Source organism: Polypterus senegalus, chromosome 1 (genome assembly GCF_016835505.1).
Source record: "Polypterus senegalus isolate Bchr_013 chromosome 1, ASM1683550v1, whole genome shotgun sequence".
NCBI classification, from domain to species: Eukaryota; Metazoa; Chordata; class Cladistia; order Polypteriformes; family Polypteridae; genus Polypterus; species Polypterus senegalus.
In genome coordinates, this window is record NC_053154.1 from 87,311,090 (window position 1) to 87,599,447 (window position 288,358).

Here is a 288,358-nt window from a genome sequence, read left to right on the forward strand (position 1 = left end):
TTCTCTAGAACCACTATGTCGTTTTGTAATATGCAGGCCGAAACTGTGCACAGTACTTCACAGGATGCCTCAGTAGTGTAGTATCTAACTTAAGCATAACCTCCTTGAGTTATACTTCACACCTCGTGACACATAACCTTATGTCCTATTTCTTAATGGCCTCAGTACACTGTATTGATGTAGACAGTGACAAGACCTCTATGTTTCCTAGGGCAAACCTTCCATTGCATATTCAAATCTAACATTTCAACTTCCTCTGTGTCATGACTTACATTTATGTTTAATTTCATCTGCCACAAACCTGCCCAAGCATCTATGCTGTCTACGTCCCTCCATTTTGTTGAGTCTAGATTATCTTCTATTTTACCTAGTTAGGTATTATCTACCTTTATGTAGAAAACTAAACAAAGGAAGCAATATGAATACAAAGCCCCATCCATTTGTAAACTTTAACCAGCTTAAACCAGCTTTATTTGTATATAAATAGAGCCACCACTCCGCCTTTAAGTCACTTCTGGTTCCGATCATGAAGATGTCACTTCCGGTTCTGGGCCCATGGTGTCACTTCCGATTCCGGCTATAAGAATGCCACTTCTGATTCCGGTCCCAAGAACTCATTTCTGGTTCTGACCCTCAGATAATGTCACTTCTACTACTTTAAAAACAAGGCAACCGTCACATGTATTTAGTTCTGTTTTGGACTCACACTTGTTTACAACTTTATTTGTATTTGTCCTTTTGCAGTGAGGGATTAAGTATACGGGTGGCTGCCCCAAACATTTTTCTGTGTGTCAAGGTTAATTATTTTCACTATATACAGTATATATTATATATATATGTAGAAAAGAGACAAAAGGCAGAAGATAAAGGGACCCGCATATTGTAATACACAAAAGGTGCAAAATAAACATGAGTGAGAGTGCAAAGACGAGACATTAAATTTCAGATACTCTGCCTAAGATAGTGTTGTTTCCTCTGATGTGGAATTGTGGGAAGAAGAGGCGGGTCCAGGTGGTCTGACCCAGGAAGTGACATCAGAATGGGAGAGTAGTCACTCTTCTTTTTTACACAAAGGGATAGAGAAGAGAGAATGTCATTAGACAGTGCCTCCTCATGTCTCAGTGATAAATTACACTCAGCTAAGCCTTTAGGTTGTTCCCCAAGCACTTATGTGTGACTGTCACTCTCTCTGTATAAATATATATATGTATATTGTAGCAACCCGTGGTTGAGTATTGAAGTTTTCGGAGCCGAACTCTGCCTTGCACTTTCCCCCAAGCTATCGGCTAGCGGAATGCCAGCGTCATGCACGCAGCTGTACCCAGCTCATTAAGTAGGTGAGCACTCGTGTCCCATACACCGCACGACTCCGAGTGTCTCCGTAATAATTGCATAGATGAAATCTAGCAACACACAGCTCTGTCCTTTTGTATCTCTTTATTAGAGCAGATAGTCAGAAACAAAGCTCAAAATATTGCCAAGGTCATTTCTGAAGACATCTTTCTCATTGATGGTAACTGTTACACTTATTATACTTGGGCTACAAATGTCCCAAACCCCCCAAGCACTGCAACACAATACACATATACATTCCCAATACAAAAGGAAATCGACTGCCTTGCTTGCCCAGCGCAAACAGTGAACGTTACAGAATTACCCACAATGCACCATGCCGCCAGCTGACTGCGGGTCATTACAATATAAATATATATATATATATATATATATATATATATATATATATATATATATATATATATATATTGTGGCAAGCGGCTGGGGGGGGACCCAGCTGGGATGCCCAGAAGGACAGGAGCAGGGCTTACACCTCCTCCAGACCACGAGGGGGCAACCACCCTGATGGCTTTGGGGACCACTGGAAGAGAGTTTAGAAGCTCAATCCTATAGGGGTCCGTGATCACCACCAGGGGGTGCCCCAATGCCTGGAGAGCCTTGGTCCTCAGCATTTCCACCACACCACTTCCGGGTGCACAGCCGGCACTTCCGCCACAACGGGAAGTATCGGCAGTCACTCATTTGGAGGAACCTGGAGCACATCCGGGTGGATTTTAAAGGGGCTGCCTCCCTCCATTCGATGGCTGGAGTCGGGAGGAAGAGAGACGGAGATTGGGAGGAGCGGAGTGGAGGCGGACCTGAGAAAGAGAGCTGTGTAAATAAGAATGTATAATAAACGTGTGTTGGGTGAAATATCGGTGTCCGCCTTTTTGTGTCTGGGCCATGCTCCACAATATGCTATATATATATATCCATCCATCCATTTTCCAACCCGCTGAATCCAAACACAGGGACACAGGGGTCTGCTGGAGCCAATCCCAGCCAACACAGGGCACAAGGCAGGAACCAATCCTGGGCAGGGTGCCAACCCACCGCAGGACACACACAAACACACCAAGCACACACTAGGGCCAATTTAGAATCGCCGATCCACCTAGCCTGCATGTCTTTGGACTGTGGGAGGAAACCGGAGCACCCGTAGGAAACCCACGCAGACACAGGGAGAACATGCAGACTCCACACAGGGAGGACCCAGGAAGTGAACCCGGGTCTCCTAACTGCGAAGCAGCAGCGCTACCACTGCGCCACCATGCCACCCTTATATATATATATATATATATGAGGGGGGACCCAAAAATAACCGGAATTTTGTTGTTGTTAGGGACAACCGGAAGAGATGTTCTTCTGATGTCAGTTTGTGTGCTGGAAGTGACATTCTTCTAGGCACCAGAACCGGATGTGATATTCTTCTAGGCACCAGAACTGGAAGTGACATCCTCCGCTATGAATTAAAATGGGTTTCCCACTTGGTGAAGGTTTATTTCACCATGCCACCCCCTGGCCTGGCATGGAATTACCTTTGCTTGGTCCAAAGTCCTCCTATTTGCATGTGTGTGATAATATATAAGTTATAGGAGATGATACAGTCTTAAAATAAAAAAAAAAGTTTTCTAAGAGTCTAGATATTCATGCCAAGATGTTTTTTGTATTTAATTGCTAGGTGATTCTATTTTATTTTATACAAAGCCAGTATTGGTAAAAACTGCAAAAAGGAAGACAACACAGAGTTTGAATTCCCCCTAGTCTGGCACAGGATATCTGCTCTGTTATAACAACAACAACATTTATTTATATAGCCCATTTTTATACAAATAAAATGTAGCTCAAAGTGCTTTACAAAATGAAGAATAGAAAAATAGAAGACACAAAAAATAAAAATAAGTCAACATTAATTAACATAGAATAAGTAAGTTCTGGCCAGGGTGGACAGAAAAAAAAAAAAACTCCAGAGGCTGGAGAAAAAAAATAAAATCTGTAGGGATTCCAGACCACGAGACCGCCCAGTCCCCTCTGGGCAATCTACCTAACATAAGTGAAACAGTCCTCTTTGTATTTAGGGTTCTCATGGAAGGACTTGATGATGATGGTCACGTAGACTTCTGGCTTTCAGTCCATCAATGTTGGAGCATCATGATGCTTTGAGTAGGTGGTGGTGGCGCAGGCCGCCACCACAAAGAAACCAGAAAAAGAAACAGAAGAGAGAGTTGCGGTCAGTACGGATTTTGGAGTCACTATGAATAGTTATTATGATGAATTGAACATACAGAGTATCAGGATTAAGTTAAAGTGAAGTTATAAAAAGGCCATGTTAAAGTAATGTGTTTTCAGCAGTTTTTTAAAGTGCTCTGCTGTATTAGCCTGGCGAATTCCTATTGGCAGGCTATTCCATATTTTAGATGCATAACAGCAGAAGGCCGCCTCACCACTTCTTTTAAGTTTAGCTTTTGGAATTCTAAGCAGACACTCATTTGAGGATCTAAGGTTACGATTTGGAATATAACGTGTCAGACTTTCCGATATATAAGATGGATCGAGATTATTTAAGGCTTTATAAACCATAAGCAGTATTTTAAAGTCAATCCCGAATGACACAGGCAACCAGTGTAGTGACATCAAAACTGGAGAGATGTGTTCAGATTTTCTTTTCCTAGTTAGGATTCTAGCAGCTGCATTCTGCACTCCTTGCAAGTGATTTATGTCTTTTTTGGGTAGTCCTGAGAGGAGTGCGTTACAGTAATCTAGTCTACTGAAAACAAAAGCGTGAATTAATTTCTCAGCATCTTTGAATTATATAAGTGGTCTAAATTTTGCTATGTTTCTTAAGTGAAAAAATGCTGTCCTAGTGGTCTGATGAATATGCGATTTAAAATTCAGATTACAGTCCACAGTTACCCCTAAGTTTTTTTACTTCCGTCTTAACTTTTAATCCTAATGCATCAAGTTTATTTCTGATAACCTCATTGAATCCATTATTGCCAATTACTAAAATTTCAGTTTTCTCTTTATTTAGTTTGAGAAAATTACTATTCATCCATTCAGAAATACCAGTAAGACATAAAACCAAAGATCACCTGAACTCAAAAAATTGGCACAAAGATGTTTTTGCAGTTGGATAATGGAAGTGTAATGAATCTAGGTGATTGCCATCTCAATAATTAGTTTGATTGATTTTTTGAATCATTAGGTTGTTTTTTTATTTTTTTCTCAAGGTTTATATTTTTTATCATTATTCTGGCAATGCCATTTTTATTCTGGCTTTGGTAAAGTCACCATTTTGTATCAATCCCTGCATGGCCACGGCCATATTGTTTATTGTTGCTAGACTGGTTGCTAGGAAGTCACGTGACATGTCGCATCATCACTCTCTGCTTGTTTCAGACAGCTTTGCACAGACATCCAAGCTTGTGGATTCACATCTGAACAAGCCTACTTCTAGTCATAGTGTGTGCTGAGGTTTTATATTTGCATTGTATATTTAGACTAAGATTTTTGGGTTTACATTTCTGGCATTGATAATCAGTTCTCTCTGTCTTTCACATTAACCAGACATCGGTGTCCAAAGCAAGATGCAAGGAATGTGAATTGGACATTAGGTCTGGATTCTGTCTCAAATGCAACAATCAAACACTGTGCCAGGCAGCTCGCTCCTCTCTTCACAGACATCTTTTACACAGTGCACTGTTCCGGATTGCTTTAAATCTTCTGTTATCGAAAGTGATAAAATAAGCTGCCTCAATGATTACTGGCCTATTGCTCTCACATCAGTTTTATTGAAAATATTTGAACTGCTTGTTCTAACCAATCTGAAGTTTGTTACTGATCTTGACTCCCCTTCAGTTTGCATATCAAGCAAATTGACCTGTGGACGATGCCATCAACAGAGGACTTCCATTTCTGCTGGAGCATCTGCACTGTAGTGTAACTTATGCCAGAATACTGTTTTGTTAACTTCAGTTCAGCTTTTCACACCATTGTGCCTTAGCTATTGTTATCTAAACTTCTACAGACCAATCTGAAGCATTTGGATTTGCAGTTTGATAAACTGTAAACAATGCGCTTGTGTGAGCTCACACTTCTCAGACTGTCTCTATATTAGTACAGGTGCCCCTCAAGGCTGTGTACTTTCTCCCCTACTTTATTCCTTGTACACCAACTGCAGGTCCACTGATATCCTTCAGTTGACATCATTATGTTCTCTGATGACTGTTGTATATGATTGTTTAATGATGCTTTTGTCCATTGCTTTATGTTCGGATGTTGATTGCTATGGTCTGCGTCTTTTGAGACGTATGGCTGCTGGAGGGAAGGGTGTGGTTTAAAAAGGCACGCTGTATGGGAAGTTAAAAAAACAGGGTTAACAATAAACGACATTTGAAATGTTACTCTGAGTGTGTCACTACTACAATCTAGAGAACACTACAATGACACCACTCTTATTGGCCTAAATACTAATGGCAATGAAACACTTTACAGAGAAGAGGCGTCTCCTTGGTGTGCTTCCAACAACCTAGTGCTCAATACTACAAAGGCAGTGGAAATGGTTATTGGATTTCACAAACAGCAGTTACAACCTCTCCTGCTAGAAATGAATGATTCTGTAGTCAGTATGGTGGAATACTTCATATTTTTGGACACAACTACTGTATCACAAACACTCTCAAGCTATGACATTAACACCACTTCCATCACTAAAAAGGCACATCAGCATTTATACTTCTTACTCCAACTAAAGAAATTAAATATTTCCCAGCCAATTCTAGTTCAGTTTTTACAAAGCCATAATTGAAAGTGTAATCACATTCTCCATTGTTGTCTGGTTTGGTTCAGCAATGGCACACTCCAAATCTAAATTACAGTGTGTTGTAAGGTATGCTGAGAAAATAATTGGCAGTGTTTTTCCATCTGTTGCAGACCTGTATACATCTCATGACACTAACCATGTCATAAAGACCACCATGGACTCATCACTTATCCCAAACTCTCCTCTGTTAAACACTTCAGGTCAATTAAAACTAAGACTAACAGACACTTCAATAGTTTCTTTCCTAGAGCCATAGCCCTCTCAGACCAGTAATTTAGCCTGTCTTCTTTGTATATTCCTGTGTTCTATCATATACTGCATGAAGGTGTGTGTGTTTACAGTGTTTGCACATGTATGTGTGTGCACGTGCATACACACTACACACTCACACTTTCACTTGCAGATCCTTGTGTGCACATCTCCTTTATAATGGTACTATTCTGCAGTTTTGAAGTTTTTCTTTTTAACGTAGGCTATTTAAGTTATTTATATGTGATGTTGTGTTTTGCTATAAGCAGCCCCAAATCTACCAAGTCAGATTACATTAAGTACTGGCAAATAAAAGTGATTCTGATTCCGATTCTGATTAAGAGGGATTACAGTTGACTGCAGGTCAAAGTCTTTGTCAGCTATTTTTTGTGGCACAGAGTTGTTACTGACTACTTTTTTTCCACCTTGAACACTGAAATACTTTTTTTCATCCAAAGAAGAACTATGGGACACATCAAAAGTGCTTCTGTGTCCAAACAGGCCCGCACCCAGGAAATTCTGGGCCCCTGGCAGCTGACAGAGTTCGGGCCCCTTTCGTGTTTCAAATATGTGCGTATATTTAAAAAAAAAAAAAAAACTCGAAAAAGCGGGCCTGGTCTAAATGTATTTATTTTCTGGAAGTCTTAAAGTTTACTGTGCATGTGAAAATACCATCAAAGAAAGAGATATGCAATGGTCAGCTACTAGCTACTGAGCTGAAAGATAAAGGCATTGTATTAAACAATCTCTGTCAGTGGCAGTCATGTCAAATTAGAGATAAAGCCCATGTTGTGTAAAAAAATGTACACCAATGGCCTCCCACTTATAAATATGTTATCTAATATTTTTAAGTGTTAAACAGTAGTTATATCAATCACTTTTTATTAAGATCAGTATAAATATAAAATCTTCTTTAAGTAAAACTAATCTAATATTAATAACCACTGATCATCATTTCATTTCCTAATTCCACTTATTTTCAGTCATTGCTCTTGCAAGCCACGGTCTATCCCAACAGCGACATTTGTCAGATACCATCTCCAGACAGTTGCTTGGGCATCAAAAGGCTCACTCCTACACTTAATCACGGCAGGCGTATTTACAGCCTTCGATCATGCTAACATTGTTTCTTGAAAATGAAGTCTCCAGAGAATGAAGCATTCCACCTGAACATCCCTTAGTAAAAAAACAAACTGTTCTAAGGTGTCAATACTTTAAACTACACATCATGCCAACCCTCCACCAAGCCACTGATCATTTTTTAAATCCTTTTTGACAAACAGATCTTGTTCATTTTGGGCGTTTTTTGTTTACTATTTATGATTTTGTTCTATAATTTTCATCATTTAGAAATGGATCATTAATTAGTTTTTCTTTGAAAGCAGCAGTTGAGTTGAAGATATATTTCTTTAGCCGCCAGTAAAAAAGGCATGTTGTTTTTATCCTACAGATTATCTATAAGTAGTTCCTACAGCACCAGCATGAATTCATTCATTAATTCTATGAAATTAGTTCTCTTTTGCAATGTGAAAGGTCAGCATACTGCCTGTTTAAGTTGCACTGTTTTTTTTATTAGAACCAGGAAAGTGCTCTTGACAGATAAATGTTTTAGTATGCAGAAGCTGTCTTAGTTCAGCTACAGGGAGATTAAAAATGGCATTTTACTGCAGCTGTCTCATTCTGCACTGAGAATGTTTCGGAATGAGGGAGCTAAGGGTCAAGTGACTTTTATTTCTCCACGAAACCTGCACAATCTAAAGCATAGAAAAATACTTTATGCCAAAGAAATAAAAGGAAAAAAAGGCAGTTTGTGACAGGTGGGAAGCAGCCAACAGGCTCAATGCAGTTGAATTTAAAGGATGCGTGACATCTATAATTTGCAATTAGTAATAGGGTAGCAACCTTCTCAGTCTCTGCGAATGTTCATTTTTTAAAATTTCATTTACTATTGATTTACCAAAACAATGACAAGAATGATTAAAAGTATCTACACTAGTCAGTGTTTATTTCCAACATGAAAATACATTCTGATCTCAAGAAAGAGAGAGTTGGTATATACCTGCGTGGGCTCTGTGATTGACTGGCACCCCATCCAAAGTTCTTTCTTCTCTTCCATCCAGTGCTGCCGGGATGGGCACTGGCACCTGTGAGGTTTTGGATTAGGCAGGTCAGAGAATGTAAAAATGTTATATACAGCATGAAACCTTCTAATCAGAGCTACCTACTTTCTCAAAACCATCAATTTAGCTGATTAGGGATGAAAAAATAAGTCAACCAATCTATACTAAATAACATAAGTTGACAGTAAGCTGCAACATGATGAACCCTCATGGGCCAAGATTTTGTTGAATATTTTTAAGATAAGACGATGGACTAGGGAACCTAAATTGTTAACTGTGTTGCTTCAAATCACCAAAGTAAAAGTGAAAAAATCAAAGGAAGACTTAAAGTAAGAGGTACACTCATTAGAATTAATAGTGCAAAAATAACTCCTGATGCTTTTATTTTTTTCATTTAGTGTTTCAATTTAAAATATTTAAATCAATTATACAATTAGTAAATGGGATGTGCAACTGAGAAAGTTTTTATTTTCAAAGTCTGCTAGTGATATTAACTAATATCCTTGTTAACTCCTTCAGGTTTCGGTATATTGATATAGCACTAAACACTGTGGGTACAGTTTAACTTATTGTCTTATGATTCTGAGTTGGGATTTGCCTCCAGAGGTTTAGACATTTCTGTGTGTTCTTTTTAGATTTATTATTTGGCTTCTATTAGTTTCTGGTCTGTTTTTGGCATTTTTTTTTCAGTTACGTGTAGTGGCCATAAAAGTGTTCCACCCCTTAGACGTTTTCACATTTTATTGTTATACAACATTGAATCACAGTGGATTTAGTTTAGCATTTAGTTACTATTTTCTGTGGTATATTTGTAATTATTTGCAATGCTTTGCAGAGATTTGCATTTACTTTAACATTAAAATGTTTTATTTTTTTTTTTTTCCTGTTGATCAATGTCAAAAAAGTCAAATTAAATCCATTGTCATTCAATGTTGTATAATAATAAAATGAGTAGACTTCAAAGGAGATTTGGCAATTATTGGCAATGTAGTGTGCATCTCTGATTATCTTTAATATTTGAATTATGTTTTCCTTCCTTTTCTTAATTTAACTTATGTTTTTAGTTTGGTACGCTTTTGTTTATTCCTTTTTTTGCTTTTTAATTAACTAGCATAGCAAAAAGCCATTTATTTAAATGGCCCTGGTGGTACAAAGTAAGTCTGTCTATTTTGATCATATTGTGCTTTTATGAACCTCTGTTCAAAATGTCAACCCTTACATCCCTCTTACTTTGTGCTTCTTATCGTCTTTCTTCAGCAGACATTCCAGGCCTGTTGTGGATGGCATGATGCCCAAATGTTTGCTACATGGGTTACTATCTTATGCCAGCCACTTGCCTTTGTTCGTTTTGACAATCCTGCCCCCTTGTGGATGCTGGATGACATGTCTGTCTGGAGACATTTTTGTCCCCTTCTTTATAGTTAAATTGATCAATGTCAAAAAAGTCCAATTAAATCTATTCTGATTTAATATTGTATAATAATAAAATGAGTAGACTTCAAAGGGGATGAACACTTATTATGGGCAATGTAGTTTGCATCTCTGATTCAGTCTTCTTTAATATTTGAATTACTGTATGTTAGCCTTCCTAAAGCTGAAGGTTGTGACAAAGATTGCTGGTACTGGCAATGTTGAGCTGTTGGTGTGAACATATGTGTCTTATTCCCAGTTTGTATTAGTTGTTTTGTGAGGTGTTTCCTTTTGTTTGCCCGAATATTCATCAGTGTATGTCTCAGTCTTTCCATCTTGGTGCTCGTTGCATTATGTATGCATTTGTAGAAGGGCTAAGCTACTTGTTACTAAATTTTATTGACAGCTAAAGATATATATGCAGTATGTACAAGTAGTTTTTCAAGTAAGCTAAGATGTCTTGATGGTGAAGTTATGGTCAAATTCGCAGGGATTCAAGGAAAGAGTACAACGTACCACAAGACAGAATCTATTATGAACAAAATCTAAATTTAAATATGTACAATGTTAAAAGAAAACTATGTTGTAGCATAAATGTACACTTTCCGAATAAGACCTCTAGTTTGGCTTCCATCATTAAATGAAATAGGCCTATAGAAAAACATAATTTTTAAGTAGCCATGAACTATTGGTTCTGCAGTTTGCTTCAAATTCTGATTGTTTCCTTCTGCAATGTTTTAAAATTAAGTCAATTAAGTGAGTTGTGATAATTTTATTCAAGTGTATTACTTTATTTCAGCCAGTGGTTGACTATTACAATTCCAAAAATACATTTATACATGTTCTTTGCTGTCATTCCATTCTTACAGCTGATGTATTTATTTCAGCTATTTAAATAACTGTCTTAGTGTGGAGTAGCAGATAAGGCTTTGGACTTTAAACCCTGAGGTTGTGGGTTCAAATCCATCTGCTGAGACATTGTGACTATGAGCAAGTCACTTGACCTGCCTGGGATCCACAAGGAATGTAACCAATTGAATCATAAATATTGTAAGTCACCTTGGATAAAGGCATCAGCAAAAAATGTAGATATAATGGTATTCTTTTTAAGAAGACATTAAAGTACTCAAGTTTACATGATGATTTGAAGGGTGCAAGCTCCATGTATTGATTGCTGGTGTGTGAAGAGCAGTGAAGCACAATTTGACAGGCTCTAACCTTACTGGACACATTTGTATGCTGAGCCCTGCAAGTTAAAGTTAAGAAGATCTATATTACTTATGTATAAAATAGCTACTATGCTCTGCTGAAAGAAAGAAAACAAGCACAAACAGACTTCAGATAACAACACCTAACTAGCAGATAGCGACAATAGACCTAGATATACTGTATAACCCTTTCAAATCTCATTTACAGCACAATTATGAAAAATACGGATGTGCAGTAAGCTGTTTTGCAGCTAAATTCTTCTTAAAGTGTATATTGGACTTCACAGATCATGTATAATTCAGTTATGGGATTCTTGCAATTAAAACAGGTCCAAATAACACAACATTTGCAGTTATGACTCATGCTTTTATTAAGATTTTCTTTTTGCTTTGGAAGTCTTTTTGAGAAAATCTGATTTGGAATCTAAATGAAAATTTTCTGCTAGCTTGCTGCAGTTAATTCTTTTTCTGAAGTATGATTCTGAATTCACAAAATGACCCTTTAAAATTGTCTGCCTTTCACCAGCTGCTTCTTTTATGTTTGTAATAAAAGTTATCTTCCAATTACAATTTCTGGTTAGATGGCATCTTCAAATTAGCTCAGTGACCCTGATTTGGATTAAGGGACTTCAGTAATGGGTAATATTTTATCCCAGGTTGGTGATCTGAACACTGTTGTTTTGAAGGTTTCCCATTGCATATGTCCCCATTTTTATCTGGACCCTCCAGTTTTCCTCTAATATCACAAAGATAAATTTCAAGATAAATTTAGGTGTCCAACATGTTTAAATGTGCCTTGCACCCCATCCATGTTTAACTTTTGTCTGCACTCCATCCAGGGATGCATTATATCATCATGACAGTGTTATCAATTGATCCATAAGCAATGATCTTCTATTTGGAAACAAGCTATTAATCAAAGGGACTAATGATTTCTGAAGTAACTTGTGCAGGCTTAAAGGCAGCATACAGTCAGTCAAGTACAACCGAGAGGTTAAAAAAGGCGTATCAGAATGAAAATATGTCACCAATGAGCTGTGATGGCCAATGACCCAATATAGTACCACTTCAATCAGTCATAATTAAGAAGGTATGTCTGTAGTGTGCTAAGGAGTGCAAACACTGGGCAATTTATTTAATGTCATCCTCTATCAGAGGGTTGACAGATATGACTCTCCTGAATCCACGATTCTCTGCTAGCCTCTTGATTTGGCCATAATTCTTTAATTGTGACCACTTTATGATGTCTTCCATCCAGATTTTTTCTTGGTCTTCCTCTTCCTCTACTTCTAGAATTATCATGGTCAGTTTTCTCCTGAGCCATGCATTATATGCCCCACATATTTCATCTTACCAATCACTATGGGCTTCAGAAGATGTTTCACTGTATCCATTCTTAAGACTTCTTCATTAGTTACTTTTTGTAACTATTTTCTTATTTTCAGTATCTGTCAATAGCACCATTGTTTAGAAACATTTATCCTGCATATTTCCTTCCTGTCCAAAGTCCAAGTTTCACTGTCATCGTATAGAACAAAAAAAAAATGTAACATTTCAGTATTCTCTTTTTTAGGCTCAAATTTAGGTCTCCTCTCATCAGGTACTTTTGTTTACAGAAAGTATCCTTTTCCTTACATATTCTTGCTTTTATTTCTTGACTGTATTGGCAATCACTGCATATCTAGCTCCCTATATATTTGTACTTATTATTTTGCTCTGTTTCTCCATCTAGTGTGATGTTGCACTTAATACTCCTTTCTTGATACTACCATTACTTTTGTTTTGTTTATGTTTCTCTCAATACCATACTGCTTTAATACAGCTTATAACAATCGCTCTAGATTATCTTTACTTTCAGCTAACAGTGGTGTCATATGCATTTTCCTCCATTCTTTAGCTCATCCAGCCTTCAAGTGCTATCATCATTAAAATACTCCCTATACAGATTGAAAAGTATTGGCGATATGATACATCCTTGGAAAACACCCCTCGTTATGCTGAAGTTCTGTGATGTTTCTTCTTTAGTTTTTACACTTACCCCTTCTCTCCAGTAGATGTTCTTTATTAACCCTTGTTAGTAACTCTATTAACTTATCATGTCATACTCTATCAAAAGCCTTCTTGGTGTATATATATATGTCATTGTTCGCCTCCAGTGTTCTTTTATAAATGGATCACAATGCAAATATGGCATCTCTGGTATCTTTTTTCCTTATGAAATTCCATTTGGCTGTCAGATAGGTTTCTCTCTATGATTGGTTCAACACATTTTTTGACCCACTTAAATAAGCGTGGGGTGTTAGACTAACCACACAATAGTTATCACAATCCTATGCAATATTAATTTTTGATAATGGGACAAATATGCATTTGATGAAATCATCTGGCACCTTGTCTGTACAGTATATTATATTCATAAGTTTTGTTATGACCTGTATTCCTTTGTTTCCAAGCTGTTTCTCATGGGTGCTGTTTAGTTCTCCTTCAGTATTTCCTCTGTTGTCTTCATAAATTTTTCTCTACATATTCTGCCCATCAGTTTATTTCTCCATTTCTTGTTAATAGTCTCTATTTCCTTGCCATGTGTTCTTTTTTACATGAGAGTTCCTTCCGTTTCTCGTAAAAAAGATGATAATTTTATCTGTTCAGTTCTTCTTATTCTTCACATTTTCTTTTAACATAGTCAGCCTTTCTCGGAGATTTGCAGTCAGGGTGGATAATGTAATGTTCCTTATGGATGACACTGCAGTTGTGACCCGCTGGGCTGGCTACTTTGAGCAGCTGTTTAAAGCTGATCCTCCAGCTAGGACACTGGACATCTCTGGGTCCACGTTCTTGAGGCTGATCCTCTAATTAGCTGTGAACATCCCAATCTTCTTGAGATTACACAGGTGGTGAACCAGCTGAGGGTAGGGAGGGCTGCAGGGATCTGTGGTAGCCGGGGTGAACTTCTCCAGGCTGGTGGTAAGGCTGTCTTCTAGGCATTGTAAGCAGTCTTTGCTTCCATTTGGGAGACAGGTGTCATCCCACCTGACTGGAAAATGGGACTTGTCATCCCTATCTGGAAAAAGAACAGTGATTGCTTGGATTGAGGCAATTACAGGAGGAAAACACTGCTCTCTGTACCAGGTACGATCCTTGCTAGGGTCATCTTTGATAGGATCTATGATCACTTGCTCACTTACAAGTGACCGAAGTAGCCTGGTTTTATGCCTTAGAAGTCTATCATCGGTTGCATCCTGGCAGTGAGGGTTCTCATCAAACGCAAACGTGAATTTCAGCAGAGTTTCTTTGCAGCCTTTGTTGAGTTTCGTAAAGCATTCATGCCCTGTGGGACATCCTGAGACTACATGGAGGTCCCCCCAAAATTGCTGGATACATGGCTGGCCTGTACACTGGTAATGTGAGTGCTGTGCAGAGTGGAGGCACATTCCAGGTTTTTTCAGGGGTGTGTTCTTACTCCCACTCTGTTCAATGCTTGCATGGGCTGGGTGTTGGGCAGGGTTGTGGGGTCCAGTGGCTTTGGGGCATCTGTTGTTGAAGAAAGATTCACTGATCTTGACTTTTCCAACGATGCTGTGATCTTTACTGAGTCAATGAAGGCTTTGATTGGGGTTCTTGAGAGACTGGGCAAGGAGTCTGAGTGTCTGGGCTTGCAACTGTCCTGGATTAAAAACAAGATCCAAACCTTTAATGACATCTTGGGCACAGCTATCAGTAGCATGAATGTCACATTACCTGCATTTTGAGGGAGTTTCAGTTACGGTACTACGGTCATGTGGTGCAATTCCCTGAGGGTGGTCCAGCTCACAGGATCCTCATTGTTTTAGGACCTGAGCTGCTGGACCATACCAAGGGGATGTCCACATAACACCTGTCTGTGGCAGATGCATGGTCATTTCCGGAGGATAGGACTGGACCGTGTGTCTGCCTGAGGTTTTGTCAAATGGGATCCCAGGCTGTTTCACCGTGTGGTAGATGCGGCAATGCACTGTACCAGGGCATGCTCCCCAACCTGACCTGATGTGATCTGACAGTCAGCCTTTCCCTCTCTACATTTCTTTTATATCATTCAATGGAGTTTTTATATTGTTTTCTTCCGCTGTTATTGAATTCTCGTTTCTCTTTTCCTCTCTCATTAATTCCAAGATCTCCTCTGTCATTCACTGCTACTTGTTTTCTGTCTACTTATTTTGGCAGATAGCTTCTTGATCTTATCTCATATCTTTGTACCTTGCTTGCTGTGTGCTTCTCATCTATTTCTTCCATTTTTTCCCCTAGAAGTATGACGAACTTAGTGCTGTTCTGATCATGTTTTAGTGACTCCTTATTCTACTAGACAATCATATGATCTAGTGCCTTTGGACTCCTGTTGATTCATGTTAAAATTTGTTGTATACTACTTTAGATTCAACCTGTCCCATATAAGCAGTGCAAGATGCTGGTAATGGTAGTGCAGTTTGCATTTTATAACTTCAAGAAGCAATAGGAAAAAGGAAGAAAAAAGAAGAAGTGTAATACTAGGGAAGTCACAAGTTAGTAAACAAGCTAAAGAGTTTAGCTTTGCTAAATATGATCAGCACTTAATTATACTTGTTTTGCTTGAGGATTTTGTTGATAGAAACCTGCCAAATAAAATGCATTTTATCATTTCACTGCTGAATGAATTTAATTTGTATCAAATTTTATGGTATACCTTGTTTTTGTTGTAAAGAGGTAAACTATTAAGAATTCTTCCAGTTAATTGAGATGAGAAGGTGAGCTAATCAAAAGACTATGGTTCCCAGTCTTTCTTTATTTCAATAATTCTGGTACTTCTGATTTGTCTCTTTTCATGTGGGCAATGGTAAGATGGAGTCTAAGAACTCAAAAGGTTGACCCACAGCCAGCAGGTCACTTTTTTAGGATCCAAAATTAGTACTCGGGAGTTAGTAACACATCTGTTAATGCTGCTAATAATAAAGCACTCATCATGGGAAACTTATAATGCAGAATGTTATAATTCCAAAGTGTGTTGTTAAAGATATTCTAATAACATCTGGCAGATAAATTGATAACACTTTGTATACTATTGTTTGTAAGTATATGGCTTTCGATGGTATTGAGTATTCTCTTCTATTACACAGGCTTGAAAATTATGTAAGATTTAAGGCATTATTTTTGTCTAATTTAGTTCTTACTTATAAAATTAATTTCACTATTTAAAGGTATTTGATGCCATCACATCACTGGTGCATTCTACAGGTAGTTATGTGTTCCTTGGGGCTTCAGCTGATGTCATTTTACAGCACACTTATGTTTGAAGACTTTGTTCGAAAACATTTATTGTCACTTGTGTATGGATAATACTCTGCTTTTTCTGTCTTTCAGGTATGACATCTCTCTTTTTGTGTGTAATTGTAGAAGTCTTCGTTGCAATAAGAATTTTTTGTTGTGTGTTCTTTGTTTTGTTTTGCCTTATCTGCCGACTATCCCTCCTCTTAACCGATGTGCTAAAAACTGTATGATGCTTCTGTGGTAGAAATCACCATCTTAATTAAAGAAAGAAACTTATCCTCTAACAGGACAAATCAGTAATAAGGCAGGAGAAAGGACTGTCCATTTGTCTTTTATTTACAAAGGCAGCACCATGCTGAGAAGGGAGTATCTCTCACAGCAGTCTGTTTCACGGTGATGAGAAAATGGTCACAGAATAACAGTAGAAACTCATACTTATTAACAACTGGGTTTACATAACAGTGTTGATTAATGCTTATATATCATGCTCTAATTGGTATAAAGACACAAGGTGTTTAGCATTGAGCACAATTAGCCTAAATAAAAGTCTTTCTCCATTATATCCTGTTTCTTCCATATCTCTTACTTTAGACATTACCCTTGAAATCTCTGTGTATGTGACTACTGTCCAGTTTTATTGTTTATAGGACATCTGCTAATCTCTTAATAGTAGATTTAGTGTATTACATCAGCCGGCTCATGGTACATTCTTGTCTTAGTTGTTTACTTGACCTTTATTTGGTTTCCTGAAATGTCTTAACAGATTTCTAACATGTATTAACCCTTAATGCTATTTCTTCATAATAAATGCTATGTTACACTAAAATTATTCATCTACACTTCTCTGTTCGGGCTTTGATCAGCTGTAAGAACTTTCCATAGTCTACTCCTAGTCTAGTAATTTTCAAGCATCTGTCTAAGACACGCCTCTCTAGAATGCACCTTGGGATTGCTTACACTTTTTTCCTCTCTGCTCTCCTTCTAGATATAGATTCTTCTTCTGCTTCTTTCAGCTGCTCTCATTAGGGGTTGCCACAGCGGATCATAATTTAATTAATCCTTGATATTGTATAAGTACTAATTTTTCATCTACAACATGAACTAACTACTCTACCCTTTTATGCTTAACTTTGAATTATTTTTGATTTTCATAAGTTCTCTTGGACAAGCGGTCTGCTAAATAAATACTGGAAATGCATTAATAAATTATAATGATAATAATGAATTGCTTCAGTAATTAAAATGTTTAATACATGATAAATACTCATCTTCCAATATGAAAAATGTATTGTTTTGAACTTTACAGGTAATAAGAAGATAAGAGAGGCTAAATATTAGTTTATCTGAATTAGCTGTCACAGTAACTGTTCACAGGAACTAATAAAAATGATGGCATCACTTCTGATCTTTAGTCTTTACAATGGCTTCCTGTTAACTTCAGGACTACAAATGATTTCAAAATATTCCTCCTAAAAATAAAGGTTTAATTGATTTGGGCCCTACTTGCATAAATAATTGATGCATACAAACCAACCATACATAATGATTTTAAGTTGTTTTTCTTCTAAAGGTTCCTAGGATGATCAAAACTACTCTGAGGGGTTGAAACATTATATGGCCCAGAGCAAGCTGTGGAATGATATGCCTGCTTATACATAGGGTATCATTTCAGTCTTAATAATCACATCTGGGCTGAAGAATGACTACTTATTAGCTGATTATTAGGATGTTCATATTGTAATAACATCTGCTGGTTAATTTTACTACACATATAAAAAAATAACTATCATTATGGTTCTTGTAGAATTCAGCTGATGTCATTTTAAACTATTTTGAAGATTGCAAAAGTCAAACATTTTTTCTTCTTGTTTGATTCAGCTTTTTCTGTCTTTCAGGTATACTTCTTTTGTTGTATTGTTAAGTCTCTTTGATAAGAAATTGTTTGGTTCTTTGTTTTGTTTCCTTACAACAACTACCCCATCCTAATCAAATGCAAAAGTTGTATAACAATCCTTCAAAGAAATCACATTAAAAAAAAAGATTTTATCCTCAACAGAAATCCGTAAAAGGCAGCAAGCCTTTGTCTTTTATTTAAAAGGGCGGCCTTGATTAAGAACGGTATTTCCAGTGCCATGGTTTCGGCAGAAATGTCCGATAACAGGAAATCTCTATAACAATGGGTTTACTCATGCTTGATAAGCTATATACGTGATCTAATGCATAAGCACAGTGTTTAGCATGAGATATAGCCTAAACAAGTTTCTGCATTCATCTGTTTGGTTTCCTGAAATGTCTTAACAGATTTCTAACATGTATTAACCCTTAATGCTATTTCTTCATAATAAATGCTATGTTACAGTAAAATTATTCATCTACACTTCTCTGTTCGGGCTTTGATCAGCTGTAAGAACTTTCCATAGTCTACTCCTAGTCTAGTAATTTTCAAGCATCTGTCTAAGACACGCCTCTCTAGAATGCACCTTGGGATTGCTTACACTTTTTTCCTCTCTGCTCTCCTTCTAGATATAGATTCTTCTTCTGCTTCTTTCAGCTGCTCTCATTAGGGGTTGCCACAGCGGATCATAATTTAATTAATCCTTGATATTGTATAAGTACTAATTTTTCATCTACAACATGAACTAACTACTCTACCCTTTTATGCTTAACTTTGAATTATTTTTGATTTTCATAAGTTCTCTTGGACAAGCGGTCTGCTAAATAAATACTGGAAATGCATTAATAAATTATAATGATAATAATGAATTGCTTCAGTAATTAAAATGTTTAATACATGATAAATACTCATCTTCCAATATGAAAAATGTATTGTTTTGAACTTTACAGGTAATAAGAAGATAAGAGAGGCTAAATATTAGTTTATCTGAATTAGCTGTCACAGTAACTGTTCACAGGAACTAATAAAAATGATGGCATCACTTCTGATCTTTAGTCTTTACAATGGCTTCCTGTTAACTTCAGGACTACAAATGATTTCAAAATATTCCTCCTAAAAATAAAGGTTTAATTGATTTGGGCCCTACTTGCATAAATAATTGATGCATACAAACCAACCATACATAATGATTTTAAGTTGTTTTTCTTCTAAAGGTTCCTAGGATGATCAAAACTACTCTGAGGGGTTGAAACATTATATGGCCCAGAGCAAGCTGTGGAATGATATGCCTGCTTATACATAGGGTATCATTTCAGTCTTAATAATCACATCTGGGCTGAAGAATGACTACTTATTAGCTGATTATTAGGATGTTCATATTGTAATAACATCTGCTGGTTAATTTTACTACACATATAACAATCTTCATACGATATTGCCTATTTATTCTGATATACTGCTTTGTCACTTCGTACCCCTGCTCCTTTGTTTCTGTTGTTTCTCCTACCGATTGAATGAGTGTGGTAATGGAGTGGTTTAAAAACGTTGGCATGACCAGTAATTTTACTCTTATGAAGGCCTAGTTCTGTCTTAGCAAAATGAATATACATATACATGTGGTTATGAATGTTAGAATGTGGCACATGATAATGTCCAATGCTGGGAAAACAATTGACAATGGCAAAAGTCAACCGAATTTTTACTTTACTTGTTGCTTTAAGCATTCAGAGGTTTATTCTTTTCCAGGAGTCCTGTTAATTTGTTGCTTTTGTTAATACTTTTGTGAAGGAAACTTGGGCGTCAGTAAGCCCAAACCCCAACACAAGCACACAAGCACAGTCCCAGGTTCAAATAAAGGTTGATTTATTAAACAACTCCTCTCAAATATATCACAATAAGCACAAAAAACACAGGTTTTTTTCCTCACAATTATTTTCCCACCACCGTACTGCCCTCCTCCAGTCAAGTTTTGCCTCTGTAATAAAAGGGAGTGCGGTCCTTTTTATTACAGACACGGGAGTATTTCCAGTGCCAGGACGATTGCCCAGTCGACATACATCCGGGTCACATGGAAGTCCATCACAGTAGGGAGCTTGTCTCCCTTCAACACGCTCTTGCGGTACCCCGTGACCCCAGCATGGCTAGCTTGCCGGACTACATGCTGAGTTCTCACTGGACGCTGATAACCAGGGCTGCTGCCATCTAGCATGCTGTGTAGAGTTCAGATCAGTCAAATGGCTTGTGCATGTACCCAGAATGGACTAAAACCATATCCTAAAAATAGTCCTTAGTTGGACACCACCTGGAAAAAGAAAGCAAGGGAGACCTAAAACAACCTTGCAGAGGACAATGATAGCTGAGTTGAAAGAGAATGGTCTTACCTGCGGAGAGCTACAACTTGTTCCTTAAGGCAAATCTCCATAGTCTTATGCCCCAGCAGGAACAAAGAGGACTAACTAACTAACTAACTAACTAACTAACTAACTAACTAACTAACTAACTAACTAACTAACTAACTAACTAACTAAGTGAAGCATACAATTTAAGAATATAAATGAAAGCAGTTGAGTGAATTATTTTTGTTACTATTATTATTATTATTATTAGACCCCCGTGACCCTGCATTCGGATTCAGCGGGTTAGAAAATGGATGGATGGATGGATAGTAGTAGTAGTAGTAATACTGTCAGTGCAATCTGGTGGTTATCATACAAAAAGTTACCTTGATAAATGATTTTTTTTTTTAAAATTTAAATATAAAAATCATTGGAAATTAATAGTGATAGTGCACTCAATAAAAAAAATTCTCTGTTGAAACAGACTTCTGTTACATCTTACATCCTTTGACACAGCTGTACTTTGTTGTTTTTGTTTACTAAAAACATTTGAAAGTAAACTTCTCAAGCAAGTTATTACGAAAATATCAATTCTGAATATACAAATGCTGTAATGAATTGATAGTCTTGTAGACAGCCAAAGTCAATTACTGTATCTCTAGTTTTCAAAATACATATGTTATTAAGTTAGTACTGTTTCATGTGTATATATTTAGAATTATGTACCACAAGATAATTATATCGGAAAATGATTTCATATTGTATAATAATTTGGTAATATTTAGAAAATTCATATTTATTTTATGGAAGATAAAACAGTGTACAATACGACAGCTAACAAATGTAATCCAATAATATCTCTCTATTATAAAAAAAAATCCTGGGAGAGAAAGACTAGGTAGACGAGATGTGATCTTCACGTGAAAATTGGCCACGGAGTATCTCACAGGGACCTTAAACATGAGACTTTGTGCCAAGAGATTGACCCAGGACCGTCTTGCGTGGACATAGAACATGAGATCCTTGCAAGACACACCCTACTTACAACCAATATCAAATAAGACCACGGGCAGCAAAACACTCAGTCGTGTCAAGACTTTGAGCACACATAGATCCAGGGCCCTCAGCGTATATGAAACGTATAAGGACAATACGTTATAGATAACACGTCGACAACTAAGCGAAGAAGAAAGAGCAGCACGAAGAAAAGAGACTCAAAAGCATTGGAGAGAAAAAAATGCAAAAAAGAATAATCTGTGTGCAAATTCAGAAAATAAGGAAAGTAAAAATCAGACCGGAACAAATGGAATTGAAAAAAAAGCAAATCCAATCGGGCTCAGAATTAAAAGACAAAGAGTAAAAGACAAAGTAGAACTTCATAAAGACGTTCAAAAACGTTGGCGCTATACACATGCAGAGCAGGTTAGAGATTATGAAAGCAGTGGAATTCGAAAGGCTCAAAAAAACGATGGCATGATACAAATGCAGGGAAAGGTAAAGAATATGAAAGAAGTAAAATTCGAAAGTATTGTAACATCCCAGCCAGGTTGAAGCCTTTTTTTTTTTGAGTGACTGTTAGGTTCGATTGAGGGAGGACAGAGTTCAGCATGGAAGACTGACAGTGGGGTATTGATTGATGCGGTAAGGTGGGGGGGGTCCCTGGATGGGAGGAGGGGTTGGAGAGGGTGCTAGAAGGTTGTGTTTGGGGTTATGAAGTCAACATTCTTTTACTTGATTGTTAGTAAAGTAAAACTTCTGTGAGACTTTACTACGCCTGTCAGTGTTTTTGGTTTTTTTTTTACTTCTTCTCTTTTCGAGCCGGACACGGAGGTCGCTACAGTATCAAAAAAGATAGTAAAGATCACATTAGCACGAACAAAAGAATATTATTACTCGAAAAAAGGGAAAATAATCATCATGGACCAGGTGTAATTGAAAAAATAGGACAAAGCGAGGTCAGAAATAAAAGACAAGGAGTAGAAAACAAAGTAAAATGTTATAAAGAGGTTAAAAAACAAGGGAGCCAAATACTGAAAACAGTGGATTTCAAAAGACTCAAAAAATCGTAGGTGCAAAACACATGCAGAGCAAGATACAGAATATGATAAAAGAAAAAAAACGAAAGTGTCAAAACAAAGAAAGTAAACATCACATTAGCACAAAGAGAAATTATTACTCGGAGAAATAACGAAAAGGCAAATAGAGATCGAATATATGGACAAAGGTGATATGTCTGAAGTACTGTATGTAAATATTGTAAGGCTTTGAAGTTTAAGTCAGAAGAATTTCAAAAACGGAGTTTACCTCACATGCATTTATTGGTTACTTGGCAAAAAAAATTATTAACTGCTGATGATGTAGATTGTTTTGTCTGTGTTGAAATTCCAAACACAGAAACCTATTCTGAATTATGGTACAAAGTCATTAAACATATGTCTCACGGACCTCATTTAAAAGATTCAGCATGTTGGGACTCGAAAGATTCCAAATATTGTTTTTAAAGAATTTCTGAAATAAAAGTGAAACTAATGAAATAGCAACAATTCAAAGAAAAAAAAAAATCTTAAAAGTGTGTATCTGGAAAACCAAACGCGAGGGTAGGCAAGCAAAGCGAGCAGGGGGCAAAGCCCCCTAGTAATTCTACATTTATCTTTGTTCCCATGATAATTCTAATCTTTACAAATACATTTAGCTGCAGTCAAGGAACTGCGCTGTTATCTCGGCTGATTGAGCTGTTTACATGTATAGCCTCCTGTAGACAACATTATCAGTACAAATCTGTTGAACTCTGCATTCATCTGGGTGGCTGATCAATTATAAAACCGATCAATTCTCCCAAGAAACCTGTGATTTATCACTTTATTTCTCAGAAGACCTATATAGAATAACAGACTGCAGGAATTTAGGCATTCAAAATTCGAGTTTAGTTAGAGATTAGATTTAGCAGTATTCCCATGAAGGTTTTTAAATATAAGAAATAATTGTGATAAAATAATTTAAAACATTATATTATTTCTTATATTTAGATGATTACACATATACACAGTATGTAATGTAATGTAATTAACAATCTTACTACTGATTACCCCAGTGCTTTCATTATAATTTCTGGGGACTTTACCCATGCTTCACTTTCCTCCACCCACACCAATTTTTACCAGTTTGTGGACTGTAAAACTAGAGAAAAAAGTCCCCTGGACATTTTATATGACAATGTTAAAGAGGCATGAAATAAAGCAGGTGCAGTGAGAACTGAAGAAGCAGCTCCAAAAAGTGAAAGCCCACTACAGAGACAAACTTGAGCACAAGTTACAACAAACCAACATGAAGGAAGTGAGGAATGGTTTGAGTACTATCACTGGCTTACAAGCAGACTGGAAAACAAGGCGAGGAAGGGAACAAGAGCGGAGCTAATGAACTGAAACAGTTCAGCAATAAGTTTGACTCATTCTTTAATGTACCGTATAACACCCAACCCCAAAACATCGGTAGCCTCTGTGAGCAAGCTAAGGAAGTTCTACAATCTCAACTGCCATCTGCAACTTGTACGACCTTCCCCCACAATGATATCATATCTGTGGTCTCCAGCTCCTCTCCACTCTCTGGACTTTTTGTCTCTGCTGTTGAAGTGAGGAGAGAGACAGGAAAACTCTGTATAAACAGGGTTTTAGGGTCGGATAGAATCAGTCCCAGGGTGCTTAAAACATGTGCTAACCAGCTCGATGGGGTCCTACAATACCTGTTCTCCCTGAATTTGTAGGAGGTTCCCCAGCTGTGGAAAACATCTTGTGTGGCCCCAGTGCCAAAGAAAGGTCACTCCAGTGATCCCAATGACTTCAGACCAGTTGCTTTTTCTTCATACCTCATGAAACCCTTTCAGAACACCTGGATCCTCTACAATTTGCCTATCAGACACACATAGGTGTGGAGAATGCTCTCATCTATATGCTCCATAGAGCCTACACCCACATGGACAAAACCAGCATCACAATCGGGATAATGTTCTGTAAATTTTCCAGTGCCTTTAACACCATTCTGCCTCTTAGACTAGGAGAAAAGCTCAAGGGTTTGAATTTTGATGTCCCCACAATCTTCTGGATTTTGTACTACATGACCAACAGACAGTGGTTTGTGAGACTGAGGGATTGTGTGTCCGAATTGGTGGTGTGTTATACTGGAGCACCTCAGAGAACTGTCCTGTCTCCCTTCCTGTTCACCCTCTACACAACAGATTTCCAACACAATACCTGCGCTTGCCATATACAGAAATTTTCAGATGACATGTCCGTCATAGGCTACGTTAATAATGGAGATGGGTTAGAGTACAGGAAGGTTTTGGAGGATTTCATCTTGTGGTGCAGGGACAACAATTTGGAGCTCAACATAAGCAAGACAAAAGAGCTGGTGGTGGACTTTAGGTATGACAAGGAGCCTCTGAAACCTATCATCATTCTGGGGAAGACATGGAAGTGTTGCAGAGCTACAAATACAGTACCTAGGGGTCCTAATAAACAACAAACTGGACTGGTCTCAACCCCCACATGGTTGAGCTTCCCAGCTCTGTATCCGTGGCCCAGATGCTATCCAAGGGTGCTGCCCTCTTGCGCACCAGGGAAGATACGGCCCCTCTCCTGGGGTCTCATGCATAACAGCGTGCGTAGAATTCACACTAAAACGTGGCGTACGGACAAAAGCAGAAATGTTCGTACACACAAAAAATCCAGATGCATAAATCTGCATGTTTGCCAACTTCCATGGTCTTCTGCTCCATAAATCCCAGTCAGCATGAAAAGTAACGTACGTGCACACACCTGCTACCACTTCCCAACTCCTCCCAGAATTACGTCTCTTTGAATATGCAAATCAATATAAATCGCCCTTAAGCTCAGCGTTCTGTGAAAAGGCAATGGCAAAAGCACGGGGGGAAATACCAAGTGGAGGCAAGGAAAAGCATACTATTTGTTGGTTTAAACAATGGTATAAACAAACAAAGGAAGCTGATCGAGTGACATAGAGTGATGGAGAAACTTAAAAGTTAACAAAGTCGCACAGTGCCTGAAATAAAAAAGAAGTTGTCAGATATCAAAGTTGCTGTAAAAAGGCGAGTTGTAGCTCACCATCTGAGTGTCATATGAAAGCTTATTAGGGTACAGCAGGGGTGGGCAAATTCAACCCTGGAGGGCCGCAGTGGTTGCAGGTTTTTGTTAAAACCCAGTTGCTTAATTAAAAAAAGAATCCTTGTCAGTTATTTAATTTCATGGCTTGCTAGTGCTTTAAGTCTGCCATGTCAAGTCATTCTCATATCCTAGATTTTTTTCCTTTATATGGATATCATCCAAATGATTTGAAGTCTAAAACAGACGAGTTATTCTCAGTGCTTCACTTTTTTCTCTTCACTTTCCTTCCAAGTATTTAATTAAATCCAATAGTGCATGATAAATACACACAGGTGTAAATGGAAACAAGCTAAATGGAGAAATGCTGTTCTCTTTTGTCATTTGCATCTTATTGCTAATAAGGAGCAATTAAAAACCAAGACTAGAGCTATTTAAGACTAAAATAAGCAATAAGGGTTCAAAATCTTAATGAGCGAGACAACTAAAGTGAAGCAGAAGTGTTACTTGAGCAAAAATTACTTCTTATTAAGCAACTGGGTTGGAACAAAAACCTGCAACCACTGAGGCCCTCCAAGACTGAATCTGCCCACCCCTGGGGTACAAAAAAAAAAACGGGGGAAAAAAGCACGAAATGTCAACTTTAATCTTGAAATTTCCACTTTCATCACGTAGTTTAGATAGATAGATAGATAGATAGATAGATAGATAGATAGATAGATAGATAGTAAATAATCCCAAGGGGAAATTCACATAATCCAGCAGCAGTATACTGATACAAAAAAAAAATAAATAGTAATAAAATGAAAAATGAAAAAAAATAAAAATAAAAAAGCAGACAATAACTTTGAGTAATGTTAGCATTTCCTCCCCCGGGTGGAATTCAAGAGTCGCATAGTGTGGGGGAGGAACGGTCTGTCAGTGGAGCAGGACAGTGACAGCAGTCTGTCACTGAAGATACTCCTCTGCCTGGAAATGACACTGTTCAGTGGATGCAGTGGATTCTTCATGATTGACAGGAGTTTGCTTAGTGCCTGTCACTCTGCCACAGATGTTAAACCGTCCAACTTTACTCCTACAATGGAGCCTGCCTTCTTAACAAGTTTGTCCAGGCGTGAGGCGTCTTTCATCTTTATGCTGCCTCCCCAGCACACCACCGCGTAGAAGAGGGCACTCGCCACAATCATCTTGTAGAACATCTGCAGCATCTTATTGCAGATGTTGAAGGATACCAACCTTCTCAGAAAGTATAGTCGGCTCTGACCTTTCTTACATAGAGCTTCAGTATTGGCAGTCCAGTCCAATTTGTCATCCAGCTGCACTCCCAGATATTTATAGGTCTGCACCCTCTGCACACAGTCACCTCTGATGATCACAGGGTCCATGAGGGGCCTGGGCCTCCTAATATCCACCACCAGCTCCTTGGTTTTGCTGATGTTAGGATGTAAGTGGTTTGAGTCGCACCATTTAACAAAGTCTTTGATTAGCTTCCTGTACTCCTCCTCCTGCCCACTCCTGATGCAGCCCACAATAGCAGTGTCATCAGCGAACTTTTGCACGTGGCAGGACTCTGAGTCATATTGGAAGTCTGATGTATATAGATTGAACAGGACCGCAGAAAGTACAGTCCCCTGCGGCGCCCCTGTATTGCTGAACACAATGTCAGACCTGCAGTTCCCAAGACGCACATATTGAGGTCTGTCTGTAAGATAGTCCACGATCCATGCCACCAGGTGTGAGTCTACTCCCATCTCAGTCAGCTTATTTCTAAGGAGCAGAGGTTGGTTGGTGTTGAAGGTGCTAGAGAAGTCCAAAAACATAATTCTTACAGCACCACTGCCTCTGTCCAAGTGGGAGAGGGATCGGTGTAGCATATAGATTTATTTTGTCATTAAAGTAGAACATCATAAACTTCATCTTAAACTTGTTTAATTTACTAGTTTCTCAAATCCCATCGTAACTAAAGTAGCACGTTAAATGCTTTTTTTTGTATGTGTTCTTCTATGTGCTCTATGTGTGTGAATCACTACCTGCTTCTTAAACAAGCTTTATCTTCCTCCGACAGGACACAGAATCCATTGCATTTGTGATATTACAGCTCTCTGAATAATTTAAATACTGAGATGTATACTTGATATCATTTTCATGATGATAGGGATTAAAGCATGTATTAAACATGGGAACACGGTGGTGCAGTGATAGTGACGAACTGGCGCCCTGTGCAGAGATTGTTCCTGCCTCACGTAAGATGCTTGCTGTGCGCAACCTTCGATGAAATAATTTATTGTAGCAGTATTGACTCTCTCAAACACACTAACCCCAATTCCTGTCCTTCCATTTCTTTCTCCAAGTACCCAATCGCCACACAATCTGCTCAGTAATAGACGTTAAACCATCTGTAAGCTTAGAACTCTGATTCTAAAACTTTTAAGGAACATTGAAATATCTTCATAGTACATGTTTAATTAATCTATCCATCTATCTTTCCAGTGTCGCGCCAGCCCCAGCAAGAATACAGCAATAATTCTTTTTCCTATCAGCTGCTGTAGAGCTGTGATTCCACACTCAGATATGGTGATATAAATACTCCGAGTGGTGCAGTGAGAGTAATATGGAAAAAGATAATCCGCATTGGCAACCCCTAATGGGAGCAGCTGAAAGATGAAGAAGAAGAAGGTACAGTGAGAGTAACAACGCTAAAGCAGCTATGGTTTTTGGAATAGTCTGGCCATTACGTGGACCATTATATTGTTACCGGTTAATTACAATCAGATGCTTTAAACTAATAAACAATATGCGCTTAATTTCAATGTATTTGATAAAGCTGCGATGTGAATCTTAAAAAGAAAGGGAAACCACACTGGAACAAAAACACTGCTTTGACGCTGGGTGCCACCAGTTTGCAAAACTGAGCGGAGAACTTGCGTACGCCAGGGTTTGAGCTAGCGTGAAAATGTGCATGGCTTTACGCCAAGATTAGGTTTTATACATTGGAATTTGAGTGTGGAGATGGGCGTACGCAACTTTTTTGTGCGTACGCATCGTTTATACATGAGGGCCCTGGTCCTTCCTTTCTCAAGGCATCCCGGTGGGGCAAGGTCCCTTGTCATTTGCCGCAATGAACAATATACAGTTATTTATTTATGTATCTATTTATTTATATTTACATACTGATTGATTGATTGGCTGTATTATTTGTCCTGTCAGTCTGTATTCATGTTTTTTTGTTTCTGCTGCTGTATGCGTGTGAATTTCCCCTTGAGATTAATATAGTTTATCTACTCTAAACCAGTAATCTAATATAACATTCATTTAAGAAGTGATGGATAAAGGAGGAAGCAAATCCGTCTTGATTTATTTCACTACTTATTATGAAAGACGTAAGAGCTGAAGAACATCATCACAGACAGATGAGCTGGTCAAACTGTGGAGTACTGGGTGACTTACATGTGTTACTGATTAAACAGATAGTACAGCAAGGTAAGTGATTATTTTATTTTCAAAAATATTCAGTTAATTGCTATTAACAGTAGAGAACTATTGTATTGTTTTTTTGCCCTCTTTTTTTATTTTATACTTTAAGGAGGAGAGGAGTGTTAAATATTAGAACATTCAGCCTTTATATTATATGTTCCCACAGTTATCAAGGTACTTTACAGGGGAAGATATAATATAACTCTTTATATATGTTTTTAAATCTTGGATGAGGTTAAATGAACTGCACAGGGTGTATGGGGTGACATAGCAGGTCAGAAGCAGGAGGTGAAGGGGGCAATTCGTTAGCCATAACAGCATAATCATCATCCAATGATGAACCCTTCCAGCAGACAAATTTCAGGGATAATATTGTCTGTGCTTTGAACCTCTAGCTGATCCCAGCTCCACTTGCTGTCCACCCCTTATTGCTTTTCTTTTAACTTTCTTTCTTCAGGATTGCATTCTGTCATGACAGCTTTAGCACCTACATTACAGTGCTTCACAATACTGCATCCATTTAATATCTTCAGACAATTCCCTAATAAAAAAGGCATTTTCCACCTGTTTGGATTTTCTGGCACAAAAGGAATTCTCTTTGATACAAACCTGGTAAAATTCAAAAGAGAACATTAAATGTAGCAACAGTGAATGGGTATGTTTTGTAGGCAGGGATAAAGTTAAATCAAAATTGAATGCATTATGGTGGTTGGCATAGTTGTTACTGTAGTAATAATGGTGTGTTCACGTGTACAGAGTGCACTCATATGCCCAACCTGCTTATGAAACGTTACTCTTTCAAATACAATATGTCAATTTTATTTCTACTTATTAAATACAATATGTAGATTTTATTTCTACTTTTTATTATTGTCTTGCATTGCTTGCTTTCCTTTTTATTATATATTCTTGCTTTTGTTTTCATTATGATGATGTATCAATCTATAAAAAAGTATTTCTTGGGTTCCATCTGGAGGAGTTTTGAGAAAGTTCTTTGCTTCCAGAGAGGACCGTTTCTGGGCATAGGTAGTCCAAAGAAGCACCTATGGCGCCCTCTAGTGGTCAGAGTGTATTACTGCAGCCCCATGTAGAGATTCATATCTTTATTTTGTTTAGAAATATTTTGTCTGGACCGGATCGGAACACAAAGAAATGTTTATTTTGTGCACCTCGCCAGTGCCTGTACTATGCACAGTACAATCTGTTGCTCAGAAATGACTCAAAGCGAATGTCCGATTATATTGGTTTTTAGTATTTTTGCATACTAGCGATGTTCAGTCTTAATATCTGATCGCCTGTACAGTCCAACAATAACACAAACAGCAACAACAGTGATAATGATGCCAATAATAATAATCCTCAAACTAGCAGAGAAGAGACTGACATGGCATAATACAATTAAACAATCAAAATGGCAACAGGACTCTAGCTCTTGAGTGAATTGCTAAAAGCTGATGTAACCCATACTATGATCATCTCCCAAATGGACATACATTAAAACTTGTATTAAAACTTCACCCTCTATTGCTCACCAATATTTTTAAGATTGCCCCTGGGGACACTAAAATAGTTGTGCGCATTTTAGGAGAGGTAGATTGCATTATTTGCATACACGAAGATATAGTAAGTAGGAATTATGGGTAAAAATTCCAATTTGAATATAATTATTATATTCTCAGTTTTACTGAATGTTGTCATTATGTTCATTTTCAATTTATTTTATTAGGTTAAACAACATGCTATATTACAGTGATGTCTTAGTTAAAAAAAAAAAATATATATATATATATATAGTATGTCACCCAAATTAAAATGCACATGTTTAGCGGGTGGTTTAAATAATAACACAAATTTAAAATTTTCTTTAGAGAAACATTAAAAGCAATAAAGACTACTAGTACAACCCGATACCTACTTATTTTCCAAAATATATGCTAACTTGACATTCTCAAATTGTGAATTTGACGTCCTAAATTCTTCACCGTCCCCAGTCCTGTCTCCAGTTCTCAATTTGCAGGTCTGGCAGTGATGATTCCACTCAAAGCAAGGTGGTGGCAGGGCGTCATTTACAACTTCACCTAGGGCAGCGAAAATCTTTGAACTGGCTCTGATCCAAGAGATGTATAAGAGGGTCTGAACCTCCTAGTTAAACATTGATTGGTTTATTGCAGGAGTTATTAATTATTTTTTTTTTTTGCTGCAACCCAATCTTTTCCTTTTTAGTGTTTTGAGATCCATACCTTGTTAAATGCCTGAATGATTATGTGGGCTGCGGGGGGAGTGACCACCTTGAAGAATCATCGACAATTGTCAGAACGGAGAGTAAATTGAAGACAATCATAAGAGCAATGTTGATTGCTTAATCTACCCATGGCGATCCACTTCGCAAACCATTTGAGTCCATTATGATTAAATACAACAATAACTTGCGACCTAACAGCATCCAATATATTTCAAGAAATCCTGGTTTATTTGACCAAAACATCTATATCACCTTAGTGAGAGGGGTGAGAAGAAAATCGCGTGACTTGTTCAAGCTAAGAGAAAGGCTAAAGACACTTAAATAAAAGCTATATTGAAGAGTGGTGTGCAAAAGAGTATCTCTGAATGCACAGACTGTTAGAATTTGTAGTGGATGGCCTACAGCAGCGGAAGATCATGCCAGTTTCAGCTCTTGTTAGTTAAGAACAGAAAAATGAAGCCATTGGATAACTATAGGCCAGATGTTGCCTGGTCTGACAATTCTCCATCTCTACTATGACAATCAGAATTTAGGATTAGAAGTTACCATACAACATATGAATCCATGGATCCATCCTGCCATTTGTGAACAGCGTTGTATGGTAGTTGTAGTGTAATGGTTTCAAGAATATTTTCTTTGCATACTGCATACAGTAAGCCTCCTAAAACTGATTGAGCTTTATTTTAATGACACAGCAAAACCATCATTGTCACTGACCTTGTGCATCCCAGTGGCCATAGACTACTATTTCAAATAGACAATTTCAAAACAAAAAATACAGTGTTATTAAGCATGCCCCATCTTAGGTTGGCTCCACAAACATGACAGTAACTTTATTTTATTGCAATAATCTGTACAATCCTGGCATCTCTAATCAATAAAGCTGCTATAGGATGATGTGTTACAGAATGTTGGCAGCATGAAACTAAATGAAAGGTTACCATGGACACTAATCCCTAAGGAATGCTTCCAGTGGTTCAATAAATCCATGGCTTGAATTCAGGTTCTTCTGGAGATAGAAGTGAGACCCTACTTGTTACTATATAGGTGTCCCTAATGACTGCTGAGTATAGAATTACTGATTAACATGGGGATTGTGGAAGAGAGGTGAAAAAGAGAGTGCAGGCAGGGTGGAATGGGTAGAGAGGAGTGTCAGGAATAATTTGTGACAGACGGATATCAGTAAGAGTGAAAGGGAAGGTCTACAGGATGGTAGTGAGCCCAGCTATGTTATATGGGTTGTAGACGGTGGCATTGAGGATGAATAGGATTAGAAATGAGTACATTAGAGGGTCAGCTGAAGTTGGATGTTTGGGAGACAAAGTCAGAGAGGCGAGATTGTGTTTGGTTTGGACATGTACAGAGGAGAGATGCTGGGCATATTGAGAGAAGGATGCTAAGGATAGAGCTGCCAGGGAAGGGGAAAAGAGGAAGCCTAAGCAAAGGTTTATGGATGTGGTGAGAGAGGACATGCAGGTGATGGGTGTAACAGAGCAAGATGCAGAGGACAGAAAGGTATGGAAGAAGATGATCCACTGTGGCGACCCCTAATGGGAGCAGCTGAAACAAGAAGAAGACAAGTCTTTGGGGTACGAGAAAAACAGGAGTACCTGATGAAAAGACGGAGCCTGGCTTCAGACTCACATCCACCCTTGCGATATCTAGAAGATTACAGTTAATTTATTTAAGACATTAGAACAATTGCCTTAGTATATTCTTTATTTTCTCAACCCACTTGTACTTAAACAGAATCACAGATACTTAAACTTAACTAAAACTCATTTTTAAAAATCAGCTTCAAGTGCAAGTTTTACTTACCATATTTAAAGTTTTAACCATACATGTTCTTTTAGTTGCAATATCCTTCCACCATTTTCCAAAATTGCTTATTTCCTTTCAGGGTTGTTGCAAGTAGTGGCCTATTCTGGCTGCACTGGTTGAAGTGCATAAACCCACCCTGAATGAAATAGCAGTGAGTCTTTTGGCAGACACCCATATGAAGGGTCAAACAAGCAATACATTATATATTTATGTGCATAATCTACTGGTTTACATGTGAACACTATTGATTTTTGAGTATTTACTACTGGTTTGCGTACATGCAATACTGGTTTCATGCATATGGTTTGTGTCCATATATTATCAGTTTGTATGTGAACTATATTGGTTTGTATATGTATACTATTGGTTTTGTATGTTTACTACTCATATTGATTTGCACTGGTACAACATTGATTCAAGTGCATTTGTTGTTGGTTTGTGAGTGAATTGCATTGGGTTATGCTGAAATGCTATTGATTTGTGTATGAACTGTGTCAAAGGGGAACATTTTTTTTTACAATGGGTGGTTTTCTTTTTCTCTTAGGCAAAAACAAGTAACAATAAATGTAAAAGTCAATAGATGAAGGGGCAGCCTTTGTTGAGAACAGGGTAATAAGTCCATCCATCCATTATCCAACCTGCTATATCCTAACTACAGGGCCACGGGGGTCTGCTGGAGCCAATCCCAGCCAACTCAGGGCGCAAGGCAGGAAACAAACCCCAGGCGGGGAGCCAGTCCACTGCAGGGCACACACACACACCCATACACCAAGCACACACTGGGGACAATTTAGGATCGCCAATGCACCTAACCTGCATGTCTTTAGTCTGTGGGAGGAAACCGGAGTACCAGGAGGAAACCCATGCAGACACGGGGACAGGGTAATAAGTAAAAAGGCAAATTTCCTGAATAATTCTGTTACAGGATATTGTGATGGCTGTCTACTTTGAAGATCAGACTGCTTTGACTGGTACCTCATCAACATTCAATATTGTGATACAGACAGCCTGCTTCCTTTGAAAATTAACGTGTTCTGGGGACATTCTGGTTTCTAATCAGCATACACTGGTATATGCACTTCCTGAAGGCTGACAACAATACTATTGTTTAACCAATGAAAATGTATTTACACTAGCAAAAGAAATTGGTATGCACCATTGTTTAATTGATCTTCATGTTGATCTAGGCAGAGACTAAATCAGCTACAGTATATAGTTCTAGGCATTGGGTGGTAGAAAGAGATGGTCCACTGAGAATGTGGTCAGGATCACTCCCACAGAGCACAGGTACTTGCAGTCAGATGATGGAACCTGGCCGACAAGAAGCGAGGGACATGGACAGTGACACCTACCTCTTGGGAAGAAGAGACAGTTTCACCACAGAGATGCCTGTTGTGGGTCCAGTGAGAAAAGGAAAAGGACTGAATCAAGCTGGTGGATGAAAAGGTGTGCCTAGGTTGCTGTAGCAACACAAGGTACCTAGAAGTGAAAGAGAATACTCACACACGAGGAAGAGATGTGGGCAGGGATTCGGCAAGTTAGCACGATTTCATTTGGGAAACAAGCATTCGCCGAACTGAGTGTTTTAGTGGGACAGTTAGAAGACTAATTATTGTGGTAAAACAGCTGAGCTTTTGCACCACCAAATGTTGTATCCTCAACTGTTATGTTTTAAAGATTATATCCTCCACTGTCATGTTTTATGTGCTTTCTTTTTAAAAGGTTTTCACTCCTGATTCTTATCTACATTTATCTTCTTGGTGAATTGTCTGCTGCTGTTTTTTTTTTTTTTGAAATTGTTGTCATGTATTTCATTGTGTGTTTACTCACTGCCCAGTTTAAAGAAACCAGTGTGCTTGTATCTTTAAATTTCAAGAGTTCTCAGTCTTTTAATAAAATTGGGTGGTGTAGTCTGATATCTTATCAGTTTTAAAGTTAGATTACCTGTAAGTGTGACCAGACACCCGTCGCAACTCTATTGGCTAACGTTCATATACTACTGGTCTAGGAATGGATTTGTGTATGCACTACATTGGCTTCATGCATGCACTTGAACCAGTGATATACAAGTGTAAACCAATATGGTTCATATGAGAATGTGCAGAAAGCTGAAATAAAGTGGCTTGGTCAGATATTGAGCCATTATCCCTTGAACTTTGAAGCAATAGCACTAATCTAATGCATTTACTGCCAGAACATGGCAGCAAGTGAGTGAGGCATGCAGCAAGCACAGAAAATATTCATGTGTTTTATTATATGTGTTTATATTAATTTTTTGTTTTGTTAAAATTTTGTACTTCACATGTTTCATTTTAATGGCAGTAACAATGAGCAATTTAGCAGAGATAATGACTTTTCTGAGACCATTGATAATTGTGATTTGCAAAGGTCCATGCTTGAAAACAGCCTGTAAATTCCCCAAAGCTTCACATTAAAACTGAAAAATCTCAGTAGTCTATTTGTGGACTTTGCTTGCTTCTTTTGACTTTGACTTTTGCCTTCTCATTTAGCAATATTTAGAGTATAAATGGTGCTGTTGTAGTAACAATGCAGAAAAAAATAGGGATTAGGATTAAGCAAGCATAATTCTTGAAAATAATAATAGACTTATTATGTTCACAAAGAATTCTTGAAAACACTAATAGACTTACTACTGTATGTTCACATCTTGGTATCTTTATCATAGTGTCTTACATGTGATGTCTAAGTGGCTTTAATTAGGGTAGGACAGTCGACAGCAGGGCAATCGCTAACTACCTCTTCTCACTTCCTGCATTCCTGAGGACAAATCCCAGGACAGACTGTAATGTCACTTCCAGTACAAGTCTGGAGGTCCTGCTATTTTGGCCTTGGCAGTGATTTAAACTGTGAAGGCACCAGAAGTCATTTGGACCACGCTTAAATAGCACAGAGAACTCCGTAACAGAGAATCAACTTGATTATAAGACTGGCAAAGGGCCCAAGTTGTCCTTAATCTTGTTCTTGTTTCCCTTTTAATTTGATTGCCTTTATTAAATGGAGTAGCCAGTAGGTCTCCAACCCTTCATGATATTCTGCTTGTTCATTTACACAGCATTACAATAGGTATAGCTAATCCCATTAGAGGTAAGCCTCTAGTTTGGGGAACAAAAAGTTTGGTAATCACAGTTGGCCAGGTCTGAAGAATATGGAGACTCTCACATTCCTCTGAATCTACAGTTTCACAGAGCAGCCTTCCTGCTTTTTCATAACTGACTAGCTCAAATGCCAAACCAATATTGACTGGGCCTATCAAAACTCAAAGTCCTAACAACTGATCATCATATGTGAGGTCTAATTTCATCACATTAAGTGATCAATAAGTCATTTTTGCTTTTTAATGGCTTTGCTGACATACATGCTTAGTTTACACATTTATATAACGACTTGTCTTGCATTTATCCACACAGTGAACTAGAATTTTCTATAATGTCAGACAATATACTGTACATGTCAGGTTGGGGGCTGGGGATCCACCCCATCCTTTGTTCTACATGCAGTTTTCCTTATCTCTTCATTTTGATAATGGTTGCCTAGCAACAAAAATATAACTGTTGTCAAATGTATTGGTGGCATCATGGCCATCATCTTATAGAAGGGTCAGTTACATGCCCAGTTTTTCATTAAAACAAAAAGTAAATAAATAAATAAATAAATAAAAATGAAAACACACATTGACAAGAGAAAATTTGTTTTTTGAGCAATTTCATTTAAGCTATGCTTTAGATTGTTGGCATTTACTTCTCTATTGACTTTGATTTATTTTTGGTTTTTTTTGTGTGTTTTTTTTTTGATTGTCAGTTGTTAATCCATGGTCCTTAGTCTTTAATCTCTGCTATGTTTAGACCTGTTAAAGATGTTAAAGAATCTCTGCCACTGCACACTTGTCACCATTTTGGGACTCTCTTATCTTGGCAGCCGTGAAGGTCGTTTACAATCACTATGTCTCTTGCCGGCCATACGTTATATCATGTCATTACATCTCGGGTATTAAATATGTTGAATACAGCTGCTGGCATCCGTGTATACAATCTCTTTCCTAAAACTCTTAGTCCTTTTTCTATTACAGTTGGTGGAAGTTAAAATGCACTTCTGAGAAGGCTTTAGTATTAGGACCTCTTGGTTTGACTATTTTGATAATGACTTCTGAATAATCTCACTGGTTTTGGTTAGATTTAGTTTTTGTTTGACTTCCTAGTTTCTGACTGCTGCCTGTCATTTGACTTTGTTCCTGCCATTTCATTGCTGTTAAGTCCTTCCTTTAATTCCTAATGATCAATTTTATTTCTTAATAGTAAATTCCTAGGAAGAGACAATTGTTATGCTATTATTAAACTCATCTTTGATTCTATTGAACGTAACAGTCTCTTATACAGATTTGGCCTGTCACGTACTGATTTTAGTTGGTTTAATTAATCCTTATCATATTGTTTGCAACATGCGTACTAGGAAAAAGCCAGAATCCCACTCCTAGCTCAAAAGCCTTTTCATTTTAGATATTCATTTTTTCTCCTTTTGAGTTAAAGTTTGTATTATTTTTTGCTATTGAATATTGCTTTGTTTACTGCTTACTTTTTATACGAGTTGTAAGGGATGGCCGGCAGCTCAACCCGGCCAGGACGTCCCAAGAAGGGAAGGATGGGGGAAGGCAACTATGTTTAGACACTGCCTCCCCCAAGATGTTAGATGGGGACTTCTCTGCAGCATAGCGGTGCCCCGGATTCCCACAGGGCACTATGCTATTTGGAGTTTGGCTTCACAGCCCTGCTGGGTACCATGGGTGCTGCCAGGAAATGCTGCAGGACCTGGGAAGTCCTGCTTCCCTCATAATTCGGAATTACTAGTGAGTCACAAGGACGGAAATCAAGAAGTACTTCTGGGCTGAAGAAATTGCAAGTTCTCCATCTGACCTGGAAGTGCTGGCAAGTCACATGGGCAGAAGAACGGAAGCACTTCCGGGTCGGACACTATATTAAGGACTGCTGTGAACTCAGCAAGTGAACCAGAGTCGGGTGGAGGTGAACAAAGCTGGCTGGGAGGTGTGGAGGAGAGAAGACAGAAATAGAATTGTGTTGATTGTTGTATTTATTTGTATTAGTTGTGGCTGTGGTGCTTAGGGACACTATTTATAAAAAAAAAAGTATTAAAATACTTCTTAGTGCTTTTACCCAGTGTCCTAAGCATCTGTCTGTTGTGTTTAAAGGGGCAACAGCAACCCCTAGCATTCAAACAGTATTATGTTAGAAATATATATGTTAATTCTCTGCATTTAATATATTGAACCTCAAGGGTGAGAGCCCCTGACTCTGCAGCTGGGGGGTGCACCCTCAGACCTTTATAAGTCTGTAACCCCTATAATGCAATACTTTGACAATAAATATTGAACCTCCCTTGATTGAGTCTGTATTGGATTTGAATTTCACTTGTGTTTTCTTTTCTTTTTAATCTTTTTGTTGATTTTGGCTTTGTAAATAAAAATGTTTGTTTAATGAAGGACTGGTATTCTTAATTTACTGTTTGTTAATTCATTTTTGACCCTGCTTGATTTTGCTTAATTTCTGATTCGTTGTTAATAATTCTTCCCAAATAGAAAGGGGTTTTGCTTTCATCATTGTGAGATAGGGTTTTTTTTAGGGTATTTAGGGTTTCCTGTTTTCTGTTGGGCCTATGAATGCAATTCGTCTGCTTATAAATTTTAGGTTAAGGTTCCTCTTGACAGTAAACCTCTGTAGAGCTTTTGAGGCTTACTCCTAGAGACAAAGCCTGGTTTTAAGTTTGACCAGAATCCTAACAATGTTGAGAAGTTTAATGACAGCACTCACTTGTTCATGTCTACACTAAGATATCAAGACATTAAGGTGTATTCACCCATAAAATCAATTTTAAAATCTACTGTTATTAATTGACTGTTTTACTGAGGAAAACATGTGATAAGTAAAAGTTACTAGGGGGCTTCACCCCCTGCTTGCTTCGCTCGCCAACCCACGTGTTTGGTTTTTCCAGATATACGCTTTTAAGATTTTTTTTTCTTTGAATTGTTGCTGTTTCATTAGTTTCACTTTTATTTTAGAACTTCTGTAAAAACAATATTTTGAATCTTTCGAGTCCCATCGTGCTGAATCTTTTAAATGATATCAGTGAGACATGTTTAATGACTTTGTACCATAATTCAGGATAGGTTTCTCTGTTTGGAATTTCAGCACAGACAAAACGATCTTCATCATCAGCAGTTAATAATTTTTTTTGCAAAGTAACCAATAAATGCATGTGAGGTAAACCACGTTTTTCAAATTCTCTGACTTAAACTTCAAAGCCTTACAATATTTATATACTTCTGACATATCATCTATGTCCATATATTCGATCTCTATTCACCTTTTCGTCATTTCTCCAAGTAATTTCCCTTTTTTTGTGCCAATGTGATGTTTACTTTCTTTGTTTTGACACTTTCGTTTTTTCTGCTTTCATATTCTGTATCTTGCTCTGCATGTGTTTTGAGCCTACGTTTTTTTGAGTCTTTTGAATTCCAGTTTTCATTATCTCTAACCTGCTCTGCATGTGTTTGGCCCCCTTGTTTTTTAACCTTTTTATGACCTTTTACTTTGTTTTCTACTCTTTGTCTTTTATTTCTGACCTCACTTTGTCCTGCTTTTTTTTTCAATCACACCTGGTCTGTGATGATTATTTTCCCTTTTTTCGAGTAATAATTTCCATTTGTTTGCGGTACTGCGATCTTTACTTTCTTTTTTTTTATACTTTCTCATTTTCCTACTTTCATATTCTTTAACTTTCTCCACATGTGTATTACGTTTTTTTTTGTGCCTTTCAAATTCCAATGCTTTCATAATCTCTAACCTGCTCTGCATGTGTATAGCACCAACGTTTGTGAACGTCTTTATGAAGTTCTACTTTGTCTTTTACTTTGTCTTTTAATTCTGAGCCCGATTGGACATGCTTATTTTTTCAATTCCACTTGTTTCGGGCTGATTATTACTTTCCTTATTTTCTGAATTTGCACCTAGATTATTCTTTTTTTTTTTGCCCTTTTTTCTTTCCAATGCTTTTGAGTCTCTTTTCTCCACGCTGCTTTCTTCTTCGATTAGTCATTGACGTTTCATTTATAATATATTGTCCTTACATGCTTTATATGAGCTGAGACCATGGATCTGTTTGTGCTCAAAGCCTCCTTTACACAACTGAATGTTTTGCTGCCCATGGTCTTATTTGATATTTGGTTATAAGTAGGGCGTGTCTTGGAAGAATCTCATGTTCTATGTCATCGCGAGACTGTCCTGGGTTAATCTCTTGGCACAAAGTCTCATGTTTAAGGTCCCCGTGAGACACTCCATGGCCAATCTCTTTGGTCTTGCAGGTCTTTTAAGTGTCTTCCGTGATCTTCACATGAAGATCACGTCTCGACGCCCTAGTGTTTCTTTCCAGGATTTTTTTTTATAATAGAGAGATTTGTCTTTGAATTTAGAGAAAATGTTTTCATAAGGGAGTATTCTGTAAATAGGTAATGTCAATCAGTCTTAATTCAAAGCACTTGTGTAATTTGAAGCAGAATGTGCATGATATAGTATTTACATGTTATTGTGGACATTTATGTAACCTTTAATTATCACATTTTAACAATTTCTAAAACCTACATTGTCAAAATATTCAGTTATTAAAATGTTCTCATATTAGGTATGCATTTTGAAATGCTAGTTAATTTATTTCTATCATAAAGAGATGACTATTGTAAGGCTTTATGGTCAGTCTGCTCAACTGTGTGGTTAATTCAGCTTAATACCTAGTGAATCTTAACTAGTATAAACAGAATTGAGAATTAATCATTACTCTCAGTCTATCTGGAAAGAGAAGACAATGTTTGATTTCAGGTCTATGTAGGCACTGTTTAATGCTGTGAAATGCAGCACATTTTGCAGCAGTAACAGGAGAAAAATCTTGAAATATATATGAATTTGGCTGTTTTCAATAGAACATCATGTTGTCTTAATTCCATACTTTTCAAATCTAATTATTTAACGTATTGGCTTCAAGACATTCAAAATACTCAGGTGATAAGCATTAAGATCTCCATGTCAGCTTTATAGTCTTCTCCCAGTATTTTAGAGAAGTATACTACTACAAAGTTTACAGGGTTCAGAATTTCTAAGTTTTCAGGTATCCCTTTGATCCTGATGTTTTCTCTTAAGAATATGTATCTTCAACCACTGCACATTTATTACAAAGCATATTACATTTGAAAGCTAGTTGTTCTTTTTAATCGGTAGCAGGCATCATTTATTCTACCTTCTCAATCTGAGTTGTAAGCATGGGCTTTACTTCTTCCAAGTCAGCCCAAATTATTTTGATTATATGTTAAATTTGCTAATTTATTTCTGTATGCTTTCATTCAAAGTTTCCTTCCAACTTAACATGAAAATTATTACTAGAACATACCTCCAGATCTTTCATATCCTGACTACGTTTATCTGTTGTACTTTGTATATCCAGTCTGAGTTTGAATTTTCACCTCACTAGCCTTGTTAATGACCTAGCCCACTTCCTCAGCTGATTGTCTTTTTTAAACTGGGCGGCACAGTGGGGCACTGGTAGCACTGCTGCCTCGCAGTAAGGTGACCTGGGTTCACTTCCCAGGTCCTCCCTGCATAGAGTTTCAATGTTCTCCCCGTGTCTGCGTGGGTTTCCTCCCACAGTCCAAAGACATGTAGGTTAGGTGCATTGGCGATCCTAAATTGTCCCTAGTGTGTGTGTATGTGCCCTGCGGTGGGCTGGTGCTCTGCCTGGGATTTATTCCTGCCTTGCGCCCTGTGTTGGCTGATGTTGGCTCCAGCAGACCCCCATGACCTTGTGTTAGGATAGAGCGGGTTGGACAATGACTGACATGACTGACTTTTTTTAAACTAGTGGCAAATTTCAAATAATGCTCTTGACATATGAGGTTGTAAATGATTTCCCCTCATCTTACTGCAGAATTCTTAAATGAATATACTCATGAATATAAACTTCAGCTTCAACATACTGATCTCTTTAAATCTCCTGGATAAATAAACCTACTGCAGGCAGAGTTTTAAGCTTTAGGGCCCAAAAATCTCTGCACTCATGTACCTAGCAATGTATGTCAGATCTCTAATTTATCATGAAATAAAGCAACCACCAAATATAATAAATCAAAATTGTGTAGATTGGTCCCAGTGTGTACAACTATTAAAAACACACATATAAAGAATGTTCAGCAGGGGCTACACGTTCTTTTGTGAACAGAAGTGTGTGGCTTTTTATTCATATCTGTGAATATCGATTTGCTGTTCTGTATAAGCAATGCTGTGTTATAATAGTAGGAAAAAGGCTTTATAGGTGACTTTTTAAACCTTGGATTCAATGTGAAAGTATTTTTGTTCTGGTATTAAAAAATAAAAAAAACCAATGTATTAGACTTTTTCAGCCTTTCTTTCAATCTCTTTTTCTTTATTGTATTATAAGATTCTTTTTATGTGTGCCTTTCTATCCATGATAGTGTGATCACATTTTTTAAACTTTTTTTTGTATTATCTGGTCATTTATTTCTACTTTTTAATCTAACTTTATAATGCAATCATGGAAGTGATGTAAATTCCATATTTTATAGATACAAATTTGCAGGGATAATCACAACAACAAGTCTGTTCTGGAACAAACAGCATGCCCACCAGGGGGAGTCTATAGTTAACCAATTGGAGGCTCTGCCTCAATGACAAAAGATTTAAATGGAAGGAGAGATCGTTGCTGGCCCTGCAATAACCTAGAAAGCATTGAGAATGGACTGTAACAGCAAAGAGAGTAGAGAAGGATGAGAAAAAGAGAAACAGGTTGATAAAGTCTGAGAGGGATAGCTAGAGAGATAAAAACGATAGAATGGAAATAGAAAAATATCAAACTTTCAGCTGTGGCTCGAACAGATTCCAGAAACTGGTGTTGCACTTAGCAGCCTAATCCAGAGACCACAACTAACTTGAATGATGTAATTTCCAATGCATTAAATGAAGGCTACCAATAGAGTTATCATAAATAGACTTACACTTCATCCAAGGTAGTGTTGAATTAAAAAACCTTTAGACTTTGCCATGCATGCACATCAGAGGATCTTAAGCACTCTGTTGAGGTTTGTAATAACCCACTGGGACAATAGAGGACGCCATCGCTAACATTGTCTTCTTCTTCTTCTCTCCCCGCCTTCCGGTTCCCTGATCATAAGAGCCCCAGCTGCCTGGAAGGAGATGTCACCTGCCAGATGAATCGCCCTAATAAACGGACCCAAATCCATGGCTAGAGCTGAACCTTTCTTTTGTTGTCAGGGGCTAGAGTTATAATGCCTCAGGAGCATTCTCTTTTATGTTTGAACTTTCTTTTAATTAAACGGGATGACCCGGTTGGCGCCCCAAATTTTCTGCAGCGACCTGTCATTCCTGCATCTGGCCACAACTTATAGCATTTCTTAAGATATTCTAAGGAAACTGCTGTGATTTTATACTTAAACTTTGGATCTGATTTTTGAACTAATGATTCCCAAGCCAACGTGTCTTCTAACAATCATTAATAAGACAAATGGAGAAAATCGGCAATGTTTTTAAAGTTCAGTAAAAAAAAAAAAAAATAGTATGCAGGCACAGTTTAAAAATGGTTACTTTATGAGTTTGAGTATGCTTGAAAGAAGCATATTGTATTAAAAAGATTCTTTTATCCATCTATTTATTGAACACAGCCCCCTGAATAAATATAATCAACAACAAGCCAAAAAAGCCCTTTTAAATATCACCCAGTTCTATAGTGAAGTCCATTCCAAGGCACTTTTCTGGAATATTTATTTAGAGTTACTAGCTAACCTAGCAGTGGTGATCTGTGTATAGCTACTGTACTATTCCTTATAAAACAAAATACCGTGGCTCAGGTAAACAGATTCTTGAAAAGGTGGGTGTTGTAACAGGGTGTTGTCTGAACTTCAGTTAAAATAGAAATTTTTCCCAAATGTAGATTGTTTAAGGTTTTAAAGGGACTCATAGCCATAGACTTTGAAAGAAATCAGACTGAAACAATATGTTAGTAGTATTAGTTGGAAAGATCACTGAAACAGCAACTTGCAAGGGAAACTATTATTTGGAAATGGAGTAAGTGAGTGTGTGTGTGTGTGAGTGACTGATATGCAGGATGCTTTAAACTGCTGCAGCAGACTGTTATAAAATTGACTGCTGACGACTCTTACTACTGCCTCTGATGAATCCTTTTGCTTGTTAAACATTCCCTCAAGGCCTGTTTCAGCTCTCTTTGACGATGATGAGCAGGTTTAGAGAGTGGATGAATGGATGAAAGCTAATCAATTTTCCCTTTCAAAAGCATGGTTGAAGATTTTTGCTTTACCTACAAAAATTCAGCATGTTGCATTCGTCATTCTCTGGCTAGTCACAAAGTCAATGCAAATCACCAACAACAACAAGCCTGTTAAAACCTCTGGCACTCTATTTTTGTACCTTTGTATATATGTTATTTTGTTTTTGTTTTGGCAACACCATTTTATGATATATATTTTTTGGAAGGATGCTCATTTTGAGTCTTTGCACGGCCTTGGTCATGTTGCTTATAGTTGCTATACCTGAAGCCAGTCATTTAATAAAGAGTTCACGTGACATGTTGTGACATCATGTCCTGTCTATATAAAAAGGCAGTGCAATGCTACTGGTAGCTTGCCAATAGGAATTTGCCAGGCTAATACAGTGGAGCACTTTAAAAAACTACTAAAAACACATTACTTTAACATGGCCTTCTCATAGCTTCATTTTAGTTTAATCCTGATACTCTGTATGTTCAATTAATTATCATTATCATTCACAGTGGATCCAAAATCTGTACTAGCCCCTACTTTCTCTGCTGTTTTTTTTCTGGTTTTCTGTGGTGGCGACCTGAGCCACCACCACCTGATCAAAGCACTGCGATGTCCCTACATTGATGGATTGAATGCCAGAAGTCCACATGACTGTCATCATCAATTTCTTCCATGTGAACTCTGAATACAATGAGGAATAATTATGAGGTCATTTATGTTAGGTAGAATGCCTAGAAGGGGCTGGTCGGTCTCATGGCCTTGGAACCTTTTTTTTTTATTTTCTCCAACTGTCTGGAGTTTTTTATTTGTTTGTTTTTTCTGTCCTCCCTGGCCATTGGACCTTATTTTTATTCTATGTTAAATTATAATTGCCTAATTTTATTTAATATATTTTGTCTTTTTTCTCTTTCTTCCTCCTGTAACCACTTTGAGCTACATTGTTTGTATGAAATTGTGCTATATAAATAAATGTTGTTGTTGTTGTTTTTGTATCCACACACTGGATATTTTTTTCTTTCTTTCATTTTTGTTGATGGAATATAAAACATGCTTTGTGTCAACACTCGTTGCTCTGTTTCCTTTGATTACAATTTCTGGGTCAGTCTCTGGTTTTGTTCATTTGGCTCTTTAATCTGCCAGTTTCAGTTATAGTTTTCTAAAACAGTCAGGGCTGTTTGGCCTTAGAACCCTGCAGATTTTGGTTTTTTTTCTCCAGCCCACTGGATTTTTTTTTCTGTCCTCCTGGCAATCGGACCTTACTTTATTCTTTGTTACTTAGAATTGACTAATATTAGTTTTATATTTATATTTTTTTATAAACTTTTCTTTCTTCATCTTGTAAAGCACTTTGAGCTACATAAATTGCTTGAAAATGTGCTATATAAATAAATGTTGTTGTTGTACTGTGCTACTGCCATACTCTTGGCATGCTTGCTTCCTGATGATGAGTAGCTTTTGCCTTTTTTAAAGCTTTTGATCCCTTTCGGGCCATTATAGTGCTAAGACCCAACACAGGAATGAATATCAATTTGCCCTGCGATGAACTGGCACACCCTTCCTATGTTGCATCCTCCATTGTACCAAATACTGTCAGGACAAGCTGTGGTCGCGTTCCACCCAGGTTTGAAATACACGGGTTTGAGCATTTTAGTAACCTCTGAGCCCTCTAAGATAAGTATGCATTTTATTTTTCAAACATGGGCTGTTAGTTGGCTTATGTTTATTTTCCTTTTTATTGTCATTTCTGTTGTAGTTGGATCATTGTATTTCAGGTTGTGTTATTATTTCATTTTAAAAATATTTTTAGGTTTATGAATTATTTAGTATTTATGTATTGTGTATTTGTGCTGTTTGCCTATGTTTCTTGTTTTTGTGAGTAGAACTGCATCAGAGGTTCAATGTTATCACTATGGAGTGGGTTTTGTCCTGTGAGTATTGCTTTGTTTGGGTTTTGCTGGTTTATTGAAACATTGCTTCTAGGTTCTGGATTGTATCTTGTTATAGTATTTGGTACTTGTTTGACTTGGGTTGCCTTTTTAAACACTCCCTCTTTGCCTATTATTTTTCCCTTTTTCTTGTTCTTCTTTCATTTCTGATTATTTAAGAAAGTCTTTAAACTTATACAATATTGTTTTACCTTGCCCTTTTAAGCTAGAAATTGTATGGTTTCTCTCTCTCTTGAATAGCATTGTGTAGACTGGGAACATCTAAATTAAAATTTTTTGAGTTTTGCTCCTTGAAGCCTGCCTTTTGGAATTTGGGGTATATATATATATATATATATATATATATATATATATATATATATATATATATATATATATATATATATATATATATATATATTTTTTTTTTTTTTTTTTTTCCAAGGAACCTTACCTGGCTGAGATGCCCTCAGCCGGGAATGACAGGGTGAGACAGCTTGCTCCTGGCTTTGTCTCCCCAGGGACGCTAGATCGCAGCCCCCCTGGTGTAAGGCATTGCCACAGAAGTGTTTGGATGATGTGAAGACAGTGAATCAGGAAGTGCAACGGACTAGCAAGGAGGAAGTAAGGACAGCTATGAAGAGGATGAAAAATGGAAAAGCCATTGGTCCAGATGACATACCTATGGAAGCATGGAAGTGTCAAGGAAAGATGGCAGTACAGTAGCAGAGCAGTTTATATATACAGTACATATCTACACATATATATATATATATATATATACACATACATACATACATACATACATACATACATATATATAAATATATATATATATATATACACGTCTACATATATATATACTGTATATAGCAAAATCCCCGCGCTTTGCAGCGACGAAATACTGCTTTTAAATTTTTATTAAGAAGAAAAGAAAACCTTTTTAAACTGAGGGAAAATATACCAATAACTGTCTGTTAAGGATCTCTTTGTATACCACGTTGTCAGTTTAGCACTCCGGTTGTAATTTGACCAAGCTGCGCACTGAGCTTACTTTAGAGAATGCAACGTATAGTTGTCCAGGAGAAAAGCAATGTTGCCTCAAATCAATGGCAACCTTTTGTATGGTGTGTCCCTGAGACTTATTAATTGTCATCGCGAAGCAGAGCCTTACTGGAAATTTGAGGCATTTGAATTGAAATGGGAGATCAGAGGGTATAATGGGGATGCGAGGAATACATTCAGAGTGTGGCACTCTGCTGTTTTTTTGCGTAGCTGCTTTATAAACGAACGGCATATAAGGCCATCGTTTCTTCTTGTTTCGCGGTTCTGTACTGTTTTATTGTTCATTTATTACGATTGTTATAGTTATTGTGTAGCTATTCGAGACTTACTTTACTGTTCAGGTACAAATTTACTTTATTTAATCCGCGGCTTGTACGCTATTTTTTGTTTGTTTATTACGATTATAGATATTTATTGATTCCCTTCTTTAGCAGACTGCCTGCTCATATAAGGCGCTCCGCTGGTTTTTTGTGAAGCAGCCTTTACACAGCTTCTCCGCTGTTTTATAAACGAACAACATATAAGACCATCCTTTTTCCTTGCTTTGCCAAGGAAGCTGCGTTTTTATTTAATCCACGGGTTCTCCGCTGTTTTATTGTTCGTTTATTACGAATGTTATAGTTCTCTTTATATAGCACGTTGTCAGTTCAGCACTCTGGTTGTAATATGAAGAAGCTGCGCAAGCTCACTCTTTTGAGAATGCAATGTATAATTGTCCAGGAGAAAAGCAATCTTGCCTGAAATCAATGGCAACCTTTTGTAGGGTCTGTCCCTGAGACTTATTACTTGTCATTGCCAAAGCAGAGCCTTACTGGAAATTGGAGGCATCTGAATTGAAATGGGAGATCAGAGGGTATAAAGGGGATGCGAGGAATACATTGAGTGTGGAGAAACTCTAGAGACAGCGTGTGTATTAACTTGTGGATTTTTTTGTGAGTATTTGGTGGCAGCGTGACGAAGTTGCTTCCGCAAGAACGTGTTAGCTGTGGAACTCAACTCGGAGCATATTCTTTTCCTACCTTGTCAATTGTGTAATGCGTTTTTTGAACAGGTTTGATGCATGGAAGTGATCACTCATACTGCGTTCAGTTAGCTCACGTGAGCTGCTCTCTTGTGTGATGTTGCGATGTCCACGGCTTTATTTAATGTTAGCTAAGACCCGGCACTTAAAAGTTTCTCGCTTCAGCAATTTTAACTCCATTACAAAGTGATCCAAAGTCTCGTTTATACCTCGTGTGTTCTCATTAAACTTGTATCTTGTGAATAAAGTATTCAACGAAGGCATGACAAATGGCAGTGGGAGCATGTCCATAAACTTAATTTAAACTCACAGTTTACACTGTGATTTGTTTCCGCAGTAGCTGCACTTATGAATAAGCTTGTATGCATTTTTCTTCAGCGCTCTTTGGAGCTCTTCCTTCTTTTCTACGTACTGCGTTCACAGTCAATTCACGTGATTACGTGTGAGGCGTGATGATGTGACACGCAGCTCCGCCCCCTCCAAGACCATCGAGCTAAAGTCCATTACAGTATATGGAAAAAAATAGGTTCCAGTTATGACCATTACGCGTAGAATTTTGAAATGAAACCTGCCCAACTTTTGTAAGTAAGCTGTAAGGAATGAGCCTGCCAAATTTCAGCCTTCTACCTACACAGGAAGTTGGAGAATTAGTGATGAGTGAGTCAGTGAGGGCTTTGCCTTTTATTAGTATAGATATATATTGGCGTAGCCACCCCTGCAGTCCTTGATTTCTTTCTCCAAGTAACCGATCTCCACACAATCAGCTCTGTAATAGACGTTAAGCCATCTGTAAGCTTGGAGCGCCAATTCTTCAAAACGTTTAAGGAACATTGAAATATCTTCATAGTGCATGTTTAATTATTCTATCCTTCACGACAGTCCCAGTGAAGAATATAGATTATTTAAGCGAAGTTAAAATTTTATCTGTATAATATAATAAACATATTTTGCTGCATTTCATCTTAAAAATGATATCGTCATCATATGTAAATATGCGCTTCATAAAGTGGCTAAGGTTGTGCGATATTATAACTATAGTGCAAGTTTACAGTGGGGTGATTGTACTTATGAGTACAAACAGTTCTACAAGGAGCAATTGATTGAGTGTGTTTAAAGTTCTTGGGTTGAAACTGTTTCTGAACCGTGATGTCCGTACAGGAAAGGCTTTCAAACCTTTTGCCGTGGATGAGGTAGCGTGTGCTTGAAGCTGTATACCGATAATTCTCTTTACGATCAGCTGCTGCTGTTATTCACGCTCAGATACAGTGATATAAATACTCCGAGTGGTGCAGTGAGAGTAATATGGAAAAAGATGATCCACTGTGGCAACTCCTAATGGGAGCAGCTGAAAGATGAAGAAGAAGGTGCAGTGAGAGTAACAACGCTAAAGCAGTTATGGTATTTGGAATGCTATGGCTATTCCTTGGACCATTACATTGTTACAAGTTAATTACAATCAGATGCATTACACTAATAAACAATATGCGGTTAGTTTCAGTGTATTTATAAAGCCGCGTCAGGAAAATAAAAAGTAACCACACAGGAACAGTAGCACTGCTTTGACACTGGGTGCCGCCAGTCTGTAAAACCGAGCGGAGAACATGCGTACAACAAGGTATGAGGTACCGTGGAAAAGTACGTGGCTTTACTCCAAGTGTAGGTTTTATACATCGCGATTTGAACGTGGAAAAGGGAAATGGGCGATAGAAAACCGATCGATGCCCATGCAATCCCAAAAATGCACTGGCATTACCCAGCCGATACCCAAGATGCTGCCCCCACCACGATGCAGCCCTGGGCAACGGCCCATGTCGCCCATATCAAAAACCGCCATTGGGTGTAACAGAACAATATGCAGAGGACAGAAAGATATGGAAGAAGATGATATGCTGTGGCAACCCCTAGCGGGAGCAGCTGAAAGAAGAAGAAGTTAAGTAAATCTTAAAATAGTGTGTGTGAAGCAAAGTAGAAACCATTTTTAAGAAAAATGAAAACTACACATGCTTCAGCAATTTTTCTTATTGCTTTGCAGGAAAAGGTTGCTGATGCAGAAAATGTGCCTTGAAGGTTAGGTGGGAGGCAGAGACATCCATAACATTTCAGGAAAAGTTTGAAGACCTCCTTCTAGACGTGTAACTCAATGCCATTTATAAAAGAAATACCAGGGTAAAACAGCAGTTTTGATACCAATAGTCATAGGAATGGACGAAATTTCCCCAGATGGAAATGATAACATACCCAGCTTTTTATTTTAAAGCCAATGAATTTATAAATGACTTATTTTATTACATCTAAAATACTGTCTTCCACATAAAAGAATAATTATTCTGTTAATAAAGGAAAATAATGGACTATATGTACCTAAGTTGAAAGAAAAATTAAACCACCAGTATAGGTGTGATTATATGTTAACTCTTTAACACAGACTCACTCTTGTTGTAAGTGTGATTACATTTTCTCCTTGCCAGTAAGCTCTTGCCCCAGACACTACCCAGACAGCCAATTCATGACCCAAGGCTACCATGGAAAATGTATGCTGACTAAGCAAATGTGTGGAATTTATGACAATGCAGCTTCAAGAAGACTTATGATGATGTGTAATCAATGTTGGCTGCATAAATATATTTTTAGTCTGAAATTCTTAAGCTGTTGCAGCATCTTTGGTTTCTCACTAGCCTCCAGAAAGGTCAGGATTTGGGTCTCAGCTCCACATTTGGATCCATGGTAACCATGGTTACAGCTTGTCATTTAGTAAGTAAAGAATAGTGCAATGTGGTGGATGGCTTTTCGTTTGTTAGATGGTCACTCGGGGAATACGTGCACAATATCTCATGGGGCCCATAGATGTAGTAGTGGGGGTTGGGGTGCTGCAGTTTTAGCAGCTTTAAAGTGAGTTTCACACTAGCTGATGAATTTGTGGTTACTCACAATCAGATTAAATTAATATTAATATTGTTGAATGCAAACAACACACTTCATCTGTGTTGGTAAAGTCTGAGATAATTTCAGAATGAAATGGACAATGTACAGTAGAATTATATAAAATTTCCATGTTTTTGGGGGAAGTGATTTAGGCCAGGGCAGGCACTCCTGTGATGTACTGCATTTTAAGGATGAAGTAGCTTCAGAATGTTTGTGTTCTGCAGAATTTTCCTTATTTCAGAATTAATATACTGTAAGCTTGATAATATGGTGGTTGCAGAGGCACTGCAGGGAATATAAAGCTCTAAAGGTAAAGAGGGCCCATAGATGTAATATATTTAAAGAGCAGAAAAGATTAAATTAATATTAATATTGTTTGCACAACACACACCATTGTCTATATGGACAATTTAGAAATATATTTCAATAAATGTACCTCAGAATGTTTGGTAACTTCATTATTAATCAAGCTTGCCATTGCTATATTTTAAATATCAATAAAACCTCTGGTAACTTCATTATTATCAAGCTTCAGTGGCCAGCAGCTGGCCAGTTGTGGATTTCAATGTTAGGATTGTGTGATTTTTAATTATTACAGATTTCATTTTTCTTGAGAATTTCTCTGCAGACCTGATATTGATGATATTGATTCCCTAGGATTTGATTAAACTTTTCATTCAGACTTTAATTGCCTGCAACATGATCAATGGCAAATGAATTGCTATTGTATAAAAATAAAAATGAGAGTATATTCCCTATGTTTGACTGCTACTTATGATATTATGTTTAGAAATTATATAGATGTTCATCCTGATTTTAGGATGGATAATAAAATACAGAAAGGCAAAGAAGTGTTACCTTGGCAGATCATCAAATCAATGTACAGTATATACTGTCATTTGTGTAAATGTACTGCAGATCTTACAGGGACCCATGGTGAAAGAAAGTAGGGAAAGAATTTGGAGCTGGCACAGTGGCTCACATGCCAGGGGCCTCATGTATAAACGGTGCGTATGCACAGAAATGTTGCGTAAGAACTTTTCCACGTTCAAATCGCGATGTATAAAACCTACACTTGGCGTAAAGCCACGCACTTTTCCACGGTACCTCATGACTTGTCGTATGCAAGTTCTCCGCTCGGTTTTGCAGACTGGCGGCACCCAGCGTCAAAGCAGTGCTACTGTTCTTGTGTGATTACTCATTATTTTCCTGACTCGGCTTTATAAATACACTGAAACTAACCGCATATTGTTTATTAGTGTAACGCATCTGATTGTAATTAACTTGTAACTTGTAATATAATGGTCCAGGGAACAGCCATAGTATTCCAAATACCATAACTGCTTTAGCGTTGTTACTCTCACTTCTCCTTCTTCTTCTTCTTCTTCTTCTTCTTCTTCTTCTTCTTCTTCTTCTTCTTCTTCTTCTTCTTCTTTCAGCTCCTCCTGTTAGGAGTTGCCACAGCGGATCATCTTTTTCCATATTTCTCTCACTGCACCACTCGGAGTATTTATATCACTGTATCTGAGTGTGAATCACAGCAGCAGCTGATCGGAAAGAGAATTATCGGTATACAGCTTCAAGGACACGCTGTCTCTGCCCTGGCAAAACGTTTTAAAGCCTTTCCTGTACAGACCTCGCGGTTCAGAAACAGTTTCATCCCAAGAACTTTAAATGCACTCAATTTCTCTTTGTAGAACTGTTTGTACTTATAAGTACAATCACTCCACTGTTAACTTGCACTATAGTTATAATATCGCACAACCTGAGCCACTTTAAGCTCATATTTACATATGATGACGATATCATTTTTAAGGTGAAATGCAGCAAAATATGTGTATTAAATTATACAAATAAAACTTTAACTTCATTTAAATAATCTATATTCTTCACTGGGAGTGTCGTTAAGGATAGAATAATTAAACATGTACTACGAAGATATTTCAATGTTCTTTAAACGTTTTGAAGAATTGGCGCTAAGCTTACAGATGGCTTAACTTCTATTACAGAGCTGATTGTGTGGCAATCGGTTACTTGGGAAAAGAAAAGCACTGACGCCAATATATATTGAATATAACACAGAAAGAGAAAATAACAACACAGCTAAAAAAGCAGCAACAAATTTCGGCAAAAGTTAAATGCTTGTGTCATGAGCACGAGGCGGCTATGCAGTGTCTGCAACAGACGAGGCCATCCACTGTGCATAAGATACTTTACTGACATTGGCAGGCGAAGGAGCCACCGATTCTTCCTCTGCCCAGTGCCACCACAAGCCTAGAGCCGCCCCTGAGTACTGCTGCAATAAATTATTTCATCGAAGTGAAACACGTGTTTAATAATGTGCTTTAACTCCTATCATCATGAAAATGACATCACGTATACATCTCAGTATTTTAGTTATTCAGAGAGCTGTAATATCACAAATGTAATGGATTCTGTGTCCAGTTGGAGGAAGAAAGCCGGTTTAAGAAGCAAGTAGTGATTCACACTCATAGAGCACATAGAAGATCACATGCAAAACAAAGCATTTAACGTGCTACTTTAATTATGATGTGATTTGAGAAACTGGTTAATTAAACAATTTTAAGATGAAGTTTATGATTTTCTACTTTAATGACAAAATAAACTACGTGATTAAAGTGGAAATTTCGAGAATGAAGTGGACATTTCGTGCTTTTTCCCCACCGTGTGCCTTTTTTTCTCTGTAGCCTAATAAGCTTTCATATGACACTCAGACAGTGGGCTACAACTCGCCTTTTCATGGCAACTTTGATTATTGACTTCTTTTTTATTTCTGGCACTGTGCGATTTTGTGAACATGAGCTTTCAAGTTTCTCCAACACGCTATGTCACTTGATCAACTTCCTTTTGTTGATTATACCACGGTTTAATTAAACAAATAGTATGTTTTTCCTTTGCCTCCACTTGGTATTCGCTGAAATTCTTATATTTTCCCCTGTGCTTTTCCCATTGTCTTTTCACAGAAGGCTAAATTTAAGGGCGATTTATATTCATTTGCATATTCAAAGAGGCGTAATTCTGGGAGGAGTTGGGGTGTTACATAAAGCGCGTGCACGAGTGTTAGTTTTCACGCTGATCGGGATTTATGTAGCGGAAGAACGTGGAAGTTGGAGTACACACAGATTCCTGCATCTGGATTTTTCTGTGCGTAAGCACATTTCGGCTTTTGTGCTTACGCCATGTTATAGTGCAAGTTCTACGCACGGCGTTATACATGAGGCCCCAGGATATTTCTGACTTGAAGAACACTGACCAGTCCTTCACTCCATCAAGTGCCAGCCATACCCTAAAATAAACCCCAACATAATGGTATCAGTCATTTGACAACTCAGGATTTTCTTTTCTTTTGTTTTTAACCACTGCCACACAGCAGTAAACAGGATTTTCACAACACATTCTCACATTCAGAATTGTGTGTGGAGTTTATGACAGTAGCAGGCGAGGCGAGATGGATGGGTTTCCTTTATGATGACTTGGAATAAATGTTTATTTAGTTAATGTTCTATTTCCTACTTCTTTAAAGTAATTTGCGTTTTTCTGATATTAGTCAATTACTAACTTGTGAATTATTGGCCTAGCGCTTATGTCTAAGTGCAGAGGCAACATCTAATAGAAGTGAATTCAACAGAGTGCAGCTGCAGTCCATGTTGCCTATGACAGTCATGGCACACTCACTCAAGGACTTCATTCTCGAAATGCCCATTTCAAAATGTTGGTTGGCTGTACTAACAAAATGTATTGCATTTTTTTATTGCAAGCAATTGCGTGAACAACAAATACAATAACTTAATAAAAGAAATTTTAAGAAGAACAAAATGGTAGGAAATAAAAAGAGCTGATAGAGGAAATAATAATTTCCACTAGAGCCTTCTGACTGGCATATAGAGGGAATGGCATATGACCACATGGGTCTCAAATTCTGGTCTTCAGAGGCCATAGTGCCGTCTTTATATGTCTTGGAAAAAGTTACAGGAGTATGGGAGCCAAAACAACGTAAGCAAGTTGATTCTCCAGCAGTGAAGAAATTCACAATCAAACCCCATGCCACCAAGATCACGTGCACAATTTGTTATTGTTATAGTTTACACTTGTACACTTGGCTTGAGTGTAATTTAAATTTTTGTGATCTTTGTGTTGTTCCTTAAATATTTTATTGTGAATATTAGGTCAGTAATTATGTTTTTGTCCTTGTGTATGGTATGTTTTAAATATTGTTTTTATTTAATAATTACTCAGCATGTATGTACACTTTAATTTTAGTGTATTTATTTATGCTTTTTGTTCCCTTGCTGTAGAGTTTTGGGGACAGCGGCACAGTCATGCAGCTAGAGGACCATCCTTGGCATATACATTTCTGGAAGAAGGTCATCTTCTCCAGATTGGCACTTTGTTTGGTATTGTAGCCAATGTTTGTGGATATTGGATTTTTCTGGTCTTCTATATCTTTTACTCTTGTTTTGTGGTTTACAAATTTAGTAAATGGACTGGTTTTGTTTGGTCTGGGCTACCTTTTAGGCATGCCCTTTTGCTCATTTGTGCCTTTTTGTGCCTTTTTTTTTATTAGTAAAATTCAAAAATTTTCAAAATCCTATCTGAATTTTCATTGGGCCAGAGGTTTTTATGGTCTCCTCTCCTTGATTTTGATTCTTACTTAAGGATTATTAAAACATTGCTTTGAGTTGGCACTTTTTCTCTTTTAATGCTTTGGGAAAGGGCCATATTTGGGTTCTAGTCTTTAGAGTATCTAGAGGCTTGCTTTGGGAGGCAAAGCCCCATTTAGGCATTTTGAGTTTGATGCCTACAGATAGGAAAGGCTGAAGCTCAGTTTTAGAAGTTTAGGCCTTGTGTTACATTTAGAACATTTTCAAGACGGTAAATCTCAACACTGTTTCCATATATGACAATTTATAGCAACAGGTGTCGTAAATAGGGACCATCTGGTAACTCTTAAACATCCCAAATGAGTGATTCTCTGAAAGGAACATAAAAATAGTAGACAATGGAAAACAATGGAAAGGGGGTACATTTGGCAATATATAAAAAGAGCTGAAAAACAACTGACAGTTCTAGCAGTAATTATGTTGTAGGTATAGACCATATTGATTACTTGCCTCTAAAGGGCAATATAATTAGTCAGTATTACACTGACGTGCTTTGTTGTTTATGGCCGTTAATCACAGATAATGGGCAAGGAAAGTGGTGCTGACCATCACAATACTTCTGCTCATAATACGTGGGTTGCAAAGTGTGCCCTGTAAGACTGAGGGTTCAAACAGATTCTTTACAGAACTCAAGTCAGCTACAGTGTGGGATGGTATGCCCGCAGCTCAGAAAAAGTTGGGTATTTTAATAAATACAAGATTATTTGGCTGGCTCACTCTACGTGGGTGTGCCTGTTCATGCAGTAATGGAGAAGTTGGGGTGAGAAGCACCTACATGTGAGAGTGCATTCTATCTGAATTGCTTCATTGGCTTCCTGTGGTGCATGATTGAGCTGCTGCACCCACAGAAGCATATAAGAAAGAGCAGGCATGAGAAAAAAGGCGGAGAATCGAATAGAAAAAAAGAGCAACAGACGATTGGAGAAGAAGGGTAAAAGATGGAGAGAGAAGGCAGGAGTGAAAGAGAAAAGGCAGACAATCAAAAGGAAGTCCTCAGAGGGAGCATATGACTGACGCTCAGGGGCTGATGGCCACTCCAGCTGAGTGACCGGGAAGCTGGAGTGACTGACGTGCACGGCTCAGTTGGAGCAATTTTCCGGAGAGAGGCAGTGCAGGTGCAGGGGAAGGAGAGGCTCAGTGTGGTGTCCTGTGTGGGAGCCATGGATCTCAGGGATATGAGCCTGGCACAGGGAGTTGGAAGCTTAGTAATGTATGACCCGCTGGGAGCCAGAGATGGCTACAGGGGCCTGAGCCTAGGAGCAGCACGGAAGGTTTGCTGAACTGCCAGTTAGGCACTCCTTGGCTGCAAGGACTCGCTTAGGGTTAAGCCAAGGAAACATCATGCACCAGGGTTCTTGTTTTTATGGACAGTTTCCTGTCACGTTTTTAACCTCGTTTTAAAGGATTGTTTACTTACATTTTAACTTCCACCAGCACCTGTTTTTTGTGTTTTACTGGATTATTTATTTATTAAGGAAGGTATGCACTGCACTTTTGCACACTTTGTTTTTGACTTGTTTTAATTAAAGCACTGAAGCACAGTTTGCACCTACCCCTTGCTTTGTTTGTGAGTGTCCTCTTCTGCTAGCTCATCCCTTGGGAATGATATCAGTGATGACGGGTTCAAGATGCTTCCCAGGATGCAACAGTTAGCATGGGGATAACCCTCACTGTCACATAAAGAAGAGTGGTTTCACAACAAAACATTTTTTTGGAGTGACATTAAAGTGTTTTGGGAATATTGTAAGAAGTATGTTAATGTTCAAAAGGATTTTGTTGAGGGGTGTTTTTCTTAACAGGTCAACCTCAATACTATGTATACAAAGTGATCAGTCACAACATTAAAACTACCTGTTTAATATTGTGTAGGTCCTCCTCCCGTTGCCAAAACAACTCTGGCATGTCAAGGCATGGACTTTACAAGTCCTCTGAAGGTGTCCAGTGGTATCTTGCTTCAAGACATTAGCAACAGATCCATTAAATCCTATAAGTTGTGAGATGGGTCCTCCATGGATTTGACTAGTTTTTCCAGCACATTCCATAGAAGCTTGATTGGATTGAGATCTGGGATATTTGGAGGACAGGTAAACACCTTGAACTCTTTGTCATGTTCCTCAAACCATTCCTAAACAATTTCTGCAGCTTGGCAGGATGCATTATCCTGCTGAAAGAGACCACTGCAAACAGGTAATACTGTTGCCATGAAGGGGTGCATGTGTTCTGTAACAATCTTTAGGTAGGTGGTACATGTCAAAGTATTATTCACATTAATACCAGAGCCCAAGGTTTCCCAACAGAAAATTGCCCTGAGCACTGCCTATTCTTCCCATAGTGCATCCTGCTTCCATCTCTTCCCAAAGTAAATGACACACACACACCTAGCCGCCCACATAACCTAAAAGAAAATGTGATTCATCAGACTGGCCACCTTCTTCTGTTCTTCCATAGTCCAGTTCTGACACTCACATGCCCATTGTAGGTGCTTTCAGCAGTGGGCAGGGGTTAGCATGGGCTCTCTAACTGGTCTACGGCTACACAGCCCCATATGCACCTGGCTGTGATGCACTGTGGCCAGCTTTAGGTTTTTCAGGATTTTTTGCTCTAGTAGTTCTTCTTAGCCTTCGCTCTCTATGTGCATCAATAAGCCTTTGGTGCTCATGACCTGTCACTGGTTCACCAGTCATCCCTCCTTGGACATCTTTTGGTAGGCATTAGCCAATGCATTCCTGGAACAATCCACAAGACCTGCCATTTTGGAGACGCTCTGACCCAGTCTTCTAGGCATCACCATTTTGCCTTTGTCAAAGTCAGTCATATTTTTATGCTTGCCCTCCTTCCTGCTTTCAACACATCATCTTTAAAAACGGACTATTCACTTGTTGTTTAATATATCACACCCATTGACAGGTGCCATTGTAATGAGATAATCAATGTTATTCATTTCATCTCTCTGTGGTTTTAAAGCTGCACCTGATCAGTAAATGTATAGTTTACAGCAGGCATGTCAAACTCACTAGCATTGGTGGGCCGCTTCGACTGCCATAAGTGAGTAAGCGGGCCACACTGTAACAAATACTATTATGCTACAAAGTTACTGTAGCTTTCTTTCCAATACTGAAAACTTTAAAAAATGTAACACTTAAAGTTTAAAGAAAAGCAATTTATTTCCATACACTCACCGTATAACAGCATACAATTAGAGTCTTAGCCTATTAGCTAGGTCCTTATATTATTATATTATACTAGCCAACCCACGGCGTACCATACGCCGCATAATCAGGCCGGTTTTTTAATGATTTTTAAGCACAGGGAGAAAATAAACATTTGAAAAATCGGTAATGTAATAAATCAGCAAGAAAAGCAACATTGTAACAATGCACGGAACGAACCAACATACAATCGTCTGTGCGGCGCTCAGGCGCGGAGGGTGGAACGGGAAGAGAGGAGAAGGACGTCATTCTGCTCCCTCCGTCATGCTAGTCTGCTGATTTCTCGTCCAGTATGCACTGCCTGCTCATGTGCCCACCTCCAATTCGTCACTCGAGTCGTTGTCGTCTTTGCACAGTGCAGATGCACCTGTGACTCACATAGACTTTTCATTGCTCTGTGCGGTTTTGGCTGCCTTTCTATATATAATCAATCAAGACACCCGACCATGGTGGTAGCGAGGTGGGTGTGTACAAAGTGCAGAAGCATCTAAGACGCATGTTTGTTGCGGATGCAAATTGCTGTATGTAGCGTGTAAAACAGTTTGCTATGGTGCATGCGGTCATGCGACGTAACCGAAAACTTGTTTTTTAAAGACTGCTCACTTCATTGTGTTTTAACCTCAGTTGTAAAGGAATGATTCCATGGGATACCCCTCGCAAACCGTTTTACACGCTGCATATTGCGCGGAACGGGAGGAGAGGAGAAGGACGTCCATTCCACTTCCTCCATCATGCTAGTGTGCTGATTTCTCATTCAGTATGCACTGCCTGCTCATGTGCCCACCTCCAACTCGTCACTCGAGTCGTTGTCGTCTTTGCACAGTCCAGATGCACCCGTGACTCATGTAGACTTTTCATTGCTCTGTGCGGTTTTTGCTGCCTTTCTATATATAATCCACCAAGACATCCAACCATCGTAGTAGCGAGGTGGGAGGGGGGTGTGTACAAAGTACAGGAGCATCTAAGAAGACGCATGTTTGTCACGGAAGCAAATTGCTGTATGTAGCGTGTAAAACAGTTTGCTATGGTGCATGCGGTCGTGCGTCGTAACCGAAAACTTGGTTTTTAAAGACTGCTTATTTCATTGTGTTTTAACCTCAGCTGTAAAGGAATGTTTTAAGGATCCCATGGGATACCCCTCGCAAACCGTTTTACGCGCTGCATATGGGGAGTCACCTCCGCAAGAAACATGCCTCTATGAACAGTCAGTGTGGGTCGGAGGTGCATGTGGCCTCTACGACAGACAAATATAAATGATGCCGTTTTTTCTGTGTCATCGCGTCCGAGTTGGTGGGCGTGGCTGTGCGAGTTGTCGTCGTATCCAATGGTCTTGGAGTTGGTGGGCGTAACTCCTTCCTGCGTGTGCCATTGGTGTCTCACTTGTCGGTGACTTAGTGAATCCACGGCCCTTCCGGCGTGCTTTCCATGGGTGTCTTGCCTTAGTGAATTATATATAGACTAGCAAAATACCCGCGCTTCGCAGCGGCGAAGTACTGCCTTAAAATTTTTATTAAGAAGAAAATTAAACCTTTCTAAACTGAGGGAAAATATGCCAATAATTATTTAAGGATCTCTTTGTATACCACATTGTGAGTTCGGCCCTCCAGTTGTAATATGACCAAGCTGTTCGCTGAGCTTACTCTTGAGCATGCAACGTACAGTTGGCCATGTGAACAGTAATCTTGTTTCAAATCTCACAGCTTGGATTGCTGCTGTCATAATCGGTTTGAGTTTCATGGTTTGCTTCAATTACGACATCATTTGCAGGACTTGTGTTGAAGTGACATTCGGCAACTGTCAAGCGTTGTAAGCATACAACCGGTTTCATCGATAACTTCACATCCAGCTTTTGAGAGTTTAAACATTTATAAACATCAAAGTGTCCACTTCTGAAATTGTCACCTGTGAATCTATGATGTTTAAGAGGCATTGGCAGTTGTCGAAAAGTGTAAAATATTTGGCCATTTCGGTACACTTGAAAGCGACAACCGAACAATTCAGCGGAAGCCATCAACTCACATGCAGAACCATAGGTGAAGGGCTTAAGCATTTCACTCTTCTAGTGCTCCTGTGTAGTCTAATTATCTCTTGTACTGTCATCAGTCCACACCTTGAACCTGTCCCAGTCATTCAATACATAAGACACAATGTTCCTCCTGATATCAAGAGTGAGCCTGATATGGCCGTGCAATATGTAACAAAGAGAATGGAAAAGGTAGGTGCCATCTAAGTGAGAGTAAGTGACAGTTTCTTGATCGATGGTGATCACTTCTATAGACATGTTAATGGGGGTACAGTTGGAATGATAAAGGAAATGGGTACCTGAACAATGTAAAGTAAGTCTAAAATACACAATAACTATAATCGTAATAAATGAACAATAAAACAGCGGAGAAGCCGTGGATTAAATAAAAAGGCTGTAGTTATCAGCAGGGAGATGTGAATTCCGTGGTGAAGCAAGGAAGGGAATGTAGAGACCAGAGCGACGGACGGCCTTATATAGGCAGGCAGCGAACAACGTGGGAGGCATTGAGATGGGGGACCCAACGACGCCTCACACGGTGACCGAGCTGCAGGCTATGGATGTATATATGTACGTAAGTAGGATTCAGTTAGCGTTGGGAACCCGCGTACCAAATTTCTTGAAGATGGGCCCATATGTAACAAAGACCGTTGAAACGTTCAATATGCCCTCCGACAGTGGCATCATACCACCGAAATAAGTACGTACATTGGTTTTGGTTAGCGCAGGGAAGCCGCCTACCAAATTTCATGAAGATGGGGCCATAAATAAAAAAGTTCAACGTGGCGGACGTTGTTGACTGTTATGACCGTTACACATAGAATTTCGAAATGAAACCTGTTTAACTTTTGTAAGTAAGCTATAAGGAACGAGCCTGCCAAATTTCAGCCTTCTACCTACATGGGAAGTTGGAGAATTAGTGACATTGGAAAGTTCAATATGGAGGCTGACAGTGGCGTCATACCACTGAAATAAGTACATACATCGGTTTCGGTTAGCGCAGGGAAGCCGCCTACCAAATTTCGTGAAGATGGGGTCAGCCTTCTACCTACACAGGAAGTTGGAGAATTAGTGATGTTGGAAAGTTCAATATGACAGCCGACAGTGGCGTCATACCATTGAAATAAGTATGTACATCGGTTTTGGTTAGCGCAGGGAAGCTGCCTACCAAATTTTGTGAAGATGTGGCCATAAATAACAAAGTTCAACATGCCGGACGTTGTCGACCATTATCGACCATTATGACTGTTACTTGTAGAATTTCAAAATGAAACTTGCTTAACTTTTGTAAGTAAGCTGTAAGGAATAAGCCTGCCAAATTTCAGCCTTCTACCTACACGGAAAGTTGCAGAATTAGTGATGAGTGAATGAGTGAGTGAGTGAGTGAGTGAGTGAGTCAGTCAGTCAGTCAGTCAGTCAATGAGGGCTTTGCCTTTTATTAGCATAGATTCATTATATTATATTCATTGCTTATATAGGAGTCTTACAGTGGTAGATCTATTTCTTTTGTCCCGACACTTGGCATCTCTTGTTAGTAACCAGTTTGTCAATATCAGGCTTAAAATCTTGTGCAGCTGCAACTTTTATGAGGGATGAAATGTGCTCAACAGTAAGTCTTGAGCGATGTGGGGTTTTGGTAGCTTACATTAACGAAAACAATTTCTCACAAAAGTGCTTCCGAACATAGACAGTACTCTCAATGCCAACTTACGGATCTGCACATACAAGGGTGGCAGGTAAGCATACAAGCCTGGCACACCAACTTTGTTGTATTTTGCCTTCAGAATAGAAAATGACTGCAGTTCAATCAATTCCATTTGGATATTCTCAGGTGCATTCTCAATGTTGTAAGAGACAGCACAAAGTCCTGTTCGTGTGAACTGAAATCATGAAAACGCTCACTGAATTCATTGCTCAGTAATTCAAGTTGGAAAACAACTCCTCCAAAAATCTAATTTTACTTTACTAAGTTTACTTCAAAGTTTATATTGTAAAATATGCAGATATGCAAAAATCCACCTGACCTACACTAATTTTACAAACTCAAAATCAAAAAAATATGTTAATAAACAACTCACCAACTTCTCGCGTCCACTTCAGATCTTCAGCTGTAGCCTGCACTAACTGTTTGTTACAGCACTAGCACAAAATTACATAAAACTAGAGCAAAAAAACGTGAAAATATGTGAGCTATTACTACTCGTGATGGTCAGTTCTGTCCAGTGGCCAGTCTCAGCAGCCCAGCCAGTAGTGTAGCCTAGCAGGGGCAGCTCTAGGCTTGTGGCGGGCATGGGCAGAGAAAGAATCGGTGGCCCCTTCGCCTGCCAATGTCAATATGGTATCTTATGCACGGCGGATGGCCACATTTGTTGTGGACACTGCATAGCCGCCTTGTGCTCATGACACGCTTCTATATGTGCGTGTCCGTAACTTTGAATCTAAGTGGCGGCCCACGATATTCTCATTACGGCAGAACATTATAATACTACATATAACTTACTGCTTCAACTCTAGCGACATTAGTAAATACAGCATACTAATTAACAAGAAACACAATGTTTTTCGGCCACATTGTCGTCAGCTGTGTCGTTATTTTCTCTTTCTGTTTTATATTCAATATATATTGGCGTGGTGGCCCTGTGCAGGTGCACAGTTTGCACATGCCTAAAGCCGCCCCCGCTGCTGCTGCCTATCACTTCAGTTGTGACGTTGTGGCTCATTAACTTTGGTCAAGGCTCGTGGCTATACTAGCAGATGACATTTCCGGTACCGTAATGCCATGGGAAAATACGCTTTTGTCAGAAGGGAGAAGAAAAGTCAATAAGAAATGCCAAAGATGCAGAATGATTCAATCACAAACGATAGTAATCATTTTGTACAAGTTCAGTGCTAACTAGAATCTGTCATGTGGACCAAACAGATTTCTAAGGCCCTTCTTAAAACCAATGGCAATGTTGGATATATATAAGCACAAAGCCCGGGTTCACTGGTAAAAGAAAAGTACTTTCCTTACAGCTGTTAGATGCACAACATCCCTGGTTGCAACATATATTTTACAGTGCTACTTTAGGCTGCTAACATGGAGACTCAAAGGTGTAGGCTCTAGATCAGGCATTTCAAACACGCATGTGGCCCGCAACAGAAATCTATGCAGCCCGCATGACAGATCCTAGTTAGCACTGAACTTGTACAAAATGATTTCTGCATTATAAGACCACGAAAATCTGATGTTTGTCACGCTCCTCGAGCCCCAGAAGTTTTGGGAATACAAGAAAAATTTCACGCATGCAGCCTTCTCCACTTTAACACAAGAGCCACGGAGCGCTTTTTGATCTGTCTCGGCTAAAAACAGAACTGACTGTAATGTATGCCATGGATGATTTTGCAGGAAAATCTCCCACTGATCTCCTTGACTTCCTTCATCAGAAAAATCTGAATGAGAGCATGGGGCAGCTGTTCACATTGGTATATTTGGCGGTGAGCATTCCTGTGTACACTGCTTCTGTCGAGCGGACATTTTCAGCCATAAAGCAAATTGAAACTTATGCCAAAAATACCATAGGGCAGGTTTGCCTTCAAGCATTAGCTTCGACAGCAATAGAAAGTGAGGTTTTGATGGAACTGAAGCGCACGGATAATCCATACGACAGAGTAATTGAACTGTTTTTGAGGAAAGAGAGGACGATGGATTTTATTTACAAATAATCCAAATTTTTGGTGAGTAAAATGTTGCGATTTTCCTAAATAATATTGCAAGTTTATGAGTTATTATTAATTTTTTATGTGTGTCGCGGCTGTGGCTGCAGTAGAAAGGAACTTGTTCATCCCTGGTTTGTCTATTCAATAAAGGCATTTATTGTGGTTACAGGTGTTATCTTTATATATATATATATATATATATATATATATATATATATATATATATATATATATATAACCTCAAGATAGTGGAACAGCTCTGTATACAAGAAATTTAAGATATGAGGAAAGTATGAGCGAAAAATTCGGATCTAAATACGAGCATTGGCTCGCATAACGAGCCACGAGCCAGGCTGTGGTTATGCGTGACGCGTTTCCCGATCGCCTCGACTCGGGGATTCACCCAAGCTGACGCTGCCAGCCCGTCAGCTCACTCAGTGTTCCTTGTTCTCCCGTGGCGTGAGGATCTACAGCGTTTGTGCGCTTGTGATTTCATTGTTTCACTGTAGCAGTTCGCCGTATAAGTGTATCCAAAATTATCGCGGACATGCAGACGGAGAATGGGAGACGATTGCCCTCAAGAGGAGTACTAGGGTGTTGTACCGTGTTAGCCATTATGAATGTAGAGAAAAGCCAAGTAAAATGACACCTTTTATTGGCTAACTAAAAAGATTACAATATGCAAGCTCTGATTACATCTTGCCTGAAGAAGGGGCCTGAGTTGCCTCAAAAGCTTGCATATTGACAGTAAAACTATTTCAGTATATTCAACATATATATATCAGCGCTTCCCGATTCATTTTACCCTTGCACCCCCTTGGTTTGAGAAGAAGTATGAAAAAATATGAGGTTAACACAGAAAAACAGATCACCAATTGAAGCTTTATGAATGATGGATACTTTATTCGCCATCAATGATTGTTTTGGTAAAGCCATACTCAGTGTAATCCTCTTTCCATTTTATAATTTTTCCGTGACTAGCCATGATTAAATGAACGGTAAAAAAGTAAGAGCGAAGCGAGGGTGACTTATTCAGGCAGGCAGGCGACAGCTCAATAGCTCGAATTTGGATATAAGTAGCTTCTATTTAGTCGCCAGAAATATCTTTGGTAGGAATGGAAGTTGAATTTTGTCTTTAAATTTCTATGGTGAAGAAAAATTTATGCAATGATGACTAAATTTAACTTACATTCCTACTAAACATATTTCTGTCGACTAAATAAAAATTACTTATATTTAAAATTTAAATAGAACTTGAACAGATACGATAGTTCATAATACCTTACGCAGCACTAAGTGCACGTAAGAGCAGGAGTCATCTGTTTTAACAAGCAGCGTATTGCACTGATTTGAAATAGCCTGCCCATTTAATTATTTAGGAATGGATAGATAAATTAAGATTTTGTACAAATAATGTTTTTCATTTTTCTTCCTCGATGGATTCTGGCACCCCCAGCAACAGCTGCTCGCACCCCATAGGAGATATAGATATATACATATAGATATAGATATAGATATACGTATACATATATAGACAGATAGATATAGATATATAGATTATATAAATAGATAGATATATACAGTACATATATAGATATATATATAGAGATATAGATATAGATATCTATACTAATAAAAGGCAAAGCCCTCACTGACTGACTGACTGACTCACTGACTGACTCACTCACTCACTGACTGACTGACTGACTCACTCACTCACTGACTCATCACTAATTCTCCAAGTTCCCATGTAGGTAGAAGGCTGAAATTTGGCAGGCTCATTCCTTGCAGTTTACTTACAAAAGTTGGGCAGGTTTCATTTCGAAATTCTACGTGTAATGGTCATAACTGGAAGCTATTTTTCTCCATATGCTGTAGTGGAGTTGAGCTGGATGGCCGTGGGGGACGGAGTTTCATGTGACATCATCACGCCTCCCACGTCATCACGTGAACTGATTATCAACGCAGTACGTAGAAAACCAGGAAGAGCTCAAAAAGGCACTGAACAAAACATGCATTATATAATTGAGAAGGCAGCAAAACAATAAGAAGCGAGCGACTGACATATACAACCATATTTATGAGTGCTGCTACTTCGGAAACAAAGCACGGTGTAAACCTAAAGTTTAAATTAAGTTCATAGACAGGCTGCCGCTGGCGTTTGTAATTTAGTGCCTGCTCATATAAGGTCGTCCGTCAGCGGCAATCCAATAGAAACACTGCCGCTAAATATTCACGGGTGAAGGACTGTGCTTATGCAGAGGAAGATGAGATGGTCAGGGTGGTGTTTGGCACAAACTCAGCGAAACTGTGAGGGAAACTTTTAAGTGCCGTGTCTTAACTAACATTACATACAGCCATGGACATCACACGAGATGGCACCAGCACAGCTGGGAACCTTTGATGCAAGAACACCAAGCGGCTCACATGAAGTGACGCAGTGCACAGACAAAAAGCAACAGTTCCAAAGAGTGCTGAACAAAAACCGAATTACACAATTGAGAATGCAGCGAAAAAATATGAAGCGTCTGATACATACAAGCATATTCATAAGTGCAGCTACTGCGGAAACAAAGCACACGGTGGAAAAAGTCAATGTACCGCTAAACGAAGACAGTGTAAAAAAAAACCCGTGCATGCAGTGTGTCGGGTCTCAGATAAAGAAGAAGACGAGCTGTTTATTGATGCAGTAAGAAACGAATCGATGAATGAAACCTCTTATCTTTACAGCGATTGACAAACACAGAATGTAACTTGAACACAACACATCCTACAAATACGACCCTGATTGAAAGAAATAATGATAATCAAATCCTTGATGACAGCAACACTCAATAACACTCACAAAACAATTAATGTATATTGACAATCATGTTACGTTATTTTTAAAATGTTTCCTTTTCTTTTTCATAACTTCTATAACACACTACTTCTCTGCTGCGAATATATATATATACCTCGATCTACATACTCTCAAACAGATAAGCCACACGCCGTGGTGCAATTGTAGAGGCTTCGCCTCTAGCGCCGACATCCGAGGTTCGATTCCCGAGAAGGGATGCACTGAGTATGTACACGCGCTTCCGATTCATTTTACCCTCGCATCTCCTTGGTTTGGACGTATGAAAAATATGCGGTTAACGCAGAATCATGTTACGTTATTTTTAAAATGTTTCCTTTTCTTAGCACAAGCACAGCTGAGAAGCTTGATGCATGTACTCCATAACACGTTAAAAATAGCGCATTTAATCACACTTTCAATTCCAAGCAAAGGGGAACTTTTGTCAATGCATGATTTCCTGGTACATCGATTACACTGATGCACACATCACAGCTACAAAAATGTTAGAGTCGGAATAAAGCGCGTTCCTACGACTGATCGAGACAAAATTTCATTTCAAAAGACTACCAGAGCGAAGCCTTGATAAAAGCATGGTTTTGTGCACACTGAAAAGCAAGCAAAATTAGATGCATTACAGAAAGCGGACTTTGTGGCTCTTACTGGGGATCATTGGACTTCCGTGACCGTTAGTAATTCTAATTACATCTAATTACAAAATGTTCAATGATCACACTGTTTTAGCCTAATGTACAAAATAATTTTGGCTGAGGTTACTCAGAGTTTAAAGATTAAGTTGGTCAAATTACCTTTTATGTTTCTGACTTATTTTTTTAAGAAGAAAAACTGCACTTTATGTTAAAATTTTGGTTATTATTATTTAAAGACAATACTATTCTGAAAATGTACTTAAAGTACTTAAACTACCACTTTATTTTTAAGTCTGCCCAATTTTAACCAGGGATGATATTTTTGTTTCTGTTTTGAATTCAAATGCAGTTTAAAAGCATTTTTTTTTCAGAAATTAAAACAGCTTGAGTTTACAATATTCATGTCCATGTCTATTATTTGATTCTGTCACCCACTAAAACCCTTTTAAATAAAAAAAACATTTGCGATTTGGGGCAAATTTCGTGTCGATTACATACGATTAATCAAGATTAATTATTACACAGGCTCTAATTAATTGGATTAATTTTTTTAATCAAGTCCCACTCCTAATATATATATGTAGATATATATGTATATATATATCTGTGTGTGTGTATATATGTATATATATATATATTTATATGTATATGTATATATATATGTATATGTATATATATGTATGTGATGTATATATATTTATGTTTATATATATGTGTGTGTGTGTGTGTCTGTGTGTATATATATATGTATGTATGTATATATATACAGTGGTGTGAAAAACTATTTGCCCCCTTCCTGATTTCTTATTCTTTTGCATGTTTGTCACACAAAATGTTTCTGTTCATCAAACACATTTAACCATTAGTCAAATATAACACAAGTAAACACAAAATGCAGTTTTTAAATGATGGTTTTTATTATTTAGGGAGAAAAAAATCAAAACCTATATGGCCCTGTGTGAAAAAGTAACCAAAGCAACCAGGATGGCGACCCCCACGTGATCCAGGGCGCGCGTAGACCCTCCTCCGGTCCCTCAAGGCATCCTGGCCGGGTCGTTGCCCCTGGCATCCCTGACAATATATATATATATATATATATATATATATATATATATATATATATATATATATATATATATATATATACACTGCTCACAAAAATTAAAGGAACACTTTAAAGAAACACATTAGATACATCAGATCTCAATATGAAGCTGGATATCTATACAAATAACGACAGGGCAATGTCTTTTAATGGAAATAAAAGTTTTCTGCCTACAGAGCGCTCAATTGAGTAGACACCCTAAAATCAGAGTGAAATGAAGATGTGGCAGGCTAGTCCATTTTTTCAAAAACTTAATTTCTGCTACTCAAAATGCTTTTCAGTATCTTGTGTGGCCCCTACGAGCTTGTATGCATGCTTGACAGCGTCGGGGCATGCTCCTAATGAGATGACGGATGGTGTCTTGTGGCATTTCCTCCCAGATCTGTATGAGGGCATCCCTGAGCTGTTGTACAGTCTGAGGAGCAACCTGGCGCCTAATGGACTGAAACATAATGTCCCACAGATGTTCTATTGGGTTTAAGTCAGGGGATCGTGAAGGCCATTCAATTGTTTCAATTCCTTCATCCTCCAGGTACTGCCTGCATACTCTTGCCACATGAGGCCGGGCATTGTCGTGCATTAGGAGGAAACCAGGACCTACTGCACCAGCGTAGGGTCTGACAATGGGTCCAAGGATTTCATCCTGATACCTAATGGCAGTCAAGATGCCGTTGTCTAGCCTGTAGAGGTCTGTGAGTCGCTCCATGGATATGCCTCCAAGATCATCACTGACCCACCACCAAACCAGTCATGCTAAGCGATGTTACAGGCAGCATAATATTCTCCACGGCTTCTCCTGACCCTTTCACGTCTTTCACATATACTCAGGGTGAACCTGCTCTCATCTGTGAAAAGCACAGGACGCCAGTGGTGGACCTGCCAATTCTGGTATTCTATGGCAAATGCCAATTGAGCTCCCGGTGCTGTGCAGTGAGCACAGGGCGCAGTAGACATTTGGGCCCTCAGGCAACCCTCATGAAGTCTGTTTCTGATTGTTTGGTCAGAGACATTCACACCAGTGGCCTGCTGGAGGTCATTTTGTAGGGCTCTGGCAGTGCTCATCCTGTTCCTCCTTGCCCAAAGGAGCAGATACTGGTCCTGCTGATGGGTTATGGACCTTCTATGGCCCTCTCCAGCTCTCCTAGAGTAACTGCTTGTCTCCTAGAATCTCCTCCATGCCCTTGAGACTGTGCAGGGAGACACAGCAAACCTTCTGGCAATGACACGTATTGATGTGTCATCCTGGAGAAGTTGGACTACCTGTGCAACCTCTTTAGGGTCCAGGTACCACCTCGTGCTACCAGTAGTGACACTGACTGTAGCCAAATGCAAAACTAGTGAAGAAACAGTCAGAAAAGATGAGGAGGGAAAAATGTCAGTGGCTTCCACCTGTTAAACCATTCCTGTTTTGGGGGTCATCTCATTGTTGCCCCTCTAGTGCATCTGTTTTTAATTTCATTAACACCACAGCAGCTGAAACTGATTAACAACCCCCTCTGCTACTTAACTGACCAGATTAATATCCCATAAGTTTCATTGACTTTATGCTATACTCTGATTAAAAAGTGTTCCTTTAATTCTTTTGAGCAGTATATATATATATGCCAGCAAGACTCATGACAATGACAAAACAATTATATTGTCAATCATGTTACGTTATTATTAAAATGTTTCCTTTTCTTTTTCATTACTTCTTTAACACACTACTTCTCCGCTGCAAAGCACAGGTATTTTGCTAGTGTAAGTTAAATTTAGTCATCATTGCATAAATTTTTCTTCACCGTAGAAATTTCAAGACTAAATTCAACTTACATTCCTACCAAAGATATTTCTGTCGACTAAATAGAACCTACTTATATCCAAATAGAACTTGAAAAGATATATTTTTTCGAAACTGATCGTGCATTTTAGATCGACTTGACGTGCACTACATCGAGCCCACGTGCTATTGTGCTCTCGTCTGCCTGCCTCAATAAGTCACCGTCACTTCGCTCTTACTTTTTTACCTTTCATTTAATCATGGCTAGTCGCGAAAAAATGAGAAAATGGAAGGAAGATTACACTGAGTATGGCTTTACCAAAACAATTATTGATGGCGAATAAAGCATCCATTATTCATAAAGCTTCAATTGGTGATCTGTTTTCGATCTGTGATCGGTAAGCACTGATATATATGTATGTGTGTGTGTGTATATATAATATACGTGTATATATATATTGTGGTACATGGCTCGGACACAGACAGACAGACATCGTTAGTTCACCCAACACACCCTTTATTTACAATATTTACAAGTTTAATCAGTACACTTCCCAGTGCCTCCAGCACCGATCCCCCAAAGTCCAGGCCTCACAGTCCTTTGTGCCTTTCTCCTGGCCACCTCCAGTCCTCTCTCCAGCTCCGTCCTCTTCCACCCGACTTGAATGAAGGGAGGCGGCCCCTTATATAGGAACCCGGATGGGCTCCAGCTGCTTCCTGGCATTCCTCCACAGACACACCCCAGTGTAGCGGAAATGCCGGCTGCGCACCCGGAAGACCACCGGGTGTTCCCTGTCTTCTTCCCCCCAGCACTTCCTGGTGTGGCGGAAGTGCTCGGCTCTAGGGATATTAAGGCACCGGGGCACCGCCTGGCGGTGGCCACGGGTCCCTACAGGGCTGGGCTTCCAAGCCCTTTACCCGAGGCCCCTAAACATAACCAGGGCGGATGCCCCCTCGAGGTCTGGAGGAGGCACAAGCCCTCCTCCGGTAATCCTGGGCGTCCCGGCCGGGCTCCAGCCCCGGCCGGATGTCACAGTATATATATATATATATATATATATATATAAATATATATATACAGTATATATATATATACTGTATATATATCTATAGAAATAGTTTTACTGTCAAATAATGCAAAGAGTACGTGGCCTGTGTTTCGCCCTAATTCTGGGCTCATCAGGCGTACACACTCACTGCACCCCCTCTCAGGAATCAAACCTCGGACATCAGCACTAAAGGCGAAGCCTCTTGTGTTGCACCACGGTGTGTGGTTCGTTTATTTGACAGTATGTAGATATATGTATATATAAGATAACTCCTGTAGCCACAATAAATGCCTTTATTGAATAGACAAACCAGGGGTGAGCAAGTTCCTTTCTACTGAAGCCACAGCCGCGACACACATAAAAAACATCAATAACAACTCATAAACTTGCAATATTATTTAGGAAAATCGCAACATTTTACTCACCAAAAATTTGGATTATTTGTAAACAAAATCCATTCTCCTCTCTTTCCTCAAAAACAGTTTAATTATTCTGTCGTATGGATTATCCATGTGCTTCAGTTCCATCAAAAAGTCCCTTTCTATCGGCATCAAAGCTAATGCTGAAAGTCGAACCTGCCCTGTCGTATTTCTGGCATAAGTTTTAATTCGCTTTAGGGCTGAAAATGTCCGCTCGACAGAAGCAGTGTACACGGGAATGGTCACCGCCAAATATACCAATGTGAACAGCTGCCCCATGCTCTCATTCAGATTTTTCTGATGAAGGAAGTCAAGGATATCAGTGGGAGATTTTCCTGCAAAATCATCCATGGTATACATTACAGTCAGTTCTGTTTTTAGCTGAAACAGATCAAAAACCGCTCCATGGCTCTTGTGTTAAACTGGAGAAGGCTGAATGCGTGAAATTTTTCTTGTATTCCTGAAACTTCTGGGGCTCGAGGAGTGTGATAAACATCAGGTTTTTGTGGTCTTGAAATCTGGTCTGTGTCTGGCAAATAATATTGTCAAGAATTAGACAAAATATAATTAAAATCAGTTTGTGATTCAGATATTTTTATTTATGAATATGCTAAGCACAGTCCTTGACCCGCGAATATTTACCTTATATGGGCAGGCACTCAATTACATGGGAGGCGTGATGATGCGACACGCAACTCCGCCTCCCACGGCCATCGAGCTGCAGTCTATTACAGTATATGGACAAAAATAGGTTCCAGTTGTGACTGTTACGCGTAGAATTTCAAAATGAAACCTGCCCAACTTTTGTAAGTAAGCTGTAAGGAATAAGCCTGCCAAATTTCAGCCTTCTACCTACACGGGAAGTTGGAGAATTAGTGATGAGTGAGTGAGTGAGTCAGTCAGTCAGTGGGTGAGTGAGTCAGTCAGTGAGGGCTTTGCCTTTTATTAGTATAGATATAGATTATTTAAATGATGTTAAAATTTTATCTGTATAATGTAAAAAACATATTTTGCTGCATTTCATCTTAAAAATTATATCATCATCATATTTAAATATACTCTTTATAAAGTGTCTCAGGTTGTGCAATATTATAACTGTATTGCAAGTTTACAGTGAGGTATTTGTACTTATAGGTACAAACAGTTCTACAATGAGCAATTGATGGACTGATTGAGTGCGTTTAGAGCTCTTGGGATGAAACTGTTTCTAAACAGCGAGGTCCCTACAGGAAAGGTGTTGAAGCATTTGCCGTATGGGAGCAGTTCAAATAACGCATGGCTGAGGCAGCATCTGCTTGATGCTGTATACCGATAATTCTCTTTCCGATCAGCTGCTTGAGAGCTGTGATTTCACACTCAGATACAGTGGGATGAATACTCTGAGTGGTGCAGTGAGAGGAAAAATGCTAAAGCAGCTATGGTATTTGGAATTGTTTGGCCATTCCATGGACCATTATATTGTTACAGGTTAATTACAATCAGATGCCTTAAACTAATAAACAATATGCAGTTAATTTCAGTGTATTTGATAAAGCCACATCAGGGATGTGGATCTAAAAAAGAAAGGGTAACCACACTGGAACAAAAACATTGCTTTGATGCTGGGTGCCATCTGTTTGCAAAACTGAGCGGAAAACTTGTGTATGCCAGGGATTGAGCTAGCGCGAAAATGTGCGTGACTTTACAGCAAGTTTAGTTTTTTATACATCACGATGTGACTGTGGAAATGGGAGTATGCAACATTTTTGTGCATATGCACAGTTTATACATGAGGCCCCAGGAGTCAGATTTACTGAACTTGCATAAATGGCAAAATGCACATATGCAGCTTTCCAGGCAAAAGTCAGAATTTCTAAAAGAAAAGCTGAAGGGAGAACACATTTATGGAAGCTCTGACCCATTCGAGTGCAGCATTTCAGAGAAACTGGGAAATGGCAACTGCGTTGATCAAGTAGGGAAATGTAGCAAACTAGTTAAAATGATGACTCACACTTAAAATAATTCATATAACTGAACAGTTATAATGTGTCTTGACATGACAAACATATTATAGCTCAAAAGTGTTAATTATGAAGTGCAGACTGCATATTTGCACTGAAGAACATTTTTAGTTTTTCGTCAGCTTATATCGGCCTCCTGTTGTCACTTCTCATGGAACTGGCCAACAGGTCAGGAATATCTCAGCCAAGCTTCAGTTCATCATCTCTGCTCTACTGGAAGCCAATAACCAACATCTAGTTTTGTGGGTGTTAATACAAACAGCCTAATATGATTTTGCCAACCCAAAAACTCAATTTGCAGCAGCAGCATTTACCTAATGTAATGGAAGCCCCTTACTGCACGCATATTGTAATAAGGGCAATTAGTGATAACAAAGCAACCTTTGTTAGCTGTGAGTAGCGACATTCCATTAAGTAGCTTTGGCAGATGGTGCTGAACATGGTGACTAGCTTATTAGTAAGGTAACTAAACTGGCTGAAACCTCAGTTTTTCATGTGGTCTGTATGATTCTTTATTACAGCAATCGTGTTATTACATGTGTCAGATGATAATGGGTACTCGCTCAGACAATGGCACCTTATGCCATTCTGACTGCCACAGTGTTGTGGTGTGAAATTTTGCATATAAGTTGATAAATATGGTTAAGTACCCCTACCCCCTTTTAGGACTGAGTCTCTTTGTAATTTTACGACAGGGTTAGGTGAAGTGCCTCAAACCAGTTTGGCAAGTTATTCTCTGCAGGACACTCTTAGTCAACCCCCAAAGGAAAGCCAGACTGCCTAGCTGGCAAACATCAGCTCAACAAATGGTTTGGGGGGCAGGTGTGAAAATTTATTTTATACCTCATTGGTCTAAAATTGCCTGAAGCCATTAAGTACCGTGACACCCTATTGGCTTTTGGGTTTGGACAGAGTATCTATAAATTTGCTTGCTTTACCCCTCTCTCTCTCTCTCACCAACTGATGAAGGAGCATCTCACACACCATGAACTGAAAAGGACAACACAAGGAAGAGCACACCTTGGCAGCCATTTTGAGACAGGCATGCAACCTATTCTGAAGAAAGCTGACCAAAAATGAGGACTTAACTAGAGACATTTTAAGTAACTAACAAGTGTGTGTCCCGCCTGAAACTACACATCACCATTTATCAGGTTGTATAGTTACCAGTATTCACTTGTATTTTGCATATTGTTATTATTTAAAAATATTATCAATAATACATCATTTAAATTGTAACTTAACTCCTGCTTGTCTTTTACTACACCTAATTGCCTAAGGTTATAAATGTAGAAGGGAAGGTAGGGAGAAGTTATATGGTACAATGCATTATAAACAGTGGTAAGTCTATGAAATTTGAGGCATTCTGACAAAGGCTACATATTAATAATACAAAAGGGGAAAGTAGAATAATATACAATCTCTACCAAGACAAAACACACAGAAAAGAGGAGAGGTGTTACAATGGCGCACATGATCTCGGCACACTCAGTTGTGGAGCGCAGCACGATGTGTCAGGTGGGAGGCTATTCTACGAGCCAATGAAGCTCTGCGGCATTGTGATTGCATATGTTTGAAGTTGATAAGCATAGTCTATACATGGTTGTTTCAGGATGGCAACCAGGTAAGAGGCGCTTTTACATTTACAACATGATAATGATTTATAAAGGTACATTTTATAGAAACCTTCATACAGGTTTTATAGATCAGATTTTTTTTTTGGCCTACACATTTTCCTGTTTTTTGGTGCAAGCATATATTTACGCTTGAATTCATGCCAGGGTTTATAAATTTGACCTCAGGTTCGGAGTCATAGTTGACAACAGGTGCAGTCTCAGGTACAGTCGTAATTTCTTTTATGTACAAAGCATTATCATAACTGAGCCTTTTCCTTTCCATTTATGATATGGAAACATGTCTCAACTGAATTACAGCACTTCTGTTTTCAGCACTTCTGCAGGAGGTTTTAGCAAAATACAAGAAGTTTAAAACTTTACTGCTGAAGTCAGACCAAATTACTGTCAGACTCTGCATAACTGACTATTCTATAAAGACTGATTAACTGAGTCCCAATATTTTTTGTCCGTTTTTAGCAAGGATATTTGTATTCTTAGTTTCTCATAAATTAAAAAAAAAAAAAGAGTTTTATTCAGATTAATTACTAGCATGCTTCTTATCAAACATCAGCTTCACTTTTTCAAATATTGAATTCCTTAAGAAAAAAACGCATTTGACAAACAAGAGGAAATCATTCGGTCCACTCAGCTCATTTGTTTAGCTAATGGCTAAGCTATCCCAATATCCCATCCACATCCTTCTTAGGTTTGTTAAGGTTTCTGCTTCAACTACATGTCTCAGTAGTTTGTTCCAGGGTCCCACAGCTCTTTGTGTAAATAAGGTCTTCCTGCCTTCAGTAATAAATGCACTCCCAATTAATTTCCACTAGTGTTCTCAAGCATGTGATCCGCTGTTTAGTTTAAGGAATTCTGCTGAATCTACTTTATTGATGGTTTGAATGCTTTTGAAAGCCTGGATTAGATCCCCATGCATTCTAATCTGCTCGAGACTAAACAGGTTAAATTCTCTGAGTCTGTCAGAGTAGGACACGTCCTTAAGTCCCGAGGTGCACTTGGTTGTTCTCCTCTGCACAGCTTCAAGTGCTGCTATGTTTATCTTGTAGTGTGAAGAACAGAACTGCATATAATACTCCAAATGCGGTCTCAGATTTTTAATTTTTTTTTATTTGATATTCTTTGTTAATTCACAAGGGGAGAATATCTTTTTGCATGACATTTGGGGGTCAGAATGCAGGGTCAGTCGTTGTACAGTGCCCCTGGAGCAATTTTCAGGTTAAGAGCCTTGCTCAAGGGTCCAACAGAGTAGGATCCCTTCTGGCAGTAATAGGATTTGAATCAGCAACCTTCCAGATACCAAGACAGATTCTTAGCTACAGAGTCACCCCTCCGAATTAATGCAGGATAAACTCTTAGCGTACTGTTCCTCAGTTTATATTCTGCTGTTGTTATGAAGTAACCCAAAATTTTATTTGCCTTTTTAATAGCTTCTGCATTCTATGGCTATTCTATTGTCATTCCATATATTTCTCCTTCTGGACCTACCTACTCTTAGTCTCACCTCTATACATTGGAGGCTTTTCTCCCAAAGGAGCCAAGATGGGTCTGGTCTCTCGTTAAACACCTCTGGAGTGTCTCTCATTAGATTGGTTGTTTCTGTACTATGCATATAAATGGATCATCCAGTTCCAGCATCAGTAAGTGGGTTTCTGCAGTCGAATTGATTGGGAGCTGTGTGGCAAGGAATTGGTAACACAGAGACATTTATCTTGTTAACCTATATGAACGGTTTTCTCCAGCCTTTTTATTTTCTTGGCCTGGGGTGCATTTGCTGCCTTCCGTAGTAGACTTTTTTGGTTCACCCCTTATTTTCTTTGTCTTTTTCTTTTTATATTGCACCAGTCTTTACAGGGCTGGGGCATAGAGGTAGTGGATGGGGTGGGGGTGTTTTCATCTTTAAAACAGTTGTAATTGTTTCATTGTTTGCATTTTCTTATATTCAGTACAAATTTGATTGCAAAAAATATTTCAGAAGCTGTTTTACATGTCAGCCTGACAGAGATTTTATGGGAACATCAAAAGCTTTAGCAGAGATTACATAAAAAAATGAGGTGTCATTGAGTCAAAATTTAAAAATCACATGTATGCCTTAATCACATGATATCAATTTAGTGACATGATATGCTAGTAAGTTATTAATTGGTGGTAAAAATATCATAAAGCATTTTGAATTTTAAGGAATGTCTCACTAACAAATTAAAAAAGAAATACAAACTGTGTTTTAAGGAAGAAAAAAAATTAAAGGAACACTTTTTAATCCTACAGTAGTATAGCATCAAGTGAATGAAACTTCTAGGATATTGATCTTTTCAGTTAAGTAGCAGAGGGGGTTGTTAATCTGTTTCAGCTGCTTTGGTGTTAATGACATTAATAACAGGTGCACTAGAGGGGCAACAATGAGATGACCCCCAAAACAGGAACGGTTTAACAGGTGGAGGTCAGTGATGATTTTCCTTCCTCATCTTTTCTGACTGTTTTTTCACTACTTTTGCATTTGTCTACGGTCAGTGTCACTACTGGTAGCATGAGGTGATACCTGGACCCTACAGAGGTTACACAGGTACCCCAACTTCTCCAGGATGGCACATCAATACTTGCCATTTCCAAAAGGTTTGCCGTGTCTCCCAGCACAGTCTCAAGGGCATTGAGGATATTCCAGGAGACAGGCAGTTACTCTAGGAGAGCTGGGAAGGGCCGTAGAAGGTCCTCAACCCATCAGCAGGACTGGTATCTACTCCTTTGGGCAAGGAGAGGAACAGGATGAGCACTGCCAGAGCCCATAAAATGACCTCCAGCAGGCCACTGGTGTGAATGTCTCTGACCAAACATTCAGGAACAGACATCATTAGGGTGTCCTGAGGGCCTGACATCCTCTATAGGCCTGTGCTCACTGCCTGGCACCGTAGAAATTGGTTGGCATTTACCATAGAATACCAGAATTGACACGTCCACCACTGGCACCCTGTGCTTTTCACAGATGAGAGCAGGTTCACCCTGAGCACATGTGACAGTCATGAAAGGGTCTGGTGAAGCCATGGAGAACGTTATGCTACCTATAACATTGCTCAGCATGACCGGTTTGGTGGTGGGTCAGTGATGGTCTGGGGAGGCATATCCATTGAGGGACACACAGACCTCTCTACAGGTTAGACAACAGCACCTTGACTGCCATTAGGTATCAGAATGAAATCCTTGGACCCATTGTCAGACTCTATGCTGGTGCAGTGGGTCCTGGGTTCCTCCTGATGCGCGACAAAGCCCGGCCTCATGTGGCGAGAGTATGCAGGCAGTTCCTGGAGGATGAAGGAATTGATACCATTGACTGGCCCCCACGCTCACCTGACCTAATTCCAATAGAACACCTCTGGAACATTATTTTTCAGTCCATCTAATTATGCATTACTCTTTGTTACTTCCGGTTGAGAGTATGCTGTGCGTGTTTGGCTGCTGCTTCTCACCGGTGTTGTTGCATTTGTTTTGATTTGTCCTGTTGGACTTTTCCACCTTTATCTTCTGATTTGACTGCTCTTTTTGAATTTTACTTACGAATGTCACTGGCGATTGCCTAGATTACACCTGCTTCAGTCCTGCGCAAGCTCTCTTCCTTCTCTTCTGTTACTGCCTTTGCTGTGAGTATAAATCTACTCTTGCTTCATTTGCAGTCTCCAGTCTGAACAGTGAATGTGCAGCCTGCCCGCTGTGCTTTTCCTTTTCTAGCTGGTTATGCAGTGAGATTTTGGTTGGCTACAGTATGTAGTTGGAGTTGTGTGGCATTCTGTTCGCTCTTGGCAGTGTCCACCGGTGTCTGGATATTCTTAGCCTGTTCTGTCTCTGGTTTGGAGTTGTGCTGTGTGTTGTCATTTCTACTTTTTTGGCAATGCAGCTCATATATTCTCCATATGAACCTAAAAATCTTTAGTGTCATCCATGATTGGTCTCCCTGACTTATAGTTTTTGCCAGTCGCTTGGACTTATTTGGCATCCTCGCTATATTCACCGGTCTAAAAGAGGCCCCTCACTGATCTATGGCTCGGACGCGTCGATTCCATGTATATTGACATCTCACCGTGTTCACTAGCGTAATGCTAGGGCTATCCGAGGAATAAACATAGGCCATCTTCGTCCTCTTCAGGAAGTGTCTGTGCCCTACTCTCCCGGCTGTTCCAACTTTAGGCTCGCCCTTTTGAACACTCGCTCCATCACTAACAAAACCTCTCTGATTAATGACCTCATCTCCCAGAAGCAAGTGGACATGTTTCTTCTTACAGAAACTTGGCAACAACCTGGTGACTATTTACATTTAAACTTGCTGTCTCCTCCAGGCTATAGCCACATATCTAAACCCAGATTAACAGGAAAAGGGGGTGGCCTGGCTGTGGTTTATAGATCTACCTTAGTAATGAAGGAACTCTCCTTTTTTGAAGTCACATCTTTTGAATATATTGCTGTAAAAATGGTTTCCTCCCCTCCTGTGCTGCTGTTGTTAGTTTATTGCCCTCCCAAATCTGTGGTGAACTTTCTGTCTGAATTTAATGAGCTTCTCACTGTAGTCTCATCTCTTTGCTCTGCTGTAATTTTACTTGCTGATTTTAATATTCATGTGGATATTAACTGCTCTCTTACAGCTGAATTTATCTCAACTTTGGATTGTTTAGACTTCACACAGCATGTGGATTTCCCCACTCATACTCAGGGTCATATTTTTGACTTGCTTTGTTCAAATGGCTTGAATAATGTCTCTTTCTCAGGTTCACTGTCTGGCATTTCTGATCATAAGCTTATTGAATGTAACTTTAGCATTATTACCACTACATCTGCCAAGAAAAAGTCTGTCTCCTATCGCAACATTAGGTCTGTTAATTCTGATTTATTTGCTGCTTCCCTTCTGTCTTTGTCTCTTTCTGAATTGCATAGTCTTCCCTCTCCTGAAAACATGGTTTCCCTTTAAAACAGCTGTGCTTCCCAACTGTTAGATAACTTTGCTCCCTTAAGGACTAGGCATGTTCCAGCCTCCCGCTCCTGTCCCTGGTACACCGATGAGCTTAGAGCTATGGAAATCACTAGCCGGCGTCTTGAATGGCTTTATAAGAAAACAGGCCTCATAGTTCATTCACAGCTTTACACTGAGCACATACTTAGATATAGGGATGCCCTTAACACTGCTCACTCCAACTATTATTCCTCTCTCATAAATGTTGCTAAGACTAGGCCTAGAACTCTTTTTAGAACTGTTAATAAACTCCTCAAACCTTCTCCTCTAGCATAAAATGACCATCCGTCCCCATTTTCCGGGGACAGTCCCCGTTTTCAGACAACTGTCCCCACTCAGAAACATGTCCCCATTTTGTCCCCGGTTTAAGATTTCGTCCCTGCTTTCAGCTGGTTCACTTTTTTGAATGTATCTCATCACCAGGATAAATTGAACTCGGCACGCATGCGCGGTGTATTGACGGAGGTTATGCTGTACCACATTCCTGCAACTTTGGCGAGAAATCACGTGATAAGCTTTCGCTTTGTATGTAGTCTATGCTCCTCTAGCACCCCCCCCATCCCCCCATGTCCCCAGATTGGCCCAAAAAATTCTGGTCACCTTATCTAGCATGCCCCAATACAGTTGAACAGTGTCAGGCTTTCTAACATTTCTTTAATACCAAAATTGATCAAATCTATCACATGTTCCCCTCCACAACTCAATCACTCACTCATTCTGATCTGCCATCTTCATCATCAAGACTCACTTATTTCTTGCCTGTTGACTCTCTTGCCATCTCTGAACTTATTAATAAGTCTATTTCCACCTCCTGTCTGCTTGATCCTGCCCCCACTTCTCTGCTTAAGACATGTTCATCCATAATTAGTAGTCCTGTTGCCTCATTGATAAATGCATGTTTCATTTCAGGTTCTGTCCCTACTGCCCTCAAAATTGCTTCAGTTACCCCAATCCTTAAAAAACCTGACCTGGATCCTTCCTTTCTCTTCAGTTACAGGCCTATCTCTATTCTCCCTTTTTTGGCTAAGGTGATGTAACGTGTGGATGCTACACAACTCCATGCTTTTCTTCTAGATAATACACTCTATGAGCCTTTTTAGTCTGGCTTTCGTACACAGCACAGCAATGAGACAGCTCTTCTCAGACTAGTCAATGATCTTCTCCGGTCTGCAGATTACGGTTTCCTTAATATTCTCCTCCTTCTTGACTTAAGTACAGCATTTGACACTGTTCAATCATGAAATCCTCCTGTCATGTCTTTCTGCTGTTGGCATCTTTGGTTTAGCCCTTGAATGGCTCATATCATATATTTCTAATAGGCAACAGTTTGTCACACTAGGACAATATAAATCCTCCACCTCACCTGTGTCGCATGGTGTCCCTCAGGGTTCAGTCCTTGGGCCATTACTTTTTCTACTTTATATCCTTCCTTTGGGTCAGATTATTTGCAGACATTGCCTTAACTTCCACTGTTATGCAGGCGATATACAGTTGTATCTTAGTACAGACTCTCCTACAGATACCTCCCAGCACACTCACTGACTGCATCACTGATCTTAAGCTATGGATGGAAAAGAACTGTCTCAAACTTAATGCCAATAAAACTGAAGTGTTACTGGTAGGTCCAAAATCTCTACTTTCTAAGGCATCCAGATTCTCTATTTCTGTTGATGGTACGCTTGTTAAACCTGCTCCTGTCGTCACAAATCATGGCGTTTTGTTTGGTTCATCGACAAAAGCGCGATAGACATATGCGCCCTGACAAAACCGCGACCGACAAATGAGAGCCGACAAACCCGCTAACTGGTATTCGACAAATGCGCACCGCCAAAATCGCGACAGATGCCAAGAGAGTGGGACGCCCTTGCTGCAATTCTTCCTACATATGCAGGGCGTGATCTTAAGGACTATCTGCGTGGCGTGCTGATGGCATGCCGCATCTCATAATCTTGACTTCTAAAATAAACATTATTATATATGCTTTAAACTAGTAATTCATATTTAATGAAACTTTCGCGATTTTGTCGAGGCGTTTTTGTCGGGGCGTTTTAATCGGCGCTATTTTGTCGGTGCGCATATGTCTATTGCGCAAATGTCGGGTCACAGTTTTGTTTGATTCATCACTTAACTTTGAGCTACACATTGGGTCTCTTTCTAAAAATTTTATTCTATTATCTCTGTAACATTGCCCTCCTCCGTCCATTTCTGTCCTTTAATGATGCTCAAACTCTGGTTCATTGTTTCATAATGTCTTGTATTGATTACTGTAATTCCCTCTTCATTGACCTCCCTGCAACATCTATACAGAAGCCACAGTATATTCAGAACTTCACAGCCATATTCCTCACCCACACAAAACGTTTTGCTCACATCTCCCCTGTTCTCTCCTAGCTTCACTGGTTACTGGTTCCATCAAGGATTAAATTCAAGATTCTGCTTGTGACCTTCAAAGCCCTACATAACCTTGCCCCCCTCTACCTCACTCTGCTCCTTACACTCCTTGTCTCTCTCTCAGGTCCTCAAGCAGTAATCTCCTTACTGCCCCACGCACAAGACTCTCCACCACGGGAGGAAGGTCCTTGAGTGCTATAGCCCCTCAACTCTGGAACTCTGTTCCTCAGTCTTCTCCTCTTTCTGCTGTTGTAAATCTCAACTGAAAACTTTTGTCATCTGTGTAATTTTTTTTTTTACTCTGTATGTAAAGCGACCTTGGGTTTGTGAAAGGCGCTCAATAAATGTAACTTATTATTATTGTTATTATTATCTAATGCCGCCTGGTTGCACCTCAGACTGTCCAGGAGCTCAGTGATGCCCTGGTGCAGATCTGGGAGGAGATCCCCCAGGACACTATCCCTCCTCACATTAGGAGCATGCCCCAACGTTGTCAGTCATCCATACAAGCGCGTGGGGGCCATACAAACTACTGAAAATGATTTTGAGTTTCTGCAATGAAATTTTGACAAAATAGACTAGGCTAAAGCATCATTTTTTCACTTTGATCTTTGGGGTGTCTTTAAATTTAGCCCTCTGTAGGTTAATAATTTTAATTTCCATCAAACAATGTGGCATCCTTTCGTTCCTAGCATGATTTTTTTTTTCCCATTGTGATCTGATGTGTTTCCAAAGTGTTCCTTTAATTTTTTGAGCAGTTAATAAACATTCTGGCTCTCATCTTTTGCATTACTGTATAAAAATTTTTCCAGGTGCTCCCAAATATGCACAAGTTAAGTCAGGCGACATAAGTACGTAAGGTCATTCCATCCATCCAGCTCTTTTGGTTAGTTTATTGTAAGATATCCCAATATGTCAATCCCATGGCTGTTAAACCTGATCAGGCTTTCTACTACATGTCTTGGTAGTTTGTTTCAGATTCCGGTGACTGTTAGTTTGAAAAGTCGTGCTTCCCGGCTTTTATCTTAAGTACTCTTCCCCCCTTATTTTCAGCTGGTTTCCTCAAGTGTTGTATTAATTAATTTGACTATTCTAATTAATGGGTTTGATTGATGTTTTTGTGTTTTCTGAAAATCTGTACTACATCCTGACATGAAATTAGTCTTAGATTGTGCAGTGTGATAGACAGACACACCATTAAGGGTTAGTTTGTGCCTAATGCCTTTAGGAACGGCTCTGGCTCCCCATGACTCTAAAATCAATAGACAGATGGATTGAAAAACAATTTGTATTTTAAAAATAAGTGTAAATTCTGAAGAATTAAAATTTAGAACATAGAATAAGGACAGAGATTTCCTGATGGAATAGTCTACATTTGACTGCCAAGGGATTGAGCAGTACTACTGTATATGCAAGAAAATCCAGAAATTAATATGGGAAAAAAAATTAAAAGCTCTTGAACTTTTTTAGCTTGTTGGCAGAAAAAGGCCTGAATGTTTTAAAGTCTGAAAGACACAGGAGTGTTTCCTAATCCCTGCAGTAGGCCTAATATGACATGATTTCCATTTGTATTCTAAAATGCTGTAGCTGTTCTCCTGAAGGCAAATTTAAACCTGAACCACGCTGTGATGTCATTAACTATAAAGGATCTGTGCGAAACAACAAATGTACACAGAATTGCTTTTTTTCAGCACAAAAAGCTATAAAAAAATCAGTGCAGGTCTGTTACATAACTGTATGGCAGAAAACTGCAGATAAAGCATTCTGGGCTAAGCATGTTCAGAAACTGATCAATTGTCAAGTGTTCTATTTGTGAAAAAAATATTTCTTTGCAACACTAAAAATTGTTTTGATGATTATCTCTTTCAAATCAAATGATAAATTAACAACAACTCTGACTTGTAGACCAGCTCTTTACCCTCATGAGGGGGTCCTTGAGGGACTCTGTGGAGGGTGCTGGGACAATATGGGGCTCCAGGGCCCATAATAAGAACTAGTCTGTCCCTGTATAATCTCAATGAGAGCTGTGTCTGCATACTCAGAAAAATACCAGGACCATTCCAAGTGGGTGTAGGACTCTGCCAGGGCTGTGCTTTAGACTTTAATGGAGAAGATATCATGGTGCATCTAGGGAGGGAAGGGGGTCCAGTTCATTGGCCGTAGAATTGCATCACTGCTATTTGCAGAAGAAATGGTCCTGTTGGCTTCATCAGGCCGTGAATTTCAAGACACATTGGGACAGTTTTGCGACTTTATGACTGTGAAGCGGCTGGGATGAGGATCAGCACCTCCAAATCTGAGGCCATGGTCCACAGTAGCAAAAAGATGGACTGTTCTCTCTGAGTGGGAGGAGACTTACAGCCTCAGGTGAAAATGTTTAAGTACCTTGGAGTCTTGTTCACAAGTGCGGGGAAAAGGGATGATGTGATTAACAGACAGATAGGGGTGGTGAGCACAGTTATGCGGTTGCTGTACTGAAATGTGGTGTTGAAGATGGTCTTGAGGAGAAGCTTGATATGCCTGTCGATTTACATCCCTACCCTCACCTATTGTCATGAGTTTGAGTGAGATTGTGGGTACAACTAGACAAAATGAGCTTTCTCCACTGGGTGGCTGAGCTTTCCCTTGGAGATAGAGTGAGAAGCGCAGATGTCCAGGAGATTCTCGGAGTACAGCCACTGACCTTCCACTTCAAGAGGAGCCAATTGAGGTGGTTTGGCCATCTGATACAGAGGTCTCTCGGATGCTTCCGTGTGGAGGTTTTATAAGCACAACCAGCTGAAAAGAGACCTTGGAAAAGACCCAGGGCTCACTGGGAGAATTATATCTCCCAGATGGCCTGGAACCGCCTTGGGATCAAACAGTATGAGTTGGCAAGCATGGCTGGGGAAAGGAAAATGTGGGCCTCACTGCTAAGACTGTTGCCCCTGTGGCCTGATCTCGGATAAGTGGTAAAAAATGAATAAGCGAATTCTGATTTTCTTTAAATATGACACAGTTTATTTTTTCTGTAGTTTTCTTTTATTACTTCACATATTCTTACATTTAAAAACAAATTGAATACATCTCCTAAAAACAAAAAAGACACAAATGTGCAGAATTTCCTAATGATAATTATAAAAATAACATTTCTTTATATTTACCTGTGCTCTTAGGCATAAAACATATATATGAACATATCTGACCTGATTTATAAATACTTTACAACTTATTTTTTTGTTATATATATATATATATTTATATATACTTTATATATATATATGTGTGTTGGTATATGTATATGTGCATGTGGGTTTTTTAGCAGGAGCACTTTCAAACAGAGATACACGTTTAATATTAGAACCTTTAAACACCCTAAAACACAGCACAAATTCCAACTATTGTACAAGAGTTAGAAGTGTAATAGATTGGTTTAAACACTTTTACACAAGGCTAGTTAATTACCTTTAAACAAAATAAGTGCAAACAAGTGGAGCATCTATTTCAAAAGCTCATATCATGGAGTATCAATACATGGATTCATTTATTCTCTAAATACAGGCATATACTTGTATGATACAGTACAACATTTTCTTGATAGATTAAAAAATATCTATAACTATATATATATATATATATATATATATATATATATATATATATATATATATTCACCTCATAAAACATTTAAAACATGTGCGTTAAGTGCTATTTATATAGAAGACAACATTAGAACAAAAGCCAGAAGGCATATTTCTACATTTTGCAGGCTATCTGGATTGTAAAGTTTTAAATTAAGGGGTGGCCTAACTCTGGGAATTGCTCCGGCAGACCCCTGTGACCCTGTGTTCGGATTCAGCAAGTTGGTAAATGGATGGATGGATGGGCGGCCTAACCTCTTTAAGGATAAGTCACATAGCTTTTGAGTGCAGTACTGACAAATTCAATTACACCGCAAGGACTGTTGTTGAATGCTCATTTTAGGATATCCAATACCTGATAATGCACCACAAGCACGGGTAGATTCACCTACAAATATTCCTGACCCACGTGTATTGGTCATGTAAAGAAACCATTGACGAGTACTCCTGACTCATCTATTTGACACTACTTCAAATGTACTGCGATCAAGACACAGCTCACTTCACAATATTATTCTGATTGCATAGGAATACTACATGCAAGTGGCTTCCTAATGAAAGTGTTTTTTTTTAAAACACAACACTCACAATTTGGTAAAATATTCAAGGGTAGCACTTTTGTGTCAGCAATTTCAGTTGCATAATGATTTAGTATTCCTCGCAGAAGTATCATTTAAAAAGCAGGTTGAGAATATTGTTGGATGCACAAGTAATAATGTAGTTGCCAAATAAGGTTCCTAATAGGAGAGCTCATAAATTTCATCTTTCAGCCAAATTCCATTGAAATTGTTATGTTTTCTCATCTTAGTTGTGTTAAGTGAAAAGATTACAATGAGATCATTTCTTTAGCACTAAGTCATGTTGTGTCTTCAGATGCCTTATAACCATGTAGTGTGTTGTAGAAAATAATAATAATGATGATGATAATAAATGGGTGGATGCTGGTGTGTTACACCTCCAAGATACTTGGGTGATCCTACCTGGTCACTGTCTGCATGGAGTTTAGACATTCGTCTGGTGTCTTGATATATTTTCATATGTGTAAAAATGGTTTGCTTGTTGACTCTAAACTGATGTTGTGAGTGAGTGTGCTGTGTGATGACCAGACACTCCAACCATTGTTCATTTCCGTCTTGCTTCTAGTTCTGAAAAGATATTCTTCAACCTATGTAATCTTAGACTAAACAGGTTGAGAATATGAATATATGGAGGAAGCATACGAAAAATTCAGAAACAAAAGGTGGCCATTGTACCCATCATCATCACTGATCAGGTGAGACCCATTCTTTTTATCTCTTCTGACACTACCTTCAACCACATCTTCTTTGGCTTTCCTCTTGGCCTCATCCCTTCCAACTCCTTCTTAGTCATATTCTGCCTTTTTACTTCACATGTCAAAACCACTTTGATCTGCTTCTCTTCAATACAACATCTAACACTTCCACAGCAAATCTATCTCTCAATCATCTGTCACACACGTGCGCATGAGATGCAGCACGGGGGTCTAACTAACGCTGAAGCGTAGGTATAGGGGGTGACCAAGTGTGCTAATGCCTTTTCTCCCATTCTTTCTGGAGCAGTAAGAACTAATGTCCTTCCTCTTCCGGCTTCCGACCATAACCCCTGACAACCTCACATTCACCTTCCCTCCTGATGACCCGTCTCTTCCAGTCCCTCCACTATAAAAGCCCACCACCTTTGCACTGCAGTCAGTCTTTGTTGACGACTCGGCGGAGTATCACACAACCTTTATCTTCCGAGAAACGTAGAATATACGGGGTGGCTCCCCCAAACGTTTTCCTGTGTTTGTCTCTCTTTACACATCCTATACAAAAATAAATTTGTACTATTGAGTCACATAATGTTCTACAAAAATCAGTGATGGAGTCTAGATTTTAAATTTTCCAAACATGCATCAATCCTATCCATTATCAAACCAGATCCAGTTAGTCCAGTTTAATTCATATGTGGAGGCCATATACCGTATTAGCATAACAGAAAATGTGAAAACACATTTGTATAAAACTCATGAGTGTGTGTATTAATTAGAATAGAACAATGGTTGTCACTTGTTTTCTCATGGCTTATTGTCTTATATTTGTGTAAGAATATCCTATGTTTCATACAAAAGAAACAAATTTTCCACTGGGATAATAAACGTGTACCCTAGTCAACACTACTTATGGTATGCTTCGAGATGCACTCATTTTCTAAATTAAATCCCAAAATGAATTATCTTAGCTGCAGAATAACTTTTTACCTTTGAGTAGATCAGTTCTGCAGCAATGCAAGTTGCAATCTACAGTAGTAAGTTTTACTTGCCTGTAAAATGGGTGAGTTTTGAAGAGGAAGAAAAAAAAACATTCCGTTATTACACTTGCCCTTTCAAAGTAATTTGGAGAAATTGGAGCACCGGCACATCAGCATTGCCAAAATGCAAAGACTATGCCTTCTCTATAGAAAATATTCTCCCATTACTACTCAAAGCACAATTCAAAGTGCAACCTTACTTAACATAATGGCATAGCAGCTGGGAAGAGTGCTGTATGACTGTCCTCTGTTTTAAGGGGTTGAATGTTTATATTTGCTGTTTGACAATGTCTGTGTGGAAAAAGGAAGCACTCACTTAGGGGCTTTCTATTCTAATGTATGGACTGCCCCTTTCATACACAGACCACCTAGATTATTTGGAGCTGTGTGCGATTGCTAGAAGAAGGAACCTGTAGGTGTGTCATGCAGGGTTACATGCTTGAGTGTTGGCAAGAACGTCCCTGAGCATATTGTTCAGTTTTGAGTACAATTAGGCCTTAAGGAAAAAGGAGGTAATGCTCTAACAGATACCCAGGTTTTTGGAAGATTAAAAAAAAAGATTAAACAAATAATTTTGTGCATTCTGGTGAGCTTTCATTTTGGAGGACTTCACCTGTTAGAATAATAAAGTCTTTGGAAGATGCATATCTATTTAGTCTTAATCTTGGTATTGGAGATCAATTCTGGCAGCAGTAACTTCAATAGCCATCCTGAATAAACACAGTCCAAACAGAAAATGTACACTTTAGTGCAACTATTGAGACTCACGAGAACATGGGGGTAACCAATAAAGAATTAAGAACTAATATATCGATTCATTTTCTGAACACATTTTTCCAATTTAGGGTCATGGTTGTTCTATTGTAGACTCCTCTCACCCACTGTCATGTGGCTAGTTTAGAGATTTCTATTCACCTCAACTGCATGTCTTTGGGAATATGGAAAGAAGCTGAGGACTTCTGGAGGAAGTCTATTGCAGATATAGGTATAACGTGTAGACTCGGCAGAGACAATGGCCAGGAACAGGATACAAACCCAGGGTGCTAGAATGTGTAAGGCAGTAGCACAAATCAATGCAATGCTCCAGAATAATCTAATCTAATCTAATCTGATGGTAGTAGTGTAATTCTTAGTACTGCTGATTTACAGCTGCAGAGATCTGGGCTCAGTTCTTAACCCAGAAACCATCTGTGCAGAGTTTCCACTTCTCTGTCAGGCTCATGTAAGTTTCTTCTGAAAACTATTCTCCTCTATATACATTCCAAAGGTGAGCATGTTAAGTTATTTGGAAACTCCAAACTAGCCCATGATCAATGAGTGTTAACTAGTGTTCCACCCAGGCTTGGTTTCTGTCTTGCTTTAGGCTTCTACACCCCTTTAACAGAAAAGTAATTCCAGAAAATGGATTGATTTGATAAATAATACAGCAAAATATAACATGAGTATCTGAAGAACTATACTAATAACACAATCATGGTGCTCAATGACATTCTTCATTTACATTTTCAGTAGTTCAATGCTGGAACTCGCTGGTCAGTAAAGTAATAAATCCATCCACTAACTAATATATTGCACATCAACTAGTCAAACAATCTTTATGTTTAGAAGCACCATTTTTTAGAGAAATCCTACTTGGAACAGACTTTGTGGACAATTTTCTTAATACCTACTAGACTAAACTTTGGCTTTCTGCTCATTTCTCTAAAATTATATTCACTTACTGTACAAGATCATCACTGTGCTGCTCAAGATGAAAAATTGTTTCCATTTTTAGATACCCACGACTTGAACAGATTCACTATGTCCAAACATCCATGCCTGTCCTAACTGCAGTCAGAATCTTATATTTTAACCTACTTGTACTTTTGAATCTGTCCTTGACACTCAATTAATGTCATTTTCTTTTAAATGTAAGCTTACTACATGTGGTTTCTCTTTTCTCTACATATGGATCAGTTAATCATTTTCTTTTGAAAAGTTATATTGTACTTCTATAAAGTGCTTTGAGATAAAGGTGCATACGAGTGGTGCACTATAAAGCATAATGTCATGAAATTATTGTGCCTTCTGGCTATGGTTGTTAGGAAAGCATATACAGTAGCAGTGCACACTGTATGTACGGAAGCTTTTATTTAAATGTCGACAGACGTTAGGTGTCTGGTAAAACTGTAAACCTTTCTACGTGCATGTGCACACAAACCAGTACATTCTGCTGTGTTATAATCATTACCGCAGACAAAAAAAAAATTGCCTAAAATGTTGCCTATATACATAATACTGTCAAAAACTGACTGTAAAAGAAAAAAAGAAGTTAAGCAGCATGATATTTGAAAACACATGTATCAGAGATTAGGATATATAGTACACTTCTTTCTGAAATATTTAGTGAAGATTTGTTCAGTAAGCCTTTAATAATCAATGTATTGATCATCCCTCCTAAATAACAGCCTGAGCCAGAATATTGTTTCTAGTATGGTCTTAACTGTTTGAAATCAGTTTATTGCCATGTATCTGTCATTAAAAATGTGCTTGATGATTTCCTATTGGGTGTCTGAATGTGTATTCTAATACTTCTCTTTGGATAGTGTTGATACTGAATCCTATAGATATACATTAAAATGCAGTATGTTCTCCTTTAAATGCCTCATTCCTGGGCCCTGCAGCACTCTTCACTCACTCTTCCTATTTCACTATATATACTGTATTTGTGTGTACTGTATATTCTTTTATATCTATTGCATAATATTTCTTTGTTTATGTTTTAAAATAATGTTTTATGTTACATTTCTTTGAGCCGGACCATATTTGGAATTATTGTATAGTGCACAGCACTCAGAAGTGGAAATGTATTTAAAAAGTAAACAGAAATGAATTGAATTGAATTTTATTGCAACCCCTAATCTGTGTCAATTTGTCAGTAAATGTACTTCTTATTTAGCTAGACCTTTAGGCCACAGCATGACCTTCATAAGTGTTTTTACTCACTTTTGACCTTGTAGCTTAATAAATAATATGATAAGTGCATTCTTTCAGCAGAAATTCCTACTTTCCTCAACAAGAAAACAATACAAAAATAAATAAAAATACTGTATTAAATATATTTAAAATATATTAACAAAAGATAGAGACTTTAAAATTGCCCAGTCATTATCCAACAATTGAACAAAAACTACACATACATACATACATACATACATAAATAAATAAATAAATAAATAAATAAAAATACTGTATTAAATATATTGTAACAAAAGATATGGACTTTAAAATGACACATAAATACATACATAAATAAATAAATAACAAAACTTATATAATAATGTACAAATATTAAAAAGTATATGTAAAGCTGAAATTCAGTGATCTGAAGTCTCACTTTTTTTTTCACCACAAATTTTCTGTACCTCTCCATGTTTTGTAGGTAATAATATTCTGTACTGTGCATATATATATATATATATATATATATATATATATATATATATATATATATATATATATATATTTATCTATCTAAATTCTATTTTAGAATCATACTTGACTCTAGTCATTTTAAAATCTACTGAGAAAGTGCAAAGGGAACAACACACGAGCACAAGTTGTCCTTCTGTTGTAAGGATTTCTGAAAATTATCCCCACAATAATGTAAACATCTGACCTTGACACTTATACTGTACACACTGCTATACTGCTATCAATACATATTGTACTACTATAGAATTGCTAATTCGATATGCCTAAATATAACAAGAATTTAAGATAAAAAAAGACCAGAACCTTCAACATTGTATGATATTCAAGATTTCCAAAATGCTTCAGCAAAAAAAAAAAAAAAGTAAATAATTGTGAAATGGGAAAAGCACTTTTGACAGGGTATTGTGCTTAGCGATCTTCAGTTTGATTTCTGATAAGATAGTAAAGTGTGTCCTCCTTTCTGCAACTTACTAAGGCAGGCAATTTCTAATGTACTGCATTAAGAGCAAAAAAATCTCAAACTGCATAGTCCTTCTTCAGGGACAGAAATTAAAAGCATTGCACTTTTAAATTATAATAAATGTCTTGTGTGAACAAAATAGTGATTTTCTTTGTAGATGTATACAGTATATACAGCATATCATTTCATCCTTTAGTCACATGGTTTAATTGATCATTTTTTAAAACTTATTACTTGCTCTTCCATTGTTACAAAATGAGTGAAGCTATGGTCAGGTAAATGAATATGTTAACAACAACATGTAAGAGGATGAGCTAAACCATATTGTATAATGAACTAAATTACTATTTTAATTTTTCATTTGGGTTCTCTCCTCCTATGCTAAACTTGCACATTTTAACCTTTTTAATCAGTCACCGGTAAACTCAATCATTTTTTCTGCAAAAACCTCTTGGAAGTTCGAAAGCTGTTTCATTTGTTCAGTTTGCATGGAGTGCCTTCTCATTAACTTTTTCTTGTGTTTGAAATCGCTGCGTTTTGGAGAGCTCGGAGCCACCGGCACTAAGATCTTATGGGTGGAATGCACTGGAGAAGGGGGTTTACCATTTGCTCTGATGTCTGGTATAGGGCGGTGAGGGTTGACATTAAGAGGAGGAAGGAAGCCTGGACGAGTGTGAGAAATATGGTCTAGGAGAAGAGTGCCAGACCCTCTACGTTCCAGTAGCCCTGGTGGTCTCCGTCTCATTGTAATGGGGGAGACGGAGTTGGGGATGCTCTCAAGAGATTCCCTAGAAGAGCTTGTGAGTAAAGAGAGGGGAGAAGCATTGTACTTGCGCCGTTCCACAGAAACACGACCGGAATCAGGAGACCCAGGGATAGATTCTGGACACAGGTGAGTATCAGACTCATAGTGCTCCATTCGAGTCAGTTTGGGATGAGCCAAACTGCGAGTATTGGCGGATATTAGACCAGAGGTAGTGGAAGGCCCAGTTTCCTGAGATTCAGGAGCTGTGTTTCTTCTGTGAAATGCTTGATGCTGTTGAACCTTATCAGCCCAAGAAGTTCCATAAAGGGTTGCAGTATCCTCTGAACAGGAACGATCCATTATCTTTGGAGAGGATGGGTCTGGTGTTTCAATGCTGTGTCGCCTAGAAAGGAAAGGCTTAGTTGAATTTGAAATATTTAATCCATTAAGTTCTGACATTACCTCTTCATCAACTGACATGTTTTTTACTGACTGATTCTGCAAATGCTGTTGCTCTTGAGATGCTGCAGCTAATACTGAGGGAGCTACCAAACCCCAAGGTTCTGAATTAAGCCTTTTAAGAAGCTTCTTTGGACCAGAGAGTGGGGCTCTTTTCTCAACAGGATGTCGAGCAGTTGGTAAAGGTAGTGCTGTTTGAAGGGCAAAGCTAAAGATGCCTTCTTCTTCCTTTTCACTCCCAGGAGATGCTGAGGTACGGATTTCCACATCAGAAGGTGACATGCAAGCCACTGGTGAGAGCTTATCTTCAATGCCAGGTGATGGTGGTGAGTTCAGATACTGTTTTGTCTTTTTGGTACCAGATGGGGAGGTGTCAGTAGTTATTATGATCACCTCCTTACCCTTGGCTTTACAAGCATCAAGCAAAATCTGAAGGGTTTCCCTGTCTCCTTTATTGATGGCATGTACTAAGGCTGAAGAACCAGCATAATCCTTCAAACTGGGGTCAGCTCCATACTCCAACAACATGGAAATGACTTCTTTGCTGGCTTTCTCTGCACAAGCGTGCATTAAAGCTGTCCTACCAGATTTGTCAGCTATGTTTGGGTCTGCACCCTTTTCTAGAAGATATTTAATAATCTTTTGTTGGTTTTGAGGATCATCATAGATTGCCAAACAAGCAGCCATGATGGGGGTTTCTCCGCGCTCATTGCCTTCATTGATATATGCTCCACCTTCCAATAACAGCCTAGTCAAACGCAATTTCCCTTGATACACAGCCTTAAGGAGGGCATTTCCTTCTGTCTGGAGGGCTCCAGCTTCTCCCATGGCAATGTGTTTTTGTCACTAGGCCCTCATTGTTGAGAAAGTAGTATGAGAGAATTCAGTAATTCCTGGAAATGAAACAAAATAACAATATTAGCCATATGTTAATTAATAGTACTTAAGTATGTTTTTTTACTTAAACCTATTTACTTGTTAGTCAGGTATATTTGTCCATACGTCCTCTGCCACCATTAAACTGATACATACTCGCAAAATAGCATTACAATTTAAAGTGCCTTTCTGACTGATTACCTTTGAAAACTTTGGGGCATTTGAGAGTCATCCCCAAACTGAAGTAACAACCAGAGAACCATGGGTGAAAACAGAAAAATGAGCTTTATTAATAAACAAAGGAATAATTACATCATGACAAAAGATTTAGGAGACAAAAGGGTAGAACAAGCAAAGGAGGTTACTGACGAACCCATGGGATTCATGGCCTGCTTACTCATTACAGTATACTTTTCTTCTCCTCACCTTCTTCCTGAATCATTGCACTTCTTATCTCTGACCTTTCTTACTTTCCTCTGCCAGTTGACCCCTTGTCTAACTGTCTCTCCAAACTTGAAGCTCACAAGCCTTATGGCCATAAAGACTTTAATATCTAGAAACACCTTCCTTTCCTGGTAAACCATAGCAAACATTTATAGGTTACTAGATGTCCAGCCAAGCCTCTGATGCTCCTGCCTGTTCTTCTCACCACAGAATTTTCCTCCCAGTACACTTTCATGGGCACAACATACTGCACTCTAGTAACATGTGGAAAAGAAATAGCATTAATAAGCCCATTCCACATAAACCAAAACACTTTCTATTAAATAAACTGGCATGTCTCCTCTTTATATGAAAGTGGCTGATATATAAGTCTAATTTGAACATTAAGGCATCCCACAGAGGATTGTGCACTATGTCTGGAAGGCTTCCAGGCAAGAAACTTTTGCACAATTCTTAACACTGACCAAAAGAAGACTTCATACTGTCCATTCTCTTGTCTGTACTTCCCATAAGTGGTTATTGTGGTACAGGCTTGAGAGGTGTCAAAACTCCTGCCATCAGTGCTGGAGGTAAGAGAGGAGTTAAGCTTGAACTAGACAGACACAAAGTCCACACTGCACTTGCTCTTTTTGCGTCCATTTGAAATTTATAATGTCAGGACTGATTCGAGGCCTATTTGTGTATGTCATGTTGTAAGAAAACAGATAGAGAGTGGGACATTGAAGAGCTGCTGCAGTGTTATAGCAAGAACAGATTTTTTGCTTCATTGTACTTTTTATTATAAGATGTTTGGAGATATGTATAAAGAAACACCCTAATGCATTCCAAAACAGTATATTTCTGTGCCCTGTTTGTGTATGCTGCATGGTATTTACTAAGTAATGTACAGTTTTCTTTGATGATAGCATGGTAAATTTATCCAGAACTGAAAAATTGTTTCCTTTTTGCCATAAATGAACATTAAGTAACTCCATGTTGCTGGCTGAACTGATATACTTTCAAGCACTATCTGAATCATTGCCCTACAGACCAGGGACCAACTCCATCTATAGGAGTACTATTTGCAATATACCAAAACCAGCAGTGTGAGTGACATTTTACATTATGAACAGCAGCCCTGCAATACAGCACAGTGTCAGTCATTGCGCTCTGCCCAGCAGGTGGTGGTGTCCATTGTGGACCACATGCCTCTTTCAGTTGGATCTCATTCATGTCCTCTGGCATAGCTACATCTTTACCAGACAACAGACAGACAGCAAGATCTAGCTTTTTATATGTATAAGGATAATTACTTGTTTTTAGATCAATCTACATAATTGAAAAAAACTTTTAAAATGTATTTCTTTGGCATTCAGTCACATTTCAAGGTTATTCCCAAACTGAAACAACAGGTAGCAATGCCAGACTTTCATGTTCGGGAAGAACATGAAAGTGTTTGCCTTTCTTTCAAATTCGGTAAAAAGTCAAAATTCAGTAAAAGATCATAATTAATTACATTAAAGATGATTTAAGAAACTGATTACCATAATTATTCAATTCAGAAATAAATTCTTAAAAAAGTGCCAACTAAAGCATGTTTAATAAATATCACCAGCCTATGCTAATTGGATATGTAAAAGATATTTATAAAAAGAATAATGATAATTCCTGCTCAAACATTTCACAGATCACAATGTTGAAAGTACACAAAATAAAAAATCAGTGTATTAAAAGGTACAATAGCTCATAAGCTGACATGAGAAAAGGAGTGCCACAAGAGTTAGCAATCTATGAAGCTACTGTATGTTACAAACTAGCTAAAAGTACATAGATCATAGTAATATGTGGAAGGAATTAAAAGCTATTATGGGGTAGTAAATCTATTTTGTAAAACTTTGCATACATTTTGAGCAAAACACTACCAAGATCTTTACATTGTAGACTAGAGATTTGAATATGCTTGGAAGCCATTAAGCCTTATATACTCTGAGGCCATTTTGATAGATAAACCTATCTACTGTAGGAAGGGCCCAGTTTGGCCTCTAGAAAAACCTGGATTCCTCAAAGTGTTGATTCAATACAGTGATGAAAGCATTCTTTAAGGACTTTGGGTCCATGCTGAGTAGCATCATGCAGTCTTGCAGGTTTTACATTCATTTAGGAAACTTTGTGATGCCCCTCAACTTAAGGTACTCTTTTGATTGAGATCTGGGGGACTGAACAAGTCACTGAAACTACCTTGAAAAAACGACTGCTTTGTGACATAGTAAATATCCTTCTGGAAGTATCACTTTGAAAATGGTCACAATATGATTGAAAGGGATAGACTTGATCCTCAGCACTGCTCCGTTGTGTTATGAAATTTAAATGGTGCTCAATTGGAATTAAGAGGTCTAAGAAGACATTCTCCACACCATTACATTACTGCCACAGTTCAGGGTGGATTCATGCTGTTTACACCAAATAATTTATAATGCAACCATTTCCATTTCACCACATAAATCAAGATTTAATAGACCTGGCAATGTCTTTCTAGTTTTCATTCATCCAGTTTTGGTGATCACTTGCCCATTGCATCTTTAACTTCCTGTTCCTTAGCTCAGCGGTTCCCAAACTGTGGTACGCGTACCACTGGTGGTACCCGGAGCCTTTTCAGGTGGTACGCATCGCGGTCCCTGAAATTTAATTTATCTGTGCAAAACCCTTTATGACAAGCCTGTTGTGAGCAAAAACCAATGAAACTGTTTAAATACAATTATACGTGGATTCCCAAATTTAGTGTGGTGTGACATTTCGTCATCTGAATAAATAAAACCTATTATTCGAATCAGTATTTAGTTCATTTAACTATACCATAATTCAGTTTCGCGGAAGTCAACTTCTACTTCTTCACTGTTTGAGCTTTTGGTCACTAGATGAAAGCACTATTTAGTCTTTGGTAACTCTGCCTCACAGAAACCGCTCGCATTTGTTGTTTTACGTGCACTGCCGCTGTATCGTATCGTAGTCACTATATCTAAGCACAAAGCCGATACCATTTCGTCTTCGGTAACCGCGTCACATACAGGCCGAAGGCAGGATTTAGTTTCGGGGCGTAATTTATCAATTTATGTACATGCACACATTTTTTCATTAATTTTATGCATAATTTCTTCCAATTCTTTAACTTTTATTCAGATTTCGAGGTGGTTTAGACCTGAACTCCCCCCCTTACAGCTCTCCCTCCCTTTCAACAAGGTGCGGGTGGTACGCAACACAACTCACTTAACCTCAGGTGGTACTTGACGTCCAAAAGTTTGGGAACCCTTGCCTTAGGTGACTGGAGTGGAGCATGATGTTGTGTTCTGCTGCTCTTGTAGCCCATCCACTTCAAGGTCCAAAGTGTTGTGTGCTCGGTGATGCCTTTCTGCACACTGTAGTAAAAAGCTGCTATTTGTTTTTTTTTGGTAGCTCTTCTATTACTTTAAACAAGTCTAATTATCCTCAACTGCCCTCTCTCATTAACAAGGTGCTTTTGTATTACTGCAAATCATTGGATATTTATTGTTTATCACACCATTCTCTGGATATTCAAAAGATTGTAGTGTATGAAAGTCACAGGAGGACGGCTGTTTCTGATATGCTAGCATCACTTCTGGCATCAACAATCATACCAAAGCCAGTCACTCATTTCAGTCATGTATCTTGCCCATTCTAGTGTAAAAACTGCAGACCTTTTCCGAATTCTATACTTATGTAGTTGCAGCCACCTAACTGTCTGTTTCTGGAGCAGGCTATGTGTGCTAATGAGTGGGTGCAGAAAGATCATTGCACTGATTCTATATTTTTGCAGGAGTTCATCAATCCATTTTAAAATAAGCAGAATACTGAATATAGGAAAATCTAATAAATACCTCTGTATTCAATACACATTTTCAAGTATTAGCTCTTTCAGAGTCCATAACTCATTTTGATCATTACGTAATGCTAAGGTGTTTGAAATGGTCCAGGAAACATTCTGATTACTAGCATACTTTGTCCCTCGTGGCTCCGCCCACATAGGAGAGCAACAGGACAAACTTTAAAAATCATTAAAAAATATGTAATTCTGGCCAAGTGGAAGGAAGGTACACTCCAACGTCAAACATTGGTCACTGTATCTGATTGTGTTCAGCTATGATGGGAGAACGTCCCCCGCGTGGGGAGGAAAGCATATGGTCGTGATATCTTTGGCAATAAGCAGCTACCCTCTAAAACACATGGAGCTCTGATCTCTCTCTCAAAAATGTCAAATGTTACTCTTTAACAATCTGTAGATGATAATGTCTGTTGAAAAAACAGGTATTGCTAGCTATGTGGAGGCAAGGTATGCTCCAACACATGTCGAGAGGTAGACTGACTCGAACAGAGGCTGGCGCGTGAGTGAGGAGGGCACTCAAACTGAGCCTCTATCAATAATTAGCACAAATTGGTGCTCTTTAAATTGATTTGGATTTATTAAAATGCCATTCAATTATTTTAACGTGTTTCCAAGGTGATATGTTTGTTTAATTTTGGGAAATACTTTGACAATGTGCACTGAGTGAATTCCATGACTGTTTGCAATATGGTTTGACCATCACAGTGAGAAATTTTCCAAAGACTTACTTACCAGTGATCTTGGAGGGTTATTATCATGTTTCCCTATGAAGCATGGTTTCATTTCTGCAAGACATTTCTCTTGAGTGAAGCCCTTGTATAGCAGAGATGTCTGAAGCTGAAAAGTAAAACCAAAATGTCAATCCATATTTTTTATATTAACGTAATAATACAGTATATGCTTTTCTCTTGAAAATATTCATCCATTCATCCATTTAAATAACACATTTTATTCTAATTCAGGGTTGTAGCCAAAGGCAGGAACCAACTCTAACCAGAGAGACAGTTACTTGCAAAGGAAACCCCCTAAATATAATGCTTAGAATTAGTTCAATTCATCTGTACAAAAAAGGGGTGCAGTGGAGCTACAGTTCTCTCACAGTCCTGTAGCTGTCTGTGATGAGTTTGGATTGAAATCCCAGCTCAAGTGCTGTCTGTGTTGAGTTTGCATGTTTCCTCTGTGTCTAGACCCAGCCTTATAGCTTCCATAACTCATCCCAAAGACATGAAGGTTAATTCATTAAGTGATTCTTCATTGGCCCTGAGTTAGTGCAGGTGTCTAGGCCTGTTTTAAGACTTGGATGGGTAGACAGATAGGTGATACAGAAAGCACTGTATGAGGTGCAAAACAATTAAATAGGTTTTGAGATAGTATATGCAAGCACGAATTTAACTGTACTTGCTACACACAATAATAAAACCCTATAAATCCTAGTATTTATGAGAATGCCTTCCTAAAGCTTATAATACTTGGGTGAAGTGAATTACATTAAATTCAACCATTGTATAAAAATGAATGGAACATTATCCATTCATCCATTTTCTAACATTTTTATTCATTTCGTTGTCAAGGGTGCTGTAGCCTATCATTTGGCAGGGTAGGAATCAGGGCACATTAATGGGTACTCCCACACCCACATAGTGACAATTTGGACTTATGAGTTAACTTCACATGCATGTATATGGGATGTGGGCAGAAAATAGGAGTATTTGAAGAAAAAAAGGGTGAATGTGACCCTTTAATAGCAATTTAAATTTGTGTTAACTGTGGTATATTGTGTCCATGGCAGTTGGGTGCAAACAAGCACTGTATTTATGTTCTGTGTTATACGTATAATACAAGCAGAAAAAAAGCAAGCAAGACAGTATGTTCAACGGAAGCTGCTGATTATTCAGTGTGGACCAGCTGCTGGACAAATAGCATAACCATCCAACAGTACATAACATTCTTAATCCTGCCGAATCGAAATGAGAGTCACGAGAGTTGGTGCATATCCTGGCAGCATGAAATGTAAGGCTAGAAACAGTCATGGACAGTATGCCAGTTCATCACAGGGCCCATTGGGAAAACTGAGATGATTTAGTTTCACCAATCAATCTAACACGCTCATTTTAGGCATATGGGAGAAAAGCAAGAGTACTATAAGAAAAGCCCATAAAGACACAATTATAATATTAAACTCCACACAGGATCTACATTAATTTTATTTTAATTTTTTTTCATTTTTATTACTATTTAATTTAATATTGTTTCTTTGTATCAGTATACTGCTGCTGGATTATGTGAATTTCCCCTTGGGATTAATAAAGTATCTATCTATCTATCTATCTATCTATCTATCTATCTATCTATCTATCTATCTATCTATCTATCTATCTATCTATATGTAAAGCATCAGCATCAATCACTTCACTACTGTGCCACTACAGGGGTAATATACTATATAACATAACAGCATTCTCAAACCCACTTAATCAAATTCAGAATCAAGGAAGACCTATCCAGGAAGTATCAGGCGCATGGCAGGAACCAATCCTCAACAACACATCAGACCATCACAGGTTACACACTTATGTAAGGTTAGTTCAGAATTGCCCTTACAATGTCCACGCTGACACAAGGAGAACATGATATTCTACACAAGACACAACTGGACACAAGCTTAAGTGCAGCACTGTAGCTCTAACCAGTCGGCCTAGAGTAATAGCAGACCACATTAAATCAAGCAGACACACAGTTAAGTTAAAAGAATCAACCATTCCTTTGTTATTTTATATTGTAAGATTAACAGCATATATCAGGCATGTCAAACACACGGCCCGCAACAGAAATCTGTGCGGCCTGCATGACAGATCCTAGTTAGCACTGAACTTGTACAAAATGATTACTATCGTTTGTGATTGAATCATTCTGCATCTTCGGCGTTACTTATTAACTTTTCTTACTTCTGCCTTCTGACAAAAATGCGTTTTCCCATGGCATTACGGTACCGGAAATGTTATCTGCTAGTATAGCCATGAGCCTTGACCAAAGTTAATGAGCTGCAACGTCACAACTCAAGTGTTGGGGCAGCCTTAGGCATGTGCAAACTGTGCACCTGCACAGGGCTGACACACCAATATATATTGAATATAAAACAGAGAGAGAAAATAATGACATAGCTGACAGCAATGTGGCCAAAAAACATTGTGTTTCTTGTTAATTAGTACGCTGTATTTACTAATGTCGCTAGAGATGGAGCAGTAAGCTATATGTAGTATTATAACGTTCTGCCGTAATGCCAATATCATGGGCCGCCACTTGGTTTTCAAGTTACGGACACACGCATGTCATGAGCACGAGGCAGCAATGCAGTGTCCGCAACGGACGTGGCCATCCATAGTGCATAAGATACCATATTGACATTGGCAGGCGAAGGGGCCACCGATTCTTTCTCTGCCCAGGGCCACCACGAGCCTAGAGCCGCCCCTGCTAGGCTGCACTACTGCCTGGGCTTCTACGACTGGCTACTGGGCAGAACTGACCATCACAAGTAGTAACAGCCCACATAGTTTAACATTTTTTTGCTCTAATTTTATGTAATTTTGTGCTAGTATTGTAACAAACAGTTAGTGCAGACTACAGCTGAAGATCTGAAGTGGATGTGAGAAGTTAGTGAGTTGTTTATTAACATATTTTTGTGATTTTGAGTTTGTAAAATTAGTGTAGGTCAGGTGGCTTTTTGCATACCGGCTTATTTTACAATATAAACTTTGAAGTAAACATACTGAATTCAGTAAGCGTTTTCGTGATTTCAGTTCACACGAACAGGACTTTGCACTGTTTTCTTACAACGTTGAGAATGCGCCTGAGAATATCCAAATGGAATTGATTGAACTGCAGTCAGATTCTATTCTGAAGGCAAAATACAACGAAGTTGATGTGCCAAGCTTGTATGCTTACCTGCCATCCTCATATGTGCAGATCCATAAGTTGGCATCGAGAGTACTGTCTATGTTCGGAAGCATTTGTTAGCAATTTTTTTCGTTAATGAAAGCTACCAAAACCCCACATCGCACAAGACTTACTGTCGAGCACCTTTCATCCCTCATAAAAGTTGCAGCTGCACAAGATTTCAAGCCTGATATTGACAAACTGGTTACTAACAAGAGATGCCAAGTGTCACGACAAAAGAAATAGATTTCACACTGTAAGACTCCTATATAAGCAATGAATATAATATAATAATATAAGGACCTAGCTAAGAGGCTAAGACTCTAATTGTACACTGTTGTACGGAGAGTGTATGGAAATAAATTGCTTTTCTTTAAACTTTAAGTGTTACATTTTTAAAAGTTTTCAGCATTGGAAAGAAAGCTACAGTAACTTTATATAATAGTATAATAGTATTTGTTACAGTGCGGCCCGCTGACGCACGTATGGCAGTCGAAGTGGCCCACCAATGGTAGTGAGTTTGACATGCCTGGCATATATCATCACAAGGCATTTTACAGAATGGGCAAAAATTAGAATACAGACTTAAATACACAAACTAAATAATATGATAAAAACAACACAACAAATACAAAAATTCAGCCCTGTCAGGTACCTGAAAGAATTTGTACATATAAATGACAATTTGTAAATAATAAGTATCAAAAAGCGCTATACAATATAAAACATTGTCAAGAGGTAATTCAAAGTCACTCTAAAGTCTGGGATATCAATTGGAGCCCAACAGTTTATATCATTAAAAGGGAAGCGGGACAAAAACATTACAACCATGGACTGTCTGCAGCAATATATGCCACTTCCCAGTCACTCCGAACAGCACAGCAATGCTCTCAAGTGTCAAATCTGTCCCCACTTTCTACAGAGGGGTCTGCTTTTCAAGGCATGCTGTTAGGTGTGAGGGGATGGTGGTCAGATTGTTGCATGGTAGAGAACAGATACACTGGTAATCGTTAAGAGGCTCCACCTCTCATTGAGTTTCAATCAAAGTCTTCTTCATTAGGTGGGCACGATGATCACACCAACTATTAGAGTATAAAACTAAACGCTATATAAATAGCAGTGACAGGGGACACTCATAAATGAAGGAACGACAATTAAAAATGTAAGAAACAGAAGGCGTGCCTTGAATATTGGTTTGAACTCAATGCAGAATGTCTATAAGTAGCTCTAGGTCATAAGTAGTTCTAGAGCTTAAAAGACATAAAAACAAGTTGTTTAACATGGTTCATGTGGAATGGCGAGAAGGCCACCATCCTAAAACTTCCAACAGCTCTAGCAGCAAGGATAAATATTCTGAAGTGTTCAAACAATTTTATAATTGACAGGTTAAGTGCTGAAAATCGTTTAATAAGTGACAGGAACCCAAGTGAGGGGTAATGTGGTCACAGTGTTTACCTTGGCCTATTGCATTACATAGCTTTTACATAAACAAAATGGAAGAATTTGTTAAAAATACTTAGGTATGAGCTTTAGACATGAATTTTAAGAACCTGCAACTAGCTAATAGTATACTCAAAAACATTAATATAGAGTCAAGCAGTTAACCTCAATAAAAAGATCAAAATACATCAAGCGATTAAGAATGTAAACATTGAAACAAAGTAATGTCAAGTGAATTTTAATCAACCCATAGAGTGAAGTTTCCCAATAAAACTGTCAAATTCAGCATTTTATTTATCAATTTTCCAATTAAGCAATTAAACAGCACTTGATAATTAATCACAAATCCTGTGGTAACTGCTCATTGGCCCAAGAACATTCAATGAGCTTGGCAATTGAAATCATCAATTAAAACTGAGAAACACCCTTGAAATATTAAGCAAATTAGAAAATAAAACAAACATGTTATTGGAGGTTACGTCAGAGGAATGCTTCAGATGATTCAGTCAAACATCTGTTTAAGATCATGGGAAGATAACCACAATGTGGCCAATTTAGAGTGGTCAACTAGCCCAACCCAAAAGCCTGTGGAATGTCAAAAGAAAACCTTTATAAATCACAGAGAATATTTACATTTCACACAGTTTTAACACCAGTCTCCTGAAACACTAAAAACTGTAACACTTTGCCATCTTAACTTAAAAATTAACTTTTGATAAATGCTTTCATGGGTCTAAATCGTTCTACCAAAACAAAGACATTCTATGTCCATTTCAGCTTTTATGTAAACCACAGATAAGTATCTTGTTGGTCACTGTAATATTTCATAAGATATTCTTTGTGTACTTAATTTAGTTTATTCAATATTCTTTCCCACAACTCTCCTTACAATAGGTTAAGATATGTCCTCTATAATTACACCCTAGTGCTCAAGGGCACAGTAAGCAGGTTTATTAGAAAAGACAGTGAGTTGTGCTCTTGACAAGCATATTTCCTTACTTTTCCTTCTCTCACACTTCACAAATCATCAGATACCATCTGGTAAGGTGAGGCAGAAGAATTAAGCTTGATATTATACACGATAAGCTCCTTTTCAGCTGGTATAATATATTATGACAGATGAACACCTAATATGAAATAAAATTTTCTGTGCTCTGGGCATATCAGTGGTTTCTATGAGCCAATACGTCACCCAGTTGTGACACCAATCATCCATCCATTTTCTTTATCTTGCTTATTCCACCACAGGTTCATTAGGGAACCAGTGTGTATCCTGGTAACATGAGAGACAAGGTAAGTAAAACACTGGAGTATCCTTCTTCTTCTGGGCTCACATGTACACATGCATCCTTAACACATGGGTTCAACCACCCTCATTGTGCACATTTTAGAATATGGGAAGTAACCAAAGAAAGCCATCACAGAAATGGAGTGATCATGTAAACGCAGTACTGTATACCGTGAAAGGACCCAGAAATGAATTCATGTGAGGCTGCACTGTTTGGCACTGTGATGTAGACTAATTTCTGAAATCAATACTGTTAAATAAGGCAGGAATATTACATTTACTGATCTGCTCAGTACTGATGTACTGTTAACATAATATTCAATGAGGAGCTGTGAAAGGAAAGGCAGGCACATACAGCAGATAGATACTGTAGATAGATAGGTAGGTAGATAGATTGATAGATATATAGTTAGATAGATGTTTAATCATCTTTAGTCATTTATTACAACTTGTCATTTAATTTGATCGCCTTAGTTATTTGAGTGATGTTTCTAAAGATAATGACAGGTAATCAGTATGATCAGCATTATGTGCAGTGTGTATAATGTTTGAATTCCAAAAGGATCATGAATGCTGCATTGCTGCTTTCCTAAACAGATGCAAATGAATTCTTCTGTTCCACATTTGAGCAAATCAGTTAAAAACTCTACAGGAGTCTAACTACTAATGAGAGGTGATTATGAGACATCAGCAGGAGAAAGGGACATGAAAGGGTTCTTTGTCTTTGTATGGTGAAGAATTCAGAAGAAATTAAGGTTTGCTATTCCAGGAAAAATAAACAGCTGGCACAATATAATGAACAAATAACATTTTTTTCTCAGGAAAGGATAACTTGATTGATAACTACTACAGTGTGCTACATTTACACCATTATGTACCTGTATAAAAATGAATCTCAAATCTGAAACCCACTTTTTCTAATTCAGAGTCCTAGTGAGACACGGAATACTTTGATAGCATTAAGATGCAAGATTAAAATCATCTTTGGATGCAGTGCCTGGCCACCGAAGCACATTATTTTAAATTATCCAACCATCCACCTATTTCAGAATCAACCTAATCCAGTTTGAGGTCAGAGGGACGTTTTATATTATTTAATCTTTAGCTGAATTACAGGCACAGTATGTTGAAATGATCATTTGAATTGCCAATTACTTTATAATCATACACTTCTGTCTTGAGTGAGTAGTACTTCAGGTCCATCAGATCACTGATGTAGGTAATATTGGGCTCATCTGATAAATCTGAATGTACTCTGCTAAATCTATTCAAGATTGTCTTTGATGTTTGCTTCTTTTATAGCTGCAACATTTGCTTAATTCATTAAGATATTATTATGCACATATTTAGCTACATAAATTTTGAATGTAGTGCAGTATTTCTAATTGCAGGTGCTGCAGACCCTTTTCCTTTATAATCAAGTAAGAATACAAAGCAATTCAAAAAGCAAAAAATAATCCAATCTCAACAGATTATGAAAAAGTACATCCTGTTATCCTAATAACCATTTAAAAATAAACAGGCACTGCATTATTGGTTCAGTGGTTAGTGCTACTGCTTCACTTATGTGTAGGACAGGAACTCACTCTGAACAGTATGCAATATTTATTACAGGGTACACACATGTAAACATCCATACGCCCCATAAAAGGTCAGTTCAATTAGCCTAACATGTCTTTGGAATGTGGACCTATTTTGAGAAAAACCCTGGAGAAAGGGGGATTGTACCTGCAAAACCCAAACAGAGAAAGGGCTGTTACTGTATATGAAACCATGACACTGTAACAGGCTAATCACTGCCCCATAATGCTGCCCTTTTACAGTCATGAGCATAGCAAGGCTGCTCTCATTCCCTATAAACATTGTGGTTAGTGCATAAATGGACAGGGAATATGTGGGTATAGACAGGTACTGCCAGGATTTAACATTTCCTCCATAATGAAAACACAAACTGGAGAAAAAGACAGGAACAGCCAGTACAGGCTTCATTCAAATTATGAAGAACCTTTTTACAAAGAATTTATGAAGTTATGAAGACCCAGTTTATGACAATTTTCAAATGCATTCTGTTAGTGCATTTTGAGCCTAGACAACACCCTGGCTGTACAACAGAGGGTACAAGCAGTTTCCAAATCACAGCCATGGCATACATTTCAAAATTGTGATGTCCATGCCATGCAGTTATTGCTGAGACTGGGTCACACAGAAGTGCAAATTTGACTTTTTGATCATTTTTGAGGCTGCAGTATTATGTCATTTGACAACCATCTTCTGAAGTGTCTGTCTAGTGAACTTTGAAATTCAACCACTGTTTTTCTTTGCAGATGCAGTTTGTCTGTATTTGGCATTTTCACATTTAGCAGGGTATTTTGCTACCAGATTGTTACAGCCATGTCTGGCACAGATGTTTTCTTTATCACTTATTCATCCATCCATTTTCAAAGCCACTAATCCAGAGTAAGATCACAGGGAAGCTGGAGCCAATCCAAACAAGCAACCCACACAAGGCAGAAGTAATCCCTAGACAGGGTTGCCAGGCCATTTCAGGGTGAACACACACACACACACACATCAAGTGCCAATTTGGTATCACCAGTCCACTTCACCTGCAGGTCTTTGGACTGTGGGAGGAACCCTGAGCGCCCGCATGGACACAGAGAGAACATGCACACTCCATGCAGGGCATACGTACCAGTCTTCTTGTTGCAAAGCAGCAGCCCTACCACTGTGCCACCGTGCATCCCACCTTTTCATCTGCTTTGTTTCAAAATTTAGTGTTTGAGCACTGTGAGAAAATGATTAAAAAATAATGAATAGTTTTTACATCAAAATACAAGTAGAATAAAAACAATACAATTCTGAATTATGCTGTTAATAGGGTGGCACGGTGGCGCAGTGGTAGCACTGCTGCCTTGCAGTTAGGAGACCCTGTGTGGAGTTTGCATGTTCCCCCCGTGTCTGTGTGGATTTCCTCCGGGTGCTCCAGTTTCCTCCCACAGTCCAAAGACATGCAGGTTAGGTGCATTGGCGATCCTAAATTGTCCCTAGTGTGTGCTTGGTGTGTGTGTCCTGCGGTGGGCTGGTTCCCTGCCTGGGGTTTGTTCCCTGCCTTGTTACCTGTGCTGGCTGGGATTGGCTCCAGCAGACCCCCATGACCCTGTGTTAGAATATAGCGGGTTGGAAAATGACTGACTGCTGTTAATATACTGTGTTTAACAATTTTTATGCTTAACTGAAACAATGTTATTGTGTCTGTTGCTATTTAATATCTATGAACAATTTTACTGCATGTGTAAAGTTTTTTCTGATATTGTGTTCAGTATTTATACTAATTTAAATCACATTTTTACAATTTATTCCACAGGTGATGACATACTAGTCAAGTACGATACTATAAGTGTCCAGTTGGCAAAGGATTAACTAAAATGAGGGAACCATTGAGGCTGCACATGGCAGGAACATATCCTGAAGAAAGTTGGTCTGCCTAAAAGGGAATAATAACATGAACATGCCTTTGGACACCTTGGCCCTCTGATATGTGTTCATTTGCACCTTTTAACTTTGTGCCTTCTGAACAATGTGGTAAAGGAGCTAACTCAGATTTGAATGATATAGTTTGTCTGTGAGATTACAGAGAGCATCTGGTCAGTATTTCACATAAATCTTACATTTTCAGACCAACTTCATCCAAGTCAAAGTTGCAAGAAGCTGGAGCCTATCCTGGTGCCAGTCCACTACAAAGTCTATTCATGCATATACCCATACTTCAAATCACACAAGGCCATCAACACATCTTTAGGAATATTGGAAGAAAACATGGGGTACCTGAAAAAAAAACCAGCGCAGATATGGTGAGAGCATGGAGACTCCATACGAAAGGTGTGGGATATGTACCCAGGATGCCACCATGCCATTCAGAAACATTTCACTGCTGTTTAACAATATGACTGAAACACATTCTTCAGTGTGTTGGCATGTTGTTATCTGTACAAAAAATATGACCCATCCAACTTATAGTTTTCCTCAAATAAGGCTGTAATTTTAGTACTAAACTATTGCAGGTCAATATTTGCAAATATACAATAAAATCATTAGTTCTGCAAAGCAGAATCTACCAGAGGAATTCTGCTCAAAATACATAGGCTTCTGTTGTTTTACAGTGCTAATACCGTGAAAGACTCATTTGGCCTGACTGATTAGTTTTAGAGTTATCAAGGCCACAGATTCACATCCTCACACACATACACACATACACAGACATCACTCCAAAAGTGGTCAAATAATGCACGGGCCTGTTTAATAAGTCAATGGATTTTTTTTTTACATGTAAAAAAATTCAACAAATGTGATCATTTTAATGTGTACTTAAAAGTAAAATGCATTACTTTATTGTTAAGTGGGTCTTATTTTTCCCAGAAATAAACTTATTGCTTTTGCTGTGTTTATAGTTTTGGTTAAACACTTTTAAATATCACTTTAAGTAGGTCCCTACTGTAGATGAAAAATCATTGAAGCAATTAATCTTTTGATATAGTTTCTTGTTGAAAGCCTACTATCAAGACAAACCTGTAAAAGCACATAGGGCAGCAATTCAAAAAAATTAAATACAAAGTGCAATACTTCTTAAGATCTGGCAAATAAGTTTTATGAGAAGGATACATTGAACTGAAAGCAAGTGATGATAAATAGCACAGAAGAGACACCACCAGTATGGTAGGCACAGAAGAATCAAATAGGAAGCAAACCCACAAAACAAACGTCAGTTCAACATCTACCTATACATGAATTGATTTTAAAAAGCTATTTAGGGGCAAGCGCCTATCCTGGAGGAATTGGTAAGAACAACCCTGGATATGTCACCAGTCCATCACTCACATCCTCTCCAGACCAGCTTTGAATTGCTAAGTAGCCAAATGTGCACATCTGTGAACTGTGGGGAGCACCACGTGCAGACATGGGGAGAATGTTAAATTTCAACACGGATAGTGAACAGACCACGACTTACACCCATTAACATGGAGATTTAAAGCATTAGTACAATACAGGAACTTGGGCTTTCAGGCCAAATGTGAATATTAAAAATACAACTTAAAAAAAAAAACCAGAGAGAGCAGTTCTAGGAGTAGAATGTCAAAGGTAAATCATCAAAAGGAACTTAACCAGGGCTTAGACTTCTGTAAAGGCTGGCATCTGAAGATGTCTGGTTGGTTGATACAATGCAAGCAAAACTACAATTTTATCAAAGTGTATTGAGTGAAAGTATGATAGAGAAGAGAAAAGGTCTTTTCATGGTCTCCTCTACTGTCTCAGACTAACAGTTGAAAATGAAAACAACCCTTTTTTATATTTCAGAAAAATGCCTTACCATCATGGCATCCAAGTTGTCAGATACAATTCCTTCTAAAACTGACAGCAAGAATTTGATATACTTCTTTAAAAATAAGAATAAATCAAACACTGTTAATTTTCACTGGTTTCAAAATTACCTTTCCTTTTGGAAGACCTGCAGAAGAACTATATCCTGAAAACTCTTATCTAAACAAACAACTTGCTTAAAAACACCAGACACAAATGGAAAGAGCCTTAAACTATCTGCTAAAGGTGATTTAATTTACTCTGCTATATTATATGCTACTATCGTTTTAATATGTGTTCACACTTAAACATAGCACTTGATGCAAAAGACCACACCATTTTATGAAACAGGCAATTTTGCACTTCCAAGTTCATTGCCATGTGTACATAGTACATAGAATAGATGACAAAAAATGAACAGCAAACAAAAGAGACACACACACATACAAACAGATCCCCACACACACATGCACACACACAAAAAGAATGCAGGCGGTTTTCTTGGGTGGTTTTCACTCCACCTCTCAAATCACTTTCAATAAGAGCCAAAGCCGTATACAAGCAGAGCACACCTTCTTTCCCTTGTTCTGGGTAGGTTTTATTTTCTCTACATGTCTTCCCATTAGAAGAGATAACTTAGAATAATAGGAGCATAACATTCATATACACTCAATTCTGATGACGCTCAGCTGTGCTTATGAATAAAATCATACTTTCTTTTTATCACCAATTAACTGCTTCAGAGAACTAAAACACTGATGAATCAAAATGACAAAAAGCTTAACCAAAGTTAATGGATCTCTGTTCCTATTTAACTTGATGCAGGATGTAGACAAAACAACAGAAATAAATAAAAGGGAGTTTAAGTTTCAAGTAACTAAGTAACGATTACAAATACAGCTGTAAAGGTGAGTCATATTAGGTGAATTGCCGATTAGCATTATGTGCCAACTACAGAAGAGGTCTGATAGCACTGTGATATAAGCTAACATCATGTAACAGTCAGGTTTACAAAGAGGCCCAATACACCAATGCCCAAATTGCAGTTCCGTCACACGGAAAAACTGCAAAATTTTTTCACGTGTCATTAGGAACAGTCACAAAAATAATGACAGCATATGCCAAATACAAACAAACTGCATCTGCAAAGAGAAACAGTAGTCGCATTTCGAAGCTCACTAGACAGACACTTTAGAAGATGATTGTCAAATGCCATAAAACTGCAGCCTCAAAAATGACCACAAAATCAAATTTGCACTTCCGTGACCCAGTCTCAGCAATAACTGCATGGCATGAGCGTCACAATATTGAAATGTATGGCATGGCTGCCATTTGGAAACAGCCAGCATGTTTAGGCTCAAGTTTATATTGTGTTTTTTAATCTTTTTGTTATTATTTAAAAATAGTTTTTCATACAATGTTAATAATTCTGTTTTATGTTTGCATGTTTGTAATATTATGATTTTCTTTAATTATGTGTTCATTAACTATTTGGCTTTTGTGTGTCTTATAAAGTTTTACTGTACTGTGTTTTGTTATCTGCCCTGTCTCCTTCATTTGGAACCCAAGGAAATGAGGCTACCTAATGAGGCAAATGGGGGAATGCCCCAGAAAGTATTTAAGGACAAGCTGATTTTTAAGAACTAGAGAGTTGCTAAACATAAAAATCTTAAATAAAAAGCAGACAAATGGTATAAAATCCCAGAAAATCACAAAAGCACAGGATAGACACTAGGTATACCACATAAGCATTCAATGCACTACAAGAAATTGTGGGTGGTGATCTGCCTTTATAAGGCTGATGGGCAGTCTTTTGTAGTGATGAGGAGGTCGCCCTGCCTCTTGGCAGACCACCCACAAAATACATAAAACATGAAAGAAGACACTTAGGCACATAGAAACTAATTAGCCATGTTAAGATACAAAACAGAGATTCTTGAACCCCAGCTAGGGGGCAAAGCCTGAATGAAAGAGGACACTGAAGCTCTCACTCTAGTGTGAGCATTGATTCCCCCTTGACTCCTGCATTTTGTTTAAGGCATTTTCAAATTCTTGTTTTGCATTTTGGCAATGCCTGTTTTTGTTCAATAGTAAGGAAACATATCTTTTTCACTTTTGGAAATGACTTTTTTTTTCCTCAAGTTTCCCTTACACTCTTATAGGACATTTTCTTTTTAAAAGCCTTTGACACATTTTTTGGCCATTTGAGTTTGGTGCTTGGCTACCACGGTTGAGGCCTATCCAATAGACCCAGACCTGATGGGGGGAGCTCTTGCCTTTTTTGTCATGTTCCTCTTTTTGTGCTATGCTGGGGCAGGATTCAGAACAGTATCCAAGGCCAATGTGTATTGACACATATCTTGGCATAAGAAGCATAAGAGCTGCACATCTGAGCAACAAAAATTGTAATATTGTCTGATGACTCATATTTAATCCCATAGTCCATTATCTAGATGGTTTTACATTTGGAGAAAGCCATAACATACTTTCAACCCACAATATGTGTTGTTGTTAAACATGGTGGGGTATCAATTATGGTATGGGCAGACATCTTATGGGTGTCATTAGATGATAGCTTTGCATAGATGTTTCATAACCAAGAAATATTAGACCATATTAAAGGACAATGTGCACCTCCATATTCCCAATCCATGCTGATAATGCCATTATACAAACTACTAAACTAATTCAGAAGTCATTCCAGGGACACCAGGATACACTCAGACACTTTTCATAGCCTCCCTAATCACCCTAAAAATCATTGAATATATAGGGACAATTATGGAGTGCAGTGTTATGCTTTACACACAAATATGTGTTTTTTGCTCTGTTTATTGGTGCTTATTTCTCTTGATCTTCTGTTTTTGACCTTTACTACAGTCAAGGTTACAAAATGTCTCCTGATCCATTTTTGCCAGCTTTTTTTAGAGGCAGAAAAGTTCAAGTTTAAAAAAGCTGGTGGGCTTTGCCTATGCTGTAAGCCAACTGAACTTTTAGGTCTTCTTCCTGTCTTGTATTTATTGTTTGTGCCTCTTTTTTGTGGCATAACAGAGTCTCAGATCCATATAATTAGGATCCCCAAATGAATTATTTACTGAAAGAATGTGAAAACATTAAGAAAAAACAACAGACAATAAAAATAGAGCTTAGGGAGTTGAACTCTCCGGTATTTTTTATTTGCAGAGAATATTCAAGGGCTGGCAGTATATTTGGCACGGCTGTAGCCTCAAGCAGATTTGTCAGTGATCAGTTCAGTAAAAATGACAGAAACAATAATCAAACGTCAGAAAGAAGAGCTAGCAGTTCAGCAGGGTCACATCACTGGCAAAGCTCAAACTGCCCTGCTACTAGAAAAAGCTGGTGAAAAGGAATCAGGAGATTGATTGCAGCTTTGGCCATAGCAAAAGTCAAAACCAAAAGATCAAGAGAACCAGCCATTAATACTCAACAAGCTAAGCAAAACTCACAGTCAAAAAATGCTCACTGTAATTTTTAAAGCGATGATCAGTAGAAGCGGCAAACACTTTGGAAACAAATTACAACACTCTCAGATGTCACTGCTGGCTTGTAAAGGGTTGTGCTGATGATGCCATGTGACACGACTTCCAGGAGGACTTGTATCCTAGCAACAGCTACTCAAAATGATGGCACCAATGCATGAACAAAATGACATTGTGGTAAATCGAATGCATAATTATAATACTTATTAACAAATGCCTAGAACTAATACCTTCCAACAAAATTCTCTTCAAAAAGTCCTTGCAAGATGTTTTTTTTAATGGTGAATGGTACAATTTTTCTACTGCACATAGTTTGGGACTTATATGAAAGCATTCCAAGAAGACTGAAGCAGGCAAAGAGAGACCCTCCTTCTTATTAGCTCTTTGATATTACTATTTTGTTAGTTGTTTCTGGTATCATGTCCAGCCCTTTTAAGTATGCTTATGTATTGTTTTGTTTCAATATGACATTACTTAATTTGCTTAAATGGTCTGAGTCTGTCTTCACATCTGAACACACTGAGATTTGAATGACAGCATCTCTCTTTAGGCTTGAACAAGCTAGAAGACAGCAATAAACTATTGTTAATTTAAAAACTTCAAAAACGAATCTTATCTTTGACACTCTTTTCATTCTCACTTTTCAATGCATTAAGACTTTTCCAACTTAGAAATGTATTAAAATTTCTTGTACAAGATGTAGAAAAGCTGGCTCGTTCATTTTTTTCTACTGAACAGATCTGACTCTTTCATGTTTTATTTTCAGGATGGTCAAATTTTATCTACAGCTAATTGAACATTTTACAACATGGATCCTACCTTTACATCTCTCTCTTCAGCTTCCATACCCAGAATGCTTTTCATGAGATTTTATCTTTTGCAGTGGTATATTCACTATGGCTAGAGAATGAACATTATGGGGTTATGGGGAATGGGGAAAATGCTGGGGCCTCATGTAGCATGAGGTACATGACAGGAATAAACACTAGAGAGGCCTTCAGTCCATCACAGGACGAACGCACAACTAAGGCCAATTTAGTGACGCCAATTCACCTAACCTGTATGTTTTAGGACACTAGGAGGAAACCCACACAGACATGGGGAGAACATACAGATTCCACGCCGGGAGGACCCTTGACACAACTCTGTTTCCTTACTGTAAAGGGCATCAGGGATACCACTATGCCTCCATGCTGCCCTCTTGCTGACTGCTTTATAATAAAAATTTAATTACAAGAAAGAATCACAGCTTGAACTGTGAGTTAAATACTGCATTCATATTGTTCCAGTTACAACAGTAGCGTCAAGTTAATTTTAGAACCGATTTCAAAATTCTTCTGAATTACCATATCAAACAGTGACTGGCTTTATTCCCTTTTAATTTACACCGCACTAAAGGGATATATTCAAAATCAAACTTTTTTTCTCACAAGATGCCGTCCATCTTGTAAATCCAAATTAAGTTATTACAAGTGGCAGAGCCTCAATTTATTGCTTTCTCCATCCATTATAACTAAGACATACTGGATAAAAGACTAAAACAAAAACCGGCAACAGAAAATTGTACTCTGCATTTCCACCAACGGAATGATAGCCAAAGTTTTGCATAGAACATTTTAGGTTTTTTTTTATTATTTAAAAAACTTAGGGTTAATGGCTCCATGGAATGCATCCAATCCACATAATATGCTTATTCCATTGAAGTTCTAAGTAGCAGTAACACCCTGTTAGCTGGAAAGGTGTACAAATGATGACATTCTAACAAAACAGCCCAACATTTATTAAAGACTAGAATAAAAGAAAAATAGTGTGAAATAAAACAAAGATAATAAATGATTTGGCATAAAAGTAGAATCTACAATACTGAACTTAGATAGATGTTATGTCATAATAAATATCCAAAGACAGAACAGTACAATGAGATTTCATATTCTTGTTTTATAAGCATTAATACAGAAACAAGAAAAAATGCAAGATAGATGGGCCGCAGTACTCTAACTACACACTATTTTCAGCTTTATAATATCTCCGCCACTACACTGAACACTGCACTTATGTGATTTGCAAAGCTGGCTAGACCACATAATTACAGTGAAAATATTATTATCGCATCTACTAAGTCATCTTTTTATTCAATCTGAATCTAAAGATACTGAAACGAATATCATTGGGATTATCTGAAATGGCATGGCTTTATGTGCAATTTCTGTGCAATTCATTCCTGAAAAAATGTAAGCATCATATTTGAGAGCCTGACACTTGATGGCTGAGTGCCTGCACGGTTCTGTTCCAGGTGACAGCTCAGGGATAATTTAGAAAGGCCATGTGATACATGCCATTTGATGTAGAGCGGGAGACAGAGAGAATGAGAGAGATAGATGACAAGCAGTTTGACTTCTTATTAAACCACCTTACTATCTGCACTTTCCTAGTCTGATGCACACCCTGAGCTGTGTAGCACATGCCACCCTCATCAATAATGCATGCCATTTTCTAGGAATTTCACTTTGATTCAAGGAGGAGGAATTCCCTCAGGAACAATTACATTGAGGTATTGAAAAACAGATCTGTGCCAATCCCTATTTAGATGTAGAAATCTTATTTGTAATCTTTGAAATAAATTTCTATATCTTTCCATGATGCAAGTTAAATTCCATATATATAGTAAAAATGCATTTATATATATATATACTATCACACAGATATACCATATAAATGTGTGATAACTGAACACACATGCACACCTACAGTATATAGACTATTATATTCAGCAAACAAAGTTGGAACAGCTAGCCAGAAATTCCTGCTCAAGTTTTGTTGGTTCTGTACTATGTGTGCATGTTGAAGAGAAAACAAGACATATTTTTGGTAAGAATGTATTGAATGTGGAGCTGTATGGTTGTACAGTGTACTTTAACAATATTTCATTGAGAGTGCTCCTGTAAAACACACAATTTAGTAACCAATAAAAAAGTGCCCTAGTGCTGGTTCTGTGAGCAATGCATCAAAACCAAGCAAGCCTTGCATCCATAACACAGAGGGTATTGCCAACATTCCATATGGAAAGAAGTCATCAAGAGTTGACATTGCAGGTATGTCACAAAGGTCAAGCCAGCATGTGCTCCATGTAAGGTACATTTTCATTTGCCACCTAAATATATATATATATATATATATATATATATGCAGGTATATATGTATATATATGTATTGTGGCCGATGGCTGGGGAGCACAACACCTGGAAGAACCAGGAGTGGGACAATACCAAGAGAAGGAAGCCGCCCTGGTCTGCATGGGGGCCACAGGATCAGAGCTTGGAAGCTTAACCCTGTTGGGACCCATGGCCACTGCCAGGGGGCACCCGGAGGATTGTGGAGCCCTTGACTGCAGCACTCCTGCCACACTGGAAAGTGCTGCAGGAAGATCATCACGGAGCACCTGGAGCACATCTGGGGTATTATAAAAGGGGCCACCTTACTCCATTAGGGGAGCCGGAGTCGGGTGGAAGTGGATGGAGCTGGTGTGTGGAGGAGTGAAGGTAGCAGAGGAATAAGAAGAGTTGAGGAGAAAGACAGACAGGACTGAACCTAATTGGGGGTGATTTGTGCACTATGCTATGTGTAGGAGAAAAGAAAAATAAATAGTGTGTGTTCTGGACATTGTGGGTCTGTGTCTCTGTCTGTAGCTGGGCTAATCTTTCCACAGTATATATGTGTGACAGGTGTCTGGTCACACTTACAGGTAATCTAACTTAGACACCATTTAAATATCCGACTACGCCACCCAGTTTTATTAAGAGACTGGGAACTCCTGAAATTTACCAATAATAGCACACAGGTTTCTTTAAATTAGGTGGTGAGTAAACACACAATGAAAGACACAACAATAATTTCAGGAAAAGCAACTGTAACTTTTATTACACCAGGCAATCATAAGTACATTAAAAAGATAAATGAACATAAACACAATCTAACAATATTAAGAAAAAAAAAATTTTCTAAGAGGGAAACAGACAGTCCACACTCTAAAAGTCCATCAAAAACAGAATTGGAGGATACAACCTCTAGTGGTATACAGAGTCCAGTTTGTTCTCTGTGTTACCCAAACACTTAATCGTTCAACTGTCCACCAATGCACTCTGTTCACCGGACACTCGTTTCACAACAGAAGTTTTGTCAAAATCGTGGAATCCCCGTCAGTGTCTCTTCTTTGTTCCTTTTTTACACTCTGGGCTTCTTGTATTGCTGTGACCTAGCCACACCTTATTTCTTGTCTGTCAGCTTTGCTCGGTCCTTTCATGTGGATTCCCTCTCTTGCTGGACCCACAACCAGCATCTCCTTGTGGAGCTGTCTCTTCCTCCCTGGAAGTATTGCCGTCCTTGTGCCTCACGTCGTGCCAGCCACGTACCCTTGTCAACCTGCGAGCCCCTGTGCTCTGTCCTAGTGTCTTGGCAGTGTTCTCAGTGGACTGTCCCTCCTGCCTTCTCCTGCTCAGGACTTTTAAATCTCCTTCAGTCCCTGCCCTTCAGTTCTGGAAAATCAGATTAAACAATGGCACATCTACATTTCCAGGGTTTAACAATTAATGAAAATACAAGTTAACAAAATGTATTGTTACCAATCATGAATAAATGCAGATATGCTGATTAGAAACCAATAGCATCAGACATGTAATATCCAAGTCAGGTAAATCCATACATCCTCCAATCTTTGTATTGTCTGTATACTCAACCAGCCAGACTTCAAAGTGGTGACTCCATTGCCAGACACCTACATCCTGCAGACAACCCTGACACAATCAGTAACTGGATTATCCAGTAAGTCGAAAAACAAGGACCCCTTCTGACATATGTATTAAGGGTTTTTGGTTGATTCATTTCATGGAGTCCTCTAAGGAAAATAACGGCAGTGGTGCATGCCACCAGATTTCACACTGATCCAAAAAAACGCTATTTTGGGCTTGTAGAAACCATGTGGCTATTTGCTTGGCAGGAGCAGTGCGAAGCCACAGTGTTTAAAGGTTGCAGCCATTCGTGACTGGCCCTGGCCACAAACAATAAAGCAGTTACAGGCTTTCCTGGGTTTTGCTGGTTACCGCCAGCACTTGTGCCTCGGTTCTCAGAAAAGGCATTGACAGATCTGACTTGTAAATGAGCCCCTAATGTGGTGGTGTGAACTCCCCAAACTCCATTCATAGACCATTCCATGATCTGATGTTAGCCCTTATTCTTGCTTCTCTTAATTTATCTCTTTGTTTGCTCCATCAGACCAATGTATCTGATGCTGGCCTGAAAGCAGTTTTATGTCAGATGGCTGATGGGGCTAAATGCTTTGTAGATACCTCAGCCAGAAACTGCTGGACTGGCAGTAGGAGTACACAGCAACTGAGAGCAATGCCTTGTCCATTAAGTGGGCAATCACTTAACTCTGTTGCAATTTACCGGGCAAGAATTCACTCTAGTAACTAATCATGTCCCCTTCAGTGGCTGGCCACTCAAAAAGAACCCAAGCCCCCATTACTAGATGGTTTTTGGATTTACAACCTTATTAAGATCCTGTTGCACACACACGAAGGATTCACTTAGTGTCATTCCCAAATCCAAGACCTATCATTGAGGTTAGCATGCCCTTGGGGGTGCGCTGAAGGTGGTGGCATGTCAGACACAAGCAAGTAGGGGACACCTTTAGGGCTCTGATAAAGTAAGCAGTATCACTCCTCACTAAAATGGGGAGCAGTTGCTAATGCCTTCCATTTTCTTCTAGCTTCTTCAATAGTTTTGAGGGTTGGCTTGAAACTGATTGATGTCACTTCCTTTATATCCCTAGGGACTCTGCCCCTTCCTGGTCATTTGTTCCTTGATCTGGAACTGAGAGAAATGGAGCTCCTACTTAGAGCTATGTTTTACCAAGTGACTGACACTGTGTGACCATGACAAAGGCCATTTGACTTTCACTTAGATTGTTTTGCCATTTTATTTTGTGTTTATTTATTAAAAGGGGTCTTATCACCAAGGTGTTCCAAATCCTCTGTTTTTTATTATTGCTATTTATATACTGTATATGGGGCTAAACAGTATATGCACACACATACAAGCACCTTATGTTTGTTAGGATAGGCTCCAGCTCCCTGTCGCCATACTCAAAATTAAATGTCTTAGAAAATGGTATTGTATGGTATGTATGTATATATACACATATATATATATATATATATATGTTTATATGTTTATATATATCCATCCATCCATTATCCAACCCGGTACATCATAATTACAGGGTCACAGGGGTCTGCTGGAGCCAATCCCAGCCAACACAGGGCGCAAGGCAGGAAACAAACCCTGGGCAGGGCGCCAGCTCACCGCAGGGCACACACACACCAAGCACACACTAGGGACAATTTATAATCGCCAATGCAACTAACTTTTATGTCTTTGGAATGTGGGAGAAGAGGGAGCACCCGAAGGAAACCCAGGGAGACACGGGTCGAACATGCAAACTCCACGCAGGGAGGACCTGTTTATTTATATATAAACATATATACTGTATATATATATATATATATATATATATATATATATATATATATAAAGTGGAACCTCGGTTTGCGAGTAACTTGGTTTATGAGTGTTTTGCAAGACGAGTTAAAATTATTAAAAATTTTGACTTGATAAACGAGCGACGTCTTGCAATACGAGTAGTATGGATTCGCTTTGTCGGCTGAGCATCATGTGAGCACGCGTGTGTGTGTGTGTGTGTGTCTATCTCTCTCTCTTCTTATGTGGGAAATCGTCTCCTATTCTCCGTCTGCGTGCCTCACTCATATAGTCAACATCCGTACGAGCGTATACTGTTTACTATAGCATTGTAACTGTGTGTGTGTGTGTGTGTGCTGTAAAGTGCGAGTCCCCGTCTTGCTCCCCAAAACACAAAGCTGAGTCTCAGTACTTTAACAACACCAGCTTTATTCAACTTAAAACAGCAACAGCGTGGTTATTTATTGTAGCAGGATCTGCCACTCTCCTATACACAGACACAGCAGTCAGGCAGAGTCGTGGCCAAGTAATACTGTGCCCTGCGCATTTATAATGTTCACTGTATTATCCATCGACGGCAGGTGCTTAAAGCATGTCCGCAATCTTTTTGGATACACTTATACAGCGAACTTCTACAGCGCTGGGAGACTGGGATTGATTTGGGACACTCTTCCGCGTGTCGTCCCATTGGGTGGAATCCCACAAGAGTTTAGAAACTCACTCACACCAGCCACAATTCTTTTCAAAGGTAAAGTGCAGGTTAATTTGTTTTATGTATTTTTACTTTATATTTTGTAATAATCATTTTTATATGAATAGTTTTGGGTTGTGGAACGAATCATCTGAATTTCCATTATATGTTATGGGGAAATTCACCTTGATATTCAAGTGCTTTGGACTGCCAGCACGTTTCCGGAACAAATTATGCTCGCATACGAGGTTCCACTGTGTATATATATATATATATATACATACTACTTTTATATATATATATATATATATATATATACTATATATATATATATATATATATATATATATACTGTATATATATATATATATATATATATATATATATATATATACAGTATGTATATTACGCACACAAAGAACATAACTTGAATTTTATATGGTATATTGCCTTGTTATGTAATTGTGAAATAATTTCTGCGGAAAATAGACATTGATCATTTAAAATTTATGTGCATTCATTTTATGTTCTCATCAGTTTAAGGATGCATGAAAAATTAATTAAATAAAATGCTAAATGCTATAACTCTTCATCTTCTTGTATTGATTTGGTTCAGTGATCAGACTGAGCAAATTATAGCTTGCTTGGAATGGTAGGAGTAGGAGAGTTTCAAAAGCTGAGAGATGACTTTTTATTACTGCATTAATTTAAACATCAATTGCAGTCTATTATGCAGTCTTATTATAGCCTCAATTTTTGACAATACATGCTTGCAGTTCCATTATGTGGTGGTTGATGTTACTGATAGAGATAAATAATAATAATAATAATAATAATAATAATAATAATAATAATAATAATTCATTTTATTTATATAGCACCTTTACTATGCACAGAGCAGTTTACAGAAATTCTAAATTAACAACACAGCATATACAACTTTGGATACAAATAATATCTGTATAAAATATAAAATAAAAATGAATACAGGAAGCACAAAGCTTTGAATTAGAATAAGAAACAATAAACCAGAATAAAAATAGTAAATATGCAAAATACTACATGAAAACCTTGAACAAATCACATAATTGTGGTACAAACTCAAATCATTTTGAGCACCTGGACAGAGAGGGGTAACTGAAAGAAGGGTCAGTATAACATGAAGAATTGAATGCCTTCCTGAACAAATTGTTGTTTTTGAACAGAATGAATTGAGTTGACTGATCTCATTGATTTAGGGAAGCCATTCCAAAGTCTGGATGCAACAGAGCTGAAGGCTCTGTCACCCACAGAGTGCAGGCTAGTTTAAGGCAAAACGCAATTGGCAGAATTGGTGGACCTAAGAATTGGTGGAATTTACCTAAGCTTCTTATCTGAACTGCCTGAACAGAGTTGTTGGCTTCTTCTTAATGTTTAAATGTAAGGGCAGAATAAAACCTGGCCTCTAACTTTGTACAACTGATTGCACTGCGATAGAGCAGAGCTGCTGCTGTCAGCAGATACACATTTCATTAGCCTGCATCTGAAATCTGTTTGACCAGCATTCACTGCCTGTCAAATATGTGCTTCTTACTCCCGTTTGTAAATGTATGTTTTAATTTTTCATTTGTTTATATTTATATATATATATATGCATATGCATTTATGTAAGTGAAGGTTTCTTATCATTGATAATATATTTGTATATCTGTAATGGAAACTTACTACCAATGGATGTGTCATTTGAAAATCTGTCACGGAAAGACCCTGTAAGAAAGGCCCAAATGTTCTTCCTAAATTGTTGTCCTGTTTGTTCTCTTCCAACATTGTTGTCCTCTCCATGTTTTTAACACATTTTGCCAAAATTTTAGTTCATAAAAATAACATACAATTTAGAGTAATGCTAAGCAGGTTAAGCAAATACAGTAAATGTCTGAGAAGCACAGTTCTTCAATGCAACGTCTGATTTTTTCATAAGTCTCAGAAAAGAAAAAAAAACAATTACAACCCAGTGGTATTATATAATCTAAAAGCATTCTAAATTTAAATTATGCAAGGAAGTCAATAAGAAGCAAAAAGTGATTAAAAAACTGATTAACAATGGACTGCTGAATAGATTTAAATAGGTTGCCATGAAAACCAACAGAAATTGCAGCTCTTCTTTAGCTGTTGTTAATTTTCCTAATCAACATTAAATGAAGAAATAACACCTTCCAATATTCCTTCACTAGGGCAATCATTTCCAGGCTTGGAGTAGACATGATTTATTTACAAAATAGTTGATTCCAAATAGGAAGACTTTTATACACAGAATAAACACAAGTAATGTAGGCCTACACTATGTAGCCTGTGTGGCCCTACTTTATTTAACCTGTAGTGAAAATGAGTGAAATAATCTAACATGTAGACTTTCATAAGTCATAACTATTTTTATTCCTTCTCGGACCAGAGGTAATAATCATACATTATATACAGAACTAATATACATACCCTAATATCGATGTACTGGATGCATTTAATAAATTAACTGTCAAGAACATCAGCTTGAGGTAAAAATCAGCAAAATACATGGCTGTGTAACTAAAGAGCACCAATGCATGCATTCCAAAGTCTTGGTCTTTTTCTGGTAAGGAAAGGTCTGAGTCCGTCAAGCACTTTTAGGTACTTTATATTTCTCATTTTAAGAAGCCATTGGTATACTGTCTGTAAAGAAGTTCTTCCACCCTTCTTTCCTAAATGAGCTCATGAGTTTCATGATTTATTTGTTTGAATCAATAATTTTGAAAACTTTGATGGCATGGGTTAGGTCCTAACGCAGCACCCTCTTTCAAGAAAGATGACCTTTAATGCCCCCAGTGTGACAGAGTGGGATTTGTCCTCCAGTCCAGGGGTGTGTCTGGATGCTCTTTTTTGCATTGTTTCTAATCCTAAAATGTTGTTTTATGTCACGGTGACAAGAATTTCACCTTGGAACACCAAACAGCATACAGTTTCATTACAGTACGATTCATATTCTATAACTGCTTCTATACTGTATATAAACTGAAAGACTACAGAATGAGACTGATTGTGTCAATATAAATCGTTAAACTTTTCCCTGAATTATTTCTTGTATGTCAGCATTGCCGGTCTTGTATTTACAGTATAATTGTGGTTTGCTTAACTGGCATGTCACACTTGACACTTGCCTACATTAAACTGCATTTTAAATGTGTTTTCCTGGCACTCTTATTTTCTGCCATTCTGGTTTGTGCAAATGAGTCCCTCCATGGACTGGTGCCCCCAAAACCAATGTTATTTACTGCATTGCTCCTGTTGTTCTATCGTATGTAAAAAGAAAATGGGAAAATGCATTGGAGCACTTTCAAAGTTTTAAAAATAGCTTGGTCTCACTTTATATGGAATGTAATGACATTCTGCTATGCCACTGGTGTAAAACTCCGGTCCTGGAGGGCCACAGTGGGTGCAGGTTTTCATTCTAACCATCTTCTTAATTAGTGGTCAGCTTTTGCTGCTAATTAACTTCTTTGCCTTCATTTTAATTTTCTTGACTCAAGTCCCTTAGTTGTTTCTTTTTCCTTAATTAGCAGCCAAAGAATAATGAGACACAAAACAAACCGCCACATGACCAGCTCACCTCTGCCCATCACAAGATATCTGAAGATAAAGAAAGGTGAAGGTCTCAGAAAGGTTGATCTCTCAGGTCATCAAAACATTTTGACAGTGTCCTTAGAAAAAAAAAACAGAAAATCAACAGTTTTGGAAATGTTTGCTGTGGCAGAATGAGAGCAGCAACAAGCCACAGAATTAAATAACAAATTTAACTAACAGCAAGAATCATTTTCTCATTAAAAAAGTGGCTGGAGTGAAATTGGTTGGAGTTTGAGGCCCCAATTTAGCTGGTCAACTTTTGGCTTGTTTCATGTTTTATTTGTGTTTGGCTGCCATTTAATAAAGAAAAAAATCAATTCAGAGCACGAATCCTTAAAAACGGGGCTATTAAAATGAAGGATAAAAGAAGTTAATTAGCAGTGAAAACTGGTCACTGATTAGGAAAAGGGTTAGAATGAAAACCTACAGCCACTGTGGCCCTCCAGGTCCAGAGTTCGACACCCCTGTGCTATGCACATGTTCCAATTTTAATCCCACCCTTACTAGGAAAGTTCCATTTACAATTTAAAAGTGGAAATTGAGAATAAATAAAAATATGGCTGAGAAGTTGTACAGCAGGAATTACCTTTGCACCTGACATATTCTGAGCCCAAGGTCTGATTGTGTACTACAATGCCTTTTGTGGGGAGTGTTATGATCTCTCAGTGCTCACATTTTTCTTCCTTCAGATAAAATGGAGGTTCTTGCTCACAGTTCAGAAGCACTAAAAAGCTGTGTAGTCCTAAGTAGTGCAGAATTGTGTTTGTGTGCCTTCCATCCAGGGTGTGTTTTTGCTTTATTTCTGATTTAAACTCAAACACTTTGTGACCCAAAGTTAGAGTGAGTGGCTTAGATGCATGGATAACATAAAGTAATAATAAAACTGAATACTTTCAAAACACTATGATTACCTGATCTGCAGTGCTGACTTATGGTGAATATGGACTGAGGCTGTAAACTTCAGAACATGGGAAAGGTGCTATATAAATAAAATGATGATGATAATTACTATTATTATTAAATGTGATTGGCAAGATGTCAAGATACATATTTTTTGTGTGCAGTAGAAAATGTTTTTTCTTTATATGCTTTTTTTTATATGATGCTTCCGCAGCCTTTATGGAGTAATTCAGCACAGTCATGGGGAAAACACTGAAGGGCACAAAATGTCCTTTTTCTCCTAACCCAAAACACCAATGACCAGAATCCTGAGCTGTACCCAGGCAAATATTCCACCTTATATCCATTCTCTTCCTGCCTGCAATCAGCTGTACTACCTTCACTTCAGAACTTGTAAAAAAAGCACCTGAAGCTGGGAGACCAACCAGGAAAGCTTGGGTTGCTGCTGAAAGAGGTGTTGGTGAGGGGATCAGGGGCACTTATCCATGGTCTCAGTGCTGTGACAGGAACACTGTGCTGTAAAAATGGTGCAGTTCTTCGGATGAGATGTAAAACTAAGGTCCTGACTCTCTGTGATCATAATCAATCTCTGGTCATCTTTTTGAAAACAGTAGAGTGCTTCCCAATGTCCTGGCTAAATTTCCCATCACTGCCTCCTCCATACTGGTCCCTAATTATTCCCTGTCTCTAATTTGCTATCTCTATCACTTCTTCACCACCTAATAGCTAATTTGTAGTGAGCATCGTCCAGGTGGTTGCCGCACATTGATGTTACTTGAAATAGTTCCAAAGCTCTTTAAGTAGCATAAAAATTATTATTATTATCCTGAACACACCCTACAGAATAAGACTGTCAAAGGCAACCCCAGTGAACTCATGTTCATTCTTAACCTTCATTTTCTGGGGTTTTTCAGCTGGAGCAGAAATCACACTGAATGAGAAATCACAGTGAATGTTGCAACTAGATATTTAGTCTTGAAATATGGAGGAACAAGGGCATGAAATGCTCTTTAGGGACAGACTAGAATATTAGGGAAAGGAGATGACCTGAAAGTGCATCGTGTAGCCTTATGGGTTATGCTCTGTATTTATATAGATAATTTACAGTGCTGCATTAGAACACCTGATGTTTACTGGTAATCTTGAAGAAATGTAAAGCATACAGTTGTGTGGCACAGAACTTGCTAATGCTGTTGCTCATTGTATTGTCCTTTTAGGTTGCTTGCTATTCTCAGCAGGACCTTTCACGAACGCCACAGCAGAATAATGACTGCATGGCACTGCTGAGTTCACCCTTATCATAGGTTCACCAGCAGCTGGTACCAAATCTGATTAATAAATTATAATATCAACTCACACTGCTTCCTCTTGCTGACTCAGCACTGGTTTGCTTTTGTTTCCTGACTCTTCTGCCACTATAAGTGTCATATTATATTATGAGTTATAGCTGTATATATATAACATGCTACAGTGGCTGTTCATTTGGATTTTAATCATTTGTAGCTCGCAAACCTTTTGACCTGAAATCTGGTACACATATACTATGTGATGTCTACTATAATTGATAATTGACCTCCAAGGTTATTCCTCTTTTTATTTTTATTTTATTTTATTGTAGAATCAACTCTCGGCAACGGCCAGCAGGGCGGCACATGCGTACAGGTGCCGTTCTTATCCCTACCACCTTTGCCATCACTTCCCCTGCCTCTTCATATCTTAATTCATTCTTGAGTCAGATTGAATACTTAAGTGCCAGCTAAGGTGAAAAATTATGGAAAACATACTAAGTAATTGCAACACAAACACTGATTTAATTAGTTTTAATGCGAAAAGATGCTGATGAAAGAAGAGAAGAAGTGGGCCACTAAGATGGAGAAAAGAAGAGCTGCTCAGGAAGCAGGAAGTGCATCAACCTCTGAGCAAACGAATACTAAGCGTACAGAGAAAAGAGTATGAAAACTATGAATGCTCAAATCAAGTGTATTCATGCATTGCGCAATTACTGGTATTAAATAGTTCTCCAGATGTTACGTGTATATAAAAAAGCTGTACTTTCATACAGTGGTAGGGGTGTGATTGAAGAGTGGGTGTGGGTGTATACTGTATATGTGAAAGAAAGTGTGGTGTTTCAAAATTACCAACTCTGGTGCAGTATGCATTCTTTGGAGTAGAAATCTGGACTCTGAAGGACTGAATTGGAATCATCAATTTTTAGAATCTATGTCAGGGACGAGAGGTGAAAAGTTAGGGAAACTGATAGTGGACCACTCAGATAAGGTAGTAGTGTGTATAGATTGTAATGTACATGGTAGTTTATAGGGTAGTTCAGTTACTGTTTCCAACAGTAGGGTTGTAACAGAATTAGTGTAAGGTGGATTTAGCTAGGGAGGATGAGTTAATACCATGTCCAGTTAGAGTCAGTAAATGGTACATTACAGATGATTGTATTGAGAGTAATCATTTGCCTGTGCTGTGCTAATTTAGTATGAATATATGACAACAGGAATAGAGATGTTGAAGTAAATAGCATTTTATGAGGATGAATTGGTAGTTTTATAGCATGTGTTATGTATTGTTTATTTAAGTATTTCTTCAGGGGCCTATTAATGTACTTTATCATAAGGAAATTACATTAGTATTTGAAGCAACGAGTCAAGCTATTCATTTTCACTCAGGAAGAAATAGAATAAAATGTTTCCTGGGCGGAGAAAAGAAAATGTGCATTTGAGCATTTCAATTTGTTAAACAAAATCTGACTTTGGAGGATTTATTAGATTGTTAGAGTAAGCAAGTTAAAGTGAGGAAGATAATAAAGAATGCAAAACAGGGAGGTTGGAGGTGGAAATGCAGTTCATTTATTGAGAGAGTAAGTTTGAAGAATGAATGGGATAAACAGTTTTAAAAGAATTGTAGTTTTGATAGGGAATGTGGTTGTGGTTGTTATTGATAAGAAAAAGGTAGAGTGCTTGGGAAAAAAAATCATAGCTTGCATAATCTTGAAGATGACTATTACAGAAGATGGAACTGAACAAATGAGGAAGAAATTTAGAAACATCTGTAGAAAAGTGTAGAGAATGTGTTAGATATGAACTAATCCTGCATGAATCATTGCCAATGAATTAACATTACACCTCCAGAACAGATTATAATTTATTATCAAATTATTTAGCATTTACCAGATGTAGCATTAGTTATTTTACTATTAATGTATAATGAGATTTGGAGACAGGAGTTCTTCCTGTTGGCTGGAAAAAGCTTATGACACTTCAGTTTGAGAAAACATAAAAATGATTCCTCTCAGGGAGCTAATTGCAGATCTATTTCTCTTATCTATTTCTCTTACACATATGTAAATTGATGAAAAAAATGGCATTGACAAGATTGACTTTTTTTTTTAGACATGAAAGAATCAATCAGTTCTAATCAGTGTGTATTTTGGAAAAGTATGTCAATATTTATTATATAGTACATGGAGAAAATGGTACAAAGAAAATATTTCTAATAAAAAATTGGTTCTGGCAGTTTTTCAAGATATAGATCAAGCAAAAGACATATGGAGGAAGGTCATGCCATTTTCTAACCCACTTAATTCAGAGCAGGTTTGCAGTGGGCTATCCCACATAGCACAGGGTGCAAGGCACCAGTCTATTCCAGAGGAAATACATATAAACTAAACACACAATTCACCTAAACTGCATGGACATTGGGAGAAAATCCAAACAGACAAAGGGAGAACATACAAAGTCCATGCAGGGAGGACCCAGGACACAAATCCTGCTCTCTCCGTACTGCAAAACAGCAGTGTTGCCACTGTGCCAACATGAAATACTTATTGAGGAAAGGTGTTCTATAATAAACAAAAATAACAATTGCACAAGGAACAAAATCATTTCAGGTGGCCTGACAGCAGATGGTATTTTTCTCATTGGGTTCTAGAATCTTGTTGAATAATGTTGTAAATATCGTATAATATTATCAGAAAAAGATAGCAGAAATAAATTGGCACAATTAACATACAGTAGCTTGTCACAGACGCGTGCATAGGAGGACGCTGAATGGACCAAGTGAAGGTAATTCCACACCAGGCCAGGGGGGTGGCAGGGTGCACTTAACCTTACTCTGATATTTCTGCAGACTAAATATGGGAAATTCTACCTGATTCAGCCCTAACGACACCACTTCCAGGTCCGGCTCCACAGATTATGTCACTTCTGGTTCTGGCCCCAGGGATGACATCACTTCCAGGTCTGGATCTTAATGACATCACTTCCTGTTCTCTGCCTTAAAAAGACCAGTCAAATCCCATGTACTTCAGTTCAGTCTGGAACTCCAACCTATGCACATCAGTGCTAATTTTCATGCCCTTTTGCAGCCAGGGACAATATACGGGTGGCTGGCCCAAACCTTTTTGTGTGTGTTCAGGCTGGTTCTTTCACAGTGGTGTAATTGGCAGGATTTCCTGTATTTGGTGTGTAGAAATAACAGAGGAAGGTTTAGTGCACTCTGCCACCCCCTGGCCTGGCGTGGAATTACCTTCATTTGGTCCTTTCAGCTTCCTCTTATGTGCACGTATGTGACACAATATTATCCAAAACTTTTTCAAAGCAAACATACACTTAAGCTTAAAAACAGAAGACACAAAGCCCCAATCCAATAGTCATTATTCTTTTATTCTTGTTTTGATTCTCATTTTTATTTGGGCTTTGAGCTTAATTTTGTCCCTTAAACATATTTGCCAGTCTCTGCTCCTTTTAGTGCTTGTACCCTTGCTCCGTCTGTTGTCTCTTTGAATTGGCCTATAATCTCTGTGCTGAAAATCTTTTCCAGTTTGATCAAACACTCAAAACAAGATAGTTACAACATCTGGGTTATGATGGCCTCCATCATATTCGTCTTCGTGGAGTCCTTACTTAAAGCTATGAGATAAACACATATCAACTCATACCACACTTGCTGGGGGTTCCAGACTTTTCAATGTTTATTCTTGTAGCCATGTACTTTAAAATAAACATAATATTTAACTCAGCACTATGGATGTACAGTAAGTCCAGCAAACTGCATTGACTGCAAAAATCCTGGAACCAATGCAAGTTTCTTCATTAACAAAAGAAAGGTTAGAAATAGTTCATTATTTGCTCAACTGTAAGTTATAAAATATTTTTTGTTTTCAGGGAAGGATCAAATGTGTTTATGTACTAAAGCTAAAAATAACTTGGAAAACTTTATATAAACCTGTGTGATTAAAGAATGAATAGATTTCCAGTTCTTAGAGCTAGAGCTTGACCCAAAGTAAGCCAGAGAATGAGAGGCATCAGCATCCACACTCAGATGTGACACTACAAAAGAGCTTAGTCATAAAAGTGCAAGAATGTTATAGGAGGCTGGTCAGTCCTCTGAAGTGAATGAGAAAAATAAATGTTTTCAGAAATAGAAAGACAAATCTAACCCTGAACCACAGCTACACATTAGGTTAATGGAAGGGAGAGCTTTAAAATGGATACTAATATATATTGTTTTAGCTGTTTCTTATGCCTTATTGTTCTTGACTGATTTTAAAGTACTTCAAGCCACTTTACTATATGAAATGAGCTATATAAAATAAATATCGATTGAATGGTTGATTGTCTAAAAGATCTGACGTAGGGAAATTAATTGACTCCACTAATAAAAAGAGAAAAGTTACCTCACAATGACTTTTTAGGAAGAATTTAAGTAAAAGGAGTGATGCAGCAAATAGCACTGCTGCTACAGAATATCACGAGCGTGGCTTTGAATCCAGCTCCTGTAATCGTCTCTTTTTCATATTCTTATGTTTTTTTTTTTATTTCCTCAGATTGCTGCATTTTTTTTTAATATTCCAGTAACATGCAGTCACCGTTAATCTGAGACTCTGTCCACCTTTGGTTCCTACCCTGTGCCCAGTGCTACCAGAACAGGGTCTGCTACCTATAAATGGAATATGTAGGATTCTTTCATGTGAAGCCTGAAAACCATGAGGACTGATTTAGATCATTTATGTTAGGTAGAACTGCGGTGGGGTGGCACCCTGCCCGGGGTTTGTTTCCTGCCTTTTGCCCTGTGTTGGCTGGGATTGGCTCCAGCAGACCCCCGTGACCCTGTAGTTAGGATATAGAGGGTTGGATAATGGATGGATGGATGGATGTTAGGTAGAATGCCCAGTGGGGGGCTGGGTGGTCTCTTGGCCTATTTTTTTCTCCAGCCCTCTTGAGTTTTTTTGTTTGTTTGTTTTTTGTCCTCCTGGCCATCAGACCTTACTTAGTATTGCCCAATCTTGTTTTTATTTTTTTATTTTTTATTTCTTCATCTTGTAAAGCACTTTGAGCTACATCATTTGTATGAAAACTTACTACATAAATAAATGTTGTTGTAGATGATTCAGAAATTAATGGGTGAATATAAAGAAGCTGAGGTGTATATTTAAATTTAAGTAAGAGGAAATAATTCAGTCAATTATGATCTAAAAAGAGGCAATCAGTTTAAAATAAGGCCATGTTGCTTTGAAACAATGAACAATCTATTGTTTTTAGTGCAGTTTACAAGATTACATAATGCAGAATAAAAAGAAGAAGTACGATTTTATGTGTATGATTTGTGTCATTCTAATCTGATTTATCATACTAAGATTTGAAAGACCTATTATTATTTTAATGCTTATCATGGCTGATGCCATCTCAACTGCCACACAAGCAAATCCTCCCAATGTGACAACCTTTGAAAAGCTCCAATTTTAAAAGTGAATTATGCCTAAATAACTGCTAACTGCTGTGTCTTGTAATAAAGTGTTATGAGTATTGCCCTGTCTGAATATTTCTCTGTCAAAAATGGGCGAGGTCTCTGAAATCACCTGGGCTGGCAAGATTAGTGTAATGACACAGCTGCTGCACATAAAAAAATAAAGATCATTTTTTTCTACAAGGCACAAAATGTACTATTGACTTTTCAATGTTCATTTAATTTCTTCTTCTTTTTTTTGGTACCTAAGAGTTCAGGACATGGTGCCAAAGCCCTGAGAGGGACTAGACATAACTAGGAAATTTGAGCTAATTACATTTGTCTGATTGTCCCATCTGTAACTACTGTTTGCTCACCTGTTCCTATGTTAACAGATTTGATCACTTGTTACTTTGATCTCCTTCATACCTCCTAGACAACAATCAAAAATAAACACCACAGTGCTGAAAAAAGAAACAATATAAAATGGTACAACTAAACAGGAGCCCAAAAAAACCCACAAATGCATACAAAAGCGACATAAACAGAGTGAAATGTGCTCAACTAGAAGGACAAGGGTCTACAAAAAAGAAGTAAAATAAGTATGTAAAGACAGAGTTCAGCATTGCCAGAAGTGAGCAAATGATCTTATCTTTTTGCAGGATTGTCTTATATTGGGGAAAAGGCTGCCAAGGTTATGTATCCAAGCTCAAGGATCATCATATGCTAACCATAAGATCACATCCAGTGAGGTTATTAAATAACAACCAACATCAAGTACTGAAATTGAACTATGTCTCCTCAGGCAACCGCAGTACCAGAGAACACTACTCTGTCTGCGCATCTCCACCCTAGGCAACCACATAAAGTGAATTGCCCTGTGCTAAAATCCGGTCCATGGTCACACAGAGAAAACAACTGTTGTTGTCCTACACTAAAGAACTCTAATAGAAACAGAAGCTTTCAAACGATATGAAGCAAAAGAGCATCCAAAATATTATATAGTAATTTCAGTTCAGACTGTGTGGAACAGAATGTTTTCAAAGTCTGAGCCAAAAATCAAACACGGACAGAGATTAATTAAACAATCATTCACCTAAGAGAACAGAGTCATACTGATTCCATTTCTTAATTTTTTTTTTTCATTCTCCTTTTACAACCTACTTACATTGCAGCAAATTGATTTTTATTCTTGGCTGTGGTAATTCAATTCACATTGCATTATCTTGTAAAAATGACAGGTTAAGAATGATCAACATGTAAGTCTTCATACCTTTATAATCTATCTATCTATCTATCTATCTATCTATCTATCTATCTATCTATCTATCTATCTATCTATCTATCTATCTATCTATCTATCATAAATAGTGCCTGTTTTGTCTATCTGTTTGAGTAATATTAACAGACATGCACAGTATCTAGATTCATTCAACATTATAAAAGGCATATTGCTTTATTGTATTTGTTGTATTATTGTATTTTAAGAAAATGAGAGTCTTTTAAATAATTTCACTTGCCAAAATACTTAAATCAATTCCTTTGAAGCTTTTAAAAAATATTTTCATAAGGCAGACATTGTATCTTAGGTAATGTGCAGTGGCTACTTCTGCTTCTGTGTAATTTAGCAGATTGGGTTTGAATCCAAGACCTACAGTATCACTGTCTTGCTAGATTTCACACCTTCTTCCTGTATCAGTGTATGTTTTCTCCAGCTAATCTGCCTTTGTCCAAGAGCCGTGTAGGTTAAGTTAATTAGTGTTATTTAAATGTGGCTAAATTTGAAGTATCATGGAATTGTGCCCTGTAATGAACAGGAATCCCATTCTAGGTTGATTCTTGCATTGAAGACTGTTAGACATTTTCATTGCTTAATTAATCCGAGAATTGATTTAATTTTCTTCGTTTTTTTTTTTTGGAATAACTAGTTAGTAGTGTGTGGATATAATTTAGAATTATTTTGTGCACATTTATAGGTCTTGGAAAAACTTAGGAAATAATAAAGCAATATGTATAAAGTATCAATTAGGTTGTTAAAGGTCACAGAAAATCGTTCAACTAGTATCCCACATGCTACAATAATTAGAAGTGTTCATTTTATCTACTGATTAAATCACTGAGCACTCCAATGACTCAACAACAGCTCTGATTTCTCATGCTAGCAAAATCGTGTTGAGGATTATCCAAGAAAGTCTACATCTGTATGTACAGCCAATGCCAAAAGTTCAAACTGAATTAAAAAGAGGATATGGATCATTTTTGGAGAAAGCAGGAGAAAAGAAAAAAAAATCATTTCTATTATTTCATAGACTGTTTTAGCAGTTTATATGATTTCTTTCAATAATTTACATTATACAGAGAAAGGTTACAAACATAATGCTGTTAGCTTTTGGGGTGCTGCAGAGCAATTCTTGAACAATAAAATAGGACTCTGAAGGATAAAAAGGATGTTTTGTTAACTAAATAACATACAAGGAAGGGACTACATTCAGAGGGAAAGCAGTAACAAATACAAGAATACAATAAATGCACTCCCCCTCTGGGCTTCCTGTAGATTTTTCTCCATCTGCTGTACGTGTTGCCTAAAGCAGTTACCTACTTCCAAAAGATCATAAATACATGGTCCACCTTGACCTCTGGCATCTCCTCCTTCTTGCCAGATGTGGATTTGTCTCTTCTCCCCATCCAAATCCAAGTTCATCTGAGTGGTGTTGTGAAGGGGCTTTTTTAACTATTAGCTGCCGATCCTTTGGAGAAGGCCCATGAACAGCTACTGTACATAGATCAGAAGTGCTTTAGGGAACTCCCAAGGTCCTCTGGCTAGAGCTCTTCCTAGAGACCCAGGAGTTCCTACAGATTTCTGTAGTGAGCTGTGCCATGAGGAGTTTTATCAAGTTAATTTATTTATTGGTTTTAATGTTTTTTAAGTAAGAGTTGGTAGTGTAAGAAGTGGCACATGTATGAAAAAAGCATGCAATTACCTGTGTTGGGCTTATTTCAGGGGAGAGACCTACAGGAAAATAAAATTAGGACTTGTGAATTGAAAAAGGAGGGGGAGGAAAGAGGAAGCCAACTGAGGATAAGAAGGTGATTGCTTGTGAGGAGGACGGTTGAAGAAGAATTTGCTAGTAATGACATCTGTACTGTTGAGCAATTCAAAAGCCAGCAGTGCTGAGGGCTGGTGTGGAAGTTACAGGGTGCAGTGAGTTCAAGTCAGTTGAATAACTAAAGGACAGTAGATGAGAGTGGAGGGAGGCCTCAAGAAACTTTGCATTGAGTCAAGAGGATCCAAAGCGTGATGGCATATGAATGAGACAAGTTGCCCTGATGAAGCTGCAGTGACCGAGGGAGGTAGTAGCCTGAGAACAGTGGATGGACCCCTGATTGATGCAGATCATGTCAGTGGTGATTGAGAGATGTGGCCGACTAGGGATACGGCAGGCTGCGCTAAAGGGGATCTATAGTAAAGTCCGGACAAGGGGGACACTTTGTGATGGAAATTATAATGTTTATTTATTTTCATCCTAAAGACACTGTTTGGTTTTACAGCACTGATTTTAATACAGATTTATTATAGACTAAATTATTTTGAACATACACAGTTCTGCACATTTTTATTCACATTGATTCAATAAACTAATTAAATAAGTCTGGCTTGTCTGCTCACTCACCTGGGTCTGTCCTGGGAAGAGGAAGATGCCCATAACCATGGGCACCCAGGACATCATACTTTCTTTCCTAACACCATCTTAAAAGGCCAGGCGGACCTCATGTGTTAGTTATATGAGATGGTAGGGGGCAATAAGTAAACCATTGAAACTCTTCTTTGTCTTGCCTCCATCTTGGCTGTTTTTAATACTACATCACAGTAATGTGTGCCCAAGGAGTGACTAAATCCAGGACAATTATTAAATTTAGACAGGATTCCCATTACTCTCAACAGGATATCTTATGACCTGAAACTGGTTATTATGAACATTTGTGTTGCAGTTCTTCAGGTCCCTACTTTACAATTCAGAATAAAAGGTAACGTTTTAATTTTTCAAATGGAAGACTGGTAGGTGAAATGATTTGAATAAGGACATGCAGTGAGTCTAGAGTGATGAGATAATCTAAAACTGGAGATTACAGTCCAGTTCCATAGTCAGAGAGAAACATTAACTTTAGGGAGCCAATGCCAAGACTTTAAAGGCATTTGATTTCATTCACAACAACAAATTTGGAATAGACTTTGCATGTTCTACCTGTGACTACATAATTTGTTCTCCAGTTACTTGGGTTTTCCTTCAAAATCCCAAGGATATGCATGGTAAATTAGCTAGAAATTCTAAACTGGCCTGGTGTGAGTGAGTGAGTGTGCATTTGTGCATAAGTGTGATCTATCTAGGAGTACCTCCTGCCCTGCTACCAAGCTTCACTTTACCCACAAACATGTACTGGAACAATGTATGGATGGACTGGCAAATACAGGAGGAAAGATATTTTAATAGAAATCTGAAACAACAGTCAGTGCAGAATACGGAAAACAGAACTTTAAAAAAGTAAATTTAAGAAGAAATTATCTAGTCAAGCTTCCTTCTCTGTATTAAAAATGTTAAAAATGTAAAATAAAAATGAAAAATATTCACCTTCCTAAATAAAGATCCATGAGGATGTAGGAACTAGTCTCATGATTAGAAGACATATTTTCCTTGAAAACAGGATAACAAAATGCAGAGAAGTTGCACTGACAAGCAGTTCAAAAAAGTAAAAGCAATTGTATTTCCAGTAGCAACATATGACTGAGAAAGATAAGCCATCAAAAGAACAGAAAAACAAAGCTCTTTTGAAGAGTGGCGATGAAGAAAACACAGGAACTATCTAAAGTCAGGCCAAAGCAAAAAACAATTGCTATGTTATGAAAAAGCTCACAAGAGGCACACTGATGTTTGAAAAAGGCAACACTAAAGCAGAAGAAAGGAGGCAGAAAACAAAATGTATGGAAATCAGCAAGAAGATAATTGCAGTTCGTAGACCTGGAATACATTGTGAATTACAGGCATCATTCATCCCAGAGCAATGCTAGTGATAAGCCACAATGGCAAAAATAAGTTGATAAGCACATAGCAGCAGCGTTTGCGTTTCTGTGTTGTTACAGGCATCTAAAGCTGCATTTGGACTTCAGTGTTTGGCTGTTCAAGTTCATTTTACAAGTGGCTCATTCCAATATGACTGTGTACCAAAATGTATCTTGAATCAGCAAAATGATTAAAATCTACTTCATCAGGCAGAAGCAATCTAATAGACAACTATAAATGCCAACTTCATACTGGCATGCTGACTTCAAGTTGTTTACAAGGCAGAACCTCCGTGAAGTTTTCAGCTCCCAATAGCAAGTGCCTTGAAACTTTTGAGTTGTCGGTCTGCTTCGTCTTTTTCTTCTCCATGATGGACTGGCAAATGGGTTTGGCGGATTCCTTCTTGCGGGTTGTGTACACAGAATATTTTTTCTTTTCAGGTTTTCTGCCAACCAGATGGCCATAAAATCCTGCCGACTACTCCACTGTGACACTAGAGGGCGCTGTTGCTCCTCAAACCCCACAGACAAACATCCAGGACACCAAGTAAAAGTGCTAGAAATAATTTTAATTTCTTTTCCTTTTGATATTGTGCCACAGTAGACACCACACATGCCACAATAATCAACAATCCAATACAAATAATAAATCACAATAATACAATCCTTCTCTCCTCCCTTCAGCTGTGTCACTCTACCTCCCAACTCCGGCTCAGCTTGCTGGGTCTCCCATAGTCCTTTATATAGTCCTTGACCCGGAAGTGTTCCTGTCCTTCTGTCCATGTGATTCAATAGCACGTCCGGGTCAGATGAAGACTTATATTTTTCTTCAGCCTAGAAGCACTTCTGTTCTTCCGTCCCCATGACTTGGGAGTACTTCTGGGCTATAGGGAAAATAAAAATCCCTGCGTCTCCCTGCAGCGTCACCCGATGGCACCCACAGCGGCTGTGAAGTCGAACTCCATCTCCCATGATGCCCTGTGGGAATCCGGGGCACCTCCATGCTGCAGGGAGGACTCCATCTAGTGGCCTTGATGTGTTGGCCGGAATAAGCTGCTTGCCATCTCTAACAAACTATAGAAGTTTATGTAGGAACAGGTGGACTAGAGAGGGGAGCTAGCACTGGTGGGAAGAAGATGTGGAGTGCTTTGATACAAAATTGTGGTTTGACAAGTTCAGAAGGCAGAAGTTTGATTGTTTATGGCAATGTTTGCCTATAAGACTGTTAGAAAAATGTGTGCTTGAGGCATAACATGCCTGAAAACACATAGCAATTGGACTGTGCTGACATGTATTCTTTTTTACATTTCATATTTCTCTTATGACCACTACTGGGTGTTGCAGTGCCCCCAAACTCTAAACACAACCTCACAGACACAGTCCCACGTTCAAAAATTAATACTTATTAAATAGAATACCTTTAACAGGTTTCCCTCTGTTAACATGGCACAGCAGTGAAATTCTTTCTCTCTTTCAGAGGTGGCCTTAGGGGTGTGCGGGGTCTAGGGCTGACCAACCCCAATGCGGGGCTGGTTACGTTAAATGCTGTTACCAGTATGTGTGGACTGTATAAACTTTCATGCAAATTTAATAAAAAATAATGTTAACATACACCGGATTTTCTCATTACAGTATTCATCTAAATTTTTGCAAGATAACACGCGAACATTATCAAAATATAATAATATAATCAATTTAAAAAGTTCAATTCATAATTCATGACAACACCACGATAGTGCGAAATGCGATGCTGTGTCATGCGGAAATTAGTACCCAATTTGTACCCAAATTGCAAGTATACTCTGAGTCTTGATATGCAGGATGTCATAGTCATAACTCATGTTGATGTCATGTCAGCCGGTTATCATTAGTGATACATGTTTTTGTGCATTAATATTCGGACTATGGAATGTTTTCACTTGTCGTACATGTATGCAATTTGACCTTGAAGCAGGATTTTAAAAGGGTTCCTCTTAGAAGCATCTCAAATATATATAGATATACTGGAGAATATAACCTGACAAATCCGCTTAAAAGGGACATGCTTTCCTGAAAAGTGGGGCCCCCTTAGCCACTCTTCCTCTCTTTTTTATCTTCCACTTCTTCCAATTTTCTGCTCTCCAGCTCATTTCTCAACTCTGACTCGACCTGAGTGAGGTAGAGCTGCTCCTCTTACACAAGACCTAGTAGTACTTCCTGTACCAGTGCATTGTCCATAGCAAGTACTGGGTAAGGCAGAGCCCTTTATAAAAGTAGGGAGCACAAGTCCCTGTAACAACCCCTGGTGACACCCATCAGAAACCAACAGGGCCAGTCCATGAGATTGCACTTCACATCATGCCCTGTGGGTGACCAGGGAAGATGCCATCTTGTGTCTTGGGTAAGAGAATAATTCATATGTTATCTATCCCTGTTATGCATGAGTGACGATTTCAAAACCTGCCAGATGAAGGATGCGTATTAAATCTGCATCATTTTAGCAGTGGACACTAGGCACACCTTTTCTACCATATTTATGCTGACATTTTGGTATTTATATTTTTTTTCCTTGTTAAAAAAATCTAACCTTTTTGGCTCATCTTTCAATTCAGCATTTTTGTCTCATTTTTCCTAGGGTATAAACATAACATAAAGGAGGCTATGAAAGGATTTTACATTGCAAACACCTAAAAGATGTTGAATGCAATGCTCAGAAAAGTGCAAGTATATTCAGACATATATTAAAAATAAATACCCTGGGGGTGTGAGAAATGGGGGAATGGCTTAGCACTTTGGCAATGTTGTTGTAGTTGCCTTCTCAGTCAAATCTATAGCCAATTTGCCCTAATATGAATGCAATTTTAAAATAATATCACCTTTATTATGCACTAGAGCTTTCAAACCTGTTATATCTCAAAAGTGTCCAGGTAGGTGCTCAAATATTAAATACATACATGCATGCACTGTAGCTGTCCCAAATGTGGTATGTAACAAGCTTAAACCAGCAGAAACATTGACATGCAGATTGCTTGACATACTGTGTGAGCTACAAGATCACTATGTGATCAGAATGGTACAAAGGCAGTAGAAAACTTAATTATACTAAACCTTAGTAAACTTACTTTACAGGGCACATTATTTAATATGTGAAAAAAACACCAGTTAAATGCTTCCTGTACTCTAAAGAAATATATTTTGGCAAAATTCTGTTTATAATTTCCACCATCTAACTTTTTAAGATCCTTATGTTTATGGTCAGTGTCATTAACACCTACAGCATAACTCAGTAACCACTGAGCCAACAAAGAAACCAATTTTGGACTGGAGACATCTTATGTCTTGCTAATTTTAACACCATATGCTGCTTTATACCTGTTGGATATTTGATTTATTGGCGCTTCATTTACAATGAGACAGGCAGACATTGATTTTGTGTCTTCAGTTAACACCAGGATGGCCATAGTTTCCATTATTCATGATATACAGTCAGAAAATCTATGGTTCACGTTTCACTTGTTGTAAAACTAAACATAAAGTATATTCTTCCTGTACATTTTCAGTGATATTGCAATGAAATGTTTCTTGCTAATTGGTTATTATACATCACATAGTCAGTGATATATAGATCTGACTCTTCTAGTATTCCATTAGTACTTTATTTTGTGAAGTTTCACCTGAGTACTTGGTTATGTGATGTTCACAATTTCTAAAAAGCTGCACATTTCTTTGGAAATTCTATGGAATGCTAAATGCATAATTATTGTTTCAAGGACATTGTGCTGCTGTTTTTAATTCTATTTGTTTTACTGTTCAGCAGAGTGAAATATACAAAGATACAATGGATACACAATATTTAGCTTCATGGCTCCAAATGTAGGTTTGACTGTTTATTGGGCAAAGCAGTCTAAAACCTTCTTTATATTAATTTCAAGAAATTTGTGGTTTTGTGTATCTTTCAATGCTTCTCTGTTATTCACAACATGATTCAGCAAACAGATTTTTTAGCAATGTGGCCTGCAGGATGCACTCAGCTCCCCAAACCCAACGCAGACAGAGGTGAGACACAAGTTTAGCAACACATATTTTTTATTTTTCTGTGAGAATGCTTTCCAAAACATTTCCCATCAAATTCAGCAGAGTTACAAGTACATTTCTTTTCCCCTCTTTCTCTCTCTTTCTTTGTATTCCACCTTCACTTCTCCTGGCAAGTGTCGTCCTTTCCCTTCCACTTCCTTAAGTAGTGGCAGCAGGCTCATTTTATCCTGTACCTGCAAGTACTTCCGGTAGTCCATTAGTGTGGTCCGGAAGCACTTCCAGGTGAGGTGGAAGCCTAACAAAGTAGGTCTCGGCAGTCCTGGCAGTGCCACCCGGCGGCACCCATAGAACCTAACAGGGCTGTGTCAAACTCCCAGTAAGAGTCCGAGGCACTGCTGCAACCCAGGGGGATTGCCATCTAGCACTCTTTATGTTTGCTCTCCCTCAGTCCTTCCAATACACAGGGGTCCCAGCCAGGTAAGGACCCTGGCTGTCCACCCCAGCACAGAGACTACGTAATAGTTACTAACTTATTATATATATTATGTGCAAGTAAGAATTACATTGGCCTCTGTTCATGTGACAGTACCGCTACTATTATTACTAATTTTATACTACCATTAATTTAAAAAAATACTAGCCAACTCACGGCATAACATATAATTATTTATTGATGAGTGAACACTTCCTGAAAGACACAGTTGGCCAAATGGGGAGGGTTTGAGGATACAACTGTCAGTGAATGAAAAGATGGAACTCTGGAGAGAGCAACATACAATTGTCTGTGAGTGAAAACAGGTTTTGGCAGATACAGGCATGTTTTTTTGAAAGTTTGTCCTTGTGCCTTATTTATAGTCATTGCAAACGTCAATCTAACAGGAAATAGTTTGTGTGTAAAAGGCAAATTAGAATCTGATGGGGTCAGGGAAATCCGGGGAATAAGGACAGTTTGTGAGGTAGCAGATGTGATAGTCTTACACTCCAGTACATTGCGGTGAATGCTGGTAACAGAAAGTCTAGTGCCATTACAGAGACCTTTTGCTGGCATGAGGTTCCTGAGAAGCATGGTGACTGAACCAATTTTAATTTTGAGTTTCTGAGGAGGCATGCCAGTGGGAGTAAGACTATTAAGAAATTCTTCGGGAAATGCAAGTTGATCGTTAAGGGTCTGGCTGCAGACCGTGCACTCTCAGCCACATGCACGCTCAGCCACTGACGTCAGATGCACGCTCAGCCACAACAGAAAGTGCAACCGGGGAGTCGTTTCCCGATTGCTAAGTTGGTACGTTTGCTAGTTATAGTCATACCATTTATGAACAATATGGAATATTCTTAATATACAGGCTGGCCTGTGTTGGTTTATTAACATGTTTACCATTTTAACAGATCAAGTTAGCCAAGGTAAATGTTTGCCTGTTATTGTAATTACTAGCATCATGGCCGTGGTAGCGTAGCGAGAGCGCTGATGTTTAGAGCGTGCTAGTTTACTGTTCCCGCTGTTATTCCAAGGAAAAAACAATTATGCAACCATCATAACTTGCTAACATTATTTAAATTTAATGTATACAGTATTTACGTGTGAATAAAGAGTAAAATGAAAATAAAACAAATAGAATAATTCTGTGTTGTTAATAATCTTATATATCAGAACTGTAATACGTACTTATACTTTACATGTCATGAGGTACCAAACTGTGATTAAAAAATGGTAGAGGGAAAAGGACATTGGACACATCAGTAATCAAATGTTAATATATTGATATAAACATAAGGAACCCCGCCTCAAAAAAAAACCAACAACAACAAAACACATACCAATAAAAAACATTAATTTAGTTAAGGAGGCAGCTGTACATAGTTAACTTCCTGCAATCCACCATTTCTTCTAAAAATCTGTGCATGTCTTGCACATGGCTAAACCCAAAACAAAATGGAGCCAGAACATCATGGGGGTATTTTTCGTACGTGGATTACTCATTTAACAGGATGTAATTGTTGACGATTTGGCCTGATCCTGGATCTGTCGGTTTTTCAAAACTCTTGCTGGATGTGTTTTCATAGCAGCAGATCCAAATCCTCAAATCTGCTTGGAGCAGGTTTTATTTATTTATATAAGGATTAGCTCACACACTTAATCAGTTTCTGTGCATGGAATTCATTTAGTCATGGCTTTGCCGTTCATGAATAAGCTACCAATTGATATTGGTGCATAAATTATAAGAAGAGAATTTCATATAGAGAGGGTTTTGCGCGATTGGCAAGATCCTTTATTGCTCCTGGAGGAAATTCTTTTCGAAAGATACCACTTTAGCCGATGGGGAATATTGTAACTCAAAGATTTATTAGCACCTTATATTCGAAGTCAAACTAGGCGAAGTCGGGCTCTCACAACCACACAGACAGTATGCATTGCTTTGAATTTGCACTTTTTTTATACACTGTAGGCAATGTGGAAAATCTATCTAAAAGTGCAGTTTGCCAGGCAATTCGTAAAGTCTGTTTGGCTCTGAAATATTTCCTTTGGGGTTTCATAGTGTTTCCTGGACACCTGCGTGTGCAGACAATAAAAGATGCGTTTCATGCCATTGCAGGTAGTAGGTAATACAACCCACAAGGCAAAAACACCCACAGCTCCATAAAGAATCTCACAATCAGCCTAACATGCTCATTACCCAGGATTTCCAAATGTAATTGGGGCACATGGGACTGATCAGAGTGGAGTTTGATCAAACATTATTTGGAAAATGTATCTCTCCTCCTGATGAATAATCAGACACAGTATCTTCATCAAATATTTGACCTCAGTCAATATTTCTTTGGTCAGACATGGGTTCTAGGGATATGACATTCCCTGCAACTGACCCAACAACAAAAAAAAAATTCCCTCAAATGGGCATTTCGCTGGAGAACCAATTCTTCTGCAGGGGTTAGGTCTGGACCGTGTGGACCTCCATCTGTTTTTTGCTTGTCTGCCTTCTTATTAGCTTTAAAATTAGTGTTTCTTATATTATATATGATTCTTTATGTCAACATTTCTTCAAATAGTTATATACCAATATTTGCCAGTTTGAACTATATTCTTGTACTTCACTTTAACCTGTTCCCATGTTCTCACGTCTGATCTGGAATTATGACATATTAAATAATAATTAATCTGACACATAGGAAATGAAACGCTGCATTCAGTAAGTACAATGCACACTACTTAGCGTTTAATTTGTCAGCCACTTTTTGCCAGCTGTCTTTTCTGGTTTGGGCTGCTTTTACAGTGTTACCCCTTGTGCATATTAAATCTTGAAATTCTTCATATCCTTCGAATAAAAGGTCCTGCTCTGCTTGTGTAAAAAAAAATGCACCCGTTCTTTCATCATTTTGTTGCAGCCTATCAAAGACTTGCTGATCATGTTTTCTAGACTCAATATATATGGGCTTTTCAATCAGCGTGGGCGCGCGCGCATATTCATCTCGGATGATTAGATTCAGCTAGACTAATCTACTACACCGCTACGTTTGAAAAACTGACTTATCCCAGATGAACTTCACCGGCATTAACTCATCCAAGATGAGGCATCTGATCTCGGATGATTTAAGCGACGTACGGAAAATACCCCCCATCTCTATTAACTAGTGAATCTTCCTCTGCATTCATTGCTTCGTACTCCTGCAGAGCCTTCCCAGCATCTTCCTCTTTCATAGTCAGTATCTGGGGCAACTGGACCAGACCAATGAATTGGTGTTGGCTGTCACTGCACCACTGACTGGCTGCTTTTGCGTGTGCAAGGACAGATACCTTAGACAGGAATAAAAATTTGGTGTATTTATTTAAATGTGTTTTATGCAATTATTATTGATATATAAAAAACTGATAAAAAAAATTTACTTGTACTTCTGGTGGTATTGACGCATCCTCACAGTAAAAGTATAGTACGTATTACAGTTCTGATATATAAGATTATTAACGACACAGAATTGTTCTATTTGTTTTATTTTCATTCTACTCTTTATTCACACGTAAATACTGTATACATTAAATTTAAATAATGTTAGCAAGTTACGATGGTTTAATAATTGTTTTTTCCTTGGGATAACAGCGGGAACACTAAACTAGCATGCTCTAAGCATCAGCGCTCTCACTACGCTACCACGGCCATGATGCTAGTAATTACAATAACAGGCAAGCATTTACCTTGGCTAACTTGATCTGTTAAAATGGTAAACATGTTAATAAACCAACACAGGCCAGCCTGTATATTAAGAATATTCCATATTGTTCATAAATGGTAAGACTAACTAGCAAACGTACCAACTTAGCAATCGGGAAACGACTCCTCGGTTGCACTTCCTGTTGTGGCTGAGCGTGCATCTGACGTCAGTGACTGAGCGTGCATGTGGCTGAGAGTGCACGGTCTTCAGCCAGACCCTTTTGAGTTGATCTGCAGGATCGTCTGTGATGATGGAGTCAACGCTGGTGAAAGTTACTTCATCGTTAGGGATAAATTTCAGCACCTGTTCATTAAGGTGCAGTGAGTCTTCGTTGGTGATGCTTAATATAGCTCGCTTACTGAGTTGTTCCAGAGTGACAGTTGAGGAGTCCATGTTGCCATATAATTGTCTCGAGAGTGATGTTGTAAGCCTGCGGAGGGTGAGAGTTGGCGGGCGGGGCCTTGTCATGTGTTCCCCATGATGTGGGAGGAGGGTTAGAGTGGGCGTTCGTGGCTCTTTCATGTGTAACCCATGGGCGGGACTCTGTTAGAGTTGGCAGGCGGGGCTCTGTGAGTTGGCAGTCGGGCTCTCTGTCTTGCGTGCAGTGAAAAGTCAACATGGCTCAGAGGTGCATGTGGACTTTTGCACAGACGAAAGCGACTGAGGCTGTGTTTGGTGAGTTGTTGCGTGGAGGCACATGAGCAGGCAGTACACATGCCTCGAGAGCTATGCTGGACACGGGAGGACGGTTACAGTTGGCTTGTGTGGCTCTGTTTTGCGTATCCCATGACACGGTAGGAGGGTTAGAGTTGGCGGGCGGGGCTTTGTCGAGCATATCCCATGGTCTTAGAATCGGCGGGCGAGGCTCTGTGAGTTGGCGGGCGTGGCTCTCTGTCTTGCTTGCGCTCACTATCTTGCATGCCCTTAGTGAATTATATATATAGACTAGGAAAATACCCGCGCTTTGCAGCGGCGAAGTACTGCCTTAAAATTTTTATTAAGAAGAAAATTAAACCTTTTTAAACTGAGGGAAAGTATACCAATAATTATTTGTTAAGGATCTCTTTGTATACCACATTGTGAGTTCGGCCCTCCGGTTGTAATATGACCAAGCTGTGCGCTTAACTTACTCTTGAGCATGCAACATACAGTTGGCCATGTGAACAGTAATCTTGTTTCAAATCTCACTGCTTGGATTGCTGCTGTCATAATTGGTTTGAGTTTCACGGTTTGTTTCAATTACAACAGTATTTGTAGGACTTGTGTTGAAGAGACATTCGGCATCTGTCAAGCGTTGTAATTATACAATCGGTTTCATCGATAACTTCACATCCAGCTTTTGAGAGTTTAAACATTCATAAACATCAAAGTGTCCACTACTGAAATCATCACCTGTCAATCTAAGATGTTTAAGAGGCATTGGCGGTTGTCGAAAGGTGTAAAATATTTGGCCATTTCGGTACACTTGATAACGACAACCGAACAATTCAGCGGCAGCCATCAACTCACATGCAGATGCATAGGTGAAGGGCTTAAGCATTTCACTCTTCTAGTGCTCCTGTGTAGTATAATTATCTCCTGTACCATCATCAGTCCACACCTTGAACCTGTCCCAGTCATTCAATACAAGACACAATGTTCCTCCGGATTTCAAGAGTGAGCCTGATATGGCCGTGCAATATGTAACAAAGAGAATGGAAAAGGTAGGTGCCATCTCCGGGCATGGAAACCACTCGGTAAGTGACAGTTCTTTGATCGATGGTGATCACCATGATAGACATGTTAATGGGGGTACGGTTGGAATGATAAAGAAAATGGGTACCTGAACAATAAAAAGTATGTCTAAAATACCCACACAATAACTATATAACAATAAAACACCAGAGAAGCCGTGGATTAAATAAAAAGGCTGTAGTTATCAGCAGGGAGACGTGAATCCCGTGGCAAAGCAAGGAAGGGAATGTAGGGACTGGAGTGACAGACGGCCTTATATAGGCAGGCAGTCAACAACGTGGGAGGCGTTGGGATGGGGGACCCAACACCGCCTCACACGGTGACCGAGCTGTAGGCTATGGACGTATATATGTACGCAAGTAGGATTCAGTTAGCGTTGGGAACCCGCGTACCAAATTTCTTGAAGATGGGCCCATAAGTAACAAAGACCGTTGAAAAGTTCAATATGGCGGCCGACAGTGGCGTCATACCACCTAAATAAGTACATACATTGGTTTCGGTTAGCGCAGGGAAGCCGACCGGCTACCAAATTTCGTGAAGATGGAGCCATGAATAAGAAAGTTCAACATGGTGGAGTTGTTGACCATTATGACCTTTACGCGTAGAATTTAGAAATGAAACCTGCTTAACTTTTGTAAGTAAGCTGTAAGGAATGAGCCTGCCAACTTTCAGCCTTCTACCTACACGGGAAGTTGGAGAATTAGTGACATTGGAAAGTTCAATATGGCGGCCGACAGTGGCGTCATACCACCGAAATAAGTACGTACATCGGTTTTGGTTAGCGCAGGGAAGCCGCCTACCAAATTTTGTGAAGATGGGGCCATAAATAAGAAAGTTCAACATGGCAGACGTTGTTGACCGTTATGACCGTTATGTGTAGAATTTCGAAATTAAACCTGCTTAACTTTTGTAAGTAAGCTGTAAGGAATAAGCCTGCCAAATCTCAGCCTTTTACCTATACGGGAAGTTGGAGAATTTGTGATGAGTGAGTGAGTGAGTCAGTCAGTCAGAGAGGGCTTTGCCTTTTATTAGTATAGATAACTGAAATGTATGGAGCAATCCCTAATATTTCATGTTAAGATGTGAGTCTACAAAACTGTTGATATCTCTGTCTCATACATGTTTTAGGAATGTGGGAAACCAGAGGAACCAGATGAAACACATACAAATGATGGGCTACCATGCAAATTCAAAACAGGCATTGATTGGTCTAGGAATCTGACCCAATTCCCTGAACTGTGAGGCTGCGCCATATTGCTCCCACTAAGATTCTACTATTAGCCAAAGAAAGAATTCACTGTAAATCACACAAACCTCATGTAAACTCAGTTTTAAGATATTTAGAATAAGAAGATTTCAATAGAGAGAGTGGGATATACCATTCATATTTCATTTAAATGATTAATATTTGGAATGTAGCCTGGTAAATTTTAATATGACTGGTTAAATACAAACTGGCCTATCATCAAGGCATAGTAACGGTAAAGTCTAGCCTAAGAAACATTTTTGAACGAATTGTAGCAGGTCTACCAAATCATAGAATAGTTTAGATTTATCTTATTTATTGTTTAATGTGTCATCAAAACAGCATTCTCTATTTTCTTGTTAAATTTAACTTTCTTCAAAATTTTCTTCTTTTCAATACTGTAGATGAACTTGCAAAACCTGAATACAATAAACAAACACAACAGGCACATTAGTATTTTACTCATCATCAAGAACAAGTGGCTTAGGAGATATCTTCAGGGCCCTGAAATGGTAAGTAATACCACTCTGAGAAGATGAGAGGTGGTGTCATTAACATTTCCTTTCTCACCCACAGTTTGAAGGCTCACTAGCTGAATAACAAGTGTTTATGCTTCTTCATTTCAACACTATAAAAAACAAGATGCCATGTGGGTGTTCTTCATTGTTGCCAGGTCTGCAATTTTCCTGCCGAATTTTAGATTTTTATGTCTGTGGGAAAAAATAGGCTTGTATGGGTTGTGCTTTTTTGGGCTGCTTTTTTAAAAACAATGTAGTGTTTTGGGCTATTTCAACTCCCTTTCTCCACATTATCTCCATGTTTTTTATCCATTTGGCATCTCCTGCTGTTTGCACCTGTATAAATACTTTGTCATTCTAAAACTCTCCCACTGTTCGATAGTATATACCCCTTCCACCACTCACAAATCTCTGAGAGGGAGTGTCTCACCCCCCACACCTCCACTGTGGGCCTCAATGGTATATACTGTGCCTATTCCATCACGCTCAAAGCCGCCCCAGTGTGTCACTTTGTCTGTGTCAGGTACTGCACTAGTTTTTAGGGCAACTATATCATTTTCAAGCTGTTCTTGGGGTGTCCATTTTTTAGGACCTGGCAACCCTGATTTTCTTTGAGAACCTGCAAATGAGGAAGACAGAGCATCATCTCAGTCATGACTTTCTTTTGACAGCACATTGCATTTCTTTTGCCTCCTACCAACCAATTTAATTATTTTTTAATATTAATATCTTATCTTTTTAATATTAATTATCTTATTAAACCAGGTTACTGGTTGATACCCCACCTCTTTGTTGTTTGACTTGTCTGGTTTGTCTTCACTGCATGTAAATCTATGGCAATTTTATCAAAATATAGGGTGGCCCACAAAAAAGTAGCCCGCCTTGACCAAGACGACATCTGTCTCGTCTGCCACCGCATGGCAAGGGTTTATGGCCACCATGATCGCCTGACTTAACAACATGCAACTATTTCTTGTGGGGTCACTTAAAAAGCTACGTGTATGAGACAAATCCGCGGACTGTAAATGAGCTGAAGTTGAACGTTGAAAATGCGATACAGAGAATCAATTCCATGATGTAGCAAGGAGTGTACATGAACACGCTGAAACGGGCACAGAGATGTATTGACTCAATAGCAGATCACTTTCAGCATCTTCTGTAAATGTGAGTACCAAATTTGATAATTTTTCTCTTAACTATGTAATGTAGTCGTCTCAGTGGACCACCCTGTATAATTTCCTTGGCAACCTTTGATTTTATTAAAACAACACCATTTTAGAATTGTTTATAAGTATTAAAAAAGGGTACTTTATGTATGTGAATTTCCCCTTGGGATCTATCTATCTATCTATCTATCTATCTATCTATCTATCTATCTATCTATCTATCTATCTATCTATCTATCTATCTATCTACAAAATGTGATATAAATGAAATGTCCAACTGAGCATTATTAAAGCTAATAAGTGAAACATTTTACCAAAAGGAATAGCAAATCTTTTCAAAGCCAAATAATGAATGGAGAATATTCAAAAAGGAGACAAAATCACTTACCCAATTATGGAAACACTTACATTAAAGAAAGTTCTGAAAAAAATTGCCAAAGATTATGGACCCTGCATAATAACAGGATGAAGAAAGACAAAATCACCAGAGGGAAGGTCATTCTCAGCTACAGAAAAAAATGCAACATAGTGCTCAGGAAATAGAATAGGCTGCCTTGGCCCATCAGAAAAGATTAAAGTATTTGGAAATCACATTAGCCTCATCATCCAATTGATGCTGAGAGTGAAAAGAGATGAGTGCTGCAAATCAATTACTGGGTTTCATGAAGATGTGGCATACAGAGTTGTCTCATGTCATTGAAAGTTTGGGGCCTAAATTTTAATGTTAGGTAGAATGTGACGTTTTATTATGATGTTGAGGCTGGAGTCTATCCTGGTAGCACAGGTACAGTGAAGAAAACATCCCTGGACTGAGTGCCATTTCCATGACACACTAAACTCATATAAATATCAACACTCAAACACAAGAAGTTACAACCTAACCTACATCTCTTTCGGGATTTGGAAGGTAAAGTTGAGTACCTGAAACCCATGCCCACAGCGGTAGAATACACAGACTGCACACTAAAAACAACTGGGCATGGAATTCAAACAAAGGATGTTGGATCAATGAAGCTGCATTTCAACCACATTACTACCATCCAAGTAAAATTTTTTTAGGTTTTAAGATGTTTTTTCTTCTGTGTTAGATTTAAATTATTTAACAAAAGAGTGTTTCTAGTACAATAGAAAGTGCAGCATTTCAATTGCTAGGTTTTTTTTTTATAAACATGTTATGCAGATCTGTGTGAATCACACTAAATCCTCCAACAGGCTCAAGTGGGGACCTATCGGCCCATTTGTTAGAACACTGATGAACAATGATAATGTTCATTCGATTGACTAATAGACAACTGATCAAATTCTGTGGTTTACTATTTTCATGATGCCTTTGGGAATTCTGAAGACCTGGGGCCTCATGTATAAACAGTGCATACGCACAAATATGTTGCATACTCCCATTTCCACGTTCAAATCGCGATGTATAAAACCTAAACTTGGCGTAAAGCCATGCACATTTTAATGCTAGCTCAAACCTTGGCGTACACAAGTTCTCCGCTCGGTTTTGCAAACTGGCGGCACCCAGCGTCAAAGCAGTGCTTTTGTTCCAGTGTGGATTCCCTTTCTTTTTTAGATCCACATCTCTGATGTGGCTTTATCATATACACTGAAATTAACTGCAAATTGTTTATTAGTTTAAGGCATCTGATTGTAATTAACCTGTAACAATATAATGGTCCACGGAATGGCCAAACTATTCCAAATACCATAGCTGCTTTAGCATTGTTACTCTCACTGCACCTTCTTCTTCTTTCAGCTGCTTTCGTTAGGGGTTGCCACAGCGGATCATCTTTTTCCATATTACTCTCACTGCACCACTCAGAGTATTTTTATCACTGTATCCGAGTGTGGAACCACAGTTCAACAGCAACTGATTGGAAAAAGAATTATCGGGATGCAGCATCAAGCACACGCTGCCTCAGCCATGCTGCCTATTGAACTGCTCTCATGCGGCAAACACTTCAAAGCCTTTCCTGTACGGACCTCGTGATTCAGAAACAGTTTCATCCAAAGAACTATAAACACAATTAATCAGTCCATCAAGTGATCCTTATAGAAATGTTTGTACTTATAAGAACAATTACCTCACTATGAACTTACGATACAGTTATAATATTGCACAACCTGAGCCACTTTATAAAGCGCGTATTTACATATGATGATGATATAATTTTTAAGATGAAATGCAGCAAAATAAGTTTATTACATTATACAGATAAAATGTTAACATCATTTAAAAAAATCTATATTGTTAATAGTTAAACATGTGAGGACACGGTGGCGCAGTAGTAGCTAGTTCAGGGATTGTTCCTGCCTCACGCTGTATTCTTGCCAGGGCTGGCACGATACTGGAAGGATAGATGGATAGAATAATTAAACATCTACTATGAAGATATTTCAGTGTTTTGAAGTTTTGAAGAACTGCCAGGTGCTTTAACATCTTTTACAGAGCTGATTCTGTTAGCTCTGTTCTTGATTACTTGGAGAACGAAAATGAAGGACAGGAATTGGAGGTTACTATGTTTGAAAGAGACAGTACTGCTGCAATAAATTATTTCATCTAAGGTTGCGCACTGCACACCAAGCATCTTGCGGGTGGCATGAACAATCTCTGGACAGGGTGTCAGCTCGTCACTATCACTACACCACTGTGTTCCCATGTTTAATACATGATTTAACTCCTATCATCATGAAAATAACATCAAGTATACATTCAGAGAGCTGTAATATCATGAATGTAATGGATTCTGTGTCCTGTCGGAGGAAGATAAAGCCTGTTTAAGAAGCACGTAGTGATTCACACACATAGAGCGCATAGAAGAACATATACAAAACAAATCATTTAACGTGTTACTTTAGTTACGATGGTATTTGAGAAACTAGTAAATTAAACGATTTAAAGATGTAGTTTATGATGTTCTACTTTAATGACAAAATAAACTATGTGATTAAAGTGGAAATTTCGAGATTAAAGTTGACATTTCAAGTATTTTTCTAACTATGTCCCTATTTTTTTTCTTTTCTCTGTACCATAATAAGCTTTCATATGACACACAGACGTTGGGCTACGACTTGCCTTTTCATGGAGACTTTGAAATCTGACAAGTTCTTTTTTATTTCGGGCACAGTGCAACTTTGTGAACTTCACCTTTCCAGTTTCTCCGACACTCTATGTCACTCAATCAACTTCCTATTGTTGTTTATACCACTTTTTAAACCAACAAATACAGTGGGATGCAAAAGTTTGGGAAACCTTGTTAATAGTCATTATTTTCCTGTATAAATCGTTGTTTGTTACAATAAAAAATGTCAGTTAAATATATCATATAGGAGACACACACAGTGATATTTGAGAAGTGAAATGAAGTTTATTGGATTTACAGAAAGTGTGCAATAATTGTTCAAACAAAATCAGGCAGGTGCATAAATTTGGGCACCACAAAAAAGAAATGAAATCAATATTTAGTAGATCCGCCTTTTGCAGAAATTACAGCCTCTAAACGCTTCCTGTAGGTTCCAATGAGAGTCTGGATTGTGATTGAAGGTATTTTGGACCATTCCTCTTTACAAAACATCTCTAGTTCATTCAGGTTTGATGGCTTCCGAGCATGGACAGCTCTCTTTAACTCACACCACAGATTTTCAATTATATTCAGGTCTGGGGACTGAGATGGCCATTCCAGAACGTTGTACTTGTTCCTCTGCATGAATGCCTTAGTGGATTTTGAGCAGTGTTTCGGGTCGTTGTCTTGTTGAAAGATCCAGCCCCGGCGCAGCTTCAGCTTTGTCACTGATTCCTGGACATTGGTCTCCAGAATCTGCTGATACTGAGTGGAATCCATGCGTCCCTCAACTTTGACAAGATTCCCAGTCCCTGCACTGGCCACACAGCCCCACAGCATGATGGAACCACCACCATATTTTACTGTAGGTAGCAGGTGTTTTCTTGGAATGCTGTGTTCTTTTTCCTCCATGCATAACGCCCCTTGTTATGCCCAAATAACTCAATTTTAGTTTCATCAGTCCACAGCACCTTATTCCAAAATGAAGCTGGCTTGTCCAAAATTCTTGAGCATACCTCAAGAGGCTCTGTTTGTGCTGTGGGGGGAAAAGGCTTCCTCTGCATCACTCTCGCATACAGCATCTCCTTGTGTAAAGTGCGCCGAATGGTTGAACGATGCACAGTGACTCCATCTGCTGCAAGATGATGTTGTAGGTCTTTGGTGCTGGTCTGTGGGTTGACTCTGACTGTTCTCACCATTCGTCACTTCTGTCTATCCAAATCTTTCTTGGTCTGCCACTTCGAGCCTAAACTTGAACTGAGCCTGTGGTCTTCCATTTCCTCAATATGTTCCTAACTGTAGAAACAGACAGCTTAAATCTCTGGGACAGCTTTCTGTATCCTTCCCCCTCAAGTCATTTGAGAGTTGTTTTGTGACCCCCATGTTGCTACTCTTTAGAGAAAATTAAAGGAGGAGGGAAATCTTACAATTGACCCCCTTAAATACTCTTTCTCATTATAGGATTCACCTGTGTATGTAGGTCAGGGGTCACTGAGCTTACCAAGCCAATTTGAGTTCCAATAATTAGTTCTAAAAGTTTTGGAATCAATAAAATGACAACGATGCCCAAATTTATGCACCTGCCTGATTTTGTTTGAACAATTATTGCACACTTTCTGTAAATCCAATAAACTTCATTTCACTTCTCAAATATCACTGTGTGTGTCTCTTATATGATATATTTAACTGACATTTTTTATTGTAACAACCAATGATTTATACAGGAAAATAATGACTATTAACAAGGTTGCCCAAACTTTTGCATCCCACGGTAGTACGTTTCTCTTGCCTCCACTTGGTATTCGCTGAAATTCTTCTATTTCCCCCCGTGCTTTTGCCATTGCCTTTTCACAGAAAGCTGAGCTTAAGGGCTATTTATTTTGATTTGCATATTCAAAGAGGCGTAATTCTGGGAGGAGTTGGGGTGGGGGAGCAGGCGCATGCACGTGAGTTACTTTTCTTGCTGACCAGGATTTATGAAGTGGAAGAAAATGGAAGTTGGCGAATGCACAGATTCATGCATCTGTTTTTTTTGTGCATACGCACATTTAAGCTTTTGTCCTTACGCCATGTTTTAGTATGAATTCTACGCATGGCGTTATGCATGAGGCCCCTGGAGTTGGACTTCATGTAGCCTCTGCTGTTCAAAACTGTTGTGTTTGATGGCTGTACTTGATGTTATTTTTGTAAAACTGATCATTGTTCCACAAAATATGAAAACAGAAACTAGCAAAAGAGTTAAAAAGCAATTTAACCATAACGGCAGAGCTTACGGTTCTCACCAAGTCAATCTGGCTGTTATTGATGAGCTTATGATGAATACATTTACAGACAAAGGTGGCAAAATAAACCGGTCTAAGACATTAAAATCTGCTGGTAGCATTTTCCTCTTATCTAAAGCAGTCAGACAATATTATGCCCCAAATAAGATCAAAATTTTATTGGTAACTCTTTAGTTCAGGTGCTGCAAAAATGCATCTATTACTCATTTACTCTTGTGCAACAAGACCTTAACAAAGGCTTATAAATCACAGTGTGGCAAACTGACATAATGATAAAAATAGTTGTGAAAATGAGGGATTCACATGTTATGAATTGAAGCATGCAATTTCAAGAGAAACATGTCTCACTTGAGACATTTCTAACCATTCCAAAGTGAAGTTATTTTAGTCAGCCACACTGCACAGAGTTGAATAAGCTATTTACTGATGTTTTCTAAGTGTTACGAAGACCAGAAGAAGCCTTTGTTAAAGTCTTGTTACATAAGAGTAAATGAGTATTAGATGCATTTTTGCAGTAATTAAACTAAGGAGTTACCATGTTATTAATCACAAATCTGTGGAGAGCTGAACAGATGACTGACAGATGACACTTAATTTCAGGGATAGATAATTCAGTTAGTTCATCTTTTTCTTAATCTGCTGCTAATGTCAATCTTGATTGTCTGGGGCTGTAATGCAGTCAGCACAACTTTCCATGACTGATTCTGTTCTGTCTGTCTCTCATTCCTTCTCTTTTTGAGGGATGTCACACACATGTATGTTGGAAGCAGTGTAAGGGCTTAACTGATACAGAACCAAGGGTTAATGCCTTTTCTCACTCTTCAACAGACCACCAGAAGGTAAGACTAGCTAAGACTCCGCCCACTTCCGTTTTTACATCACTCCGTCCTGCAGACCTCATTTCCACCTGAGATCCCAACCCCTTCCTGTCCTCCACCTATAAAACCCACGCCTTCACTCTCCTTTTCAGTCATTATTGGCTCAGTCTCGCATGATTACTCTCTTTATTTGCGGTTGCATTATACAGGATGGATTCCCCAACTCTTTATCTTTGTACTTTTGTCTTTCCTTACAGGGAGCAGGAGGGTTGGCAAGTGTAGCAGACCAGGAGTGTAACATACGCAAGAAGGTGAAAGGGAGCTAGTCTGACATCGCACACACAGAGGTGGGCAAGTGCACTTGGAAACTGCACCATTGAAAAAGAGGGGGTGGGAGTTCTCCTTTATGGCTTACTTTGCAATCTGAAGATCTCTGGTCACTAATCACTTATCAGTAATGATTTCTCAAAAGAGACATATCAGATACTGATTTTTTCTTATTCCTTTAGAGATATTTCTCTGACTGTTATGCTTCTGTTATGACATCCTGCATGTATTTTGGATTTTGTCTTTGGTTATGGTTTTGTTGTTTGTATCCGTTACTCATCAAGATCTGCGTAATTATGTTCTTGTGGGAGGTCAGCCATGTGTTTCGAAGTGTTGTATTATAGCCTTTGTCACACGCGTGCACATCGGACTCAGCTAAAGGGCTTGAGTAAGGGCAGTTACCAGTCATACCAGTGTACTGACTCTTTTTCTCCCTTACCTGCAGACCATTCATGGGAGATTCCACCTGGCCCTCTTGAGATCACTTCCGGGACTGAGTCTATGGAAGAAGACCTTGCTGTCTCCTGCCCCTATCCCTATGATGTCACATCTGGGCTCGAACCAATGGCTGAAGACCTTCATGAGCCCGACCCCTTTGATCTCACTTCCTGTCTTCCCCTTTAAAAGCCTCCACCTTTTCCCTAATTTCTCGTTCTCTTTTGGACTCGGATTTGTGCACAGAAGTGCTATCATTTAATACTACGAATTGCAGCCAGGAAACCAAATATACAGGTGGCTGCCCCAAACCTTGCCATGGCTTTTTGTGGCTTTTGTGACACCTTCCTTGCAGTTTGTGAGCCATGAAGCGTGTGCTCCACCTTCTGTGAGTGTGTCCTGCCAGGGCACATCTGACAAGTGAGTAGTAGTGGCTTCATGTCTAGAAAGGTAGATAGAGATGTATATTCTTTCTAAATTCCATGTAATTTACTGTTCAACTGAATAAATTCTCCAGAATTAAGTTTATCAAAATCTTTCATTTTTTGAAGACCTGCAGTAGCCCCCAGTGAAGCTCCTTCTCTGCTCAAGAGTTAATCTATCAGTATTAAACATGCTCATCAATTGATGGAAGCACTTAATTCCAGAATTGGAATTAAGATCCACAATATTTGAAATACAACTTTACTAGTATACTGAACTACAATGTTAAAGTATCGTAACTTCAAAGAGAATGTCAAAAGGTAGTTTAGGAAACATTCAACCAGGAGATGAGAAAAATTTTGAGACAGGAGAAAGAAACTTCTGGGTAGTGATGAGTAAAATGATTCACAAAAAACATTTGCTGTGAAAAGTTTTGCTTTACAAAAAAATTTGTACTGTTGACATAAGAAGAAAGCTGTTTAGTTTCTGTCTGGTAGTGTTTCCATGAATTAATTTCACATGCATCTGCCTCTCATCTCTTTATATATATATATAATCCAACGTCTGTCTGTCTGTCTGCTTTTTGCGAGAGAACTGCATAGCAGATTTAGATCAGGTTTTTTTCTATAATTTGCTTGAACATTCCAGTTGATTTTGTGACTTCTCTCATTGCGTTAGGTATCATAGTCCGCTTGCAGTACTGATTTATTTGCCTGAATCCAAGAGACATGCAGCAGGCCGAGGGGCCGCAGGAACCTTTACACTCGCACGCCAGCCTCGGGGTGTATCTTACATCCTCTTAGCTAGTGAATGAGAGAACTACTTAATGGATTTAGATCTGGTTTTTTTCTATAATTTGCTTGAACATTCCAGTTGATTTTACAACTTCTCTCATCGTGTTAAGAATCATAGTACGCATAGTGCGCTAATCCGAGACAGAGGCTGTGGACCGAGGGAGGAGGAAGCGTGACGTTGTGACGATGTGGGTTCTTGCTCCACACTCCCTTTGATGTTTGGGAACCCTTGAACCCAACACCGTCGATAATGTAACCGAGTGAGCTAGTCAATGGAGGCAAATAAACAATTGAGCAAGGGGTGGTATACAAAAAGTGCAATAGTGCTTTTATTAAAAGCAGTCAACAAAACAAAAACAGTGTTCATAAATAGTGCAGATCTTCATATTCATTAAATAAATAATCCATAAAAAGAACGTGGAGTAAAACCAATAAATAGAAAAAACAATCCTTAAAACGAGAGGTTAAAATCTTTTTAGGAAGCAGTCTTAAAACCATCAACAAATACGGTGCTCTTCTGTTAGCGTCTCGCCTGCTTATCCCGTATGGGCCAAGCAGCAGGCAAGACGCTCTCTACAGCTGCCCTCCTCAAACACACGCAAGACTGGAGACCTCCCGATCCCTGGCTTCGGTTTGGCTCTCATCCCAGCCTCGAGACTTGAACTCCTTGGTCTCCAGGGCGCTCACACCAGGACTGCCACTCCAAGCCTCCCGACTTCCGCTGCCTTTCTGCGGCCTTCTGCGGCTCGTCGCTTTCACCTTGGGCACTCCGCTACCTGCTCGCTCAGCGGGGCGACATCAACACAAACACGTGGGTGTCGGCCTAACACCCAGCTTCCATGCAGCTGTCCACGCGCTCATTCGCTCGCACATCCATTCGCTCTTGCGGCTCTCTCCCTCTCACCGACCTGCTTCCTCTCCTGCTCCGGTAACCTCCGTCCTCTCCTTTCCTTTCTCTCTCCGATCGTTTCTTTCTCTGTTCGATCGTTTCCTTTCCACCTCTCCCTAAAACCGACTCGCGCTTCTTTTAAAAACGTGAGGGGCCATCACAGCTGCAGCATTAGCCACGGGAACAATCACGAATGTGGGCAGTTCCTCACCTGTGCACACGGTGAGAAAGCGCCCACATCGGCGACTGCCCAGCGGCTCGCTACAACAACGCCCCCTCACCAAGCCGCCTCGTGCGGTGATTATTTATTTAAAATCAATGGCCTTTTCTCCACGAGCTGTGGACCCATAACACCACATTCCACCCCCCATAAAACTCCAGTTGCATGGGAAGGCTCCACTCCACTGCCAACCCAATGCAACTGGAGCTCAGGTCCACAGCTCGGCCACTCTACACTGCACTAAAACCAATAAAAGCACTAAAACAATTCCCCACAATAAAACAAACCCAAGCCCCCTTCATAAAAACAGGACATTAAAAGAATAAGAACTTTAAAAGACAAATAAAAACGACAGCAATAAATAAATGTCCTTAAAAAGCTCAGTCTCTTAAAAAGTCCTCCTCCGGCTTGGAGTGCGTGGGTCCTTCCATACAAAGTCAGTTACCAATCCCACTTGCTGCTCTGTCTCCTCTTCTGGCCTCCACTGCTAGCTCATCCCACCGCTGCCGCCAAATGTGACGATGTGGGTTCTGGCTCCACACTCCCTTTGATGTTTGGGAACCCTTGAACCCAACACCGTCGATAATGTAACCGAGTGAGCTAGTCAATGGAGGCAAATAAACAATTGAGCAAGGGGTGGTATACAAAAAGTGCAATAGTGCTTTTATTAAAAGCAGTCAACAAAACAAAAACAGTGTTCATAAATAGTGCAGATCTTCATATTCATTAAATAAATAATCCATAAAAGAACGTGGAGTAAAACCAATAAATAGAAAAACAATCCTTAAAAACGAGAGGTTAAAATCTTTTAGGAAGCAGTCTTAAAACCATCAACAAATACGGTGCTCTTCTGTTAGCGTCTAGCCTGCTTATCCCGTATGGGCCAAGCAGCAGGCAAGACGCTCTCTACAGCTGCCCTCCTCAAACACACGCAAGACTGGAGACCTCCCGATCCCTGGCTTCGGTTTGGCTCTCATCCCAGCCTCGAGACTTGAACTCCTTGGTCTCCAGGACGCTCACACCAAGGACTGCCACTCCAAGCCTCCCGACTTCCGCTGCCTTTCTGCGGCCTTCTGCGGCTCGTCGCTTTCACCTTGGTCACTCCCGCTACCTGCTCGCTCAGCGGGAGCGACATCAACACAAACACGTGGGTGTCGGCCTAACACCCAGCTTCCATGCAGCTGTCCACGAGCGCTCATTCGCTCGCCGTCCGCCGCTCTTGCGGCTCTCTCCCTCTCACCGACCTGCTTCCTCTCCTGCTCCCGGTAACCTCCGTCCTCTCCTTTCCTTTCTCTCTCCGATCGTTTCTTTCTCTGTTCGATCGTTTCCTTTCCACCTCTCCCTAAAACCGACTCGCGCTTCTTTTAAAAACGTGAGGGGCCATCACAGCTGCAGCATTAGCCACGGGAACAATCACGAATGTGGGCAGTTCCTCACCTGTGCACGGTGAAAGCGCCCACATCGACGACTACCCAGCGGCTGCGCTACAACGCCCCTCACCAAGCCGCCTCGGGTGCGGTGATTATTTATTTAAAATCAATGGCCTTTTCTCCACGAGCTGTGGACCCATAACACCACAGACGTCAGTAGTAGGGAGCCAGGCAGAACCCTCCTCATTGTACTGTTTCTCTACTACGTGGAGGGAGCCATGAAAGACGGCTAGTTTAGTATGTGAAAAAAGATATCTAGGGAAAAAGACTAATTTCCTATCACTTACAGACATTTGTTGAACCACTACATGTGTTCTGGTAGTATTGATCCTCACTTTGCTAATTATGATGGCAATCTTAAAGATGTATCAGAGACAGAAAAGAAACTTGAAGCTCATCAGTGATTGGAGAATGCTTATCCTCAACCTCGTCAGCAGAAGTAGGAAATGGCAGTTGCTAGGTAACAACATGGTGAGGCAGACCTCTTCCTTACCATGCAGTAAGATTATCCTGTGGAGAAAGCACAGTAATGCGCACAGTGGTACCTTTTAGTGTATTTTCATGTGGAAAATATGCAGCTTGTTACATTTTTAAAGATTACACTCAATGCACTGTTCCTCTCGATGGTCATGTGAATAAGAGGCATAAATAGAACTGATTTGACTTTGATTACACAGCTTCAGTAAAGAACACAGTAGGGGTGGGCAGTATGACCAAAATTCTATCTCACTGTATTTTTCTAAATTATCCCGGTTTCACGGTATTCAATGGTATTTTTTCCCATGAATGAGTGGATGTTAGCAAAATTTCCACAGCAATTACTGCAGTAGACTGGCTAAGAAAAACCTATTCCACTGTCATCAGCATTGTACATTGTACTAAAAAAAAAAAAACATTTTAATGTGCACACAAGTATTAATGCAGGTTTGCATGGCCCCATAAAGTGAAAGTTTTCTAGGGGGTGGCACTAATGAAGAGAAGGAATCACATTGCATGACAGATGCAGTCAAAATATAGAACTTTTTTACTATCAACCATCCAAAGAGGCATTTAGACTTAGTAAAATACCCAGAGGTGATTGTCAAAGGTTGTATTGCACTGAACATGTCTTAGAAAAGGAATAAATAGTAAATATTTTTTGTAAACCAAGTACACTTTCTGTTAATGTTAACAATCTCTGTCCACTGACACGTTAAAGTGACTTTTTAAACAACTTTACCATCATTAAACTGCATAATATTTAAACTAATAAATAATAACAATAAAATGAATAATAGTATTATTACTGATAGTTGCACTATTACTTCAAGACTTCAAGCCCAGTTGCATTACACAGTATGCACCAAATTAAGATAAAATAAAACATGTGCAACCTGGTGATGACATCTTTACCAAATGAACCATCATTTAGGCGAACTGCCTTAATATGGACTTTGCTTCAAGCTAAACTGTATACATAAATAATAAAACTGCAACTTGCATTTATAATGCTATTTGTGGTATAGCCCTACGGAATCGTATTAGGGTCACGGTGAAGAAAACAAAATACAGTCACAGGGAAGAAAAAAACAAACTATATGTCGAGAATAAAGTCGACATGTTGACTTTATTCTCAACATTTCCACTTTAATTTTGACGTTTATGTTGAGATTAATGTCGACATTTCCACTTTATTCTCGCTGTTTTTGTCGAGATTAAAGTCGGCATTTCCACTTTATTCTCATAGTTTATTGTATAATTAAAGTAGAATGTCGTAAACTAAACTTCATCCTAAAATCAATGTTTAATTTACTAGATTTTCTCAAAACCCGATAAGTTAATGCAGCACATTAAATGCTTTGTGTTGTGTTCTCCGACCCAGTTGTTAATCACTACGCCTCTTAAACTGACTTCCTCCGCACTAAGTGGTGGCGCCGGCAGCAATCACCGCACAGAATCCATTCACTTCCATTATATTCCTGCTCTCTGAAAATTTAGAATGCTACGATAAATAATTGATATCATTTTCATGATGAAATGCATTAAAGCAGGTATTAAACATGCACGGGAGTGAGGTGGTGGTGCTGCTCCCTCGCAGTAAGGGGTCCCCAGGTGTATGTTCAGTGTAGAGAACTTTATGGCGGGTGTGACGACGCTCCAAAAAACTGGATGTATGTTAAATATTGTGTAAATGTTGGGTTTGTGATCTGGTGATTGGAGACACGAACACAGAATTCAATAGATGTTCTTCTGAGCGGGCTTTCTTTATTGCATGTGTAGCACCTTCCTAGTTGGGTATAATAGTAAACGTGTTTATTTGATGCTAAGAGCGCGCGCTTCGCGCCGCGGAGAGCGGGAAGGTAACTCGCGCGCCAAGAGGTTGACACCTCACATGTTGAAGAGTAAAAAAACGCGGATGCAAAGTCGCGCGCTTTCCCTTTTTTTAAGCGATACAGAGTTCGGTGATAAGGACTTTTTTGGAGGACCGCCACAGCCGCATTCTACAGAGGGCACAGTTGGCATGCAATACATCTGACATGATTTATCCCAGACGGAGAAAATGCAAATAAGCAGTGTCAGAAATATCACAGGAGGCAACAACTAATCAGGAAACGCAAATTATTCCCGCATCAAGCAGAAGCTGCTGGCGTCATCCCAGACGGAGCTGTGAGAGTCCTGTGTTTAACCAAGGAGGAAAATGAGAAGTGTGGGGAAAAGTTCTGGAAGGACACCGTGAGTACACGTGAAGTTATGTACTGCATATGAGCTCCAACTAAGCGCGCCAACGATTTTTTATATATACCTATATATTTATTGTTGATTTCTATGTGTGAACCTTACTTGTGCTGAAACTCAAATTTAAGTTGAACTGTGATAATATCCCATAAGCGGTGTGTTTAAATAAATGTGTTTTATGTTTTTTTTTGTTTGTTTGTTGTTTTCTATCCATGATTGTGTGAAGTGCTTACATGGTGGTTGCATTCAAATAATTAATAAAAAGGAGTAAGTGTTTATAAATCATTACTTTGAAATAGTGTAACAATTATAAATAATAATTGTTTTCATTGGACCCATTGGTTATTAAAATGTATTGGGAGGTGTTTAATGTGGATCCCACCAGTGAAATTTCATCCAAGGTCACAGGTAACGTGCCAGTTAAATGGTGGGAGGGCTACACATGTGTGCTGTCAGTCTGATGTACCAAAACCCCAGTTCCTATCCTTCCTTTCTCTTTCTCCACATAATCAATCACCACACAATAAACGTCTTTGTGAGATTAAAACTAGTTCTAAACTTAGTCCACGGAGTTCAGAACTTTAAAAAAAATCTTCGTTATACATGTTTAATTATGCCATCCATTCAGGGTTGCGCCCATCCGAGCAAGCATTGTGTGCAAGGCAGGAGCAAATCCTGAATGAGTCGCCAGCACATCGCAGGGTGAATACAAGCAAAATGTACACTAGCAGGATCAGTATAGCATTACAAAACCCCACATCCTACATGACTTTGAAAGGAAACTGAAGCACACTGAGTAAACCCATCAAAAAAACATGTATATTCAAGGCAGGGTACACCCAAGACACCCTTGCTGCACGCTGCTGTGCCCCCACATGATTAATAGGCTACATGCTTTAATGCATTTCATCATGAAAATTATATCAAGTATTTATCTTAGCATTCTAAATGTACAGGGAGCAGGAATATCATGAAATTAATGTATTCTGTGTCATGTCTGCGCCTCCCATTAGTGCAAGAGGAAGTCAGTTTACGAAGCAGTAGTGATTAACACAGCTCCGGGAACACTTAACACAAAGCATTTAATGTGCTAGATAACTTATTACAATGTTTGAGAAAATCTAGTAAATTAAATATTCATTTTACGATGAAGTTTAGTTTACAATGTTCTACTTTAATGACAAATTACGAGGATAAAGTCAACATGTCAACTTTAATCTTGACATAAACGGTGAGAATAAAGTAGAAATGTCGAGAATAAAGTCAACATGTCGACTTTATTCTCATCATAAGCACCAAGATTAAATTGGAAATGTCAAGAATAAAGTCAACATGTCGTCACACTATTACACAGTACCCAGGTACATTACACTGTATTGAAAACAAATAAAAAAAGTACAACTTGGCTTGCAGTATTATCCAGTAGTATTGAAACAGTATTTATACATTTGAACATAATGGTCCACATCCAAACTTTTAAAACCAAAGTATCTCCAGGCAACGGACATGACTCCATTTTTTTCGGCAAAAGTTCTTCTGTGTCATCATGTTCAACTTTATCGTCAGCTACAGCTTCAGTTTCAGAATGTTCTCTGTCCATTTTCAGTGCGCAATACCTACACTACCACTACCTATTTAGAGGTGCAGCAGTGAAAAAGAGCCCCCTCGCAACAACTCTGTGATTAGCGGTGTAGCAGTGAAAAAGGTCCCAACTTGAACAGTTTCCCACGGCGCCACGTTCTGAACGTCTTTTAGGCAATATAAACCAGTGTTGCGGTATAAGGAAATCCATATCATAACAAAAATAAAAAACGGTTTCCGGTATGAACTGGTATACCGCCCAGCACTAGAACACAGGTCAACACCGTAGTGTGTACGACCCTGTAGAGGACTATTACTTGTTGTTCACCCAAAAAAAAAAAACAATTTAAATACCTAAAGAATTCTTCTTGGTGAGACTTGTGTTTTGCAATTGCGAAATCACCTGCAAAACTAACTTTAGTGACAGTTTTGAGAAACAGTATGTGAAACTTTCAAAGCTTTCCTATCTTGCTCAACACTACTCTTGGGATATGCTTTAAACAGGAAAAGGCAGAGAGAAACTGTGGCCTTTTGGTCACAAACTGGGGTTTTATGTGCCTTCTTCCTCTTGTGAGGCATGATGCTCTATCTGTGAACATTAAGTTCACTTTTTGTACTGTAATCCAGTTTTCCCAAACTGTACAGACATAAATGGAACATAAATTATAGGTAGTATAAAACTCCAAATCACAACAAACATGTTCCCAGTTTTAAATGTCATAGTTTTTATCACAGACCCTAATTTTGTTTAATCTTTTCAATTACTTCAATCATATGCTTAACAAATGAAAATGTTGTGTCATCTGCAGTGGTAGATACCAGGCCCTTACAGCTTTTAATTGAATTAAATGGATATTCATTTGTAATACTTGCATAACATTGTGTTTCTTAATATTTCAAAATGGTCATTAGGCTTGTAACTGTAAGGGTTAGAGGCATAAGAAAATCTGCAAACTCTGACACATGCTTTTTATTCTCATTTGTTTAAAACCCATAAGCTTTTGTGTAAGCCTTCTGATGTGACTCAATTACAATGCCTCATGTCACTTTTAAAAGGGACTGAATCGGAGCTACTAATGTTTCAAAGAAGTCTAGGGGAGGATTATTCTATACAGGGCTGTAGTCCTGGTATATAGAACCAACAAGGTTAATTTATCATAAAATCTTCTATTGTGTAAAGTCTTACTACGTGCTTTTATTTTCAAGTGTCTTATGCATTCCTGTTACTTATTTTTGGAATACATCAACTTTAAAACATAATCTTTTTAAGGGTTTAAATCCTAAAGTGTGCTACTAACTTGTTAACAGTGTAGGAATGGATAACTGTAGGCAATTGCAGTTTTGCATGAGTCACCATTTGGTTCAAGGATCCTTGCTTCATGCAGCATGCTGTTTTGATGTTTTTGATACACCATTAAAAATCTAAATAAAAATGAAGCCTTTCTTCACTCTTTTCATTTTTGAAATTGTCCATACCTCACTTTTCCTTTTATATCAATGATGAAAAGCAGAACATTTTATTTATTCAGAGGTTTTAGCAAGAAAAAATACATATAGCCACACACCCACAATCACAAGTAATTGTGCCAAATCAAACCCTTTCCTGTACTTGTTATAATGACAATGCTCACTACCCACCATACCACACATCATAGTCTGAATTCAAAGTAGCAGACTTAGTAATAGTTATGCAATCCAAAATCAGAAAGAACAGAAGAATTCATGCACATACAGTGCTACTTTAAAGTCTGAAATTATATTCCAAGTTTGTACGGATAAATGTTACATGTGTGCTATGGAACCTTTGCTTAATCAGATTTTAGTTTTTAATTTCCTATAACAAATTGGCAGCACCCATAAATTTTCTAACTGTGTAGAATGACTAACTGGCTACCTTTCAATTTACACCTTTTTATTCACTGCCTCAGATATAATTAGACACTAGGAAATTTTATGTGATATGACTTAGGTAAGGCTGCATGACATAACAAGATGGCAAGAACTTTTTAATATTGATTGTGTCAGAGGGGATTGATTTTTATCACTTCTTTGCCCTAATTAGTCTATATCAAAAACATAAACACAGAAATTAGTAGACATTTAATAGGGAATATTGCTCATTGAACATTTTATGTTAGAATTATTTTGTCTTACTTTTTTTTACAAAAGCATCTATGACGTGCCTCTTTTGTTAGCTTGGATAGTAAAGCAACATCTTTATTCGAGCTTAATGAGATCAGTAAGGTGTGATCAACCTCTTATTTGATACACTGTGGCTATAGAACTGTGAAATCCATTAAACAGTAGCTCACTGCCTCCACATTATCTACTCCTTTTGCATACTATAACGTAATTTTCTTAAACCTGCTAAATGCAGTGTTGGTCAGGAGCACTAGAAGCAGCTGTGTACAACAACATAAAATGTGTCCTCATTAAAGTCATCCACACTCAAAACCAGCGTCAATGATGACAAACACAAAGTGATATTTTCAGTTAAGTTATGATTAATTGAATGCCTTTCACTGAAATGTATGAATCTACTTATTCCATTACAAGGGTCTTGTGTTTGTAATCCACAGTTGTCTTTGCTGCTTCTTTCTATGATGCACAATTTGCAAAGTGCTCAATTTAAATATATCTAGTATAAAACATGCAAAGATTGGAAGATCACTACATAGCCATAGGTTGTAACAAAAATGTTTTTTTTTTATGATTTATGTATTTTATGCTTTTCTTCATTTATTTTAAAACATATTTTTTCTGATATGTTGGTTGGAATTGTTTCTTGGACATTTCCATGGTTTGGCTGAGATATGGCTAGCTGTGATCTATAAAACTTATATACTCGCATTTAAGTTCTCCTGCGGATAAGTCGGGGCTTGATATTATCATATAATTTCTGGTATTTTATAATGCAGAAAAACTCACACTATTGGTCCAAGAGATTATTTTATATTAACGCCCACCTGAGAGAGTAACCACAGAGCACACTGCCTTTCGTTCTATATATTGTGCCTACGTGACCACACGGTAATACCCGAACTATTCCAAAGCAATGTTTGCACTGTTGTATGTTTTTTGTATCTCACACCCTCATACACCTTTATCATAAGAGCATCCCTTATCTACGATGGAGCATTCGATCAGAAGAAAATATGAAGCTGGTTTTAAATTAAAAGTCATTGAAGTGACAAAAGAAATTGGTAATTGTGCTGCTGCTGCAACAAAATTCGATGTGTCTGAGAAACTGGTGTGAGACTGGAGGAAGCAAGAAGATGTAAAAAAAAAAATGTAAGTGTCGTATTTGTGTAAGGGCGGGGTCTGATTTTATGATCGATTTTTTGGGTTTCAAGAACAAACTTATATGTGAGTATATACGGTAAGTAACAGCAAGTCATTCACTAGCACTGCTAAGGACAACAAAGTGAACTTAAAATAAAAAAAACAGTGGAAAATATATTTCTGTACTATTAATGGCGCGCAAGCAATATCTTTCTAAAATTCATTGTGAACTTAAAAACTTTGCGTTTGAAATATCAATAAATTACCTAGTTTAATTAGATGTTCAAGGAAGAACAGAGATATACCTCAAATTTAAACAATTTAGGAGAAAATTCTGAGCTACTGACACTTTGTAGGACCAGAATTACATAGGCACAAAAAATATGTGTGCAGCTTTAATTAAATTGACTAAATCCTGGACATGATATGGGATGGTAAGAAAAGCATGCATAACAAAGGTGAAAATCTTTATGATTTCAAATATTTAAAAAAGTCTGAATTAGCATAAGCTGCCCTAATTCAGGGTATTCATAAGAAATGTAATGATTTACTTCATGCGGTAAGAGTACATAATAAACAAGAATAATTGCATCAAATATCTGAAATATTAAAATGTGTGCTTGAACTGAATTTTTGAAAGTATATAATGTATACCTGATTGCAATAGAACTTTTTAATTTTTCACCCCCAGATAGAGGTCTATATAGGACTCAATACCTAGTAAAGGATCAAAATTCAAAAATAACATTACCTTGAAATAGTCCAGAACAATACCCCACATGCTTATGTTTGAAATGTGTCACATTTAACCTTCTGAGCATGACTCTTAAGAGGGCTAGGACCAGTGGTAAAGAATCAAATATCACAAATATTATCATACTGGTAATGAGCAACCTCAGAATAGAATAAAACCACATTCCACATGTCTATATTATTAAACCATATTTTGATTTATTTTGATGCTTCATATTCCATTAGGTTATGAACCTCAGGGGATCAGCTAATGTGGCAACGTAAGGTCCTTCTGATCATTTTTATGGAAGATATCTTCTGGTCAAATCTTTATATGAGGGTGTAATTCCCTGCCCAAGATAAGGTCCAAAATAGGCCTAAACATGACGGTTTTTGGGCCGAGAATTGTGGGGTGACCCCAAAAAGCTCAACATCTTGCATAACTCAACATCAGGATGCATTGACGGGTATAACATATATGAGGGTTCTTTTTCCAGTGAGTCAGCGTTCATAATTCTTATGAGACCAATATATCTGCACATTTATCTATTTTTGAAACCTCTTAATCGGATTTAAGGGTCATGTTGAAATAAACCCAGTATCAAAAATAAAAATAACCTCAAACAATTTATTCTTATGTAATTATCAGATGCACTAACCGTAATTGGGTTAGCACTGCTGCTTCACAGCTTCCGGGACCTACAGAAGGTACGGATTCAAATAGTCACTATCTGTATGGAGTCATACTGTTCTTCCTCCACACCATAAAGGTTCACGTTTGCTCTACTCACTTCCTCAGTGAAGATCCATTGCCCTTACCAAGGCTGGTTCTTTCATGGTGCCCAGTGGCAGAGGGGTAAACATCAGTTACAACATTGTACTGGAACACTTTCCTGCAGTGCTATTTGCAGACATACCTTTCTGTGTCATTGAATTCTCCGGTGAGGAGCTTCTTTTGCCGTTGAACTCTAAGCAGTTCTTTTTGTTTTAACTTGACAATCACAAATTTCTTGCTGGGGCTCACTGGAAATGTATTCATTCTGAGCTTCACACCCGTTTTTGAAAAACCTACCTTCAGAAAATATTAGGTAATCAATGAGAATAAATCAGCCTCACACCCATCACAGACATAGTTTGGATGTGAAACAACAATTATTTGATATTTAAGCTTCTGGTATATTCCAAAGAAAAAAAAACAAACTAATGAACATGCATAGGGTATATTAAAACATATACTGGTGAACACAAATGTGCTAATGTCAGAAGTGCTTTGAGTGCCTTCATTTTTAATTAAAAACATATGGTTATGCATCAAAGAGCTGTGGAGATTACTGAAGCTAAAGAAGAAAACTGGGAATTTGATAGAAAAAGAAAAGCCCTGAGATAATCAACATTCACTTGGGCTGTGGCTTATAACAAATTAGAATTACGATTAATTTTAAATTGGATTTTTTTTATGCCCATCAATTTTTCAGAATACTAATGAAATGTTACGTTCATTGTACGAGTAAGAAGTGTTTGTGAATAAATATAGTAGCCGACACAGCTTATTTAGGAAAGCTAAATTAATTTATATCTTTGAAACCATTCTATTGAAACTGCCCAATATAATTAAACTCTTAAAATCCGCAACCATGACCATTTCTGTTTAGTTGTTTATTAATCTTGCCATCTGAGATCACCAAGCAACAAAATTTGGAACAATCTATAGGAGCATATGTCAAAATATACTTGATCATTCACAACCTGCAACTATAGAAACAAATTTAAAATAAAGTAAAAACCATGTCTTAGAAAAATCCACATTCCAGTTTCCACTCTAAACTTCGATTTCCTGAAGCAAACATGTGAAGTCATTTACTTTTGAAGATGTAATTGAATGTTCAAAGCTCTTCCAAAATGCTGTCTAATCCTACTGGTTCTCTCTTTCAGTAGTTTTAACTTGAGCCTTTAAATGCCAAACAGCAGAAGCCTGATATCCTACTTTTTGCTTACATGCTTAATCCAATTTTGTTATGCAAGTAGTCATCTTTACCAACTTCTAAGCATATATACTGTATATACCTGGTAGAAGCATTACCACTCTTTTTTAGTGTTTGATCTTCTTTATCAATAGTTTTCTAGTTGTAACTATGACAAAGATAAGTAGAATAATATAAAGTCAGGTTTATGTGATTGAAAGCTAATCCTTGGAAAGGAAGGGGAACAAGATGACTAACAATGAGATTGTCCTGAACATCCATTCAAAGAGACAGTTGGTGAGGAAACAACAAGGGAAGAACTAAAGAAATGAAATAAAAAGTATATATCCCTTTGACATTAAATATCATTGATTGATAACAGGCTGCTTTGCTTTTGAGCCTTGCTTTAAAATTAATAATACATTGCATAATCTGAGTTTGAGTCAACCAAATCCTTGAAGCTTAACCCTAAAGCATTTTCACACAGTAAACATTATCCTTTAATGTACTGGAACACTCCTAAAACTGCAAATGTTGGAAACATCCAGGTATCTGCCTGGGGGTGCCAAAGATTTAGCGTTATGACCTGCTGGTTTTCAAAATTAAGCCCTCATTCTATTATACCTTAAAAGTCCAAACATCCATTTGTAATTCACGTAATTCAGATCAAGGTTGCAGGGACCAGTTGCTTTCTTGAAAGAATCAGATATATCACCAGAACCAGCAATGGACAGGATGTGGCAGATTCACACTGATTCATGTGGGATGAATTTATACTTAATAATTGTAAGTATTAGGAGTCAGTGATCAAAGTCATTAACTAAGTATGTGACATGGAAGGAAGACAAAGACTTAATGTGTAAAATCAAAGATCACTGCCGGTCAACCCACATAGACAGGCACTTAGGGCACCATCTTCAAGGGTGTGCCAAATTATCAGGCTAGTTTTGCCTTGTCTTGGTTGGTGCGTGCTACACTCTACATGCATTTTGTGCCCTTAAGAATGTGCACCTTCTGCGACACTAGGACAGAATATCTATTTGATGTGGGGGATAAGACAGGTGTCAAGGCCACTGTTAGTTTAGCTTGGTGTGACAAGTGCAAGTGAAGGGATGAAAGAGGAAGATGACTTGTCAAGGTGTATTTCAAAATGAAAAGACAAACGCCATCAGACATTAATAACACAAAAGGAAGAAGAGGAGAGGCGAACTAAACATGGAGATACGGACATTCTGTCATTGGAGTGTGACAGCATCACTATCACTGTTAACACAAATGTAAGCCAAATAAGCTTGCTATATTAGATAATGGTTGTAAAAAGTTAGATACTCCACTGACTAGTATTTTTCATCTATGCTAATTCAATCCATATGAAACACGGGTTCAAGTGTTCATTGACCTCACTGTTAATATAAGGCTGCTTTATTTAAGTCAAGGTATAATGATGAGAAGCTTATGTCAGCCTCCCACAACCAGGACATGTATCACAAAGTTACATAAGATAGGGATAGATTGCAATATGACACATTCATTGACTGGAGGATATTTGATGTCAGTTGGTCCAAAAAAGTCTTGCCTCTTTCACCTTTATAAGTGGCTTTCAAACAGGAAGTCATCATTCAGTTTTGAAACAGCCTTTGACAAAGAAAGAGTTACCTTGTCAAGAGGCACTAAACTATTTTTTGTACACAGTCATTTCCGTGGACCATGCAGTTGTTGCATTATTGTTATTTCTCTTTTGAGATGTGGCCATTAAAAAGGGTATCTGCTACGGAACCTAACATTTCATCTGTGTGTCTTGATTTCTCATTACACTTGTCAAATTTCTCACATTGGTGTCAACTCAATAATTTGACTTCTTAACATCTTGAGCTTAAGAGCCTTCTAGAGTAATTTGAAAACATGTTTTAGGTTTGTTTAATAAAACTGTATGTTAGGGGAATGATTGCTGTTAAGCAATTATTAATAATGGTTATTGTTATAAATGAATACTGAGATTGTGCATATGTCACAGTACCTTGGCAGGTTCTATGAAACTTTAAAGGAACTGTACTGGCATTCATCACAATCAGATTTATTGGCCAAGTATGCACTCATGCAAAGAATGTTTATGTACAAGGTAGTAAAAAATTTAAACAGGAATTGGAATTGCTGATTTATTTTGTCTGAGGATGTTTCCCAAGGTAAAGAAACTCCATCCATCCATTATTACAACCTCTAAATCCAGTCTGTCTGGCTAGCATTAAGTGTGAGACCAGAACTAACACTGCACATGACACTAATAAAGTAGGAAAAAGACTCTGAAATATTTAACAATAAGAGACCTATTTCTGTAAACTCTCCTTTGGGATTGAAAACCATGTGATTTGATACAAATCCTGCTAAAGTTCCCCTATCACATACCATATTTGATAGAATATAAATTGGGAAAATTTACAGGAATAGGACAAAGATAAGGAGGCATATAAAGGCTTTTTATCCACTTAATTCATGACTGCTTAATTGCATTCTCATTCTCAAAATTCTACTGTACCTCTAAGTCAGTTCATAAAAACATTTGCAGCTTGAACAAATAATTCTCAATATGTAATGCCATCTTGAAATTAGATCAGGCTTTCGAACACCACAAAGCAATATTTTCCTTTTTTGAGTAATCAGTGGTAAATTAAGCATTGCTCAAACATGCAATTACAAACATTAGTCAAACTAAATGAATCAGATTATTAAACATGACAGTTTCTGATTCTGTCAGTATACTTCAGTTGGCAGCATTGTTAGATGCAATCTATCTAATGCATTTAGTCAAGGGTACATTTCACATGGGCATCAGACTAGCTCTAGTCAAGAGCCAAGTAAAAAAAACCCTGCCAGTACCTTCAAAACAACAACTTCTCAAAGTAGCCTTGCTTTCAGTGTGTAGACATTATTGTCCTAGTTATATATTTTAAAGCTATTTTTTTTAACATATTAAAAATTGAGTTACATTGTATGCCCAGAACAGCAACATAAAGAGAAGCTTAGGTTGCACTGGTAAAGAGTCATATGTGAAAATGATGATTCATTTTGAAGACTATGCCACCTTTGTAGCTAAACACATCTACTGTGGTCGAACTGGTAATCTCTACTTGTCACACCAACAGTAATAACTGCAAATTAATTATATTCATGTCAGACGTGGAGAGAGTGTAGCAGATATCAGAGATAGCCAAGCAGTTGCTGAATATAAGACATGATGGATTCAGTATAATAATATTTCTTTAGCATAATGTGGTAATGGATTTGTGTGGAAGTTATCTCATGGGGCCAGACATGATTCTCAAATGTCTGGGACCAACCGAAGTGAGCAGTGAAGAGTGGTGAAATCCTGCGCTCCATAGGCTACACCCACAGGGCTTCTTCCTAAAACAACCTCTAATCTCTTCAGTCCATACATTTTAAACTGCTGTCAGGGTTTCAAGGAGAGAGAGCAAACAATACTGAAAAACAGACGTGACGCTCAGGAGCTCAGTAGCAAAAGATAGCTAAAGCTTAATAGTTAATTTGCATGTTGTAATGAGAATGGCGACAGAAGAGACAGACAGATAGACACAGACACATATAGACCACTGCAGCTACTGGGTTCCACATGTTTGAGAAGCGCCTCTGTCAGCTACGATATTTTCTGTCATTTTAACTATTACATCACTATATTACATAACAACAGCAAATAGAGTTTACATAAGCATTGTGGTCTATGGATGCACAACATGTTAAAATGCTGCAGCTATTTTGTAAAGGCTTGTTTGCATTTCCAGTTAGACAGTAATGTTCCATTTCTTTAGTTATTCGTTAAGATGTGCAGTCAGAGATTAGATGTTGTGCAACCTTGTCTGTGCTTCTACTGGTGTTGTTAGTCAGATTTGTTGATTCAGGTGTTTTGAGTACTGAAATCACTGGGGCTCTTCATTAATAGCTCTCTTAACGGCTGTTCTTTTGTGAGACACCATTTACTTCAAATGTATATTCTGCAGTTCACATTTTCAAGAATATATAGGTAGCTGCCAATTCTTTCAAGTTTACATCAATTTCTATGCTGTTGTTGTAATGGTGAACAGGGAGCACATGTAGCCCCTGCAGCAATATATTATTTACGTTTGCCATTCATCCATTGATGGCTTTCAATGCAGTGTATAATCTGATGCTACAGAAAGTTTTTTGCTTTGCATCAGGTTATGTTTATTTTTAAAATAGGTTATATTTATTTTTAAAGGGTGCAATATGTTCTCTGAACATGTGACACATTTATATGTTTAATAGGTTTGTTTTTGGCTGTAGACAGTTTATTGTAATCAGATGCTTGCTCTCTGTCGGACCGGGCTAATGACAGCATGTGATCTTTGCTGTTCAAAATCACCGCCCCTACTTTGAGTGCCACCTTCATGAGCCAATACTCCCACCCAGTTTGAAGAAAATTCACTCATATATACAGGGTGAGTAAAAATTATGTTAACACTAATATATTATTTTTATCTCTACCACACCTTTCCAGGTCGATGGATAGGTCGTGATGGACCATTGCTATGGTCTCCACACTCCCCTGATTTGACACCCTGTGATTTCTGGTTATGGGGTATGGTAAAGGAACATGTATACAGCAAGAAAGTTCGTGATATCAATGACCTGAAGGACAGAATACGGACTGTGGTATCATCTATTCCCCGTGAAATGTGTGTCCTGTCTTTAAATGGTACTATTGCTCATTGGTTTTTGACTGCTGAACATGATGGTTTAGACATTTCTGTAAATCATCTTGCACATATGAAGTATGTTTTGTGAATAAATTGTTTCCGCCATTCAAATGTTAACATAATTTTGACTCACTCTAAATATATTATACATGTAACTTCAGCAAGACTAGTGTGAAAGAGAAGCAGAAAGGAATACGGTTTACCTGAATTTACCGGTATTTGCAAATTTACTTCCGTCTGAACCCACATTGACGTTCAGTTGATAATATGCTACAATATATTTGGCTTGAATCCAGTGTAAGGATCAGCATATCTCTACGAGATGATCAAACTAGAATATTAAATTTTGAAGCAGCTTCCTTGAGAGATCAGACAGCATGGGGATGTACTGCCGGCAAGCAAATAAGTCTCTTGATTATGTGAAGACGATCTGTCATGATAACCTAAGTTTTCAGTTTCAATTGCTTTAATAGTTACTCATCACCTCTAATTAACTACAACTAGTGAAACACACAATCCATTGAAGGGATTTTCATTCTTAAATGTACTGCCAAAGACCTTCAGCCCACAATGAAGTGTAGGTGGCTGGTACATGTTGTCTGTAACATTGTTTAAGCCCTTCTTCTAAGCCCACGTGTTCTTGTATTTGAATGACACCAGAAATAATTTTGCTGATTTCTTTTGAATACCTTTGTAAAATTGCATTACATGCATCTAATAAATGGAGATATTTCACTTTATAGTTACTACAGCAGATACCCTTGTTTCATCTTCAGTTTTTATATCACTATTTCTGTTCACTGTCAGTATTAACTATAGATGTCTCCTACTGGCTTTAAGATCAGTAGTTACAGAGGTAACATACATAGATGACCCAAGTGGCTGCCGCTCATTGGATACAACTTTTCAAATGCATATAAAGGATGACATTATATTCTTTTAAATTACTTTTGATAAAAAAAATCCACTCATACATTCTGTGAACACACTCAGTCTCCACAAAAAAGCAACTAGCAAAGCAGCATTAGGTACATAGTTTGTTCAGCTTGTAAAATGGGTGAGGCTACAAGCCCTGGAACTCAAAAACTGCCACTTTCACCACGTTTCTGAGAGCTGACAATCATTTTAAAAAGATATCCACAAATACTGTATAAGCCACAGTTTCAGTTGTTTTTTTTATGGGATGTTGAATAAAAGTATACAAAGAACATTGGTAGAAGACATACACTGGGTTCAACCTATATCTACATTATAACAGAACACTCAGTCCAAATCAAAATCATGCAAGGTTGTGGCAGTAAATTTCCCACTAAGGCCATAAATTATGCACATCTCATGACCAAGTATGAGGACAGATGTCGACTGTAGGGTGAGTCAAATGCCCACTTTACCACCACAATGTAATAAAAGGACTACAGAACTGCTACTGGTGCCCTAATTCATTGCTCAATCCATTGACCATCTCTGTCTTCACTCATAATCAAGACTACAAGGGAATATGCATTGTTGCTCCCTGATTTGAGATTTAACTCTCCTTATTGAGACTTTAACTGAAGGAAATCTTTATACCTCAGCATAGATATGACTGAAGTGTTTAAAATTATGTAGAGTATTAGTACAGTAGATCAAGACTGTTGTTTTAAAATGAGTTCATCAAGAACACAGGGACACAATTAGAAACTTGTTAAGGGTAAATTTCACCCAAACATTAGGAAGTTTTTCTTCGCACAAAGAGCTGTAGACACAAGGAATAAGCTACCAAGTTAGTGAAGTAGACAGTAAGACTTTAAGGACTTTCAAAACTCGACTTGATGCTATTTTAGAAGAATTAAGTGGATAGGACTGGAAAGCTTTTTTCTAAAAAATACTGTGTGTCATTTTTTCCAGTGACTTTTAACATTTATTCTCCATAATTTTAAAGACACACACAACCACACATTTAATACATGAAAAAAACAGAAATGGTCAACTTCAAGTTATTTTAAAAATGTGTACAACCCTTCTTTCCCTTCTCCCTGATAAATGACCCTCCGCTACTACTATTAAGCACCTACACTGAATATTTGGCATCAAATCCCTGACATTAAAATACTATCTAAATATGTGATTTCTGCAACTTGCCTTTTAGATCATGCTGGCTAAAAATAGGACTTTGTTGATGATTCATTATACAGCTGATTTTCACGTGTTTTATGTCCTATAATATGTAGCTTTAGGCTTGTCTTCTGGAGAGTGTTGGGGCACATCAGGTGGTTATTTTTAAAGTAACCTCCTTTCCCCAACGGTCTGTCTGGGAGTGTAAATTGTAAAAACAAGAGAGAGGAAAATGACTTGGAACAGGTGTACAATCTGAAGTGTTGTGTACAAATGATGAGGCAGAATAGACAGCAAGTAAAGCAATGTGTTTTAGGTTAAAATTTGATTTAGTGTAGTCCTGTATAGTGATTAGTATACTTTATATACATAAGGCCTCTATTAGTGAATAAACCTTATTTTTCTTTGAAAAAGGTTTTTAAGCATAACATTTGTCAATGTATACAAAACCTCTTTCCCGACCTTAATTAATTGTACTGAGCGTACAGTGAGGGTATAGTGAAGGACATGTAAGTGTGTGAGTGTTCATGAATGGGCCCTCATTCATGGCTAGTTTTTGCCTTGAACCCAATCCTGTCATAATAGGCTTCATTATCCCATGAATAGAATTTGATTGTGTCTGAAAATGTATAGGTTTTATGTTGGTAGAATTTCTATCGACGTGTGTTTGCACTAGCTCAACTGCTCTAATATTTCATGCTTTGTTATTTTAAAGGCATTTCTTTTTGCCCAACTCCAAACTTTTATTCAAATTATCATATTTCCATTTCTGCTACAGAGCCATTTCTTTGTAAGCAGTTACAAAAATATAGTCTTAGCAGGCTGGAAACCTCTTGCCTTCTTGGTTGTATTGTAAAGTATCCAAATAGAAACACAGAATCTCAAATTAATCTATATTTCATGAAATGTCCAATCTTAAACAAAATCAAACTCACATGGTAAGCCACCCTAAACCCACCTTGTCTGTCTAACCTTGACTCTTGACTACAGTTGTGTGTACAACAGTTTAAAATAAAAAATACAGAGTGCTGGATAATCCTAAACCAGTTTGGATTCTGTAATGACTATAATCCTTATCACTTACACTGTGTTTACTTTAAGGGGAGAGAACACATTGTAGCTGTGAGGAAGTTGTACTAACCAATGCTACTGTAAATGTAAAAATAAAACATATTAAATGTTTCTTAGCTTTGCTTAGAATGAAGTAATCTGTGAGATTAAGATCATTTACTTTCTCAGTCAGGCATCTCTGGATCCAGGAGGCTTCAATGACTGTTTTCTGTTTCTTAAAATCATGTATGACTGCTCATATTTTCTCTCTTTTGACACCACAACAACTCATACTGTGGTGGTTTATAATGCAGGGCACAGCACCCCAAATATTTAAAACATTTTATTTAAATTAATCAGGTAATGTGAAATAATCATGAAATAAAATTATTTGCACAAAATGCCTGATGTCAGCACATGTTAATATCCATTAAAAACTGGTTCCGACTTGTCTACCTACATTTCGAGTGTGAAGGACACCAGCCAGATGAGGATCTATGTACGTTCTTAATCTTTGATCTTGATCAAGCAGGTGAACTGAGGCTGCTCTTTAATTGGTTGCGTTAAGATTTCCCCCCCTACATTTATTGGCAGCGAAATTGTAGTATGTTTTTTTCCTTAACGAAACATGCCATTCGTAAATCGTTCCCTTGAAGAAGGAAGGAACTTGGATCGGACCTGACGTAAGAATTTGAGGATGAGCTTACACACTGGCTTTTTCCAGTTCTCGTTATGAAAAATGAAGCCCGCTAACTGTGTGTGGTGTAAGTAGTTTCTTTTTTTGCTTTCCCTGTTAGCTGTTTCAAATTGTTGGTACCAAAGAGTTGTAGACAACGATGGGGATACGAGATCTAAAACATCTTTCTGAAAAATGCAAGCAGCATGAAAGTAGCTGCAGTCATCTAGACAATAACATGAGGCTACATTTTTTTGGCAGGCTTAGTATTGCTGAATAGCTAGTTGTTGGCTACAGAATTGGCATTATAAAGCAGAATGAAGATGTGACTTAAAATTGGCACATTCAGTCCAGAATAATAGATGAGATGCATATGTATTTGTATGGTATGAGGTGGATTTATGGAATACAGTGGGAATAGCCAAAGACTGGGCACTCTATTAGCAGAGGCAAAAAAAAATTGGATTGGACTTATGCTACAGCTATGTTATAAGACAGACAAAAGCCCACATTACTGGAAGATTATGGAGGTGGGGGTGCGGACATTATAGTGTGGGTTTTGGCAGGATAAGTAAATAGGCAAGTTGACAGAGGGGTTGTCAATTTGAGACAGGTATAGTATAAAATTTGGGTGGCAGGTGTAGCTGTTCCTTTGTACATCTATAGGGTAAGTTATGGGGAGAATAAGGGAACTGAAGATGTCATGGACTGAAGTTTTGAAGCACAGTAGAAATGGGAAAGCTGGAATCAGATTGGGCAGCATGGTGGAAAGGATATAATACATTTTAGCCTGCATTTGTCCTAATGGTCTGGTACTAGACAGGCAAAGATTTCCTTTGACACTATGATGAGGACCACAACAGAACATAGTAGTGAACGGCTCTATAAAGTGACTTGTGATAGTATTCAATAGAAAAGGCTGTAATATTTCTAATGACATTGATTACAGCACACACTGCCATATGTCTCTCATTCTGAAGTAAATGCTTCACCTTATGATGCAATTTTGTAGATCAATTCATATTAATACATGGACTTTGAAACTCCATCTTAAAGCACCTTTTAAATATTACATTGTAGCTGACATTTTTTTCATGATAAGATGTTTAGGAGGAACAGCGGCAATACAACAAGTGAATAAAATTTGATCTTACAACCTTTATGATTGCCAGCACTGTCAGCTAAGCTACACATTTCATCTTTTAATCTTGGATTGGTCGATTTCTTCTTTTGATCCATAAATTACGTTTCATGGAATGTTCAGTTTAACACACCCTGAGTAAAGCTTCTGGTTAGATGTCCCTACTGCATCTCATTAGTCATTAGTACTAAAATATTAGTAATATGATATTTATAAACTGTTACTACCCCTCCCCTATTCTCTTTCTCTTCTCAGTATCCTCCAGGGGCACTTGGTGTCAATTCTCTACTGCCAAGTTTTTTGCCTGCCTATGGAAAAGTGACTTTAGATTAAGAACTGGAATCATCAGGTAGAAGGATCCTTCCATTATATTTGCTGGTGCAACACTGATAGTAGAGAGGACGTGGCTTGCTGGCCGAGGTCTCCAGGATTCAGACTATACTTGGCTTGTCTGGCTTTTTTTCTACAATCTGCTGTGCTTGTTCAATTAACTGATGGACAGATATTGTTGTATATCATTTATGTTAATTATTTCTAATTTGTTTTTGACATATTTGAACAAATCTGTATCTTTATATGTGATTGTTCTTTATTTAGTGAGTAGTATAATCTATTCATTGTATTTTGCATTGAGAGCTATGTTGTATTACTGAGGTGGTAATGATAAATTGGCCATTTAGCTCTGTGAACATGATTATTTGTGTTCTGTTTTGTGTGTTGTATTTACCACATTTTATGACACTCATTGCACACCGAACCTTCCTGGAATAGGGTTTATCTCTGAAGTACCATTCACAAGATTTCTTCCATTTTCTTCTCTACAAGGGATTTTTTTGGAGTTTTTTGTTAGGGAGTCAAGGCTGGGTGAAAGGGTGTCAAAAACAGGACCTGTCTGTTAAAGACCATTAAGGCATATGTTTAAGATAATATTGACAGATTGGTATTAAACAGTGGCTAATGTTTGGGGCCTGGATTAAATTCCAAGCCCAGTAAGTTTTGTTTTTTTTCTCAAAGTACTCCCATCTTTTCCCTCATGCCTAAGTTGTACATGTTATGTATATTGATAATTCTAAACTGGTCCAGTTTAGGTGTGTATCAGTGTGTCTGCAATACAACAGGCTGCCATCACACTGGGAGTTTGGTCCTACCTTAAGCTTCATGAAGCTGGGATCAGCATTGACTACTTACAACCTTACAATGGAAAAATGTGGTCCAGAAAATATTAAAGGTGTTATCACAAATTGAGAATTTTCTCTTACTTGCCTCAATAAAACCTTTTTTCCAAGTGACATTTCTTGCCATTTCAAACAGTAATGCAACGACATTCTGTCACTTAACTCAGTTATAATCACAATTTGTTTTATTGAATAAGCTTGCAAATTAAGTGTTGTTTTTGACACTAGCATGTCATTTAAAACACAAATTGCAAAACTATCCAAAACATGTTTTTACTGTCTTAAAATGTTGGAAGATTTTTTTCTAATTATGCATAAACTAAATAATTAACTCGTGCATTTATTTCTAGTAGGATTGACTATTACAATGTGTAATTCATTAGCTTTTCTAATCATTCTTTATGCAACTTTCAGTTACTCCAAAATGCTGCAAAAAGAATTATTCCACAAACTAGAAAGTACAAACACATAACTCCAGTTCTCAGGTCCTTACACTGGCTTCCATTGAAGCGTAGGGCTGATTTCAAAATTCTCCTTTTAACATATAAAGCCTTAAATGGTCAAGGCCCCGCTTACTTATCTAAGCTTATCATTACAAACAGTCCAGGGTGCACTTTGAGATCTCAATATGCCTGCTTATGATTCCAAGGATTACTAAAATAATACCAGTAGGTCAGTCTTTTAGTTACAATGCACTGATGTTGTGGAATGATCTGCCTGCTAATATAAGAGATGCCATGTCTCAGCTTTTAAATCCAGGCTAAAGACTCACTACTTTAGTCTTGTATACCCTGACTAGAAATGCTGATTGGCTGTGCACACTGCATTTCTGTTTGTCAGTCATTTGTACAGAAATATAAGTATCACAATTTTTTAAACCATTACTGACTTTACTGTAATTTGTCTCTCTTCTTGGTATCTGGATGTGGCACTTGGTGCCGCTACTCTACTGCCAAGCTGCTCTCCTGCATATGGAAAAGTTGGATCGGCTAAAATAAAGTGGGAATTATCTGACAGAAAGATTTTCTCATTAGATTGGACACCCAGCAAAGGTTCCACTATAGAAACCCAGGAGGGGGGAGGCGGCCAGTTGGCACTATATAAAAAATAAGTTGTATTGTATTGTATTGTATAATTAAGTACAGGCAGAAATACTATAGCTGGGCTTTTTATATTTTACATTTTAAATGACTTTGACAAAATTAAACATTGAAATGTATATCTGTTTTTCTTGAGAATTTGTTTTAAAGATATTTTCTCCTACTATAACTGACGGTTCATGGTCCATTTTAATATCACTCTTGCCCAATACCTGCATGTGAAGTTTTTTTAAACACAAGGTTTCAGGTAATGGTTGTACATTGAGTCAGATAATTTATCTTTTCTATTAATTAAACTTATGTATTTTAATACATTCTAGTTTATCAATGGCACTAGGAAGTGGTGACATGTTGCAGATTGGCTGGACTGTACTGCAAATATTGGCATCTTCCTCCAGCATCACTAGACCATTTGTTTTAGGAATGCACTAAATTTTGGACCAAAATTTGTACACACTTCTCAAACAGCCTTGGTGTCACTATCAGTCCTAATCCATTAACAGAAACATTTGGTGTAATCCCTGATGGCATTAAAGTGCATAGAGAGAAATCGAGACTAATAACCGATACCACACCATAAGCACATTGACTTTCTTCCTCAGCTTATAGAATCCTAAACCACCTTCTATAACTCAGCGGGTTAGCAATGTTCTGTATTATCTCAAATTTGAAATAATCAAATTTTCTCTTTGAAAATACTTAACTTTTTCAAAACATGGTAAGAATTCAATAATATTATTTTAGAATAAGCATACTGGGCCTTTGATTGACTCTCTTATGCTAGTAATTGTTTTATTATTTTGAAAAGGTTACGTTTATTTATTTATATTTTTGCCCATGTTAATCTTCTTTCTCTTTAACTGTTAGGTGGGAGTTTGAATCTTCTTTTACTTTTGTCTTCTTTTGTCTCCTTTGTTTTCTCTGAACTGATTTGATTGCATCTGTTATGTTATTACTATTTGATTGAGTAGTGTTTCGTTGTAATGTTCTGTTTTCCAAAAATAAAATGAAAAACTATATAAAAAATACTCAGGACAAAGCAGGAATCAGCCCTGGACATGACCACTGTCCATCACGGGGCCCACTCACACACACATTTGTCATTTATTCTAACCCCTACTTCTTTGGAGATGTCGGATGATGGAAATGTTTTGGTTTTTATATTCTGCTTTGTATGAGTTAATACAATTGTACAGTAGCACATTTATCTTGTTTAAAGTTTTCACAATTAATAATTACCTATTATGCAGTAATAATAAATTCTTATTAAATTCATTCAGTTTCATCAGTTCCAAATGATGCTTATTATAAGTTGTGGCCTTGCATTCAAATATTATTTATAATTAAAAATGTCCTCAATAAATTAGGATACAAAAAAGACTTGTGGAAATGAACAGGAGCGAAAGTGCTACAAGGTGGCAACGTTTATAGATGGCCAGTGGGGGCTGGGTGGTCCCTCGACTCTGGAACCCAAGTAGATTTTCGTTGTTTTTTTTTTTTGTTTTTTACTAATTATATATAAACTAGCTGTGTAAGCCGGTACTAAAACTATTGAAATCATCAGAAAAAAAAAACTGAAAAACTCTCCCAGGAGGTTTCATTTTGCCGATGTGCTTGCATCGTTTGTGCATTAGCAGCTAAGCGACTGTCTTTCTTCTGAAGTTTCATTTTGCCGATGTGCTCGCCTCACTTGTGTATTAGCGGCAGGAGGAAAAGTAAAAGGGATACCATTTTGCTGATGTACTTGCCTCGCTTCTGTATAGTCGCTAAGCAAGTGACTCTTCGGATATTTCTTTTTTGCCAACGTGCTCGCCTCGCTTCTGTATTCGCGGCTAAGAGACTGTCTCTTTCATCTGAGGTTTTGTTTTGCCGATGTGCTTGCCTCGTTTGTGTATTAGCGGCGGGAGGAAAAGTAAAGGTGATACCATTTTGCTGATGTGCTCACCACGCTTCTGTAACAGCAGATAAGTGAGTGACTCTATTTTTGCATGTTTCATTTTGCCGATGTGCTGGCCTCGCTTGAGTATCCTCGGAGGTGGAGCCCTTAGCCCGACTCCACTTCTCACTTCCGGGCCGGACAGACACACACACTTCCACGCATGGACGTTTATATATAAGATGTTGTGTAAGTTTGTATTGATTTATTTTTTATTAGGTATTCATAATTATTCTTACCGAATTAAAATGTGTTATTTTCTTGTAACTATTTCTTCGAACATCTTGTAAAGCACTTTAAGCTACTTTATGTGTATGAAAATGTGCAATAGAAATAAACCTTGTTGCTATTACAATTGTTTATTGTAATATTGTGTCACACTATTCGTCCATCCATATTCTTTTCCTGTTTTTTTCCTATTCAGGCTTTTACAGACTTTTGCCATTCCCCCAGTATTTGGTGCAAAACATAAATTAGTCCTGAACTGAATGCCGCTTCATCACAGGGCACGTTCACTTTAATACCCACACTCACACATACTGGGCCTTTACTAAGTTGTCATGTAGCTAAACCAGTGTATTGTTCAAGTGTAGAAGAAAAAGCAGAAGCACAGGGAGAAAATACAAACTCTACACAGACTACGATTAGCCCTCGTAAGGCTGCTCCATTGTGATTTAATCACCCTACTGAGAAGTATTGAAAAAAAAAAAAAAAAAAAAAAACAGGTGTCTTCACGAAGATAAACAAATGAAAAGAAAAATGTTTCCCGTGTGGAGAAACTGTACTTAACGCTTCTATATAATAGCTCCAGAACCAAAGGAGGACACATATGTGTAGATTTCACATATTCTTCTAGTGTCTAGTGTTACTCTGGTTTTTCTCTCACCTCCTAAAGATGTGAAGGTTTCTTTGGAGATTGTAAACTTATTAGACAGTTTGGACATGTATCCGGTGATGACTGAATTGATGCTTTCATTTTGGATACCCACATTTATTCATGTAACCATTTGTGTTATCTGAAACTAGAGGTATATACTTTTGCACTGTCTATTAAATCTAAAACTGACACAAGACACATGCTTCATTGATTATTTGAAAGATTCTGTTGAATTGAAGGCTAAGAAAGCGGAGAACATATCTTTTAAATGCTTCAGTAATGCTTATCCTTGGTTCACCCCATCTCTGATAAATGCTATTTTGAGAAATGTGCTTTCAGAAATGACGCCAGAAGTGGAGTAGGCAGGATCTCCTGCTGAGTTTCATTTAGCACCCATCTCAAACAGAGCAGAGGAGAATTTGAGCGGCACCAATTTAGAAAATAGATTACATCTTGCTAACTCAGCTTTTATAGGACAAGAATATTTTAATTGACTAATCATCAGCACAGAGTAGAAAGTGACTGTGTGATGATCTGCAATGTTCTGCTTGGCCACAGCAGTTCATGTAATATGACTGCAATCTCTGTTAGAAGACAAAATGCAGTAAATTCTGGACAATATTCCTTTTGAAAGATTTTGTCACAATTACCGTCCAACTTGATTAAATGCTAATGAGAAAACAATTAAGAAGAAGAAGACAATAAACAGAGACAAGTATGCTGTTGAGCAGAAATGTTACACATACAACAACAGAATGAATTTAGCAAGTAGTGGTATTGAGACTACTCCTTTTTTGTCATTATAATCGGTGAAGAAAACAGTGCTTTTATTTACCATCAAAACATTATTTCTATGGTGATGTTATTGACCACAGGCAATTAGTAATATTTTTGAACAGTTGTGTAAATGCAATATGCAAGTTTAAAAAAGACTGGATTTTAAAGTTTAAAGGCAAAATTTTTTAAATACTGGGTGTTTGTGAGCGTGCCTGGGAAAAATAAACAAGTATGTCGGCTAGCTGTAAATAAACTAGATTGCCTGTCAACAAAGGGCTAACCCGGATTATACAGCCCAGCTAAATTATGAGTTTACTTACAAATAATCACATCCAGTAAAACAAAGAGCAAAGCCCTGCATTAAGAAAATAATATAAATTGTGGTATTGGTGGCAGAAGGCCACACTGGACTAGGCAGTATCTGATGTCCCATAGATTTCAGTCTGAAATAAACAGCTAATGCTGGCAGAAGGAGTGCCCAGATCATATAAGTATGGAGAACTCACTTCAGGAGAACAGGGAAGAATCTGAATTAATCCCATTATTTTGTAACAACATAACTGAACCATTCCAAATTCTCACATAATAGAGAAGCTTGTACTTAAACCTATCATAACTTAAACAAAGCATATTGACAGTTTTGCTTTCCTTTGTTAGATGATTACTAGGACCTGATTAACGAAGGACACATTTAACTGATGCATGGTAAAATAGCTTTATTTTATTTCAATCTGGTTGTACGGAGCTATGTTTTATTCTGGACTTTGCATTATTACTTGAAACACTGTATTAGTCTTGTTACAGTGCATTTAACTAGGAAAACCAGATATCAATTTGAGCTTTAATTAAGTGGTAAGCTGTTCCTAGAGTGCAGCATTCCATATTTATGGAGAGCTATTTGGTCATTCAGTTAAGCATAGCTTCACTTTATCATCTAAATAATTTAGAATGCTATTTCATGCAATGAAGATACTTATCTGAAAAAAAAAATTAAATATTCTGTACTCACCTAAAATGCACTTAAAATCAGTAGGTATGCACTGTCCCCTGTTTTATACATGTCACCCTTGAATTGTCATTTCAAAATGAAAGAAATGCAAGTGGTAATTGTCTCAGCAGGAACTGGTCTACTATAAGCTAACAACACAGGTTCAATGTGCCCCAGCATAAACTCTATACGTACTGTATTTGGGACTGTTTTAAGAGGATTCAACATTATTCATTCACGAGATATTTCATCATCAGGTATTTTTATAATGGTCTGGAAAACAGTGTCTCAGGCACTTCTGAAGAACTTATCACAGGTACACAATTCTCGTGTGATCTGGTGACTAGACGGTCAAGAGTATATCATTTACATCACTGTCAAGCTACCCACATCATACACTTACCAACTGTATCCTGTCAATGCACACTTTATCATAATGTAATATTCATGTTCCATCAAGATGGAAATGCTTGGCCATTGGATGAACGTGTTCACTTCGATTTGATTGCATGTTTGGACACTTAACTTGCTCAATATGTGAAACAGTAGTCTGAAACCATAACTGGAAAATGCACTCAGCACCAAAATAAAAGACACCAGAAGTCCTCACAATAGGAAATGAATATGAGAATATTTCATTTTATTAAGGACTGGAAAACCTTGCATATCTCATGGAAAAAAATGTTTTAGATACACTTTTGCTGTTTATTTGTTTTTAATAATCTTAAAGCTTTATGTTCAGGGACCATAAAATAGTCATATTTTGTTTTTTTTGTTTAAGTGCATCAACACTTCCATTTTAGTTTCAGTATTTTGTCTGCGAGTTGCTAGGATTCATTGCAAGATTGCTAAAGAATGCCTCCTAAGAAGCATTATGCATTATTTTACAAAGACTGCTATTAAACTAATTGGAATGCTTCAAGATTATGGATTTAAATTTCAAACAGTGGTAGTCTTGAGCTCAAAGTGGATGGAACAACTTCCTGATTCGGTTCATACTCTTAGCGTTTCAGTTCTGGTGATACAGTGCTGCCTCGTAATTTGAACTTAATTCATTTCAGGAGACCATTTCAGCTCTGAATTGTTCGAGGTCCGAATCAATTTTCCCCATTAGAAACAATGGAAAAGAAATTAATCCATTCCTAGACCCTAAACAATACTCATTTCGATAAACTTAAACAGCAAATAAATATTATTTAACATAAAAATAACACAATGGAATGCTCTACATAATACATTAAAACATGAAAACAATAAATAAAGTATGTAAACATTGCATAATAAATTGAACATTGCATTTACTGTACCTTAGTGAGGAGTGCTGATGTCCTGTGTGGCAGGTGGAGAGGAAGACAAAGGTTACTGTTTGAAAGAGAAGTTACCTTCCATAAACATGCTTTGCGATAAGTTCCTTTGTCATCTCAATTATCAATACCACAACCTTCCTCTTAGGCTTTATTTCTTCCACACTCTTCTTGAATGCCATGGTTAATAGATAGGGGTTTATATTTATAACCAAACACACCAAAAATAAAGTGAAAAAAGCACTGAAAACACATGAGCATAATGCAAGAGATGCTTTCACAGCAAGAGACGTCTCGGGTGCACAACAGATGACGTTAATGCTCGCTGCATAAGTGCCATCTGTTGCTGCATTTTTTTCACTGTGCTCACAGTTTGAACGTAGAAGTGAGTGCAAATTTAGCGTTCGATCTCTGAAACATTCGAAGTTAGAATTTTTCGATGTACGAGGCACCACTGTATTCTCATAATTTTGATGACAGCTCCTGGAAATTCTTGTTTTGACTTTATTTATGGTTTAGCCTTCTTGGTTATTTTGTTTTATGATAACAATACTTCAGTATTTTAGAAAACTGTTTTTGTTCCATTTCCTTCAAAAACTTGCACATCTTCCAGGCTGTTTTTAATGTCTTTGTAGTTGCTCACATCTCAGTGTGCCAGCAGACAATACTACCAGGACGGCTGAAATTTAAAAAAAAGAGGAGTAAGTATGTGACGCAGTCCACCATCAGTATCTGCAATTGACATCACACCTTTTTTGTGCACCACACCTGCATTCTTCTTCTTGAATAAAGGTGAAAATTACTCATCTGACCCAATGAATTTCCACTCTTCCGCAGGACAAATGCTTGTGTCCTTTCCACCCCTTATACCACAAAATGTGTTTTTTGGGGTTAATTTACAACAGTCTGCCGATATGTTTTCAATAAATTATTTTTAGTGAACTGTTCCTACTTTTCATGTACAATGTCTTTTATTAATGCATCTTGACTCACTGTACAGATAACCATCAAGTGCTTGTTCTCTCCTCCATTTTTCCTCCTAGCTGATGATGTCTTTCTTTCCAGTGTCCTCACCAGTGTCACCTTAGCCATTTCTTCTTAAGAAGTATTAGCTTCCAGATCTTTGTCTCTAGATGTCTTTCAAAGCCATTTAGATCTCTTATTTGAGTGAAAGTAGGCAATATAATGAGTAACTGGATTGGCCCAGCATTTAATAATGGCTTTAAGTAAGACAAAATGACATTTCTTATTGCCAAGACCATGGCTGTGCAAAGAAAACTGCATTTAGTATAATTCTTAATTCTCTATTATTTAAGTGTTTACTTTATGTTGGCAAATTTTATTTTGACACACACATTGAAAATAACCAGCAAAAGAAGTAAAGCCCTCCATTCAATGACCACTAATAGTTAACTTAATCAATACAGAAAGTAACCAGTTTTTTCTTATACTGTGTTTTTATAATACAGTCCACTATGCTGTAATTGTGTCTCTTTTGTAAATTGCCTTGTTATGGTGATTGCTAGGAAAAGTATTATAAAAATAAAAGCTGCTTGATGTGTTCTAGTGTTTAAGGCAAAAAAGCAGTCAGATTACATTGGGTAATGTGCCGAATCACAGATGATAGGGATGTTATCCACGTTCTGTCCGTCATTTTGGACTATGTATACTGGAAAGGCAATAAAATAAAAATACATATGCTCATAATGCCTACAACAGTTAATGCAGATAATTGTAAATTAATGAAGAACTGTTCCCCTTGGATATTATTTGTTTAGCTCTTGTGATACAAGACTTACAGGCTCATCTGTTTTTCTGTTATTACCTTGGGGCTGCCTTATGTCAGGTAATTTGTCTTCTTTCTGCAGTTACATTTTGTTCAGCTTTTTTGCCCTGTTCTTATTTGACTTGCCACCCGGAGCACATATATGACAGGTGTTAAAGCTGAGCCTTTACTTTAATTCTGTGTGTTCATATTTCCCATCCTAATTTACAGAATCAGCTTTTTGCTGCAGCAAATTTTTTACTTTCTGGGTTTTTCCACATTTCACTGTGAGTTCATTTTTCTTAAAATACTGAATATTTTGTGCAACTCATTTCAGGGCTGTTTAGGACAATATTCTATTCCAGCTGAAGTGCCTCCTGAATGGAGCGTGTATGTGCTCCCCATGTTCAAATGAACTACCTCATACGGTCCAAACACAAGCTCTTAGACTGCTGGGTAACTGTAAGTGTCAAGTCAAGTTGGGGAGCATGCACTGGTGGCCGCACCCACTACATGAAGAAACAACTCGGGATCCCAGTTTGCAACCCTCCAGGCAGACACGCGGTCCAGTCCCACCCTCTGGAAATGACCCTCTATCTGCCACAGCCAGGTGTTATGTGAGCAACCCCTTGGCCTGGTCCAGCCACTCAGATCCCCAACAATGAGGATCTTACGAGCCGGATCACCCTCGGGGAAACGTGCCACATGGCCGTAGTGCCGTAGTTGACGTTCCCTCACAATGCAGGTAATGTGCCTCATCCGTGACTCCATGAACAACAGCTCATTCAACACAAAGTCAAACCAACAGTACCCAAGGATTTTCCAGTGAGACACAGTATCAAAGGAGTCCAGTGTTCGTCTCAGGTTACTGGATAGCGTCCATGTCTCACAGTCATATAGCAAGACAGGAAGCACCAGGACTCAAAAGACTTGGACCTTTGTCCTTTTGCATAGATATCGGTAGCGCCACACACCCCTTTCCAGCGACCTCATGGCCACCCATGCTCTCCCAATCCTTCTACTGACTTCATAGGAAAAGTCACCAGAGACATGAATATCACTGCCAAGGTAAGTAAACCTCTCGATAAGGTCAACACTCTCTCCGCAAACAGACACACTGTTGATGACTGTGCCTAAGAGATCTTTAATGGCCTGGATCTTGGTTTTTATCCAGGACACTCGCAAGCTCAGGCACAGACTCCTTGCTCAGTCTCTCAAGAATCCCGTTCAGAGCCTCCATTGACTCCACAAAGATCACAGCAAGGTCCATGAATCTTTCTTCACCAACAGATGCCCCACAGCCGCTGGACGTCACAACACCCAGTCCATACAAGCATTGAACAGAGTAGGAGCAAGAACACACCCCTGACGAACCCCAGAATCAACTGGGAAAAACACAGAGGTTCTGCCTCCACTCTGCACAGCACCCACAGTACCTGTGTACAGGCTGCCCATGATATCCAGCAACCTCGAGGGGATCCTGCGAACCCTCAGGATGTCTCATAGGGCAGCTCGATCAACTGAGTCGAACGCTTTGCGAAAATCGACAAAGGCTGCAAAGAAACTCGCGTTTGGCCAAACTGAGTAAGTGAGCATAAGGGCTTTGTTAGCAACCTGATCAAGAATTCAATGGCAGGTCTAACAGAGCTTCAAAAGTGCTCTGGTGAGATGTAAGAACCTGTTGAAAGGTTCTTGACAACACTCCATCAATCAGGCATTTATGGTAGTGTAGCAAGACAGAAAGCTCTCTTGAGTGAAAGGAATATGACAGTTTATAGGACACTGAGAGGATGAGAAAAAAGATTCTATGATCTGATGCTACAAACACTGAACTCTTTAGGTGTAACTTAAAGCACTGGTCATCACCTGGGACAGTGAGACAGTGTAAACAATACAAGCATGCTTTTTAATCTTCTGAATGTTGCAGTAAATGGACATTTGCCTGAATTAAGTGTGAAAAATTCAGGATTTTTGAAATTTTGGAAAAATTATTTCTAAAATTTCTTCAGAATCATTTTCTTTTGTAATATATAATAATAATTAAATATAAAAACAGAAATATTTTACAGACTCTTAAATGGTGCCAAGCAAACACACAAAGCTTTGCTTAAACACTTACAGGTATTAGGTGTCACACTCTGATGGCAGCTCTTGTTTAAACCTTATATTTGCTAGTCTGCTGCTACCACTGTACCTCCATTTCCCCTATTTCTCCTCCTTTTCAACTATTATGTTTCAATTTCATTTGGAACTGAACTTTCCTAGAAAGCACAAATTCTACATCAGATGATTTTATATCAAAAATTAAGCAGTAAAAAGGGAGAGTCAAATTTACTAGACAAACAGAAGGTGAGAAGTCAAAAAAATTCAAGACAGGCCAGATCGAATTTATTAACCAGGATGAAGATCAAATAAAAAAAAAATGTTACAAAGAATGAATTAAAATACTGAAACAAGGGAGAAAATGTCAGAAATATGCAAAACAAGAACAGCAACTATAAAAAAAATTTTTTTGATAAATTGCCATTAAAGTTGTATGTTGGTGTAAGATAATGAAAAAGAGGCCCTCACTAAACCTTTGGTTAAATATATGCATACACCTTTCTTAAAAATAATTTTTAAACCATGCAACTTAAAGACCAACTTCACTGTTAAACATAAATATCAATGTGATGGCATTATCTTTTGCAAAGAGAATTGAGAATAAACCACCTTCTGTCATCTCACATGGTCAAACTGTATTCATCAAAGTAACACAAGCAATACATGATACACTGATACATAAATCAGGAGTTTGTCAATCTTCTATGGTTTTACTATCTCTGGATCTTGAAGATAAATGCAAAAGAGTTGACTGCGATTCATATACTGTATTTTTGCCACAGCACATAGATTTGGCATGCAAAAAATAGAAACATTGATGTATTTACTGTAGGACATGGTGCTACATTTACCATGACCTTTTCTTGGATTCTTTTTATCTTTTCAATTGAGCCAATTGTGCAACCAACTAGAGATACAGGAGTTCGGAACTGGAAGTGTAATTCAAAACAAATGTAATGCCCTACATGTATGGAGCTCCTTTTATTTAGCTGATCTGGACTCATCTCTTCATCAGGTACTAAATGTAGTGAGTGCCTGTTATATATGTGTAAGATTAGCATGGGCAAGGGGATCTTATTTCTGCAGCCTCCTTAGAGCTATATTTATTCTCAGGTAAACAAGTCAAAAGGTTTTTTCAACAATAAAAAAATGTATATGTAACAAAAACATATAAATACCTAAATGTTAGTATAAATACAGTAAGAAAAGGTATGCCTAGTGTCCACTGCTGTACAGATGCAGATTTAGTAGACATCCCTTGTATGACATTTTGAAACAATCACCAGCGTACAGCCTGGCATTGCAATCAGAACAGTAAAGACATGTTTCTTTGTGCCATTTTCTTATTTTTCTTCTGTTGTTTAAGAATGACCAGGTAAAAGATCTACTCGCTTCTTGTGTTATTGTAGGCTACCACATTGAAGAGCGTAGTGACTTCTGCATTAACACTGACACGCATAGCAGCTACTGCATTGTGAGCAGTGCCTATGGGGCAAACGTTTTTCTTGTCTTTCTACTTAATTGCAATCATTTTGCCCTTTTGCCACGCACCTAATTGCACCATAGTGAACTTTCATGCAACTGAAATTACCAGTCATACCATGGCAGTTTGGTTATACAGTATCATATACAGCAGTTTAATGTCCAACATCTAATGTCCAGTTCACATTGTCATCACCATTGCTTATTTCAACTATAGGTTCAATTTCAGTTTGTTCTAAAACTGGATTTACAGTTTTTCATTTACACAGCATTGTATTTGGTTGAATTGTCTACCCCACTCATAAATATTAATGAGTTGCCTTACAATGGCAAAATACATAGAAATATGATTTTTTTTTCAGCATAATGTTATTTCATTCACTATATTGCATTGGGTATTCTCTTGAGAGTAATTCAGGCTTAACAATGTAAAGTGAATCCTTATATATCAAACTGGGTGTGACTTGGGCCTAACTAATTATGGGGAATTCTGTGCTGGAGTCAGCTGGAGTTTCATTTTCTGTTTTTCACATCACTTAACATATCTAGGAATTATATGAAGGTTTTAACACTTATTTACAGTTTTTGACTGTGTTAACCAAGATCACATATAATGAAAATGATAATCATACCCATATTCTTATACCTCTATCAACATACAGTATCACTAATTATGCAATTAAATCTCCCTATTGGCATATTGTGGGAAATGTGCAATTGTTCAAAGCTCAAGAACTTGTTTAATGTTTAGCTTTATTGTTGAGTCAGAAATGCTCTGGCTTACAATGGTATGAATCATACCATTGCACATGATAACATTTTTTCTACTTTATATGCTTTATTCTCTGTGCCCATATTCATCACCTGTTGCCTAGTACAAATGTATTAAGAATATAATATCAGTGCTGGGGATATTTTACGTCGGAATTGTTTTGGTTAATCGCACCATTTCAAAACAACAATGTACAAAACTAAAACACTGCACATTCAACACATTACACACACACAATGTAGAGTAGAGACTTATATATCTGTAATGCTGATTTTTGTCTCTAAATACAACTTTTCACAAAATCATTTCTTTCATTACATGCAAGTCAGAGACTTTGCTAGAGGCAAAAAACCTCCTCATTTATCTACTACAGAGACTTTATTACTGTACATTACTATTGATAAAAGAATTATGTCATATCAGTGTTTTCAGAACCACATAACCTTCAATATTTTGTAACAGCTTTTTAAACATGACTTTTCAATTAGATTCTCAGACAATAAATGTCAACCAGAATTAAGCAGACTCTGTCTTTCATTATCTCAAAGAACCTTGGACACTGTAAAGATTTGTTTTCGCTGGGAACATTGTTAGCTACAATTTGTACTTTAATCTTCTCTAGCAGCAACTGTACAGATTTTCTGTTACCCAGATGTCCTGTTATCAACACCCCTTATTTTTTTTTAATATTTGAGAAATATTTTTTTATTCTTCATAAAACAGTCAAACGACAAATTTTGAACTCCTCTGTTGCTATCTATTTACATCTCTGCTTAGGTAGTGTTTCTTCATGTAAATACTATATGATTATAACTTTTTCTGAACCTTTTTTCACAGATGCATGCAATGCAAGCATGAAATTACCTTGGATCAAAGTATTGAAACATCGCTGTTCAAATTCTAGCTAACTGGGAACCACATAAGGCGAAAGGTGGAGAGGTGACTCTGAAGCTAGGGATCTGCACTGGCAATTGGAAGGTTGCCGGTTCAAATCCCGTAAATGCCAAAAGGGACTCTGCTTTGTTGGGCCCTTAAGCAAGGCCCTTAACCTGCAATTAGTGAGTATTAGTGAGAAAATCACTATATAAATGCAAAGAATTATTATTATTATAAGTAATTTGCCAATAAGTCTTGACCACTTCATTTTAAATTGGCTCCAGATAAGCTTCAGCAAGTGAGCTTGAACAGCTAAGACAGCTGAACTGTACTAGTCTAGAAGATACTCTGGGATGTGGCATAATGTACTGATAATGCAGATACCAACATACACACTACTGAGTACATACGCACATCTTCAGACTCTGAAGCAAGAGCCATATTCAAGGTCCAAAGAATACAAATATATATCACATATCTCATAATCTATTGAAAAAGAATCAAGAAACACACATTATACACAGTTGACTGTTTGCATGCTCTCATGTCTATTAGATGTATGATAGACTAAAAGAAGAGTTCAGTCAAATACTGAAATATTTTTGAAGTGTGGAATTAAAATCTACGTTGCATGTTTAATATAATAAAACGATATCCATTGATAACACGTACTGCTTGCAAAAATTACTTGTTTCAGGTGTTGCTGATTTAAAAATGTACATAATGCATACATTTTGTAAGAGAACAAATGTGTAAAATGGGCTCATGATCAGAAATCCAAAAAGAAAAAATATTTAATTAAAGCACAGCAGAGCACAATTTATTTTTAAATGAACTTTTTCTTCCTTTTCAGCCATTCTGCTGTGTGTTCAGACCATAGTGTATATATATATTTATTTATCTATTGATGTATGTACTTTATTTTACTTCTTTAAAAAGCCAAATTTCCCCCTGGGAAAATACATATCTATCTATCTATCTATCTATCTATCTATCTATCTATCTATCTATCTATCTATCTATCTATCTATCTAGCTAGCTAGCTAGCTAGCTACAATACTGTGCCAAACAGACACTCAATTTATCAAGAAAACATTTTTTCTTTACTCTTTTCTTAATACTGGTAATTTTGTACATTCAAGTAATACAATCACTACAAATGACAATATTCAAATTATGTTCTTTCTTTAGTCCCGATACTGGGACTCATAATCCAGGCTGCATCGATTAGTGGTGATAGGCAGACTCAACACCCCCTTTAATCTTCAATAAAACACTCCCATTGCCAAAAGCTATAAACCTGAGTTAAACACAACTGTTTGAAACCCAACATCAAAGAAATCATAATTAACAGTGCAGCACTGCAGAGCCTCCTGGGACATCAGTGATGTCCATTGCTACAATACATTTTTTTTTGATAAATAAGATAAATAGTGCATTTTTGATATGCATGCATCTCTAATTCAGTACCTAAACAACAGACCGTTTTATTGATATTTTCACTGTTTGTGCTAAATAACAAACAATGTGGTAACTGTTATAAATGTAATAAGTTCAAATAAAGTATAATATCTTTTATTACAGTTTTTCTCGATTGGTTTGGCTCATTTCTTGAAACCGAGATGACATTCTCAAAATAACATGGACAGATCTCCAAACCACCTTGCAAATGTTCACAACAGAATGGCATTTCTCATTGATTTCATCAAATTGCAAATGCCTTAGTACATGTCTCAAGTGTCTCAGTGCATCTTTGCAAATGGTTAAGTACAAGTAGCCTGCAGTTAGCACAATAAGCCCACATTTAGCACATTTTCCAAATAAATAGATCTTGCTGATCTAAACTGATTAGTTGATTCTCAGTCTAATGGTTGTTCTCTCCAAAACATGTCAGCATGATTTCATCGTGTAAGTCATCATATGCACAATAGTCTGTTCAATTGTCAAAATTAGTCAAGAACATAATACCATGAACACCATATATGAATTTCTTGGAACATTTGATAAATTCATGACAGTAATTGACAATCAGGTGAAATTAGAACTTGACCAACGAAGGAGGAGTTTCCCACATCTCAGATGACCAACCAAACAGTTTGTTTAGTTACCTGACAGGTGCTGTCTATTGTTGTGAATGCTGCCAAACGTGTATATATAGAGCTTGGCTAGGGCCAGTACCATTTGAACATGGAGGTACCTCACCAAGTAAATCAAGAAGGGCAACCTCCTGCTCGAGGAAGAAGAGGAGGAGGAGGAGGAGGAAGAGGAAGAAGAAGAAGAGGCGGAGGAGGAGTGAGGATGCGTGGTGGTGGAATAGGGGGAAGAGGCCGAGGAGCACGAAGACACCATGCTGTCCCGGATGAGATTCGGGCCACAATTGTAGACCATGTGGTTAACCATCGCCTGACAATGGCAGAGGCTGGGCCGAGTGCAGCCTAATGTGCCTCGCTCTACTGTCTCCTCCATCATCCAAACCTTTCGCAGGGAAAACAGGTATGTACTCAGTCAATGATGGAGTCATTACAGTATACAGTACTGTGCATACTGTAAAGCAAGACATGTATAAACTCTTCATTCCGTGTGTGTGTGTGTAGGCCTACAGTACTGTAATATATTACCTCAATGTGATGTTGCAATATGATGTTACAGTACAGTAACTCATTCTGTAACAAATACGGCATACATTACGAATTGTCATACAGTGTTGTCCTTTGACTTCTACGTCTAGGATTGGACGACAACCTCACATGGGTGGCAGAAGAAAACTTCTCAATGAACAACAAGAACAAGAGATCTGTAACATGGTGATTGCAAATAATGCTCTCACTTTGAGACAGATCCGTGATGCAATCCTTCAAGACAATGCCATATTCCAAAATGTCAACTCTATCAGCATCTCCACAATAGACCGGGTATTGAAGAAGCATCAGATGACCATGAAGCAGATTTACAGGGTACCATTTGAGAGGAATTCTGACAGAGTGAAAGAGCTGCGGTACCAGTATGTGCATGTAAGTCAGTTATTGGTTGTCTATTATAGTAACATTACAGTAAGCAGTGGTTCCCAATTTGTTTGGTTTTCAGTATCCTCTTTACCTTTAGAATCCAGCTTTATCTGACTACAGCATTTTGCCTAAAAACTGCAACAGTGTTTCTCCCTCTTTGTGTCAAATACTCCCTGCAGTGCCTCTGCATAGGCCTGTACCCCAGGTTTGGAACCACTGGAGTAGTGGCCAGTAGCAGGCTATATTGAACTTGTGGAGGAGAACATAGAACAATCCCATGTAATTTTCTATTTCTGTTGTGTATGACTCCTCTATATGACTGATTTGATTTTTTACTCTATTGTAGAGAATAATGGCATTGGAAGGGAATGAAACATCTCACATCCTTGTATTTGTCGATGAGGCTGGTTTCAACCTGGCCAAGGGCCGCAGCGTGGCGTAACATCATTGGTCAGCGGGCCACGGTGGATGTCCCAGGCCAGCGAGGGGGCAATTTAACAATGTGTGCTGCCATATCTGAGAATGGTGTGGCCACACACATCCCCAGTTTAGGCCCATATAACACTCAAAAGCTCCTCATTTTCTTGGACCGTCTTTATACACATCTGGTCCCAGAAAATGAGAGAGGTCTCGAAGGGCCTCACCTACCACACTATGTGATCGTGTGGGACAATGTAAATTTCCACCGTGGGCCGCTCATCAGGGCCTGGTTCACCACCCATCCAAGGATGCTCATGGAGCTACTACCACCATACTCTCCTTTCCTTAATCCCATTGAGGAATTTTTTTCCGCTTGGAGGTGGAAAGTCTATGAACATCAGGCTCAAGACCAGAGATCCCTGCTCCATGCAATGGATGCTGCATGTGAGGACATTACAGGGGATCAGTGTAGGGGATGGTTGAGACATTGCGCCGTTTCTTCCTCGCTGCATCGCAAGGGAAAATATCCGCTGCGATGTGGATGAGAATCTATGGCCAAACAGAGAGCAGCGTGGATGGCCAGGAGGATGAGGATGGTGGCCAGGAGAGGGACGGTGACGACAACAACCAGTGAAAGTTACCTTAGTTGTGAAACTTTATTTACTGTAAGCCCTACTGTAGGCTAGATATAATTTTTCTTGTTTTTTGTTTGTGTTTATATTTCGTACATGTACAGAATACTGTATACATTTTATGTACTCTAATGTATGGAAGTTACTTTATGTGTGTCAATAAAATGATTACAATTTCCTTGGAAGTAGGAGTGCAGTGTGTCTGATGTCAAACTTTGGAGGCTGCTCTTACTGTAAAATCCTTTTTTCAGTTTTATACATAATTGTATTCTGTTGGCTAGACCTCTGCCATAGTGACAAAACATCTAGCAGGTTATTTTGGAAAACGCACTAAGTGAATGCAAATGAGCCAACGCAATTGAGAAAGATCTTTGACATTTTGATGGTACTGACTCTTTATATGGGAAAGGAATCTATTTTGAAGCATGTATGAACAGTTTTGGGAAAGATATGACCTTTTGCTAGTGAGCTGTAATGTTGCGCAGAACTGTAAGACTGTTTGGCCAAATGATCTTATAGTTTTAAGAATGTAATTTCTGTTTCAAGAAATGAGCCAAACCAATCGAGAAAAACTGTAAAAAGTATTTCCAGATATACACAAATTTTAGAAACAATGAGATACACTAACTGTCTTACTGTAATCAACAGTAGCCAAAAAACACATCTTTGAGGGAAGAAACAGAAGTGTAGTGGAAATATAACAAAAAAGTCAAGAAGAAACATAAAAAAACAAAACACTCTTGAATGCGTCTGGAAGAAGCTAGCTTGTACAGGCTTCCAAAACATGTGAGAGTTAAATCAAACTTTGAATGACATTCCCAATATAAGCTCTCTGAGGACAGAGGCTGTGCTCTTATATCCTTTCCTCACAGTCATACATCAAGCAAAATGCTTAATAAAATTGTGTTTTCTTTTCACATGCCACAAAGCTCTTAGACTGTCTGGATTACAGAATTTCAGATTTAAAGGCCTGTTCTGGAGAGTGGATCGATATTACAACTCAAACAGAATACTACAGCTAGCACACCCCCTTGAACCTGGGACATTGATAGTCATGAAACTGAGGATGGACGGGGCAATGAGGACACATATCACAGCAAAGGCAGGTGTAAATGTAAAAAAGTGCATTTTATTCTGTGAAAGTGCCAACAGTGCATTGAAAGAGCTTCCAATAAATAAATCAATAAAAACATCTTAATAAAATCAGTCTTCTTGTGGAGGCTAAAAAACAATTAAATAAATTAGTTAAAATGGAGGGTTAAAAACACAGGATCTCTCCTGACGCCTCCTCAGCTCACCCTTCATAGTCTCCTCAGGCAGGAAGAGTCCTCCTTCAATAGGCGCACTCAACCCTTTAAATCAGACTTGTGTCCCAACTGTAATCCATTGGTGTCTGTGGGGACCTCATAAGCCCTGCTCCTTTCTTCCATCACTCAGTCATCAGCTAAGGTCACCTTGGAACAGTTAGTCTCTCCTGCTTCATGACCACTCCACCCCACCCCACCCCAGAATGCCACTGCTCTGCTTGGGGCATCATTCTCGACTGCTTGCCTCCTCTGCATAACAGCATCAACTCAGCCACGATCCCGGGGCACCACTTCCTTTCCTTACCATTTTTCCTCTAACCTCCGTCTCTTTCTCTTTTTTTTCTTTTGAAGGTACCAGTTTTTACTCATTTTTATCCAGATATTAGGATAAGTCAGACAAAATTATATTCCCGTCTTTTCAACTGTTCCTTGGCCAAACTCAAGTTAATGTTGCACAGGATGAATGTATTAGAAAAAAAATGATGCATTTATTGCCTAATTGTTAAACTTGATGCATATGTCATGTAATATATAAGCAAATATTATACTGCATATATATAATCTATATATGTGTTGTGGCAGACCTGGGGAGCAAGTGTGGTCAGAATGTTACCACCCCTGGAAAGCTAGGTGGCAGTCCCCCTGGGTTGCAGCGGTGCCTCAGACTCCCGCAGGGCTTCATGGGAGTTGGAGTTATCTACAGCCCTGTTGGGGTGCTGCCAGGGTTTGCTTCAACAGCTGCTGAGCCCTCTTGGGTGGGTTTTCCTCCACACCCCGAAGTGCTAACGGAAATAGGTCAACAAGCAGCTGGAGCACTTCTGTGAACGTTATAAAAGCAGCCAGCAGTCACTACTCCAAGAGTCAGAGTCAGGAGGAGGAGGAGGACAAAGCTTCCTGAGGAGGAGTGGAGGAGAAAAGAAAAGGACTGAGAGATAAAGAAAGAGAATAAGAAAGTAAAGAAAGGAAAATGTGTGATTGGGCTGTTGAGGACACTGTATATAAATAAATTCATGTGTGCTTTTCGGACTTGTGCCTCTAGAGTCTGTCTGTGTCGGGTTAGCGCATTATAGCGTCAATATATATATATATTTACATATAGGGTGAGTCAAAATTATGTTAACATTTGAATGGCGGAAACAATTTATTCACAAAACATACTTCATATGTGCAAGATGATTTACAGGAATGTCTCAACCTGTTCGCCATCATGTTCAACACATCAACCATATGTGGCACATAAACTGTCCACAAAAATTGTACATAAGTATATATGTAGCCGTACCATTAGTGTTAACATAATCTTGACTCACCCTGTATATGTATGTAATTAATGTGTGTGGCCGTAGCTATCTATACAAGTCACTTTAGAAGCTTCGTAATTAGAATAAAGATAGAAACTCAACTTAAAGTGACCTAAGTGTCCAGGGTGTTATAGCTGTTGTGAATTAAAAAGTAGTAAGCTTACAGTTAAATAATTTGTTCAACCTTATGCCAATGATGCTCAGTGGGAGTGAGATTAGATTCTTGGAACCATTCCACAACTTTGGCAGCCTTGCAGCAAGAAGCATCATTCTATTTGAGAAGCAGATGGATGTACTGCTGACATGAAGGTATGCACCTGATTGGCAATGACATTTCAATTTGTTGCATTACTCAGCTCATGTCAAAAGACTCAGTGTAGTCCACATTCTGCACCATTACACCACCTCCAGCCAACATTGTTAACATCCAGCTGCATAGACCTATGAATTTTGTCATAACGGTTTCTGTTATTGGACCAGACGGTGTTTTTCTTCTTCCCTACTGATAGCTGCTTATACCCTTCAGAGAGCTTTTGCATTTTGTAATATTTTTCTTGAATGTTTCTTTTTTAAGTTTGCTCCCATTGTTTTTTTAGCAATGGGCATATGACTGCTGTCATATGATTACACGTTGTAGGGTGAGAGCACACATGCATGGATACGTTACGTCATGAATGCCATGCAGACACAGAGACGTAACAAGATTTTCAGCTCTTCTGACTCAATTAGGAAGCCAGATGCCATAGTTTGACATTTCTTTCCACTTAAATATTTCTAGCCCTTTTTTTCGCAGGCTTGTGTTTTTTTTAGCACAGCAGCCATGAATTAAAATAAGTGGGATTTAGAATGTCATATTATGTCACACTATCTTCCGCGTTTAATGTCCATTTGCTGTTTTCATAACCTGCTTATTTACTTGGGTCTGTATTATTTTTCCCCCCAAAATGTTATTTTTATTGGCTTATTTGATGCTGAATAAAGAACAGCAAAGTAAAATCTGTTTTTGTTGTGTGTCACATGAGGTTAATTTTTTTATAACTCTGAATTTTGATGAGGTCTATAGTTATGTAATTATTTGTAAAACCATAGAAATTAAAGAACGTTTAAAGAAATTGTTTTTTTCTGTCTTGCTCTTTCACATGCCATGACTATTGGCATTATTGAATTCTGAATATCGGCTGGTCATTTTCAAAAGACCAGCATGGGTAATAGTAATGGCTGTTATTTACTGTGCAGGTTTGAAAAGCACTCCACTCTTTTTTGACCAGTATAACATATTAGCTTAAGATTGCAAAACATCCCACCTGCATATTACAGTCTGATGTGTGAATTATGTATAACGGCACCATGGCACAGTGGTTAACATCATGCTCTACAGATCTCATGAAATGATTGTTGTGGGACAGCCAAGGTATTACTGGCCTAGATGTGTTTTTTTTGTTGTTGTTATTTCTTATTGGTTATGTATTAATGAACATTGTTGTTTTTCATACTAATTTTATATTCTTGTGTTATGTTACCAGTAGGTTCAGTTATGTACCTTCTCTTCTTTATGTTGAGTCTATTGGAATGGGCTCCTGACATTACACCTGGGGAACCACTCTTATGCCGTTATAAACTTGCTACTACCACAATGCTTTGCTTAAGCATTTGTTAAATTTCTCTTGTTAGACTCTGTTTTGGATTTAAATTTGGATTGTACTTTATAAATGTTGTTTTCTTCAGATCTTCTTGTTTATGACTTGTTTTAGGATTATGATTTATGGATTATAGACTGGATTTGTTTAATGTGAAGGCTGCCTTTTTAGGCATATCCTTTTACTTTTCTTGTTTTTTGGATATCTTTTAATAAATCTTTAAAATGTAAAGGAACATTAGTTTTGGTACTTGTGGCCAGTGGTTTTATATGGTTCCCATCTCCCTTCTTGAATTTTTGTACTTTAGAAACCTTTACTCCTTTTTTTTTTTATATTGTGCAGGCTGAAAGTCGGCTTCTTGAGTTTGGGGTAAGGCTCACTTTGCTGATAGGCCTCAGGTACGTCTGGGGACCTGAGATCATAAGCTAGCAAGAATAGTGACAGTTGTCAGCCAATGTCTTTGTGTTGTTTGTACAATCTTTTGTGTTCAGGTGGGTTTTCTTTGGGTACTACGTTTTCCTTCCACATCCCAAAAAACATGCACATTAGGTTAAATAGTGGTGCTAAAGCAGTCCTGAATAAATGAGTGTTTGTGGGCATGAGTACATCATTGGGTCAATGGCTATACTGAAATAAACGAAGACAGTTCATCCTTAGAAAAATAGTGGATGGGTGGAAGATGGTTGGTGATATTACCATTTCAAAGAAAAGTGAACATTTCTGAAAGACAGAATACTACATATTAATAAAAGGCTTTAATCTCAATTAAAATTGATCAATCAATAAAAAGGACAACAAATAAAGGCATAGAATTTCATTCCTTTAGTCACTTTCAAGTTGACCGTTCTCTTTTTCACAATTGCATGAGTTTGTTGCATTCTTAAATACCAGGATTCAGGTCTGCTTTGGATATAAATGTATTGCAAGACATATACTTGTGTAAATCCACACACTCGGTAGTCCAACTTAGATCCTCAATTTAGCTTAACAGACTCTTTTTGTACTGCTGGAGGAACAGAGCTTACTGAGAACAACTGCATTCATAAATATGGATTCTTTAAAAAGTCGACTCAAAAAGCCACCTCAAAGAGGAGTCAAAACCAGGTCCAAACAAAATGTGAATTTAAGTAGAAAAAAATAAGGTTTGTAGTGATTACCCACTTAAAAAAAGTAGATTGAGTGATTTTTATAGTATGCACACACACACAAGAGGCCATTTCATAAAGTAAGGTGACAGATCTACAGTACTATAGTCACTTTGAACAGTCTGTACAACTTATTAGTATGTATCATTGTTTTGTCTTGGTAGAGTTGTATATTACTCTGCTTTCCCCTTTTGTATTATAAATGTGTAGCCTTTGTCAGAATGCCTCAAATCTCCCAGACTTACCACTGTTTATAAGGTATTGTACCATATAACTTCTCCCCACCTTCCCTTCTACATTTATAACCTCATGCAATTAGGTGTAGTGAAAGACAAGCAGGAGTTTAGCTACACTTTAAATAATGTATTATTGATAATAATCATAAATAATAACAATAAGCAAAGTGGAAGTGAACACTGGCAACCAACCATACAACCTGATAAATGCTGATGTGTAGTTTCAGGCAGCACACAGACTTGTGGTTACTTTAAATGTCTCTAGTTAAGGCATCATTTTTGGTAAGCTTTCTTCAGAACAGGCCACATGCCTGTCTCAATATGGCTCTTCATGGTAATGTTGTGACAGAGAGATGCTTCTGGTGATGTTTGTAAGAGAGATAGGGAGGGCTAAAGCAACCGAATGTATGCATTCTTTGTCCAAACCCTTACACCAATAGGGTGCTGTGCTACAGAATGGCCTCTGATTCAAGCCAATCCCAAACAGCCATACTTCAGACCAATGGGGCGCACAATACCTTTCACACCTGCCCCCAAAACCATTTGCTCAGCTGATGCTTGCCAGCTCGGTAGATTGAATTTCCTGTGAGGGTTGATTGAGACAGAATCACTTGCCAAACTGGTTTCAGGCACTTCCCCCAACCCTTGTGTAAAATTACAAAGACTCAGTCCTAAAAGTGTGTGTGTGGGGGTGTTCTTAACCATCAAACCATTGCTGTTCTTATCAATAATAGACATTAGTGTTATAAGTTACAAAAAAACACATACAAAATATTTATCAACTTATATGCAAAATTTCACACCACAACAATCATTATTTTGTAGGCCGTCAGAGAGTGTAATTTAAAGACTGCTGCTACGTACATCTTGAAGCATGGTCAGGTACAGAGCTGAATTATTATCATATATTAGAACACTTGTGGCTGGCTACTTTTGGAAATAACTTAGATGTTTTGTTGGGTAGTGATATTGTGGGATAATGTTAATGTCATACCAAATAATCATCAGTTGCTACAGCACTTTGCATCAGGCAAGTCATGAATCCTGGTTTTAGTATGCATAGAATGATTTTGGAGACAATTTGTCTAGTTTACTTGATTGTTTTGATTGTTAACCAAAAGCAACATTAGATTTGTGACCTCATCACAGTGCATATTTTTGCTGGTGTTTCTGATGGTTGCCACCATTTTAACTCATACAATTGTGGCCATATTGTTTCTGGTTAAAACACCTATTACATATACATGTTACGTATATCATCCAGATGGTATTAAAGATGGTCGTGTAGTTCCTTGGCATCTAAATTTCTAAAATTCAAATACTGCATGCATACTATAGGATTAGGATATTTTGTTTATTTTTTACTCTGATTTTAATTCTCACTGAATTTAGCAATTTTTTTTAATGGAAGTAATTCCATTACTTTGATGTCTTGTTTGTCTTAAGAAAATGTCTTGTTTGTCTCCCTATTGTAACTCATCTCCTTGTCCATTCTTTTTTCATTCTCTTTCTCTGGTACTTGAAATTGGTTGCAAACTCCTTAGAACATGTAGGGCCATCCACAACAAAGTCCAACCCTCACATTAAGTCACTTACAGTACTTCTGTTGGCCCTTGAAAAAATGATTTACAGATCATGTTATTGTAAGGTTTGTCCACACTTCTACATTTTCATTTAAAAATGTGGTTCTTAAATGAAGGGCAGCATGGTGGCACAGTGGTAGCACTGCTGCCTCGCAGTTAGGAGACCCAGGTTTGCTTCCCGGCGTGGAGTTTGCATGTTCTCCCTATGTCTGCGTGGGTTTCCCCCGGGTGCTCCGGTTTCCTCCCATAGTCCAAAGACGTGCAGGTTAGGTGCACTGGCGATTCTAAATTGTCCCTAATGTGGGTGTGTGTGTGTGTGCCCTGCAGTGGGCTGGCACCCTACCCGGGGTTTGTTACCTGCCTTGCGCCCTGTGTTGGCAGGGATTGGCTCCAGCCGATCCCCGTGTCCCTGTAGTTAGGATATAGCGGGTTGGATAATGAATGAATGGATGGATGGTTCTTAAATGAAAACCATCTCAGTTCACACTAGCCTTGGTAAATCATCCTTATTTGGACATACACACTTTGGTGTTAAAATCCTTTGTTAACCATGTGATTTATCGCAAAACTTTATTGACCAGTAAATTGCATGTATGCAGTATTCAAATGGTACAAAACTCAATTTAAATGTACTGTATACAGATAACAACACAAGTGCCAAAAGCATCTCCTCTGTGTCTGCAATGCTAGAATACGGTTTTCTTCCATGAAGGGTGACCAGTCAGAAAATGAGATGTTGCAATGAGCAGGATCCAATCAGGGAAGGGCTACATAACAAGCATGAAACAAATCCAAGCTTGATTACAAGTGTGTGTTTTCAAAATTCTACATTTTCACCCATATATGTCTTGAGAAATGGCTGGAGGGGAAATAAACAGTTAAAAGAAAACCCTATTTTGTTTAGCTTAATCCAATTCACAGTGGCAGGAGTGGATCGTGTCAGCAATGGGCACTAGGCAAGAAGTAATTTGGATGGCAGGTCAGTGCATCACAGGGCACAAAACCACACCAATGCAGAGTCTATAATCCATCTACCATACATTTCTTTGAGGACATACGAGTAAAACCCTTGCAAACACTAGCAGAACATACCAACTGCACCCAGTCAAAAAGCAGGAATGGAATTTGACCTCAAAAATGCTAAATACTTGAAGCTACCATACTAATCATTATTGCAACCATAAAAATGTTAGGTCATATTTATGATATTACTGATCTGAAACCAAACTGATATGATACCAAATACTCATTCTAGCTACAAAAATATTGATAGAGGTTAAATATATATATGAAAGCTATGAAAAGGTAGGCTACATCCTGACAATATTTTACCAGTGAACAAACTAGGCCTTGCATAGAAGGCGCCTCCACAATAGTGCCAAAATGTAAGTAGCTGACCAATCGGAAAATTGGGAAAATAATAATAATAAGGACAGTCAATCATACAACCAGTAGAAGCAGAAACAGAGCAAGTGTACTTAAAGCTTCCGACAAAGAGCCAAAGTCAATAAATATAGTAACCATGAGCACAGCATTTACAGAGTTAAGAGCTATAAAGGGAAAAGGGAACAAGAAAAAGATAACTTGCCTGTCTGAAGTGAGAATCAGGCTGATGTGATGATTTTGTTACAGCTCTCTTCAAAAGGTTCTTCAGAAAAATGTATTGTTAAATCTGAAGAAGAAATTTTTAGATTTAAAGAGTAGCAACCAAAAGGCACAGCATCTACAAACTGCAATGGTTATATTAAGCCTGGGTACAGGAGTCAATGATTCACGCATCTCTTGAGCTGTGCATGAAGGGATTACTGCAGCAAAATCAAAGCAACTGATAAGTTAACAGCACTGACTCCTGCTTCTGTGACTTAGAGTAACCATTTTTGTCAGTCTGCTCTGTAAATGTACAGAAACTTGATGAATTAGTATAGTGAGAAAACCAATCTGTATATTTTGTGCTTATTATGAAAATTTCTGCTGATATTTTGTAAATGTACCTTTCTTCTTCTAGAAAAGAAAAGATGAGACTCATTCAAAAAAAAGTTAAAAAGTAAAAATGCTGCAAGGGAACTTAAGAAAAAACATAAAAACTGGGTTGATAGAATCCCAAACATCAGAGTGACAACTGTGATTGTGAAAATAAAATATATAATAATGATTAGCTTCTCTTGGCAAATAGACTTTGTGAAAATAAAACCTCATATATATATTTGAAAAAAAAAAACCTTTCTGTTCAGGAAATGTTAATAGATTACTTTGTAAATAATTATAGTATTACACAAAATCAGTGTATCACTCAATGTTGTAGAGGTTATTGATATACAAGAGATCTACATTGTGAATTTATTATACATTGATGGAATGAGGATTATAATGTGTGATGTAGTGGATAAGGCATAAGATTTTAAATCATATGGTTTCCAGTTCAAATCCCACCACTGCTTTACCGGGTTACCCTCAATAAGTCATTTATTTGCATGAGCTCCAACTGTAAAAAAATGTATGTAACAAACTAGAATGTATCTTGATCTTCCCAAAGATGTCAGCCAAATATAAAATAATAATGCATCTCATACACACAAACAGTGGGTATGTAATCAGCTGACTGGTGGGTTTGGGTGCTCTGATTATGGTGCTGTGCACACACTGATGCAGTGTTATAGAACTGATAACTGTGAATGAAAGATCTTTTATATATCACAGTAATACATGTTTTCTGCACCATTATGCAATTCACTATGCATAATTTTTCTTTAATTTAAACATTATGTAAGACACATAACAAATACTCTTGCTCCTTATTTATATATTCAGACTGTGTCAGGGAGTCACTGGTAAATTGCTGCACTGAAAGCTTACTATATCTGGATACAGTTGATGTCAAAAACTCCAGGAAACTTGATTTGGTAGTTTACAAGTTTTGCATACTTCCTGGGAACTTTCAGTGTTTGTGTATGAATAAAAAAGAGATATTGATATTGACTTGAATGAACCAATCAAAAGAGACTTGGGCAATGAAGCATAAACATCTATGAGCATGATGACCATTTTTTTTGTTCTTTATTTCGCCTTATACAATTTCTCATATTAGGAATTTGTTAGTTTTCGCATACCCCTTGAGGTCAAAGTGCAGGGTCAGCCATTGAACAGCGCCCCTGGAGCAATTGCAGGTTAAGGACCTTGCTCAAGGACCCAGCAGAGTAGAATCTCTTTTGGCAGTGACGGGGATTTGAACCGGCAACCTTCATTTCACAGAGGTTTGACTATTTAGCGCGCTTAGCTATTTGACAATGGTCTAGAAATTGTAAATCTCTGAAGTAACATCAAATCTATCAAAGTCAAAAAGAAAGCAGTTAAGTAGGTTACCAACTGGACAAAGTCCTGCAGCTTTGGCTTCACAGTGTCAGTGGTCAGCACAGGGATAGTGACGCACCAGTGAAAGGGATGGCGAGTTCCACTTGCCCTGTATTTGCTTCTACTGTTTTGTCATGTTTTCATCCATAACAGTGTTTAATTGTCAAATGCAACTTTGTGATTAAATATGTTTTGAAAACAGAAACACAAAAATTAGATTTGATTAGATTAGAGTAGATTCGATTAGATAAACGTTATTAACCCCATGGGGAAATTCAGATGCATACAGCAACAGAAACACAAAAAAACAAAGATACAGACTGATAGGTCAAATAACACAGCCAATAGGTCACTCAATAATGTGTAGAAGAAACATATATTATTGCTGCCCAAAAGCTTAATTAATTTTAGCAAAAATGAACTATATCATATCAACTACTTTACGCACCTTCTCTCACCCATGTTCTTTTACAAGAGACTGTTTTATGTGAAAGCAGTCAACCTGTCTGTGAAATTACCAGGTCATCATATATGTGTGAGTGACGAAATTCCTGTAAATTCCTGGGATGGATCACTGAGAATTTCATGGCTTTATCTTTCATGGTGTCTTTTTGCTGTCTATAAATGTGCTCAAATGTAGGCTGTGTCACTCAGCATTACTACAGGCTAATTGCAAAAACATCAATTATCACCCTAACATGAGCTATCAATTTATAATACTGTTGTTTAGTTCTGTAAGCATTTAGTTGCTGTTATTGCCCATGAATATTATTAGCAGCCTTTAAATACTAAATATTAACCTCACAAACACAGGGGTGGGCTCAGCAGGTGGTATTTGGACATTTGTATGGGACTTATAAGAATTGGTAATGTCCATTCTATTACTGACAATGAAGAAATTGGCAGGTCTGAGTCACTGTATTGTAAGTCTACACCATACAGATTCATGAACAACTGGTTAATCACAAATGCCAATTTAAAATGCCAAGCCTCTTAATGAATGGCATGGCTAAGCAAAGCTCTAAATTTCCAATTACCCATTTTCTTTACTAATACATTTTATATGACTGTTGCTTTATGCGTTAGTATGTGTTGCATACTATCAGTGATGGAATACTGAACAGGTCCCTATGAGGTGCCTGTTCCTCGGTCCTGATGCTTCTTTCTTGTTTAGGTTGTGTTTCAAGATATCAAGAGACACCTCTGATTCAAACTCACCCTATCAATAATTTTGTGATCGTCTGCTCAGATTCCTGTGCCAAATAAAAGAAATGTTAGGTAAGGTTTTTTTGATTGAGGGAATCTTGCATGGTTGCGACTGAATTGCTATCTGCCTGATAGTAATAAGCACTTTATCTGTTGAGGCTAACATTATAAAAACTCTAAACAGCATATAATCAGTTCTCTTAAATAAAGCCATGGATAAACTACCACTTGCTAGCAATTTTCTATGTTCTTTTTTTTTCTACTTGCACTTAAAATTTGCTTATACCGTACAGGCTACAAAATATCACAGAGAATTATTCCACACTAATGTTAACGGTAATTTTAAAAAGTTACACATTTAATAAAAAACAAAACCTTTTTCTCCTAGTAATAATAATAATTAATGTAGCTTTTCAGTGCCTTTTGACATTTTTCTGTTTTTACCATACTTTGCATGTGTTTTTTTCATTGTATTGCCTTCTCACAACCGTAAAACAGTGCTTTTTGTGGTGGTGTTACAAAACTAAGCATTTCAGCAATAGTCCTAAGAAAACAAAGCCCTTGGCAGCAACTACACTTGCAAAGCCAATAAATTCTCCAACAGAATTTATACTGGAAATGTGGAAAGATCTGGCTAGAAATGAAAAGTATAAACGTTCAGAGAAACTTGATTGATTCAGAAGATTTTGTTCTGTAACTAACTGGGAGTCAGCAGTATTAATAAAATTGCTTAATCGTGTTCCTTTTTTTTAGAAGCTGGAACCATCAGGATGGTTCTGGATACAGTGAAGTCCCGCAAACATCTCAAGTGCAGAGAGAGAATCACACTGGCAGCAGAAGAGGTCCATCTACCAGAGTGAGAATGCAGGGGCCAACAGGGTACAGCATACCCTGCAGAAGGGTACCCCAGAAGGCTGTTAGGCATCAGCTGGGTTTAGTATTATATGTTCTCCTAGGAGGCCATTCACTCCAGTTTTTAGTCAGCAATGGGAGACAACACAGCTTGGAGCACAAGGACCAGGTCATTGTGATTGAATGGACAGCAGAGCGGTTGTTTTGGGGGTCCTCTCAGTTTTAATGGCAAACAAAGGTTCAGGGGTGTAGGATGTAGTATGCATTAAACATAATCAATAGTACATTACTGTGATTTAATCTTTAAATGGTTATAATGATACATGTGATTTTTTTTGCTATATTTATATATTTTACATAAAGATTTAGTTTGCATCTTGTGAAACACATATACTGTATTAGGGACTAGTACTAAGAATAGCAGGCATGGTATGAGCACAAAGACATTGGACCTTCAAATAAAAAACAACTTCTAATCTAGATATAAATGAAGGTTCAAGTGCAAAATCTTTTATATAACCAATAATTTGCCAGAATTTTCTATTTAAAGAGATAAAGATAGGAAAGACTGGGTGTATTTGGAGCTATTATTAATTGGACTATTGTTTGTAAGTAACATTTCATCCCAGGTCCTCTTTGCTTGGAGTTCACATGCTGTCTCTGTGTCTGTGTAGTTTTCCACTAGGTGTTCCAGTATCCTCCGACTGTCCAAAGACATGCAGGTTGGACGGATTAGCCATACTAAATTGACCCCAGTATTTGATTGAGGTGTGTATGTGGGTGGGTGTGTGTGTTCACCCTGCAATGGACTGGTGACCTGTCCTTGGCTTGTTTCTGCCTTGCACCCTATGCACCTGGGATAGGATCCAGTACCCCCCACGAACCTGTTCAGGACTAAGTGGGCTAGGTAGTGACTGACTGGTAGGAATAAAGCAATCATTATACCATGTTGCTATTCACTTGCGGGTTGCCTAATTGTCCCATGGAAGAAAAGAGAGTATTATCCATCTATTGTCGTGCATGCATGCTAGAGGATCGGCTTAAAGCTCACCTAAGGTGTGTGGTACCACCCCAGAATGAGAGGGGGTGCTGTCACTAACAGTCTTGTCTCCTTTTTCTCTTCAGCAGAATCGAGAAACCATCACTTGAGATCAACGGAACCAGAGAAGCAATCAGGATATGGCTGAAGAGCCAAGACCTCAGCCACAAAGTCACTGTACTGACAGTTGGTAGTCCACATCCCTTTCTGGAAGTCCATGGCTTCAGGGTTGTTGTTTTGCCAGTTAAGATGGACTTTATGATACACCCTGACTTGACTTTTATATTTAAAATGCCATTTTGAATAGGATTAAGGCTGTGTTTTATCCTTGAAGAATAAAGCCCAGTAGGATTGTGTTATTGAAGCTACAATGGATAATGTTATGGGGAAAATGCAAATTGTATAGCAGGTGGTCTTGTGAGTTACCTTACATGTAATATTATTTCTCCTTAATGCTTCAAAGACAATACAAATCCTGTTAAATATTTAGTGAGCAGTGCAAGTGAGAGCCAGAGGGGTAGGGAGCTGCAGGAATCTGACGCTTGGCAGCTACTGGCATGATAATGTACACTTATAATACTGCTATGCAAACATCAGAATCAACTGTCTGATGAGTGGAATTTGCTGAGGGCATTGGCAGGAGGAGAGTATACAAGGGCTCCTTCGGAGTAGCTCCATTAATGTACTACCTTAAAGTTCACAAGAGTCATTGACATTATCTACAGTAAATAGTCTCATTTTAAATAGTGAATTAAACTCATTTTTTTATCAGCAGTTCTAATGTTTTTCCTGTGAAGCCTGTCTATTATGGAGATGCATTTTTCAAAGGGCCAATCAGCTATGAATAGTATGCCAGTTCATCATGTGGCACATTTGGACAAATACCTGTACAATGGGCTTTTATGAATTATTAGTCAACAAATCAGAATGTCTGTGAGTGAGCACTGGGACATAACCATAATCCTGGGTACAAAGGGTAATTTCAGAAGACATTCTGCTAAACTGAAGTCCCAGTACCATCAGTTGAATATGCTACTTTTTGTGTAACGTCTGGCTATTTCCTTTTCTGATCTGAACTGCTCATGTTTATAAAAACATAAAATATGCAATAATACTTTATGCAGCTTTAGTTGAAATTACTTCCGATTCTAAGTATTCCAAAAAACACTATGACATCTCAGATCCCAGTCAAGAACTTGCATGTTCTATCTCTGGATAGAAGGATTTACATGTTAGGCTAACTGGTTGATTAATTTTGTGTGTGTGTGTGTGTGTGTGAGCCTGCAGTGGACTAATGTCCTGTCCAGGTCTGTTTACTGATTTAATCCTAATGCTATTGAGTTAGGCAGATTGTTTGAATTGGTGGCTTTAAGTTGGCCTAGTTTAAGTTAGCATGAAGGGTGGGTGGTGTCTGCTCTGCACCTCAAGCAGCTCTATGATTAAAATCTAATGAAATTAGTCATTATTCACTGTACATTTAAACATGCTTTAAGATGTGGACTCAAGGAAAGAACATTTAACATCTTCTTATAAAATATGCTACTGTGGCTGTCCATTTGTCTGTCCAGTATTTTAAATCACCTGTAGCTCACAAACCGTTTGAACTATTGACCTGAAATTTGGTACACATATACAATGTGAAGTCTACTATTTGCTTTCGGGGTGATGATTGACCTTCAAGGTTATTCCTCTTTTGATTTTTATTTTATGTTATTGTGGAATCAACTCTCAGCAGAGGCCAGCAGGGTGGCCGTGTGAAAAATGCGTATGGGAACCATTCTCATCCCTACCACCTTCGCCGTCATTTCCCCTACCTCTTCATATCTTTAATCATTCTTCAGGCAGATTAAAGACTTAAGTGCCAACTTAAGCGAAAAAATTAAGAAAAATGTATTAAGTAATTGCAACACAAAAACTGACTTGATCAGTTTTAACACGAAAAGCCGCTAGGGTGGAGAAAAGAAGAGCTGCCCAGGAAGCAACAAGCGCATCAACCTCTGAGCAAACAAATGCTAAACAGAAACAGAGAAAGAGTCTGAAAACTATGAATGCTCAAGTCTAGTGCATTCACTGCACGTTATCGTTCAGTGTGCCATTACTGGTAACTAGGATAATTTCTGTGAAAACAAATACTTGCATATGTTTAATATTCAATAAGCCTCTCTGTCTAGCTGACAAACTTAAGATATTTGAATTATTTAATCATTTCAGGCAGGTCCATACAATAAGCTATCCATTTCAAACCTTGGGTTATGGGTGTCCAACAGCCTATGGCTGACAGCATAAGGCACAAGGAAGGGGCCAAACTGGGACAGAATTTAGGGTCATCTCTGGAAACACCCAGATACACATCCATCTAAGCTTCCTTATACTAACTGCAACTAAAATAAATGTGGCATGGCCTGTGATTTACAGTCAAGTAACCTGACATACAGTGGGATGCAAATGTTTTGGCAACCTTGTTAATAGTCATTATTTTCCTGTATAAATCGTTGGTTGTTACAATAAAAAATGTCAGTTAAATATATCATATAGGAGAAAGACACAGTGATATTTGAGAAGTGAAATTAAGTTTATTGGATTTACAGAAAGTGTGCAATAATTGTTCAAACAAAATCAGGCAGGTGCATAAATTTGGGCACCACAAAAAAGAAATGAAATCAATATTTAGTAGATCCGCCTTTTGCAGAAATTACAGCCTCTAAACACTTCCTGTAGGTTCCAATGAGAGTCTGGATTGTGGTTGAAGGTATTTTGGACCATTCCTCTTTACAAAACATCTCTAGTTCATTCAGGTTTGATGGCTTCCGAGCATGGACAGCTGTCTTTAACTCACACCACAGATTTTCAATTATATTCAGGTCTGGGGACTGAGATGGCCATTCCAGAGCGTTGTACTTGTTCCTCTGCATGAATGCCTTAGTGGATTTTGAGCAGTGTTTCGGGTCGTTGTCTTGTTGAAAGATCCAGCCCGGCGCAGCTTCAGCTTTGTCACTGATTCCTGGACATTGGTCTCCAGAATCTGCTGATACTGAGTGGAATCCATGCGTCCCTCAACTTTGACAAGATTCCCAGTCCCTGCACTGGCCACACAGCCCCACAGCATGATGGAACCACCACCATATTTTACTGTAGGTAGCAGGTGTTTTTCTTGGAATGCTGTGTTCTTTTTCCTCCATGCATAACGCCCCTTGTTATGCCCAAATAACTCAATTTTAGTTTCATCAGTCCACAGCACCTTATTCCAAAATGAAGCTGGCTTGTCCAAACATGCTTGAGCATACCTCAAGAGGCTCTGCTTGTGCTGTGGGCGGAGAAAAGGCTTCCTCTGCATCACTCTCTCATACAGCATCTCCTTGTGTAAAGTGCGCCGAATGGTTGAACGATGCACAGTGACTCCATCTGCTGCAAGATGATGTTGTAGGTCTTTGGTGCTGGTCTGTGGGTTGACTCTGACTGTTCTCACCATTTGTCGCTTCTGTCTATCCAAAATCTTTCTTGGTCTGCCACTTCGAGCCTTAACTTGAACTGAGCCTGTGGTCTTCCATTTCCTCAATATGTTCCTAACTGTGGAAACAGACAGCTTAAATCTCTGGGACAGCTTTCTGTATCCTTCCCCTAAACCATGATGGTGAACAATCTTTGTCTTCAGGTCATTTGAGAGTTGGTTTGTGACCCCCATGTTGCTACTCTTCAGAGAAAATTAAAGGAGGAGGGAAACTTACAATTGACCCCCTTAAATACTCTTTCTCATTATAGGATTCACCTGTGTATGTAGGTCAGGGGTCACTGAGCTTACCAAGCCAATTTGAGTTCCAATAATTAGTTCTAAAAGTTTTGGAATCAATAAAATGACAACGGTGCCCAAATTTATGCACCTGCCTGATTTTGTTTGAACAATTATTGCACACTTTCTGTAAATCCAATAAACTTCATTTCACTTCTCAAATATCACTGTGTGTGTCTCCTATATGATATATTTAACTGACATTTTTTATCGTAACAACCAACGATTTATACAGGAAAATAATGACTATTAACAAGGTTGCCCAAACTTTTGCATCCCACTGTACCTGGCAACATGAACAGCAACTGCAGTTGGCAAATCTGACATGCCCTATGACTAGAAGTTATGTAATGTGATAGTGAAAATAAATAAATACTATAAAAAAGTCACATTATAAGTACCCAGATAGAATGAAGTTTAAGTAAACCTGCAGCTTATAGTAGATGTTTGGTTGTGGTGGTCACATAAGCACTGTCCTTCGATTATGGCAGTTTTATTAATTTGATTTACTAATTAATTACTGTGTTCTGTTTAAAGGAACTGGTTGGAACTAAGAAAAGAGTTTGAGCAGACAATCAATAAAAAGATACAAAGGTCAGAATTAGATACTACAGTATGTTCATTGTTTTTTTCACAGATAAAGTAGTTTGCACCATGAAATTAGTACTGCTTTTTAAAATCTCCCAAACCATTAGAAGTTTCAGTATTTTAAAATGTAAAAATATACAAGTAAAACTAGACCCAATTCATAAGAAACAGCTTAAATTGCTTCACTGGTTACAGAGATAACTGTGTCCATGGATGTATGAAAACAGCTTAAAAAACTTTGTAAATAAAGTGCATAAAAAAAAAAAAGGAAAAATAAAATTCAATTTTAGCCAATTAATTGGCAGTGATGTTGATGTCAAAAACACACATGCCTGGCCTGGGGACAATGCATTACCTCTATCTGAAAACCAACAGAATTAAGGATTAGACATTAAAAACACATGCATGATGATGATGCCATCACAGGGCCTGGATTGTGATTTGAGAGTTCTTTTGTGACCAGAAAAATCTAATTCTATCCCACCAGCAAAAAGTGCAAAGCAGGAGCCAACCTTGGATTAAGTGCTATTTTTGGATTGCATACTCACGCACATATCCAAATGCACTTGTAAGGGCCTTAATTTGGAGACATTAACTAGCTTAACACGTATGTTTGGGATGTTAATGGAAACTGTGAGCATCAGGAGGAAACTCTATACAGACACAGGGAGAACTAGCAAAATCTACACAGAGAGTGAGTGAGGAGGAATTTGAAGCCAGTCTTCTGGAGATGGGAAGCAGCCGGTGACCCTAAACAAAATCCAGTATTGGTCAAAAGAGTAAACTATGGAAACCTCAAAATTATGTAGAAGTGGTGCAGTCACTTGCATTCCAATAATGAGCAACATTACAGCAAATGGCTACAGCAAGGGTAATACCCCACTGTCCTGTGTCAGATATTTACCATATGGGTAAAAAGTGATGACCTCTGTCTGGAAACCTATAACTGCATTTTCTTTTACTGATGCAAGCTGTTTGACAAATGACAGAGCAAAACATCCTCAAACTTGCTTAATCCAATTCTCGCAGATTCAAGTGCAAGGTAGGAAGCAACCTTGGACATGACAACAATCCATGTGGCCCTCTTTTACACACACCAAGGGCAATTTTGGAGTTTCTAACTCATCTACAATGCACATATCTGAGGATGTGGAAAGCAAAACACACAGAAAGACAAAGAGAGCATGCAGCCTCCACACAGAGAATGACTAGGTGTGGGATTCCATCCAATATGACTGAACCACTGTGTCGGATCAGTGAACAGTCTTTTTGATTGCAAACATAGTGACTTGTTATCTAAAGGAAGGGTGATGACACCTCAATGTCTTTCCATATTGGAAGAATTTAAGGACAACTATATAACAATAATTAAGAAGTACAGGCAGGTTAAGTGGCTTATCCAGAATGACTTAGTGAGCCAGATTTGAACCTTTACCCTTGTGTGTTATGGTCTTGCTGCTGAGGTCTCATGTATCAAAGCATTTAGCTCTCAGGCTTATAAAATTATTCACTCTATCCTGTCTGACGTCTAGTTTATCACTGTCCAAAATAAATTAGCCAGTGCACATTTCAGTAAGTTGCTTTCAGATAATGAGCACGATAAACACAGACGGATACAGCAGGAGTAATTCCTGATTGTCATACGTCAAATGATTATCTTATAGGTCAAAGATTATGAACTGTCCCAGAAGGTATAACTACGCTTTCTTTAACTGATGCAAGTTGTTTGATAAGTAACAACTCAGACTTGCTTAATCCATATTTTAACTCCCGCAGCCTTGCAAACAAGGTATAAGCAACCTTAGGTGTGTCACCAGTCCACAGCAGGGCCCACTTTTGCACACACCAAAGGCCAATTTTGGAATTGCATGCTTATTTATCTATTATGAACATCTCTGAGAATGTGGAAAGCAAAATGCACACAAAGAAACGGGGAGATTTTGCAGTCCCCACACTGAGAATGAAGAGGTGTGGGGTTCAAATCCAAAACACTGGATCTGTGAGGCAACAGTGCTAACCAGTACACTGCTCTGCTTGATTGGGAACAATTCTTTTGACTTCAATAATAGTCACTTGTTATCCAAAGGATAGATGATGACACTTTAATGTCTTCACATATTGGAAGAATTTAAGAACAAACTACAGTATATAACGATAATTAAAAAGAACAGGCAAGTTAAGTGGCTTATCCAGAATGACTCAGACAGCCAGATGAATGATTTGAGGCTTTACACTGGTAAGTTATGGTCTTCTTGCAGAGGTCTCATTATATAACAAAGCATGTAGCTCATAGTTAGGCCTAGAAAAATATTCACATTATCCTCTCTATTTTATTTCATTTATGACTAAACACTCAATAAGCACATCCTTTGTATTTGCATGTGCATGCAATTGACGGTTGACTCTTCACAAAACTTACTAGAGGCATTTAAGTTTGAAAAGCTTAATGCCAAATGAAGGAGCAATATGAATAAAAATGATCAATACATTCCTGTGTGCTACAAGCCATGATTCAAATACACATTGCAATGAATCTCTTGGAATGCTTTTAGTTGTACAGAAGGAGAGAACAAAGTTGTCTAATTAAACAAGAACTTCCATTGAAAACTGCATTTGTCCCCGATTTGAAAACTAGTTGGACATATAATCAAAGAAGAGAATGTGCAGCCTCTTGCACTAAAACGTTAGCTCTCTTTGAGCATAGTCTTTTTTCATGATGAATGCCTCTCCATCTCTTGGTTTCTGGTAGAACTGATTGTGGAGTGTATAAAGTGTAACAGGCCTTTGATTTGAATCATGCACTCTGGTAATCTTCAATCACTACTCTGTCGTCTCATGGCATTTGCAGAGAGATGCTTGTGCTTTAAAGGGGTTAGCCCTAAGAAATGCAATACACAGGGACTCTGCAGCTTGTGAAGGTGATGGCAGCGAAATAGGTTTTTCTTCAACAGTAACTGTTCTTCAATTTGATGTCTTGCAAATGGTCCTAATATTACCTTTTAATGAATAATTTGTTTTCACTTTGTGATCTTTAAAGTGGCCGTGGTGCGGTCCGCATGCTAACACTTTGTTGCCTAGCAATCTGGTTGACAAGTTCAAGATGGATCACTTTAAAAAAATAAATAAATAAAACTCTCTGGTGATAGGACATGCAAAGTAGCATACCAACCCTCCCTACAGGGCATACTTTTCATTTATTGTAATAAATATGTGAAATCCAGATGAAAGACAGCCTATAATAAACCAGTTCAGCCTCCAGTATTTAAAACTGGCAAGACCTTCACATATCCATTTAAATTTCCAGTATACTTTCCCACAACCCATCCTCTTGTTCTGCAGTTTTCATTAGGATAGGGAGGTCCAGTGACACCAGCCTCAAGTAGACTGTACCCTTTAAGGTTTTTCAGCCAAACTGATATGTTAGCTGTCTTTCCATGTTTGATCTCCTTTTCACCAGTTGTTCAAACTGCTTGTCTTGTAACCTCAGCTGTCCAATTATGAATTAAAATTGAATCCAATACATGCATACATTTTGTGACGCAAACTAACATGGATTTAATCCTGACACTGTATGAGTTCGGATTCAGTAAGCCACATTGATTCTGGGTAGCAAAATAGGAACACACATGAGAATAAGCATCTGCACTTCCAACATTTTTAACATTTGTATTTCTTCATCCACATGTTAGTATATGTGCTTGAAAAGAAACCTAATTACACACATCTTAGAGACATTATTTCAATTTCAAACCATTTCAGTAAATTCAACGATAAGGCAAAACCTTCATATTTCGACATCCTGAAAAGCCCCTGATCTACCTTCCAAAACTGAATTTGGCATCATTGTCTATAAAGAAATTAGCCAAACTGCTTCATGACTGCTTTATTGTGTATGTAGCTCTTGTAATATCAATGTCTAATACTGGAGAGAGATGTCTGGTTTTATTTTACTTGTAGTCATCCTTTTTTTAACTAAACTCTTACATTTTGACATGAGCTGGAGATATCCATTTTTAATTTTGTTATTCTGATACTTGGAAACACTGCCAGCTGTGCTTAATACTCTCTCTCTCTATATATACCTTTTTATATATATACACACACACACAAACACACTCTATGACACATTACATACAGTACATGAGATCTGGTGAATGATCATCTCACCAACAAGTACATAAAACTATAATCATCTTTTATACAAAACAATAATTTAAATGCCCTTTTGTCATTTTTCATTACAACTGAGAGAAGAGTGAGGAGGATCACATCTACCGGCTTTAAACCCAGTAGCATGTCTCCTCACAATACCAGAAAGAGAAAACTCTTGAAGCATTTTGGACGCTGCAGTCAAATCCCTGTATGTGATGGCGCTATAAGAAAAACATATGAAGTAGGTTGGATTATAATCGAGATCATTTTGATTTTATTCATCTATTCGCTTATTTATTCCATTAGACAGGAATAAATTGCCACATAGTAAGTTGTAAGTGCACTCACGCTGACAAACTGAAAGGTTCATTGCGCTAGCTAAAAATATTGTACTTGGTCAATGGTACGCTTTAACCCAAACATTCATATTGAAATGGATAGCGATTTGGGAAGAAAGAGTCGTAAAATCTAAGTAAGAGGCAGAGCTTAAAGTCCGTTTCGGAAATACATTTCTTTAAATAATTAAGTCTTACAAGTTATGATTAGTATAAATAGCACAATAGCTTCTAGACCGGTTGTAGAAATGTACGGTGTTCTTTTAGCCCACATGCTTTGGTTGCACAATGGAGCAGCATTTAAAAGTGGATCTTTCCGACGCACAGCATGTTCTTCGACCGCATGGCTCGTTTGACTCTTGGTAATATACAGACATCAGACATAAGGTGTTATTTATATATTTATCTTACCTTACAATGTGACGATAATAGCAGCTAGTTCCTACAATTTCCTTGTGTTCTATTTATATTTTCGCTGTTCATAATATAGGGTAAAGTCACAAATCACCTCGTCTGAAAATCCTATTCTGCAATATAGCCGATCTAGAGCACTAAGCATCCCTTGACGCGAGATATGCCACGGAGCGGTGTCGGAAAGCGGAGTTTGGCCGAACTGGGTGGTGCAGCTCCCTTGCGGAGAGCGTGGGAGAGAGGGAGAGAAAAAGAGAGAGAGAGAGAGATAGAGAGGGAGAGAACAAATGTGTGTGCGCGCGTGTGTGTATGTGTGCTTTATTTGACGTGCATGCATGTATGTGAGAATCTGCTACTCAAGATGGATAGTGAGCAAATGTAAAGAAATGCGGTTTCTTGATAACCGAAAAAAACGAAGCTGCTTGCTAGGCTAGAATAAGTTAGCTCCTTCACGCCACCATCGCTGTCAAACGCACAGATGCGGTGGACATCTGCGACGCACTATGGTGCGGCAGTTTAAAATGCTAAATTAGATCAACCTGTCGAACATAAAAGCAATGCCTTCACGTGGAAATCCATCTAGTTGATTTGCAGCTAGACTTTAATTAGCGAAAGGCTGCTTTATTTAAAAAATAGTAAAAGATTATAACAGTCTGTTATAAATGTGATGATACAAACAATCACATGCAGAGATACATCTTTAAATGCTGGACAAACAAACAGACGTACACATTGCTTTGAGACGTGTTGTAGTTTATGTTCGGTTTTGGCAGTTCACGCATACCATTGGACATGCTGAACATTTATGGAAGAATGTACTTTACTCTTCAAATCGTGCGAGTGGCAAGGGCTCGTGCAACAAGGCTTATTACCGTCACTTTCTGTAAAAGATGATTATGCCTCATTAACTGGGTCTGACCTTATCCTTTTTTTAGGCAGAAAAGCTCGCGAATTACCCGAGGAGCTGTTTATTTCAAATATTCTGAACATAAATTAAATGAAACATTTCATACATAGCATAATGCATATGATTCAAATAATCCATTTTGTTTAAAAATATATGTTGCAAAACACGACAACATTTAAAGGTATGGCTTTAAAAAATAGAGTAGCAATTTAAGGAACTTTCATTTATTGTAAATTCAATGTTGAGAAATACAATAAAAGGATATATATATATATATATATATATATATATATATATATATATATATATATATATATATACTTATACTGTATGTCTTTATAATACATATTTAGATTTATTACAGACAATGAAAAAAGTCAAAGCAGTACACTGCCTGAAACATTATTTATGTTTATTAGTCCACTATTCAACCCACATATCTTATCTCTCTTAAGTATTTTACTACAAATGAAAAACAGAGAGGGCTGAAGCGGTGGACTGGGTTTTCAGTTTTGCCAATAAAGAGATGCATGAGAATGACCCATCAAAAGCTCTTCACAAACAAATAAAAACAAAAATCAGAAGCAGAAATTATTAATTATATGCCTTTGAATATAGAATACAATGCACTCTTTAAAATTCTAAAATCTGGTTACTTCTCCATGAGCAATTGCCATTCACTTAAATTCAAGATTAAAAATCATGTATTTTATGAAAATTTTAAAAAAGTAACCTAATATTGTCCTCCTTCCATAGTTTTAGACTGTTACTCATTTGTTTTCCTGATTATTGTTTCCAGCTGTTTTCACAGCAGTCTCATAAATTTTAAAACGAAAACATTTATTTTCTCTTATCCATGTAGCATCTATTCCATAACCCATCCACCGGAAATAAAAAGCTGAAAGCCAACACATACAAATAGATAATAATAATAATAATGTATTAGTTGATACTGAATACAATGCTCAAAACTTTTACAAAATATGCTTCCAAAAGACCAGAGATAACCACAATAAGACTGACATGGCTGCACAAAGAGAACTGTAAGAGCAGGCTCACTTGATGAAATCAAGCTATCCTGATGTCCCTTGTACTGATTTGAGTCTGTACAGTATTGGCCAAAATACACTCTCACCTACGAGAAAGATATTTTCATGTCTCTGAAGGAGGAGAGGAGATGGGAAATTCCTCAGTTTCAGAATCCAATTGCAAGAAACTGAAAAGGCTTGTGTAGAAGTAGGATCACATACTCACTTACTTACATAAGACCTCTACCGCTCCTGCATCATAGGCTGCCAACAAAGATTCTCCATGCATCTCTGTCCTATATTTTTCTTTCTAGCTGGCTCCAGGTGATCTTTATTTTCCTGGTGAGCTTGCAGTACCATTTCCTTCTTGGCTGTCCCCATTTTCAGTTTCCTTGCAAGTTTCAGGTTCAAGGCTTGCCTATGTTTGTAAGGGGCTTGTGGAGAGTGTGGCCAATCCATCTCTAACTACTTTTCATTATTTTACCTTCTACCAGCATCAGGTTTGCTCTTTGCTAGAAGTTTTTATTGCTAATTACTGTGTTGGGCCAATGTATCTCGAGGATCCTTTGTAGACAGGTGTCAATGTTTTTTTGTACTTTATTGATGGTCATATCTGTTTTCCTTTATGTTTCTGCTCTATACACTAGGCCTGGCTTCATGTTGCTGTTGAAGAGCTTGATCTTGGCTTTTAACACCAGATTCCTGGATGTCCAGATGTTCTTTAGCTTTCAAAATATTGTTCTCATTTGCCAGTTCTAGCCTTGACAAACAGGGAGTCACAGATGTCAATGTAAGCGACACTACCTAGGAAGAGTCTTCCACCTCCTTGAATGCATCCAAATTGGACTGGATTGGCATTTGGGTTTGAGGATTTTAGTCTTCCCTCTCTTAATTTACTGTTGCACTGGGAAACCTTGTAACAGAAATCGTTTGGTCATGGCATGAATAACAAAGTAAGTGGTGTAATTAGAGAAAATGTTTAAAAAAAAAAAAATTCTAAAAGTAATAAAGATTACATTTCTTCTCATTTTATCCAGTCTCACAGTTGCAGGAAGCTGGAGCCTGTCCTGACATCACAGCTTGCAAGTCTAAGACCAATCAAACTCTGGATGTGGCAACACTTATTTAAGGGGTATCAGTACTTTGCTGGGTATGCACACACCTCCATTTACTTACACCAGGGCCATCAGGGTTAACCTAAACTGCAAGGGAAGGAAACCAGAAAACACAGAAGAGAAACCCATTATGACATAGTGGGCAGGCAAACTGAACACAGAAATTGACCAGGTTGGAAAGTGAACCAATTCCCTGGAGCTCAAAAGCAATAATCTTCTTCTTTCGGCTACTTCCATTAGTGGTCGCCACAGCGGATCATCTTGTTTCATATCTTCCTGTCCTCTGCATCTTGCTCTGTTACACCCACCCTCCTGTATGTCCTCTCTCACCACATCCATAAACCTCCTCCTAGGCCTTCCTCTTTTCTTCTTTCCCAGCAGCTCCATCCCTAGCACCCTTCTCCCAATATACCCAGCATTTCTCCTCTGCACAAGTCCAAACCAACGTAATATTACTTGTCTGTCTTCAAACCATCCAACCTGAGTTCCCCCTCTAATATTACTGAGAAATCAGTAAGCTAAAAATATCATTACTCATTCATGGCATTGTGCCTGTGCACATGTGTTAGGAAAGCACAGATCAGAGGTGTTGCTTTGCTGTATGAATTCTGCTTGTTTCACTTCTTTTTCAACTTACATACTCTGTAACATATCTGTTTAAATATAGTATACTAGCCAACCCACAGCGTACCATAAGCCGCATAATCAGGCCAGTTTTTTAATGATTTTTAAGCACAGGGAGAAAAGTAACATTAGAAAAATCGGTAATGTAATAAATCAGTAAGAAAAGCAACATTGTAACAATGCACGGAACGAACCAACACACAATCGTCCGTGACTGAAAACTGGCGGACCGTCCTCGCGCCTTCTCCTGCCAGACAGAGGGAAGGGGGTGCACGGCGCGGAGGTTGGAACGGGAAGAGAGGAGAAGGACGTCCATTCAGCTCCGTCCGTCATGCTAGTCTGCTGATTTCTCGTTCAGTATGTACTGCCCGCTCATGTGCCCACCTCCAACTCGTCACTTGAGTCGTCGTCTTTATACAGTCCAGGGGCCTCATGTATAAACGGTGCGTACGCACAGAAATGTTGCGTAAGAACTTTTCCACGTTCAAATCGCGATGTATAAAACCTACACTTGGCGTAAAGCCACGCACTTTTCCACGGTACCTCATGCCTTGTCGTACGCAAGTTCTCCGCTCGGTTTTGCAAACTGGCGGCACCCAGCGTCAAAGCAGTGCTACTGTTCTTGTGTGATTACTCATTATTTTCATGACGCGGCTTTATAAATACACTGAAACTAACCGCATATTGTTTATTAGTGTAATGCATCTGATTGTAATTAACTCGTAACAATATAATGGTCCAGGGAACAGCCATAGTATTCCAAATGCCATAACTGCTTTAGCGTTGTTACTCTCACTTCTTCTTCTTCTTCTTCTTTCAGCTCCTCCCGTTAGGAGTTGCCACAGCGGATCATCTTTTTCAATATTTCTCTCACTGCACCACTCGGAGTATTTATATCACTGTATCTGAGTGTGAATCACAGCAGCAGCTGATCGGAAAGAGAATTATCGGTATACGGCATTAAGGACATGCTGTCTCAGCCACGTACGGCAAAACGTTTCAAAGCCTTTCCTGTACGGACCTCGCAGTTTAAAACAGTTTAATCCCAAGAACTTTAAATGCAGCCAATCAATTGCTCCTTGTAGAAATGTTAATACTTATAAGTACAATCACCTCACTGTAAACTTGCACTATAGTTATAATATCGCACAACCTGAGCCACTTTATAAAGCACGTATTTACATATGATGACGATATCATTTTTAAGGTGAAATGCAGCAAAATATGTTTGTTAAATTATACAGATAAAACTTTAACTTCATTTAAATAATCTATATTCTTCACTGGGAGTGTCTTTAAGGACAGACTAATTAAACATGTACTACGAAGATATTTCAATGTTCTTTAAACGTTTTGAAGAATTGGCGCTAAGCTTACAGATGGCTTAACGTCTATTACAGAGCTGATTGTATGGCGATCGGTTACTTGGGGAAAGAAAAGCACTGACTGCAGTGACGGCTACGCCAATATATATTGAATATAAAACAGAAAGATAAAATAACAACACAGCTAAAAACGCAGCGACAAATTTCGGCAAAAGTTAAATGCTTGTGTCATGAGCACAAACGTTCTTTAACTCCTATCATCATGAAAATGACATCACGTATACATCTCAGTATTTTAGTTATTCAGAGAGCTGTAATATCACAAATGTAATGGACTCTGTGTCCAGTTGGAGGAAGAGAGCCGGTTTAAGAAGCAAGTAGTGATTCACACACATAGAGCACATAGAAAATCAAATACAAAACAAAGCATTTAACGTGCTACTTTAATTACGATGTGATTTGAGAAACTGGTTAATTAAACGATATTAAGATGAAGTTTATGATGTTCTACTTTAATGACAAAATAAACTACGTGATTAAAGTGGAAATGTCGAGATTGAAGTTGACATTTCATGCTTTTTCCCCACCGTGTGCCTTTTTTCTCTGTACCCTAATAAACTTTCATATGACACTCAGACAGTGGGCTTACAACTCTTCTTTTCACGGCAACTTTGATATGTGACTTCTTTTTTATTTCCGGCACTGTGCGATTTTGTGAACGTGAGCTTTCAAGTTTCTCCAACACGCTATGTCACTCGATCAACTTCCTTTTGTTGATTATACCACGGTTTATTTAAACAAATAGTATGTTTTTCATTTGCCTCCACTTGGTATTCGCTGAAATTCTTATATTTTCCCCGTGCTTTTCCCATTGTCTTTTCACAGAAGGCTGCGCTTAAGGGCGATTTATATTGATTTGCATATTCAAATAGGCGTAATTCTGGGAGGAGTTGGGACGTTACATAATGCGCGTGCACGAGCGTTAGTTTTCACGCTGATCGGGATTTATGTAGCGGAAGAACGTGGAAGTTGGAGTACGCACAGATTCCTGCATCTGGATTTTTCTGTGCGTAAGCACATTTCGGCTTTTGAGCTTACGCCATGTTATAGTGCGAGTTCTACGCATGGCGTTATACATGAGGCCCCAGATGTACGTGTGACTGACGTAGACTTTTCATTGCTCTGTGCCGATCTGGCTGCTTTTCTATATATAATCCACTAAGACACCCGGCCACGGTAGTAGCGAGGTGGGAGGGGGGTGTGTACAAAGAGTTGGGACGTAAGCAGTGGGAGTGTATGAGTCGCACTTAGTGGGAATTCCACGGTTTGCAGCCACATGCTCAATGTCATGCATAATTATTTATTGAATGGTAAACACTTCTGGAAAGATGCGGTAGTCTAAAACGGGTTGGTGTGAGAAAACAACAGCAAGCGAATGAAAAGATTGAACTCTGGAGAGAGCAAAATAGAACACAATAGTGAACCCGCGGCATAACAAACGCCGCATAATTATTTATTGATGGTTGAACACTTCTGGAAAGACAGTTGTCTAAAAAGGGTGGGTTTGAGGATACAACAGAAAGTGAATGAAAAGATGGAACTCTAGACTTTTCATTGCTCTGTGCGGTTTTGGCTGCCTTTGTATATATAATCCACCAAGACACCCGACCATGGTAGTAGCGAGGGGGGTGTGAACAAAGTGCAGGAGCGTCTAAGAAGATGCATGTTTGTCACGGATGCGAATTGCTGTATGTAGCGTATAAAACAGTTTGCTATGGTGCACGTGGTCGTGCGTCATAACGAAAACTCGGTTTTTAAAGATTGTTTACTTCATTGTGTTTTAACCTCAGTTGTAAAGGAATGTTTTAAGGACCCTATGGGATATCCCTCAGTTTTGGCTGCTTTTCTATATATAATCCACCAAGATACCCGACCACGGTAAGAGGGGGGTGTGCACAAAGGGTAGGGACATAATGAGTGGGAGCGTATGAGTCACACTTAGTGGGAATTCCACGGCTTGCAGCCCGAATGGGGTTCAACAGCTTACCCACGCCTCTCTGCGCTGGGTAGACACACGGTCAATCTAGTGCATAATTATTTATTGAATGCTAAACAGTTCTGGAAAGACACGGATGTCTAAAACGGGTTGGTGTGAGAATACAACAGTAAGTGAATGAAAAGATGGAACTCTGGAGAGAGCAGAATACAACACAATATTGAACCCGCGGCATAACAAACGCCGCGTGGCTCAGACGTGCATGTGGACTCTTACCACAGACGAAAGGGACTAACTGGGTGGTCGTTGAGTTTTTGCGTCCGGGCAAATGGGCAGGCAGTGTGAATGCCTAGAGAGCGAGGGTAGACGCCGGCCGGGGAAAAAGGAGTGTTGGTGGGCAGGAAAACGTCTTCCGTGTTCCTGCAGGAGCATCTAAGAAGACGCATGTTTGTCGCGGATGCGAATAGCTGTATGTAGTGTGTAAAACAGTTTGCTATGGTGCACGCGGTCGTGCGTTGTAACCAAAAAGTCGTTTTTTAAAGACTGCTTACTTCATTGTGGTTTAACCTTAGTTGTAAAGGATTTTTTTAAGGATCCCATGGGATACCCCTCGCAAACCGTGTCACACGCTGCATATGGCGATTCACCTCCGCAAGAAACATGCCTCTATGAACAGTCAACTTAGCTCGGAGGTGCATGACATGCACATGACATTAACCTGACCTGCACTGCATGTGGACTCTACAACAGACGAATATAAATGATGCCATTTTTTCTGTGTCGTCGCGTCCGAGTTGGTGGGCGTGGCCCTGCGAGTTGTCGTCGTATCCAATGGTCTTGGAGTTGGTGGGCGTGGCTCCTTCCGGCGTGCTTTCCATGGTTGTCTTACCTTAGTGAATTATATATATATAGATCATGGATAGAAACCCCTGTTATATAGGTAAAAAATCATAAAAAATGACTTCATATAGCCAGATAGTTATTTGAATTTGGGCAATTGTTAAGGGTATACAAATGTAATTACCTAACCTAACCTTGTATATTGCCAGTAAAAGGACTGGGTAAGGATAATAATGAAAATATTTTTATCTGTGATTTCTTTAAAGAGATTCCTCTACATATGTCTAGACAACATTAATCAAATTATTTGTAAATAATTAAACTTGAAAAAGGTATTTATGCCATTAGAGGTTAAATCAGGTTAAGATAAAGCTCCTTTCACATTATCACTAAAAGACAGTTTACAGCAGTGGTTCTCAACCTTTTTTTGGCCATGCCCCACCTAGGCCTCTCTAAAATCATGATATCCCCCACTGTAATATCTACCTTATTCTTATTATTTCCTATTCAAAAAGTGAACTCCTACTTATGTGGAGGAAGCCCATAATGTCATTAATTTGGTCTAAACAAGCTTCCAAAGAACATGGAAACAAAAGAGGGAAAAGAAAGTTGGAGTACTAAAATCACTAAGAGATTGTTGAAAAAAAATAATATAATATGATAATATAATATGAAGTAATATGAAAATACAGCAAATACAGTTTTGAAAACATATAATAAGAGGTGTGATATTCATAAATATAAAATAACTTTAATGACAGCTTTTTCTGTAATATTTTGATCATTTTATATTTTTGTTATATTGAAAAATTTTATAATCATTGTTACAATTCATATTATTTTAATGGTAAAACCGATTTCTAAGTAGAAAAACCCAAGCCAGTTGTAAAATCATAAATTAAAGGGTTTTTCACCATCCCTCCTATGTTTATATAAATATACAAATGTCTCTGCAAAAAATAAAAATTATTTGTTTATTATTATCTATAATTTTTAACAGTGAATTTCTATTTTTCATTTTATAAATTGTTTAACGTACCAAAATTCTCAAATTGCCCTCCAGTGGGTCGTGTGCCCCAATTTTTTGAATCACCGGTTTAGAGTGAAAATGCCTACCTAGGTTGCAATTAGGTCAACATGGGGTTTGGAGCAAACGTTGTTTTAGAAGCAGACTGATGCAAGTAGCTGTCATGAATAGCAGTTTTTGAAGGTACATGGTGGAGATCATGCAGGGCTGGTACCAGGGAAAAATCTTTGGAGGGGCATCTGAAATTCTGCATGTTGCCATGAAGTTTCTATTTGCAAGATTCATCAAACCAAGTGAAGCTTTACTTTTGCCTTAAACCATACTAAACAGTGAGGTACTGTAGCAACTAATACAAGTGTTATAAAATTAGTCAGATTTACATGTAATCAATTGATTTTTCAATATTCTATTAATAGGCTCTCCTGAAAGGTATCTTTGACTTCCCTATAGCATACACCTTCTTTAACAGATTAATTCATCCTCAAGACAATGTATTTATAAATATTAATGTACAAAAAATGTGCCATGTGTGGAATTTTCTCATCTATTAAAAATTTCAAGATATAATTCACTATCTAAACAAACAATGCAGATTTAAAATAAAAATAAAATTGGCAGAAATAAACTTATTATTGTCAATTATGGAGGAACACTGAGAAATTATGGTAAAAGAGTATTCAAAAACTACCGGCTCCATGAAACTCAAAAGTAGGCCTCAATTTCAACAATATGCCTGTATTCCCAGCCAGACCTGAAACTTTAAGTAGGCCTGACCATGAAAAAAACACAAAGTAGACCTGGCCCGGAAACTATGCAGCCTGCACCCCCAAAAGGAAGGAAGAACTCTGTGGTGGCAGTTCCTATATTTTGGAGTGCCTATCCCCCTATATTTTAAGTTGTAAGCCTACATCTAATTGTGGTCTGCTTATAATTCCAAAAATGTTTACATTTTAGTTCTACCTTTAATAAACTAGTTATGCATAGATTTATCATATTCTTCCTGTCAGTTGACATTTGAGTTTGGGTTGTTAACTCATTCAACATGTAAATTGAATGATTTTTTTTCTTTGGTTATATTCTTGAATAAATGGCAGTGGATGTTCCGGCAGGCTGCTTGCACTGATCGACACATTTACAAAACAAAAGATGCTGATGGAGAGGTGCAAAGGGGTTTAAGGTGGGCTGGGATTATGAGTTTTTTTGTAGGCTTTGGTAATTCTAGTGTAAAAAGTGAAATTGGTTTGTAAAATTCATAACATAAATATTTTGTTTTCCTTGCTTTACTTAGAGTTATAGGGAAGGACTCTAATAGATTTCAGAAACATAGCTAACATTAATAACAATGGTTTATGCAAGAATTTTATTTACAAAATATTGTTTTGTGAGCCCAGCTTTCCAATATTACGGTGACTTTATCATTTCTATATTTAGTGGCTAGTTCATCTCATTCATATATGAAGCCTGCTTCTGTGCTCCTTATTTTGACCTGGGTATTATTCAGACTAGAATTGATTGGGGTCTTGTAATAATTAAATGTGGTATTTCACACATTCTGTTCTATTACTTTTATACTCGCAATAGTGGTAATTTTTCAATCATATTAAAGTCTCCTGTTTTAAGCATTTGATATACTAAAGTAGTTGGACTCTGTTTTGAAAGTTAGTCTTTTTAGAAAGAAACAGAGTTTGATGAACATGCCTACTTATCTTCAAGTTTAGAAATAAGATCATGTAATTCTTTCAGTTTTCTAGTTTGGAGCTTATTCTTGCACATGGAGTAAGATGTTAGTTAAGCCATTTTAATATACACTGAGCACTTTCAGAGGTTCTTAGTACTCTTCACCCAGATGAAATTAGTTTCAGTGAAGTAGTCATTTTTTGAAGATACTGCACCCATTTAACAAAGGGATGATCTGATAATTAGAGCGGATTGAGTTGCTACAGTAGATGCCCTGTAAGCCAGATGAGAGTGTGATTATGAGTTCCACGGTAAGTGGGGTTTGATCAGAAATTTGGCATTTGGTACTGACAAAGTTATCAGAGTTATTTTTGATAAAGGTGTGGTCAATTTATGAAAAGCTGTGATGTACTTAAAAAAATAAGTTAAAATTATGTTAAGATATCTCCACTAATTAATTCTTTAATAAATGTAGAATTATATATTTTAAGAAAATGGTGTTGTGGCTGAGAAGAAATGTCTACAAATGGGATGTAAAACAAATTTAAAGTCTCATATACTGTAAGTTTATTATTACTCATATCTGTATAAAAAATAATCATTTGCTATTATTTTCTGATGTTGGGCAGAAACAGTACAATTCACTATGTTTCTTTCTATGGGTCAAGAACCACTTCACAGGTTGAAAGGGAGTATGTTTACATACTGAGACCTTTTCATTAGCTTTATTATGTTTAGCAACACAGTGGCACTGTGGTGGTACTGTCCCACAGGAAGGTGACAATGGTCCCATCCCAGTTGCTCTGTGTGTGGAGTTTATAAGTTCTTCCTGTATCTGTGTGGGTTTCATCTTGGAGCTCCAGTTTCCTTCTACACCCCAAATACATGCATGAATAATTGTGTGTTCACCCTGCCAATGGACTGGTGCCCTCTGCAGGTGTTGTTCCTGCTTTACACCCAATGACTGCTGGGATAGTCTTGAGCTACTCTGCTAACCCGCTCTGGATAAGTGGGTTCTGAAAATGGGTGGAGGAAAGTTAACAGCAATATTTATGTATTAATCACATTTTACAGTAATAAAGAAGCATAGCTTAAAGTGCTTTACAAATAATAAAAGACAAATAACAGTACTAGTGAAGGAAGAAGTTACTAATGGTTATAATGGGAAAAGCTGGTGGCTGATCTGAAAATATATGATATAGTCAAATGGTCAGGGAGTAGAGGAAAAGAAAAATTTCAGCTATCACATATGCTGGAAAAAAATTAATTTAAGACCAAAAGATAACCCAACCCCTCCCAAATCCCCAGCTTTGTGGTCATTGTACTGTACTGAAATGTGCATACATTTTTAATTAATACCTTCTGCATATATAATGCTTTGAATATCCAATGCAGCAGTTGTAATCTTAGCTGTAGCTTCTTCTTTTGTCCTTTACAACAATGCAAGTGGCTGCAGAGTATTTTGACCAGGTAATAGTATGCAGAGTGCCACCAAAGGATACCAGAAAGAGAAAGAGAAAGAAGAAGTGATGGAAAAATTGAATGCATAATTACAGATTTCTAACAGTCTTACACCATGAAAACACTTATGTCTGCCATTGCATGTAAATATACAGTTTAAAATATACAATGATGCAGGCTATATTAATTAATTATGAAAAGGACAAATTTAAAAGTTTGTTGTCAGCAGTTTTTTTGAAATGTTCAAAAATACTATCCTGATGTATTGTATCTCTATCAGAAAAACATTCCATATTTAGTGTGCTTAAAATTAAAAAGCTGCTTACAAATTCTTTCATTTTCATTCTTTGAACATTAATTTTAGAGTCAGTACTTCAAGATGTGAGATAATGATTTGGAATGTATGAAGATAGGCATCTGGAAATACATGATGAACATTGTTAAAAGCCTTATAGACAATTAAAACAATTTAAAATCAGATTGTGGATACAAACAGCGGAAATTAGTTTCCTTCAGAGGGTGTGTGGGCTCAGCTTTAGGGATAGGATGAGGGGTGGAGACATTTGGGAGGAGCTCAAAGTAGAGCTACTGCTCCTCAACATCAAAAGGAGCCAGTTGAGGTGGTCTGGGCATCTGATTAGAACGCCCTCCCTGGACGTCTACCTGGGGAGCTGTTTGAAGCATGTCCAAGTGGGATGAGACCTTGGGGGATGCCTTGGAACAACTTGGTATCTCCCCAGAGGACTAGGAGGAGGAGGAGGTGTTGGGGAAAAGGAATGCCTGGGCATCTTTGTTTATATTGCTGCCCTCGCCACATGGACCTGGATGAGTGGTAGAACATGAACGGAGGAATGGATGGATTAAAGTCAATTCTAAAAGACAAAGGCAGCCAATGTAATAAAACCAATATAGAATAAAATACATTAAGATTTCTCTTCTTGGGTAAAATTCAAGTTACTGCATTTTGAAAAGCTGATTTATATTTTTTCTTAGCAATCCTGACACAATTGCATATTACTATAATTGTATAGCTGGTTGAAAATAAAAGCATGTATCAATATTTCAGCATCTTGCAAGGGCATAAAAGACTGAACTTACTAAAAAAGCTCTACTTTTTTCAATACAGTTAATATGTGATTTAAAATGTAGCTTGTAATCCATAGTAATGCCAGGGAAAAGGGCTTTAAAAGGGTGGAAAAGTTCAAATACCTCAGATTAACAATAGCAGAGAATGGAAAGTTAGATCTAGAAATAAACCACAGAATGCAATCAGGTTGGAAAAAGTAGAGTGTTACGTGACTTAAGAATCAGTGCAAGAGTGAAGTGTACAAAACAGTGGTCGGACCAACACTTTGGTATAGATTAGAAACCTGAGCAGTTAAACAGGTGCATGAAGGGAAACTGGGAATGATGGGCCAAACAGGACATAACTTATATATTTGTTTGTGTAATATATTGGTTTATGAGCATTAACAAAGCTTGATAAGATTTAGAAATATAGAATCAGAGGTACAGTTTAAGCTGTGTAAATCTTAAACAAAATACAGGAAAGAAGGTTAAAGGGGTATGGACATGTCATGAGAACAGAGGTAAACAGTATAGAGGTAGGAATCATGGATATGGAAGTATTGGGATGGAGGAGAGGATGATAACCAAGGATAAATAGGATGGACTGTGTGAAGGGGGATCTAAGCAAAAGAGGGTTATCAGGTGAGGAAGTGTATAACAGATGATAATGAAGGAGACTGATCAAATATAGTGACCGCACATGATAGTGGGATACAGCTTTAGAAGAAGAACTCATAGTAAGTTCTGGATTAATCTGATAAAACTGGGTACAGCTAAGTAATCAATTCGATCAATCGATTATCGGTGCCCTTGCAGAATCCAGGTTTTCCCAAGGCACACAGCCCCCACCAAGATCAAATAGACAATCATTTTTTTAAATTAAAGGGTTAAGTAAAAATAAATAAAACATGTATTTAAGATCACAAAAAATGTAATTGAATGCAATTGAGATGCTGTGCCCACGGACCCATATAAGAACAGGCTGGCACAAAAGGAATGTGAAAAAAAAGAGACAAAAAGGAAAAAAAAGGGTTGGAGAGCGAGAACGCAGTGTTGTGATGAAAGAAATGGATGAGCCAGCATGAATGAGAGAAATCAGCGCAATTATATGTGCCACCTTGTAAGATGCTAGCAATGCATTGCTTTGTATTTATGCCTACCTTTTTGTTGATTTAACTCTTTTAACTTTCTGGTAAAGTAGTCACGAGATTTAATAACCATGCTGGGATGATTGGTTGCTAAATGGCATTTCAACTTACTTGGTAGCATGCACTCTGGTGCTAAAAGTTTCATACACAGTACACACTGCGGCCTCTCTTCACCATTGACTTTGTCAATGTGAAACCAAAGTCCAAATAACTGTCTTCATATTTTCAATAGTTGCAATTCTTCACACTCTGGTTGACGTTGCCACTGGTTGACGGTGTGTCCCCTGTATTTTTCACTCTCACAACGCTTATTACTGTTTAGTAAAAAACAATCAATTTTTTAAAATACATACGAGAAAAAATACTTCAAAAACTTCAATTGACTTACTCACAATATACAGTTAATACAATCTCAGAAAACTAATTAAACACTAAAACCGCACGAAGCTGACAGCTCTTTACAAACTAGTAAAACAATCAAGAAACATAATTATTGTAGAGCGCCATCTAGTAATCATTGTTGAGGCTTCCGCAAACAGTTATTAATAAGTGAGTTACTGGTTTGCATCAGGTCCACCAGATGTCGCGTCCTATCATATTGAATTCAAAATGGAAATAAAATTATGAAAATTTTGTAACACACATATTTTGGGAACCACTGCCCTATAAGCTAGCATGTAAATGGAATGTTCTCTATTATTTTCGCTGAAACTTAGTCTATTATTTGCTTTGGAGTTGGCAAGGCATAGGAGAAAAAGTGTTAAACCGTGCAGTAACCCATATCTGTGGGATATAATTGAATCATAAAACAAGAAATTCTAAGACAGTAAAGTAATAGTGAATACACCCTTTTGTGTAAATGTGTGTGATAACATTTTCCCTGAATTTTGTGTGATATTTTCTTTTTGAATTTTCACTTTAGCTTTGATTCAAAGTTTACTTGACTTTAGATTTTGCATTCTGGGCCACCATTATTCGTGATTGAGCATGTTTCATATTGCTCACCAAAAATGGTTTATTTAGCAATATTTTAGTAAAACTGCACGTTTTTGGATTGTTGTGAACATACAACTAAATAATTTTACATGTACATTATGTGGCATGAGTAACATGAAACTTTTAATATTTTGACTTTGTTGTCCAGTGTTGGTCATCATAGATTTTCTGTTCTGTCAGATACCTTTTTGTCGCAGTTCTGCATTAAACATGAGATTCAGCCATTATTACATACATGTTATAGACTGTCCAATGCAGACAGTAATTTCAACACAAATCTTTTTAGTAATAATAAAAAGCAAGTTTACAGGGGAATATTATAGTCATGGGGGACTTTAAATACCTGAATATTAAATGGGATAACCTTGAAAATGGAGGAGCACAAGAGCAGGAGATTTTAAAAGTAATCAGTGACTGTTTTTTAACATATGTTAAAGTACCAACACCATGTGAAGCCTGTTTGGATTTAGTATTTTGTAATAATCAGGATAGAATTGAGCGTGTAGAGGTGATTGAACCACTAGGGTCAAGTGACCATAATTTAATACATTTCTCAGTGTTTTGGAAGAGTGTGGATGCAAAGACTATAACAGTTAAGTTTAACATTTGTAGGGCAATAAATCTAGGGTAATAGACTGGGATAAGCTATTAAATGCGGACAGTTTTAAAAATGTTTTACATATAATGCAGGACACAGTACATACCTAAATATGGAATTAGTAGAAAATTTAAAAAAAAACTACACAGTGAGTTAGTAAAGAGTTGGAAAAGAGGCTACAAAGGAAAAAAAAACAGCTATACAAGGCATATAAGATTAATAACTCCAATGTGAATCATAGGGTGTTTGAGAACATAAGGGCAACCATTAAAAAGGATATTAGGGAGGATAAAAAGCAGTTAGAGAGGAATATAGCAGATAAAGTCAATGATTTCCCAAAGAGATTCCTTCAGTATTTTAGTAATAAAAGAACAGTCAAGGAAGAGGAGGTGAAGTGCATTGGGAACAGTAAAGGAGAATTAAAAAATACAGACAGTGAAGTAGCAGATGCTCTAAACTTGCATTTTTCTGAGGTCTTCACATGTGAGGAAGTGGATAACCTCCCAGCAGTAACAGGGACTACTAAGGAGGTACAATGTGATTTGGAAATTGTAGGGGAAGAAGTACTACTTAGTTTAAATAGGCTGAAATCAAACAAATCATCTGGACCAGATAACATTTACTCTCAAGTTCTTAAAAAGGTTAATGAGTACATACATAAACCCTTGAGACATCGTTTTAGGAGGTCACTGCGCAATGGGGAAATTCTGAAGAACTGGAAAATGGCAAATATGTCAATTTATAAAAAAGGTGACTGGGCATATCCAAGCAACTATAGGTCAGTAAGCTGAATGTGCATTATAGGAAAATTAATGAAAATAATTATTAAAGATAAGATTGAGCAACACGTGGCAAGAACAGGAGTTTTATTGAGCAGTCAGCATGGTTTCAGAAGAGGGAGGTCATGTCTTACTAACATGCTAGAATTCTATGAGGAAGCAACAAAAGGATATGATCAAAGTGGAACAGGATATTATTTATACTGACTTTCAAAAAGCATTTGATAAGGACAGTGGGATAAAAGAAATTGGAGTTCAGGGTGGAGATTGTAGATGGATGTAAAATTGGCTCAGACACAGGAAGCAGAGGGTTATGGTGCAAGGAACCTTATCAGAATTGGCTGACATTAAGAGTGGTGTTCCACAGAGGTCAGTGCTAGGCCCGCTGCTATTTTTAATATATACTGTATATGTGTGTGTGTGTATATATATATATATATATATATATATATATATATATATATATATATATATATATATATATATATATATATATATATATATATATATATATTTGTAGTAGATGAAATTTAATGTAAGTAAATGTTGAAGTATTACACATAGGAAGTAAAAATGTTAGGTTTGAATACACAATGGGAGGTTTGAAAATTTAAAGTACAACTTATGAGAAGGATTTAGGAGTCATAGTGGTCTCTAAGATATTAACTTCTAGACATTGTTCAAAAGCTATTAAATGGGCAGCAGAATGTTAGGTTATATAGCGTAATGTGTGGAGTACAAGCCCAAGGAGGTTCTGCTCAAGCTTTATAATGCACTGGAGAGGCCTCATCTGGAGTATTGTGTGCAGGTTCGGTCTCCAGGTTACAAAATGGACATAACAACACTAGAGAAAGTCCAGAGAAGAGCGACTAGGCTTATTCCAGGGCTACAGGTGTTGAATTATGAGGAAAACTGAGTCAGTCTTATCTTTTGTTACAGCCAAATCACTAAAGAAAGACGTAGTTAAAATATCATTTAACAAATATCTGAAAGCAAAAAGAGCGAATAACTAAGTATTGGGACCCTGACATTTAATCCCTAAATACATGAACATCACAGATCACAACCTCTAGTTCTCTCTGGCGAGCAACAGTGCACAAAATAAGCTCAATACGGTGTGTCACAATAACGAGACATACTCAGATGAAGATTTGGGGCAGCCACCCGTATAATCTGGTATCCCGGCTGCAAAGTCATTCTTTTTATGAAAATATACAGCACTGAAGTGCATACAAACGAGTCCAAAACAAGACTGAGGGAAAAAGGGCAGGCTTTTAAAGGGGAAGACAGGAAGTGAGGTCATAAGGATCGGGCACATGTTCTTCACTCATTGGATCGAGCCCGGACGTGACATCACAGAGGCCGGAGCTGGTACGGTCCACTTCCATTGGCTCAGTCCCGGAAGTGACGTCAAGAGAGCCAGGTGGAATCTCCCGGGAATGGTCTACAGGAAAGGGAAAAAAAGAGTCAGTGCACTCTGCCACATCCAGGCATGCCTCAGAACTGCCGTCTCTCAAGCCCTTTAGCTGCCTCCCATGCGCACGTTTGTGACAGGTGACACCAATAAAAACCAAAATGGCATTGTAATTAGAGAATAAATATTTTAACAATTTTAATAATAGTTCTCGGCACAGAAGACACTTTAAATATTAACCCTGCATATTGCAAACCCCCCGACAGACTCAAACAAAATGAAATAAAAACTAAAAGAATCCATAAAAAAATTAAAGAAAAAACTTTTGACTGCACTTAGTATAAGGAATTTTTTGAGGCAAGCCAAAGTGTCTTCGTGCTCTTGTCACTATATTTTGGAAGGTGGGTAAGTGGACAAACAGAAGCCTATCATAGGTCTGAAGTATGACAGTGGATTGTTTGTAAATTGTTACCCTTGCAAATTTTTTTCCAATACTAGACTTAAGTCATCACCTAATCCATGTACTTTTTGTTATTAATATGTTATGTGTTCAGCCCGTAATATTTAGTTGTTTGTAATTTATTGTCCTGCTGTGATGCCATCTTTGTTTTGGGTTTGAGCACCATCACCGTGAGTTGTAGTAGTCAAGGCGCAACTACTCAATGCTCAGTTAGTGAACACAGGAAGTTATGACACTCGAGCTCATCAAGCAAAACGATATTTAAGCCAACAAGTCAGTTTCACCACTGTCTTTGTTTTTGGGGCAATTCCTAAACAAAACAAAAGCAATATTTTTATCTTTGAACTATGAATCTCATACAATACCTTTGACCTGGATTTTTGGCATGTGTTTCATTTTAGATGCCTGTCTCTTTTGATCCCCCAATTTTGACTGTGCCTGTCTTCGACTTAGTTTCGATTAACGTTAATTTCCTGGTCCTCTTTCTTTAGTTACGCTGCTTGTGTTTGCAGGCAGTACAAACTCAATGCCTAGATAAACAGATTTCTTTTGTATTTACTTGATTCTTTGTCTTTTTCCTTTAGTTTTAGCTGAATAATCCACCATTTTTGGATATACTGTATGTTCTTTTTTTTCTAGTTATGGTTGCACTCAGTAGTTCCTCCATCACATAAGACCTCTGAGCAGCCATTGTAAACTACCAGCTAAAGAGCATCAAACCCTGGTAGTTACCCTTTCTTGTTGCTTAGAATTTTTTTTGTTTTGTTTCATTTAATGCTTCATAACACCTCACTAAATACGAGCATTCTCAAGATTCTATTTCATTACATACAGTAATGCATTAAACAAAAACAATATTTACTGGCGTTTATTTTGTTTTTCTATACTGAGTTTTGTTTGGGACTTCTGCTTTGAATTTTCCTGTATGTATCTTTGTAATGGTCCAAAAAAAGAAAAATAAAGAGAATTGTGGATTTGTGACAAACCCTCCTGTTCATTTCCAAATGCATTTATCTATTCATGTAACATTTTGGTTAACATTCAATGTCAACTACACAGTTATGGAGATTCAATATAAAACTGAAATAATACAGTTTAAAATTTGGAAGAATGTAAAATGTAAGAAATAGTTTTGTACCACATTATGTGTAAAATAATCCATTGAACATCTGATTAAGTATCCACATTAAATATTCAAAAGTATGAGGTCTTTGTAAGATGTACTGTATAATTAGTTTTCCAGCATAATGTAGTAATGACTATGAATGACTAAGAATGAAGGTGGCAGAGAACAGTTCTGAAATTTTAAGTTATAGGTTTAGAAACACATTTTAATCTTTCATTTATTATAGCCAGGAGTAAAAATAGCTAGTCTAAACAGTGTTTAATAAATAATTATGTTAGACCTAGGACACACAATGTTTAAAAAGGCCACATAAAATGGAAGGTCATTTTACAGAAGACAAGACAAAACAAGAAAACCAGCCAGCCTTCTAATCCTAAAATGAAACAGAACTACTGTGAGTACTAAGTCATTGCCAAAGTCATTGTCTAAGAAAACAAATGCTCATGAGCGTATACATTTTAAAATAATGCAAAAGCTTGGATATGGCATGAAGTTTGGTACAGTTTTAAATATCGTAGTGCATCAACAGAAGACATTAGAAACAGCACTGATGGTGGTGTCTGTCACGAAATACATTCAAAATAGTGGCAACCCCCTGGGAGGAAACCAGCCACAATTACACAATTGCAAACGCATCACCATGGATAGAGTTTGACATTTAGTCCAGAGGGGCATGGGCTAGGATGAGATAAGCCATAAAAAAAATAAATGCAGCCATTGCAGTAGCTCGAACTGTACTGAAGATAAGTTTGCCGATAGGTGCAGCTAAAAGACATGACATGTAAAAGAGAAAAATACTCTGAACAAAGATTTGAAAGAAACTATTCATGCCGCATTAATTTGTAATGGAAGTTGCACATAATGTTTCTCTGTTAGTTTTAAGAATAAGCAATGTGCAAGGGAGAGTTGCTTAGGGTTTTTGTGTTCATATGCGTTTATCTTTAACATATTTAAATTAGCTGTGACCTTAAAAAACTTTTGAGGAAAAAAATGTATCCTTTATTGGAGATTTATTTTAATAACATTGTGTATCTTGGCCACCTCTTAAACTCCACTCAAGCACATCACCAAAGCTAACCTAAATCAAACAGTCATAAGGTAATACAAAACAGCAGGGTTTCAAACAGATTATGAATTCACCATTAGAAGTGTTGAACATGGTGAAGAATAAGAAAGAAAGTATCACTGTCATGCTCATAGGGGACAGCTTAAGGGCTTTAGTAATTGAAATTCCCTGGTGCTCCAAGGGTTGGCGCTGTGTAATAATATCTCTTCTCTTCCTTCCTCTGCAGACTGGATGATTGATGGTTTTACTACCACTGATGTCACGTCCGGTGTCCATCCAACTGGACTCACCTCTTCTTGTCAGACGTCCTCAAAGCTGGAAGATCTGCCATGTTAGTTCAGTTCACTTTGAGAACTCATTCTGAAAAGATGTCTGTACATTTATTGTGTAGTTCCTTGCATTTTTTTTTTCGCCATCAATTATACACAGTCATCAGGGTTGTGCCCAACTTTTTATCATTGTTTGTTTGGTCTCTTGCAAAGGAAAGAAAGAACAGAACCTTTTTAATTTCCACTTGACTTTAAAGTAAAATCAGGGTATTTTGCTTTACCACAATCACAAGTTTTACAAATCAGACATGATACTAGCATCTGCCTTTACACATACAGTAAATTAGTAGATCAGCAATCATGGGTAAGGGGAAGCTATATATAAAACATTTAAGGCCAATTTTCAGTAGCTTTAGTGGTATTTGAATAAGAAGCACCTAAACATCCTGTAATAAGGTGTTTTTATTTACATCTAACCCAGCATTAAACTTGCTAGTTTGTGCATCCTACCCTTGCCACTGAGGGCACAGGGCTTTTTTGTTTTGAATACATTTTTTTCCCAGATCTCTTTCTTCATTATTTAAGGTTTCTAAAATCAATGAATCTTAGAATAAACACTTTTGATTTGAGAGTTTTTCAGGATTTTAAACATTGATACCCCCACAACACCTTTTCACTTTTTCTTGGTGATGACTGAATGATAAGCCAATTTAGACATTGTGAACTTGAACCTGGACACAGACAGACGGACATTGTTGGCTCCACCACACACTGTTTATTTACAATATTTACAAATTATCTTGCACCGTTTCACCAAAGTCCAGGTCCATGGTCGAAACTTTAAGCCAATTTCAATGCCAAGTTCAGGTTTTTTAAATTCTGACTTTTGCATAAGAGATGGCCTATGCACCTTTCTATGTATAAGCATGTTTTATACATGAGGCCCCTGGTCTTTGCAAATGTCTGCCCATGTGGCTTGCTATTCTTCCAACTTGTGGGAGTCCAAGAAAATAAAAATAGAGTACTATTATCACATTAATGTCCATAATGAAATTAATTTGATAAGTATGAACTAAACAACTTCAGACTTGTCTGGTGCAATGTAATTTTCGACTTGTATAGTCCAAGACAATATGCAGATCAATGCTGACTTAAATTAGAATAATGTGTTGCCAATAAATGGTAACAACAATTCTTTAGGATGAGTGAAAATATTGAACTTTGCCAGAGCTTTAGGAGCTCGACTCTTATTTTGTTATTTTCCAAAGATTCACTGTTTTAAGTGGAGTTTGCTCCCTTAATGTTATCTATTAATGACAATTAATAATGAACACCGCAGACACCATCATTATTTAATACAAAAATGCTGTAGGTGTTTCTGGGTCACAGTCACTAGCAAGGTTATTCCCAAAGTATGGTTAAATAACCAAAACACAAGGAAATGTGGAAATAAAATCATGTCTATGATGATGATGATGGAATTCGCTAAAACCAAGGTGAAAAATACTAAATTATCCATATATAATATAAATACATGCTTGTGCCAATAAACATTTGGCAACACAGTCTTTCTGAACTGACTCCAATACATCGAAACTGTGAAATCACAACTTGGTTAATTAAGGTAGGAATTTAATTAAAATCAGAAGCTGGTTGTGACAAAAATCTCCAGGCACAGGCCACCCCAGGACTACAATTAAAAGCTGCAGATAGAGTTGAAAATAAATACAATAAAGCTGCATACACTTAAAAATTTCTATTTACACACTTCCAACAACTAAAACACAGACTCTTTAAGTAACATCACTTGTAGTGCTGTTATGATTCAGATACATTCTGTTTATTTAAATATTTATTTTTTTGCTTTTTATATTTTCTTCAAAGTCATTTTGACAATTTGGAATGTTTGGTTTTGTTTCAGCCAAGCTTTCTCTCTTGGCTTATGTTTAAATTCCTATTGTATGTCTTTTTTCTCCCTATTTTTGATTTTGTGATTGCCATCATTTTTGTTAATTGTTTTTTGTCTAATTAAGTATTCTGTGTTCATTGTATTTTGTTTTATTTATTATTTAATTTCTATGTGTGTATGTATAATCCCATTCTCCAATGTTCCTTGTGTTTTAAGGATGGACCCCAAGAGATGGGGCCTCCAATACTTCGCCCTAAGGAACTGCCCCAATCCTTTGAAGGCAAACTGGAAAAGCAAGTTGCTTGCAGTTCATTGAAAATGCTTTGGTGGAGTATTGGATCTTTTCTGAGAATTAATTTGTTTCTTTGGATTTACTGGTTTTATCAACTCTTTTTGTCTTTGTTTAAGGACTTTTTTTTTTTTTGCTTTTTTGAGCTTTTTGCTTTCTGTTTTATACTAATAAAAGGCAAAGCCCTCACTGACTGACTGACTCACTCATCACTAATTCTCCAACTTCCCGTGAAGGCAGAAGGCTGAAATTTGGCAGGCTCATTCCTTACAGGTTACTTACAAGAGTTAAGCATTTCGAAATTTTACGCGTAACAGTCATAACGGTCGGCAACGTCAGCCATGTTGAACATTCTTATACATGGCCCCATCTTCACGAAATTTGGTAGGCGAGTTCCCTGCGCTAACCAAAACCGATGTTGTACTTATTTCGGTGGTATGACATCACTGTCGGCCGCCATATTGAACTTTCCAACATCAGACTCACTGACTCACTCATCACTAATTCTACAACTTCCCGTGTAGGTAGAAGGCTGAAATTTAGCATGCTCATTCTTTACAGCTTACTTACAAAAGTTAAGCAGGTTTCATTTTGAAATTCTACGTGTAACGGTCATAACGTTCATAACGGTCAAAAACATCCGCCATGTTAAAGTTTCTTATTTATGGCCCCATCTTCACGAAATTTGGTAGGCGGCTTCCCTGCGCTAACCGAAACCTATGTACATACTTATTTCAGTGGTATGATGCCACTGTCGGCCGCCATATTAAACTTTCCAACGGTCTTTGTTACTTATGGACCCATTTTCAAGAAATTTGGTATGCGGGTTCCCAACGCTAACTGAATCCTACTTACATACATATATACGTTCATAGCCTGCAGCTCGGTCACCGTGTGAGGCGGCGTTGGGTCCCCCATCCCAAAATCTCCCACGTTCTTTGCTGCCTGCCTATATAAGGCCGTCCGTCGCTCCAGTATCTTCATTCCCTTCCTTGCTTCGCCACGGGATTCACGTCTCCCTGCTGATAACTGCAGCCTTTTTATTTAATCCACGGCTTCTCCGCTGTTTTATTGTTCGTTTATTATGATTATAGTTATTGTGTAGGTATTTTAGACCTACTTTACATTGTTCAGGTACCCATTTCCTTTATCGTTCCAACCGTACCCCCATTAACTTGTCTACCGAGGTGATCACCATCAATCAAAGAACTGTCACTTACCGAGTGGTTTCCATGCCCGGAGATGGCACCTGCCTTTTCCATTCTCTGTGTTACATATTGCACGGCCATATCAGGCTCACTCTTGATATCCGGAGGAACATTGTGTCTTATGTATTGAACGACTGGGACAGGTTCAAGGTGTGGACTGATGACGGTACAGGAGATAATTATACTACAGTAATCCCTCGCTATATCGCGCTTCGACTTTTGCGGCTTCACTCTATCGCGGATTTTAAATGTAAGCATATCTGAATATATATCGCAGATTTTTCACTGGTTTGTGGATTTCTGCGGACAATGGGTCTTTTAATTTATGGTACATGCTTCCTCAGTTTGTTTGCCCAGTTGATTTCATACAAGGGACGCTATTGGCGGATGGCTTAGAAGCTACTCAATCAGAGCATGTATTACATATTAACTAAAACTCCTCAATGCTATAAGATATGCTTCCCGTGCGGTGCTTGATTGTTTGCTCGTCTCTGCCTCTATCTCACCCTCTCTGACATTCTCTGCGCCTGACGGAGGGGCTGTGAGCAGAGGTGCTGTTTGCACAGAAGCTGTTTGCCTAGTGGATACGGAGGCACCTCTAAGAAATGGCGCTTTATCGCGGTGCTTCCAAAAGCACACGTATTGATTTTTTGATTGTTTGCTTTAATCTTGCGCGCTCTCTCTCTCTCTCTCTCTGACGTTCTCTGCGCCTGACGGAGGAGATATGAGCAGAGGGGCTGTTTGCACAGAGGCTGTTTGCTTAGAAGATACTGACGCTCCTCTAAAAATGCCGCTTAAACTTAAAAGCACACGTATTGATTTTTTGATTTTCTTTGCGAGCGCTCTTTCTCTCTCTCTGAAATTCTCTGCTCCTGAAGAGAAGATATATTTGCATTCTTTTAATTGTGAGAAGGAACTGTCATCTCTGTCTTGTCATGGAGCACAGTTTAAACTTTTGACTAAAGGGTGTTATTTCATGTCTAGAGGGCTCTAATAATGTTAACAGTGTGGGAGAGTTTATTAGGGCTTAAAATATATTAAAATAACTATACAAACATATCGTTTCTACTTCGCGGATTTTCATCTATCGCGGGGGGTTCTGGAACACAACCCCCGTGATCGAAAAGGGATTACTGTACACAGAAACACTATAAGAGTGAAATGCTTAAGTCCTTCACCTATGGTTCTGCATGTGAGTTGATGGCTGCTGCTGAATTGTTTGGTTGTCGCTTTCCAGTGTACCGAAATGGCCAAATATTTTACACCTTTGGACATCCGCCAATGCTTCTTAAACATCTTAGATTCACAGATGATGATTTCAGTAGTGGACACTTTGATGTTTATGAATGTTTAAACTCTCAAAAGCTGGATGTGAAGTTATCGATGAAACTGGTTGTATGCTTACAACGCCTGACAGATGCCAAATGTCACTTCAACACAACAAGTCCTGCAAATATTGTTGTAATTGAAACAAACCATGAAACTCAAACCGATTATGACAGCAGCAATCCAAGCTGTGAGAAAACAGTAAAAAGGAGGCATGTTAGACGTTGTGGTACATTTTCTAATGCAGCTAGAAGGAAACAACTTCGTCACGCTGCCGCCAAATACATGCAGAAAAATCCACAAGTTAACAGACATGCTATCATTAAATACTCGCAGGCAAATCCACAAGTTCATAGAGACGCTGTCGCTAAATACTCGCAGGCAAATTCAGAACTTAATAGAGACGCTGCCGCTAAATACTCGCAGGCAAATCCACAAGTTAATACCGGGAATGTCTGTTAAACATCTTAGATTCATGAGTAGCGATTTGGGTAGTGAACACTTCGATGAATGAAACCTGTTATCTTTAAAACGGTTGACAAACACGGAATGTAACTTGAACACAACACATCCTCTAAATACGAACCTGATTGAAAGAAATAATGATAATCAAATACTTGATGACAGCAACACTCATAACAGTCACAAAACAATTATATTGACAATCATGTTACTTTATTTTTAAAATGTTTCCTTTTCTTTTTCATAACTTCTTTAACACACTACTTCTCCGCTGTGAAGTGCGGGTATTTTGCTAGTGTTTAATAATCCCTCTTTTATAAAATACCTCATTTTGTATCTGTCATACATACCGAGTTGTTTTATGGTTATCTCTTCAGAGTATGATGTTTGTACTTTTTTCCTCACACATTTCAAAGCTTTTTTCAAGCTTTCATTACCTGGGGCTATTTAGACTGAAGCCTTCCAGCTGGGGTGAGACTTACTTTTGGGTAGGCAAGTTGTGTTTCTGGACTGTGTTTTCAGCTTAATTTTGGATTCTTTACAACTTTGCCACCTTTGAGAGCACGTGGAGAGTCATACCATGAACATCAGAGAATCTGTTATTGTCTCTAAGCATAAGTGGTAAGAATGATAATTATTATAATTACGTGTTATTGTTATGCCATTTTGTTAATGCATGGGCACTGCCATTTTGAGTAGCTGTTGCTAGGCCACACCCCATCCCAAGAGCCATGTCGTAAGGCGTCATCAGCATGATGCTTTAAAAGACAGCTTTGCAGGCTCATTTCTAGTGATCTTCAGTTAAGGAATTATAGTGAGCTTTATTTGATGATAAATTTTGCCTGGTATTTCTGGTATTGGTAACTGATTCCTTTAATCTTCTACTTTAGATTTTTGCAATGTTTAAGCTTACAATTTTTTTCCTGGCCCTTTATTGCAAAATTCTTTTTGTAACTGGGAAGCTTGTGTTTAAAAAGCAGGCGAGCTTTGTCTATGATGCACCCACAGTTGTAAAAAGTACCCAGAGATAATACTTGAGTAAAATTAGAATTATTTAATCACATTTTCACTGAATTTAGAAGTGTTTCAGTTAAAAACACTTGAGTAAAAGTAAAAAAATAACTGCTTTCAAAAGTACTCGAGTAACAATGGCAATTATTATAGTAAATCATAACATAACAATTTCAGAATTGTGATTGATCTTTTACAAGAATGCTCTTAACAAGGCTGTGGTTTCTTTTGCTCAAGTTGGTACTCAATTTTATCGTTAAATTAACTGCTCGAGCACACCTGTAAACTATTATTAACTCTTTAACATAAACAGATGTATACAAATTGTCTTATTATATATATATATATATATTGTAACAGAATAAGATGCTTCTCGCACCCTTGTACCCTCAGACTATACGTCAGACACCAGGTAAAAGTCCAAAGATGATATTTATTATAATAATAAGTGCACAAAGCACGCTCCTCTCCACAATTCACAATAACAATAAACCACAATAATAAACAATCCTCCACTCCCAGACGCTTAGCCACCCTGCCTCCCAACTCAGCTCATCGCCTGGGAGCTCCCATAGTCCTTTTATATTCCCTGACCCGGAGGTGTTCCTTCCCAACAGTCCACAAGTCCTTATTCCTTCCGGGTCAGGGTAAATAATGTTTTTTCTCACCCCGGAAGTCCGTCGCTCTTCCTATGCGAACTTCCGGGTCATAGGGCATGAAGAACTCTTGGTCCTCCCTGCAGCTCCCTCTCGTGGCCCCATGGCATCCAGCAGGGCGGTGCATAAAAACTACATGGTCCATAATGCCCTGCTGGTCTTCTGGGGACCTCCATGCTGCAAGGAGGGCTCCACCTGGCGGCTTGGGGTATTGGCGGGTACATGGCCGGCCATATCTTACAGTATTCCCCAGCGGCAATTATAAAGATTGGAGCGGCCTGCCCCGAGAGGGAAGTCTTCCTCCAAGAGGACGTGTCATCCGGGCTCTGACTGCGTTGTCCCTGTCCTCGAGCAAACCTTGGGGGGACGGTGTACCTCCTGTCTCCCCGGGGACATTGGCGCCACTCGTGACCCGGTCGCTGGCAATTGTAGCACCGACAAGTCCTCCTGGTTGGCTCTTTTCCCGAGACCTGAAACATCTCGGGAACTCGGTCAGCTCCACCCTTTCCCCCGCCAAGGAGGGTTTTCTGGCCGCCTCGCTGCTCTCCGCCCTTTTTCCCACCTTGTCAGGAGACCCACGGTGTATTTCGGGATCTCCTGCTTACTTGTCGGCGCACAGCTTGAGTCTCTCTATTAGAGAAAGAGAGCCTCTTTGCTGTTTGCATGCCCGTTGACTTTAAAGAAACCAGAGGCGGCGTCTTCAGCACCGCATCGCCCGAGAGACAGCACTTTTCAGCTGCTCTGGTACGATCAGTGCTTCCACCGCCCTTCTGTCATCACACCACACTCGTTTGTAGGGCTCGTAGTGACTTGGCACCCGCTACTAATTAACCAGCGGGCCCGCCACTCTGTGTCCCGTAGTCTGTACGGTACCGGTAAAACTCACCTGTACCGCCAAATCAATCATAATGGGAGACTCCTGACCAAATCGCCGTAGGAATTCATCCACCCTCCTTAAAGGCGCTTCGGCCGCTGCTCCCAGATCCCCAGTGATCTTCTTTATTGTCTCCACCACCTGTAAAATTTGTGCACGGGCTGAAGCAACTTTTCCAGCTCGTGCACGCCCAAAAGTTACTTAATTCACCCGGAGGCATGCTCGAGCCATCATTAGCCTTACCCTCCGGGTGGGAGCCAATAAACACGGACGCTCATGGCACGTGCTCAGACAGGTCCCGCAAGGGAGCCTGGGATTTGGAGTTCTTTTCGAGGACGCGGTGCCGCTTTTGGCTGACTGTGATCCGTCTGTATCAATTTATCGACGGACCGATCAATCATTTCCCGGACCTCCTTACCTTTTTGTAGGAGAGCGGTACTGATCGCCTCCCCTTTCCCCTTCGAAAAACTCAAGTCCGTCTTTTCTTGGGCGAAGCCACAAACAGCTGGATACGGAACGCCACCTTCCTGGAATCCCTTGTGGTAGGTCACGTGTCCCTCGCCGCACCCGTAATGCGGAAGTGCTTCGGGTTACTCGCTTGCCTGAATGAGAGCCGCCATCGCCTTCGGTCTGTCTTCTGCCTCCGCAGAGCCTTCGGATGGACATCTGGGAGGTATGTACATGGGACATCATGTGTTAATTTAAAAAGATTATTCAGTACATTCCCCGTACATACCTCGTCGGTGACGTCCTCCTCCGGAAATCTCTCCCGAAATGCGTAGCCGCTCCATAGCTCCTCTTGAGTACAGGCAATGCCGGCGCTAGACCTCCGCTGTTGCTGGCGCTCTGCTTTGTCTTCTTCTTCCCATTATAGACTTGATAAAGATGAGGTTTCTGGCGATTTTCCTGTGTGTGTTGTGACGCTGTCTTCCGGGATATTCTGTCCACAATAAAATTTTCAGGTCCTCTGCCAAACTGACGGCCAGAGAATCCTGCCGAGCTACGCCAACTGTAACAGAATAAGATGCTTCTCGCACCCTTGTACCCTCAGACTATACGTCAGACACCAGGTAAAAGTCCAAAGATGATATTTATTATAATAATAAGTGCACAAAGCACGCTCCTCTCCACAATTCACAATAACAATAAACCACAATAATAAACAATCCTCCACTCCCAGACGCTTAGCCACCCTGCCTCCCAACTCAGCTCATCGTCTGGGAGCTCCCATAGTCCTTTTATATTCCCTGACCCGGAGGTGTTCCTTCCCAACAGTCCACAAGTCCTTATTCCTTCCGGGTCAGGGTAAATAATGTTTTCTCACCCGAAGTCCTCGCTCTCCCTATGACGAACTTCCGGGTCATAGGGCATGAAGAACTCTTGGTCCTCCCTGCAGCTCCCTCTCGTGGCCCCCATGGCATCCAGCAGGGCGGTGCATAAAACTACATGGTCCATAATGCCCTGCTGGTCTTCTGGGGACCTCCATGCTGCAAGGAGGGCTCCACCTGGCGGCTTGGGGTATTGGCGGGTACATGGCCGGCCATATCTTACAATATATATATATATATATATATATATATCTTAGATATATATATATACAGCAGTCTGTCACTGAAGCTTCTTCTCTGTCTGGAGATGATACTGTTCGGTGGATGCAGTGGATTCTCCATGATTGCGCCCGTCACTCTTCCACGGATGTCAAACTGTCCAGCTCCATGCCTACAATAGAGCCTGCCTTCCTCACCAGTTTGTCCAGCCGTGAGGTGTCCCTCTTCTTTATGCTGTCTCCCCAGCACATTATCGCATAGAAGAGAGCGCTCGCCACAACTGTCTCATAGAACATCTGCAGCATCTTATTGCAGATGTTGAAGGACACCAGCCTTCTAAGGAAGTATAGTCTGCTCTGTCCTTTCTTGCACAGAGCATCAGTATTGGCAGTCCAGTCCAATTTATCATCCAGCTGCACTCCTAGGTATTTATAGGTCTGTACCCTCTAGTTTGAAGTAGTCCAAAACAATGTTGTTAATACAAAGTGAGCCTTCTGGACTAGCACAGAATATTTTGATCCATGCACATATGTTTGGTCCAAACCCAAATTTGTAAAGTCTGGTGAATAGGTAGTCCCATTCAACCACGTCACATGCTTTTTCTGCATCCAAAGATAGTAGCATCTCAGGAGTGTTAGATTTAATGGTTGAATATATTATATTAAACAAAAATTGAAGATTAGAAGTTAAGTGTCTGCCTTTAATAAATTCAGTTTGGTCTTGTGATATTACAGAAGGAAACACTTTCTTAATCCTTCTAGCTAGAACTTTGGAGAGTATCTTACATCATTATTCAGGAGTGAAACTGGTCTGTATGACGCACATTGTAATAAGGCTTTATGTTTTTTTAGGAAAGATGGAAATTAATGCTTGGCGAAAATTAGTGGTAGAATTTTGTTGTCTCTAGCTTCTATAAAAGTTTCTAATAATAGTGGAGCTAACTTATTTTAATTTTTTTTTATTAAATTCTACTTGGTAGCTATCAGGGCCAAATGCTTTCCCACTCTTGAAGTCAGTTTATAGCAGCTAGTAATTCTGAGAGTGTCAGAGGTTTATTCAGTTCCACAGCACTAAGAGTATCAAACTGATATCTGCAATGAGTCAAAGAACTTATTAGATTTTGTGTTATCTTCTTTAGACTGAGTGCAATATAAGGACTTATTGTAATCTCTAAATGTGTGGTTATATTTTTCTGGACTATGATTTTATTGCTGTCTATGTTGGTAATTGCTGTTACTGCATTGCATACTTCCTGCTTGTGGAATTGTTGAGCTAAAAATCTTATTGGCCATCTCTCTGTTTTTATAGTAAAGCTGTTGTGATTTAATATTGCGATTTAAAGATGAGCTGTTCCATTTCTTTTGTTGATAACCTGGTGTATTCTAGATCTATTCTGGAAATCTTACTGATTAACTCAGACTCCTTCTTGGTTTCCAACTTATTTTTGTGAAATAGATGTGAAATAATCTGTTCTGTTAAAAATGCCTTCAGATTTTCCCAGATTATACCTGCAGAGACCTCTGGAGATGTATTTTTCTCCAGAAAATAATTAATTTGCTTGGATAGGAATTCTATACAGTGCTCATCGGCTACTGACAGGGTTTTAAGATGCCAACTAACAGATGAGTGTGTACGACATAGTAAGATAAGTTTAATAATCAGAGGGGTGTGTTTGAAGATGACAATAGTGTTGTATTTACACAATTTGATAATAGGCAAAATATTATTGTCTATGAAGAAATAATTAATTCTTAAGTAACAATGATGAAGTTGGTTAGGAAATTAAAAACCAACATGGGTCTGCTAAGTTCTGATCCATTAAAAACTGTAATTATTTTTGCAGTATTAGATGTTATCACTGCTGTAGCCAAAGACCTACAGTGCATCCGGAAAGTATTCACAGCACATCACTTTTTCCACATTTTGTTATGTTACAGCCTTATTCCAAAATGGATTAAATTCATTTTTTTCCTGAGAATTCTAAACACAACACCCCATAATGACAACGTGAAAAAAGTTTGCTTGAGGTTTTTGCAAATACCTTTATTCAAAATAAAAAAACTGAGAAACATAAGTATTCACAGCCTTTGCTCAATACTTTGTCGATGCACCTTTGGCAGCAATTACAGCCTCAAATCTTTTTGAATATGATGCCAAAAGCTTGGCACACCTATCCTTGGCCAGTTTCGCCCATTTGCAGCACCTCTCAAGCTCCATCAGGTTGGATGGGAAGCTTCGGTGCACAGCCATTTTAAGATCTTTCCAGAGATACTCAATCGGATTCAAGTCTGGGCTCTGGCTGGGCCACTCAAGGACATTCACAGAGTTGTCCTGAAGCCACTCCTTTGATATCTTGCCTGTGTACTTAGGGTCGTTGTCCTGCTGAAAGATGAACCGTTGCCCCAGTCTGAGGTCAAGATCGCTCTAGAGCAGGTTTTCATCCAGGATGTCTCTGTGCATTGCTGCAGTCATCTTTCCCTTTATCCTGACTAGTCTCTCAGTTCCTGCTGCTGAAAAACATCCCCATAGCATGATGCTGCCACCACCATGCTTCACTGTAGGGTTGGTATGGGCCTGGTGATGTGCGGTGCCTGGTTTCCTCCAAACGTGAAGCCTGACATTCACACCAAAGAGTTCAATCTTTGTCTCATCAGACCCGAGAATTTTGTTTCTCATGGTCTGAGAGTCCTTCAGGTGCCTTTTGGCAAACTCCAGGTGGGCTGCCATGTGCCTTTTACTAAGGAGTGGCTTCCGTCTGGCCACTCTACCATACAGGCCTGATTGGTGGATTGCTGCAGAGATGGTTGTCCTTCTGGAAGTTTCTCTTCTCTCCACAGAGGACCTCTGGAGCTCTGACAAAGTGACCATCGGGTTCTTGGTCACCTCCATGACTAAGGCCCTTCTCCCCCAATCGCTCAGTTTAGATGGCCAGCCAGCTCTAGGAAGAGTCCTGGTGGTTTTGAACTTCTTCTACTTATGGATGATGGAGGCCATTGTGCTCATTGGGACCTTCAAATCAGCAGAATTTTTTCTGTAACCTTGCCCAGATTTGTGCCTCGAGACAATCCTGTCTCGGAGGTCTACAGACAATTCCTTTGACTTCATGCTTGGTTTGTGCTCTGACATGAACTGTCAAATCTGGGACCTTATATAGACAGGTATGTGCCTTTCCAAATCATATCCAATCAACTGAAAGTACCACAGGTGGACTCCAATTAAGCTGCAGAAACATCTCAAGGATGATCAGGGGAAACAGGATACACCTGAGCTCAATTTTGAACTTCATGGCAAAGGCTGTGAATACTTATGTACATGTGCTTTCTCAATTTTTTTATTTTTAATAAATTTACAAAAATTTCAAGTAAACGTTTTTCACGTTGTCATTATGGGGTGTTGTGTGTAGAATTTTGAGGAAAAAATGAATTTAATCAATTTTGGAATAAGGCTGTAACATAACAAAATGCGGAAAAAGTGATGCGCTGTGAATACTTTCCGGATGCACTGTATCCAAGCCTGTTTTTAAACACAAGTCTCTGACCATTTTAATTTTATGAGTATTCACATTAGAAATGGATGCAAATACATTTTTTATGGAATTGCTATCATCCACATTAGGTGCATAAATATTTATCACAATCACTTTAGTATTAAATAAATTGACCATCACCATGACATATTGCCCTTCAGGATCACACATTACATCTGATGCTACAAATGGGGTAATTCTGTGTATTAAGATTCCCACTCCCCTAGTTTTCTTTGTATAGCCCGAGTAAATAGTTGGACAATTCAATTTCTTTGCAACTGAAACTGTTCCTTACTGATTATGTGAGTCACCTGTAAAAATACTATTTTGGAATTCTGCCTGTTCCACATGCCAGTCCATGTAAGATTGAGGAGATTAGAAAGGTTAACGTGTGGCTCAAATCTTGGTGCAGGGTAGAAGGGTGTGGATTTATGGGGTATTGGGACTCCTTTTGGAACAAATGGGACCTGTTTCGCCATGACGGGTTACATCTGAACTGGAGGAGCACCAATGTATTGGGGAGGTGTATGAGTAGGTTAGTTGAGGATTGTTTAAACTAGGGAGGGGGGGGGCAGGCCAGGTTTAGATCTAGACATGAAGGAACAAACAATGGTGTAGAAATAAAAATGTGCAGCAACGTAAATTCTAAGCAAACATTTAAATGTAGAAGAAGTAATACAGTAATTCCTCGCTATATCGCGCTTCGACTTTTGCGGCTTCACTTTATCGCAGATTTTAAATGTAAGCACATCTAAATATATATCACGGATTTTTCGCTGGTTCGCGGATTTCTACGGACAATGCGTCTTTTAATTTATGGTACATGCTTCCTCAGTTTGTTTGCCCAGTTGATTTCATACAAGGGACGCTATTGGCGGATGGCTTAGAAGCTACCCAATCAGAGCATGTATTACATATTAACTAAAACTCCTCAATGCTATAAGATATGCTTCCCGCGCGGTGCTTGATTGTTTGCTCGTCTCTGCCTCTCTCTCACCCTCTCTGACATTCTCTGCGCCTGACGGAGGGGGTGTGAGCAGAGGTGCTGTTTGCTTAAAAGATACTGACGCTCCTCTAAAGAATGTCGCTTTATTGCGGTGCTTGGCATATTTAAAAGCACACGTATTGATTTTTTGATTGTTTGCTTTAATCTCGCTCTCTCTCTCTGACGTTCTCTGCGCCTGACGGAGGAGATGTGAGCAGAGGGGCTGTTTGCACAGAGGCTGTTTGCTTAGAAGATACTGACGCTCCTCTGCAAAATGCCGCTTTATTGCGATGCATCGGCAAATTTAAAAGCACACGTATAGATTTTTTGATTGTTTTCTTTTCTTTGCGAACTCTCTCTCCCTCTCTGAAATTCTCTGCTCCTGATACAGACTCTCCTTTGAAGAAAAGATATATTTGCATTCTTTTAATTGTGAGGAAGAACTGTCATCTGTGTCTTGTCATGGAGCACAGTTTAAACTTTTGACTAAAGGGTGTTATTTCATGTCTAGAGGGCTCTAATAATGTTAACAGTGTGGGAGAGTTTATAAGGGCTTAAAATATATAAAAATAACTATACAAACATATGGTTTCTACTTCACGGATTTTCATCTATCGCGGGGGGGGTCTGAAACGCAACCTCCACGATCGAGGAGGGATTACTGTACATTCAAAATAGCCTGCCCTTAATTCTAGAAGTATCAAAAATAAGGTAAGTGAGTTGGAGCTGTATATAGCAGAGTATAATTATTATATTATAGCAATAAAGGAAACCTTCCTAAATAACAAAGATGGGGATGAGTGTAACATAGAGGGAAACACATTTTTTAGGAAGGATAGACAGAACAGAAAAGGAGGTGGGGTTGCTGTTTATGCCAAACAGAATTTAAATGTAAGTCCTCTTCAGTTGGACGATGAGCCCCATGTTAGTGAGGACAGGTGGCTTCGCCTGGAAAATATTAGGGAAAGAGGTCTTATTTTAGGTGTGTGTTATAGACCACCCAATTCAGACAGTAATTTCAACGCACAACTTTTTAGTAATATTAAAAAGGCAAGTTTACAGGGAGATGTTATAGTCACGAGGGACTTAATTATTCAAATATTAACTGGGAGTTATTAGAAGTGATCAGTGACTGTTTTTTGTTTTCGTATGTTAAAGCACCAACACAAGATGAAGCTTGTCTGGATTTAGTATTTTGTAATAATCAAGACAGAATTGAGGGTGTAGAAGTGGTTGAACCACTAGGGTCAAGTGACCATAATATAATGTAATTCTCAGTATTTTGTAAAAGTGCAGATGCAAAGTCTAAAATTAAGTTGAACTTTGGTAGGGCAAATTTTGAGCAGATGTGGCACAGTCTAAGTAGGATAGACTGGGATAAGCTTTTAAGTGTGGAGACAGTCAAGGAGCAGTGGAACAGGTTTAAAAATGTTTTACATACAATGCAGGACAGTTACACACCTAAAATTGGAATTAGTAGTAAATTTAAAAAAATCTCCACAGTGGATTAATAAAGATTTTAAAAAAGAAGCTGCAAAGGAAAAAACTGCTTTATAAGGCATGTAAGGCTAATGACTGCAAAGTGAATCATAGAGCATATGAGATCAGCCATTAAGAAGGATATCAGGGAGGCTAAAAGACAGTAGGATAGGAATATAGCAGATAAGGTGAAAGAAGACCCTAAGAGATTCTTTCAGTATTTTAGTAGCAAAAGAACAGTCAAGGAAAAGGTCAAGTGCATCAGAAATAGTAAAGGGGAATTAAAAGATTGAGACAATGAAATAGCAGATGCCCTAAACTTACATTTTTCTGAGGTGTTTACAAGTGAGCAAGTGGATAACCTCCCAGAGGTAAATGGGACTACTAAGGAGGTACTGAGGGATTTGGAAATTGCAGAGGGAGAAGTTCTGCTCAGATTAAATAAGATGAAATCAAACAAATCAAAAGGACTAGATAATGTTTACCCTCATGTTCTTAAGGAGGATAGACAATACATATTTAATCCCTTGGCACATATTTTTAGGAAGTGGCTGTGCACTGGAGAGATTCCAAAGGACTTGAAAATGGCAAATATCATCCCATTATATAAAAAGGGTGACAGGTCAGATCCAAGCAACTATAGGCCAGTAAGCTTAACATGTATCACATGAAAATTAATGGAAGGAATTATTAAGGATAAGATTGAACAACACCTGGCAAGGACAGGAGATATTCTGAACAGTCAGCATAGGTTCAGAAGAGGGAGGCTGTGTTTTACAAACATGCTGGAATTCTATGTGGAGGCAACAAAAGGATGTGATCAAAGTGGAGCTTATGATATTATTTATCACTTACAGAAAGTATTTGATAAGGTGCCACATGAGAGGTTGGGCATCAAACTAAAAGAAGTGGGAGTTTAGGGTGATGTTTTTAGATGGGTGCAGAATTGACTCAGACACAGGAAGCAGAGGATGATGGTGTGAGGAACCTCATCAGAATTGGCCGATGTTAAGAGTGGTGTTCCACGAGGGTCAGTGCTAGGGCCACTGCTATTTTTAATATACAGTTCGCGGGTTCTGCGGACAATGGGTCTTTTTACTTCCTGTACATGCTTCCTCATTTGGTTTGTCCAGTTGATTTCATACAAGGGACGCTATTGGCGGATGGCTGAGAAGCTAACCAATCAGAGCACGCAGTTAAGTTCCTGTGTGCTGAATGGCTCAGCGACGGAGCGCCGAATTCGATTCCGCGGTGTTAACCAGGAAGTCTCGTCTCGCTCATTCAGCATCAACGTGTTTCGCTATGTGTAAAGAGTTAACTTTTGTGCTCTTTTGTGTTTATCTGTGCATAGTCAAGCCCTTCATTATGGCTCCAAAACGATCTGCTACTGCTTCAGGGGCCGTGCCCAAGCGCCAACGGAAGATGTTAACGATTGCCGAAAAGGTAAACGTTTTAGATATGTTAAAGGAAAGGAAAAGCTACACCACTGTAGGACGAAGGGGCCTGAGTTGCCTCGAAAGCTTGCATATTATAATCTTTTTAGTTAGCCAATAAAAGGTGTCATGTTGCTTGGCTTTTCTTTAAAAAGTAGGAAAGGAATATAAGATCTACAGCCGCAGTGTCCTTTTAAACAGGGTGCAAAACGAGTTGTAAGTGGATGTAATAAGGCAGTAGTCTGGATGGAATCTGCTTTAGGGATTTGGATTGAAGACTGCCGGATGAAGAACAACGGCGGTGCTACACAGTCGCCTGAAGAGGCTCCTTTAGAAGAGCTGTAACGCTCTCCTTTGTTGTGCAGTAAAACTAAACTCATCGTTATCGGACAAGTCATCATGTCATTGTTAGTGAGTAACAATAATTAATTTTCTACTTACAGTATTTAGTACATGTACGTACGTTTAGTGTCACTGTACACAAATTTACTGTATACGATTTTTCTTACATTGTACATATTTATTGCTGGTGGCCTGTCTATCATAATGGCTGTAATATATGTGATATTGGAGACATTCGATATCTTTAAAATAATATTTAGGTTTTACTGTATATAAACAGTGTGTTTACATACATAATTTCAATGAATCTTACCTAATATCTAAGAGAATACAAAGGGTTTATGCTGTATAACTGTGCGGGGAATATTTATAAACAGTGTGGGAGAGTTTATAAGGGCTTAAAATATCTAAAAATAACCATACAAACATATGGTTTCTACTTCGCGGATTTTCACCTATCGTGGGGGGTCTGGAACGCAATCCCCGCGATCGAGGAGGGATTACTGTATATAAATAATTTAGATAGGAATATAAGTAACAAGCTGATTAAGTTTGCAAATGATACCAAGATAGGTGGATTAGCTGATATTTTGGAATCCGTTATATCATTACAGTAGGACTTGGGTAGCATACAGGCTTGGGCAGATTTGTGGCAGATGAAATTTAATGTTAGTAAATGTAAAGTATTAAACATAAGAAGTAAAGTGTTAGGTTTGAATACACAATGGGCGGTCGGAAAATCAAGAGTACACCTTATGAGAAGGATTTAGGAGTCATATTGGACTCTAAGCTATCAACTTCCAGACAGTGTTCAGAAACAATTAAGAAGGCAAACAGAATGTTAGGTTATATAGCACGATGTGTGGAGTACAAGTCCAAGGAGGTTATGCTCAAGCTTTATAATGCACTGGTGAGGCCTCATCTGGAGTACTATGTGTAGTTTTTGTCTCCAGGCTACAAAAAGGATATATCAGTGCTAGAAAAGGTCCAGAGAAGAGCGGCTAGCCTGATTCCAGGGGTTGAATTTTGAGGAAAGATTAAAAGAGCTGAGCCTATACAGTTTAAGCAAAAGAAGATTAAGAGGTGACATAATTGAAGTGTTTAAAATTATGAAGGGAATTAGTACAGTGGATCGAGACTTGTATTTTAAAATGAGTTCATCAAGAACACATGGACACAGTTGGAAACTTGTTAACGGTAAATTTTGCACAAACATTAGGAAGTTTTTCTTTACGCAAAGAACGATAGACACTTGGAATAAGCTACCAAGTAGTGTGATGGACAGTACGGGGACTTTCAAAACTCGACTTCATGTTTTTTTGGAAGAAATGAGTGGAAAGGACTGGCGAGGTTAGGTGGGCTGAATGGCCTGTTCTCGTCTAATGTTAAAACCTGTTAAGTGAGTGAATTCTTTGTTTATCTTTATTTAATGATTAGGACCTTTGACATTCCAGCTCACAAAGTTCAGTGTTTGGTCATAAAAATATTACTTCTGAACTTTGTTGACATTCTGTAGTCTTAAGTTAAGGTAGTACATTTTTACATATGATAGCTTTGAGCTAGATTTTATATTATTGCTAGGTGTTATGCTTTGAAGCCTATTGTCGTGTTGGCATTAAGGGTTATTGGGGTTGAAAGGATAAATAAAAAATAGCAAAGCTGTAATTTTCTCCCCCCCCCAATTCTGTTAAATTTAAATACTTTCTCCTGATTCTTCCAAATAAATAATAATAATAATAATAATAGAGTTCTGAATTAATATAAGTCACACACTTGTGTTGCAGTTCAGTGGAAGACAGAATAACAGATGTGCAGTAATTCTCCAATAATTTACTAAAATCAAATATATTGCTGCTCAAAGTTGACCTTACACACAAAAGTAGAATATTCACTTAATACATCATTATACTTTCTTTAGTCATTGCAGCTCTAGAGTACTTTTTGATTGTCAGGGCAGTGTTCTCTTAGCTTTTCCTGAGCTCAAATTCCATAAAGTACAAAAATACATATCTCTGCGTGGAGGAAAGCTGACACCCCTTTTATTGGGACTCACACAGTATAATTTTGTTTGAGCCTGAAGAAATGGGACCACTTCCTTCACTGGACACGAGATCTTGATTAAATCCTGAGTCTGTCTTCTGTTACCCAGCAAGCTTTATAACTTGGCTTGATATATCTTTTCCGTATTTGGGCTTGTAACAATCCACTGCATTATCTTATGTGTGTTCACAAAGACAGTGACCATGCCTAAAGTGTACTGCTATACAACTGAGCTGTTACCTTCATTAAACATCCATTCAATCTCAATTTACTGGACCCAATGTAAATCAAATTTAGAGTTGGGCTTTGCTTAGCAACAGTCACACTCTTTATAAACATATTATGTGCATTTTCTACATTTATTTTGACTTGGTTGTAGTCCATTTTTTAAGCTTATTTTGACACAGTTAATTTTTGTTAATATCTTGTTTATGTAATGCTTATAGTAGTGTCACAGTATTGCACTGATGACATCACAGGATGTGACGTTGTAATATAGCGGTGGTCACAACACTGCACATTCAACAATTGTTAGCTATGGTAAGTTTCTCAAAAAGTAGGTCCTAGCATTAGGTTTATGAACTCTTTTTGCTCTTTGATTTTTAACACTGGTTTTGCCCTTTGGTATTACTGGCAGAATCTCTTTTAAATCTCAAGTATGCAATCTACTTATCCTGAACAACAATTTTTGTTTCATCTTCCTGGTCTCCTGGTACTTGCTATTCATGAACAATAATCCTGAGGGAGTACATTCCTTGTAACAACAATACCAGAAAAAATCTGAATCACTCCTTAATGAATCAATTACCTTTATGATCATTTCCAAGATTTTTTTCCTAAAACTACTCTTTTTCACAACATTGCAGTCACTTATCATAGTCCCATGGTTATTGTCGTAATTAGAATGTTTTTTAATTTCTGACAATTCAAAAAAGCTCATTTTTAAATAAAAGTACAATAATGTGTAAAGTAAATCTGACAGGATTCCTATAAGTATGCTCTTATAGTTTGTCCAATTTTTTTTATATTTATTGTTACACACATGCACTTAGAAGGCAGTCAACAAGCCTTGAGGTGAGTGAAATATCTCAAGACAAGGGGTTGATTTGTGGTACTAATGCCTCTCTCTGTTTTTCGTCAGACCCAAAGAAGAAAAGTAACGTACCTGCCATACTTCCAGGTTCCCAAGTCCAAATGTAATTTCTGGCACCCTCCAGTGACGTCACTTCCGGCTACATTCAATGACGGTACTTCCAGTCTCCAGAAGATCACATCACTTCTGGTTCCTTTTGATGACATCATGTCTGTCTGCCAGTTTCAATGTCATCTCCTGCCACATCATTTCCGTCCACCATTTTGTCTCAGTATAAAAACGCCATGTTTTGTAATACCAGTTGTCAACTGCTGTAAAATAGTACTTGATCACTCATTTTTGGCTCTTTGCATTCTTTTGTCCAATGGACATTATATGGGGACGGTCCCCAACTCTTTTTCCTTTGTGAAAGTGCTTTTATTGCATCACTATATATATATTGTATTAATCCCCGAGGGGAAATTTGTTTTTTCATGTGACCGTTGTTGGTCAGAGCTCAGGGTCAGCTATAGTACAGCACCCCTGGAGCAATTTTCTTTTCTTTTCTGCAAATGAAGGTTAGAGGATGGAGTGTTTGGGGATGCTGAAAGAGATGTGGTCTCTAGTAGTGTTTACACATTATGCAAGCCTATCTGCATGGTGTAGCTTGGATTGGCAGGGAAGGAGATGCTTTGGAGTGCCAAGCTGTACCCATTATAAAGCAGAGCTTGTTTGCTGATATGCAAATGCAGTTCCCTGTGTTGATTCTGCACTAGTCCTCATTTACATGCTGCCTGCTGATAACTACAGTATGGCACAGAAGCAATTATTCATGAGATTGCAGCACACTCAAAAAGACAGAGCATTTGTGAAGTGTATGTAGTACTTGATATTCTTTAACTCAGTTTCCAGTGTAGTTTAGCAGAAAGAATTTAACAGTTTTTATTTATTTGATTTGAATATAATAATCCTGGTTGGATAAAGGCATATTCGGAAGTCTGTATTCCCAGTTATTACTAAATCTATATTTTATAATCCATCATTCTTCTTACACTATATTATACTTTATGACTTAGTAACATTTAAATAGGTGACTGAAACTGGGACAGTTGTGAGTGTAACTTGGCTAAAACATAATGAGGTCAACAAGTGTTATACACAACAGTGGAATGTGTATTATAACAGAGGAATGGGATGATCTAAGAAAGCCACACAAGTAACAAAAATGAAAAACCACATTGTGCAGTCTCACCTGAAACCCTCGTCCTGGGCCTTAACTGCCCATCTAGGGCTCCCTTTTGACATTATTCTCAATAGGTATGAGAGTCTACTTCAAAGTTCACTGCTTATTTCTAGTCTGTTGTTAAGATCCATTGATCATTTTTTGTTACAATTTCTTACCACAGGTGATTCTTTACAAAATATCAAACCCACTTTTGAATGCAGGCACATAACACTCCTGCCTGAAGTGCCGTAGTTAAAGAATGAGAATGCCAGGGCAATTAAATTGCTGTACTAGGTAGTCCACCAGTGAGTACTAAGGAGAAGAGATTGTACTGTAACTACCAACCTTGTGTAAAAAATACCCAAAGCTTGTGACCATTAGAACGTTTTATGAAATGAGATTAACACCACATTTAACCCTGGCTGATTTCCCTTTTTCCACTTTGGGGTCATTGCTACTACCTGCCTCCATGAGTAACACCAGTGCCTATGTCACCATATAATACTTGAAAAAAGGGAATGATTGAAATCCATCCTTCCATTTTTCAGACTTGTCTAAGACCAATACTGCAACATTGGGCACAGGACAGATACTGTACCAGGCCCTTGGCAAGGCACCAGTCTATTACAAGGCTCATTAATACATGCAGGGCCAATTTAGAGTTGTCTGTTAGCCTAAAGTACATAGCTTTCCAATGTGGGAGGAAAGCTGGATTGACTACCTTTAGAAAAAACCCACATGGTCATGGGAAGACGCACTGCACATAAAGTATTTCACCATATCTTCTAAATACATTCTTACAAAAAAAGCACTAATAAATCTTGATATTTAGCAGTAATTAATTTTGATTTTGTTACTTTTAAATATCAAATGTAAGCTTATTTCACTTAAAATATTTAATGTAGCGTGTGTGGGTGTGTATGAGAGACAGTGCATACTTATAATTAGACACTATACATATTTAATATAGAGCACTAAATTTTAGCACAACATGTTATTTGTGCCATTAGGTACAAAAATCCTTTGTATTATAGTATTGTTGTGTTATTGTTTTTATTATTATTATTGTTATTATATTGTTACTTACATTGATAATGCACCAAAAACCCCAACTAATTTGTTTTTAAATTTAGCTTTAAATATCAAATATAACATTATTACATTTAAAAATACTTAATGTAGTTTATGCGTGTGTGTGCTTGTGTGCCCATACTGTACATATAATTGGACACTATACACAATTCATTTAGAATATTTAGCTCAAGCATATCATTTGTTTTTTTTCTACCATTTTCTTTATTATAGTATAATTTATTATTATTATTATGATTATTATTATTACTTACTTTGTAAATACATTATGAATAGTAGATTGCAGTAACTTAGCTGAGTCACATTAGTTTTAGAAATTTGTGTGTCTCTGTGTATTCTTCTGGTTGTCATGGTAACAACATCTTCCTAGTTTGTGGGAGTCTCCCATGAGTCCACATGTCAAATGTGGGTGGACACACACCAGCTGCCTTTAACAATATCGAAAAGAGAGACTAAAAATCACCCAATGTCCAAAATAACTCATGGTTCTTTTAGGGTAAATGACTGTTGATTTTAGATTAGAAACTTTAAACTAGATTAAATTGTTTCATTAAAGAAGTGGGTAGTGTAATGAAAAATAAAAATGTCCTTTTTGCAGTTCTCCACCAACAGACATTATTGCTAAACTGAGACAATCCTTTTTCCTTCTGATATTTAGGACCACACAGCTGACCAAATCCATCAGCTTTTGCTGTCAAGACACACTGGCTGATGGACAGTGTAAGATTTGAATTTGAACCTTACTCCAATGTGCACCTGCCATGTGTCTGAGTCTCATATCCTTCTGAGCTTATGCTTAAAAGCCGATGCTGTTATTTTATTATTCACTATAATAAATGTATTTCTTCTTATTTTATATAATTCCTTAAGAGAAAAATGTTATATTTATGGAATAACCATTCTTCTATAGTACTAAGTTTCCTGTTTTTGTACCCAGCTGGATCATAATATATATACAGGGCATTGTTCTTTTCTTTTAAACCATGAGAAACAAGGTGTACATGATCAAACTCACACATCTCCTAAAATAAGAATAAAATGCCATGTACATCCTAAGCAAACAGGACTATCAATCAAATTGTGGTCATTTAAGGTATCAACATTTATCATGTCATGTTAGCAACCTGGGTGTAACCAATCATGTTAAAAGTTTTCTGATTATGTAATGAATTCCTTTTTTTTGAGTAGTGACCTAATCAATGGATTGAATAAATATTGCACAGAGGACTTTTTTTCTTAGTAGCATGTGTCTAAATGTCTGCACTTGTTACCGCTTCAGAGATTTAGATACAGAATGACGATGCTTGTGTTTTATTGGTTAAATCAGGGAATTCCAGTGGGGGTTTCTGTATTTTTCTTCCACAACAGTCATCAAGATGCCACTTTAGAACAGAATATTTGACAACTTTCAACACTTTTGAGATCTCACCCTGAACACAACAAATGTTCCTCCATTAAGCCTATTCCAAACAATCTCTTGGCTGTGGTTGCAAGGCAGGACTCTTTGTGCATTGTCGAAATATCACAACAAAGAGTTGTTTGATGTTCATAACATTTCAGCGCTTGGTGATTAGATTTTCATTAATGTCTGAAGCAATGTCACCATGTGACCACCTGCCGTGAAACTTAAAGATTTTTAGAGTTAGTCCTTTTTTTTCAGGACTGTCAGAGGGATGGAAGGTGTCAGGGTCAAGACAGTCAGTCTGAGAAAAATAAATGTAACAACTACATTGTGTTATGTCTTGTAAAATGAATACTTCACAAAATAATATCTTACATATTTTGGTATATCCAGTTCCCCCTAAACAACTTTCTAATGTTACCTATAATCCTTTTTAATTTTTTTCTGCTGATTTTCTTCATACATTTCAAACAGTATGTATTTTATAGAAACCTTTTTTGTACAAAAGGGACTATTTGGCCATCTGATTTCCTTAACTTAATGTCTATGCAATATTTTCTTTTAATTAGTTGTGTGTGTACCCAAGAGCCACAATGATATAACATGCAAAGGAATGTTTTTAAAGATATGTTCTATCAATAATTCAGTCATTTTCCAGTTTTTCTTATTCTACTATAGGACTGCAGGGTTCAAGAATCTGATTCTGCAGCACTGGGCACAGAGCAGGGGCCTCATGTATAAACGATGCATATGCACAAAAATGTTGTGTAAGCCCATTTCCACACTCAAATTGTGATGTATAAAACCTAAACTTGGTGTAAAGCCACGCACATTTTCATGGTAGCTCATACCCTGGCGTACGCAAGTTCTGTGCTCGGTTTTGCAGACTGGTGGCACCCAGCGTCAAAGCAGTGCTACTGTTCCAGTGTGGTTTCCCTTTCTTTTTTAGATTCACATCCCTGACGCGGCTTTATCAAATACACTGAAATTAACCGCATGTTGTTTTTTAGTTTAAGGCATCTGATTGTAATCAACCTGTAACCATATAATGGTGCATGGAATTGCCATACTATTTCAAATACTGTATGACAGCTGCTTTAGTGTTGTTACTCTCAGTTCACTACTCAGACTATTTTAACCCACTGTATCTGAGTGTGGAATCACAGCAGCTGATCGGAAAGCTCTACAGCAGATTGTGTCAAGAGTGGAGAAAAATATCAGGATACAGCTTCTAGCACACGCTGCCTCAGCCATGGGCACAGTCTATTCGCCAAATGCTTCCGAGCCTTTCCTGTATGGACCTCGCGTTTCAGAAACAGTTTCATCCCAAGAGCTATAAATGCACTCAATCAGTCCATCATGTGCTCCTGGTAGAATTGTTTGCAATTGTAAGTACAATTGCCTCACTGTAAACTTGTATTACAGTTGTAATATTGTACAACCTGAGCCACTTATACTTTCGTATTGTATATTTTTCATTGTTTTTTCTATCATATTATTATTGTTGTTGTTGTTATTTTACCATTTTATAGGCAAAAAAAAAAATGGAGGATTTGCATATTGAATCTCATTGTACCATACAATAACAATAAAGGAATTCAATTCAATAGAAGAGAGTGCGTATTTACAGATGATGACAACCAGCTTCTAAGTTGATTTAGATTTCCAGGCGCTATCTTCTTGGAGCTCTTGATATCATTTTTAAGATGTAATGCAGTAAATATGTACTACATTATACAGATCCATTTTTAACCTCATTTAAATAATGTATACTGTAAATAGTTAAAAGTGTGGACACTGTGGACAATGGTAGCGATGAACTGGTGCTCCGTTCACGGATTGTTCCTGCCTTGCGCTGTATACTTGCTGGGACTGGTGTGACCCTGGATGGATAGAATAAATAAACACAAAGGTATTTCAATGTTCCTTAAAAGTTTTGAAGAATCAGCATTGTAAGCTTACAGGTGGCTTGACGTCTATTACAGAGCTGATTGTGTGGCGATTGGTTACTTGGAGAAAGAACAGGAATGAAAGGAATTGGGGGTTAGTACGTTTGATAGAGACAGTATTGCTGCATTAAAATTATCCATGGTGCAGAAAGCATCTTGCGGGATGCAGGAACAATCTCTGGACGTGGCGCCAGGTCGTCACCAGCACTGTGCCAACATGCCCCCATGTTTTATACATGGTTTAATTCATATCATCATGAAAATGATATCAAGTATACATTTTAGTATTTAAATTGTTCAGAGAGCTGTAATATCATGAATGTAATATATTCTGTTTCTTGTCAGTGTAAGAGAAAGCCCGTTTAAGAAGCAAGTAGTGATTAACACACACAGAGCACATAGAAGAACACATCGAATATGAAGCATTTAATGTGCTGCTTCAGTTATGATGGGATTTGAGAAACTAGTAAATGGTTTTAAGATGAAGTTTATGATGTTCTACTTTAATGACAAAATAAACTATGTGATTAGAGTGGAAATTTTGAGATTAAAGTTGACATTTCGACATTTTGTCCCCACTGTGTGACTGTTTTGTTTTTATTTTTTCTCTGTACCCTAATACGCTTCTATATGATACTCAGATGATGAAATACAACTTGCCTTTTAACGGCGACTTTGATATCTGACCACTTAATTTTTTTATTTCGTGCACTGTGTGAGTTTATGAAATTGAACTTGGTATTCGAATGAAATTCTTCTTTTTTCCCTGTGCTTTTGCTATTGTCTTTTCACAGAATGCAAAACATAAGGGGCTATTTATATTGATTTGCATATTCAAAGAGGCTTAATTCTGGGGGCTGAGGCGGCAGCGGAGGAATGTGGAAGTTGGCATATGCACAGATTTATGCATCTGAATTTTTTTGTGTGTATGCACATTCTGTTTTTGTCTGTATGCCATGTTTTAGTGTGAATTCTACACATGGTGTAATACATGAGGCTCCAGATTTGTGAGGAATCAGGTCTAGACAATTTATCAATTTATTATTATTATATTGTATGTTAGGATATAGCGGGTTGGATAATGGATGGATGGATGTATGTATTATTATTAAATTGTATGTTTGCATTTTACAGTTCCTCCAAATCCATGCACTAAATTTCTACACACAACATGATGCAGTAGAGCAAAAAGAACTGATTAAAGAAATTCTCTTCTTTATCACACCAGCCTCCCGGGGCCCCTAACTTGTTAAACGTCTACAAATGAGGAACAGTGTAATGGCCCTCCTTGAAATCAAGCATTAAAATTTAGGATGTATGGAAACCCATAGAAAGTATCTTTATTTTGTAAAAAATAAAGAAGCAAAGCCCAATGACCAAATATTTTGAGAAATAAGCCTAAATGGAAGAATAAAGTCAAAATGCCTGATCTGAGATCTTTTATATTAGTGGTATGGAAAGTACTGTAACTGTAGAACAGGAAGTGTCATTTTTTGTTAATGGAATACTCCACCCAAAAATTATATTTTTTAAAATGTTACTTGGCCCAAGTAGTTTGTGCTGGTGGCAGAGGAAATTTTTTTACTTTACGTTTTCGTAGAGGAATTATATATTGAATATTCAAGGTCAATGAGGTGGCCAAAGCTGGACAGCAGCAAACGATTTGAAAAACGTCCATGGGAAAAAAGAAAAAAAACGTCATGTGTCCAATATCCATTTGTATAGTTAAAACTTGCAAATTGTGTGCATGTTTTGCTAAAATATTATTAACAGTTATTTCCTGAAAGTCTTGCATCAAATATAAACAGGCATTTGCTTAGAAGATCTGCCTATCTTTCTCATTCATTGATAGATGGCGTAACAATAGCCATGGCAAAAACTGGTGAGGTTTCGGTGTCAATTGGAGGTATGCACAGCACACAAGCTACAGAAGTCATGCTGCTTTCCAGTTGAACTTTCTTTCAGGACCCAAAGAGGTACTGAATGCTAGCCTTATTCATGTGTACTTCATGTCGTAAATCAAATAAATTGTTGTCAACATCCAGATCATAAATTATGATAGGAAAGCTGAGGTCTCAGACAGCTTGTTGTTTATGTCTCTTAAATGGTTAAATGTGCATAAACGCATGATCAAGAGACAAGTTAGTTCTCACGGCATCCACTGAGCTGGGGAAATTCTTCAGAAATTGAGGCTCTTTTTGAACTGTGCTACTTGAAAGGGGACTTTTTTCTTTTCTTTTTTTTTTTTTTTGCATGTGGTTCTTTTTGTTATGATTCTCAAGAGGTCCCAAGTATGTAAGTCACAAAAACTTCCAAAAATCCCCACCAGAAGGAATTATTACCTTCATACCCCAGCTTTTAATTACAACATACACAGGATCTTTATAAAATTAAAAGATTTATTTCCCAAAAGGAATCTGTTATACTGTGAAGCTCCGAAGACCATAAACGGTATAGGTGCAAAGACTACAAAAGGCAATTTCAGTCCCAGTCTGAAATCCAAGAGGCAAAGTGAAAAAACAGAGCACAGGTTAAAAAATCCAGGTAACCAAAAAAGCACAGAAAGACACATGAATAACTCCCCGAGTTTAGTGTGCATTCAAATGAACCACAAGGGACCATGGTTTGATTCTGCTTTTATAGGGCTGAGGAACATTTGGAGAACCACTTACAAAACACAAGGAATATAATGAAGGCATACATACATAGACAACATAGACAAAGTCAAATGCCAATAATAATGCAAATAAACAGAAATAAAGAGAATCAAAAATGAACAACAAACACATAAAACAAGGATTTGAACTTTATCCAGGAGAGGGGTTTGTGGAGCTCTAATAAAGGGAATGAACCTGACAGATTAAAAAATATTTTCCTCATTCATTGAAAGTCATTTGTGGAATCTGGATTGTCTTAAAGGGTGTGTGAATTAGTAGCTTTTGTAAGATACTGTGAAGTTTTTGTCCCGAAGATTAAAAGTAAGCACCCTGCTTGTTGAACAGATGGGCATTTCTACAATATGAGTGAGACACTTTTTCCAAAATGTTTGGAAGATAACTGAATGACTGCAGCAAAAAATGCCTCACTGTGTGTTTTATGGGCATATCTGAGTGATTTTACAATCCTAGGGCTATGGAGGCACAGCATGCATTTTGTAATATTTATCAGCTGACTGTTTAAGCTAAAATTAAATGAAACTGAAATAGCTGCCTCTAAATAAGGAACTTTTGAGCTAAGACACTAATTATAAAATGGAATTGGCCAAAATTTTGTAAAGCTAAAGTGAAAATGAATTGATAGATGATAAGAGTTTAAAAGTAAAAACTAGTTTAAAAAATAAAATAAAATAATTGTAATCTGAATTTAGTAATCAACCTAACTAATATTTCTGAGAGGCGATAGCAAAAAAAAAATTAAAAACCCTTGCAGAAAACAGTAAGTAGTCCTGATGCAAAGCAGAAATTTGAACTGAATCTTGAATGTTCCTTTAGAACATGTTTATCCGGTTGGATCAGGGAAGATGAACTGAAAGGTGGAGTTTAACCTTATTTGTCATTGGGCTTTCCATAATTCCAGGTAATTCATTCTGTCATGTCAGTACTCACAAAGTACTTACGTCCCATAAGCACTTCCAAAGAATGTCCACTAGAGGGGGAAAATCCCTTTAAGAACCCGACTAGACACAAAAGGGCCCCACAGAATCTTTATATAAAGCAATGGACATCCATGAAGTACAAAGGCAAAATTTGAATTGCTTGTAATAAGAAGGCAATCCAAATAAATGAAGTCCCAACAGAGACTGTAAGAGCAAAGTCAAAACACAGAACAGAAGTTAAAAAAAAAAAAATCCAGAAAATCACAAAGCACTAATCTAAACTACTGGGCTAGTTATACCTCACATTTCCAGTACATTATATCATTTTAACCTTCTTTGTTGTAGTGGTTCTTTTCAACTTTTTCAGCCTCATCCACCTCTTGTATGAGTTCTAAATATCTGCCTTTTGTAAGCACATTAAAATTAATCAATTTTTCATTTTTGCTTTTCAAAATCTCCATCAAGCATCTCTCTCTCCAATCCCTTTGATATCTTTTTCCACTAGATTAAGCCTCATCCATAACAGTGAGGAACACAAAAAAGAAAAAGATTGAAATGAACAAAACACACAAGAACGAAACAAATAAAAAGAATAAAATACTTAAACGCTCTGCAGATTTACAGCTTACTGTGGAATGGTGGTGAAACACTGCAGAAGATGTGAGGGTGGGGGTGGCTCAGGTGGGGATTGCACAAATTTGCAGACTCAGAGAAATTTAATGTTAAACATCATACAAATCAGTTTTGACTAGGCCAAACTGGTTTATCCTATAGAGGAAAGTGTAATTTGCAGGCCTATCTAGTTTAGGCTAGGCCTTGTCAGTTTGACCTGGGAGATTGACATTGAGTTCTGGATTATCTAGTTCGGACTAGGCCGAACCAATTCATCCTATCACACTACAGACAAACGGGCTAGGCCTATTCTAAACTAATTTGTCCTAAAATTGGGTTTGGCTGGTAACATATATACCCTCTTAAACTGGGAAATAACTATTTAATGAAGTTTTATAACATATCATTCAAAGTTGTATTGTTTTGTATTACTGAAGGATAATATAATAATAAGATAGGATATCATCCTGGTTCTGTGTAAATGTGTTGTATTGCTTAGTAAATGCATTTGAAGGAGTTGCCACACTTACTTGACTAAAATGTATTACTTTGACAGAAAAATTTGATCATTTACAATTCTGAGCCCATTTTTAATACCAAAAGATACAAAAAATTCAAAAACAGTACACATGTTATGCCAGAATTAGTAGCATTGGGTATGTCAGTGCACAATCAAAATGCTATGCATTCCTAATCCATTTTGTCCAGTGTTTCACAATGCCATTTCAGGTTTATTTGCATTTTCAAATATGGAGTAGAACACTTCAGTATACTTACAGATGGTGTCAGCCTACTGAAAGAATAAAAAACATTTTGAACTACACGTTACAATACATCATCTTGGTAATGCAATATTTTGTACATAAAGTTGTTCACAATAATTATATTATTCATACAAGAAAATATGCAGCAAATGATGAAATGACATAAAGTGAGTGTGTTACTACTGTTAACACTCAAAATGCTACAGACCTTTCCCCAAATATCTCATTTAATGAAAACTGACTGCTTTCACTTTTATCCACTATCTTTAAATTTTGTTTAAGTTTTGTTTTTGTTTTGTTCCTGAAGCTATTACTTTGTAACAATTGTCATGTATGTTTAGTGTCATTTTCTAGTTGCACCTTTTCATCATTATTGTAAATAGCAATGAATCAGATTTAGTATTGGAAACCTATGGATTACCTGGTAAGGAGCACCTGACTCAGAGGGCCAATAAAGGCTAAAAGGAGAGGGGCTAACAATATCTAAAAAGGTGAAATTGCAATAGCAAAGAGGGGAGAGGCCAGGAACAGTGCAAGAGAGAAAGTTGCATAGTTTTTATAGGAGGCAAAAAACTTAAGGACGACATAAAGGATCCTTTTACCTTTTTATGGGGAATTTGGGGGAAGGCCTGACATGCCAGTGTGAGGAGGCGGTGGATTGAGGTATGGCTCGGCATAACCCTCGTAATAATGGACATTAAAAAAACTGAAATTCTACTGATGGACATTTTTCTTATTTTCTGTTAATTCTTTATGATAATTGCTATTTGTCTTTTCATGCTTTATTAGTAGAGTGTACCTCCGAGCCACCTTGACTGTTCATAGAAGCATATTTCTCGCAGAGGTGAGTCGCCATATGCAGCGTGTAAAACAGTTTGCGAAGGGTATCCTATGGGAACCTTAAAACAATCCTTACATACAGCAATTCGCATCCGCAACAAACATGCGTCTTCTTCACTCACGGACAATTATATGTTGCTCTCTCCAGAGTTCCATCTTTTCATTCACTTTCTGTTGTATCCTCAAACCCTCCCTTTTTAGACAACTGTGTCTTTCCAGAAGTGTTCAACCATCGATAAATAATTATGTGGCGTTTGTTATGCCGCGGGTTCACTATTGTGTTGTATTTTGCTCTCTCCAGAGTTCCATCTTTTCATTCACTTACTGTTGTATTCTTACACTAACCCGTTTTAGACAACCGTGTCTTTCCAGAAGTGTTTAGCATTCAATAAATAATTATGCATGAGATTGAGCGAGTGTCTACCCGGGCAAGAGAGGCATGGGTAAGCTGTTGAACCCCATTCTGCAAACCCATGGAATTCCCACTAAGTGCGACTCATACGCTCCCACTGGTTGCGTCCCTAACCTTTGTGCACAACTCCCTACCACCTCGCTACTACCGTGGTTGGGTTTCTTGGTGGATTATATATAGAAATGCAGCCAACGACTCAAGTGACGAGTTGGAGGTGGGCAGATGAGCGGGCAGTACATACTGAACGAGAATTCAGCAGACTAGCATGACAGAGGGAGCTGAATGGACGTCCTTCTCCTCTCCTCCCGTTCCACACTCTGTGCCATGCACCCCCATCCCTCCGTCTGGCAAGAGAAGGCGCGATTGTGGTCCACCAGTTTTCAGTCACGGATGATTGTGTGTTGGTTCGTTCCGTGCATTGTTACAATGTTGCTTTTCTTGCTGATTTATTACATTACCGATTTTTCAAATGTTAATTTTCTCCCTGTGCTTAAAAATCATTAAAAAACCGGCCTGAATAGGCGCTGTATGGTACGTCGCGGGTTGGCTAGTATATTATAATTGTGTCATTTTGGAGCTGGAAATGGGTCTCGAGCAGCATTACACCTTTCAGTTTTATCTTATAATTATATTTATGTATAAACTAATAAATTGTGAAATTATTTTCTTAATCATCTTCATTCACTTTATGTTCCCATCTAAAAGTATGGATCATCCATTTACATAAGCTCATTTTTGATTGCCCAGTGTGACATGCATACTTAAAACATATAGTTTTTTTTAAGGATTACATTTGCCACCCTGGTTAAAGTGCTGCTGAATAATAGAGATTCCCAGTACTTAACATATTTTAGCAAATTATTTTAGATTGTTTCATCAATTGGCTACAATTAAGCAGACATTTAGACCTTTAGATCCTTAATTCAGTACTTTGTAGAAGCCTCTTTGGCAGCAATTACAGCTTCGCGTCTTGATGTGTAAGTGTCTGCAAGCTTTGCACACTTGGATTTGAGTAGTTTATGCCATTCTTCCTGCTAGATTCCATCAAGCTTTGTTACATTGAATGGGAAACATCTATAAATTGTCATCTTCAGGTCTCTCCGCAGATGTTCTTTGGGGTTCAAGTCTGGGCTGTGGCTGGTCCACTCAAGGACAGGACAGGAAATGGTGAACCATGACCCTAGTCTAAGGCTGTGTGCACTGAGCCTATCAATATTTGACCGCATTCATCCTCAATTCTGAGCAGCCTCACTATTCCTGACACTAAGAAGCGCTCCATAGGATGATGCTGCCACCACCATGGCTTACCGTAGAGATTGCATTAGGCAGGTGATGACCAGTGCCTGGCCTTGACCAGACATAGTGCTTGGAGTTCTGTCAAAAAAGTAAATTTTTGTTTCATCAGGAAGCAAATCTTTTTTCTTATTTTCTTTGAGTCCTTTCAATATTGTTTATCAAACTCCATTCTAGAGTGGCTTCCATTCCACCACTCTACCTCAAATACCTGGTTGTTGGAGTGTTGCTGAAACGGTCATCCTTCCCACATGTTCTCCTATGTCAGCAAAGGATTTCTGAAGCCATGTTAGAGTGACCATAGTGTTACTCAGTTTGGCCAGATGGCTGACTCTAGGAATAGTCATGGTGGCTCCAAGCTTTATCCGTTTCATAATTATTGAGGCCATTGTGCTCCTGGGAACAGGTGACGCTTTAGAAATGGTGTTATACCCTTTCCCTAATCTATGCCTCACCACAATTTGATTACGGGGATCTACAGAGAGTTCCTTGCACTTCATGGCTTGCTTTTTTATCCTGACATGCAGTGTGAAATGTGGGACCCCATATGCACTGTTGTGTTCCTTTCTAAACAATGTTCATTCAATTCATTCCAACACAGGTGGTCTCCAGTCGTGTTCTTGACACATCTCAAGGATTACTAAAGCAAACAAGATGCACCTGACCATAATTTGGAGTTCCACAGTAAAGGGTCAGAATACTTATGCAAATGAGTAAAAGTCCAGTTTTTAATTTTATTAAATTTGCAAACCTTTCTGAAAACATGTTTTCACTTACAGGTACTGGTTGTAGAGTGATGTGCAAAAATGGCAAATTTATCCATTTAAAATGAAATCTACAATAGAATAAAGCGTGAATTAAATGAAGGGGTCTCAATACTTTCTGAATATAAGTGATCTGAATAGGAATATAAATAACAAGCTGATTAAGTTTTCAAGTGATAGCAAACTTAGTGAAATGGACGATAATCTAGAATCAACCAAGTCATTACAGAGGGACTTGGACAACACACAGGCTTGGGCAGATTTGTGGCAGGTGAAGTTTAATGTAAGGTATTATGCATAGAAAGTAAAAATATAAAATTTGAATACACAAGGAAAGTGAAAAGTTTAAGAAAATGGTGTGAGGAGTAGTATGCTCTGTGGGAGAGAGACATTGCTGATAAAGGTGAAATATGAGCTAAAGCCGGAAGGAACAGTGATGAAATCAGGCGTGTGTCACAAAGTAAAAGGATGATGAATGGTGAGTTTAGAGATGGACTTGGTGTGGAGGTCATAGGTTATGTGGTGTGAAGAAAAACACTAATGTGGTTTGGGCATTTGGAATTAATGGCAGAGAATGAATGGATTCTGCGGTGGGCTGGCGCCCCACCCGGGGTTTGTTTCCTGCCTTGCACCCTGTGTTGGCTGGGATTGGCTCTAGCAGACCGCCGTGAGCCTGCAGTTAGGATATAGCAGGTTAGATAATGGATGGATGGATGAATGAATGGGTGAAGAAGGAAAGGGATATAATGACCTTAATTATATTCTGATACTGGCAGCCTGTCCAGAGATAGTTATCACTTTGAACCTGATGCTGCTGGAATAAACTCCAGGTCCCTCCTACTCTACGTTTAAATTATGAAAACAGATTAATGAGCCAATTGATCAGTTAGAGGAAGACACTTTGTCATACTAAAAGCAATGCCCAGAAATTCACCTTGACTTCCAGATTTTCGAAAGCTAAAAGCCACATAAGGAAGAAATTTGTGGTGGATAGTAAATCAATAGACAGCTGTGTTTCTCATCTTAAATAGAATAACTATTTTACCAGATATTTCCTATTGAAGAGATTGCCCGTTTTTACCAATAACATTATTTGTAACATTTTTAGCTTGTTTGTCATATATAATAACTCAATACTCCCATGTAAATACCTATGTAATTATTTTGATGAAAATAATGTTGTCATTAGGGAATCCATTCCTGGGCCCCCAGTAATCGGGAAACCGGGAACGGCCAAGCTCACATATATAGTGTGTAAAAGAGTAAAAATTGATCAAGAAATAACAGAGTTATAGTTGAAAATAATTAAGTGGCACGGTTTTTTAGCCCACAGTTTAGTGTTTTGTAGATTGATTCAGTCAACCAGCAGCAGATGTCAGTCTCTCAGCTCCCACTAAGACTGAGCACAGTGGACTGGGAAGAGTCTGCACTCAGCAGCTCACAAATGCCGGGACAGGGCAGACTTCATTGACGTCTGTCAGACAACAGCTTTGAACAACAACTTGAAATTGCAATGCGTCAGTCTGTTGCATCCACATTATCTGTGCCAAGAAACTTGCCATCACAGAATGATGACAAGAAACTGGATGCATCAGTAAAAGCTGAAATGGTGGTGTTTCAGAGCAACGCAAGTGCGGGCGTTGTTTAGAACAAGTGTGTCAGTATCTGATCAGGTAGATAGCGTTGCATTCAAAAAAAATTTTTTTTAAACGTTGGTCTATCATATACAGTATCCTCCCATTGGCATTTGCCACTTGATTGACATACAGGGCGGCCAGTCTGAGATCTCTTTTCTTCTAACACACTGGTCATCCCACATGCACCCATACAATCAGATTGTGATTTAGACTATGAATGCCATGAATGTAATTATTCAGATCTACATGCTGTCAAATAAACAAACCACACGCCGTGGCCTCGCCTCTGACGTGCAGTGAGTGTGTAAGCCTGATGAGCCCAGAATTAGAGCGAAACAAATGTCACATGCTCTTTGCATTATTTGACAGTAAAACCTTGCAATATTCTATGATCTGCTTCTCACAACTGAAGAGGGCAGCATGGCGGATGTTTGCCGACACAAGAGTTACCTGGTAGGTTACCACCCAAACAATCAGATTGTGATTCAGACTACGAATGCCATGAATGCAATTACCCTGATCTACATGCTGTCAAATAATTGAACCACACGCTGTGGCGCAACGTAAAGTGCGAAACACGTGTCGCGTACTTTTTGCATTATTTGACAGTAAAAGTATGCAATATATATATATTTTAATGTAGGTAGGTCATTTCGACCTGGTCATTTTAAAAGTAGCTCGCAAGCCGAAAAAGTGTGGGCACCCCTGAACTAGATGCATGTACATATATGACAGCATGAACTGCTTGTATATAAGGTTAGTCTTTTATTGGTGTCAACATATTGCAGTAGTTTTATTAAAAATAAGTATTGGTTATTCTAAAACCGTTCACGTGTGAAATACCCGTGCACTGTGTCATCCCCGGGCGCCCGGGATTCCCAGGAATGACATGTGGGATTCCAGAATTCCCGGGAATGGATAAACCCATCCAGGAATGGATTCCCTACTTGTCGTTAATGAACCTGCTGTGATATTCAGCAAGGACCGCTTTCCCCTCGGGAATACAATTATTTATTAGCTACTAGCCATCCCCCATGGCTTCGCCTGCGTAGTAGTGAAACAGGACAAACTCAAAATCAAGAAACAAACAGGTATTAAGAAACAAACAGGTATATTCTGGTGTCACGCTTCCCCATCCCCTTGGCCCACAGCCTCTGTCTTGGATTCACATGAATAAATCGCTCCTGCAAGGGAACTATGATACTTAGCATGATGAGAGAATGTTCAATCAAGTCATACAAAAAAACTATCTAAATCCGTTAAGTAGTTCTCTCGTGAAAAGTGGACAGACAAACAGTCAAACACTGGATTTTATATATATATATATATATATATATATATATATATATAGAGAGAGAGAGAGAGAGAGAGAGAGAGAGAGAGAGAAAGAGAGATGTAGTGTACTAATTGCAACAACCCCTTCCACACAAAAGATAAAAGAAAGTAAAGAAGTATATAAATACATTAAGCCTGAGCAAACAATGATGGCTTACACTTTCAGTACAACTCACTTAAAAAAGCCTTAAAGAAATTGAATAATACAGCGTTTCCCTTCAGGTGCTTCACATAAGTGGCAGTAAAATAGTGGTCCATTTTTAGGCAAATTCCTCCAGAGAACATAAACATTTTTGAAGTCCATTATCTTAAATAAATCATCCAGATTAATCCATATTAATTTGCAGTATGTTAATATTTATATAATATTTTTTCTTGGTAGGCATATTGAATTTCCTCATCCCATTTAACTTGAAAGCTTCTCCTGCTTCAACCTTAGTTTTGAAACATGATACCTTTTTTTATAGCATTTGTATATGTATCACCATTGACTATCAGACCTTTTTTTTATAACAAACTACAGTTAGTATATTTTGAATATAAAAATAAAACAGATATTATTACAGTAGCTGTAGAATCTATACACGATATTGGAGTATCCACCAAAAGCAGTAAGCGCTCAAAGCGTGGAGGCCATGAGCAATTTGAACAGCTTGACCCCAGTTCTCTGCAGTAATGCATGAACAGAAATTGATTTTGCCCAAACAGTATTTAAACATCTTAAGAACATGAGGAATGAAGAAGGCATACCAACTCCACTAAGCAGCTGAAAGTTGTGTCCAGAAAACTCTTTAATCAGAACTATTGAATACTGGTGACATGTTTGTTTTTTGCACTAGCCTCTTATGACACCAGCAGTAGGCTTGATGTGACCATTCTTAGAAAGCTGCAACCAGTGTGGATTAAATGCAGTGAGTATCTTAACTCCTACACACTCCCCCATTATGATTTTGTTATGTAGCTCTGTGACCACAGAAGCATTACAATCTCTGTGCCTCCTGTGGGAATGCAACAGATCTGCTGCGTTACTATTAGACAAGCAGTACACAAACAGAGCTTCACTATTATATTGTTTGTATGTTGTCAGAGTCTCTGAATTGAAGTGTTTGCTTCTTTGAACCATGAATAAACTCCATGCGGTTTGCACTAGCATTCCTGAATGTATTTTTGCTTTTAAACTCTGAAAAGCCTTCTGTATTCACTTTAGCCATATCCATTTGAATATGCTGCACACTAACCAGTATAAAAAGATCTAATGTGAGAGGAGACCCAAACTGAAGCTTCTAATAGGACTAGCTACACTGTAAAGGTATTCTCTTGATTGCACTGAATACCAAATAGACAATTTTCATGTGACCTATCTAGAACATTCTATTGAGAGTGTGTCAATTGCCTGTACGTGGCTGAAAATGTCTCTGTCCTGCAAATCAATACTTTCATTGACTAAAGGAAGATGAAGCTATTGCAATATCATCAGTAAACTGTAACAGGGTCTGGTGTCCAAATTAAATTTAAACACAATCTTAAAATGGGTCTGTGCATTTAAATATAATTTCTAAGGTTATGTCTACATTTGTACATACTGATTTAGTTAGAAACTGAACTAATGCACGATTGTAGATTCAGATGACACTTGAAACACTTTAGAGAGATTAGATTCAAAATGCAACAGTGATTATGTTAGTGATTCTGTAACAATTCTGCAGGTAGTTGGTTTTGAAATCCCCTTTCCTAGAGTAAGCATTTTAAAACTCCTTTTATTTTCAAGTATTTATTTGTTATACATTTTGACAAGCAGTTAGAAAGGTAGAGCTGGATATTACTGGAAAACAAATCTCCCATCATCATACAGAGTGCAAATTCAAATCTTGGTTACCATCAGCAAAAATGATTGGCAGCTGTTTTTGATACAGTGTGTTATGTTGTATCGTTGCCAAATCTGCTATTACTTTTCTTCCTCATCAAATTCTGTGATCTTGATTCAGAAATAACACATCACTCATTTTAATTGAAAAAACGAGGTAAGACTGATTTGTGGGGCTTTATTTTTGGCTCAGTGGTGAAACAAAAAAAAGCACAGTTGTATTCTCAATGGCATAAATACCAATTTAGTAACTGCAAGGCTATTAAGGAACACTGGATATCAGTTTCCATAGCAACAGCATAGCTAGATTCCAGCAGAAGCGTTCCCACGGAGACATCAGCTCTCTGCAGTCAAGAAGATTTCCTGCAACCCCCAAACCCCCACCTGCCATCCACAAAGCATTACAGCAAACTGCTCTTTTCTATTAAAATGTGGTTAAAAAGGCATAAAAGATTTTTAACATAAAGTCACTGGAAAGAATCAGGATCCTCAGTTTAATAGCAAAAACTTCAGCTCTGTAAGAAAAAAGAATATACTTTAAAATCTTACTGTCAAAAATTGAAGTTCCCCTTCTTTCACTCTTCCTTTCCCTTTCCGTTCTTTAAGACATTCTGTCAAATTCAGTATGAAATAAAAAGGTTACCATGAAGTCAAGATTTGGATCCAAGCTGTGTTGCTCACATAGTAAAGGTCATTGCAAAAGTGCTATAACACATTCTGTGGTGTTCTTGAAAATATTCACCAACCATGACTGAAATGTGTAAGCTCCTTTATAGATGACAGCAGATGGAAAAGATGATGCCATTCACTATTTATGTTCGCTTTGTTTGTGATGCGATTATAGGTGCATGGAAAAAATTAGCTAATGAATTATGATTTGTAATAAAAATAACAAGAGGATTAAGTGCCTGTTTTTAAATCTCTAATAATTATGACATAGGCATGTAATTGCCTATGAATATTTGTCATTAACAGTATTTTACTGTTCCGAGTTTTATACACTTTTACATATAGTGATGGCTGAGTAGCGATTGGTTAGATTATTCTTATGGCTGCATGAAAGTTTTATTAAAAGAAATAGAATTATTATAACTAATAGATCTCCTCAATGGATGAGTAAGTACAGTGTATCTGGAAAGTATTCACAGCACATCAATTTTTCCACATTTTGTTATGTTACAGCCTTATTGCAAAATGGATTAAATTATTTTTTTTCCTCAGAATTCTACACACAACACTCCATAATGACAACGTGAAAAAAGATAACTTTTTTTGTCAGTAGGGATAAGTTTCAGCACTTGTTCATTAAGGTGTAGCGAGTCTTCATTGGTGACGCTTAATATAGCTCGCGTACTGAGTTGTTCCAGAGTGACAGTTCAGAAGTCGATGTCGCAATATAATTGTTGAACGGGATCAGAAATAAAAGGAAAACAATGTGAAGGCAAAGTCCCAGGTGTTCCGTTTTTCCCCGTGTCCAATGTCGAGTAGCCATTTTGCGAAATCTTGTTCTTCAGGAAGAGTTCTCATATTTGTCATCAGTGCAAGAACATGCATGTGATGTCACAAAGGTTGCTTGTTAATGCAACTGGCGACAGTAAGTGCTCGGGAGCCACGCATAATGACGGGGAGTATTTGTCGGAAATGGCTGTGTGACACCCGAGAGGTCACGTAATAACCTATCAACTGCCTGGAATGCGTATGCATGTGTCATTGGCGCCTCTTCCCATATTATCAATTTGGATTGCAGAAGACGTTGCGCTTGTGGCGAGGTAGGTTTGATGTTGCATGTGGAAGTAGTACTCCACTTCAACGGTATTTTAAAAACAGAATGTGCAGTTCGTACACCCGGTAACAATGTTGCAGCTATTCCTGTAGATGCTACGGTTGTAGGAATGTCCCCCCATCTCTGATGGTATGAATCAGGATTTTGTAAACAAATGTTTTCCCTGTTCCTACAGGACCATCTAAGAAGAAGCAGAAGTTGGGGATGGGAATTGTTGTATGCAGCGTGTAAAACAGTGTCAACAGTGTGTTTCTGTTCTGTGTTGAGTTTGTCGTAGTGTTCCATAGCGTATGAGTGTTCAGCCTGAGCATCGAAGGTGGGAGATGAATGACAAAGTGGAAGAATGTCAGTGTGGGGTAGGTGTAATTTGTGCAGGTTGAGGCCATGTGGTTGCAGCATGTCATTAATTTCCGCTAGAGCATACATGCAAGCGATGTGTGTGTAATATTTTGTGAGAAAGTCCTCAGAAAGGGAGAGTTTATGCGTGTCCCAAAGGATTGGAACGTTGTGGGGTTCACCAAAGACACAGATGAAAATGAAAAGTTTTCACAGGAATGGTGGCATTCCTATCTGGGATGCATCTGTAAGAGTATCATGCCATATCTTGCCGTCTTTAAGAAGACCTGATTGTTGGCAAGATGTTTGAAAGTCTCACATTCGATGCCGTTGACCGTTCGTAGATGGTGGAAACTTGTGATACCTACGGAATGGGTAAGGAGAAGTCTGAGGTAATAATGTTTGGTGTCGTTAATGGCAACAGCAGGCATTCTACCAATCACTTTTGTGCCTCCTATGATTTTCTTTTTCCATTTTCCAGAGGACTTTTGGAATGTGTAATGTTGGGGAACATCAGTGTAATGTAACTCCACAGCCTCGGGATCTGTCTTGTTGAGATCAAACCATGCTAAGAGCATAGTGTTTTTGTTGGCGTGTCTTTGTAGCGCTTGTTCCTTGTGACCCTCATGAAAGAAGATGACTTGTTTTTCTGGCAAATGAACTGGTTATCGTATAATAATGTGAGATTTTTCTGAAAGACTGTACTCGTTCAAACGCCACATAGCCTCAGGAGCACTAACATACCTACCGTCAAGGAAAGTCTGTATTTCGTCATGTTGGAAAACACCATTGGCTGGCTTGCTGTGAAGAGCAATGGATGCAGCGTCATGTCCTTTGTACACATACTTATATACAGTAGATACTTGATACATTGAATGGACGTGCAAACTTCAACGTTAATATGAGCATTGAATTTTTGAGAAAGCCAGGGATTGCAAGGATCTATCTAACGGTTGTCAATATCATATTTGCCAACAATGGCAGTTCTCCCCTGTCTTCAGCGGTATATGGGGTATCCTTGTGTGTTTTCTTGAGTCTTGGCATTGAAGTCCTTTGGGAAATTTTTGGTACACTTTCATGCAAGGTGAGTTGGTGTTGAGTGTTCCACGCGGACCATGTACCATGCATTTAGTGACAATTTGGAAAAGTCGAGGGTGTATTTCTGGATTTGGAAGCTCAGCGCAGACAAATTTGTCTATATCATCCTTGGTCCTTATTTTGTATTGTGAGTCAAGTGTAATTAACATATGGCAATGAGGCAATCCTCATTTTTGGAACTCAATGATGAAGATGTAAGCGAGAACATTGCTGAAAACACTCCT

At 38.1% G+C, this 288,358-nt stretch overlaps 1 protein-coding gene across 3 annotated transcripts; it reads right to left on the reverse strand.

The window, feature by feature from the left end:
- Positions 1-93,874: 93,874 nt before the first annotated feature.
- LOC120528763 (ankyrin repeat domain-containing protein 34A) lies at positions 93,875-225,235 on the reverse strand. 3 transcript variants are annotated; one of them, XM_039752907.1, is made up of 3 exons: positions 225,051-225,235; positions 101,065-101,169; positions 93,875-96,028 (listed from the first exon to the last, which is right to left on the reverse strand). In XM_039752907.1, exon 3 carries the CDS (start codon positions 95,961-95,963, stop codon positions 94,341-94,343), a length of 1,623 nt encoding a protein of 540 aa, XP_039608841.1. In that variant the 5' UTR covers positions 95,964-96,028; positions 101,065-101,169; positions 225,051-225,235; the 3' UTR covers positions 93,875-94,340. The 3 variants fall into 3 exon arrangements, 2 of the variants coding, with proteins under 2 accessions (XP_039608841.1, XP_039608838.1); XM_039752904.1 differs by lacking the exon at positions 225,051-225,235 and adding an exon at positions 126,690-126,765; XR_005633593.1 differs by lacking the exons at positions 93,875-96,028; positions 101,065-101,169 and adding an exon at positions 210,921-211,004.
- Positions 225,236-288,358: the final 63,123 nt, after the last annotated feature.

Bases quoted from the DNA above. Each gene is read 5' to 3' on its own strand.
- LOC120528763 (XM_039752907.1), bottom strand. From the start codon at position 95,963: ATGGGAGAAGCTGGAGCCCTCCAGACAGAAGGAAATGCCCTCCTTAAG.